Source organism: Eubalaena glacialis, chromosome 12 (assembly GCF_028564815.1).
Source record: "Eubalaena glacialis isolate mEubGla1 chromosome 12, mEubGla1.1.hap2.+ XY, whole genome shotgun sequence".
Lineage (NCBI taxonomy): Eukaryota > Metazoa > Chordata > Mammalia > Artiodactyla > Balaenidae > Eubalaena > Eubalaena glacialis.
The window spans coordinates 24,505-309,134 of record NC_083727.1 but is presented as its reverse complement, the minus strand read 5'-3'; the positions used below and the strand labels follow the sequence as shown (position 1 = coordinate 309,134).

Sequence of the window (284,630 nt, the reverse complement as noted above, 5' to 3'; positions counted from 1 at the left end):
TCTCAAAGGCTCCCACATTGCGCGGGTCCTCAGAGGAGCCCTGGGCGCAGGGATGATTGGGGATCCTGCTCCCAAATTTTCACTGAAGTTTTTTCATTGGCCAAGTGCAGCCCACCCCTGCCAGACTCCCAGCCGAGGTCCCTGGAGAGCCGGCGACCCCTCGCAGACCAGAGCTCACAGGGCACCACACTCCCAGGCCTCCAAGACGCGGGAGGGAGGTCCCCACCTGCGCCGACAGGACTGCGGGCCTTTCCGGGACGCTGCTCTGTTGCCGTCGCCGAGTCAGTGCTCCCGCGGTCCGATGGCGGCTTTCGGTCTGAGACTCTCAAACTCAGCCAGGCAGAGCCGCGTCTGGGCCCCTGCCTGTCCCCAAGGCCCTCAGGGGCTCCCAGCGGCCGCCCCCTCCCACCACCACAACCCCAGCTGCTCCAACCCTGCCCTACTCATCCCAGGCCCTCCTTTGGTCTGCTGGTGCCGCCAGGCACTCCGCTTCTTCCTGGGGATGGAGCCCCCCTGAGTGGGCTCGCGGCTGGCCACAGACCTCACCCGTCACCCTCACTGCGGCCCCGGGCCCGGACAACCTCACCACACCCGGGAACCCGTCTTTTTCTTTGGCGTGAGATGATGCTCAGAGAAGAGCCCTGTGCTTGGTCCCCACCGCTCGTGAGACCACAGCGTCCGACGCTAGAAAACGCTCGGCGTATGTTGGCCGTCAGGACTCCCGCTTCCTGCTGGGCCTGTTCTTCCTCATCACCACGCAGGCCTGGTTGATTATGAGGCGTCTGCACTGGAGCTGCTCTCCCCACATTAGAGGAAATCTGCTTAACTCAGTGCCGGACCAGAGCACCAAGGGGTACTCAGCACCCTGATTAGAGCACCAGGAGTAACTCAGCACCCTGATTAGAGCACCAGGGATACTCAGCGCCCTGATTAGAGCACCAGGGGTACTCAGCGCCCCGATTAGAGCACCAGAGGTAACTCAGCGCCCCGATTAGAGCACCAGGGGTACTCAGCGCCCCGATTAGAGCACCAGAGGTAACTCAGCGCCCTGATTAGAGCACCAGGAGTAACTCAGCACCCTGATTAGAGCACCAGGGGTACTCAGCGCCCTGATTAGAGCACCAGAGGTAACTCAGCGCCCTGATTAGAGCACCAGGGGTACACAGCACCCCGATTAGAGCACCAGGGGTACACAGCGCCCCGATTAGAGCACCAGAGGTAACTCAGCGCACTGATTAGAGCACCAGGGGTACTCAGCGCCCCGATTAGAGCACCAGAGGTAACTCAGCGCCCTGACTAGAGCACCAGGATAACTTACCACCCCAATTAGAACACCAAAGAGTTTATTCATCACAAAGGTGACCCATCACCTAATGATAGAATCACACGCATGTAGCACTAAAATAACCTGTGCTATTCATAGTTTTCTTGGCAAGGACCTACCTTTGTTTGAGGGAAGTTGTATTAACCTGGATCCCAGTACTTCAGACTCTGTCCTCACCTGAGAAGGATGTAGCAGAGAGACCAGCTCTGTGCCCGCCCCTGCCCCAAGTCAGCCATATTCGTTTCTCAGGGGAGATGTGGTGCTTTGATCTAGTCCTGTGACCTACCCGGGAAGATGGAATGTCTGACCCCAGGTTGCCCCTGGGGCAGTGGCTCATGAGTCAGGAGAAGAGTAGCCTCCAAACACACCAGTTACCTCTGCTTTCCTAAAGATAGGACTTCAGCTTATTTGGGGTAGAACTAAAAGACCCACAGTTTTCTTCCCGAGTCATTGAAGTGCGTGAGGAAAGGAATATAGACAGGATGAGGAGCAGGAATGAAAACCAAACTCTGAGAACAGAGTCCTGAGACTCGACAAGTGGGTCATGCCCATGAGGCCCAAAAGAGCAACGCTCTGGGTTGTCAGCCAGCTCTGTGCACGGGGGAGACACTGAGGCAGGTGGAGAAGGGGCCCCACTCAGGCCGCACAACAGGGCAAGGGGAAATGGGCTGAACCCACAGCAATCAAGTTTCCCCTTGACAAGGGTCAGACCCTGAGGCCCAGCTGCCCTGACTGGAGGAGCTTCACAAGAACTCTCGTCTCCTGATATCACAGAACTTGTCTCCCAGACCAGCTACAAGTCTCAGCTAAGTTGACAGTACTTATTGATAGAACTAGGGTGGCAGGTGCCCAGCAGCAGACATCCTGCAATTCAGGTGAGATGTTTGGAAGTCACATATCAGTTCCAGGCTGTAAGCACCAAGTTCCACAGATACCAGAAGCAGTGAGAATTGCCATGGAGACCTCCATCCACCCATCCCTCCACATGCACGGAGCTGACTTTGAGCCACTCTGAGACTTAAGACTGAGATCAGCAGAGGATAAAGAAGAACAAAACCCAGGACCTGCTCCTGAAGCCACCACATGGGGGAGGAGAGGCCAAGAGGACCCGTCGCATGTGGGAGGAGAGGCCAAGAGGACCCATCATCTGAGGGAGGAGAGGCCAAGAGGACCAATCACATGGGGGAGAGAGGCCAAGAGGACCCATCACATGGAGGAGAGAGGCCAAGAGGACCCATCACATGGGGGAGGAGAGGCCAAGAGGACCCATCACACTGGGGAGAGAAGCCAAGAGGACCCATCACATGGGGGAGAGAGGCCAAGAGGATGCATCACATGGGGGAGAGAGGTCAAGGGGACCCATCACATGGAGGAGAGAAGCCAAGAGGCCTCATCACATGGGGGAGAGAGGTCAAGAAGACCCATCACATGGGGGAGAGAGGCCAAGAGGACCCATCACATGGCGGAGAGAGGCCAAGAGGACCCATCACATGGGGGAGGAGAGGCCAAGAGGACCCATCACGTGGGAGGAGGAGAGGCCAAGAGGACCCATCACACTGGGGAGAGAAGCCAAGAGGACCCATCACATGGGGGAGAGAGGCCAAGAGGACCCATCACATGGAGGAGAGAAGCCAAGAGGCCCCATCACATGGGGGAGGAGAGGCCAAGAGGACCCATCACGTGGGAGGAGGAGAGGCCAAGAGGACCCATCACACTGGGGAGAGAAGCCAAGAGGACCCATCACATGGGGGAGAGAGGCCAAGAGGACCCATCACATGGGGGAGAGAAGCCAAGAGGCCTCATCACATGGGGGAGAGAGGTCAAGAAGACCCATCACATGGGGGAGAGAAGCCAAGAGGACCCATCACATGGGGGAGAGAGGCCAAGAGGACCCATCACATAGGGGAGAGAAGCCAAGAGGCTGCATCACATGGGGGAGGAGAGGCCAAGAGGACCCATCACGTGGGAGGAGGAGAGGCCAAGAGGACCCATCACACTGGGGAAAGAAGCCAAGAGGACCCATCACATGGGGGAGAGAGGTCAAGGGGACCCATCACATGGAGGAGAGAAGCCAAGAGGCCTCATCACATGGGGGAGAGAGGTCAAGAAGACCCATCACATGGGGGAGAGAGGCCAAGAGGATACATCACATGGGGGAGAGAGGTCAAGGGGACCCATCACATGGAGGAGAGAAGCCAAGAGGCCCCATCACATGGTGGGGAGGAGAGACCAAGAGGACCCATCACGTGGGGGAGGAGAGGCCAAGAGGTGTAGACGCTACAGTGTTGCGTGGACTCGAACCCTCAGGTGGGACGTGGAGGTGTAGACACCCCTGCTGTCATGTGGACTCGGCTCTCAGGTGAGCCCACTGTGGCTCTCAGTGGGGGTCTGGACCCACACCCGGGGCTCCAATGGCCTCTGCTGCCTTTGTTTAGATGGTAGAGTTTATGTTCTTTAGGAGCCATGATTTCCAACCCACATGCCTGGGTCTCTCGTCTGCTAAGGACCTGCATCAACAGATTTGGTCTCCATGGGATAACACCTGGGCCATCATAATGGGGAGCGAGACAGAGGCGCGGGAACCATGGCTTCAAACCTGTTGGTCCAGGCCCTGGGATAGGCCCTTCCCAGCCTCCTCCAGGGGAAAGGCGCTCCCGCCCCCTCCCCGTCTGTCTGCTGCTTTCCTTCCCCTCCTTTACAGAGACCTGGTAAACGTCGACTGAGGTGAATTTAGTGAGGAAGCAAGTAGGCGAGGTCTCGGAGTCCCCTCTGGATGGACCACGTTGCTTCAGCGGATAAAGGCCCAGCCGCATGCAGAGCCTATCCGGATGGATCAGTGGGTCTCTAGCCACCACCGGGCAAGGTCTTGGCGTTACAGCCACTTCCCCAGCAGGCACTGACTTAACTCTCTTCCTTACTGTTTTGCCCTAAGCGTTCACTGCCAGATTTCCCAATTTTTCTCTAAAAACTAACAAAGTACTTTATTATTTTCTGATATTTTCCCCAAGGGAAAAAAATTTGAAAGTAGCAAAATGATTGTAACTGAGCAATTATATTGTGCCAGAGACTGATGACTAATTGACAAGTACTTTCACATATTCAGTTTAACAAGACAGCAGGAAGATTGCTGAAATACTTCCCTTCTTCTTTCTTCTCTTTTTCAGCCGTATTTGTGGGGAGTCCTGGGAGCCAGGAGCTGCACAAGGGCCTGAAGGGAGGTCATGGCTTCCCCACGTCCCATGCCTTGGAAGTGCCGTCTTGCTTCCCGTTTCCCCTCCCAGGGACAGTCTCATTGCAGCATCACATCCCCCAAGACCAGTTTTCAATTCGCTAAATAATTTACCCCCAGCCTCCCCTGGCCTCCCTCCGTCGGAAACACACCAGCTGACTCGTGGAATCAAACAGTCCTTTCTTCTCTCTCTGAAGATGTGAAGCTCCGTAATCTTTCACTGACCAGCTCTGTCCCCTTATGAAATATTCACTGCCTGGAAGCATCCCCCCCCGGAGAGTAACCCGGCCTCCTTCACCCCAGAGATGAGAGAGCGGGCGGGGTGGTAGGGAGGCGGGAGGGCTGTGTTTGTTTGGGGTCTGGTGCCATGTTCAGCCAGTGGGGGCCGGGCTCTTCCGAGGCTGCCCCTCCCCCGATTCCTCAGCTGCCTCAGCGCACAGGCAGCCAGATGAGTCATGGTGACCATGAATATTTTAAGGAGGTCTTTTCGATGTTGCTGGATGGATTGCAGCTGTAATGCAATCCACACCATCACCACCATTGCTTCCTGGGAACCAGGGAGAGATGGCAGCTGGGGAGCCCGGGCCAGGGGAGAGGAGGACCGGGAGGGGGCCGGGCGGCTCGGGTGCGGGGCGGGCTGCAGGCCTGAGAGCTGCCCAGTGCTGGAGAGGTGGAAGCAGATGACCAGCCTCCCCGTGGTATCACGCTGGCCCCTCCCAGTGAGCCCAGGAGGTCCACTGTAAATGCTTCAGAAATGAATGTGTAAAAGAGAGAAAGAAAGAAGAACCAGCGTTAAAACTAGCTTCTTCTGAAGTTCAGAGACCTCAGTTCAAGGAATCTCCACCCACCCCGAGTTCCGCCTCCCTCTTCCTGGCACGTCTCAGTTTCTATTCCAACTGGAAGAGAAAACGCTGCCCCGTAACCACCACGGGAAGGTCTGGCTCCTCAGTTCCCACTTGATTCGCACCCAGATGGGATCCGACGCGGCAGAGGCCTGAGGCCCGCTAGCCCCGAGCTGTCGCGGGCGGGGGCCTCCACCCAGCGCGCCCACCTTCTCCCCAAGCTCAACCCAGAGCCCTGTGCGGGCGGAGCCCAGCCAGCGCTGCCCAGTCTCCTGCCATAGGGAACAGCACGCCTGGAACAGCACCTGGCAACGTCCACGAAGCCCCTCAAGCCTGAGGACTTGAGGAGCCTTTGAAACATGGCGACTAAATCGTGAAGAATCTTGTGAGCGTGAGGACCACCTTGTTGAACAAGGACCACCTTGTTCACGCAGCCGTTCGTCCATCCGGAAGCCAAGCGGAGCCAGTGCTGCCTGCGCATCTCTCTGGGCTGCAGCAGGACCACAGTCTGCGGCCGACACAGCGAAAGCGTGCCGCGCACACCTCTGAAGGCCTCAGACAGTGGTGTCCAGGGCCTGGCCCCTGAAGTCCCCCGGGGACCACCTCCCCGCCTGCAGAGAGCCCGCTTCTCCCTGGGGCCCTCCACGTCGCCTTCCTCTGTGTCCAAATTTCCCCTTCCGATAAGGACAACGGTCCCGGTGAGGGTCCACCCAGCTCCGGTGGGGACGCTGTTTCCACATAAGGTCCCATTCGGAAGGACTGGGGATCAAGACCTCAGCATACAAATTGAGGGGGACATAACTGAGCCCATAACAGACCCTGTGTTTGCTCACAGGCTGCTGGGTGATATGCTTTCTGCAGGCAGGGAATGGGGCTGGGGTCCCCTCACTGCACCCCAGGAACCCCGTGGCCCCTCAAACCTAGGCAGCACCCATGCCTTCTCAGCAGACAAATGCGCAAGCTGCCACCAGGTTTCTTACGGATAAGGAGTGGGGTCAGCTCCTGTCTGCCGCCAGCAGTCCCACCCCCCGAGGGGCTGGGCTCCATCAGCCCCAGCCTGGGCCGAGAGCAGCAGCTGGGAGGTGGTCCAGCGCATCTCCACGACTTCTCGGCTCCGCCCCCCGGGAGAGTGTGGACGGCGCCGGGTCGCTCGCGTGGGCCCCATGCCTGCCTGCGAGCGGCCCCAGCGCCGCCCAGCCCCACTGGAGGCAGCTCTCCTCCATCTGATGCCTGCGCTGTCTTCCGAGTTTGTCTCAGAACCACAGGGCAGCGACCAGGAGACACGGGGAAGGTGGCGAGGGCCCACTCTCAGGAGGCACAGCAGCCGGTCCCAGCAGAGGGCACCGCACCCGCTCTCTCAGGGAGTGATGACCACCGCCCCCGGTGCTGGGCACCCACCTGGGCTGCTTTCTTGTGTGGAGACACAGCCCATCAAGAAGCGCACTTCGGTCAGGCAACGATGCTCCTGACAGGAGACAAAGTGGGGAGAGAGGTGTGGCTAGGGTGTCAGGGGCCTCTCTGACTGGTGACGTGTGGGGGAGTGAATGACGTGAGAGGCCAGCCCAGGGTCCCGGGAAACAGCCCCTGCCAAGGCCCAGGGGTAAGAACAGGGAACCAGAGGAGGCTGGAGAGGCTGCGGGTTGGGTCTCGGGGGACCACGGAGTTTCCAGGTGACAGCCTGCGTTGGAGAAGGCCCTCCAGCTGCTCTGTGAAAGCTGGATGGAGCGGGTGGGGGGAGGAACACAGGAGCAGGGAGACAGCAGGAGACCTTTGCAGTAATCCAGGGCGCTCGCGGTTGGCCTGGTCCAGACGATCCTGGTCCAGACGACGATCCCGGTCGCGGGTGGAGGGGAAATTGCATTCCGGCTGTGCTCACGTGGCCAGTTTTTGCTGATGGGCTGGATGTCTATGCAGGAGACGAGAAGCACCAGGGGTCCCCCAAGCTCTCAGCTCGAGCAGCACCGGTTGAGGCTTGAGGAAGGTTGTAGGATGTAGGAGAAGCCGATTTGGGAACATGGGAGCCGGGACTCCTTTGACCTGGACCATCTTAGTGCGGGCAGCTCATCAGGCATCCCAGTGCAGATGCTGGGTGGGCTGAGGGTGGGCATCCTGGGCTGGGGAGGCAAATTTGGTGGTCATCAGACTGGACGGCTCTGAGGGCCGTGGGGCTGAACGAGACACCCCCGGAACGAGCCCCGACGAGGAAGAGAAGGCGGCTCGGACGGAAGCAGGGAGGCCGCCCTGGGGGAGAGGAGACCCGGGTGGGGGGCTCCAGGCCTGACCCAAGTGGTGTTCTGATGGGCCTGAGGAGGAGGGGTGCCGGCCGGCTGGGACCTGCGTCAGGAGTCTGCGCCAAGAAATGTTGGCCAAGATGCTTCTGTCTGGAGGAGCCTTGCTTTTTTCCTCTGCTTTATGTTTAAGTGTAAATGTCTACTGCTTTTGCACTTAGAAAACAGCAGTTGCTGAAAACAGGCCTGGCCCACCAGCCTTGCTAATTAATCCCACCCACTCTCCCCATCTTGGAGGCCTGGGCCTCGCCTCCCCGCAAACCCAGCCCACGCTGCTGGGCCGGCCCAGCTGTGAACACACACACCCCGGCTTAAAGGGGCTTTGCCACCAGGACCCCGCATGACAGTGACGGGTCTCTGCCGCCAGAGCCTGGGTCACAGGGGAGACAAGACAAACCTAAGCAAACCCAGAGAGGGAGCAACTCCTCACAGACCTGGCAAGTCCTGGGCGCCTTCGATTTGGGGTCGGATTCGCCTGTGAAACAGCAGATGCTCTGTGGGCATCATGCCAACCCCTGGCTGGTCCGGACGAGGCCGAGAGTGCAAACCTCAGGGTCCTCGGGGCCGGGGGCAGGGAAGCTACTGTCCACGGTCTCGGGAGCAGACAGGCCGCAGGAGCACGGGAGGCTGGCAGCTGCCCCCTTGGGCCAGACGCCACCCAAATTCTGTTTGAATCTCTGGGAGTCGTGGGACGCTACACGGCCGCTTGGCCTGGCAGGAGCTCCCACCGCCCCGCTCGGCACCCTGCCCATCGCTGAGCAGCTGTGGCCTCCGGGGACGGGACCGGCGCACTCAGCCCCCGTGTGAGTCGTTTTAACCTCCTGCTCCACACAACAAAATTACTCTCAGCAACAATCACGGGATAAAACAAACAATAACAGTGGCCAGCAAAGAAACAGCAAGACAGAAGTATTCTGTTATTTAACTTCGCATATAGAATCACACCAGTAAAGTTTAAAAAATTAAAATTAAAACCTGATAAAAAGTAAAACAGATATTACATTGCTAAGAAAGGAAGAGTCATAGATGAACACTTCTTGATTATGTGAATGTCTCTTTTCACCAAAGGGGAGCTGGCAGCACACCCTGGGTTCGCTGTTTTCACCCCCGGGGGCCACATTCCAGTGGTATTGGAGTGTCGGGCGCCCCTGCTCCGTGGTTTCTGTCACCGTTCATCCTGAATGTAGAATTTTGAATTTAGAACTACTGGCTCGCGGTGGTAATAAAAGCAAGCCAAGCTTTTGCTGGCTGAATTGTTTCTAAATTCTCTCAAGACAGGCCCCCGGCCCTTGCGCCGAGGCCCCAGAGCTTCGCCGCACAAGACAGCCAGCCCCGGGCAGACCTGCTGGATGCCAGCACCGCTGGTCAAGGATGAACACTTCTCACAAAAACCAGGGCTTTGGACAGGCTGCCAACTTACACTAAAGCACGTCTGTTCTCGAGGGTGACCCGGTCCTGTCGGGGCCAAGGCACTGCCCATACCACAGTCCATCCGGCCAAGTTCACATCGCCTCCAGGTGGGTCCTGTGCTCCACGACTGGTCAGTGCAGTGAGAGAGGCACCTTTAGGTGGCCACAGGCAGGGGACACCTGGGTCATAGGTGGCCATGGGCATGGGGAACCTGGCCTTGTTGTCCAGAGGTTGTGGGACTGACTGCAAAGGAACCTGCTTGCCAAGAATTCGGTTCTTCCTGGTCACAAAGGCTCTGGAGGGTGCTGAGGGCTCTCCTGGCTGTTGGCGTTGATGCCACCTGGAACGAACCTGCCCTACAGAAGCAACCTGGCCTGTGGACTCAGGAGGGATGAGAACCCAGGCCGATGGTTTCTAGTGGTGTTTCTGAGAGGGCTGAGGGTCCCCGCAGGGCCTCCCAAGGGGAACTGCCGTTGAAAACATGAAGGTTTAATGAAGTGGTTTTTCCTCTCCCCAGCCAGGCAGCGGGTGCAGCCTGGGGGCTCCTGGGAGGTGAGGGAGGGCTGGGCCTTGCCCCGGCTGTAAACAGCTATTACACTGATCAAAGGAGCTATGTGCACCTAATTACAGAGCTTAAAAATGAAGGAAGTGCAAGGCTTTTGCCCACGATGGGGATAAACCTGGAGTTAAGATAATCCATCGTGACAACGTGGGGGGCTCCCATGGTCATCTCCTCAGGCCTCCTGCTCCTCCCCAGCCGCACTTGTCAGCAGGGTAGGACCAGGCAGGGGACGCACCAGCCTTGGACGGCCGAGTGTTTGCTGCATGAACAGACGCGTCATGGGAGAGGAAGTGAGATTTTTCAAGATTCAAGTGAAAGGGACAAACCTTCACGCTTCATTGATGGAGATGCCGCCGTTTGGACCGAAGGCGAAAACAGCCGGATCCCACGTCCAGGTAATGAGGGGACAGCTGGGACGGACAGACTCCCTGCCGCCCGACGGCCCTGTCCAGGCAGGACCTCCCCCTGGGATGCCTTCCAAGCCCACCTCCTAAGGGGCACCGTGGGGCTGAGGGAGAGCAGAGCCTCACACTGGCCTCGGCGGGGCCAGGAGAGCGCCCCCAGACCCTCTGCTGCAAAGAGAGAGAGGACGGGGGCCCGGCGACACCCCCCGGGCCCACCAGCACGTTGACGACTTGTCCGCTCCCAAGAGTTGCCTCTGGTCAGGGGTTGTAGGCCCCTCCAGCCCCCATACATCACCTTGGCCCAAGGACTCTCGGTCAGCCTGGGGCCCGGTCCTTCCTGCTCCCTCCCAGGGGACAGACCTGTGTCCCAGGCCCAGGGCTCTCCCTGCTTCCTGATCCCTCCCCCGTGCTTCGCAGGCGTCGTCCCTGTGGTTCCCTGCCTGCCATCCTACCTGCCGTCCGCCTCCCGAAGGCCCTGCCCTGGCCATGCCGCATCTCTGCGCCCTGCGGACTGTGCGGGGGCATGTCGAAGGAGTTGGGAGCGGCCGTGCCTGTCTGCATGGAGGACCCGGCCCCAGGCGAGGACAGCGACAGCGGCCCCGGCACCGGGGTCCTGAGACCATTACAAGGTGGAGCTGTATCAGTGTATCAGCCAAGGTTCTCCGAAGAAACACACAGTGTGTGTGTGAGAGAGAGAGAGAGAGAGTTATTTTAAAGAATTGACTCACGTAGTCCTCGGGGCTGACAAGTGTGAAGGTTGCAGGGCAGCCCAGCAGCCTGGACCCTCAGGCAGGATTTCTATGTCGCAGTCTTGAGGTAGAATCACTTCTTTCCTGGAAAAACCCCATTCTTTTCTCTACTGTCTTCAACTGCGTGGGTGAGGCCCACCCCCACTATGGAGGGTCGTCTGCTTGACGCAAAGTCCACCAATTCTAATGTTGATCTCGCCTAAAAATACCTTCACAGCAATTAGAGTGGTGTTTGACCAAACACTGGGCACCATGGCCCAGCCAGATGGACTCGTAAACTCACCACCCCTGGGACCATAAGTCACTTACTCGGTGGCTGGCCTTGCCGGGAGCCCGTCTGGGAGCTGCACGAGCTGCCCCCGCTCCCCCCTGACTTTCCAGGGCTTGCTCCCCCTCAGGGGTCCCCGACCACTGCTGGCTTCGTTCCTTATCAGCACTTCATCGGTAGCATCGGGGTTTACTGTCCCCTCAGATCCGTGGCTCTCTGTGCCACCCCTTGCTGGACATGCCGCCCCTGGGCCCAGGCTGCTCTGCAGGGGCTCAGAGAGCAGTGAGGGTCCCGGGCCCCAGCCAAGCAACGCCCCCAGGCCACACCCTCAACTGGCTTCTCTCGGGCACTGTCTGGGGCTGACCCTGACCTGACTGAAGTCTCCTCACTCAGCAAGCACCCGCCCAGGAGCCGCGCCTTCGCAGGTTGCGGCGGAGAGAAGGACGGGGGCCCAGACCCAGGGTTGCAGTTGCTGTGTGGCCGCCAGCCGGTCCCCGGGCCTCTCTGGGCCTGTTGCTTCTTCTCTGCTGAGGGCAGCGAGATTGCGGGCAGAGCAGTGTCGCTAAGGTCCCTACAGCCCAGAATCGCGTGGTTCTCAGCCTTTGTTTTTGGAAGGAACCCTTTGGATGCGTGGGGACAGCTGCAGTCTGGACACAGGGGGACAGCACCTCCTTCTGTGCCCATTGGGCTCTCAGGCCAAAGGGCGCCTTCCAGGCAAAGGGCGCGTGTTCAGCGGTGACTGGCACGGTGGTGGCTGGCCGCTGAGCGCCCGGCATGTCACCTGCCGGCAGAGAGTCCTACCCGTGCAGAAACCCAGCCCACAGGGCCTCCCCAGCAGGAGCGGTGGGCATCAGGCCCGGAGGAGCTCGTGGGCTGTTCTCGTCATGCGCGCGAGGAGAGCGCTTCCGTCAGGAAGCAGCGCCTGCCTGCGGCCCCACGCCGGGCCAGGGCCTTGGCAGCTGCTGAGGCTCCGGCTGCCACTCGCCCACACGGTGAACGCCTGGAGCAGATACACAGTAAACACCGATTTAGTGATGGTGAACAAAGGCAAGTGACGGTCTCTTAAATACTGACTTCCCTCTGAGATTAAGAGCCAGGTGAAAGGTGCCTCCTGGGCTGGCGTCTTGCAGTGGAGCTGCGAGCCTCTCCCAGGCGGGCCTCGCTCATTCACTGAACAAAAATTCGTCCTTGGCACCAGCTAAAATGTTGGCATGGTGTTGCATTCAATCATGCATTCCTATTTTTTAACTATTTTTATTAAATCCATTAAGCCAACCAATTGCCAGAATTACTAGATTAAAATGTGTAATATACAATTAGAGCAAATGTCAAGAAATGCAAAACCTAGGCAGGATTCCTCACAAATATTCCACGATTGTGAGTCACTCTTTAGTAGATCTTTCTTTTCCTCCAAAGGAAGACCACACTTCAGAAGAAGAGAATTTTACAGTCAATTTATATAATATAAATATGTAAATTTGCCACCTTCTGAGGACATATATAAACACATAACTGGTCTCTTTATCAATGCCTCTAAGAAATAATTCCTCCAGAATAGGCAGAATTAGCCTTATAGCAAAGTCAGTTTTAAAAGAAGACATGCCACTATTTATGGATTATAACTTATTAATTATATTTTATATAAATAGAAATGCTTTCAATATCAAGATTACAAGTCAAGTATATGCTGAGTCTCTCCTCATCTGTATATCAAATCCTGAAAGGATAGGGGAAAAAAATAGCAAACGTGAGGAGAGAAACAAGGAGCAGGGATTCTCAGAGTTTGCCCACATGAGGAACCCCGAGAGACCAGAGGAAAGATGCAGGGCCGCTCCAACGCTGGTCCAGAGCGCTCGGGAGCAAGCAACCACAGGGGGACCTCCACGCCCAGAGGTGAGGACAGCAGGGCGGGCACCCGAGGGGACACCAACCAGGTGTGCGCTGGGGCCCCCAGCAGAAGCAGCTGGGCTGTCCACCTCCTCCTGGCCCGCCCACCTCCTCCTGGCCCTCATCCAGGCAGGCAGAGCAGGGACGAGGCAGAACTGGGGTTGGGGGCAGAAGTGGAGAAAGCAGATACAGAGGCCCCTCTCAGCAGCATGACCTGCCCACCACCTGCCCCCCGACCACTGAGGCTGACCTAGGAATCAAGCCCAGAAGAAAAGTCTTCGACATTTCCCTGAGCAGGCTGTACACGGGAAGGTGTCTGCACAGGAATGTCTACTGCAGACACGAGCAGAGCTGATGCCTGAGGAAGCAGAGCTGGTGGCGCTACCTGAGGAGAACATTAACACAGCAGGATACATGGCGTCCAAACCAAGAAGGCGGAGTGAGGAAAGAGAACCAAACAGGAGCACTGAAAATTGAGAGCATAACTGTTGAAATTTAAAAATTCAATCTATGTTTTGAATTTTAGAGTGGACACAACGACAGTGTGAATAATGAGCCATGAAAGGAGGCTGAGGGATTTTTCCAGAATGTCTGAAATCTAGATAGTATAAAAGTTAAAAGACATGAAAGGGAGATGAGACGCATGTTCACGCAGGCTCTCCAAGGAAACAATGGAGAAATTACAGAGAAAGCATTATATGAAGAAACAATTCTTGAGAATTTCCTGACAATAAGTTAGTTCTTAGTGCCTATCAAATGCTAAGCAGTATAAATAGGTTTCACTTACCCCTTGATGCTCTGGAGAGAAGTATCAGAACACGAAATATAAGAGAAATCCTCAAAGCTACAGAAAAAATCCTATTTTCCACAAGAAGCAAAAATCATCTACAATCAGATTACTATCATTCCTGGATACATGAAGGAAAATGGAGTAATGTTTTCAAAGCGCTGAAGGACGAGAATTTTGAACCTGGAATTGTGAATCTAGCCAACCTATCATCCAATGAAGGTTAAGAAAAAAAATCTTTCAGACTCACTAGGAATCAGAAGGCTACTCCCCACAGGCTCTTTTTCATGAACTGCTAGAGAATGCGCTCAAATAAGAAGAAAAATTAATCCAACAGAAGCAATGAGATATAAAGTTTTATTAATAAATAAATTAATAAAATGCATCAGTACCTAAATATGTTATCTTTAAAAACTTTAAAAAATACTTCTAGCACAAAATAAAATATTTACAAACTTTTAAAAACAATAATCTGAAACTAAAATCCCAGACGGTGAACAGGGCAGTAACAGATTGATGCATGTGGAGGGAATTATGATTATGCTAATTTTCTTATTTTCCCTCTGGGGAGAATTTAAATACTTATTACTTTAGAAATTTTTAGAAAAAAACTACGTATTTGTTTTAATAATATAAAGGTAAAAACTAAAAGAATAGAAGTACTCTATGACTTTAAAACCTACAGAAGAATAAAATTAAAAAGGAAACTAGATCAATATACAAAAAGGAGAGAAAAAACAAAGAAAAAAGTAAAGAAAAAACATAGTAGATAGAAGATATTATAAGATGGCTGAATTAAGCACAAATATTTCTGAAATCATAAAAACTGTAAACTGGATCAATCAGTCAGTTAAGGAACATGCCTCACTGTAAATAAGAAAAAAGCAAGCTAGATATATACATTTATTATAACAAGCTCAAACAAAAGCAAAAAAGAGAAAATAAAGGAATAGGAAATATTACCAAAATGGAATCCGGACAGCACTATTAATACCAGGCAAAATAGAATTTAAGATGAAAAGCATTAAAAAGTACAAAAAGGAGTATTTCTGAAAGATTGAAGGAAGATACACCCAGAAGATAGGATTGTGAGCATGTTGGCAGGTAGCGTTGAAATCCGCCCAGCAAGACCTGAACTAACGACCGGATTCCTGACGATCACGGTCGTGGGAGCGGGGTGGGGGTTGGGTGCGGTCCACAGACTTCTCGGGAGCCGAGAGATGAACCAGGGAAATACGGGAGGAGGTCAGCGGTTTGAACCACTTGACTGATCAGCTTGATGTACTAACTGACACCTACGCGGAGAGACACAGAGCACGACGCCCCAGAACACAGGCATAAGAATCCCTGTGGAGGGCGCTGCGCACGAGTGATCACAGAGGGCATCCGGGACGTACCCCACGCAGTCCACGTTATAAATACCACGTGCTCTGACCTCCACCGCTGACTTTGGGAATCAACAGCAAAAAGACATCTTCAAATGCTACTCATCTCGAAATGTGAGGCCACGGGTCGGAGTGGAAAGTTCACGCCCCTGGGTGGTTCCCGGTGCTGAGATGGGCGTGGAGTGCAGCGCGCCCACCTGGGTCAGTCCCGGTGGAGGAGGAGGGTAGGGGCAGTAGACCCTGCAGAGCTGGGCCGGCCACACACTCAGGAGTCCGCCCGCCCCCGTGTCCAAGGGAGGCTCGAGAGCTCCTGAAGTGCTGAGAGCACAGCCTGAGGGGAGGGTCTGGGCGGCGTCTCCCCAGGCCCACCAGAACCCACAGGCCCAGGAAAGCACGGGAGCAGGTGGCACTGGCCCCTCGCTCAGCCTGCGGCCCCTCGGGGATCCCTCTTCACCACGTGCCTGAGGCAGAGAGAGACGCAGCCTGGGGCGTGCAGACGGCTCTGGTGAGACGCCCCTCTGCGTGGGAGAGAAGACCCCTCTTGCCGGATGTAAGAAGAGCCTCCGGGTGGTGTCAGCTTCACCTGAGGCCATGCCCTTCTTGGGCAGCCCAAACCCAGTGACTGGGGGGGGACAACGGCTTGGCCATTTCAGCCCCCCAGAGAGCAGCTTTCCCATGGCGTAGACCCCGGTGGCCTTGGGTCCAGCCCTGCTTCTCTCCTTCTTCCTCAGGTGTTAACCCCTAATAAACAGCCTGCACCCCAAACATCATGGTATTTGTTTCTGGATGCCCTGCGACACCCCAGGGGGGACCACTGACCGTGCAGGTGCTGGCTGAGAGCCAGCGCGGAGGGCGTCCTGCCTGAGGGGAGCCAGACACCAGCTGTGACCCTGTGTCCAGCTGCAGAAGCAAGGACTGCGGTGAATATGGTTATTTCCTCCTCACTCTGATACAAATTTGTCTCCATACATATTTGCCATTTTCTCCTTTCTTTCCCCCATTTCTCACTATGCAGTGTAAGTGGCGTTAATAGTGATTAAGGAGACATCTCAATGCTCAAGTCGCAGGCTGTCAAAGGGGAGCATGGCCCTGAAGAGGAAGGAAGGTCACCCAGATCGACCTTCGGGTGCTGTGCCCTCCCTGGGGGAGAGGGTCGGCATGCTTATGGTCGAACCTTCCTGATTTGGAAGGTAAATATAGTCCAAGAGGTCTGTGTGGTTGCTGGGTCCACACTGAGTGGACTTTGGTGGTTTGCACTGGGTCGGCTGGGAGCTGGCAAAAAGGAACTTGCAGGAGCTGTGAAGGCAGAAGAGGAGCAGCCGCCGTGGCCCTGAGGGTCGTCGGGTCAGAGGCGGAGATGGACAGAGCAGGGGGGCCGGAGGCTCCAGCTGTCCTCACCCTTCCTCTCAGCGTCCAGCAACTCTTCCCAGCCGCTAACCCCAAGCCCAGCGCCGGATGTTTGGCTGCGCACCGCACGGAAGCACAGCCTCCTCGGGTCTCCCTGGGTGTCCCCTTGATCCACAGTGGCCGGACACGCTCAGCTTCTCAGACCAACAGGTTGTGGCATCCTCTGATCCCCTTTTCCCTTCTAGACTGGTTCCCTCAGCTCTGCCACAGTCCCCACAACACATGCCTCATCCAAGGACACTGATTAGCGACCTGCTCCTCTCACGGAACCCATACTGAGGCACCAACACATAATTATTGATTTTCGAGATTGGATGGCACTGTGCTAGGTGCTGGGTACTCACAGCCCAGCTAGATGATATATCTATCCTTATTACGTCATATAATAAATTGTCATTTATTATGTCCATGGTCCAAAGCATCTGCCGTTATTACTTCTACGAAGCACTCCTTTTGCTATTACTCGAATTGTCCACATATTACTGTTGCCATATCTTTAAAAAGTTACTCAAAGTGTTGGTGAGGAGGTAGAGAAGCTGAAACTCTCACTCACCACCGTGACAGTGTAAATTGGTACAACCCTGTGGAACCACTTGGTAGTATCCATGGAAACAAAGCCTTTAGTAGGTGCCTATCTGATGATCCAGCAATTCTGCCCTGAGGTATAGACCCATCAAACAGCATGTTCGCGGCAGTGCTATTTTAATAGCCCAAAGCTGGGAACCACACAAATGCTCATCGTTAGTAGAGGGATAATTTGTGGTTTATCTTCAGCAGTAAGAATCTACAACGGCAGGCACCAACAAGCATAAATCTCACATAGTGTGAGGGAAAGAAACCAGATACACAAAATACGTATTGTCTGATTCCAGTCATACAAAGTTCAAAATCAGGAAAAGCTAATCTAAAGGTTAGCAGTCAGGTTATTCAAGGTTGAGGGGGAAGGACATAGTGACAAAGTGGAGAAGGAACAGGCTCCTGGAAGCCGGCCGCTGATGATCATCCCACTGTGCTCATTGTAGAACTTCACTGGGTTTGCACCTAAGATGTGTGTATTTTTCACCTCAAAACAAGTGTTTTTCCCCTCAGAGTTACTCTGCTTTATCCTTATTTCATTTTATTTCTGTATTTCTCTTCATGTCCTAAAAATATATGAGCTACATGTGCCTTATCATCCTTCTAATAGTGTTTAGTCATAACGGGCAAGTACATCTGTGCGATTCTCTTTGTATCTTTCAGGCCAAAGGACATTGTGCTCTCAGGTTCTTGATAGAGGTCTTTCGATGATGGTGGTGATGATATGATGGTGATGATGGTAATGATGCTGATGGTGATGGTGGTGATGGTGGTGGTGGTAATGATGATATTTATCTCAGAACATGTGACAAAAACAAATGGATGATATTAATGCTTGAATTATTAGATAAAAGATATAATTAAAATCAAAATATTAGTATTTTATGCCATGTTCCCAGTCCCAGATGGATTTCTGGAGTACGATTCACAGAAGTGACCCACGGTGGACCGTGGCGCTCTCTTGGACACCGCAGCACGCCCCCTTCCTGCTCCCAGTGCCTGTTTGTCAGCGTCTTTCTGACTGAGGATCAGAAAGGGCTTTAGATCCCGCCACCCTCTTGTAAGTACATGAGACCTTGTCCCTGGGGGTGGCTCTGTCAGATACAAACATGCACCCACTTCAACAGCCAAGGAACGCCCCCCTCATTTCCATCTCCTACTTGGTCATCCAGAGGCCTGGGGAAGAAAGGAGAGGACAAGACCAGAGTGACAGCCCCGAAAGCCCCACTGCTGCCAGCACTTCCCAGCAAAGCAACAGGCCCCATTGTGCGACTGGGCTCATTTACATGAGGAAGTGCTGCAGGTTTGTCTGCAGTAAGCAGAGGGGCGTAATCAGGGCCAGACAGCAAGGCCGTGGCTGTGGTGACCGCCTGCTGGAGCCACGTGAGGGGCCGCTGGCCCCGGGACTGCAGATGGGGGTCTGCCGCCACCTTCCTGAGCCTGGGCGTTGTCATGGCTCTGGTGAACTTCTCCACCGGTGTTTTTTGTCTTTGTCTGTGGCAGAGATGCCACCAGTAGCTAGAGCGTGTGGCAAACAGGAGGGGACTTATTCTCACTTCCAGAACTTACTGTGGCCGGGACAGTGGGCAACTCACCCCTTCTCTCCAGGTCTTCGTCTTCCTCTCTCAACCAGAAAAGTTAAATAATTAATGACTTTTTCTCCAATAATCATGGAGTATCTCAGGGATGTCTATGGTGTATCTATGCTTTTCAGAAGTTCAGGAAAGGTAATTGCCATTACTCGCCTGCAGCAAATAAGGGGAAATAAGTGTATCACCCCCTTTAAAATAGACCCCAGTCAGTCGTCAGAGCACTTTCTCCAGGAAGCCTTTGCCGATGCCCATCCCCCCTCCCTGCAGGCTGAGCCCACGCCTCCCCCTCGCTCAGGGGGACGCAGCGCGGGAACCACGCTCGGCCCCACACACGCTCTGTCCACGTGCGCACGGCCCGCGGGCGCTGCTCTCGGGAGAACAATGCATTTGTGCAAAACAATGACTCGGGGAGTCTCAGGGCCCCAGGAACACCAACACGCCTGGGGAGCTCAGACCACACGACGGCTCCGTAGTCTCAGGCGTCTTATCATCTCGTTGTCACCAGCGGGCAGGCAGGGCTCGGCCCAAGGAGCAGCGGACCCGGTGGCTTCTCTCACCAGCCCGGTGCCCTCGTGGCCCCAGCTCAGCAGTGAGCCCGGGAGCCTGGGCCACCGACCGACCTCACCACCCAGAGCCTCCTGGGCCAGTCTTCTCTTTCTGGGAAAATGGCAGCAGCCACCTGAGGCTCTGGGGAGACGTGAAGAGCTCGGGGAAGCACCGATCCAGGAGCCTGAGGACCCGCCGCCAACTCACTGCCCAGCCAGAGCCCAGGACGCGGCGAGCAGCTGCGCGCGCCATGGACACGGGCCGCGCCAGGCGCCGAAGCCACTGTCACGGCCGTGTTAAGTCCTCGCAGGACAGCAGCGCGCCAGGCCCGCCTGAGAGCCGGGGGTCCTTCCCAAGCGCTCAGACCGTGAACTGACCTGAACTCCAAGGCTGGGCCCCAGGCGGACCCCCGGTCGGGCGCAGGAGCAGGGATGAGCACCCGTGGGAAGGGCCGAGACGTCGTCACCACAACAGAGGGCAGGTGACTGGCAGCCCTGCCCCCTGTGGGACGTGGTGGCCGCAGGCAGCCTCACGGGACACAGAGAGGGTGGCACCGGGGCCGCTCTCTTATTGCGGGAATGTCTGAGGACAGTCCCCCAGCGTTTCGTCTCTGCTGTCTGGGTCTGAACATCCCGAGAGAGAAGGGCCTCCCGTGACAAGCGTTTCCTGTCTGTTCTAGGCGCCTCCTGGGTCTTCACGGGCGGGAGACGCACTCCCGCCCCTCAGCTCTCCCGGGCCCGCTCCCCACGTGCCCCCCTTACCTGTGTTCTCGCCTCCGCAGCGCCCGAGCTTGAGGCCTGTGTGTGATTTATCTTTCACGCGGCCCTCAGCACATGGCAGGTGTTGGGTGAGTGAGGACAGAGCTGAGTGGCTGGAGGGGGACCCAGGATCTGACCTTTACATTAGAACCAACACGCACATGGCCCTAACTCCAAATCCTCTCTACCGCGAAGGTCTTGACCTTGTTCCCCGGAAGCCACAGTCTCCTCCTACTTCCTCAAGAGCCAGCACGGCGAGGAAGCTGCCCCGCGGCGACCTGGGACACCCGTTCTCAAAGCGGCCAGAGGAGGTTAGAGGGACGGAGGGACGCAGACCGTCACATGGGCAGCAGCCCATCCCCTTGGCCTTGCAGCCCCCATGGGGTGCCGCCCAGCTTCGCCCACCCGGTGCCTGCAGCTCCCGGCCCCGCAGGATCTTCACCGACCTCAGCCCCGTCAGTGTCCAAGGCCGCCCGCCCAGGAGCAGGTCCGCCGTCATCTCACCCGCCTCACTCCTCTTCCCCGCTCACTCTCACATTCCTGAGGGCCCCTCCCACCTCCTTTCTGAGGCCCTGAATCGTCCTTCCTTCAAAGCCCAGCACAGCCGGGCTTGGCTCTGGACTCAGCGTCAGGTGGAGACCTTCGGGGTTGGCGATGAGGCCGCCTGTCCAGCTGTGGTCCCGGGGCTACCGGAAGCCACTGTGCCATCAGCTGCCTCCTGGGTCATGCCTGGAAGGGCCTGAGCGCACTCTCTGGGGATCCGTCTCCCCTATCTTGCAGCGATGCAGAGGGGAAGCACCCCCTCCCGGGAATCCTCACTGGAGGCTTGGTTGTGGCCGTTCAGACGTGCCAACCCAGCTCCCATTAGGAGAGGCAGCACCGCTGCAGCTGGGACACCGAGCCCTGCCCTGTTGGTCCTGCCCGGCCACACCCTGGGGGCAGGTTGCTTCTGAGCTGCACCTGTGGCCACAGGCCCCACAGGTCAAGTGGAGCCCAGCAGGGCAGAGACCCCCCTCCTGCCCTCCGCACGAGCTGCCCGTCCTCCACGGCCGGGTGGGGGGTACGCCAGCCAGCTCAGGGTGCCCTCCTCCACCCCCTGGGGAGCTGGGAGCATCGAAGTCCCCAGGTGGGAAGTGCAGACACAGGGGACCGCGGAGCACCCAAGGGTCGCGAGGACCTTGTGGGGAGGAGGACTCGCGAGCCAGAGGGAGGCCCACCAAGGCTGCTGCCCAGACCGCAGCCCACAGCATAACTCACCGGGGACCTCGGGCTGAACCCAACCACGTGCCTGAGTGTGAAGGCCCAGCTTTATCATTAAGCCGCCCGGCCTACTGGAAAATCTCTCCTGTGTTAATGCTGAGGAAAACCAAAACCAGCTTGCCCCGGGAGCCAGGCCAGCACCCGAGCAGACCACCCGCCCCACACCGGGCAGGACAGCAGCCACTCCACCGACGGCAGTTCCGGGCAGGCAGCCTCGTTTACAAAGGATGCAGATGACCTGAGCTCCGCCCAGCCAGAGAACACACCCGGACGCACCTAGGTAACAGTGAGACCTGCACCCCAGGTGGGGTGAGCAGGAAACCTGACCCTCCAGCCCAGCCCTGAAAGTGAGTCAGGACCCCTGGCTGGTTTCCTGGCCTCTGTGAGCAAATGCTCGGGTCCACATTCCAGAAAATTCCCACGTGTTTGCACGTACGTCGTATGTAGACAGGTTCCAGAAGCAGTGGTGGGCCCGCTGACCTCCAGGACTTGGTCTGTCTGGAGAGGCAGGGAGCCCCCAGGTATGCAGGAAGCACACTGACTTCGGGGGGGGGGGCACACAGAATCAGGACACCGGCGGGGGGTTTCCAGGGAGACTGGAGACTGCTGGGCGGGGGCCGACCAGGGTGACCTGGGGGCAGAGAGATGCAAGTTGCGCCCGCCCGCCACCAGGCGCAGAGAGATGCGCGGATGCTGTTGAGTGAGCTCTGAAGAAGCAGACCGACCACAAAACGTGTTTGGCCCTGAAGGCAGAGTTCCAAAGTTGACTCAGGGCTGAGAATACAGATTAAAAAGAGACACCATACCTGGAACCTACTAAGATTTAAAAAGCAATAATTTTACTCTATCTTCTCCCATTTTAACTTGAGAACCATAGATTCAGCTCTGCAGATCTCAGCACCTCCGAACCGTGAGGACTAAGTCCTGACTCTCTGTCCTTGGTGCACCCCTTCTCAGTCTCCCACGTGTGCCCACAGCCTTGGGGTCCCTCCTGTTCCCGCAAACTGACCACGTTCTCTGAAGGTCCCCCTCCAGTACACAACCAGCCTGAGAAGACTGCGGCACAAGAGTAACTGCTCCGCATTTTCTTACTAAAAAACAGGAGAGAAAGATACATAAAACCAATCAACTGGAATGTTTCACAGGCCTTATGCAATTTCAGTGGCATCTCATGCAGAATGCTCCAATTTGGGGCCTTTTGCTAAATTCTGCTCAGCATGAAGGAAAATCATTTCTCACTTGTTAATTCTTTGTCATTTACATTCTAGTTCTTCGTACCCCTCCCCCACCCCCCCAAACATTACGAACTTGCCTTTTTCTTATAGGCAAAAGATTTAAAAAAATACTACTTTGTGACTTCTTTAAAAGTCCCTCTTGCCTGGAAAATATCTTCTCAACAATGTTGCAAACCTGCATGAGGCCGTCCTGCTTCAGCAGGACAAACTCCCCGACATATGCCTCACTGCGCCCACCCTACAGGGCCAGCTTCCACGCTGGTGTCACCACTTGTCCCAAACACACAAGCCCACTGCTCACAAAAGGGTCTGTAGGTCACACACAAGGCCATGAAGTAATTAAAGAGCAAGCCTCTGGGTGGCCTGACCCTGGGGGGACGGGGAGTCACCCACAAACCGTGAGTGTGAAGAAAGAGGAAGTCTTGTCCAATGACACTGACTTCAGACATTTTCTCACCAAAAGTCCCAGAGAGCTGTACCCCACCCCTCCTCCCAACCCTGGCACGGGGAGACCCAGCGCAGGTGTTCCGGGCAGCTGCTCCAGGTGCTGGCCCATGACGGGTTCACGCATTGGTTGTGGAGCAGGGCAGGGAGCTGCAGAGCCAGGCTGACAGGGCGTGTGTGCCTTTACCTGAACTCAGCAACTGTGGGGACTGCAGTCTCCGGGATTTTAATATCACTTATGATGTCAGTGGCCATTGTGGACCATGAACCGGCATATGGGGTGGGGGATCGACATCACAGAGCCAGCTGACCTGGGCAAGTCCTGGCCAGACATCTGCCACACCCGGGCCCTGGTGAAGAGAGATGGTGTTAACACAGAGCCACATGTGGACTCGTTCCTTGTAAGTGCTTGATGTGTGTATACCTGCGCTTCAGTTATTGAGTGATCTGTACACAACTTGTTAGTAGATGATTTGGTTGTTCTCAACTGCATTTACAGAACTCCTTCACAAGAGAAGCCTCTTCAAGTCCCTCTTTAGGGCCTCGGCCCCACTGTGGTCAGGAATCTCTCTAGGGTGTCCTCACAGACAACACAGAGCAGGAAGCGTCTCTCTGCCGGCCCATGTTCTGCAGAGAGAACAAACCAGGAATGAAGAGGAGGAGAAAGAGGAGGAAAAGAAACACTAATCAAAGAAATGAGAGTTGAAAACCTCTCAAATTTAGCAAGAGACATAAACCTACAGATTCTGAAGATGAGCAAACCCAAACAGGATAAATTTAAAATCCATATCAAAACACCTCATAATTAAACTTCTGAAAACTAAAGACACAGAAAAAAAAAAAAAAAAAGTCCTGATGTCTGCCAGAGAAAAACTGGCATCCTACCTTTAGGGGAAAAACAGTTGAAATAATAGCATATTTCTCATCTGAAATCATGGAGGCTGGAAGGAAGTGGCCTAATATTTTATGTGTTTTAAAAGAAAATAACTGTCAATTCAGAATCCTATATAATTCAGAAAATGTCCTTTAAGAATGAAGGGGAAATCAAGGCATTCTCAGAAGAAGAAAAACTAAGAGAAGTAGACCTATCCTAAAATAATGACTAAAGTAATTTCTCTAAACAGAATGGAAATGATGAAAGAAGGAATTTGAGAACATCAGCAAGAAAGGAAGAACACAGTAAGTAAAAATACAGTAAAGTTTATACAGTAGGCTCTTATTGAGTTTTCTAAATTATGTTGGACAATTACAGCAAAAGTATACCACTCTCTGATATTGATCTAAATGTACATAAAAAAGATATTTAAAACACTGTATTATAAATAGAACAGACTAAAGGGACATAATAGGAGGAAAGGTTTCTAATCTTCACTCAAACTGGTAAAAGGACAACATGTGACATGTTAGTTATATATACTGTAATATCAAGAACAACCACTTAAAAAGCTGTACAAAGAGATAGACTAATGAACACTAAAGATAAATCAGAATGGAATTCTAAAAATGTTCAAGTGAACCACAGGAAGGCAAGAGAAAGAAAACATACAAATGAAAAGCAGAGAGAATAAAGAGGAAATAAAAAATAAAATGTCAGACTTAAGTCCTAATATATCAATAATTACATTAAATGTAAATGGTTTAAACATACCAATTAAAAGACAGAGGTTGGCAGAGTGGACTAAAAACTATGACCCAACTCTTTGCTATTTAAAAGAAGCACTCTTGAAAAATAACAATACGGGAAGACCGAAAACAAAAAGATGGAAAAATATATATCATGCAAACATTAATCAAAGGAAAGCAGGAGTGGTTATATTAATATAAGGTAGATTTCAGAGAAAGAAAATTACCAGAGACAGAGAGGGACACTATATAATAATAAAAAGTCAGTCCACCATAGCAATCCTAAATATGCATGAACCAAACTACAGAACTACCAAAATACATGAAGCAAAAACTGATAACCAAAAGAAGAAATGAACAAATACATAATCATAGTTGGAGACTTTAAAATCAACAATAGGTAAAACAACTAGGCATATAATCAGCAAAATTAGAGAACTCTGTGATACAATCAACCAACAGGATTCAACAGATAATTATAGAGCACTCCACCCAACAATAGCAGAAGATACACACTTTTCATGTGCCTATGGAATATACACTAGGATTCGCCATATCCCGAGTCATAAAAAAATACCTCAACAAATTGGAAATAAATGAAGGTATAAAGAGTGTGTTTTCAAACATAGTGGAATCAAACTAGAAATCAATCATAGAAAGATAACAAGAAAATTGCCAAACACTAATTGGAAACTAAGCAACATACTACTAAATAATCCATGAGTTAAAGAGGAATTCATGTTAAAGTCAAAAATTACACTGAACTAAAATGAAAATGCAATATGTCGAAATCTGTGGGGCACAGCTAAGGCAACATTGAGAGGGAAATTTATATCACTAAATCCATACAGTTCATACATTAGAAAAGAGGAAATGTCTCAAATCAATAGTCTAAGCTCCCAGCTCAAGAACCTAGAAAAAGAAGAGCAAAATAAGCCCAAAGTAAGCAGAAGGAAGGAAATAAGCAGAAATTAATAAAATTGAAAACAGAAAAACAATAGAGAAAATCAACAAAATTAAAAGTTGCTTTTATAGAAAGATCAATAAAATTGGCAAACTGCTAGCAAGACTGAAAAAGAAAGAAAAGTAGAAGACACAAATTATCAATAGCTGTAATAAAATATCAGAGAGGATATCACTACAAACCCTGAAGACATCAAAAGAATAATAAGAGAATACTATGAACAACTCTACACACATAAATTTGCTAATTTAGACAAAATAGACTAGTTCCTCCAAAACCACAATCTACCAAAACTCACCCAAGATGAAATAGATGATTTGAGTAACCCTTTAATTCTTAAGGATATTGAGTTTGTAATTTTAAAAGTTCCAGAGGAAGATATTTCTAGGCCCAGATGCTTTCACTGGAAAATTCCACCAAATGTTTAAAGAAGAATTAACACTGATTCTATACAATCTCTTCCAGAAATTAAAAGAGGAAGGAACACTCTAATTGATTTAATGAAACCAGTGTTACCCTGATACCGAAACCAGTCAAAGACAGTGCCAAAAAGGAAACAAACCAATATCCCTCATGACTGTAAATGCAAAAATCCTTAACAAATATTAGCTAATAAAGTTAGCTCTATAATATATAAAAAGAATTGTATACCATAACCAAGTGCGGTTTATATACACTTGAAATGCAAGGCTGGTTCAATATTTAAAATCAATCATGTAATCCACCATATTAACTGACTAAAGAAGAAAAACTGCACGACCATAGAAGCCGATGCAGAAAATTCATTTGACAAAATTCAACACCCACTTAAAATTTTTTTTATATCTCATAAAAATAGGAATAGAGTGGAACTTCCTGAACTAGATAAAGAGTGTCTATGAACTCCTACAGCAAACATCATATTTAATGGTGAGAAACTGATACTTTCCACTAAGATTGGTGACAAGGCAAAGATGTCTGTTCTTACCACTCTTATTCAACATAGTGCTGGATGTCCAACCAGTGCAATAAGGTAAGAAAAGGAGATAAAAGGCATACAGTTAGGAAAAGAGAAAATGAAATTGCAGATGACATGATTGTCTATGTAGAAAATTCCAAGGACTCTACAAAAAAAAAAAAAGTTCAACAAAGGATTTCAACAAAGTTGCAGGATATAAGACGAACATATGGAAATCAATTGTATTTCTTCTTGCTACTTATGAACACATGGACACAAATGTCAAATACAACAACATTTACTATTGTTCAAAAAACATGAAATTCTTAGGTATAAATCTAATAAAACAGAGGATTTGTATGTAGAACCCTACAAAACACTAATGAAAGAAATCAGAGAATATCTAAAGATGCAAACATCCAGTCCATGGCACTCTCGCACATGTGTTCCAGAAGGCCTGCAGGAAATGTTTAGAACAGCATCGATGGAACAGCAAAAGTACCAAAACAGCCAATGTCTGTAACCAGTAGAATGGGTTCATGAACTGTGGTATATGCAGAGCTGGTAAGTAAACTACAGTGATATGCGTCATGGCTGTGCATCTCAGAAACTTCATGTTAAGTAAAAGAAACAAGTCCCATAAGGACACTCAGAGTGAGAGTCCACTTGTATAAAGCCCAGACCCTGGCAGTACTAAACAACGTGTTGTGTGGAGATGCATAGATACATACACATGTTGTAAAACTATAAAGAAAATCAAGGCAACCTTTATAAAAATTCAGGATCATGATTGCCTCTAGCAGAAAGGAAGTGTGATGCGATTGGTTAGGGGCACACAGAGGTTTCAAACAGATTAATGAGGTTCTCGTTCTAAACTTAGGTGGAGGATACCCAGGTGTTCATTTTACTAATATTCTTTAAAATACACTTATATATTGCAAAGACTTTTGTATACTTTTTCGGTTTTCTATCACTCTTAGAAACATCTTTTATGCATGTGACTTTACACAGTGTATTTCATGCAACAGAGTATATCAAAAACATTCTTTTTCTTCTTGGTAAGTGTTTTTGTGTGTACACATAGCATAATGTGTACCATCTTAACCATTTTTAAATGTACATTTCAGTGGTATTAAATATATTCACATTTTTGTTCAACCATCACCACCATATATCCCCATAACTCTGAAAAAGAGTTTTCACTCTGAACAAAACTTTTTCATCTTGTAAAATTGTAAGTCTATACTCATTAAACAGTAACTCCCCATTCTCCCCTCCTCTGGCCCCTGGCAACCACCATTCTACTTTCTGTCTCTATGATTTTGACTACTCTAAGTATCTCATAGGAGTGGAGTCATATAGCATCTGTCCTCCTGTGAATGGCTTATTTCATTTCGAATAGTGTCCTCAAGCTTCACTCATGTTGTAGCATATTGCAAAATTTCCTTCTTTTTAAGGCTGAATAATCTTCCATTGTATGTATAGAACACATTTTGCTTACTCATTCATCCACTGATGGACACTTGATTGTTTCTATGCTGTTTTAAATAACGCTGCTATGAATATGGATGTGCAAATATCTCTTCAAGACCCTGTTCCAATTCTTTTGAGTATATACCCAAAAGTGGAATTGCTGGATCATATAATAATTCTACTTTTAATTTTTTGAGAAACCACGATACTGTTCTCCACAGTGACTGTTCCATTTTATATTCCCACCAGCCATGTACCAGTGTTCCAATTTCTCCACATCCTTGCCAACACTTGTATTTCCTTTTGTGTTTATGCTAGAGTTATTTTCTTTGTGGTTACCACAGGGATTTCATTTAACAACCTAAAGTTATATACATTGTGTGCCCCAAAACATAATCATTCTTTTAAATGCATTAGGCTCTTAAATTATGTAAAAAATAAGATTTGGAGTTACAAACAAAAGTTATAGTAATATTAGCTTTTACACTAATAATTGGTTTTCTTTAAATGTATTAGTCTCTTACATCACTGTAGAAAACAAAAAGTGCAATTACAAGCCATTGTTTCAATAATATTAGCTTTTATAATTGCCCATATATTTACCTTTATTAAGACCTTTATTTCTCCATAGAGCTTTGAGGTCTGGTCTAGCATCCTTTTGTATCACCCTGCAGGATTCCCTTGAGCATTTCTTGCACAGCATGTGTAGTGGTAACAAGCTCCCTCAGCTTTTGTTTACCTGAGAATGTCTTAATTTCTCCTCACTTTTGAAGGACAGTTTTGCCAGATACAGGATTCTTGGCTGACAGGTTTTTTTTTCTTTCAGCACTTTGAATATACCTGCCCATCATCTCTGGTCTCCAAAGTTTTGGTGAAAAATATGATGATTATCTTACTGAGGATCCCTTGTGTGTGATGATTCACTTCTCTCTTGCTGTTTCCTAGATTCTGGCTTTGTCTTTGTCTTTTGAAAGTTTCATTATAAGATGTCTCAGTGTGGGTCTCTTTGAGTTCATCTTACTTGAAATTCATTGACCTTCTTGGATGCTTATATTCATGTCTTCCATCAAATTTGGGAAGTTAGCCGTTATTTCTCTTTGCCCCTTTCTCTCTCCCACAAGTCCCTTAGGCCTGTTAGCCTTTCTTCAATCTTTTTTCTTTCTGTTCCTCTCTTTATTGATATTTCCATTTTGTTAACACATTGTTTTCTTGACTTTATCCACATCTTTTTTTAGTTCTTTGAGCATATTTAACAGTTGTTTTAAAGTCTTTGTCTAATATATCTGCTATTAGGTCTTTTTCAGGGACACTTTCTGCTGAATTTTTTTTCTTTGAATGGGCCATACTTTTCTTTTTCTTTGTATGTCTTTTGTTTTTTAATTGAACACTGGACATTTCAATTTAACCATGTGGTAACTCTGGGGCTTCCCTGGTGGCACAGTGGTTAAGAATCCACCTGCCAATGCAGGGGACACGGGTTCGAGCCCTGGTCCAGGAAGATCCCACATGCCACAGAGCAACTAAGCCCATGCACCACAACTACTGAGCCTGCGCTCTAGAGCCCGTGAACCACAACTACGGAAGTCCACACGCCTAGAGCCTGTGCTCTGCAACAAGAGAAGCCGCCGCAATGAGAAGCCTGCACACAGCAAGGAAGAGTAGCCCCCGCTCACTGCAACTGGAGAAAGCCCACGCGCAGCAACGAAGACCCACCACAGCCAAAAATAATAATAATAATAATGTGGTAACTCTGGAAATCAGGCTTTCCCCTTTCCCCAAAGTTTGCTGGATTTTGTTACTGTTTTTGTTTATTGTTTTTGCTTCTCCTATTGTTGTATGCTGTCTCTGTGCTAAGGACCAGCCTAAGGCATAAACTTAATGCCTTCTTATGTTTCTTCTGAACCTTTCCCCAGGCATTTATGGGCACTTTCTATTTTTCCCTGTATATGCAGTCATTTTTTAATGTCCTGGTCTTCTAATGTCAGGCTCCCAAAAGAGGGAAAAGCAAAAAATAAAGGGGGAAAACAGGAGTGGGCCTTTTAAATCCCCTGGCAGTCACTTCAGCCTGAGGGGGAGGGGTTGCAATAATGGGGGAGGTGCTACGACCATAGCTGTGCTCCTCCTTGTCTGCACCTCTGTAACCAGAAGCAGTAATCAGTGATCAGAGCACAAATCCCAGTATTTGTAGGACAGGATCCTTTTTGCCCACCCCGGCTCCCACAGTCTATGCGCACAGCTGTCTGCCAGGGGCTGGGGGTGGCTGGTAGGTGTCTGCTCCTGTGGTAAGAGCTGACATTGACCAAAATGGACCACAATTTATGATCCAAGCTTTCAACAGACCCCAGAGTTCCAAGACGGTTACATCAGACAGACTCTGCCAGTGCCACTGTTATCCGGGTGGGAAGACAGAAGATTTCTGCTGTGTCCTACTCTGCCATCTTCCCAGAATCCTCTGAAAACACAGTCTTTTAGTGAAATAACACTGTATTCACTCATATGTACAACTAGTATTCTTAGAAACATCTTTTGCACCTGTTCTTTTACAGAGAACATTAAATACAGCACATGAAGTGAACACATTCTTTCACTGAAATAACACCATCCAGGTGCAATAAAATCCTTCCACCCTTAGAAAAATATTTTTCTTGCTGTTGCTCAATGGGTATAACATCTCTGTCATGCAAGATGAATACGTTCTATGGATCTGCTCTAAACATAGTACCTAAGTTAATAATGTAGTCTGTGCACTTTCAAATATGTTAAGAGGATAGATCTCATGTTAAGTGTTCTTACCACACACACAGAAAAAACCCACAAGGAAAGTTTTAGTAAAAGAAATAGTGCAGCACACGGTGGAGCAACGCCTCAAAATTCTGAGGGAAATAAAGTGTGAAGTTTAATGCCATAGGCTTAGCCCCAGCAAGGTCATACATTCTCAAGTCTGTATGAATTCAGGGGATTCAGTAGATTTTCAGTAGACTGAAAAATCTACTTAATGGTGAAATTTAGTCAAACAAGAAAAAAAAAAAATTAATAACTCAAAAATGCAATCTTTGAAAAAGTCACTAGACGAAATAAAACTCTAATTTGAATGCAGTCAAAGAGAATATTTGATATTTGGATGATATCATTGAAGCATTCACCCAAAACTCAACATTGAGTGACAGTCTTTTATATAAAAGAACAATTCAAAAATAAGGACAAATTTTAATGTCTCATAGACATTCTAAAAGGAAAAAAGGAATAAGAGTAACAGAGAGACAGCATTTGAAAAGAATCTTCTAGAACAGAAGAAAGATATTTGTCCTCGGAACAAATGTGCACTTCATACACTGAACAGGGTAATTAGTGATAATCCACACCGAAACACAATATAAGGTCACTATAACATCAAAGGCAAAAAGAACATCTTAAAATCTTCCAAAGAGAAAGGCATATTACCACAGAGGAACTACTTATACCAGACTTCTCATCAGCCAGAATAAATGAGAAATGGTAATGGAATAACATCTAAAACATGCTTAGAGAAAATATCTGTCAGCTGGAAGATTTATACCTATCGCTTAAGAATCAGGGCAAAATAAAGACATTTTAGACCTTCAAAGACAAGGAACTGAGCAACCACAGATCCTCACTAAAAAGAAGTTAAAGGAGTTCTTCAGCCAAATGATAACTAAACTTAGAGGGAACACACAGGATATAAGAAACAACTAAACGCAGGAGATTGATTTTTAAATCATTTATTTATGTTTTTAAAAAATATTTTATAAAATAGCTTTTTTGTTTCAAAAAAATAAATACCCAAATAATAACAATTTGGAAGGAGGGATCAGTGATAATTACAACTTGTTATTTGGGAGAAAAGGAGAGACATACTGAATAAATTTCTATAAATAAATTCATCAGAAAGACAAAGGCTAAAAGGAACTAGTTACGTTTTTGATTTAAGAAGATAGAAAGAGAATAGAGTGAACCTAAGGAAAGTAGAAGGAAGGAAACATTAAAGAACATAAAGTAACAAAATTGAAAATAAGTGATCTGTAAGACAAGAATGACATTAAGTTGTTCTTCGCAGAACTACAGATAAGAGCCTAGCAAGACTAGGCCAAGAAAAAAAAGACACAGATTTACATACTTGGAATGAAAAGGGGAGGATAATTACAATATAGAAGACACTTTTCAAATTACAAGAGAATCCTATGAACAACTGTGTATTGATAAATTTTAGACCTCTATAAAATTAATAGTAATTTTAGCAATATAGATTGTCAAAAATTAAACCAAGATGAAATCAAAAGCTAAATGAACCTATAATCATTAAACAAAATAAAAATTCATTCAAAAGTCTACCTTTGCCAGAAGTTTCCAAGACACTTATCATTCCCTTGTTTTCGACTGGAAAATGTACTACATGAATGGAAGCTGAGGAAGGGGCCATCACTTCCTGTAGATGTGCCCGACCCATAACGCACGTGCAAAGCCCCTCAGCGGCCCCGTCTGGCCTGTCAGCACTGATCCCGAATGCACTGTCTGATGCAGGCTGATCTGAACACAAGACGGGAGTGTGGGAATCTTTTTGTTCACAACCTTCACCCTCTCCTGGGGCCATGTCACACAGGCTGGTCACGGTGCGGATTACCTAACTGTATTTCTGCAAACTTGGAGAAAGCCTCAGTCAGGTTTTGCTGCCATGGTGGTAACTGCTGTTTTCCTGGCATCCGTGCCCCAGAAGGCAAAGCACAGAGCAGATGCCAGCTCCCGGGGGAAAGGTTTGGGCTGCCGATGTGGACTCGTGCTAGGGTAGAGCCTGATGACCAGCCACCACCTCAGAGAAAGTCCCAGCAGCAGCGGGTTAGAACCCGCAAGCTCGCTCAGTCTGCTGTGGAGCCGCAGGCACGCGGACGGCTAGCGGGACCAACACACTGCTGAACACACATCTGGCGGATGGGAATGTCCTTTACGGACTTTTAAACTTTCTCCCTGGTGCACTAGAGTCTAATATCACACTCACCCAATGTGACCTCCGAGACAGATGACAATGGTACCAACGAAAAGATGGAACAACCCAAGACCCAGTTCACGAGGAGCCGCACAGACCCCAAGGGTGGGCTGGTCAAGCCAAGCTGCTCGGCAGGGGTTACGAGCATGGCCGTCGCCTTCCTGAAGCCCCTGGGGGAGCGGCTGGGGGCCTGGGGTGTGTGCTGAGCACGCCCGCGAGGCCCAGGGCAGTGACCTCTTCCACCTCCTTTCCTGGTTTCAGCCCAGGCCGCTCTGCGACCCCGTCTTCAGCCACCCCTGCCCGCTCGCCTCAACCTGCCCTCTCCCGAGCTACGGACAAGGAAGACGCCTGGTCCTGGAGGCATCCTTTACCTCATCTCACCCTGGGCTCTGCAGCTTCTTGTCCCACACCTTCAAAGCCCTCTTTGACCCACGCGTGGTCTCCTTCGCCAGCATCTCTCTAAAATACGCTACAGTGTTGCCAAATCTCCTCCTGCAGCGCCGGGAAGTGCGGCCTCCGCCTGAGCCTCCCGAAGCCAGGAGGCCCCCAATTCAGAAGAGCCCTGTCCTACCTGTGAAGACGGATGAAGCACCTGCAGGCAGGCATCCTCAAACAGAACAAGGGCAAAACCGTCTCTTAGACCAAAAAAAGAGATTGGGGAGATGGTTTAAACTATGGCTCTTTCCACCAGCTTAGGGCAAGACAAAATCAACTTTAAATTCCACTTGGCTCGGCTGTGCAGACTTGCGTCAGCCCAGATGGTAGCCACTAGCCATATATGCGTTCACATTTGAATTCATTAAAATTAAATAAGATTTAAAAAATCAGTTCCTCATCCTCACCAGCCACAGTTCAAATGCCCAGTGTCACATGTGACCAGTGGCTACTGCGTTGGACTGTCTAGAAATTTCTACTGGACAAAGCCAGCCTCAGGCATGAGCAGGGGAAGAACACGACGTTGGGAGCCCAGTGCCTCCTTCGCCCTTACAGGCACACGCACGGGAGGCAGTTGAAGGGCTGCAGCGATGCCGTTCGCATGGCCTCTGCACGAGTGGCTAATGGCACTTGCTGTGGGTTTTATGATTTTGGAGATAAGCTGATGGGACGGCAGGGCTCCCCATCCTGCCTTCCTGCTCCCAGGTCAAGAGGAAAACCCCGTCGCCTGTCCTGGGGCTGCCTGGGGAGCCCTGAGCTGAGTGGCCTCACGGGGCACAGTGCAAGGAGCAGAGGGCAGGCTGCCTGCGGGGCGCTGAGGCCCGGGCTGGGCTCACGGGGGGTTGGGGGCACTCACAGACTGGGGAGGCGGCAGGAACCCAGCGGGAGCGCATCCTGCGAGCACGCACTCTGTGGCGGAGGCCACGTGTCACGCAGCACAGCCCTGTGAGCTGGCTCTGGGACCGCTGCTGGCAGCAGCCTGATTCTACAACAAGGAAAGTGAATCGTGATGTTGAGAAGATCCTCATCTCAGGCTGTAAACATCCGGCAGTGGAGTCAGAATTGGTGACCCGGCAGCTCTGAGACACAAACTCATCTGGGATTTTAAAAATTTCAACCAAAGAAAGTCACTGCCTATTTATTTGGCTTTTTTGTGTGGCCGAGCTCTCAGCTAATGAGACAGGTTGGCAAGTCCCCCTTCTTGGGAGCAGCGGCTCTCCTGGGAGAGCTTGGAATTGGGAGATGGACTCAGATAACCCCTAATGCATCCCGCTCCCTAAGTCTCCCCTTGATTCCCTCCGGGGCCAGGAAACTAGCGTTCCTGACCTACATATTTTCAGGTAGACTCTATAGAGGTAGCTCCCGGTCTCCTTCCCAGACCCCGTTCTCCAGTTTCATCTGCCGGCCTCCCTCTCTTGTGTCCGAACAGGGGAGGGTTCAGCTTTCCCCGTGTGCGCCCTTCCCCCGGGGATGTCTGGTCCACACGCCGGTCCCTGGTGGCAGCTCTGGTCCTCGCTTCTGTAACAGGAGCTCAGTTGTTACCGACATCGGAATCAGACAGATCACTTTTTCCAGAGAATCTTGGGCCACAATGAAAACAAAGCAAAATAAACCCACATCATCGTCCATCTGGGTTTCCTTTGGCTTTTGTTCATGGTAGGAATGTGGAAACACTGAAATTCAGTCTCTCCCCTGGAGATGCGGGATTTCATTAACGTTTGGGGAAAATTGAGAGAGGGGCCAGTGCTAGCGACCTGACCACTCCAGGCATCGGGTCCCCAGAGGGCAGGCGAGGGCTGGTCCCTGTGATGCAGGGAAGGGGCTGTGCTCCTGCACACACCTCACGGGGTCATGGGTGTGAAGAGCCTGGACCCTGGGGAGAGTCCTGACCTTGTGCCCCCCAGAGACTCCATGGATCGGATGGCCCTTCGAATCCTGTGTGAGAGCCTCTCCTCACGACAGGGCCTGCAGTGTCCTGGCCTCAGGGTTCGGTCGCTGCGCAGGTCTGTGTTAGCGCCTAAGGGTAGATTTCCGCCTGAGCGGGAAAGTGCCAAGTGTGTGACCCACTCGCCAAGGACACCAAGGTGTCCTGGGTGCCCGGTGTGGGCGGGGGAACAGGGACAATTCTGCCCAGGGATGCAGGACACGGAGCAGAGCTGTGTCCTCCTAGCCGCTGGCTCAGTTACCTGCCCTGCCATTACTTTGTTTCAGGCTTGTAGTCATCTTCATTCCACCAGGAGGCTCAGTGCCAAAGAAAGGGCTTTGAACTGAAATGTTCTTGCCCTCACGAAATCTTGAAGCCTGTAATCTTAGGGAAAGAGCTCGGGGCTGATGTTTAGAACGGACTCTGGGTCCACGAGGACCATGGAGGGCTCAGTGCTCGGGTTCTAGAGCCAGACCATGTGGGTGTGAATCCCAGGTCTGCTGCACACAAGCTGGGTGACTGCGAGGATTTATTTAGCCTCTTCGAGCCTTGGTTACTCCTCTGCAGATGGATGTACTGGTCCCTCCTTCGTGGAGTTGCCGTGCAGACTGAACGAGCGCTGTCTGCAAGGGGTCTGGAGTGGCATGTGGCCCCTAAGGACGAGCGGGTGCCGGTGAAGCTCCCTTAGAACTTCCGGCCTTTGAAGCAAGACGCTGCTAGGCCCTTCCTCTTAGGGAACTAGCTGTGGGCGGCGTGTGGGCAGGGAAGGGGGGCCGTGTGGAAACCCCTCTGGCTGGGGAGGCTCAGGGCAGGTGGCGTTCCTGCAGGCTGACGGGGACACCTTATCACGGCTCCCTCGGGCTCCCGGAGCAGGGTCCTGGGGGGCGTGAGGGCGAACCTCCCGAGGCCCACAGTTTTCCACAGGCTCCAGCAGCGATCTGGAGGGCTGCTTGGGGAGAGGTGGAAAGCTGTGATGCCAGCTGTGTTGTTTCAGCTCGAGGGCTTTTTGCTGGGACAGCCAGGGCCCCGGCACTCCTGAACAGGGCACACAGGACCCCTGAGCCCGGGGCGAGCGTCAGACGCCTGTTACCACGCCCGCCTCCTCGCAGGCCTGGGCAGCGGGCGGCTGGCAGCACGGGTTGTCCGCTTGCCTTTCTGAAGACGCCAGCTCGCCGACACCACAGTTTGCAGTCGCACAACCAGCGGTTCCTGGAAGCAGAGCGACAGCGGCCCCGGGGCTGCTGTGACGGACAGGTCCTGGCACTCGCTGGACACTGGACGGGCCTGTGCTGAGGGCGTGCACGCTGGAAGCAGGCAGCCCAGCCTGGGCAGGAGGGCCCTCGGGGAGGTGCTGGGGATAGAACTCACAGGCTCTCGGGGGCGTCTCCTCCCCTGTGGCCCTCCGGCCCTCCCACGACTGTGTCCTCTGTCCCCCACCTCAGGGGCTTCTGACTGTGCTAACCTTTTAAAATCAATGTGAAATTTACTTTGCAAAGCTAAGACAAGACACAAACCCAATCTCTCTTTGTACGAGCCACCACCGTCCCTCAGACACTGAGCCTCCATCACCGCCCCGAGCTCATGTGAGCTGTGACCTTCGACCTCACAACAAGTCAACAATATTGCCTCTACTGCTGTTGAGGCCTGCAGCTTGGCGCCTGTGTGCCCAAAGTCTCCAGGCCAATAAACAGAACAGGTGAGCTGGTCCTGCAGCATGGCTCTGCCCACACGGCTGACCACACGGCTCCACGTTGGGAAAGGGCCCGACCAAGAGCATCTCGACTGAAGGAAGGATGAACTTAATGAGTCAGTGCACACACCGGAGGTGGATGTAAGCAGCCTGGCACCACGGCAGAGCCTGGCGCCTCGGCAGAGCCTGGACCATGGCAGAGCCTGGCACCTCGGCAGAGCCTGGCGCCTCGGCAGAGCCTGGACCACGGCAGAGCCTGGCACCACGGCAGAGCCTGGCGCCTCGGCAGAGCCTGGACCATGGCAGAGCCTGGCACCACGGCAGGGCCTGGCGCCTCGGCAGAGCCTGGCACCACGGCAGAGCCTGGCGCCTCGGCAGAGCCTGGACCATGGCAGAGCCTGGCACCACGGCAGGGCCTGGCGCCTCGGCAGAGCCTGGCACCAGGCTGCACCTAGCACGCCACAAACGGGGCCCTCTCTGCAGCCAGACTGTTGAGTGTCAGTGTGGTCCCAGCTCCTACCTCTCCCCCCGACCTTCGTTCACACGCCCCCTCCAGAATCCTCTGCCCTACCTTCCTCTGCTGGGCGTGCACCGCCGCCGGGATGCTCTCAGCTCCTGCTGCCTGGTCAGGCCTCACCCTTCACTCAGCTCCAGCCTCACTTCCATGGGGAAGGCTTCACTGGCCTCCTAGCAGGGTCATAGCAGGGTCATCGCAGGGTCACGAGCCTCTCTTTTGGAACATTTCCCACAGTTTACTTTGCATATTGTTAAGTAATTATTTGACGAGTGTCTGCCTCTCCCAGTAGAGTATAACCGCCATTCGGCGGAGGCTGTGTCTGGGTTTGCTGCCCGCTGCACAGCAGCGGCTTGCAGGGTTAAGTACTGAATAAACACTTGTAGATAAAGGCCTTGTGGCCCAGGGGATGGAGGCCATGGTGGCTCCATTGGTTGGAAACTCACTGCTTGGGAGGGAAGGAGGCTGATCTTGGCTTCAGACCAGTTGGGTCTGGGGCGACACAGGTGAAAATGCCCTCCGAGCGGCACACGCTCAAGAAAGAGGTGAAGGTGAGACATCCCTGGGGACGTCACCATGGAGGTTGTACGTGGTCTCCCAAAGGGAGGGAAGACTGGAGACACAGCCACGTAAGGGAGGGGCAGGTGGGAAGAGGCCAGGCTGGGGGCCGCCGGTGGGGAGGACACAGCAATCCAGTCCGGCAGAGGGTCGAATGGCTGGACCCTGGGAGACAGAAGGGATGTCATGGAGGCAGGAGACAGCGGGATATTCAGCGTCAAGAAATCCAAGGACACTGGATGGGGAGGAGCCCACTCCTGAGCTCACATTCGGGATTTGTTATTTTGTTTCAAAAATAGATTCCTCACGTATAATAATCTGTATCATAATCTCCTCACTTGTAAGCGTTCTCTGTAGGTTTTCAGAAAAACACAACTTTGAGAATCGTAGCATTTGGACTTGCAGGTCAGGAACGGAAAGGGGTCCGGTGGGTGGGTGGCGCTCCTGAGGAGGATGCAGCCCAGGACCGCCGGGCAGGGTCTACACCTGAAACTCGCCAGTCACACCCTGCAGAGCAGCGCGTGACGGGTTTGTTGGACCGTCCAGCCCAGGGCTCTGTGAGCAGAGGCCCCAACCGGCAGCCTGAACACTTGTTAGAAGAGCAGGGATGGTGGGGACGTGAGAAACAGTGCCTGGGCTGCCTCTGAAACGTGATCTCCAAACCCTCTGTGCCCCTCTGGCTCTGAGCTCGGCGGGCAGGGGCCCCCGAGGGCACAAGAGAGAGGCTGAGGCCCTCCTGACCCACCCTCATCTCTGTATCAACACAGACTCACAAGTGAGGGGCCGCAGTGGGCTGGGCTCGCTGCAAACCCAGCTCTGAGCCCCGGGGGCCGGGACACCCCAGCTGCCGGCGCCACCGCGGATGCACGAGGACAGGAACCTGAGGGGCTCCTGGCACCATGGCTGCCCCTCCCCTCCTCCTGCCACCCCTCCCACTGCCCAGCCCAGCCACCTGCCTGTGCCCCACCTGCCCGGACCTCCCTGTGGAATCTCTTCGGACTGTGGGCCCCTAATTAAAACGGATTAATGTTCTGGAGCAGAAACTGTACCTAATGGAGCCGTGCTGGGGTCCTTCGAGGCGCTTTGCCTGCGTCCTTACCAGCCCTTCAGAGACGGCTGCCACCCGGCCCCAGCCTCTGCCACCAGCAGGTAACGCCAGGCGACGTTCCTCACACCTTCACCACCTCGAACCGTGTCTGTGCCCACGGCGGACAGGCCCACCTGACCTCTCACGCCGTCCCCGGGAGAGGGATGCCCCCATCTGGATAAAGTGGGCAAAGGGGGGGCATTGCAGACCCTCCCTCCCAGTTGGGGTCTCGTGGTCCCAGTCTTGGGTCGGCACTTGCACACCTGCTCGAGCCTTTGCTGCTACCACCATTTCTGGGAGGGGCCCCAGGAGGAAGGCTGTGAGGACTCCGAGTGGTCCGTCTAGAGACGGGGCGGGGCGTGGCACAGAGGGGGAGGTGCCCCAGGACGAGGGACCTGCCACTGCTGACCCGCCCACGCCCTCCCTGAGGCCAGGGCAGAACCTGGAGTCCACGGTACTTTTAGGGACCCAGGTAAGAGGGGAAGGCGGGCTTCAGGTGGAGTGATGTTGACCTACTTGTCTTTCCAATGCAGCCAGTGTCCTGTGTCCTCTTTGAGGTTTCTGATGGGGGAGGGCCCAGCATCTGCAGCCTGTGCAAGGGGTCGGGTCAGCAGTGGGCCACTCGTCCTCCCAGGGCCTCTCTCAGGCTGCCCTGCGTGGCGTGGGGCATGGGAGCAGCAGAGCTTCCCTGCCCCCAGCTCTGGGCCTCCCGCCAGCTGCCCCCGCTCAGAAAAGGCCTCCAAGTAGAGGGACCCTGGGCAGCTCTGCCCCGGACTGTCGCCCAGCACAAGGACTGGCAGGCCAACGCTTGTCTCTCGGGTCACTGCGCTGACCGCCCCACCCTCCGGTGCCAGCGCGAGGCTGACACAAGCCCGCGCCTGCTTCTGGGTAGGCGTCCAGCCCGCCTCAGATCCTGCCTGCTGCCCTCTGCCCTGCATTCCTGGCCCTCGCCCGCAGCCCCAAATTCCTGCCGTGCTGAAGGCGGGGTGTTCTTCGCGAAGGTACTAGCTTAGGAATTCACCCTCTCACCTGGCCTGTCACGGCCTGAGCCCACGGCCCCGCGGGCTCACACAAGTCCCGTCTGCTCCCCGGTGGAGGCTTGGAGGTGGTGACTCAGGGCAGGGGAGGTCCTGGACCACACGCCCCACACCCAGGAGGCCGGTGGCAGCCCTCTCTGGACGTCAGACAAGGGGTAATGAGTTTCCTGCACACCAGGCTTCTGAAGAGAGATGGTCCACAGGTGCTGGGGGGGGCGCGGACACTGATTTGTGGTGCGGGGGAGTCTCCACCGTCTGGAGCTCTTCTCCTCCAGGTGTTTGGGCCTAGAGGCCGAGGAATGCCGGTGGCCTCAGGAATGTTATCTGCTGGGAGGGGCTCAAGATTACATGAAGCAACCTAGCCATGCAAAAGAACAACCTCCCAAATCAACTCGTTCAGAAGGAACCGGCAGCTAAAAAAAGAGACGTTACCCTGAGCAGGTCCTTAGCGCGCAAGCCGCACCCTCCCTTCAGGCTCACAGACGGCGCTCACCTGGCTCGCAGGAGGCCCGGTGCGCTCTGCACTCGGCTCCTGGTGAGAAGCCAGCCCAGCCGAGCCTTCCTGCCGAGCTGTCCCGAGCCAGGCTGCTCCCCCCGGCACCCTGGGCTCACCCCACGGAGAACATCGCTGAGGTTAAATGGATCTTGTACACAGATTTTTGTCTCCTTAAGTGAATGGACTTTATAAACAGTTTTATTTTAGTCTCATCATTTTTTTACAAATAGGGGGTGGGTCTCCTAGAACTGTCCTAGATCAGATTTCTCCCAACCAGTGCCATTTACCAGAAAGTCAGGCCCAGGATCGGCACATGATAAATATCTATGGGTGGCTCTTGTCAAACCCCCATTAGAAATGCAGGATTTTTCGGACCACTGGGGCCAGCATCCTCTTTTTGCGCGTGAGGAAACGAGAAGTGTTCCTGGCCTGCCCAGGTCGCAGGCCGGCCACCTGGAGTCCTGCCCATCCGGTACTCTTTGCTCCCCTCCCGGCGCTGAGCCCCTGGGGTGTTGTCAAAGGAGCAGCCAGCGCCCATCGGCAGTAACACCGCGGGATGAGTCACGATCGTCTCATACGCCTTGCTTCTAAGCCCTAAACCAGCTTGGACCTGCCCTGCTCCTGGCGTCCACAGCACCCCCGCGAGCCCCAGCCCCGCTCTCCATGGGGCTCGAGCAAAGGGCTTGGAGGGGCAGCTCTTCCAAGAGACTCCTGCACGACACTAAACACGTTTGCAGTCTTTAATCGCTACAGGTAAAAATACAAGTAAGTCTAAGACGTGCTTGGTAAATCCATGAAAGATGGAGTTGCCGCGTTCAACACCTGGGCCCTGGGATCGCTTGGGCACAGTTCCTTTCTCTGACCGCATGCCCACTGGTGCCGGGTACTGGGTTCCACTGCTTTCATCGTTCAGCACGCAGTCTGTTTTTCAAGAACATCCCAAAAGGGGGCTTCATTTTTTTTCAACTTGTAAGGGGCACCTTCTCTAAAGGTGCTCGGTACAGGCCTAACATCGCTGCCCCAGAGTGTGCAGTGCGTCCTGTCTTGTTGTTTCCCACCCAACTCTCAGGTAGAATAGAACTACGTCCGCATCTGTGGTCACCAACCGTCCTGATTTGCCCAGGACTGTCCTGCTTTTAGCACTGAAAGTCCCATGTCCTGGGAAAAGCCTCAGCCCCCGAAACCCAGGATGCTGGTCTCCCTCTGACTGCCTAAAATCAAGGCTGCTTTGTCTTACGTCAAGCAGATTTTTACACCAAAAACTTTTTTAAAAAGTTCAAGTGGAATTTTTATTTTATTTTATTTTATTATTTTTTTGGCTGCGCAGCATGTGGGATCTTAGTTCCCTGACCAGGGATCAAACCTGCGCCCCCTGCGTTGGAAGCACGGAGTCCTAATCACTGCACCGCCAGGGAGGCCCCTCAGTTGGAGTTTGTAGTGATGGGGGAAATGGTGGGAAGAACGGGGGAAATGGTGGGAAGAACGGGGGAATGTGCTCGCGAGCTCTGATGACAAGGTGGCGAGAGGCTTGGAATCGAGGGTCTTTTTCTGCAAAAGCTCTGAAGCTCCTCCTTCCTCTGCAAGAACTGCTGTTGTTTTTATTTACATTCAGTGTGGCTCCACATTCATCAGGGAGAGAAAGTCCGGGATCCAACAGGTTTCTGCTTCTCAGATTCCTATGATGTCACCAGCAGGGGAATCATCTGGGCTTTCTCAGAGAAATGGCAGCAGGTCACGGGGCCCGGCCGCCTGTTCATGCATAAACATCACCACTAATTGTCTCTTTGTTACCCTATAGCTCTCCTCCCGGGGCTGCAGTGCACTTGGTTTTGGCCCACTCCCCAGTGCGGGAGAGCCATGCGAGGCCCTTCCTGGGGCTGGATTACACCCCCAATCCACTGGCAGGGCCGGTGGTCCAGCGGCAGCACAGAGGGCAGGGGGACACCGAGGGTGCCGTGTCGCTTCCACTCCCGCTTCGTCCCCGGAGGATGCTGGGCCAGTTTCCTGGCCGCTGGGCGAGCTGCTGCCCATGTGGCTGCTGCCCTCTCTTGTCAGGAGCCAGGGCCTGGGGCAGGGCCCCAGGGAGGGTCTGGCACAAATTCACTCCCACGTCCGCCCTGGCCTTGGACAGAGAGGGGACAGAAAGGACCATGGCAAAGTGTCCTCACGCGCATCTGTGTGCACACATGTGCCACTCTCACACACGGCACCGACCGTCTGGGGAGGCGTGCAGACGGGCACATGAATTCGGCGCCACCCGAAGAGCATGGCCCAGAGAAGTTGGAAGACGAGGTCTCCGAGGGCGAGAGCCAAGAAAACCTGTGCAAAAAGGAGGGAAAAACAAGGGCGGACGGGGCGAGGAGGCGGTCAGACAAATGAGGACGAGAGACGGGCAGGAAGGATGGGGCAGCCCTGCGCCGGACCCGCATCTGCACTGCCCCGCACGCCAGGCGGGACCACCGCGAGGCTCCCCCTGTGCTGCGCCCCCTCCTCCTAGTGCGTTCTCTTGTTTGTTTGCAACATGTTGATGTCATGCACTCGCCAAGAGCTCAGGGGCCAAAGTCGCCTCACCCTCAAGAGTGGGAAGAACAAAACTGTTGAGGGAAAGTTTGCTTTTTCTGAAATGGGTGCAGCACAAGGGCTCGAGCCGGCCGGCATTCTGCAGGAACACGCCCTGCCGTTATCTGACCCTCGCCCTCGCCTCTGCCCAGGGAGACCTCTGACTTGGAGCCATCCTGCCCCTCTGTCCCCCAGGGGCCCGCACCTGGAGCACATCAGCCTTGGCCACTGCCTATGTGGGCCTGTCTGATCCACCACCTCGCAGAGGGGTTTGCACAGCGTGCCGGCCACGCTGTACAGAGAGAAATGTCATGAGGCCACCCTCTCCATGTGGGGAAAATGCACCCCTCCCAAGAGGCGGAGACAGAGTTCATAGCAAACACTCACTGCCATGCTTCTTCAGGAAAAAAATAAAAGCAAATAAAAGTGTCTGGTCACGGAGCCTTGACAGTTGAAGTAGGGAAGGAAATGGCAGCAACCCCCCTCCTCCTGGTCCTTGCATTTCTCATCTGGTGCCCACGCCACAGCTGTGACATCACAACACAAAGTGCCAGATGCTGGTAATGAGCTCCTCTAAGAAGGCCTTTTAGCATCCACCCTCGCGCCTGTGTTGTGAGGAGGCCACGTGCATCCCTGGGTGTCTGATGACTCACCCGGAAGAAAGACTGGTCAGGGGCAATGAGCTTTGCTGGGTAAATTCTTTGGAAATTGTTTATTTATATACTTGTGTGTATGTGTGTGTGTATGTCTATGTATGTGTATGTGTATGTATGTATCTCTGTGTTTGTGTGTGTTGTATGTCTGCATGTATGGGCATACATGTATCTGTGTGTGTTGTATGGCTGTGTGTATGTGCATGCATGTGTGTTGTGTGCATGCATGTATCTGTGTGTTGTGTGTACGTGCATACATGTGTGTTGTGTGTCTGTGTGTGTGTGTAACGTTTACATAGTTCTCTTGGGCTGTTTGCTCACTCAGATCCCTCACCTCCTGGCTGAGGACAGAGAAGTCACAGGAGCCACAGGAACCAGACTCAGCCAGAACGGCCCTGACACGGCCTCAAATTCTCACAAACAGGCTCAAATCTGAAGCGTTTATCCCAGTCAGGGAGAAGTGGAAATCCTGCAGGAAGAGGACCGTTTGCTTTTCAAGACTCCCAGTCCAGAGGAGCTGAAAAAGAGAAAAGCAGGAAAATCTCCTTTTAGTGGCGTCTTGAGTTGCTGGGTCTGCGCCGCAGACACGCGGGAACTAGGGCCGCCGCGTTCTCACAGTCGCCACACCGCTCACTCGCGGGAATAGTTTTCTGCACTTTCACATCGCGCCACGTCAGCGCTCTCACAGCGGGGAAGAGTTTGAAACTAGACACAGAAGAAGTTCCAGCTGACCTTGCTCATTTTCCAGCGAGTTCTGGTTAGGAGCTAAATGCCTGGCTGCGGCTCCTTAGAAACGTGGGCCCTGCTGCGCTTCTGCCCAGTCTGTTCTGGAAGCTCCCGGAGGCCGAGGGCAGCGGCGGCAAAGCCGTGCAGGGCTGCTCGTTGCCGTGACGAGAGGTGAGATGTGCCGGCACCTGCCCCCTTCTGCGGGCAGCGGAGGGACAGAGAGGGAGGCCCCTCACCGGGCTCCGGTGGCTAAAGCACCCAGGGCACAGGATCCAGCAGGGAGGCACGTGATCTTGGGGGTGAGTGGCATCTGATGCGAAGTCACCCCACACGAGGACGTAACTTGAGCCCTGTAGCCGGTGGTCCCTGGCGGCGGCAGGAACAATGGCTGGGGGTGTGCGGAGTCCCCCGGCGTCGTGCTGGGCACCGTGCGAGCGTGTGCACGGGTGTGCCTCTACGGATCCTGGAAAGCAAGGCGCTCCCGGTGCCAAGATCCTATCTCAGCTCCAGACGGGACCCTGCACCTGCTGCGTGGGCTTCGGGGCCGCCAGGGGTGGACGGGAGGCTTTGCGCACAGATGAAGCACTTCTGAAAAGCCAACTCACTAAATCGGCTTCTGCGGGGCTAATTGATGTCCTGCACAGGCTTCCGCAGACTGGCCTCAGGCAAGTCCTCCTCAAAATTGAAATCCTAGTGCAGGGCCGAGGCAGGCCTGCCCGGGGACCCCACTGTTGATCGGCCTGCACATCAGCCGAGGAGTCAAAACTCTTTTATCAGCAGTAAGATGGTGCGTGTACACGCAGTTCGCAGACACGTTTTCCCAGCGGAGCCTTGAGTTCTGAGTGACATCGTGAGTGTTTCTGAGGAGCAGAGACGCGAACGCCCGGCCGGCCATCACACAGCTGAGCTGGGGGAGTGGGGATGTTTGCAAACCCCCGGGGCAATGCGAGCGTGGCATCTGGACGTGCGGGACGAAGTGTGTGGACAGCCTCTTTACGGAAGCCGCGGCTCCTCCCCAGCCTGAGGCTGGCAGCGCCCTGACCTCACAGGAGAGCAGAGGGGGAGGGCACGCGTGTCCGAGTCCTGGGATCCCAGGACCCATCCACGCTGCTGGCCGCCAAGACCACAGAGCCTTCCCCGAGGCAAGTCCAGCCCTGCGTGTCTGGCAGCAGAAACCGCCACCAAGAGCACAGTTTTCAAGGGAAAATACGACTGTTGGTGTAAATCCTTTTCATTTTTTCCTGCAGCTACGAGACTCCCTGAGTAATTCTGACGCCGGTCTCTTCCCTCCGGGAGGACGTGGAGCCAGCCTGTGGAGCTCGGCCCGGGTCTCTCCTGACCTCGGCCTGCCACCGCATCTGGGGAGCCATCTAACCACAGAGCGGCTGTTCGCTGTTGGCTCCAGTGGGGTTCAGACCTGGCCCTACAACCCTACAGACGCCCATCCCCCAGCGAGTCGCCCCAGTTCGCACGCCCACTCTCACCGCTGAAGTGTTGCGTCAATTGGGTGGGTTCAAGAAAGCCCTGCAGGAGAGATGGAGACAGGCCCCACCCTGAGGACAGGGCCGAGGGGCCATGAGAGCTGAGATGGGTGGTGAATCAGCACAAGGGCACAGAGTTCACTGGCGATGGTCTTTAAATCAAAGTCCTAATATTCAAGGAGTTAACGTGAGATGAGGGAGGTCAAAGCGACAGATGGATGGCGCGTCAGGTCCACGTCACACGCCGCTTCATTGTGGGTCAGAAACCCACGTTTATTTGTGATTAGGTCTAGAGGCCTGTGAGTGCTTCACAGCTCCACGCCTTTGCTGCCTGGCTGAGCTTTCCCACAGCCAGAGCCTGAGATTAATCAGGAAGAAAGAATATTCCCGTACCTGGCCAGGGGCTTTGCAGTCCCACACACATCAGGGGTCAGAAACCGGATGCTGTGGGAAGACACAGACCTGCTGCACCAACTACCTGATTCTGACGTGCTGAGCAAACCACGGGTCCCAGGATCTGGTGGACCCAGGGCTGCCCGGTCGTCTGAACCCAGGACACCAGCCGTGGGCCCTCGTCCCCGCTCACCCAGAGATGCGACGGTCAGGAGTGGGCCAGCGGGGCCTCCTGGCTCAGCCCATCCACCAGAGGCTCTCGGGCTCCACTCTGAGGTGCCCGGGTTCCAAGGCAGAGCTCCCTCCTGGAGGAGAGGTTTGATGTGAAGCAGCGAACGCTGCAACTCAGGCCAAGCTCATCCGCGCCGGCCCTTCTGCCTGCCTCTCTCCCCTGCTTACCTTTGCTCGTCTGTTTTCTCTCCATGTCGACCGAGGCCAAACGTCTGGCCACGAACCCTCCATCCAGCATGTCCCCAGGCACTCGGACCCCCCTGGCCAGCGCACCTGGTGAGTGGACGCCCCACCTCTCCTCCACAGCTGCTTCCCGCTGGGCTGCTCCCTCACAGGGACCCCGCGGCACCGGCCCCAGAGCCAGCGCCCTGCTCTCAGCCGGAGGAGTGGGGTCTGGCTGGGGCTCTTCCTGAGCCGATGGCCACCCACATGGCCTCCCGGCCCCTGTGGTGAAGGCTGGTCCTGAGGACTCTGAGGATAGCGCAAGTGACTCTGTCTGCTTGGAATCACTTTCCTCTGGAGGCCTCTTAATTTCTAGACGCTGAAACACCCAGATGTGCGTGTAGGGTTTGGAAAGTGAGCGTGCAGACCGAGGAAATGCTGAGGCCAGATGAGCTCAGCAGTTTTGCTTGACACCGTGGATGGCGGCGTCCTTGCCTCTGGAGGAGGAGGCTGGCTGAACTTGTGAGGATGCTCAGATGCTGAGATCGCCCTGGGACCGAAGTCCGGCCGCGGGGGCCCCACCTCAGCAGAAAGGCAGGTGGAGCCAGGGGCACACCCTGCCCAGCAAGGCTGTGTCAAGGCCGGAGTCCGCGCTGGAGCCATCTGGTCAACCCCTGGTTGCCTCTACTGGCCAAGAGTAAGCCCAGGCGTGACGGACTGTTTAGCTCACGGGAGAGGCTTTCTTTAGATCCTCACATGAAGGAAGCACCGAAAGGTGTTATTAAGCCACGGTCTGAGAAGAAAAACGCCAGGTCAGCTGCTGGCCCTTCAGCCCAAGGAGTTGCACCACACCGAGGACTGGTCCCGGCTTCCGAGATGTCGCCGGCGGCTGGAGGCCCCCGTGGTCTGTGCTGCTGTCCCTAATATATAGGCGTAGTCTCCGTCCTACACAGTAATTGTGTCATCTAACCAGCCGATTTACGACTTCTTTAGGGTTCTGACCCAAATGTACATATCTGACTCCCTAATGTACGAGTCAGCTCTTGTGTTCAGCCACCTTTTGGAGTCTCTTCAACCCAAATGTCCTGACTGTCTTCCCACCCAGGACTGTCGGCACCTTCGAGGGGCCTCCTTTGCGGGACCCTCTGGGCACCGTGGGGGGCAGCCACACAGGAGATGCAGGTTTTAGGTGAACACGAAAACCCCTGGTTTCGTTCAAAACACCATCTATGGGTTTAGTGTTAGATCCCAGCCCCCAGATAACGGTATTTTGTGCAAGGGAGGCACCACGTTCAACAGTCAGACATCTGGAGAGCGACAGGCCGGCTGGGGCCCTCGCTACTGCTTCCTCTCTGAGCCTCAGTTTCCCGACAGGCAAGGGACCCATCTTCCGGGGCCGCACCGAGATGAACTTGGGGCCGTTCGCAGTGCAGTGCAGGAAGGTTCCCCAGGGGTCGTGTCAGGCTCCAGAAGCACTGCCAAGTTTATGAATTAAAGTCCTTTATTTCATCAGCCACTTTGGGTTTTCTGTGCATTTTCTTTTGTCACAAGGAGCATCGTTTTCCCTCATTTTTACTGTGTCCTGCTGAAATAGCAGCTTTACAAAAACACTTGTGTCACAGCAACATGCACCGTAGAAACAGAACGAGAAAGACAGACGGCTCCTTGCAGAGTAGTTTTCCCTTCACAGTAAGTGGACTCCAAGGTGACTTAAAAAATAGGCCCCTTCCAACTAACAGCAAACGTATCATGTATTTACTTCAAACACAGGAGGTAATCTTATACACAAGAGCCACTAGAATTGATCAAGTTTCCGAGTGCAGGAAGCTTATTGTTCATTAGATTATTCATAAATAAAGTTGGCTTTTTTGGTTTAAAAAAAAAAAAAAAAGACCAAGTCATGAATGCAAAAAAATACCTGCATTTTAACCCCAGACTCGCTTTCCCCGAGCTCGGGAGGCTCAGCTCCCGCACCTCGCCCCCCAAGTCCACGCCGTCGTCTGCTGTGACGGTCACAGCCCCTTTCTCGGCTTCCACCTCTGTCGGCCGGATCCTTTTTCTCCGTGTTGTGTTTTCCCTTCATTGTTCTGCTACTCCCAACTGGGGTTTTAAAGATGACATGACTGGCTGCAAAGATCCTTAGCACCAAACATAAAAATTTCAGTGAAATTAGTTGAATTCTCCACTAAATTTTGTTCATCCAGACTAGATATTATTGTTATTAAACCTTTGCTTTCAATGTACTCTGATAGAAAATTTTAAACTCTGTAAAAGATGTCAGATGATGGTTTATTTGAAGAGATGGCGACTCCATTAAAATATTTAATCATCAGTTAATAAAACATTCAAGAAAAAATTGTGGCCAAAGAAAAAGTATATTTTGAAGAAAACGTAAGATTCCACCAAAAGTAAAAGAAGCTTCAGAACCCACTAGATTTTTGTTGTTGTCTTTTCCTTATATATTTTCTTTCCTTTTCTTTTTAAACACTGCCAATTAGATGGATTTAAAATTCAACCAAGGTATTTTTTTATTCAAAAGAGACCATTTTAGTTTGAAGAGGAGCGGATTTAAAGCAGAAATTCCTCCCTGCTGTGCCTGATCAGCTATTGATTAGGGGAGGGTTGCTGACCTAAACCATCAATGCCAGATAACAGGCCTGCAGCCCGACGGACTGAACGGAGCACATTTGTTGTAGGAAAAGTAAAGCCGACCTTTTGTGGAGAACCAAAGGCTCTGGTCTCTCTCAAGGAAAAGAAATGTTAATTGAAAAATTCCTTAAATAGGTGAAGGCTCTGAAGCTGCTTTACAGAAAGGTGTGAAATCACAATCAGAGGTCAGGAAAGAAAGGACCCAGCCGTTCAAGTGGGAGTCTGCTCTCTGATGCTGCTGATTAATTTCCCATTCACGGCGGGCTGGGCGGGTGGAAAGGACTTCTTTCAGCAATGGGGCCGATGACAGCTGGATCTGCGTGCTCGGGGGGTCTGGATTAATTGGCCCCTTGATGGGGAAAGTAAAACAAAGAAACTTCCTATTGGATGCTGAGAACTAAACCTGACGATTTACATAAATAATTAATGCATGGCCGTCTTCTCTTCTGTCAGTTAAGGACTTTAGACAAACAATCACGTTGCCACCGTTAAAGGTTCTCAGGGATCCTTATGCTGGAAAGCGACTCTGAGCCCATCAGGGCATCTACACATAACCCACTGTATCCTACAAGAGGAGTATCGAGTGTAGACAGGAAGCCAAGAGCGACTGACAAGCCAGGAGACCTGGGGGCACAGGAGTGACCAGCGGACAGAGGCTCTTCCCCAGAGCCCGGATCCTCCGCTCCTGCCGTCCACGCAGGCCGGGGCTCGGTGCCCCTCCTGCCCTTCCTGCCCTTCCTCTGACCCTCACACTGTCCACACCACGAGTCAGACTTGATGGGAAGAAAACACATCCATTCCTTCTGCCTCAGCCACAAAGCCACCCAACAAAGTGGCCAACGCGGCCCCAAGCTGGGCCTTGGCACTGGCGGTTGGGACCGTCCCAGCTCCCACGTTCACGGGGAGACACGGGCAGGCTCGGCAGGGCATCAGGAAGCAGGAGCAGGTCGGGTTCCCTGAAGATGACAGGGCTCCAGGCGGGCAACGCGGGACCCGGGGCAGCAGGAGAAGCTGGGCAGCTCCCATCTGCCGTCGAGAGCTGTGAACCCCCCCAAAGTGTGCCCACAACCACTTCCCATTACTCGGCACCCTGCACGGAAACCAGCCTGACAGACCGAAGACGGAGCAAAGATTCAGGTTCTGGCTGTCAAATCCCAACGGCCAAAATGCGCCTACTGAGCATCACCAGCTTTGCAGGTGCATCCAGAGCCTCGCTGCGGGGCCCGGACATCTACCCGCCCCCCCCATCAAGTAGAGACGTCCCCTTAACACGGAGCGTCTGTTCTGCTAAAATTAGATGAAGAGTTCATTTGGGAGTTTAAATAATTCAACTAATTGATTAATTTAATTAAATAATTTAAATCTTTCACTTCTCGCTAACTAGGAAAGATGGCTGAAACCAGTGTGTGTTCTGCCCCCTCCCCCAACCTCCAGACTTCAGTCAGTGACATGCAGGTGACATGCAGGTGCCTGAACCTAGTTCGGCCCAGTGAGACGCAGCGGTGAGAAGGAAACAATACCTGGTCTCGATCAGGTGTGGGAAAGGTGGCTGACAGCAGAGCCCTTCTAAGGCGGAAAGGGCCACGGTGACCCCGTGGTCCTTGCTGGAGAGCGGGATCTGCAGCCCCGTGCGCAGGTCCTCGGGAGCCGGGTGCTGGAGGACAGACAAGCCTGCCTCGTCTCTGAAAGAACCGCGGGAGAGGTCTCGTCCGCTTCAAAGGGGCGGGAGAACACACAGGGGAGCCTCCGTGGGTCCCGTCGCGTTCTCAGGCACAGGATGGCGCCCAGCGCAGCGGCGCAGCCTTGGGGCCTGGCCCGGGCGAGTTCATGCCACACCGTGTTCGCTGGGTCTTAGGTTCCGTCCATCCGGGGAACGCGATCGTCTTACCCACGGGACTGCTCAGACCCACCCCCAGGGACAGGCAGCCCCAGGCCTCCCTCCTAAGGGGCAGGCACTGCCAGGAATCGGCCTCCTGTCCTGCGAGAAACAGCTGAGGGGCGGGTGTGGCCTCCGGGTGAAGACGGGAATTCAGAGCTGCTCAAACAGCACACCTGGCCCTGGAGGGGAAATTGCCGGGAAGGCTGCTCTGGACTCTTGGTTGGTCGGCTCCACCCCCTCAGGCCTTAGCCCAAACATCAAACTCTCAGGGCCGTGCCCATGACCACCCCCATCCTCAGACTAGGCTCATGGCCACTGCCTGGCCTGGCCTGCTCTGGGAGGGAGGGCTGCAGCCCCAGGACCAGCTCCGCGCTTGCCTCTTGACTAGTAACAGTGAAAGCGCCAAGCCCCAGGTCGCAAGGGACTCAAAGCAGAGTTCCCATTGCCCAGGCATTCTCACAGAAGCAGGGCCCATCGAGGGGACAGCACCGGGCAGGTCTGGGGGTCCTTCTGCTTTAACGTGTCTGCACTTCAATGGGATTTTTTAAACAATCAAACCAGAGGACAGAGAAGAAAATTCTGCATAGACTCTACGGTGACGCACATCCCTCTGAAGAAGCCCCGGGACAGGGTCCTCCAGAAAGGAAATAGGGCAGCAGATGCTAAAGATGGGAGAGTCAGAACTGACTGAACTGGCCAGTTTTCTTCTAAGCTGAATGTGTTTCTAGGGAGCCCTGTACCGGCCCATGGGGTTTCGCCAGCCCCAATGCCTACAGCAGCCTTGGCCGCCGCAGTGGCAGGAGTATGGGGGTGGGGGTGGGGGTGGGGCGGGAGGCGTCCGTGGGCCTCTGGGGGTAAAGACTGGTGTGCGACAGGTGTGCGACAGCAGAAGGAGCTCCCTAACGAGAAAAGCTACAAAATTACAGGTATTAGAAAGAGAACTCAGTCATAACAAATGTACTTACAACACCAAAATAGACCTAGAACAGAAATGTCCAGCAAAAGTGGATTGGATAAATAAATGCAGAACCTCCGAGTGACAGAAGACTCTGTTCAAAGGAGATTCCAAACCAGCGTAAGCAGCCATCCAGCCTGTGCTTGGCCCAGCCGAGGGCCTGGACCACTTCTAAACTCTCGGACTAGTCTCCCTTTTAGGCCAAAGAGCTTAATTTTTTGGGAGACATGATTGCTTTGACAAGCTGAGGAAAGAAACCGACTGTCTCCCTAGAAAAGCTCGCAAGCACCTGCTATTTTGCCCACAGTTTGAAGAGTTCCACGGCAGCAAGGAGGCCCGAGCCCAGGGTCCCCACAGCCTCTGTTTCCGCGGGGACACGCAGGTGTCAGCCAGGGGCGTCCAGTCCGTTCAGACCCACGTGCTTCCCCATCCCCTCGTCTGCTAATGTCAACACAAGAGGAGCCCCCAAACCCAGAACTCAGATCCCACCAGACCCTTAGGCTCAGGAGGAAGAATTGTCCGTCCCATTGATTCTCTGGCCCCAGAACTAGGAAAGTCTTCCCTCCACAAGCATTTTCCACTGGACTCTCAAGTTCTTCCAATAAGTGAAGAGAAGGGGAACAGCCACTCCAGCCACGGGGGAGGGAGTGGTGTCACGGGGAGTCCAGGCCCGTGTCCGCGGGACGAAGCCCCAGACGCAGTTAGAAGAAGACAGTCCTACCTGAGACACACGCAAGCAGGGCCTGCTCCCCAGACCTGCACACCCATGTCGGAACGTGACAGGCCACGCTCCGGAGAAGCCATGGCATCACTAGGGATTAAGAGTCTTAAGTGAGTTCTAGAGCAGCCAGTTCACAAGTAGGAAATGTAAGTGAACAACAAACATATATTTTCCTAGTCCAACTTCATAAGTAATAAAAATCTAAATTAATATGTATCAAATTTGCAAAAAATTTAAAGTATCTATATTTATTGTTAGCAAGGATATAGAACATACACATTGTCAAACGCTGCTGGGACACCTGAGTTCAAATTTTTGGAGGACAATGAAGCAATGTAATCAAGAACCTTGAAAAGGTTTATGCTATTTTAACCACTAATTCTGCTTCCTGAAATTTATCTTAAAGAAATAATAAGTTTACACAACAATTTTTATACCAGGACATTCTTTACAGTTTTATTTAGCAATAATAATAAATAGACATGACATTAATAACCAACAAAAGGGGATTAGTTAAATAAATTTTAGAACATCTATATAAAGAATACTCAATAGACATTATAAAATCCTATTTTCAGAAAGAGTTAATGACATAGGAAGTGCCTACAGTAACTTAAAAGGCTCATTGCATTGCAGTGTGTATGGTGACAATATTGTACCATAACTTGGAAATTATTGGGAGGGTGAATTTTATGTTATGTGGGGGTTTTTTTGGCCACAATTTTTTAAAAAGCTGGCCACAAAGGTGGACAACCCCAATTGTGATGAAAGCTTACGTAACATGAATGGGCCCCGCTTGCTTCTCACTTTCCTTTTTCCTTTGATCTAAAGCCTCTCTTCTTTCCCATGAACATGTGTTGCCTTTATGAACAGGAATAAAGGGAAACTAGTTTTTTCATGTTTCTACCTCTACCCCCGTTTTTCTACTCCTGGAAAATTAGCCTAAGGAAATAAATTGAGCTCTAGAAAAGATTATTTTTAAAACAAGTTCATGCCAGCATTATCTATAAGCATAAAGAATTTTACTACTTCAAATATTCAAATCAATATTTTTTAAAAGAAAATGTTTAAAAATCTATCAAGTCAATGGAATATTATATAGACAAGATAATGCTTGAAGGGCAGAGAAGTGCTTACATTGTAATATAAAGCAAAACATCAAGATATAAAATCATAATCCTATAAATATCTAAAAGTGATGCATAATCTATAAGCAATAAATGTGCATGGAAAAAAGGAGGGAAGAACATACACCAAGATGTGACTAGTACTGCCTGTGGATGGTGAAACACAACGATTTTATTTTCTACTTGTCTCTGTTTCTAAGTGAGCAGCTATTACTTTTGAATTGGAACAAACGATACATTTTATTTTTAAGTGTAAAAAGCATATCTAGATTTCCTTCCTCAAGGAGAGAAACGTTTTCTTTATGAGCCAAGACGTCAGCCTCTGCCGACTCTCTCCACCATTGAGGACGAAGGCCCAAGGACCGGCCTCCACCAGGGTCCCCCGTGGTGAGAAAACACTAGAACAAACCTTGTGAGAGAACCGCCGGCTGTGTGGACCTTGGATATGAGGTCAACCTCAAAGGGTCTTTCGACACACCTCTGAAAGCTTTTCAAACTTGGGTTTCACGCGGCGCGTCGTGACGTGTCCACGTGTCCTCACGCAAGGCAGGCCCCCGCACACGCAAGCAGCTCAGGCCGGCCCAGCCCCACGCACACGCGGCCGGCACGCCAGCCCGGTCCCTCTGGGGTGGCTGCGGTGCCCCTGCCGAGCCACATCCTCACGGGGTGAGAGCAGCCCCCCCGAGGAAGCCACTAAGGTGGGCGCCCACCCCGAGGGTCCTGAGAGCCACACCTTCCCTCTGCCTAGACCTTCTGCGAGGGGTCCAGGACTCACAAGACCCTCCTCCGGATGCTCGAGAGAAGGCAGGTGTGGGGATGCAGAGCTTCAGGCCCTTCACAGTGGCCAGAGGACAAAGGGGCAAACATTTGTCTTATAATGAAAACAACCGACTTCACACAATAGGGCGGTAGATAATGTATCAAACCAAACACATGCATGCGGCTTTTAAATTTCCACGTTTGGAATTGGCTGACATCAATTATTTAAACACAAATTGAATTAACAAAATATTCAACATATGTTCTCTTTAAACTCTGCTAAATCTGATGGGACATCCAGAGCCGATCCGGGGTCAGCCTGCGGAAAGGGGGGAGGCAGGGGGAGGGGCCGAGTGAGTAAACGCAGCCCAAGGTGGCTTCACGCGGTGCTGGAGGCCTGAACTTCCCGCTGCCCAGAGGGGCGGGTGATTAATGCTGCCACCAAATGTATGCCCGTACCTGACCCCGATCTCATCAAATCCTGCTGCCACCATCTGCTGTTTTTAATTCCTCTGCAATATTTGTATTTGCTGCCTCTTCCGACAAAGGCGGGGGCGGGAGCGCGCGTCCCGCTCGGGGCGGTGTGGGCTGGTTGGCCGGCGGAGCCCCGGCCGGAAGGCATCTGTTGCTCGTAGCCCTGCAGCATCTGCTACTACTTCTCACTTTCCCCGATCGCTGTGGGATACGGTTTCTCCCAAAGGTGGCCTTTCCACGCTCACTGTCAATCCCGGCATTGTGCGCCTCGCGTTCCCACGGTGCCGGCCTCGTTACCATGCTGCCGGCCTTTGCTCGCTGGCTGTCTGTAATCCAAGATATTGTGTGATTGGGTTATGCCATTAACCCTTTTCGTACGCATCAGGACATTCAATTAAGCCCGGCAGGAGGAGCAGATTGAGGGGGAGGGCCGTCTGGTGGGAGGGACAGCCCATTTCTGGTGGGAGGGAAGCTAGAGAGTTTACAAGGATAATGATGACAGCGACCAGCGAGCACTGTCAAAATAGCACTTCCTTCCAGAGAACCAGAGACGCTTTTTGACAGGTAGCTTTCTCCTCTCTCACTTTTTTAATTTAAAGTGCTGTGAAAGGATGCCCCCTTTTTCTCCTGATTCCTGGTGCAGCTATTAAGCCCTGTAATAATGTGTGTGCGGTGCTATTATTGAGGTGTCTGCTCTTTAAACACCTCCTGTTAATGGGGTGCAGCCTGATCTTGCAGCGTCCCAAGCTGTCATCCCTCGTGTCCTTCTGTCAAACCCGAGCACGTCAAGGGCTTCTATGGGGAACCGTCCTTCCTCCGGAAGCTATTTCTCCCTGGGGGACCAGGCAGAGGGGAAAGACAGAAGGAGAGCAGGGCAGCCACGGCGGTGGCTTCAGGGGGCCTCCACTCTGCGGCTCTCTGCTCTGTCCCTCATCCCCGGGATGGCGTGAGCTGGTCAAGCTGTGCGCTCCGTCCAGCGTGCGAGGCCGCGGCCACCCCACAGGCCCTCTCGCTCCCGTCCGTGTGGGGCTTCGTTTCAGGCTGCAGGGCCCCATAAGAGGTCAGAGTACAGCCAGATTTGGAAAATAAGTACTGAGCCGGAAAAGATTTTCTTAAATTGAGGCATTTTTAATGTTCCTAAGTATTAACAGCACCACACTGAGTGTCAGCTCAGTGATTCTGGATATTCTAAATTTGTGAATGACTGGCAGTTTGTAAAGAGAGGGGCACGTCTGTAGGGTGCCTACCGTGTATCTGCAGTATAGGGTTTCCGCTGGTGCCGAGCCCTAGGAGGGACCATGGTGTCCCCCTCCGCGGGTGAGAGACGTCTCCGGAGGAGCCGCGGGCATGCCCGGTGTGGGCACCTACAGGCGGGGTGTGGTCCAGACCCACGGCCGGCCCAAGCACACCCCTCAGTCTTTGTTATTGCAAACACGGATGGAAAGAATAAACCCGCGAAATGCAGGGAAGTTGCACTAGGTTAGGCCGCACTCAGAGAGCACTAAGAATGTAACTCTCCTCTGACAAAGCAACTGGGATGCCCTCGTGCGCTCGCGCTCTTAGAGACAGGCTAGACTGAAGAGGTGCCGTTCGAGGGTCTGGGAACCACAGCTTGGAACACAGCCCAGCCCTTCGCACGGCCTTTGCTGTGTCGCCCCGCGTGGCTCCATTTCCAGGAGCGGCTGCTGTCTGTGGGCCCGGCCCAGGCTCCACGGGAGCCCCCAGCCTGGCCCTGGGGTGCACAGAAGGCTGAAAGGAAGCTGTTTGCGTGACGGGTGTGCCCTCCCCACATGAGAGCCTGGGAAGCCACCTTTCACAAGTTGGTCGCTTACCTCACAAACCCACTCTGTGATCCTGCGTTCTCGTTATTAATTACGAAGTATCCAGTCCCAGTCAGCATTTCATCACCATGTAGAAGGCAGAGGAGCGCCCAGGATCTCTGCCCACGATGCGGATGATGGCTCCTCTCGCCCGGAGCATCTCGTCTCTGGGAAGGAAGCTCCCCGCGGCCCGCGGGCACTCAGACCCTATGCTCCCTGTCAACCTCTTTCCAGTCTGGGATGACACCGTGTGTCTGCTGGACAGAAAAGAACAGGAAAGGCGTGGCCTTCCCGGCAGATCTGAGCCGGCAGAAGAGGCAGTGCTTGGGGCCACGCGGCCCGTCTCTCGTTGGCAGTGCGTGCGCCTGAGTCCTCGTCTCCTCGCCGCCCAGAAGCAACAGGACACCCCCGGCCGTGGACGGGAAGCTCGGGGCAGAAACGACGGCTCAGTCGCTCTCAGCGGCACTGGGAGAGCTGTCGGCAAGCCTCCAGCTGCCCTGGGCACACAGCAGGCATTGGGGGGCCAGGCCGGCAGAATGTGGGAGCAGATGCCAGGGTGTGGCTCGCGGGCTTTGTCTGGGTGACCGACCAGGAGACGGTGCTGCGGCTGTCATGGCTCTGCAGGGCAGCGCACAGCTGCTGGTCTGTCTGTAAGGCCACGCTGCCTTAACCCCGACTGAAGGGGCCAAAAGTCGTCTCTCTGTGAATACGGGCTGCACACGCAGGTGCACAGCAGCCCTGGAGAACAGGGAGCACAAGTTTCACCCCAAGTCAAGTCAAGGTCCCCATGGCCAACAGCAAACGAGACAACCAAGGGGATGGGGAGCTGGGAGGGGAGGGCTGGCTCCCTCCCATCAGGGGTCAGACCCTACCCTGCCAGGCCCTGAGGCCCTGCCTGCCGGGGGGTCTCGCCTGGAGCCCAGGGGTCCTAACCGTCTGAACACTCCAGTATCTGCCAGATTTCTCAGCTCCTGACGCCCCCAGCGCCCCGCCCCACGCACACGCAGGCACACTCGCACGCACCTGTCCTCTAGTGTCGGTGCTGGGCTGCAGCCCACCCGCCTCATTCCTGCTCACATCTAGTTGCACAGGTATCTCCCCCTTCTGCCCCCGGAGGGAAAGGCTCGGGGCGGGGGATGAGACAGAGAGGGCGGGAGGTCCTACTCCACCGCCTGCCCACTCTGGCCACCAGCATCCCCAAAGCCAGGCCGGCGCAGGTGACCCTGGCGCAGAGAGGGGCTCAGCTGCACAGCCCCTCAGGTGTCCCCACTTCCCTGCTGTCCATCCTAGCGGTGGGCACGTTGGCTGGGGTCACAGGCTGGGGACCTGGGCCGTCAGCCTCTAAGCCGGGAGCGGAGGAGATGCTCAGAGCTGACACGGTAAAATAGCCTCTTGGCACACTAATGGGGGACCAGATGGACCCCTCCGCCCACCCAGAGGCCCTGGGTGCCTCTGCTTGTCTCCCACCTTCCACTGGTCATTAAACACCATCGGCTGGACCCAGGGTGGGAGGCCGCCTGCCCCGACCCAGGATCCGGATGCCCTTTCACACTCGGGCCTAGGGAGGTACAGACCAAACCCAGAACCCGGACCAAAATCTGGCCTCTGAGTCAAGTGTTGTTTCTCACCTGAAAGACAGAACCCTCCCTTAGAGTTGGGAGTGATTTAGTCATGGGCGTCGCCAGGTGGCTCTTGAAGAGGCTACCAGGTGGGGAAACTGAGGCAGGGGCCACTCTTTACGGCCCCCAATGGAGAACGCCGCTCGCAGATGTCCACGCTCACGGGGGCAGCCTGATGTGGGCGCCCTGCAATGGCCCTGAGGGGCCCGTTTGTGGGGAGGACGTGGCAGGCGCCCTGCTGCTCTCTGCTTCGGAATTGGTGCCTTTCTCTCTGCATCACTTTTCTACTTTGAGAGCTGCCCATCCTGGGTTTTGTTAAGGCAGATTCTGCTCATCTTTGCTTTTCCAAGACTCCGTCTCATGATAGAGAAGCAGCTTTGCCACAGTCATTCCCGAGCCACACAGAACCCACAGCCCGTGTAACACCCTCCCCTGGGCAGGAGCACGCCTGCCCACCCCAGGCAGAAAGGCCTGGACACGGCTCCACAGAGGACCCTGAAAAACCATTCACCCCAAGACCTGGTCTGTGAACCACGGAGCTTTCCCACTTTCCTTAAGGGTTCTTAGAATTTATCTAAAGAAAAATAATTCTTGTTTACTTAACTTTTTAAATGTTCCTGCTGGGCACACTTTACTTTTAAGAAAAGAGTTCAGAGTCTTAACTCCAAAGGCTCAGAGACTAGTCCTAGGAACGCAGGGGCCCATCAGGCGGTGGGCAGAAGGGGCAGGCCCACTGCATGCCCTGAACTGCGGAAGGTCCAGGACGCTGGGCAGGGCCAGGTGACCTCCCATGAAGGGTGTACAAATCAGCCTCCGACTCTTGGCTAGACTTTGTACTGGGTGTAGAAATGACTTCATCCATCCCAGGGCCTTCCAAGGTGTGAAGGGGAATTATTTCATAAGACCAATGTTGAGTGGGAGAAACTGAGGCACAGAGAATGGGTAAATCTTCCAAGACTGTGTTCAGAGCCACTTAACTGAGTCTGGAAGAAAACCTTTGGTTTCCATGAGACCCTGGGGCTTTCCTTTCTATGTCCGATTTCTTTTTTTTTTTTTATTTTATTTATTTATTTATATATTTATTTTTTTGGCTGTGTTGGGTCCTCGTTTCTGTGCGAGGGCTTTCTCTAGTTGTGGCAAGCGGGAACAACTCTTCATCGCGGTGCGCGGGCCTCTGACTGTCGCGGCCTCTCTTGTTGCGGAGCACAGGCTCCAGATGCGCAGGCTCAGTAGTTGTGGCTCACGGGCTCAGTTGCTCCGCGGCATGTGGGATCCTCCCAGACCAGGGCTCGAACCCGTGTCCCCTGCATTGGCAGGCAGATTCTCAACCACTGCGCCATCAGGGAAGCCCTGTCCGATTTTTTTAATTAAAAGCCTCAGAGCTTCTCCCATGACAATGAAGCCTGTGCTCTGACACTCTTTCTAAGAGCTGTGCAGATGTTCAGGTTCAGACGTCCAAGGTAAAAGGGGAAAGAAAGGAAGGGGGTGGGTACTGGTGCAGGCGCGGCCCTGTAGTAGCTCGGCCTGGGGAAGGGACTCCGAGGGAGGTTCTCAGACCGACAGTCATCAACGATTGCTCTTTGTTTAGAATAAAATTAAGATGAAGCTGAAGCCAGCAAACCCTACCTGGATCGGGACCAGATAACAGCTTGTTCCTACAGTGGAGCCGGGGTCTGCAGGTCCAGACGCTGTTTCTGTACCTTTCCCTGGCTTCCTGCACCCGGGGCTGTGTCGCTCCTGCCTTACCGTGGACGCCTCTCATCTGGAAAACAACATGATGGAACTAAGATACACAACTATTTGTCTGGGGTGGAGCCCGAGGAACATCACCTGTCTGATCCACAGCCCCCCGCAGGTCGGTGTAGCCGTGGCCCTTGTGAGCAAGATGAGTGTCCAGCAGGAGAGCATCGCTTCACGCGAGCCCAGGGCCCCACTGCCATCCACGCAGGAGGGGACATGCTCCCCACGCCCTCCACAGGACCCACAGGCCCTCCGTTTAGGCTGCATCCGAGAGAGCCCAAGAGCTCCCGCGGCCCTGGCTCTGGTCCCCGCCAGGTGACCCTCCAGGCAAAGGGCGAGTGTGTGAGCAGCAGGGAACTCGCGCATCGGAAGCTGGGTCAGCGGCGGGGCGGCTGCAGCCCGAAGAACCAGGAGACGCCAGACTCCCTGCCACTCCCTTCCCCGGAGAGGCGCCCAGTGTCCTGGCTGTGCTACTTGGAATTCGTGCCCAGTCGCCCATCGGGCGCGTGTGTCAGGGCGTCCGTATGGGGAAGCCCTCGGCAAGCACACAGCGCTACTTGCCGCGCTTGAAGCCGCCTGGTGCTGTGGCGTGTCGGCCCCAAGCTCAGTGGCCTTGACAGCCCCGAGGAATGACATGCATGTCTCCAGGGACAGGCTGCCCTACCATGTGAGAAAGGACCCAACCCAGGGCTGGATGCTCAGGAGACCTCGGGGAGGCTGGAGGCCAGCCCACAGCAGGCCGGGCCGTCCCCTCACCGTGAGGCACCCCCCGGGCAGCCTCTGCACGTCGGGAGTCTGTGTCGCAGCCAACAGGCTTTCAGATCTGACCCTGGGGCCCCGGAGAGCAAAAGTCACCCCGAAGCTGGATCCCACTGGCGGGGCAGATGTTCGTTGTGGGGAAAGCCAGGAGCACCTACTGCCGCCCTCACGAGCACCCATCCTGTCCTTTTATCCAAGGAGCCTCTCCATCCCCGTTCAGACCAGGAAAGTGGACACACTGGCAGAGGCAGAGCCACGCTGGGGTCCGCTCTGTGCCGAGCCGCAGCCCAGCCCCCAGGCGATAACAGCAGTTGAACAAACACATTTTTAAGATGGCCTTTCTCCAGCCTTTGTCCACTAGGGCAACGTTGGCATCTTAATCATTAATCGGCTGCATTGATCAGTTTAGTGTGTGTATCAGAGTCTCTGTTAAAATGACCACTTGACCCTAAACCAACTTCCTGGAAACCTGGATCTGCAGCCCCAGGCCCACCTGCTCGTCGAGGGGCAAGTTCAAGCTTCAACAGAAGAAGATTCGGGTAAAGGAAAGAAGGGAGGTCGAGTGGATTCACACCCAGCCTTGGATCAGACCCCAGATGCTGAAACTCACATGCACCCCTCCCCCAGGTTTAAGTGCTGAGTGAGACCTCACCTTGCACAGAGCACCCTCGGCCTGGCTCCCTGGAAATCAGATCCACAGGCCCCGACACAGGGACAGAAACAAATCAGCCCAATCCTAAGATCCATCAGGATATAAATCTCTCTCAACACCGACAGGACAATCCACAGAGATGGCATGATACCTTCTGACCTCCTGTTCTCACGGAGGGGACGAAGGCACTGAGGAAATGCAGAGGTCAAACCTACGTGGCTAGTGGCCTTTGGATACAATAGGCACCAGGAATTCAGGTTCTCTGTGTGACCGTAAGAAGTGTCACTCTGTCCTCTGTTATCTAAACAAGAAGTGTCACTCTGTCCTCTGTTATCTAAACCCAAAGTGAAGATTTAAATTCTCTGCCCAGTATGCTCTTGTAAGACACTGCCAGATTCTTAGTTGAAATTTCCAAGAGAACCAAAGTGTAATCTCACCTGTTTGCTGCACCCAAATCCTTATGCAAGGAAGCCACATAACTGTGCCAGCTTCCAACCTCCCCTACCCTGGGTCTCAGCCTGAGCTCCAGGACACAGAGCTGTGACCGTGGTGGGGACAGCCTGGGACAGCCATCATCTGTAGCAGAGGACAGATGCCCTGCCAGCCAGGTGCAGCAGAGAAGCCAGGATAATGCTTCTGGGAAAGAAGCACGGGTGGAAACAGCATGACCACACGGCCCCTCGCAGACCACAAGTTGAGCAAACCTGGGGCATGTCTTACAAAGCCAGTTATTTTTTTTGCTGTGCATGGCCGAGGTCGTGAATTATAAATCTGATACAGAGAAAACCTGATACAAATACAACTTCAGTACTTTTCACCTTCTAAACTTATTGATCACAAACAAATTCAATAAGTGCCTAATATGTGCCAGGAATGTGCTAGAAGCAGAGGAAAGAGACGAAAGACACGTCAATCCCAGAGAAGTTTGCAGACTGGAGAGGAGACCGACACCAGAGGAAGGAGTAACATCTTCCAGGAGGATGTGCTGTGAGCCGGGCCTTGAAGGATGAATAGGAGTTTTCCATGAGGAGCGAGCTGCATTCAGTATCACTGCAGGTAGAGTGAGAGGAGGGGACAGACCAGGTGAACGTGATTTTATCCTGCAATGAATGAGATCACCGAAGCACCTGATGGGAGATGACCCACCCAGAGTGGCAGGTTGACCTTTACTTGGATTTCCCCGAGGAAAAGCACAGCAGTAGTGTAACCGTTCCGGGCAAATCAGCTGTGGAAGTACCAATGTGCCTCTAAGAGATACTCTAATTATCACCTACTGTTTCTTTTGAAACCACATTAATTTTCTTAAAATTTTCTCTTACTTCTACTATACCTAAAATAATAAACTGCATTTTTAAAAAAAATGTATTTTATGTCAAAAGCTTTTTAGCTTTTTACTACTTTCCACAGCCTCCCTCCAACTGAACAGAAACACTGAGATTTGGCTAAATTCGCCCTGCGAAATGGACCCTTCGTGCCCGCGTGGTGGATGTAGACCTGCAGGACCACCCCCCAGCCAGGGACCCAGACACCGGATGGGAGGGGAGCATGTGTGGCAGAGAAGTGGAGGTCCCCCGGCTGCTCACAAGAGGCCCAGGGACCACCTCCTTCCCAGAGCTGCTCTGGAAAAGCTGGGGAAGTCACTCCAGCCCTCTCGCTTCCTAAGGCTGCTGTCGGCTCAGAGGCTGGCTTCCGTCTGAGACCTGCCCATCCCTGGGCACTGGGAGGCACCTCTGGGAGGCTGGCCTCTTCCCGCAGAGGCGAGAACACCCTTGCAATTCCATCAGGAGAAATGATGTCTAGATATGCCGTCATAGAGACAGCAGTTACACGTTTGCTCTCTGTGTCTGTGTCCAGGAGGGGAAAGGGGGGAGGGATGAATTGGGAGATTGGGACTGACATATACACGCCACTATGTATAAAATAGATAACGAATGAGAACCCGCTGTACAGCACAGGGAACTCTACTCAGTGCTCTGTGGTGACCTAAATGGGAAGGAAATCCAAAAAGAAGGGATGTGTGTATATGTGTGGCTGATTCACTGTGCTGTACAGCAGAAACTAACACAACATTGTAAAACAACTGTATTCCAATAATAAAAAAAAATAAATAAACAGCAGTTACATTTTTAAATTACGCATTTACGCAGCCTAGCAGGAGGGTGCCACCACTATGCTTTTCTCCGTGGAGGGCAATCAGTCCATCAGCATTTATTAAGCACCTACTATATGCCAGCACTGCAGTGAACACTAGAGATTAAACGTAAGACATAAAATAAGCCCCCCACCAAGGAATCATCATCTCACAGGGCAGCAACTCCAGGGCCGGGAGAACCTCGTCCTTCAGGATGAGGTGGGTGGACCACAGGGTGCCTAAGCGACTGCGGACCAGCCAGTCACTCAGGACAGACGGACCAAGAGTTCGTGGTGGTCTGAACCGGGCGGCTTCCTGGGGATTGAGCCTCAGAGCCCCCGGGGAGTGGGCTGTAAAGACAAGGCCGGGAAGGTCTGCGCCTGGGAAGCTTTGGGAAGCGAGCCCAGTGGCTCCAAGCTGAGGGCGACTGGAAGGGCCCCCAGACAGGGGCTCGAGGAGCCTGTGCGGGGAAGCAGCACAGAGGTGGGGGCTGCCCGGCCTGCGGGCAGCTCTCCACGGGCTCAGAGACTGGCCGGCAGCGCTCTCTGCAAGATGGTCCCTGCAGCTGACTGGGGGCGGCTGGCGGGCTGACCTGAGGCCCAGGATGTCTGAGGAGTGAAGGCTGGGAGCCCCCGGTGTTCTGGGTGTGCTCGGGCCCCAGTTCTTCAGTCTCTCTGTCTCTATCACCTCTCTGTCTCTGTGTCTCTGTCTCTGTCTCTCCTCGTGTTCCAGGACAGGAGAGACATCGCTAGACCCCAGACTGCAGGGCTGTTGTCATGGCTCAGCCATGCGTCCTGGGCAGTCCTTGACCTGTTTTTTCTTACCTGTGAAATCCTACCTTCCTTGTAAGTTTGCTTTGAGGATGAATACATCGGCATATTTAAATGCTTTGCTCAATAAATGTAGCGTTTATGATCATCATTATTGTTCAGCATCTCTCTTCTGAAGCTGCTCTTTATAGGATAGGGTCAGAATGGAAGTTTCCCAAAACTCAGCAGGGCTCTCCATCACCTCGAGAAGTGACAGTGCTCGGCCTTCTAATCCTGGAAGACTAATAAAAGGTGCTCTTCAGGTTAATAAAGCCGCGCCCTGGAGAGGCCGACCTTAAGCACGAATGTGATCAGGGCTGCCCAGCACAGCTGACGCCTCTCTTTCAATTATTTGCCAGAAATGAGTTCTGACCACCACTGGCCCTTGTGTCTGCCAAATGCCCCTTAAAAGCAACAGGCAGACTCACGGTGCAGGAAAGTCGCTCCCTAGAAATAGACCAGCTGCTTCAGAGAGGAACTTCTGAAGGCCAAGTTAAGCCCAGCCAGTAGCAGACGCCTAAAATATCTCACCTTGTGTTACTATAAATCAGTGCCTCAGCCCTGCTGGAGCTGCACCCGCCACTTCTGTCACCTGTCACCCCTCCCGGCAGCCCCGGGGGTCAGCTTTGTGCTCTGGGCCATTTTCTCCCGAAATGAAGCTTCAGAGAAGGTCCTCGGGATCATGGCCAGATTTAGCAAATAAAAATGCAGGACATACAATTAAATTTCGAGTTTAAGGTAAACAATTTTTTTTTAGCTTAACTTTGTCCCATGCAATATTTGGGTCACACTTTATAGTAAAAAATTTCTAGTTCATCTGAAATTCAAATTTAACTGAGCCTCCTATTTTTATCCGGCAGCCCTGCCCTGTGAGGCCTTTACAAACAGATTCTCATCGGTCTGGTGGGGTCCCACCTCCAGGTGGAGGTGAACATAATGATCTCACGAGGCCCCCGGATCCCTAAGGCATTGCAGTTCCTTTTCCTTTAGCAAACATTAAACGGCACAGCTTGTAGAGAACAGCACAGCTCAGGCCAGGAAGATCTGTTGTCTAAATTGGCATGACACAGGCCAGGAAGTGAGGTCCCAGTGTGGGGTGGCCCATTGAACAAGTGACATCTTACTGAGCAAAGGCCACACACCCTGCACTTTGTTTCCGGACTGGAGGAGGCCAGTTCCAGGAGTGGAACCGAGACCACAGAGCACTGAGGGCCCTGCCACCGAGACCCTTGGGGCTGGAGAGGGGCTCCCCACCTGGAGCCCTGTCCTCTGTGGGCCCAGCCGGCTGCCTGTCGGCTTCCCTCCCAACACAGCGGAATGCCGTGGGTTTGCAGGCTGAATCGTCCTGGGTCCCCAGGCCAGTGTGTGTGCCGCCCCATCCAGCGTCTGCCTGGGTCCCACTGTGTCGTGACGCGTGGACCCCATTGCTGCCTGATAACACACTTGACTTGTTTACCAGACCCTGTTGGGCAGGTGGTGACTCGGCGTCCCTGGGAGGGGGGGCTTCCCTGGAGTGACTATGAACCAGACACGGGCTGGGCCTTCGTCCCCAGGGTCCACAAGGACTGTCTGCTGGGCAGTGTCACCTCAGGAAGCCCCTCTGAGTGACCGTCCATCCTTTTCACTTTCACTATTCTATTCTAGGATGCCTGCTCTGGAATAATTAGAGGAAGAAGGTAATTTAAACAGAAAGAACATCGTTTCCTGAATCTTGCACTGATCAGCTGTGAACCCTCCCCCCGCCGCTTCCACACGGAGGACACGCCAAGCGTGGCAGGTTCTGGGGGCTTCCTCTCCTGCCTGCCCTGCGGTGGAGACGGCATTTCTGTCCCCATCAAGACAAGGTTTGCTCGTCTACGTCAGACACTCTCACTGGCAACATGTCTGGTGCCAACGTGGGGCGAGGGGCAGGTGGCCAAGGTTGTGAAGATCTGCTGCCCCAGGAGCTGCTAAGCTAAGCCACCAGAGTGGACAACACGACCTCAGATAAGATCCCTGCTCTGGCCCTGAATTTAATCCACCCACAGTCTACAAGCTGACAAGGTTCCCAGGCCTCCCGAGAGACAGGAAGCCCCGCTTCTAGCTTGTCAGGTAAGGACAGCTGCCCTGGCACCTGCCCTAACTCGGCAGGAAGAGTAGAGGGGGCTCCCGCCGACAGGATGGTGCCAGAGCCTTGGGAGCTGCTGAGACACAGATCCAGACTCCGTGGGAAGACCGGTCCCTGCAGAGTGTTCCCCCCTCTGGCTCACACTCACCCCTCGCAAAGACGCTGAGAAGAATAGCACCTATTTCCTGACTGTATCTCCTGAACAGTATGAAGGTTGATGGGATATAATCTTTTGCAGACTTTAGACGTGTTGGAAGAAAGACAGAGGTAGTTTATGATTGTGAAATCTATTATATTCTAGAACTGCAAGTCCCACTCACTAAAATTCTGGCCCCCGAGGAGCCCGCAGCCCCAGGAACACTGGTTTTGAAGAAGAGAAAATTAGAAGCAGGAGTCACCACTCCTTTCTTAATCCCTGATCCCTCTTCCTCCTCCTTTTATTTCTTCCTTCTCCTCCGTTCTTCTTCATGTAAAGATGTGCGCAAGGTGTCGACACAGCCTGCCAGGCCCTCACTGCTGCCTCTATCCTTTCCTTGTTGCCACTCTAAGGTCAAGTGGTGCTCGCTGCAAACAGTGGACGATGGTGTGCTTGTTTGTGGTGACTTCATCCAACTGGAAACCAGGTCCGGGCTCCACGCGGTCAGCTGCTACCGTCTGTCCCGGATCCTGGGCATGGTGGGGCTTCAGTGCCCCTGGCGAGCACAAAGCAGTGGTCTGGTTCACCACAACGTGGCAAAAATAAAACCCCATGACAATAAGTGACCAAATCAAAATAGAATTTCTTTTTTTGGTTCATTGCTGCCACACCAAGACCTATCTTCAGAATCAGCTGACACAAGTGCTCAAACACCTGGTCCTGCCCTGTTCCCACCCCCGAGAATTTAGGTGGGACGAGGGACAGCATATGTGTCGGTCCACCTCCTGAAGCACCGGCACAGAGGGCCAGCTCCTGTGCCAAATGCCATGAATCTCCCGGGACGGCTGACACTCAGGCGCTGCCCTGGAATTGCTCGTCAGGCGCAGACGCAGACCTGCACATGGCAGCACGAGGCCGGATGTAATTGCTAAAGGATTTTAGTCAGAGAGGGTTTCTACCTGGGATGTCAGCAAGCTTTCCTGTAAGCTTTTTACCACTTGGCATTTGGCCTGAGCCTTGAGAAATATATAAAATTGGACTCAGTAGAGAGCTCTTCTTTCTGGATGGCAGAAATGAAAGTGATGAGAATTAATACTAAGCACGCTTCTAGTGAGCATTTGATACGTGTTTATTCATTTAACCTCACAGCAACTCTAAAGAGAGAACTATCACCCCCTCCCGCAGATGGGGAAACCGCGGTTAAATACCCTGGCCGAGGTGAGGCCACGCCCAGAGCAGGTCTGCCTGGTCCAGGGCCCCTGCTGCGGGCAGGCCGTCGGCACACGTGCCAGTCGGGCCTACCTGCTACCACTGTCATTAAATGCTGGTTCTTGTGGGTCTAGGCCCAAGACCTAAGGGAAATAAAACACTTCAGCTGCCAAGAGCCGGGCCTCAGTGAATATCACAAACCAAAGAGCTTTCTTGCTCCCAGGCACCTCACGCCACGTGGAGAACTGGCCGCCACCCACGGGAAACCGTCCGTGATCCCACCCGTCTCGTCATATGTTGGGGCAGAAGCATTATTTGGGGAATTTCCGTGAGTTTCCCAAAGCTCTGAGTCCTAATGTGACTTTGCAAAAGTGGGTGAAATCTGGGCGCCTGAGGCTCCAGGGGGCAGGATGGACAGACACCTCCTTTCCACGCCCCCCAACCCCCAGTAAGCTGGCGCACCAGCAGGAACTGAGCCCCCAGTGAATCCAAGAAGAGGATGGCACAGGTTCCACCCACCCGAGTTGACCATCCGAGAGGTGGGAGTTGTCACGGGGACCCCAACCTACCACCCAAACTGCACAGATATGCTAAAACAGCGTCTTTACTTTTGGTGGAACTGTATCAAATCGGGTTGGTAGACAGGTCATCCAACACTCACCAGCTGCTCTCTTTGGCAATTAAATGTGCCTTTGATCAACAAAATGGTAAAACACACAAACATAAAAATAAACATAGGATCTACGGGGAAAACAATAAAAAGGGTGTTTGATGATGAAAAGATTGAGAATATCACCATCTTTGATAAGTTCTGATAACACGAGAGAGGCTGAGGAGTTAGAGCCACATTGAAAAAGGGATCACTCATCACGTAACGAGGTCAACCAAACTGATAGGAAAACCATTACTATTCTACTAGATGAAGGTGACAGAAAATTATAACTCAATGAGAGAACAGCCCAACTCGCTCATGATCAAATAGTGTAATTAAAATGATAGCTTACCCATTATGGTATAAAATTTCCTTGATAAGTATATTGTGGTAAAACAGGCATCCCGTACATCAGGGGCACAGAAATTGGTTCCGTCTGTGGGGGGAAGAGATTTGACATTTGGTGATGAGTGCCGAGAACAGAATCAGCTCAGGTCCTTTGACTCAGTAATCAGTGTGGCAGGTGGCAGGAGCTGTTGGCCAGTGTCATTACAGTAGCGAGAATTTTCTAAATAAACCCTTTATGGAGTATTAAGTAGCCTTTTAAAATGATGGTTTTGAAGACCATGTCGTAACACAGAAATTGCTGATAATATAATGCTGCTTAAAAATAGCAGAATATAAAATTGTTCACAGAGTATGATTACAACTTAACATAAAGTACACTAGGAAAGAGATGCAAGAAAACATAGCAAATGACATGAATGCCAGGGTAAGAAAGCTAGGATTCAGTTTTGTTTTTCCAAACTTTCTGTAACACGGCTTAATCAATTTAGAATTGCAAACGAAAATTACTTTTTCCAACAAAAGAGAGTTTGGGTTTTTCCCTCTTGGTAGCGTTAAGAGATGGCTCCAAGCCAAAACCGCACGCAGGCTCATAGGGGAGCCACACCAGCACCTGGTGAGAACTCCAGGTGGCTCCCAGTTGAGCGCTACGGCAGGTGTGCTGGGCAGCCCATCCAGACACAGCTTCGGAGACACCGGGAACCCCCCGCAGGGGACACCTCCTCTGCTTGAGGACCAGAAATAAGCAAGACTTCTTTTTTTCATTTTTTTTATTTTGGCTGCATTGGGTCTTTGTTGCTGCGCACGGACTTTCTCTAGTTGCGGCGAGCGGGGGCTACTCTTTGTTGCGGTGTGCGGGCTTCTCATTGCAGTGGCCTCTCTTGTTGCGGAGCACGGGCTCTAGGTGCGCAGGCTTCAGTAGATGTGGAACATGGGCTCAGTAGTTGTGGTGCACGGGCTTTGTTGCTCCGCGGCATGTGGGATCTTCCCGGACCAGGGCTCGAACCCCTGTCCCCTGTATTGGCAGGTGGATTCTTAACCACTGCACCACCAGGGAAGCCCAAGCAAGACTTTCAAAAACAACATAACAGAAAATAAACATTGCATAATACAAATACAGCACCTAGCAAAAAGCCATTATAAAATTGATTCATTTGACCTACAACTTAAAGGTTGAAATTACCTTGTTGGAAAACTGCCCACACGGTCCACCAGGTTGAATAACATTTGATGTGTAATTCGGACCTGTGTTTATCTTCTTAAACATAACCATTTTTTCACATTTATTTCACTCCATAAAACATTTCTTTTCACAGTGACAGTTACGAGCATAAAATAAGGCAAAAACGTTTTCTGTACCTTCTTTCAAAAATTCACTAACTCAAATGTCCTTAAAAATATTTTTTCCATGCTTATATATCCCTCTACCTCCCCTACGTGGCTCTTTCCGAACTCGAAGGCCCTGGTTTTCCTGAGATTAATGAGATAAAATATGCATAAGTGATTCATAAGAGGTAAAACAAGGCGAAACTATGACTCTGGCCATCACAATGCGTACCACTGTCACTACTGTTGGACAGTCAAGTCTCAGAGATACCGGACCATCCTGAATCCCACAGACAGACCCCACGTGGAATCCACAGGTGCTCAGCCCAGCTGCCTGTGTCCTGGAGGCTCTGGGGCTAGGACGAATGAGACTCTACAAGCAGGAATAAGTCACTTGTCTCAGCTAAAGACTGGGCAAGGCCTGGAGAAAAGCCAATTAAAGGACGACCAGAGATCAGTGTGGAAACACGCCATTCCTTGTTCCTTGGAAAACATCAGAAACCTGCCCCCAGGGGAAGGGAGGCGTGGCCGGCTCTCAGCTGGGAAGGGGCCTCACCCGTCTCTCCGATCCTCGAGATCTGGGCGAGGAAGGAAGAGGGGCTGGTCGTGAGGATTCCCACCCAGGCCCAGGCGTGGCCAGGAAGGCAGGTGAGGATTCCAAACGTGCAGTTTCCTTGCTAGCGTGTGAGCGGCCACAGCCTCTCTCGTGCGCAAGAGGTTTCGTGGCCTTGAGGTGCCCAGTCGCTGGTCCGGGTCTTGGCGTCCAGGTGTGCAGCACGTGCAGTGCGGGTTGTGGGTTAGAAACTCCAGACCGAGCGTCACTCCCTGTGAACCCTCAGAACGACACTTGAAGACTACGACTCACGTTGTCACACAAAGCTTCTCAGGGACGAGGCCGTGGGCTGAGTCCAGAACCTTCCGTGTGCCAGGGTGGAGTCCTACCTGAGCATCTTCCTGAAAGGAAGAAAGTTCTCGGTCTACCGCGGAGGCCTGCACCCTCTCCCTCATGTCCATCTGCCACACTGCAGCGCCAGCAACGCGAAGTCACATCTTCAGAGAAGCTTTAAGTCAATGGCACATCACAGCTGCGAGAGCTGCAGCAGTGGCAGCAGCAAACCTTCCCGACGCGCTGCAAACGAGGGCCCTCCTGGCACACACGGTCCCAACGTCCCTGCGGTGGAATCGCATCAACCCAGACTGGCGCTCTGGTCCCCCCGTGCTCGATGGAGTGGGAGCTCTTATTCCAACTTGTTTATCATCTGTATCATCCGTTCAAAACAAGGCGGACTCTTACTGGGCGGACAGTTACAAACCCGAGTCTGAGCCACCACGGCGCCCGCTGCCTCGCGCCCGGAGCGGTCACCTCCCGCCGGGCCCCTGCTCCTCACGGGCGCCGAGGCCCCTCCGTCGACTCCATTCTCTGGAGTCAATCCTGAGGAAGAGTTGGGCCTTTTTCAGTAACCTGAGCCTCATCGTGCAACATCCGTTCTCAGGGTCTCCCACACGGAACAAGCCTCACTTCTCTAGCTCAGTCGGGGCACCTTGGGCGTCTGTGCAATTTCAAAAGGAGAGGACGATGCGCTCTCACCGAGGACAGAGCTGGCGGCCAGGTGACGGAGGAGGGGGCGCGTCACCTGCAGCAGAACTGGCGAGACCACAGGGCCGTTGCCGCTTTCCAAGCGACCTCATGTTAGCAGCCGCTCGGCAGCCCGGCCGCCCCCAGGTGACAAAGGTAGGAGGTGTTGGGGGGTTTATTAACTGTTCCCTGGCCCCCGAAACCAGGACTCGGAAACTTGCTCTGTACAGAGATTTGTGTTTCTCTGAACTCTGTTACTGAAGTAATTGCCAAGTCTTTTCCTGTCCTGTGCTGACCCCAGGAAAGAGCTTTTTCCCCACACGTTGCCATTCCGAGGCTTCTATCATCTACCAAACCGGCCGTGTGCACTTCCGTGGAAAGACCCAGCTGGGAGGGGGCAGGAGCAGCCCTGACGCTGTGCCCCGGGGCTCACCCCGCGGGGGCTCTGGGGCTGCAGGGCTGACAGGGGATCTCGGAGCGGCAGGAGTTGGCCTCGGTCCCCCCGTCTGTGAAATGAGAGGCTTGGGTGTGTGCAGTCCTCGTGCATGGGGGCGGTTCTCTGAACACACGGGGAGTGGGCCCAGCCCCTGCCCAGAGCTGCCCTCAGGCAGATCACCAAGCTCACGCCCCGTACCCCCAGGGGCCCCTCGGAGGGACATCCCAGCAGCCCCAGCTCCTGGGGGAGGGGGCTCACCAGTCTGGAAACAGCGCATTCTCCTCAACTTCCCTTTCAAAACTGGCCTGTTTCCTTGGCACTCTTGGGAAGATCAGGCAAAGAAGGCTTGATGATTCCACAGAAAAAAAATCAGTGTTCATTAGTGCATTTACTGGACATTATTTACTTAAAAAATTTACAGTCTAAACCCCCCAGAACACAAGTGGTTAGGAGGGCAGAGGAGGAGGAGTGGCGTCTGGAGTTGGGGGAAATGCCAGCCCAGCAGGCGGGACACGGGGGCTTTGCATGCCCCTCCCACCCCCACCCCCCCGCGCCTCCCGCGGGGCAGGGCTGCGGCAGGACCTGGAAGCAAGTGCTGGGCCCGCTCCCGGCTGACCCGGTGTCGCCAGCTACGTGCCCAGGTTGGGCCCAGGGGCTTCCGTCAACATGATCACTTTCTTCTTTGTTTTTCAAAGAGGTCAAAGGTCAGGGGCTGAGGGCTGGAGAGACTGGGGATTCTGAGATGTGGTTTCTTAGAAAACACCCCCCAGGAAAAAATACTTCTGTCACAAAATATCAATGCTGACCAGATGTCACTGGCTTTTTTTTTTTTTTTTTTGCATGTGTCCCTTAACAGCTGGCAAGAATATCAGCTCAAATTATTCGCCACAAGCACACACTTTCTGTCTCCAGATAAAGGGATTTAAAATCCTATTTGTCAGTAAGGGATGGTGAAAACTGTGGAATGGATTTTTCTAGACCAAGAGAAAGGTGACTTTCTTCCCTGCTGCCTGGACGTGGTCCCGAGAGACCAGAGGGCTGCTCCAGCCTCCTGCCTGCTCCCAGGAGCATCCCCTGGATGAATCCCACATCCACCGGCTGGTCCTTCAGCAGAACCAGAAATGAGGGCCATGGTTACCGCCTGTTCTGTCTCGGGATTTTGTAGGCATGAGACCAATCTCCTTACAGCTTAGACGCTCCCGGTCATTCCTGCGGTGTCTGTTGGTGTCCAGTCTAGAACATTCTATCATGCGTCTACTCACATAGACTGTCTTGGGGTGTTTTCCTAGTTTCATGTACAGCTTCCACGTCTTGTCTTTTCTTGTGTTTTCTATTTCATTTCTACTCCCTGGGTGCTTTGAACAAGTAGGTCCTCAGAAAATACTCGCTGAGGAAAATTTAAAGCAGATAACGCCTTTTTAAAAGCCATTTCACCTATTATAATGACTGTTCTATAGTAGGTTAAATGATATCCCTCCAAACCCAGCACCTCAGAGCGTGACCTTGTTTGCAAATGGGGTCTTGGCAGATAATTCAGGATGGAGGTGAGCTCATACCGGAGTGGGGTGGCCCTAGATCCAGTGACTAGTGTCCTTATAATAAGAGGCAGAGAGACACACAGGGAAGGGCCCTGAGAAGGTGGAGACTGCAGTGACGCCGCCCAAGCCAAGAACACCAAGGTGGTCACCCCCCGGAAGCCGGCAGGGAGGGCCTCCCGGAGCCTCCAGAAGGGACCTGCCCCACCGACATCGGATTCTGGCCTCAGAACTGTGGGAGTCCACATTGCTGTCGTTTAAACCCACCAGGCTTGAGGTACCGTGTTATGGCAGCCCCAGGAACTAACCCAGTACCCAGGAAGCATAGCAAGTTACAGCTGGTTCTAAGGGAAGCCGCTTCCCCCGAGGGAAGAGCCTGCAAACCCACCAGTGATTCAGAGTCGCGTCCAGAACGGCCCTCGGGTCACCCCCCGCCCCTCGGGACCCGCTGCAGCCACAAGGACCCCCAGGACGGTGCACCCCTGGGGGGCTGCCCTGTGGGGTGAACTCGGGCACCGCACCCAGCAGACTCAGTGAGGGAGGAGGCCACGGGACTGCCCAGGACCCCAAAGGGACATGTCCTCAGTAGAAGCCTCAGGGTTTGTGGCTTGAACTGATTGGCGAGTTTCCCATCTCATTTTGAGTTGATAAACATCAGAAAAAGGCAAAAGACTAGACTCTCACTCTCCCACCGCAAAGAAGCCCAGAGATTTTAACTCAAAGTCAAGGATGTGGCTGCTGGGTATTATCCACACAACACAGCTCGGAGCCCAAGTCCTGCCCTGAATGTGATGCCCGGGGCTGCCTGGCACTTGAACTCTGACGGGGTGAGCACGCTCCTGGCTCTTGATCTCAAACATTCAACCCCATGGCACTGAACAGGTTAGAACCCGTGGTAAACAGGCAGCCCTGTTATTGCAAACACTGGCGAGCAGCCCTAGAACTCAGCAGGAAGAGTGTTTGCGGCCCTCACCCTGAACGCAGCCGGAGTCGGGGCCGAGGCGTCAGGAGGGGAGTTCTCAGTCATCAAACCAAAGACATAGCTCAAGTGACTTAATCGCGTTTTCAGGAGGCACACAAAAAGCGAGTGAGAAAATCACGCAGAAATTCTTGGCATCTGGTATCTCAGAGTCTAAGAGCACAGAACCCAGCCAATAACAGAGACCCAGCTCAGCAAACACTGTGACCTGTTTTGTCTTTTGTGCAGGGAACGCAGGACACTTTACAGCTGTCTCATGGCCATAAGCGCTCTGCCAGGAGCACCAGAGTCTCGTTTGCTCTGCTCATCCGGGCCCAGCACCAAGTGATGCCGCTGGTGGTGAGGGAGAGGGTGCTGTCTGCGACCCACCCACCCTCAGGACAGACCCCACCAGAAATGTGGGAGCTGGAGGGGGCAGCCCAGGGAGCAGACACACCACCCACGAGCCTCACCCAGCACGCCTGTGCGTGATGCCCGTACCGTCTACACAGCTCTGGGGGGCAGTTCCAGCCTAGGCGACAACAATCATCTCAGAAAGATGCCATGAAGAACCAAATGCCTTTCAAAGCAACTGCAGGGGGCTGCAGTTTAGACTCTCCCCAACCTGTCACTTCTCCAGCTCTGCTGCAGGTCTCAGGAATCAGCTTATAAATACTAAAGCTGTTGCTGTAATAAGAAAAAGCAAGAAGCATTCCTTGAATATTTCCGAGCAAAATGCTTCTGCAAGCCCTTGGGTCCCCCACAGAAAACAGATTTAAAGAAGAAGCGCCGGGAACCAGTAGCAGCTGCCCCAGCACCTGTTATTTATTCCCATCATTACAGTTCTCATGGCATTTTGGAAAGAACTGAGCATTTTCCCTGAAGAAACACTCTGGGTTCTGGAGCACACAGTTGACTGCACCCAACCGCTGCGGGGACAGAGGGCCTGTGAGGTTCACCGCGGGCAGAAGCAGCCCCCGCCAGGCCGCAGCAGAGGGGAGGCCGCGAGCCGTCCCACCCCTCCGGGCCCCGCCCCTGCTTCCCTGCCCCGCCCGGGGCCCGTTTCTGCAAGGACTAAGGTGTCACCTATGTGCAGTTTTCACTCGCATAGAATGAATATCTGGAGCGAGGGTCTTCAGGGCCCGGGAGACGCTCTAAGGATCCACCCTCAGACACTGGCCGCTGCTGGAGCCGGGTTCACTTCTCCCTGCATCAGTCCGCAGTCCCCCTGCGGAGCTAAACGCATACTCGCTTCCTCTTGCTGCGGTAACAAACTTGGTGGCTCAAAACAATACAAGTGTATCCTCTTACAGTTTTGAAGGGCAGAAGTCTGAGACAGGTCCCACTGGGCTAAGTACAAGTGTCAGCAGGGCTGCTCCTTCTGGGGGCTCCAGGTGGAATTGGTTCCCTGCCTCGTCCAGCTCCTCGGGGACACCACATTGCTTGGCCCCTGACCCCTTCCTCCATCTTCCCATCTCTCTTGTCCTAACCTCTGCTTCCACCATCACCTCTCCTTCCTGCCTGACCCTCCTGCCGCCCTCTTCCCTGTACGAGGACCCTTTGATTACGTCGGGCCACCCAGTAACCCAGCATAACCTCCCATCCCCACGTCCTTAACTGATCACAAAGGCAGGTCCTGTTGCCACATGAAGCAACATATTCACTGGTTTGGGGGCCCAGGAGGTGGACAACTCTGGGCCTTCTTCTGTCCACCACATCCTTGATCCATGTAATTTTTGAATGACCTCTTTGAATTGGATCAGTTTCTGTCATCCACGCCACTGACGCCCTTCACCCAACCATTCACTGGGTTCTGTCTCTAGGACGCTGGGATGTAGAAAGGACAGCTGAGAAGGGGTTCTTCCACCTACATCTTTCTGCCAATAATTTGTTCAACAAGTGTTGATGAGCACCTGCCATGGAAGACGCCGGGCTCAGGGTGACCAGGGCCATGAGGAGGCCACAGGTGGGCAGGACACAGTCCTGGGTGGCCGTCAGGAGACCCACGTGCTGTGTATAGCCCAGCTGCAGGGACAGAGCTTCCCAGTGGGCATGTCCTTCCTCCAGAAGCAAGCCTGGATCAACAGAGCCTCCCTCGGGTTGTGCTGTCTTGCCAGTTTTGTGGGAAAATGCACCAACAACACAAATCCCATTGATCTGAATGAGTGTCACATGCTAATTTGGAATTTTCACTTCCTCAGTAGACCAAAGCAAGAAAGTGAAAGTGTAGCAAGAGGTCAAGACCTACTTGCTAGGACTTCCCAAATTTCTAGAGGTCGTTAGATTTCCTGCGGAGACGGCAGGCTGTCAGCACTGAGTAGAGCCGGCGACCCAGGAAAACTGGGATCATCACAGTGTCTCAGCATCCACGTCTGTTGTTCTGAGTCAAGCTTGGACGGCCTGGGTCTCACGGCCACCTGACCCCTTGCGAGCTGTGCGACCTAGTGATTGAACATCTATTTGCCTCAATTTTTCCATCTCTAAAGTCCTTAACCCAGGGCCGAGTGTCAGCGAGCTCTGGGTGAGGGCTATTAATATCCCAGGTAAATTCTGGTCATTTCCAGGAGGCTAATCCCAGGACCTGAGGGGCTTTGATGCTGGAAGGAAGACCTTGCTGAGAAGATTAGCCTGTAACTGTTTGGAGCTGGTGGCACTGAGCTCAGCACACCTAACGGGGGCAGAGGACCAGCAGTGACTCCTCACTACTGATAAAGCCACACAGAGGCCAGGTGTCGCAAAGAGAGAAAAGAAGTTCCCCATCAGCCCCGTATGTTGGCTGTATTCCCAGGCTTCTCCTTCCTCTCTTCCATGATTACTGGGACCTCAGAGATGATGGGCACCAGAGATACAAAAGCAACCAGAGAGCGCTTATCCACAGAGAGGCCAGGCATAGGGAGGGGATGCCAGCTTTATGAGACATAAAGGAACAGGCCTCCTGGGCCATGGTGCAGAGCGCGGCACCTCCCCCCAGAAGGGGTGGGTCTGCAGATAAGTGGGGACATACGGGGACCCAGGGAGAGGCCCTGTGGACCGGAGACAGGCAGCCCCAGCCTCCGTTTCCCTGCTGATAGGATAGAAATTGTGTCTCCCACTTAGAATCCGAGAACTATGGCAGCACGTTAAAAATCCTTTTCAAAAGATGTTTAAATGTTGCCACTGGCCACCAGGAAGCCGTGCGGTGGGGGAAGCTCAGAAACCTCTGGGATTTGGTCTCTCTGTTGGTGCTGTGACCTTGGGCTTCGACCTCTACCTCTGAAAATAAGGACTAAATGAAATGCACTTGGTGCAGAGCAGGGACCCCGGTTCTGGGTGGACGTTTGGGGAGCGGATTGGAGGCTTGACCCTAAAGGGCAGGAGGGAGGCCCTGGCCTCTGGCCGGCATCTAGGCCCAGGCAGGGCCCCTCTGGTATCACCCTCTGCGCGGCCATCCAAGCGGCTGGCACGGCGGGCACGGAAGCCGCCTCTGCAGCACTGACGCCTGCCGTTTTCACTTCCGGTCCTGGCGGGACCACACGCCGGCAGTCACTGTCATTCTGAAACAGTTTCCCTCTGGCCACGGACACCCGTCAACTCACAATTAGAGTACCATGCAATTTTCAGTGTCTTGCTCCTGAATCTTCTATTTTTGCAGAGTAACGCTTTACTGACGCCAGACTCCACAGCACAGCGTCAAAAGGTGGTTTGTGATGACAGCCTAATTTAATCAGTGTGATCAGATCATTTGAACCCTAATGTTGAGTGGAGAATTGCTCCAACGCCATCTCGCTGTGTCAGATGTCAAGAGCCTGGGGGCAGGTGTTCAGCATACAGGAACTCCAGCCGGCCTCCTGTGACAGTGACCTGTGTCCCCGCCTGCAGAGTGGCGACACAGAGATCCCACCTCGCAAGTAGCTGATGCCGTGGCCGACGTGGGCCCAAGGTCCCACCCGACCACTCCCCTGGGCCCCTCGGACTGTGGGCTCGGTGCCCGGCCCGTGCCCTGGCTGCAGGGACAGTGCCTCCCTTCCCCCTCGTGCACGAGGGCTGCAGAAAGAGTAACCGGGTGGCCGGCACCGCAGGGGCAGGACTTCTGGCCTCCAGCTTGTCTCCAGCTGCGACCAGAAGACAAAACTACCATCTGACTCTGCCGTCTGGGCTCAGGCAGGACGACAGGCCAGCAAACCCCACTTGTTTCTCTGTCCGGCGAGTGTTCCCAAGCTCTCCTGCGGCTGACCCTCCAGCAAAGAAGACCCAGCGCTGTGTCCCCGATGTCAGCTGACGAAGCCGCAGGCTGGGAGCTTTCACAAACACTGCCACGGTGTCATGGGGCTTGTCCTGTGGGAGTTTCCACGGTGTCATGGGGCGTGTCCTCTGGGATTCCCACGACGTCAGCAAACCCCAGAGGCAGCCCCCTGGCCGACCCACGACGCTCACGGTGAAGTGTCTGGAGCTTCAGTCCCCAGCGGGAGAAGCAGTGGAGCCCAAGTGCTCCGATGTAAACTGAACTCGGGTGAAATGAACCAAGGCAGAACTCCTTGCTTTCACCAGATGGTCTGTCTAAAAAGGTGTCTTTAGGTCTCAAAAACTTTTTAAGTTACGGAGGGTATGAGGGGCATGGAGCAAGGCCTGGAGGGGTGAGGCAGCATTGTCAGGAGAAACACGATAGACGTGCCACCCAGAACTCCTGCTGGTTTGTGCTGCAGCGGGTGGCTTTATATTTTCTCTGCCAACAGCCAGGAGGGGGGTGGGTGGAAGCAGGTAAGGAGGAACACGGTCCTTTGTATCCCTGCTGGCTGATTTGTAGAGTTTCATTTATTCCACTCAAGCAAAGCTGCCCTCTGGGCCTCTCGCTGCCCCTGACCCCTCAGCCTGAGCCCCCATCCTGCCTCCCCACCTGGTCTCAACCAATCGCCCCGTGACCCTGGTCTTGGTGGCGACTGATGAAAGTTTACGCAGACACCACAAGGAACAGCACGAGGATGAGCAGGGGCACCTTGGCTGCTTCCTAATCCCTCTGTGAAGCCGCTTGGGAGAGGCCACCTCCTCAGCCACTCCCATCCTGTTCTCCCAACTGCACCAGAAACCCCACGTCCACCAGAGGCCTGGCCCTCAACAGAGAGAGGGAGCAGTCTCCAGAAGCAGAAGGGGCGCAGTAGGCAAGGCACTGACGGCAGCCCCAGGGAGTCTCAGCTTCCAATTCCGTCTCCAAAGATGCGAGCTCACAAGCCACGAAGGTTCTGGTCAAGTGCCCAGGACTGACACTCTCCCTTCTGGTCCAGTCTTTTTAAAGTTCAAGTTAACTTAAAGATTTATTAACTTTTTGTTAATATTGATTTGAGCACACGAGAGGTAGAAGCCAGTGCGTGTGTAGCACAGACGTAGCCAGCAGAAATTGGTGGTGGAGAATTTGAACCTGAGCAGGCCCGCAGCTTTCTAGGTCTTCATGCTTGTTTCCACTGTACGTTTACGTGGTTTTCAGAGGTCACATCACAAGGACATTCAGTCGCCACAACAACCCACCACCAGCCCAGCCAGTCTTCCGAGGCTGCGGGCGATGCCTTGGTCCCACGTGGATCCTCTCCCTACTGGTTTGGCCTCTCTCCTCTTACCCTGAACCCGGTTCCCTTTTTAGGAGTGCTGCCCATGACGTCATCGCTGTTCATTCGTGTGCTTCAGAAAAGAAAGAGATCCTGATTCTTGTGTCGCAGTACCTCTTAAAATGCTGGCACCTTCAGGGACACCACCACCGTTTCTTTTAAGGTTATCATCTCCATAATGCGGAATCAGCAAATGCCAGATGTGGAGCAGTGGATGTTTTCTTAAGAAACAAGAAAGATGAGAAAGAGAGTGTGGTTGTTTTTCCAGTCTTGCTAGCAAGAATTGGCAAGGACGCCGCCGCCCTGCCTCCCAGGGTGATGCAGGTCAGTTAGGGTTCTCCAAAATGGAAATATTGGTTTATTTGAACAAATGGATGTAATTCAAGGTTGCTCTGGGGGGAAATGTTGATATTCTGCATGGACATGGATCATCTTTATAAAGTTTGTCTCCGAATTACTTCCAGATGACAACTGCCTGACACGGTCGAGTGTACCGTGGTGCGCACACCTGTCGCGTGCGGCTTGACGTCCCACAGACGCACACCCACACGTTCGGGGCCCAGCTCAGCCCGAGTTCCAAGTCCCGCTCTTCTTTTCAGTGTTTCTACAGACATCCAGCAGCTGCCCTTTAGGAAAATCGTTTAACTTCCGTACAGTTTTTCTACAAAATTCACAGCCTAAGAAATTACTAACTGCATATGGCTTCGTTGGCTGGATACCAAGCAAACATCCTCACAGCACACTCTGTGTCTAGGTGACCTTTTACTTGTTAGAATAAAAACAAAGTAATATGGTCTCCCACTCAGTTCATATCTATGTTTGGCTTCATGCTATGGTCCCAAAGTACCAGTCACATTGGGAGGAATAAAACTTCTGTCATGACCAAATCCTCACACACTTGTGCGCATTTCCCTCCTGTGCGGTAAGCGTGCACAGACGACAGCTCTCGCTCAAGCTCCAAGCTGGGCCTGGAGGTGGTGGGAGCCCTGCCCGCCCCCCGGGATGCACAGGCCTTCCACAAGTCGCCGCACATACTCAGCCACAGGCCGGCCAGAGGACAGTGCTAGGACAGGCCAGGTACCCCAGCCGGAGGCCCAGAGGGGTCTTCCCTGTCGGCAGCACGGCCCAGCAGGTGGGAGGTGACAGCCAAGTCTCGGAGCCTGGGAGGGGTACAGAGCCGCATGCCGACGGCCAGGGTGGCTGGAGCTGAGCGCTGAAGGGACAGGGGAGAGAATGACACAAACCGAGGCAGAAAGACATCCAGGAGCCAGATTATACCAAGGCCTGAAAGACCAAGGTGAGGATTTTGAACTCTATGCTAAAAGCAGATGTTAGCTGGTTTTAGCAGGAACGACACTCTCGGGTTTGTGCTCTGGGAGCCTCTGGAGCCACGTGGAGAGCGGGGTCCTTGCAAAGCTGCTCAGGAAAGACCATCATTTTTCAGCAGAGTTGACAGTCACTGAGCCCGGCCAGCGGGGGCAGGGCCTGGATCTGGCACCAAAGCCCTGAGCAAACCCCGCTGCGTCTCGAGCCGTCGGATTGGCTTGGTTCGGTCTCACAAGATTTGTCATCTGAACGTGCAAAGACCGGAAACCTCCCTAAAACCCACTGTGCTCGCACATCTACGAGACACAGAGTTACACGTGCACCTGTGACTGTGTCACCTGGGTGCGTGCACTCACTGTGTAAGTCATCTTAATGCTTTTAGTTATGGAAAGTTTCCAACACACACACAAAGGTCGAGAAGGGTGCAGCCAGCTCCATCGTGCACCCACAGCCAGCCCCGCGACTGTCCGCTAGCAGCCCTCGTGTTTCACCTGCACCCCGCCCGCTGCCAGCACCCCGTCTCGTTATCTTTAAGCAAATCCCAGACATAATACTGTTTCATCCATAATATTTCAGAATTTTTCTCTAAAAGTTAAGTACTCTTTTTTGTTCAACTTAACAGTAATAACCTCTCACATCTAAAACATTTACAAGTACCGCTTAACATCATTAAACATCCAGTCGGGCTTTACATCGCTCCAGTCGGCTCATGAATTTTTAAACTGTTTTCTAACTAAGTCGCTTCTAATCTGTGGGTCCCCTCATCCCTCTCCTTCTGCCCTGGACTCGGCCAAGCAGATCCTACTGGTGTCCGGACTGTGTCCTCAGCCCCGTGGACTGCTGTCAACGGGTAACTCGATCAAGGCGTCTGACCAGATTCAAGTTCAATTTTCTTGGCAAAAATACTTCCTCCACTGTGTCGCTGGCCGTCTACTCAACGACGCAGAGCACGCACCTGAGCCACACTCGCTCAAGGGCCTGTTTGGGACTTGTACACGGGTCACACCCTTTACGTCTCAGTAAGTGCCGGCTGCTGTCAGGCTCACAAGGGCACAAAATGAGAAACACGGTTGTCTCCCTCCTCCACTAATGGAACCAGGGTTACTGAGGGGGGCCAGCTCCAGAGCTGGGCCAGGAGGGCTTGTGAGCCTGAAGGTAAGACACAGCCGGGAGGGTGGGAACCACCCCACTCTGGGGCAGCAGCAGACGGTGAGCCACTGAGTAACGCCGGCACCCACGCTGCTGTGGACGGGAAGGGACCGCTCGTCCTGACTGCAGAGGGCCAGCCGGTCAGGATGGAAGGAGGATGGACGTGGCAGCCATCGTCACCCACGCTGCTGTGGACGGGAAGGGACCGCTCATCCTGACTGCAGAGGGCCAGCCGGTCAGGATGGAAGGAGGATGGACGTGACAGCCATCGTCATAACGAGAATTCTTTGCAGAATTTCTGGAAGTCCAAAATTACGTCCCCATGGAAAGTTAAAGGAAAAAGGCCTAAGGAAAAGTATGTGCGCCCCGCCTTCCTTACGGTCTCACCAAAGTCCCGGAAGGCGGTGCCTGGAGCGTGGGGCTGAGGCCTGCAGGCCGGGCCCCTGGGCAGGTGTCACCCCCGCTCGGGTGCTCCTCAGAACTTGGGAGCACAGGCCCAGCACCAGCTTTGCCCCTGCTGAAGGGATCTGCCTTTTCACCTCCTTGCGCTTGTCACTGATGCTGCTTCCTGCCTGGTCCCTAGCGAGGCTAATCGTGCTGGGCGGTGAATGGTGCATATTTCTGTAAATACCCATGTGTTTATGTGGATGTCTTTGGTCAGTGTACCTGAATTTCCCCCTGCAAATGACATAAACCCTGAAAGCTGAGGGACCATCTGGTTAAACGTCCAATTAAAACGTAAGTCTCAGGAGGGACCCAGGGAACCACGTGCACCCATTGCCAATTGGCTGGCAATTCCAAAGCTGCACCTTTAAGTCTCAGTTTGCCGTGTTACTTGCTTACCTAGATGAAAGATGAATTTATTCCCTGATTTTACTAGAAGGCTGGGAAAGATGAAAGTGAGATTATCTTTAAGTGCATTGAGGTTCTTTCATGGAATGGGCTTCGCAAGAATCCCAGAATATTCCATATTCTTGAAAATAGATAAGCCATTTAATTTATTATCCAAGTCAGGTCACTGCTGAAGGTGAGAGGGACGAGCTATGAATGACTCCAGGTTAACAAGCGTGAACTGGATCGAGTTCACCCCACTCTGTCACCAGATCCTATAGACTCTTGAAAGAAACCTTGGTGACGCCCTCAGTTATTCTAGAATATGCTGCTAACCCTTAAAGTCAGCAGGGGACAGTTTGAGTGTGGAGGAGGGTTAGAAGCCTAAATCTCCCTCAGCCGCACTTGGCCCTGACACTGACTTCTTTCCGCGGATGCAATCTCTCCGCTGGAGTTTCTGCCCATGAGCAGTTATTCCAAAATAACAAGCCAGAGGGGTGGGGAATGGATGGGGTTGTGTTTCAGATGCAGGAGCCCCAGCCGGGTGGCTCCTGGGGGCTGTCTGGCCCCTGATGTTGTTTTCTCGGTCTCCAGTCCACTGCACATGCATCTCCATCCTTTACACACACGAGGATGGGCATGAGGACTGGTTAACACACAACTTGCTTTGTGTTTCCTCCACAGGAAGAGTCCAGAATTTCTGACTGTACAATAACGACCAATGGAATAAATTCATCACAGTCACTGGGACAAAGGCAACCTCTTCCCTCTAATTAGTTAAGCCCTCTGCCTGTTCCCCTCTGACCCCAGGAATAAACCACTTTTCCCCAACAGTAACTTGTCTTCGAGAGCTGACCATCTGCACGGATCCTTTGGAACCACTGAATGGCACCAGTGATGGGGTCTGTTAAATCCCTGTCTTGTTCTCAATAAGAAGCTGAGTTTCTGACAGATAATGATCAAACCAGGGTCTGGAGCCAGACTGCCCAGATTTGAATGCTGACTTCGCCACTTACCAACCCCAAGCAAGTACCTTCACCTCCCCAAGCCTCAGTCTCCTCAGCTATGAAATGGGAGTAACGAAGCTACCATCTCGGAGGATTAATGAGATAACTCACGTGGAGGAGCGCCCTGGCCGGTACCAACCACTCAAGAAGAGTGTTTTTATCATTGCTGTTGTCTGTCCCATGGCACCTGTGGTTGAATTAGGAGGCAACTAACTCTTTTGAATTAGCTAGAAATAAACCCACAAACCAATGAATGAGTAAGTATTATTCTAGGACCGAAAGCTTTTGTCATGGCAACATTAAAGTGCTTCGTGGGTATTTAATCCAAAATGAGGCTTTGTTCCAGTCCTGATAAAAGTAAGGCTCAGATGGAAGGTGACCAGCTCCGAGGCTTCTCAGCACTGACCAGACGTGAGGTGCGGGTGTCTGTGCCCTCAGGTTTCCCTGGAGTTCAGGGGATGCTCAGGGAACCAAGCAACCAGCAACACTGCGCCTGCCCCTTTCTTGTCCTGATGGCGACCCTTGGAGGGTTCTTTGAGGTGGGTAGAGGAGTGAGGAAAGTTGCTTTTCATCAATCCAATGAAACTATGCAAAGACCTGAGAACCAGAAAAGCAGAGGCCGTTTCTGTCCTCACGGCCTCGGACGAGTGTGAGTGAAAGTCTGCTCTGACGAGGGGTGAGTAAGTACACCTCTGGATGTCGTTCATAATATTTATTTTGGAAAAATATTTTAAAAAGGAATTTCTTCATTAACAAAACAGTAAAAAAAAAAACTCAAATAACATTTGCACAATATTCCATAAATACATTTATATACAAAAAAATATAGTCACATAGACCCGAAGTGCCTTTGTACATATTTACCAAAAATTTAAATTATAAAAATGAACATCACAAAATACTCAAGCTTTACAGATATCATGAAAAATATTTTTACAAATCCAAAAAATAACGCACATTTTTTTCCACCTAGAAAAAACACATTTTAGTATCAAAAAGGACAATAAAGGCAGTGTTTGTGATTCTAATTCAAGAAAAGACTGGCTCATAAGAATCCAAAATATACACTTCAAGCAGTGCGTGCTTCTTACGTAGTGATCAAGTCCATTCATTTAAATATATATCTTTTAAAAGCAACTGTCCATAGTGCAATGGAAACGTCCTAAAAGGCAGTGCGACAGGCGCCTGGAACGCCTGCCGGCCGCCCCTCGGCAGGAAGAGGGCCTGGCTTCCCAGCAGCAGTCACGAGCAGCTCCGCTCCTCTCAGCAGCATCGTCGGGGCAGATATCCTTGGAAGTTCACGTATTCTAAGAGAAACGGGAATTCGCCACATCACCTCCGCTTTACACCTAGAGGGGCCACGAGGCAGCGGGGAGGTTAGCGCCAGTCAGAGGCCCAGGCCCGACCCAGCCAGGCCGGGGTGGGTCGGGCAGCCGCGCACTGACCTCAGTTGCGATGACACACTCGTCCTTCTCCTCGGATATGACGTACACCGACTGGTACTTTGTGTCTTTCGAAGTGGAGTACACAGAGTCCGGCCTTTTTCTTTCAGCTGCTTCTCCACTAGAAGGGAGATGAAAGAGAACCACAGTCAACACGAGGAAACATTTCTGAACAGGACAACGGCCAGAGCCTGGAGGAACACAGCCAGCTGGTCCCCCTGCCCAGCCTGGCCCGAGGCACCCCCCGAGGGTCGGGCCCCCTCCCCAGCTGGCCTCCCCGCCCGTCCCCTCTGGCCCACAGCACGCACCCCCGGAGGGTCGGGGCACTCTTCTCCTCCCCCGCAGAGCCCTGGGGCTGGCACTTGGCATCGCGCTGGCTGGGGGGCTCCCCAGGGGCAGCGGCACCCTTGCGGCCCTGCAGCAGCTTACAGCCCACGGCGGGGCCGCAAGCCTTGAGGCTGTTCTTCTCGGCGCCGGGCTCCGTGTGCAGGTCCGCCTTCTCGTTGGTGTTCTTGATCTGTGTGGCCCCGATGACGCTGACAGAGACGTCCTTCTCCCGCTGGCGGTTGGCCAGGTTATTCATGGTCTCCGCCTCCGCCGGGCAGGGGTCGGCGGGCGGCCGGCGCTTCTGCAGCCTCAGCCGCACGCAGACCACGGCGGCGGCGCAGCCCAGGAGCAGCGTGAGGACGAGGACCACGCCCGCGCCGACGGCCACCCAGGGGAACGGGCCGGCTTGGCCCTCCACGTACTGCTCGGTGAGGTCCACCACCACGGGGCCCGGGGGCAGCTCGGGAAGCAGGAACTGGCAGTTGGGGCCCCCGTAGCCTCGGGCGCACTCGCACAGGTAGCGGAGGGCCCGCTCGTGGCAGGTGGCCCCGTTGTGGCAGGGTGCGTGCTCACACCTGCTGATGGGGGCGCTGCAGTTCCTGCCCGTGTACCCGGGGGGGCAGGTGCAGGAATACTCATTCACGCCGTCCCGGCAGGTGCCGCCGTTGGCACACGGGGAAGAGGCACAGTCGTCCACGTTGTCATCACAATGCCTCCCAGAGAAGCCGGCCTGGCAGCGGCAGACGTAAGCATCGCCAAGGTCTACGCACTGTGCACCTGGGACACGGACAAGGGCAGTGGCTTGTCACCCAGAAAATGCCCTGAAGCACGTGCTGCCCCGGCCGCTGCGTCACACACCAGAGCAGAGACACAGGGGCAGACCGGACAGAGGCCACCGCTTAAGACAACATACATCAAACACGAGCCCACGGCGAGGGCCGGGGTGGGGTTTCTGGTCGAGCTCCATAAATTACATAAAAAAATACAGGCTAATACCTCCTGACATGCACCGTGCAAAACGCTTTGCCTGCAGTGCTGCATTCACCTTCACAGCAAGCCAACAAAGGACCCAGTTTACAGATGAGGAAACCACGGCTTAAAGAGGATGACGTGCTTGCCCACAGTTACACAGTTAGTGACAAGTAAGGCTTGAAACAGAAAGAAAGAGAAAAGAAGAAAAGAAGGGAGGGAGGAGGCTGGGGTTTGGTCTTTGTCCTTCCAGAGCCAAGCCTGCTAAACCTCCCTATTCTTCCTCTCTAAACATGAAGCATCCACTGCTCTATTGGTTCAGTGGCTGGAAACAAACAGGAGAAAGAGCTTGACCCCAGGACTGCCACACCTTCTGTACAGAATATGGAGAGCAAAGCAAGCTGATTCCTCTCCATCGATTATCACACCCAACGCAGAAGCTCCAGAAGCTTCCAGAATGGTCCAGCCTGTCTGGGGCCCAGCTTCCCCTCTCTGTGAGTTTGCTTAGGGCATCCCACCCACTCGTGGAGACCATACATCCTCGCAGCAGACGGCTCTGCTTGGTGACAGAGCAGAGCTGGGCTTCCCTCCAAAAGCGCAGTGGCTGGGCTGGCGCTGGGGCTGACCCACTGACGTTCGGAGTCTCGGGCACCTGAGGTGCCACAGGACCGTGAGCAAGTCATTGCACCGCCACCAGAGCCGGGCCCTGCGGAGAAGGAACGCTCCTGCCTGCCTGCCTCGCTCCCTGGGTGCTTCCAGACTCGAGGATAAGATTGCTATGAACAGTTTCTCACTGTTCAGACAAAAGGGCTTCTGAAACTCAAGGCAACTCACAAAGCGATGAACTCAGCCTGAAACTAAACTCATGCGCTTCTGACGCGTTCTCACCAGTGTGGACCGCTGGACAAAGTCTCGGATGGGTCAGGCAGCCCCCTTACCATTGGAACAGGGTGAGGAACTGCAGGAATCCATTTTCTTCTCACAGTTAAAGCCAGAGAAGCCCCCAGGGCAGCGGCAGGTGTACCCTCCCTTGGGGTTGTCCGAGCACCGTCCCCCGTTGAAGCAGGGGCCGTCGGCACACACCATGGCACTCAGCTCGCAGATCCTGCCGTAGAAGCCAGGCGGGCAGGTGCAGGAGTAGCTGTTCTCGAGGTCCTGAGTAATGGAGAAGATGAAGAAAGCTTTCCTACGTCGTTCCGAGGGACCCACACAGTCTGTCTCAAACCAGGGTTCCCGGTTCGGCAGGAGAGCCCACGGTGGCCAGACTCACCGTGCAGCTCCCTCCATTCCTGCAGGGGCTGGCACTGCACTCGTCCACCTCCGTCTCACAGTTGGCCCCCGTGTACCCAGGCCTGCAAGAGCAAGTGTAGCTTCCCTGGCCCGTGTTGGTGCAGGTGGCCCCATTCTTGCAGGGCTTATGGTGTGTGCAGTAGTTCAGGTCTGTGAGGGTGGAGACAGGAAGAGAAGGAGAAGGGAGGCCCAGGGTTAAATCTGGGAGACTGTACTTCCCCGTGACAGAGCCAGGGAAGACAGGCTGCCTGGCGGGGGACGGGAGGCTTACCCTGGTTGCAGAAAAGACCCCCCCAGCCTTCCTGGCAGTTGCATTGCCAGGGCTGCTGGCAGGTGCCGTGGAGACAGCCGGGGTACCGAATGCACTGGTCACAGTACCGGCCCTGCCAGCCCACTCTGCACCTTAGAGGAGAGGACAGAGTCAGTGGACGCTGACGCTACCGGGTTCCTAGCAACACCTTTCCCACTCACGAGAGACTGTCTTCCAACAGCATCAACACCACTGGTTCTCAAACGAGGCAGGACACTGGACCGTCCTCAGGAGCTTTAAACCACATGGATGCCTTCGTCCCACGTCAGAGCGTCTGACTGGGTACAAGGGCCAACCAGGGCAGCATCTCTAGGTAATTCTAACGTGTTGCGAAGTTTGAGAACCAACTAAACTCTCTCCTCTTCTGTGCCAATTCTTTTTAAATCTCCATCTGTAAGTTCCACAACCATTGAGGAGCTTAGATGGATGACAACCCTTGACCCTATGCCCGTCCATGTATTTATTTAGTAGAAACATAGAAAAACAGCCCCCTCCAACCAGCTCATCTTACCTGAGGTTTTCAAAAGAGCATCTAGAGATGCTTTACTAATACACTAGGTGTAAAAGGACAGCAAGAAAAAGAAAAGAGCAACTTTTGCAAACTTACTTGCATTCCCCGGGCTTGTCACAAAACCCATGCTGCTCATCGCACCCCGGCAAGCAGATGGCTGCAAGAAGAAAAGGCACAGGGTCAAGCCCACCAGAGTGGCCCCCAGCACAACAGGGCTACAGACCGTGCCCAGCTCCGCCACAGAGCCTCGCCGAGCCCCGGGCATCGACCGTCCCGCCCGGTAACCACCGCGGACTTCACTCAGCGCGGGAGGAGCATTCTTCTTAACACAGCGGCTCCGGGACAAAAGAGCGCGGAAGCCCACCCCCACCCGGCCCCTTTTCTTCTAAGAGAGGGTCAGAAGTCCTTCCCCCTCCTCCTCCCCCACTTCCCAATTCTATGCACAAAGCTCCACCTCTTAATACCCAGAAAGTGTGTGTGTAGATAAGGGTGGACAGCTGGTATGCAGAGTACCAGGGCAAGACAGCTGCTCTATTGTCTGTTCTCTCCCAGCAGCTGCCCCAGTGCAACAATACCGGCCTCCCCCTCGCCCCCCATGCCCCCACCCCTCACACACACCCCAGCGTGTACACCACACACACACACACACACACACACACACACACACACACACACACACGTGCACCCTTTCCACCAATGGGAACAGGCGTGCGTCCCAGCCGCCTATCCCCGGAGAGATCTAATCGATGGCACGCGCGAGCTGGGGGCGGGGAGAGACTCCAGTGTTTGAATAAGAAGAAAAAAAGTTTAAGTTTATGGCAACCCCACGGTGAAGGAGAGGGAGGGTAGCCAGGAGGGAGGCGGCAGGCCGGCCAGAGGTCCCGGAGGGGGTGGGGAGGCTGGAGGCTGAGGTTTCGAGCTGGCTTCCTTCTCCTGGTTATGAAACTCATTAACAAGCCGCCCCACAAGTTTTAAAGACAACAGAGCCAGCTCAGGCCAAGACGAGCTCAAAGGAGCTGTGGAAAGCTGAGCGGGCTGAGCGACCATGACGCTGCAGGTACGCGCAAATCAAAACTGAGAAACTGCACCTCCCAGCGAGAGGTTCTGTCCTGCCAGAGAAGGTTCCCAGGCTCAGCGGCAGAAGGAAAGTTCCCTGGGGTTTCTGGGGAGCTCTAGGACCCACCCCACCTGACACCTAGAGTGCAAGGTGGCAGTGAGGCGACTGGGGTCCAGCTGAACCAGGCCCAGGAGCCAGCCGGTCCGCACAACCCTCCTACCCCCCCTGCACCTGTGCAGCTGCCCTGCCTGCCTGCAGAATACAGAACTACGGGCAGGCAGGGCCTAAGTCACTCTTGTAAAGGTATGTCCCTCCTCCCAGGCAGGGTGCTATGTGAGCATCCCGCAAGCAGGACAAGCAGACCCCTCCCCAAGCAGGGCTGGCAGGCCCAGGCCTCAAAACACACCCACCCACGTCCATAGACCCTGCGAGTGAAAATGTCATAAACAGTGGAATGTTTTTAAACAGGCCAAGCACACCAACTCCGGAGAGAAAATGAAGCACTTTTCAATGAGAAGCTGTCTGGGCGAAGAGAACTCCTTTGGTAAAAGCAGGCCCTGCACACAGCCTCCTCTCTGTTCCTCCCTTCCTTCCTCCCTCCCTTCCCTCAGGCTTACTTCCTGACCCCTGGCCCTGTGTCCAAAATCCTCCCTGATTAAGAAAGGCAGCTTCCCATAGCGGAAGTTAAAACGTCTAAGTTGACCCCCACCTGCCACTGGCTAACTGTGAGGTGTCAGCAAATCTCTCTGGCTCCCCGGCCCCGGTTTCCCCACCAGAACATCTCTCCGGGGCTAAAATCCCAAGATGCCAGCAGCTCAGAGACTATGTCCCCACCGCCGGGGAGCGCAGGCCCGGGGAGGGGCAGACAGAGGGAGCAGCGGCCTCGCGGAGGGACTCACGCTCAGTGCAGTACTGGCCTTTCCAGCCAGGGTTGCAGACTTTCTCCCCTCTCTCCCCGCAGGTGAAGTGGCCGAAGGCGTCGTCGCGGGGGCGGCAGAAGACGGAGCAGCCCTCCCCAAAGTAGTGTTCGTCACACACAAACCGGTAGGAATACTTGAGGTCTGTGCGGCCGCTGCTGTGCAGGTCCTGGGACCACTCCTCGCCCACCGTCAGGTGCCTCTGCGTGGCCAGGCGGCTGATGAGTCTTTCCGGGTTCTCTGCAGGAAGAGGATGCTCTGTTGGCTCTGACTGGGAACCCAGAGGCTTGGGGAGTGAGGGAGGTGGAAAGGATGCTGGGCAAGGAGGCTGAAGACCCTTCTCCTCAACCTTCCAGAGCAACTTGCAGAATGAAAGACGCAGACGTTTGTTTCTGGGGAGATTTGAACTCAAATACATAGTAACTGGAGACGCAGTTTGGGAGTTTTTTGGTTTGTTTTTACCTGTTGCGAGGTCATCAGGAGAATCAGTGTGGAGAGCTTCAATGATCAGAGAGAAGGTTCCCTGGAGGAAGGGGGAAGAGACAGAAGATAAACCAGAAATGTTTAAAAAAGAATCAAAGCTTTCGGGACAACCAAGTCGTCGCAGATCTGTGTGCAGTGTGTCGTGGGGAGGGTCTCTGTACATCTCTTGTCTGATTTCACTTTCCTTAAGGAAATAGAAGAACTTTTTAAAGAGTGGTTTCCTGACGTGTTTTTTCATCCTGTTAATACAGGATATCGCGGTAAAAAAAAAAAAAAAAAAGAAAAGAAAAGAAAAAAGGAAAAACGATTGCGCGGAGCAGGCGGGGCTGGAGGGGCTTGTCTGCAGTCTTCTGGGGAAGGAGCCAAGCAGAGGGGGCTGGGGGCTGTCAGGCTGCGAGGGCGACTGAACAACTAGCCGGTCCACGAGCTGGGGAACTAGAACTTTCCCAAGTGAAGGGGCCCGTTCAACTTGGGGGCTAGGCGCAGAGACCGGATACGGAAATGTCCCGGGTCCTCAGCCTCTCTGCCTCACTCTACCCCGGCTGTCACCTCCCACACTACCCACCCCCCCCGCCGCCGCCGCCGCCGCCGCCGCCTGCAGATCACCCGGGCGTGGAGTCAATGCCCCAGGCCCCCGCGGACCGCGGCGCCCACCTGCCCAGGCCCAGCCGCGCGCCCCCGCCGCGCCCCGGAGCAGGGCTGGCGGCCGCCTCCCTGCCCACCTGCCGCCCGCCCCGCCCGCCCCGCGCCCGCAGGTGCGGCGCTCACCGGCCAGGTGAAGCCAAAGGGGAAGCGGATGGGGTTGCTGAAGGCGGGGTCCGCGCCCGTGCCGTCCGGGAGGCTGAAGGAGTCGACGCCCAGCACCGGCGTGACGGCGCTGCCGTAGGTGCAGGGAGGCTCGGGGGACACGCTGGCCTGGTAGTGCTTGAGGCACACGCGGAAGAAAGTCCTGCAGGCGCACGGCGGCGGCCCCGCGCCCCCGCGGCAGCAGTTGCGGTTCCCCAGCAGCCCCTTCTTGTTGACGAACTCCTGCAGCTTCAGCTCGAACACCCCGGAGCTCCAGACCTGCGGGCGAGGCTAGGGCGTGGGGCTCCGGGCGCGGGGAGCCCGCCCGGCCGCGTCCTGCCCCGGGCCCTGCCCCCCGCGCGGCCCGCGCCCCGGGTCCCCCCACCTGGCGCCACAGGGAGCCGGAGAGCCCCGCTGACAGCCTACCTGACGGCGCGGCCCTTAGGACCCCGCCTGGCAACTTACCTGGCACAGCAGGGCCGAGAGCACGGCGAGAGCCAGGGCGCACCGCCGGCCCATGGTGCACCGCCGGCCGCGCTCGCTCTCCTCGCGTCCCCCTTCTCTTCTGAAATCGCCAGGGAGTGCTCGGGGAGGAAGGTGTCTCCAGGAGCGCGGGCAGGAAAGCGCCGCCGCTTTGCCTCGGGCTGGGATTATCCGGACTTCTTTCCTCAAGGGTCGGTCTCCGGCTCTTTCGGAGGCCGAGGTTCCTTAGATCCTCCCTGCGGAGGCGACTGCGGCTCCGGGGATGCGCGAGGAAAAAAAAAAAAAGGGCTCCCCGGAGAGATTGCTTCTGGCGCGGCAACTTTCGGTTTTCCCCTCTTTCTTCCAATCCACGAGTAGGTAGGGGTCGTCTGCTTCCTGGTTTTGTCTCAAGATTCTTCGCAGGAAAAAAAAAAAAAAAAAAAGGAAGAAAGAAAGAAAGAAAAAAAGGAGAGAAAGCGTCCAGCTATTCAGCCCAATTCCCAACGAGCTGCAGGGCTCCCCGCGAGTCCGATTAGCGAGCCGGGGTCTGGAAATCCCACGCGCGAGGCGGTAATCCGGCGCCGGCGGAGCGCCCGCGGGTGCGGCCCGGCCGGCTCACTCGGCGGCCGCGGTCCGGGGAGCGCCCTGGACCCGAGTTTTTCCCAGGGACCCAGCCAGTGCCATCCAGGTCAACACCCGGGGTCCCGGACCGGGTCCCGGCGGAGGCTTCGCGCCAGGCTGTGCGTCCGGTGCGGCGCCGGCCGGGGCTCCGCGGGCGCGCAGGGGCTCGGGCTCGCCCCGCGCCGCCGCCTTATATCCCGCCGGCCGCCCGCATGGCTAATGAGATGCAAATGAGCAGCCCCCCAATCTGGCGAGAGCTGTCACAAAGGAGCCACTTTTCCAAACCCTCCTCTCAATGGATCGCCAAATGGTCAGTGAGCTGTAAAATGTGCAACCCTCCTCCCCGCCCCCACCCTCCCCGCCCCCGGCCCTCCCCTGCCCCCGCCCCCAGCCCCCCACCGCACGAAACGCACTCATTTACATTCCTGCAAAACGTTCACCGCAAGAATCCCCTCTGCGCCCGAGGCTGGTGCCGCCGCCCGGGCTCCCCGGCGCTGCCCTCCCGGCCACAAGCTCGCAGAGGCCCCGGGACCCGCGGGGGTGGCGCTGCGCCCCTGTCCTGCCGAGAGCCACCCGGCGGGTGAGGCCGCGTCCGGCCTCGGGAACTCTCCGGTCGCCGCGGCGCCCGCCTTCGTCCCTGTTGCGCGCCGCAGCCGGGGCCTGGCGGCGGGGGCGAAGTCGGAGGCCCAGTTCCCGGTGGGCCGCCCCTTCTCCCGGGCAGCCTCTTCCTAAGGAGGAGTCTCCGGGGCGGGGGACCGGGCACGAGAGGGAGGGGGCAGGCTCGAGCGGCGGGCAGAGAGTGGCGAGAGGGCAGCGGCAGTTTCGGGAAGTTCGGGAAGGTCTGACACCCAGACGTCTCCGGGCAAGGACGGCGACTCTGCGTCTGGGAACACAGGGGCGAGCGCGGCGCCCCCGGGGACCCTGTTGCCGCGAGCTCGGGGTGTCCCCGCGCTGGTCGGCGGCCGCTGGGGGGCGGGGTCCGGCTAGCGCCCGGGATCCTGACGCCTTAAACCACCGCCCCCCCCCCCGCGCCAAAAACACACACACGCACCCTTCCGGGCGCTATTCTCGGCCTCCGACACCTTTCCTGGGTCTCCGGCCCCTTTCTCCTGTGTCTTCCCCCCTCGGCCTCCCTCTGCTTGGTAAAAAGTGAGTTTGGTGTGTGTCGTTCGCGTGGCTGTCATTAAGGCAGTCTGTTATTGTGCGAGGCTGAATCAGTGGCTCTTTGTGCGCTCAGCTGTATGGTAATGCAGACCGCACCTGCTCCCCGCACAATGCGGAGAGAAAGAGCTCCCCTCCGCGCGCGCCGCGGCCTCTGCAACAATGTCCGGCACATGTTCTAAAGACCCTCTAGCCTGGCCGCCTCAACCCGCAACCTTCGCACAACCATCACCTTATTAGGGTTTACACGTCCATCAGACACTAGAACTTTTGTTTTCTTTTTTTTTTTAAGGGAAATGAGTTTATTGGGAGGGCCGAGAACACACGTTATCACACAATGAGCTATCTAAATTGCTCTTATGCTTGCGGGCGCAATGCAGAGTTAAGGTGGGGCATGGACTCCTACTCCGGCATCCAGCTTCGTGCTGGGCACACTTCGAGGTCTCTCTCTCCCACCCCTATCTGCTCCTCCTTCATTCCCCCCTTCCCCCAACACCTAGGGCAGCTTCATCCAGGACGAGCGGTGTCAGCATTGGAGTACATGTCACTTTGATGGCGGCACAGCCCCAGGGCGCCTGGCCACAAGGGCCTTGCTCTAGGTGTGCTACAGCTGCCTTGTTGGTGGGAACGTGCACTGTCCTGGCAAAGTGTGACTTTCATTGAGGCAGATGTTGAGATCACAGTGTACCATATAATGCACGGGAAGAGGGAAAATTCTCAAATACCAAGTAATCGGTTGAAGTCATTCATGGCCATCCCTCCAGCTGTTAGGCAACAGGCTCCCAAATACCTTCAGGACAGATTTTGGGTTTTCCACTGATGCCAGAGAAGCAAAGAATTAATCGAAAGTAATGTGCATGTAATGTTTAAGGCTGAGGTGAGAAAGGCAGGCTTGGACCCCACCAGAACCCCCTACGGTTTGGTTCAGAACAAATGGAGACTTCAAAACCTCCTGTGCCCCCATGACGGTGGCAGTCCCAGCGTGGCCGCCCTCTGGGGACTTTTCGAGGACTCGCTGCATCACCACAGGGCTGGGCCAGTGCGAATCCTAATTTAATCTTGCCACCTAGTGTCAGCATCCTTTTTTCACTACATCCATGTTTCCTCTGAAAGCTAATTTCTGAGAACTCTGCTCCCTACTGCATGGAAGCTGGTGTGTGTGTGTGTGTGTGTGTGTGTGTGTGTGTGTGTGTGTGTGTGTGAGAGAGAGAGAGAGAGAGACAGTGGTGGGGAGAGAGGTAAGAGGGTTCCAGGAGCAGGAGAGGGCAAAAGAAGAAAGGAATGTGAACTCTAAATCCTCTGTGCTTCCAGACTGAGAGTAGATTTCAGTAAGAAATGAAATATCGGGAACCTTTTAATTAGAAAATGGAAGTGGGAAAGAGACTCATCTGAATGCCTGTTTAGAAAACTGGAAATAAAAAGTTCCACGCCCAAGGGCCTAAACCTTGTGGGGGGGGGGACGACTTGCCCCAAATCTTTAACAAACCCGCCTCAGTATCAAGTATTTGTTAAATTGACATGGCACAGATTTCTCGATTACAGCGGCAAAGCGGAACTGAAAGGCGTCGTAAAATCCATCAGAATCCTGCCCAAAGCGTTCATTCTTTTCCAACTTAATTTATGCCACGCAATTCTGTATTGGGGAAATCAAGCAGAAAGCCCTTTTCTTGCCCTTCCTCCTCCTCCGGCTCTTCTTTCCTCTACTTTCTTCCTCCTCTTCTCTCTCCATCTTCTTCTCCTTCTCTCTCTCTCTCTTTCCCCCCACCCCACGTTGGGCCCTCTCCCCCTCTCCCTTTCAAAGCTGAGCTAACGGGAGACTGTTTAACTTCAGTGTTTCTATAGGAGTCTGTTGTAGTTTAACTCCTGCACACCAGTAGCTGAGATGAACAAAGGAGAGACTCGAGGTCCAACTATTCATCCTTTCTTTGCACTTTAATTTTCATTGATTGGGAAGACAAGGGGAGCCCTTAGGGATTCAGGCTGAAGGGGGATGACACGCCTTTAGACGCCATCAGCCCCCTAGCCAGCCATCTGCTCCAAACCAAATGGCGTTTTTTCACTCCCTAACTGCATGTCTGTATACTCCTGCAACTAATCGCTCTGAACCCCCTAAATGCAGGAGGGAGCTTAAGCTCGACTATGTTAAATAGACTTGCCCCCGTGTTGGCTTTAGCAGCGATTCCCTCCTCCCACACACACCGTAAATCCTCACCTTGCTCATTAGGAAAAAGCAGGAAACTTTCTTTTAAATACTTTTTGATGTCTCAGCAAATTTACTGTACAAAGTGAGGCTCATTAGGGCTTCGAAGGCACCCAATATATCAGACACAGGAGTGGAGAGAGGGATTTACCGCCTGGTGTTGGTGTTTTATTTTTGCCAGGCATTCAGAGCTTATAGCCTGAATGACCCCAACAACCAGGGTAGGCCTAGCTGTATAATCAGAACCACAGCCACATCAACTACAGCTGAGTTCTCTGTTTGTTGGCGACCCTGATCATTTTACCCATCATTTTATTAGGCCACTTGGGAATAAAAGCTCATGACCATCATTTTATCAGATTAAATATGCCCATCCTCAGCAGTGAGTGTGACTCATACTGTGGTCAGCCCAATCCTGTTTCCATCCCCCTTTGCCCAAAGAAAGGTTCTATCCCTGAGGTATGTGTGTGGCGGAGGTTGTGGCCGGGGGAGGAGGGCCTGGGCAGATTGCAATAAACAATGCCCAGAATAGGCTCCAGACTCCAAGCCAGCCCCAGGTTCAGTTTTCTGTGTAAACAAGTCTGGAGACTTGAGTGGGGTTTGTGTTTTCTTAGACCAACTGAATACTGTATACCCAACAGAGAGGTTCTCTTATTCCTAAGAAGAATTAGGGTCCTTGTTCAGAACAAGAAAATGAAAAACTTCCAGGCAGCAAATCTGGTGTTGATCAAACATGCCAGCTTACTTGAAAAAGAAGATGATGAAGGGAACCTAAAGCAAGTTTATTAATTAGTATTAGTATCACATCTCCCACCAGCACACCCTTCTGCCCATTCTCCATCAGTCACAGGTCTGGAATCCTTCAGTGGGTAAAAGAGCAGAGGGGCCGGCCTGCTTGCTTTGCACATAGGAAGCGCCTACAGGTATCTGTGGGTAAAACCTCACCCGTGCCGGGTAGCTATGATGGATAGTTCCTTACTTCTTCTTAAGGACCGGAACCCCAGAGACACGTGGACATTTACAAGACGCACTGGCCCGAATGTATACACGGTGTGTTTGCACCTGATCAAGTTCCTTCCGGATCACTCTATTGAAGATACATCCTAACCCAAGCCATCCGTTTGTCCACGGCGGGAAAGAGGGGGCAGATCTAGCTTTTATATTCAGGCTCCGAGGCTTCCCTCTCGCTAAGGGTAAACGCTACGCGGCACACCAAGGAAGGCCCCACAGCTCAGCCTCCCCTGCCCTCCCTGGGACATTTCCCTCGGAGGAGGGGCGGCCCGCAGACACCTAGGACCACTCCTGGTGGTCGGCAGGTTGGCGCGGGGCGGAGGGCGCCGGGACCGGAGGACAGAGCCCAGGGAAGACCCAGTGGGCCTGACGCCTCCCCTCCGCCCTCCCTTCCACCCGCCAAGTGCAGACACCCGCGGCTAGGGAGGAAGGACGGCCCGGCCACGTGGTCCGGAGCAGGGACCCCGCGCCCTGGGGCGCAGCGCGGGCCGGGGTTGCGGAGGCATGCGCTGGTTTGCATGAGAAAGGCGGTCGCGTGGCTCAGCTGGCGGCGCGGAGTCCGCTCCTCCGACCCCGGGATCATCTGCCCGGCGGTCCGCGCTCATCTCCATGACAAAGCGCTGTTTACCTGGCGCGGCTGCGGGCGCCTTTGTCCCGATCGGATGACCGCGCAGCTGCTCCGCTCGCCCGCCCGAGCGGCCCCCGACTGAACGCGCCGGGCCGGGCGCTCTGGAGGGCTGCCTGGAGGGGGTGCGGCGCCAGTGGGCGCTCCGGAGGGCTGCCTGGAGTGGGTGGCGGCGGCGGGCCGGGCACTCTCCGTAGGCGCATGAGCGCCGGGTTGGGAGGGCCAGGTCAGCGGGTCACCCCCGGCCGCCGGGCGTGCGGCGGTGGGGGGGGGGGCCCACCCGGTCACCTGCACCGAGGCGCGGCCCCACCTGGGAGTCGCCCGCCCGTGACCGTGTCAGACAATGAGGATGGGAAAGAAAGGGCGGCGAGAGCGACCCGGGCCCTCCCGAGGCCTCGTTCCGGGACGCGCCCCATCCGGAGGTCGCGGGCACCTGTCGCCGGTCCCGGCGCCCGTCAATCACCCGGCCCGCGGGGCGGGGCGCGGGCCGGGCCGGAACCGCGAGGAGGCCGCCCCGCCCGCTCGTCCCAGCCGGACCCGAGCTGCCCTGCGCGACTGCGCCGTCCTTCCCCGCCTCCCACCTCCTTTCTGCGAGCATCTGCCCGCAGAGGAACAGATGTGGGCACCTGCGGTGACAGGCCGCATATGTTCCATCCTATTCACAGGCATTCAGACGGGGCTACAATGAGCGGCCTTTGTGCGCACAGTCACTAAATATATTAATCTGCACTCCCCAGAGCACCGGGCTGTTTAATTTTTCACTAGCAATAACATCTGATCTAATCCTTAAATCGGCTCCCAAAAGCCTGCCCTCCCGCCCTCCTTTTTTTCCTCTTTCTCCCCACCCCCTCCCGAAAAACGTGTGAAGCTATTCAACCTTCCACCTGTTGCCTGCTGAACTGGGCGTGGGTTCCTGCAGCATCTGATGTCGGTCGGGGCGGGGGCGACTGTGCGGGGGATGCTGCCTGGCCACATGGGCACCGCCAGGGCCTGTGTACCAGAAGGAAAGTAAGCGCAACGTGCGAGGGTGGCTCCCGAATGTTGGGCAAACAAAGAACGATGATTATTAAACAGCTTCCAAAGCAGCCCAGCATTCCCATCCTCTCCGTGGAAGCGCCTTGAAAATGTACAAGTTCCCATTTATCTTTTTGTTTATTAAACTCTGATGGTCATTATAAACACTGGTCAATAGGCCACACAGCCAAAAGGTAACATAAATTTCAGAGGTACGACTTAGATTTTTTTTTAGCGATTTTGTTGCATGACTCTTTTATCTTAGCATCCCGTATTCTGTTTTGGTTTGTTTTCGGTCACAATGAGTCCCTTAGTGCCATTGTGGGTGTCACAATGCAGACGGACATCGGGCTGTGAATGAAGACAGAGGCAGTTTAAACAAACCAAGCTCTTTCTTTCCTTTCCGTCCATTGTACTATGAATGGGCCTTCTGCATTCGGCTGCTAGGAGACGGCTTTGCAAAGCCCTACTCCAGTAAATGGGCTGGAGAGAAAGGGACCCCAATAAACAGCCTAAGTATTGGAGAAAAAAGGGGGACAAGTTTAGGCAAATGTTTTTCCACCTTCGCATCAACACCTTTCCTAATCTCAAACCGTAAGACATACTTTCCAGCAGTTTCCCTCCTTCTTGTCACTGAAATTCTTACTCCCCCCCGACCCCCCACACCTCCTAGGAGACGCAGAGTGGGGACAGCACTGGCTCACCATTGAGATCTGTTTCCAAATGCTGCTTTGTCTCAGGAAAGTAGAATGGGGCATGGGGCTGTTTATCAGTCATCATCGCTAATAACTAAGGATTGCAAACTGCTCTCAAAATGAATGCCTGGATGTGTTGCTAGGTAAGTAGGGGCAGGGTTGGTGAGTCTGTATATTTAAGGAATAATCATGAACTATGAATTGTTTTCGTGGTAGTTGGAACTGTTCTTATTAACATAGGTAGGTTAACTGAAGCAAGAAACATAGCTGTTTTCAGGTCAAGGGCCCAGCTTGAGTACATTAGGGAATGACCCACCACCACCACCTGCGTTTCTCAGGGGCTAGAACGAAGTCATAGGCCACCACCGACCCAAACGCAGTCAAGGGAAATGGGAGAACCACGACTGGCTTATCTGAATCACAGTTCACAGCTGGGGTGACTGTCAGACCCAAAGCACGTGGCAATAAGAAGGCCAGTTCATTTAGTCATTTATTCATTCATCCACTCACTGCTCAAGGGGCTGGAGGTCCAGAGTGAAATCAGACCTGCTTCCTGCCACTAGATGAGTGGTACAAGTAGAGAAGTGTCGCTTGGTCTTTTATTTTCGGAAAGAGTTTTTGTAGGATTAATATGTCTTCCTTCAATGTTTGAATAGAACTCACCAGTGAGACCACCTGGGTCTGGAATTTTCTTTTTTGGAAGATTTTTACTTACAAATTCAACTTAATATAGGGTTTAAGAAATATAGGGTTACTCAGATTTCCTATTTTTTCTTTGGTCAGGTTTGGTAATTCATATGGTTCAAGGAATTTCTTCATCTCATCTAAAGATGCTCAAATAGTCTCCTTTTTACCCTTTGGTGTTAGTAAAATCTGTGATACCATCCTCCATCCTTATTACGGGTAATCCGTGTCGCCTATCCTTCTATCATGATCAGTACAGCTATGGGTTTATCAGCTTAATTGATCTTATCAAAGAACAGTCTTCTTTCAGAATCTCCATCCTTCACTTCCTGTTGCCTAATGTCTAAAAATAGTAATTTCATATATTTTATCTAGTTTTCTAGTTGTTTACAGTGGAAGGACAAGTTCTGTAGGAATTATTCCTTCATGCGCAGAAGCTGAAAGTTACGATACTTTTGGCTGCAAATAGCAGAAAACCCTAATTTAATATTCTTAACTGTAAGGAAAAGACATCATCTCATAGAATGAGGAGGTAGAGTGGTTTTAGTTAACTTCTGGCTCAACCATGTCGTCAAGGCACAATGTGCCCTCCATCTTTCTGCCCCACCTTTCCTGTCTTGCTGGCTTCCAACATGGGTTAGCTCTCTCTTGTGACTGCATGAAGCCTACAGGGATCCAAGAAGTCACAAACAGACACAAGGATGGCCAGTAGAGGAAGAGGACAATTTCTTTCTATATGATGCTCTTTTTTCAGTGATAAAACAATTCTGTAATATTTAATGTGGATCAGCCATGTAGAAGTCAGTATGTTTTAATGGTTGTAGCTTTTTTTCTTTCCCAGTTTTTGGGAAACATTTTACTCTCCCTTAATTCCCAACTTCTCCCTACTTTCAACCTACAGTTTTCTATTTTTCTTCCTTTCTTTTTGTCCCTGTTTTTCTCTCTTATGTAAATCCTTCATCCCCTGTTTTTAGATTCTCCCACGAACTGATAAATCTGATGTGTACAGTAGGGCACAGGAAAGTGTCTATAGGTGGTATGAAGCAGAAGGTGGGGAAAAGGATGTGAAGAGTCTCGTGTAAATCTTTGTGCTCCTTTTACACTGATTTCTATGTACAACTTTTCCTTTAGTATCCTAGGAAAGAGACCTGGAAGTAATCTTTGGCTCTTCCTTTCCTTCACTGTAGTGTATGGTAGTCATAAAAAATTTTAAGAAGCCATTAGAATTTAGACAGATTCGAGTTTGAGTAATAATTGTGCCACTTACTACCATTGTACTAGTTACTTAATCACTTTTTAAAACTTATAATATTTTCCTTTTATCAAAGTAATATACTTACAGATTTTAAAATTCAAATAGTACTTCTAGATTTACAAAAAACAGCAATTTCCTACATCACGCATTCCCACTCCCAATTCTTTCCTTTCTAACTCGTAGCTACTTCTTTTGAAATTTACTCATATTTTTAAAAAACTTTCTAATGCTATGTCTTTTTCAGTTGTGTACATTGTCTATGGACTTCCTAACTCTAGAAGATGAAGGTTTAACACTTCCACCTGATTTCCTAGACACACGCATGTTTATGAACACATAGAAGATCACCTCCCATTTTTTCAAAAATAATTATAGTACCCTTTTGATTAAATTACCATTCAGCATTTACCTCATTAAAATTATGGAATCATTATTCACAGCTGAGGCATATGCTACGATTATGTTTTCTTTTTTGTACAATTTTGTCTTTACTGGATTCAACAATTGCCGAATTTATTTGCTTATTGACTTTTCTATGTACCTATTACATATTGTCACCAAACCCTGAAGATCTCCTTTTAAAACACTCAAACAGGGCTTCCCTGGTGGCGCAGTGGTTAAGAATCCACCTGCCAATGCAGGGGACATGGGTTCGAGCCTTGGTCCGGGAAGATCCCACATGCCGCGGAGCAACTAAACCCGTGTGCCATAACTACTGAGCCTGTGCTCTAGAGCCCACGAGCCACAACTACTGAAGCCCGTGTGCCACAACTACTAGAGCCCACGCGCCTAGAGCCCATGCTCCGCAACAAGAGAAGCCACCGCAATGAGAAGCCTGCGCACCGCAACAAAGAGTAGCCCCCGCTCACCGCAACTAGAGAAAGCCCGTGCGCAGCAACGAAGATCCAACGCAGCCAAAAATAAATAAATAAATAAAATAAAACAAACAAACAAACAAAAAACCACTCAAACACCTCAGGCATTCCATGGACTGGCTTTTTCCTGGAGATGTGTCTCTAGCTTTCTCCTGGGATTTCCCACCTCTCTCTTCACTTGGATTCCCTACTGTCTGGGTCCTAAATATTCCTTTTTCTTGGCCTCTTAGTTTTGGAGAATATCCTCCAGCAGGTATCTGAGATAAAGTATTTGGTAGAAAATATTTTTGAGCTGCATATCTGAAAATATTGTACCCTCACAATTATAACTAATATTTTGATTTTGAGTAGAATTCCACGTTAGAATTATTTTCTTCAGAATTTTGAAATTTAGTGCTCCACTGAATTTCAGTTTCCTGTAATTCTATTGAGACTTTCCATGCCATCCTGGTTTCCAATCCCTAAATGTGACATTTCTGTTTTTCCTTATGGAAAATCTTTAAGGTCCTTTCTCTGCCCCTGGTGTCCTGACATTTTGTGATGATGTGCCTTCATGTGGATCTTCATAAGTTTGTTGTGCTGGGCGTTTGGTGGGTCCTTTCCATATGAGAACATGTCTTTTAGATCTGGGAACTGTTCTTGAATTATTGCTTGAATAATGTCCTCGACTTCATTTTTCTGTCCTCTTTCCTGTAACTCCTATTTTTCAGATGTCAAACTTCTTAATCTTCTAATTTTCTTATGTCTTTCTCTTTCTCCATCTTTTTCTCTTTGTTCTGTTATGAGAGATATCAAATTTATCTTCTCTTTTATCAGTTTTTAAGTTTAAACTACTGCTTTTTTAATTTTCAAGAGCACATTTTCTGAATGTTCTTTTATATACTTTTTTTCCTTTCCCTGGTATATGATCTTCAGAGACTGCAGATCATGAAGTTTTTCATAATATTTTTCCTCTTCCTAGTTTCTGTTTGTTCCCTTTTTTGCTGTCTTCCTCCAACGTCTGTTGGCCTTGGTCATCTGTGCATATTTAGGAGGGGCAGAGCCAAGTGCCGCCGAGTGGCAGGGCTCACACAGGGCGGTGAGTGGGGCTGTGGTCGGCCTGCCTCCTCTGCCTCCACGGTCTGGCTCTGGGGGTCTGCGCTGTCTGTCTGTGTGAGGCTCCTGCTCCTACAGTCCAGGATGCCTGGCTTCTCCCTCACACCACCTGAATCCCTACTTCCATCGCTTTCCTCCGTTTGCCCCTTTGCCTACAAGTCCTCCTTCTTCTAATCCTGCCTCAGGCCCCACCCGCCCTTCCAGGCTCAGCTCTCACATTGTCTCCTTGCTGCCTTCTTCATCCACATGTTCTAAGACTTTATGTTTCACTTGTTCCCTGATACCTGAAGTGTGTGTTTGTCTCCCCAACCACCCGTGCACTCAAGGCTCAAGACCATTTCACATACTGTTGGTGTGACCCTATGGCACCCAACAAGTATTAAGTGCTGAGCGCTCTTTATTGATTTTAGAAAAAAATATCAACAGGAAATGAAAGCCTTGTATGCCGAATGAAGAGATGGCTTCCCAAATTATTTAATACATACATATGGTGTCACTTCAATTTGGTAATGCTTTTTTTTTTTTTTTTTTTTTTTTGGTGGGAGGGCAGGTAGATCTTAGTTCCCTGACCAGGGATTGAACCCAGGCCCCCTGCAGTGGAAGCTGAGTCCTAACCACTGGACCACCAGGGAATTCCCATCAATTTGGTAATACTTTTTGAGTGCTTGATCTGCAAGAGACTCTGCAGGAACAATATTTGACCATCTTATTTCCCTGATGGAAGCCTCCAGCTCCCTGGGGCTTGCAGCAGCCCTCCTGAAATATGTCATGTGTAAAGATAGCTTTTGAGATGCATCTTAAATAACTTGATATCATTCATTGAAGTTTGTCAAGTATTTACTTAAAAATTAAGTTAGATTGGTTTCAAAGTTATTCTTCTGTCATAACACTTGGCTACCCAAATGTTCTCTTGGTTGTAGAGAAAAGGGTGGCGTTGTGACTAGAGGAATGGGAATTGTGTATAATCTGAAGCCTGCCTATCTCCCAGCCCAGGGGAGCACGTCCTTAATGGGAACCTTACTGGCCTTAAAGCAGATGCAGAAACAAAGTCGAGGCGGTGGCTTCCAGAGTCCAAACTCCTTAACGTGAGACGCAGACACCGCACGACCAGGCAAGCGCGTCCTCGCTTCCTCCCCTCCTCCACTGCCGTGGCTGCCCGCCCCGGAGCTCTCATGCCCCGTTCCAGACCGCAAGCCTGCCCACTAAAACTGTGGGCTCCAGAATAGTTCGGGTGGCCGCCGCCGTCACAGCAATGCTAGCAAGGCTCCTCTCTACCTAGCGCTTGCTGTGCTCTGCTGTGTCGTTGGTCAGCCCGCGCTGGGAAGCGCCGCCCTCCTCCAGACAGTACAGACACCGAGGCCCAGGGTCGAGGTGGACAGCGCGCCAAGTTCCCTTGGCTGGAAAATCCACCCGTTCTGGACCCCCGGCCGCCTGCCTCCTGCGGGGCCCGGGCTCAGGGCCAGCCTGCCGTCTCCTAGCAGCCCGCACCGCCCTCCCGGCGCTCTTCCGCCAAACTGCGGCGTCAGGGCCCAGGCTCTCGTGTCCGCACCACCAGTGGCCCAAAGCGCCAGCGGGTGAGCCAGCGGGAGCCGAGCAAGGCGTGACCCCGACCTCCACGCACCGCGCGGTTTCCGAGGCAACAGGCGCTGCGCCTGCGCATCTCGCTCCCCGGAGCCTGTGGGGCCCGGCCGCGGAGGCCCCGCCCACCGAGCGGGCGGGGCGGTCTCTCGGGCGGAAACGCCCGAGCGGAAGCGGAAGTGCGCGGCGGCTGCGACGGGCCGAGGGTTGTGCGGGCGCGTCTCCGGCTGTGCTGGCGCATCTCTAGGTAGGGCCGGGCCTGCGGGGCTAGCGCGTCTGGGCCGCTCTCGGCCGTCGCCTCGGCGCGGCGGCTGCGCTCGTGGTTCTGCGCCGTCGCGGTCCCTGGGCCGCGTCTCCCTCACCGCATGTCCCCACAGCCGTGCGCCCTGCCTGCTTCTCCCGGTGCCGCTTTGGCCCGACCCCTCCCCGGAAAGAGGTGTGCAGTTCCGGGTCGCCGTGTGGTCCCTGTCGGCCGTAGGGAGGTGTCCTCTGACCTTTGCACTTGGCGTCTCCGAACTTGGGCGCCTTCCCCAGTGACCCGGCTGTTCTGAGCCGGGACCGTAGCACCCAGCAAGCACCATGCCCTCCGGGGAATAAAGGCCGGCGGGATGACGCCTAGGTGGCTGAGAGGATGATTTGTCCATGTCGGCCAAGGAGGGGCCAGAAGTTTCTATACGGGGGGGGGGGGAATTCCAGCTGAGTTTCGAATAAGTGGGAGTTGGGAGGTGCTGAGGGGCAAGAGGCCATTCATTCCTTCAGAGGGAACAGAATGCTCAAGACCTGCAGGTTTGAGACTGCCTGACATATTCTGGGAGAGACAGGGTGCTAGAGCTGGGGATGGCAGGAAACTCAGGGGAATTGGGAATAAGGAAGTGATGTGATCAGATCGTAGTGTTAAAAGAGTCATCTGGCAGGCGTAGGGATGGTGGTGCTGGGTGACTGCATGTGATAAGAGGGCTTTTGCAGCCATTTAAGGAAGAAGTTTTAGGACTGAAAACCTGGAGATGGTAGTGGGGAGAACTTGGAGGTGAGTTTGATGGGGAAAAAGTGAGGCCGTGGTATTTCCAGTGACTTTCACATTTTTGGCTTGAGCGCTTGAGTAGGTGATGCAGAGAATGAGAACCACAGAATGGGGACAGGTCTGCAGCATCAGGTTCCTCACCTGTCGCCTCCCAAATGTATTACGCTCTGGTTCCTCCGTGTCTGGTGTCCTCCTCCTGTTTTGTCCTCCATCTCTGTCATTTCTGAATCGTGGCCTCCCATCCTCATGTGCTCTTTGGCCTGCCCACGTTTGGGCCTTTCTGTTAGGCGCTACCACTCCTGCACCACCACAGCCTTCACACATTCTCTATGTGTCGATTTCCCCATCACCCCATCTCTGCCATCTCTAAGCTCTGCCGTAGGGGTTTTCCCCCAACCTGGCCATTTCTCCCTCCCAGGACTGCAGTGGTGCATTCCTTATAGGTTGTGTTCAAGGAAAGCAGTGAGAACACTTTGGCTGTGTCAGGTCGCACACTACTCATCTCCACACATACCGTTTCCTGACCACCTTACCTCCCAGTTTCTTTGTGTAATTTCGAACAGGCATGTGTATCTTCCAGACATGGAAATCTCTAATCACTTCTGGCCCTCGGTTTTCTCGTCTGTGAACTGAGAAGACCGCAGTAGGTGTTGGTGGAGGTCACTTACAGTTTTTACTATTCTGAGGTTCTCCCTACTCCCTGAGCCTGAGTCAGTGTCATTTATGGGGCAGGTTTACTGTAAAGCTAATGAAGTTCAGGCTTCAGGGTCTTCGCTTTCACAGGCCCCTTCCAAGGCACTGGGAAGGACCTCAGTGGTCTTGTGTTTATAATTTTGTATTTTGTATTTTTATTTATTTTTAAAAATTTATTTAATTTTGGCTGCGTTGGGTCTTCGTTGCTGCGCGCGGGCTTTCTCTAGTTGCGGCGAGCGGGGGCTACTCTTTGTTGCGGTGCGCGGGCTTCTCACTGCAGTGGCTTCTCTTGTTGCGGAGCACGGGCTCTAGGCGTGCGGGCTTCAGTAGTTGCGGCTCGCGGGCTCTAGAGCACAGGCTCAATAGTTGTGGCTCATGGGCTTTGTTTCTCTGCAGCATGTGGGATCTTCCCGGACCAGGGATCAAACCCGTGTCCCCTACATTGGCAGGCGAATTCTTAACCACTGCGCCACCAGGGAAGTCCCATAATAGTGTATTCTTTTTTAGAAGAGGGACCTCAAATTATATGTTTCAGGCCCTACAGTACTTGGATCCCTACGAAACTGGCCATTAGTCATATCCTGCTGTCTTGGTTTTTGTGTTCTTGTCCTTCAGACTTTCCCCTCCCCACCTCCTACTCCTCCTTGTGTGTGCCTTTTATTGAGGCTTAGAGAGAAAATATGAATGAATGGAGCTGGTCAAACTCCTGCTGTAACCTGGCTTTGGTTTGCTCTTGGGTCAGGAAGAGAGGTGTCAGATTGGCAACTTAGCACAGTGGGCAGAATCTTTACAGCAGTGCATGTATTTGATTTGCTTGTCTGCTGGGTTGCCATCTCCTTCAAGAAAAGGTTGAAAGTAAGAAGGGAAGTCCACTTAATTGAGATCATAAGAGCAACTCTTATCTCTATGGAAACTAGAGTCATACACTGGAACTTCATTCAGAGGAATTAATTGCATCCTTATTTTATTAGTTTGAAAGTGAGGCAACCCTTATGCTATCAGTTACTTTTATAGAGCTTTATAATAAGTGTGAATAACTTTTACATTTTCATTTGCTTTTAGAAGCAAATTTCTGTTTCTTTACAAGGTGTTCTGTTGGAAAAGTCTTCAGAGTTAAAACATGTTATTTACGGTTTAAATTATTTATATAAATATAATAAGATACTTCTAAAGGATTTTATAGTAGTAGTTTAAAATCTGGTAAATTGAGAGGTAAATCATTATCTTATTTTTACAAATAAGGAAATCAGTGATGTACAAAGAGAGTCAGTGATTTGTCTTCAGTCAGCCAGTAAATCAGGGCCATTGCTAGCTAAAAAAGCCAGGTCCTAAGCACCCTTTTCCTCATAAAAAAGTATGGTCCAGAGAAGGAGGAGTCCATTTAAGTCAGCTCTTATTGTCGAATGCTTACTATAGCATGGACCGAGTTTATACTTCCCCATACCTGTCCAGCTGCACGCCCGTGTGCATGCTAGGCTGTAGAAGGTACACAGCAGAGAGGGATGCTTTCCCCATCAGTTCTTGAGCCCGAAGAATTAACTCAGTACAGATTCGTGTAAGTTACTGTAAGTCATTTATAATAAAACGGTCGGCAACCAGGACAAGGGGACAGTAGGTCTTTGAACAGCAGAGTTTGCTGGATAGTTCAGTTTTGGATTTTTGCCCATTAAGCACCAAAATTTCACATTCAGGATGGAAATCTTTCTAATCTTTCCTTAGATGAAATCTAAGGTTAGAGTGTTTCCCTGCTTTTTAAATTTTTTTTTTAATTTTTAAAAACATTTTTTAAATTAAAAATATTTTTTTATTTTTAAATTAAAAAAAAAAAATTTTTTTTTTTTTTTGGCCACACCACAATAGCTTGCGGGATCTTACCCCAGGCCCCCTGCAGTGGAAGCACAGAGTCCTAACCACTGGAGCCATTCCCTACTTTCTTAATAGAGTGTGCTGAATGTGATATGAACTTTCCCTAATCCCTGTGATATGATCTCAAGTAAACATTTTAAACATAAAATTTGTGAGGCAAACAGTGTTAGGGCTCGTTGAGGCACATACAACTGTTTTCCCTGTTATTTGTTTGGAGTTTTTATGTCTTTCGGCCTCTTTCAGTTTTTCTGTCCCTTTGCTTTCCCCAGGTCAGCTGTTAGAGGTTCTGACCCTTGGCACTATGTGCATGCCTGCAAATGCCCTTTCCATACTTTTCTTTACTGTGGACTTAGGAGCTAATTGTTAGAACTATGGAGAAGAAGAATTTATAGATGATAAATCAGACCCTGAGAAGTCGTTTATGAATAAATTATTTCAGTTTTACTTGTGAATTTTAAAATTTATATTGGAGTCTTATCCTAAATTCTGGATACATGAGGCGTAAGTTTTTGTAGGTGGCAGACATTTTCCTTTTCTATGTTCATTGACTTGAAGGGGTTTTGTAGCGCTGCAGTCGGGTGGGGAAAGGCCCAGGGTCCAGCCTTCTGGGTTGCTCCTTCAGTCCAGATGTTCTGTTGGGCCCCTGGGACTGGGAGGACCTTCAGAAAGGAGCGCTCTGGGCTAAGCACGTGCCCCGCAGGCTGACTCTGCCATGCGAGTTGGTGTTCCGCGCGTGCCGGCAGCCAGATCGCTCTGAAGTGCAGTGTTGGGGTGGGGGCTCCCCTAGTGAGAGGAACCGGCTTCGGAGGCAGGTGGATTCAAATCCCGGCTTTGCCGTTGCTGTTTGTGACCTCAGGCAGGTGACTGATCAGCACACACTGCTGGCTGCCGCCCCGCAGCCAGCCATTCCGGCCTTCGTCGCTGGCAGGCGTGCCTCACAGTGACGTCTGAGCAAAACTTGATAGTGTGCCAGTGGGACGAGAGGGGTGTCTGCCGTGGGGCTTGTAGAATAAGCTGCACGTATTTAAAGTGTACGGCTTGGTGCGTTTTGACATGTGTTTGCGCACCCCCAGGCTTGCTTCTTTCCTGACGGACCCCGAGCCTTTGCTCCCTCTTTCAAGGTGCATGTCTTAGGGACTTTCTCTTGCTCGTTGCTGTGCCCACAGCTGCTAGATCTTTGGTGTATGGGGGGGGGGGGAGCAGAAGAGCCTCTCTGTACCCTCCTTTGTATTTTGCAGCAGGAAACAGGGCTCTGCCTCCCTGCAGTGTTGGGGTTCTTCCACATCCACGTGAGGGAGGGTGCTGGGCGGTGCCCGGGGTAGCTGGTTTTCTCCAGTCCGGCCTGCCTCTCTCCCTCCTCCGAAGCACAGGCAGGGCGGTGCTTCTAAAATGCGCTTGCTTTAGAGCCCTGAGCAGCATCTGCTTTCCCTCAGGATGAAGTGTACACGTGTGTGCGGCTGTGGAAACTCTGGTCGCTGCGCCTCTTATCTCTCCAGACTCTTCTTCCCTTACTGCAGAGGTTCTGGCCAGACTGAGGGGTTTTGTTTTTGTTTTTTTCCCCCCATTTTCCATGTTGAAGAACACATTTATGATACAGTAAATAAAGCTGCAGGTTAAACTACCTAATAGAAGAGATATTTTAAGCACCTTAGAAACACTGATTTAATAATAAAAAAGACACCGTATGGACTTAAAAAAGATTCATCCCTTCTTCCTCTTGCTCACGGCCCCCCATCCGCCTGCTCTCCCCCTCCCTCTGGCTGTGCCTGCCGGCTCTTGCCTCATGTCAGGGCCGCTTGGAATGCCCTTCCTCAGGACGGCCGTCGCGGATCCCGTCGCGGATCCCGTCGCGGATCCCAGGTCTGGGTTGGGTCTTCCTGCTGAATATGCTGCGCGCTCTCTGCTTTTCTCTGCCCTGTAGTAATGCCCAAGTGATCATTGCTTGTTGGAGGTTTTCCTGCTGGAGCATAAGCTGCCAGAAGGCAGGGACCCTAATCTGTCTTAGTCATAGCTCCACGTCTGCTGTAGCGATGACAAAGGTAGTTGCTGAATGAATAAACCCGATTTATGTCTAAATAAAGTTACCTGGTGTCACTGAGGAGAAGTAAGTGTGAATGAGTTACAACTACAGTTGGGGAAAAATGACCAATATGTGCTTTTGTGTTGACTCAGCAGTTTCACATGTAAGATTAATCCCAAGGAAATGATCAGAGATAGTGTGTTCAGAGATGTGTATTCACTGATGTGATTGACATTCTTATTTATGGCATGCAGCATTGGAAATGAATGTTCAGCAGTAGGGTTAAATAACTCCTATTATGTCTACATGGTGCATCCATTAAAAGTGACACTGCAGGAGAAGGTTAACGTTATGCCTTGGCAATATATTCATAATAAACTAAGACACAGAAGTAGATTATAGAAAAGCATGATCCCAATTTTTAGTAACAATGAATAATTAAAAAAATTAGAAATACGTACTCAAATGTTTGTTGTAGTCATCCTTGGAAGATGAGATTATGAGTAGTTTTTTTTCTTTTTGTGCTGTCCTTAATTTCTGCAAAGAACATGGCTACTTTTTTTTTCATGGCTACTTTTTTAATCAGAAAAAAATTTATAAATAAGTACGTTCCTGATATTAAAAAGTAATATAGGTAGTAAAAATCATAAATACAGTAAAGCCTGACTAAAATTTATATGGCTTTGTTTTAAATTTTGAGATAATTTAATAATTTTGACTTGTGCTGGGCTTATTTCACTAAACTTTAGCAACTAATGAAAAATGTTTGATGACCAAATTTATAATATAAATAAAATTGCATCACAACAATTGAGTCTTATAAACCTCATTTTGCATATAAGAAGAATGAAGTAACTTGCTCCAAGATTCACTGCTAGTACCTGGAGGTTAGAATTTCAACTCAGCTCAGTTTTGTTGTAGAGCCTTCCCTTCTGTCAGCAGTGCTGTGCTGCCCAGTGTTCTGTCTTTTCCCCTAGGATGCAGCCAGGAGGGGTTGAGCTCCCAACTCCATCTGCCACGCACGGTTTTCTGAATGTTGGCGTCAGTGGTCATGGCCAGACTGTGGTCCGGAGGGTCCTCCAGGGAGGGCACCCTGAGTCTGGAGTCGTGATGGCTGTAGGCTTTCCATTTCTACTTTGAATAAACTTTATTGAGGTTGAAGTTAGCGTTAAAATATCCCTCTGACACTTGTTAAGACAGTGAGAAGGACTCTCTTCAAGACTTGAGTGGGGAGAGAGGCGGGCTCAAGTTCGAACACAGCACAGACACCGGGGGATTGAGAGCCTGCAGCCGAGGGAGGGCCAGTGGGACCGGAGGGCGGGGGAGCAGCTAGACCCGATCTTGGGGAGGGTCACGTGTCAAAGGGGGGGTTGCTCAAGCTGACGCAGTGGGAATCTGGCTGAAATTGGTAAGGATGACCTTGCAGCTCAAGGTGGAGGCCTGTCGAGAAGAGGGCCCAGGAGCCTAAGTTTGGTCAAGGAGAGCGTGTTGGCCAGTAGTTCCGCGAGTCCCGTGTGGAGGCCTCTGACGCAGGGAGACCAGCCTGGGTGCAGCCCCCCCCGGGACCACCCTCGGTGAACCGCTGCCCTGGCTGTGCATTCGTGAATTCCAGCAAACACTGGGCAGTTGCTGTGTCTCGTGTGCTGGCCTGGGACACGTTTTCATCTCTGAATTTTCAGTCCCTGTTCTTACCCTGCTGTGTTGAAAGGGTCCCTGTAAGTTCCTCTTTTTAGCTGGGGCTAAGGGGGAGGAGAGGAGAGAGCAGACTTCAGACCCTCCACTTCAAGGTGTGAGGGGCCTCACGAGAGGGCCCAGGCCCAGGCAGCAGGTTACCACTGAGAGAACAGTTGTCCAAGACTCAGACACGAAGCAACGGAAAAAGAGGCCTGTATGTTCTTCACTGAATCCTGGGACATTGTCCAAGAGATCCTTCCAAGATTATTCAGTTTTCTAACAGAAGGTCCCTCTCTGTTTTACTTTGCTGTTTATTCTTCATGAGAGCTCAAACACTGTGATGTTACATGTTAACTTGTAGATTTTTGTCTTGTAGAGACATTATTTCTGTCTGATAAAGATCTATCGAAAGGTTATGGTTCTATTTCTGTAGGACATTAACCCAATTCGTCTCCAACTTTAAAAAGCTCACTTTGGTCGGCCAGCTCTTCAGATGCGCTCGGAACTGGCTTCCTGTCTTACAGTCTCTTTCATTAATTTATATTTGCATGGGTTATGTCTTATCACCTTTGAACATTATGCCTTGACACCTTTGGGATGCTGGAGGTGGCTCAAGGTGGCCGCAACTGCTGGTACTGGTTGCCTACAAACACTGCTCCATGGGGGTGTGTGCCCTGGGCTGTCCATGGGTCCACTGTCCCTGTGTCCAGAGTGACTCTCCATGTGTAGCTTTTGACCCCGTTCTCTCAGTGGCAGAGAGGGTGCGTATGTGTTTTGCTGAGCCCTGCCTCTTCATTTCTCTAAGTGTGTGTCCGATGAAAGACTGTGAATAAAGGAGCTTCTGGGCTTCTCTTTCCTTTTCTCTCCAGGCCTCATTTACTGGTAACCCAGTACGTTGGGATGGGTGTGGATGTAAGGAGAACAGAGCCGTTGCTAGGAGCGAGGCCTCCTCCCGTGTCACACGCTCTAGCTGGACTTGTGCGCCTGCTGCTGCTTCCTAAAACCTCCTGCACTGATGCTTTGTTTCCCAAACCAGTCTGTCAGCTACTCAAGGGCAGACTCTACTCTGTACTCTTTCTTTGCCCACAGTTGGAGTCTATAAACGTGTTGATTCCTGATTTCTCTTTATACACTTGCCCTTTGATGCCTTTATCTATTTATTCGTTCACAAGTGCTTGCCAGGCCCTCATGTGCCTGATACTGTGCTGGGTGTTAGGGATCTGACAGGGTGACATCTTCTGCCCTGAGGCCCACATTAATGCATGTGACTCCCAGACTGTACTTTGGGCAGTGGGGCTCCTACCTAGTGAGACGTAACTTTGTTTTCTTTCCAGACAACAGTCATCTAGATAATGACAATTTCCTGTATAATTTGCAGGTAGAATAAATGAAATTTTATATATGTGTGTGTATATATATATGTATAATTTTACAATATATATTATATGATCATATGTGTTTGCAATCATCTTAAAAACTACCTTTAGAGTATATGCTGTTAGCAGTAAAAGGCTTAAAAAAACAGAAGAAAGTTATTTAAAAAGGTGATATCCACAGACTTCTCTTTTTAAGCATCTCCTTTCACACCACACTGACTGCATTGATGGCGGGCTAACACTGCATTAACGCTTTGAAGAGCCGAAGTGCCGGAAGGCATCCTCTAATGCCCAAGTCCCCAAACCTTTGCCTATCCAAAATTGTCTTTGTGAGTGCCATAGAAGAGCACATTGTAACATGACATTCCTGAGGTAATTTGTGATTCAAACTGTGAGAAATTGGCAGTGTGAAAGACAGGAAAAACCAGTACATGTTTAAAAAATAGTGAGCTTTTCACTACTGGGGTAAGCAAGGAGGAAAAACATTTGAATAAAATCAAAGCAGAGGCTGAGCCCGACCTCTTGCAGAATAAAGAGAGGAGTGTTTCAAGAAACCCAGTGTTGTCACTTGCAGTTTTAGTAGAAAAATGCTTGGAACAAAAATGTCTTCTTATCGGTGCGGGAAGGCAGCCAACGCAAATGTGGCAGAGCTGCTGCGCAAACGGACCCACGTCTGTGTGGGGTGGGAGTGAAGGCGGTGCCGGGGCTTGCCCTCCTGACTCCATCTCCACGTGGGTTTGGTGGGAGGGTCCTCAGCACCCCGCACGGAGCCCGGGGAAAGAAGCAGGCCTCCTCTCACAGTATAGAAGAGGCAGCCTCCCGCTGGGTAAGACCTACCTCGGATCCAGGATCCACTCGTCGTCGTCCACAGACCTTGCCTTTTTTTTTTTTTTTGAAATCCATTTTGGTATTTTGTACAGTCTGACATTGTGTTCTGAAACATATCTCCTTTCCACACCAGGCCCAGAGGGCCCGACTGGAGAACTACCTTATGGCTGAGATAATCATGTTATGAAGTCTATCGTCTGCTTCAGAAACACACATCTTCCCAAGATGAACCCAATGCTAGTAATAGGTCTACAGTGGTTTGGGGTATATGGATCCATTATGTGTAACAACTTATGAGCAAGGCCTCACTCAATTTCAACTTAAATGTGTGCTATTTGTGTCCACTCAGTTTTTAGATATTCTTTATTATTAATGGCTATTAAACAGATAACTTCAAATTCTCTTAGGGGCAAGCGTCCATTAACAGGCAGCACGTTCTTAAAAGATAATCCACGAGGGGGCCTTTTCCCAGCCTAGTAATTTATTTACTGAAATAGGGCTAATAGTTTTTTACCCGCCAGGGTTGTTGTGAAGAGTGGAGACATGTGCCTTGAGTGCGCAGCGCTGTCTGGCAGGCAGTGGGCACAGGCAGGACCTGTTACTGCTGTGCGTGGGCAGCCTGGGGCTCCGGCCCTCAGTCCCCAGCCTGGGAGAGGCACCATTCGCTCTTGTGCTGCTGTTTGCATAATAAGGGTTTTTTTGTTTTGTTTTATCGGAGGATGGGAAGCCCTGATGAAAAGAATAGGCCGTTAAGATAAAAGATGTCTGACTACTGATGGATGTTACTGGCTATATTACACCTTTTATTATGCGTAAGGACATCATACTTATTACATAAAGGACTCTGCTTAGATTTTTTTCCAGAGTGTGAATTCTGACCCTTTGAACTATTTTGTGTGTTTTTACATTTTAGAATGGGCAGTTTTCCATCCAAAGTCAGTCAGTCACTACCTCAAATGTTGCTGCATTTGGCCTAGTGAATTTTCACGTAGTTTTCTTTTTAACACCTTTATTGAGATGCACTTGACGCACAGGAAACCGCATGTATGTACAGTGTATGATTCGAGAGGTTGAGCATGCGTTCACCCGTGACACCATCCCCACAGCCAAGGTGGTGAATGTGTCCCATCACCCTGTCTCCGCTCTGTCAGTCCCTGTCTCCTCCTGCCCCACTGCGGGCGACCACAGGGCTCTCGCCACTGCGGGCAGCTCAGCTCCCAGTGGGCTAGGCTTTTACGTAAGTGGGATCATGCAGTGTGCACTCCTTGGTCCAGCTTTCACTCAGCACAATTATTTTGAGAAACATCAGTGCTGCACGTACCAATTTTACATTTTAGGTTTTCAAAATTAACTTCTGTTTGAGCTCCTAGATGGGCAGTATTACTTCTTTGAAATCGTTAACCTGTTTTCGAACTTTGTTGAGAAATCTCTTGAATAATAGTCTTAGTGACAATCTTAAAAGAGTGCTGCCCTGTGCTGTCCTGGTGGAAGTCCGACTCAGCACCTCACTCACAGGTGCAGCCCCACGGGTGTGTCCGGGGAAGCCTCTTCAGGCTCCTGACCAGCGTGACGTGCTCTGTGTCATGCTGGAGACAGGGAGTGAATGTTAAATATTGTCTGTGTTTGCTCTGAAAGGCGCCATATGTCTGGAGATAACGCCATAAGTACTCATTTCTTTTCCTTTCCAGATCCTTTCCAGGAGGTCAGTTATGGGTGTGAGAGGCTTACATGGATTTGTGGGAAGTAGCTGCCCACATATATGTATGGCAGTAAATTTCAGAGAGCTGGCAGAGCACCACCGAAGCAGGCACCCTGGAGGGACTCCTACCATTGTGGTCGACGCCATGTGTTGCCTCAGATACTGGTACACGCCGGAATCTTGGATCTGTGGTGGCCAGTGGCGGGAATACTTTTCTTCTTTGCGAGAATTTGTGAACACCTTTACAGCTGTTGGCATCAAGTTGGTATTCTTCTTTGATGGCATGGTGGAGCAGTCCAAGAGAGACGAGTGGGTGAAACGAAGACTCAAGAACAACAGGGAGATAGCCAAGATCTTCCATTACATCAAGTCCCACAGGGAGCAGCCTGGCAGAAACATGTTCTTCATTCCCTCAGGGCTGGCCATATTCACTCAGTTTGCTTTGAAGGCCCTGGGTCAGGAAACTCTGTGTTCGTTACAGGAGGCCGACTATGAGGTGGCTTCCTACGGCCTCCGGAACCACTGTCTTGGGATTCTTGGAGAAGACACTGACTATTTAGTTTATGACACCTGTCCCTACTTTTCCATCAGTGAGCTCTCCCTGGACAGTCTGGACACCGTCATGCTCTGCCGAGAGAAGCTCTGTCAGAGCCTGGGTCTCAGCCTGTCCGACCTTCCTCTCCTGGCCTGCCTGCTTGGCAACGACATCATCCCAGAAGGCATGTTCGAAAGCTTTCGTTACAAGTGCTTGTCTTCTTATACCTCTGTGAAAGAGAACTTTGACAAAAAAGGTAACATTATCTTAGCTGTAGCAGACCACATATGTAAAGTTCTTCGGTTGCATCAAGGTGAGAAGAAGCTGGAAGAGATGTTACCTTTGGGGCCAAACAAAGCTCTTTTTTATAAAGGAATGGCATCATATCTTTTGCCAGGACAGAAATCTCCATGGTTTTTCCAAAAACCTAAAGGTGTAGTAACTTTGGACACGCAGGTACTATCCATGAGTTCAGATCCTAAATCCAAGCAAGAAGTTCCCGTGTGTACACACCCTGAATCCAAGCAAGAAGTTCCCATGTGTACAGACCCTGAATCCAAGCAAGAAGTTCCTTTGTGTACACACCCTGAATCCAAACAAGAGGTTCCCATGTACACAGACCCTGAATCCAAGCAAGAAGTTCCTTTGTGTACACACCCTGAATCCAAACAAGAGGTTCCCATGTACACAGATCCTGAATCCAAACAAGAAGTTCCCATGGGTACACACCCTGAATCCAAGGAAGAAGTTCCCATGTACACCAGCCCTGAACCCAAGCAAGGAGTTCCCTTATGTACACACCCTGAATCCAGGCAGGAAGTTCTCTTATGCACACACCCTGAATCCAAGCAGAAATTACCTGTAGGTATGGACCCTGAATTTAACCTAGAAGCACCGCTGTGTACAAACCCTGAAATTAAACAAGAAGATCCTGTAAATATGGGGCCTGAAGTCAAGCAACAAGTAACTATGGTTTCGGATCCTGAAATCTTAAAGGTATGTAGATGTGCCCACCCAAATCTAATATGTCATGATTGAAAGTGTACCCACTGATAGATTTGCCAGTGAATATTTATTGACTGCCTGCAGTGGTTAAGACACTGCGGTGGGGGCGGGGGGGGGGGGCGGACACAGAACAGAACCCTTGGAATTTAGCTAGGAAGTAAGATACAATACATGTGAAAACCCACATTATAAACTCTGTCTCACGTTGTTACATCACTGTTGCCGAGAGAGTGCTCGAAATTTGAAAGAGAGTAATCATTGTGGGTTAAGTACAGAGAGAAGCTCCCAGAGGAGGGATAACGGAAGCCAGGCCTTCATGGGGCCTGAGATTCGCTGTGAACAGGTGAAGATGGGGTCTGTGGGAGCGCTGGAGGGCTGGCGTGTAGAATCTGTCCCCTCGGGCACAGTTCTGGGGCAGGTAGCTGAGGCATGGGGTTTGAAGGGCTAAGTAAGGAGAAAACAGTTGGAAAAGATAGACTGCAGCCAGATGGTGGATTTTAGTACATGCCATGCTAGGAATTTGGACATAGTCCTGAAGGTAATATAGAGCCTTGATCGTTTTTGAAGGAGAGCCACTGTTTATTAACTGCTTGCTGCGTGTAGGTTCTGTCTACGTGCAGTGCGTGTATTTTATCTCATTGAATCCTCTCGTTCTCCTTGGGTTACAGAGAAGGTGCATGTCCACATGAATGCCCCGAGGCATCTCAGCAAGTGTAGAACCAAACATGACCACAATCTTTCATTGTTTCTGGCCTTGACTGTCACCATCTTGCACAAGTTAAAAACCTGGGAACCATCTCTCCCATTTTTCATAACCAGTCTCTCCCAAGTCTTGTTACTTTGATCTATTCAGTGGCTCTTACCACCCTAGGCCAAAATACCGCTGGTGTGAGTGACTGCAGTCATCTCTGAGCGCTCTTCCTAAACAGACTTCTGCCCCTTCCCGTCCATTTGTCATGCTGCACACACAAATAAAGCCCTTACTTGCATTCCATAGCTCTTAGGAGGGACACAGTCACCGGAGCAAGGCTGGCAGCCATCACCCAGCCGCCACCTGCGGCTCCACCTTTGTCTGCCCCTCGGCTGCTTGCAGCCTTGCATGCGCTCTTTGCCCTCCTGGACGGCTCTCCTGCCCCCTTCCGCCAGTCGACGCCTGCTCGGCTTTTCCACCACACACGCCAAGAAGCCCCCTGACTGCCCACCCTGTGTGTGTGTGCCTGACATTTGCAGCACGTGCCCCTGGAATGTCGAGTTTGGTTCCTGTCTTTCCTGCTAGATGGGGCGGTTCTGTGAGGGCAGGACCTTGTTTGTCCTTGTCACTGCCAAGCCCCTTGTCCTGTCCTGCTGTCTGTCTGGTAGGGGCTGCTAGTTCAGTCTCAGAGGGGATGTTCTCTGTCTCTTGCATCTTTAGGTTTTCTCTAGTGACTTCTTCCCTCCCTCCTGTACAACTGCAAGGGTTCTCCTGTCTGCAAAGTCTTTCCCCTCTTTCTCTGTTACATATATTGTAGCAGAGGAGCTAAGAGGTAGAATGTGATACATGTTTTACGGGAGTTGTAGGTGAAAAAGTGTTAAGAAGTTAAGAAATTTATTCTACCGGGAAGCATTCCTAACTGCTTTTTAGAGGAAAAAGAATGTGGGTGGACATTGGAGGAAGGTTAGAAGTGGACCTCCACATGGAGGTGCTGCCAGGCAGTGGGACACGGGTAGAACATGACAGCACGGGGACGGGTGGGCCTCAGCAGAGAATGAGGAGTCATCTGATGAGGAAGAAGGAGAAGAGCATAGAGGAAGGACAGAACTAAACCTGGGCTCGACTTGCACGTGTTCAGTTTGGTTACTCAGGTGGTTCTCCAATGACACATCTCTATGTAGTTGCTCATGGTTCCCAGAAGGCGTTCCTCACTGTGTCTCCTTTAATCATTGCACAGCTCTGTTGCTAGACGCGCGGGTGAGGACACAGGTGTGAAAGGTTAAGTGACATGGCCTGCAGTAGTCACACGGCTAGTGCTTGGCAGACCCCGGGGTTGAACCCAAGCCTTTGACGTTTTACAAGATCACAGCCGCCTTCCCTGCTGGTCTAGAAGTTCATTGGCGCTTAGAGAGGTGACACAGTCATGGTCAGTAGTCTAGAAGCAGGAAAGTGGAAGAGTTTGTAAGGGAACCCCCCTGCTCTGAGTCCCATTCGAGAGGCGGTGGTGTCTGCTTCTCAGCCAGCCCAGGACTCTGACGGAGCGATCACCTGCCACATCCACAGCGCCATCCAGGCCCTCTCTGCTCATTCTCTTCTGCCCTGGCCCCTGCCAGTCCCCGACTCCCGCCCCGGTCTCCCGTCTGTGTACGCCTTGCACCTGTCCCGTCTGGGCTCCTCGTCACGCACCCTGGCTCGTTCGCCACACCCACCCCATACCCACCTGGGCTTCCGCTGTGCTCATGGGCGTCCTGGTCATCTCACCCAGTCTCCTGCAAGGGGAGTGCGGACAGGTTGGGTCTGACTGCCAAGGGTAGCACGTGTGCGCTGAAAGAGTTCAGGACTTAGTTCTTACACTCTTTAAGGAGGCATTGGCTATCAAGCAGAGGTGTGGTGAGATCAGGTCTTTGTTTTTTGAAACATTGGGTACACAGCAGAGAATGGCTATTGGCACATAGGAGGGTTGGGTGGCCTCAGAGAGCTGTGGTCACCCAGGGGCCTGGGGGAGTTCAGATTACAGGGATTTGGGGAGCAATTTGGAGGCAAAAAAGGCAGGAGCTGGGGATGGGGTTGCTCTTTCAGGAGGTTTGGCAGAAAGAGCCTGGGATGGGAAGAGGCCGGAGAATCTGGTAGGCCTGTCTGCCGGTGCGGGAGTGGGGGGAGGGTAAGGGCAGATAGTGTGCTGTTCCAGTGACACTCGCATTTATTGAGCTTAGTGATACCTTTGAAAACAATTTTGAAGTTTCTTAAGTTTCCCTTAATTTTTCCTTAAAAATTTTTTTGCAATGGAGTCTTCCAGCCCTGTCAGTAGGTAACCAAAATTCAGATGTGTGCATTTTGACCACACATAGTCACCCTAGAAATCCTTAGGTGCAAAGTTGCTGAATGCAGCAATTACCTGAGTACACCCCCACAACCATTGCTCTTTCCTCCAGAGTTACACACTGTTGGATAAACTGAATTCTTGCTTTAGAATTTTCAGATTAGGTGCATATGGTAAAGGTTTTCCAAGTGTGGAATGCTATATAATATCTGCAGTTAAGGGCAGAGATAAAAAGATGCTGAGGTGATGAGCTAATTAATGAATTAATATTATGCTTGTAGAGAACTTCTCTGAAAACCCTGTGTATACCCAGAAAAGAACGTTACATCTCAATTTCTATAGAGTTGCCGAAATTGAAGATTTCTTGGTAGGATGAATATAACTTATTATAGCTATATACATAAATTTGTCAAAATACTAACTCTTTTGAAATAAAAAAAGAGTAAGAAATGGAAGAGGGAATAGGAGAATAAATTAGAAGGTATTCTGCCATAAAAGGATCATGAAATATCTAGCCATATTGTTTCTGATAGATTCTGTATCAAAAGGGGCATTATAGAGAAATAGGTTACTTCTAATGATCTTTGATTGGTTAGAGCATCAAGTAATAACTCTTTTGGAATCCTTGCTGACCTTAAAGTTGCTAGCTTGTCTGCCATCCTGATTGAAAGAAATTTTAGCCATGAGATAGACACTCGAGTATGTCCAGCCTGAGAGCAGAAGTTATCACCTATTGGCCATGCACTATGTGCCAGCCTCGTATATTAACACATTTAATCCTCACAATAGTTCCGTGAGGTCAGCACCTTTGTTAAACCTATTTTACATATGAAGGAAGTGAGGAGTTAAAGGGATTAGGACTCAAGTCTACAATAACGAATGGGCGTGACTGAGCTGCTTCATGCGTATGAATAACGGGGACACTGACACACAGAGGTTTTGATGTTCCAGGTTATTGTCAGCACATTTTTAGGGCCATTAGTGGTAGGCTGGATTTAAATTCTGAAGAGTAATCTAGATGAATTTATTCCTACAGTAATAAGAATGCTTTTGCAGGAACATGAAACCTGTATGGAGGATATTATAGGCCATCTGATCTTAACTACTCATTGAATGAGAAAGTGGTATCCATTTAAATCATCCATCTCATCACCTACCATGTGCTGCCACTGTGCTGCATTCGAAGTAGAAAGAAATGAGTGCCCAGTGCATAGTTTCTGCTCAGTAAAAAATTCCTGAACAGTTGAATGAACGTGATGCAGTTTCTAATCCCAAGGAGTTTATGGTTTCATAGGAGAAGTAAGGCCAGGTAACCAGTGTAGGGTAAATGTGAGTTGAGCCCATCAGGCCAGGGGTAGGTGAGTTGCTGCTCAAAGAGGATGACAGGGTTATGGAGAGATGACGCTTCAGGGGAACCTCAAAGGGGCAGAGACTGGGAAGTGGCTGGTTGGGAAGGGCTGAAAGAGGTCAGTTTCCCGGAGCACAGGGAGGGTTCTTGCAGAACCGTGGAGGTTGGGCCCCAGAGAGTCCACGAGGGGCAATGGTGTACGCGGGAAAGGAGATGGCGGCCTCCGCGGGGCCTCCCTTGACTCTCAGGCTGAAGAATCTGTGGTAGCCGGCCAGATGCTTTGAGGAGGTATTGATTGGGCCTCTGTTTCCAGGAAGGCAGAGTATCGCTGGGATGAAGGGTGGGTTGGAGAGAGGAGAGACTGGCGGGGGCGGCTGGAGCCCTGGGTAGCATCTCTCCCTGTCAGGTGGACAGGATGATGAATGACGGCAGAAGGAAGTATGACAAGTCTGGTGGGTGGTTGGAAATTGGAGGAGGAGGAAGAGGGGTAATAGAAGGTTTTGAGCTGGAAACCCAAAGGAAAGGAAGCACAGAGGCCAGCTTGACGTCATGAGTCCAAGTGACAGTTACTCTATTTCTGAGCCCTTAGAGGCGTTGGATTTCCTATTAAAGGTCACTGTTTTGTTTTCAACGAGAAACCAGTTGCATTTAAATTTCCGGCAGGTCGCCAGGGCACATCACGTCCAGGCAGAGAGCTACCTGGTGTACAACGTCATGAGCAGCGGGGAGGTCGAATGCAGCAACAGCCTGGAGGACGCGATGGACCAAGCTCTGCCCAGCCAGGCCTTTGTCTACCGCCCAGTGCGGCAGCGGGTGTACTCCCTCTTGCTGGGGGATGGCAGAGGTGAGTCATGGTCTCGCAGTGACTGTGTTCATGGAGCTGAATTCTGAGAACTGGCCAGACAAAGTAGAGTGCATTCTTTCAGGACTTGGGGTTTGTTTCTCTGTGAAATCTGTAATGGAGAATGCCACTCACATCTGTGCAGAATAAAGGGTAAATGCCTTGGGACGTCTATATCTAATTAGCAAGCAGTTGACCAGTATTCATTAAAAGAGAAGTGCATTGTTTCTGTAAAATGTCGAGGTTTTTTTTTTTTTTTGGCCGCACAGCGTATGGGATCTTATTTCCCCAACCAGCGATTGAACCCACGCCCCCTGCATTGGAAGTACAGAGTCTTAGCCACTGGACCACCAGGGAAGTCCCTAAAATGTTGTATTTTTATGCCTTAAAAGAATTCGTGCTTTTTAAAAAATGTGAAAACCCTTTCGTCCCGTAGGAGTATAAGGTGTGTTTATTATTAGAAGACAGCGTCTAGTTACTCTCCCTCAAAATGTGAGTTTCGTAAAATGATTGTATATAATCTAGTACATCATATTTTAAAATATAAACAAAATTTTCCTTTGGAGTTTTTGTGATTAAATTTATGTTTTTCAATCTGTATTTCAATTGCACAGTAGGAACAAAGAATATAAGGAGAGGACTGTCCATGGCTAAGCCAGTAAAATTGGGAGGACCTTTAACACCAGGAATAAAATTAATCAGACCCTGTAACCCTCTGTTAGGAACAGTCTGGGGGCATTGGGAGTGTCGGAGAGCACTGTAGCACAGACTAGTGATGCTTAATGCATGCAGTTACCTCTGTGCAAGGCTTTGCTGACCTGAGGCAGGCTGCTGGAACATCATGGTCTGATCGGATGGTGCTGGGATGAAAAACAGAGTCTAGCACACTACTATCAGGGCAAGGATTGAAGCAGAAAAGTCCTGGTGAAAGGATGTCTGTGGCCCATTTGCCTAAACTCCATTATCTCCAAACCTACCAACATGACTATTAATATTATTCCAGAAAGGAAACATTTACATAATCTAAAGGTGGTGATAGAATCATCAGATTGAAGTGTTGTGATTATTCTTTTTTTGGGCGGAGGGAGTGGCAGGTTCTTTGCACCCAGATTTTATTAGATTCCCAGCACCACCCAGCATGTGCTGCCTTCTCCCATAGGTGCTGTGAGAGTTCAAACACTGATGTGGCCTAAGGAGGACATGAGAAAGATGTTTAAGCTGATTTGAAGACAGAAACAGAAGAACCTATGTGAACTTTGAAACCAAATATTATTGAAATAATTTTTCTATTTTTCTTATGGTTCTCTGCCCATACTCTTTCTTAGCATGAATGATGGCACATTGACTCCGATGATTAAAGAAAAGATATCTTCATCATGAAAAAATTTTATGTTATAGAATAATATTGGCCTAGAATTATTTTTAGAGTATTTTGTTAAATGAGGATAAAATGTATAAACTTCATAACTTAAATTTCATACTTTCTTAATGCAATTTATTGACAGCCATAGAGATAACTTTATTAGACAACCACAATAACAGGAAAATTACTCAGATTGAACTTATCTTCACAACTGATCCTCACTTTTCTTTCTCAACTTTTTGGCTTTCTACATGAAGTCTACTTTATTAGGATGTAAACATAAAAAGCTGCTGTTGCAGGTTTATTTATGATGAATATAATAAAGCGTATTCTGTGCTGTTTGCTTGGCTTGGCTTACTATTGCACATGCACCTAAAAGAGATGTCTTTTCTACAGTTGAGCGCGGTGTTCTATAAATGCCAGTATTGTGAAGAGGGCTATGAGAGTCTTCCACCGACTTTCTGTCAGCTTGTTAGTAGTTTTTAAGAAAAGAGTGTTGAAATCTCCAGATACTGTTGTGGATGTTTTTATTTATTCCCTTCAGTTCTGTTAGTTTTTACTTCAGATGTTTTTGAGGTTCTGTTGTTAGTGAATGTACATAGAGGAGTGTATGTTTCTTAATGAATTGGCTCCTTTAACATTATGAGATTTCCCTTTTTTAGAAAATCTGATCATATTCCCTATGTTGAAGCTGGCTTTGTCTGATACTAGTATACACACCCCAGTTTTCTTATGACTATGGTGTATCTTCTATCCTTTTACTTTTAAACTATTTCTTTATATTTAAAGTATGTCTCTTTTAAGCAGTATATACAGTCTTTCAATCTCTGTCTTTTAATTGGACTGTTTAGGCCATTTACACTTATTGTACTTATTGACAGTACATGTAATGTCTTCATGGGTTTAAGTCTTCATTTTGCTCTTTGCTCTGTTCTTTTTTCCCTTATAGTCTCCTTTTCTGACTTCTTTTGGATTAATTGAATAATTTTTAGTATTTTGTTTTATATTGGCTTATTATTGGACTTGGATTATTAGATTTACCTGTTTTTGTTTGCTTTTTTTTTTTAGCAGTTTTTCTAAGGTTTATAATATATGTCTTTAACATGTCACAATTTGACTTCAGTATCATACCACGTAATGTGTATTGTAAAAACCTTACAACAGTGTACTTGCATTCTCCCTGCTATTCTGTATATTTTAAAAACTCTTTAAATGATTACATACTCAAGGGAGTTGCAAAAAATAGCTCATAGGGTTTCATGTACCCTTCACCCAACTTCTCCAAAGATGACATCTTATATAATAAAGTACAATATCAAAGCCAGGAATTTGACATTGGTACAGTACTGTTAACTAGATTATAGACATTATTCACTTTTCAGCATTTTGTCCACCCATTCATTTGGTATGTGTATAGTTTTTTGCAGTTTTATCCCATGTCAAGGTACAGGAATGGTCCATCACCACAGGGGAACTCTCTCATGCTGCCCCTTTGTACCCTGCCCTCTGTCCCTGTCCCCTGGTGACCACTAGTCTGTCCTCCAACTCAACATTTTGGTCATTTTGAGAATGTCACATAAGTGGAAAGATAGTAGGTAACCTTTTGAGATTATGCATATGTTTTGAACCCCATAACACACGATTCTTATTTTTACTTTAAACCATGGGTTGGCAAACTTTTTTGTGAAGGACCAGATGATAATAAATATTTTAGGCTTTGAGGGCCCCACAGTCTGTAACAAGTGCTGAGCCCTGCTGAGTCAAGTGCCATGGACCTACGTCCAGAAGGGCGTGGCTGTGCCAGTGATGCTTTATCTAGTTTTCCCGTGTCACAAAATTTGAATTTTATGTCATTGGTCTGTGTCACAGAAAATTCTTCTTTTGATAATTTTCCAATCATTTAAAACAATATGAAAAGCATTATTAGCTTTCAGACTGTATAAAAGCAAGCAAGCCAGATTTGGCCTATGTGCCAAGTTTTCCAACCCTTCCTTTGAACAGTCAGTTGTCTTTTTTTTTTTTTTTTTTTAAGAATTATTTATTTTTTTGGCTGCGTTGGGTCTTTGTTGCTGCGTGCAGGACTTCTGTAGTTGTGGCCAGCTGGGGCTACTCTTCATTGCAGTGTGCGGGCTTCTTATTGCATCGCGGTGGCTTCTTTTGTTGCGGAGCACGGGCTCTAGGCCGTGCGGGCTTCAGTAGTTGTGGCATGTGGGCTCAGTAGTTGTGGCGCGCAGGCTCTAGAGGGCAGGCTCGGTAGTCGTGGCGCACGGGCTTAGTTGCTCCTCGGCATGTGGGATCTTCCCAGACCAGGGATTGAACCTGTGTCCCCTGCATTGGCAGGCAGATTCTTATCCACTGTGCCACCAGGGAAGTCCCAGTCAGTTGTCTTTTAAAGGAGTTAATAGGTGAGATGAGATCTTCTGTGTGCACCATTTCTGCTCCTCTTTATTTCAGAAATATAATTCTGCTGGATGTAGAATTTTAGGTATTTTTGTTGGGCACTTTCAGGGTGTCATTCTGTTGTCTCTGGCTTGTGTTTCTCATGAGTTGACGATGGTCCTTCTGACTGTTGTGTCCACAGGTTGCAAGTGTGTTATTCTCTGGCTGTCCTTAGGGTTTCTTCTTGATTTCTGGTTTTCAGCCACTGTTTAAGCTGAGCTTTGGAGTCGTTTCCTCTCTGTTTATTCTGCTTGCAACTCTTGAGCTCTTTGGGTCCATTTCTATTCCCTATTGACTTAGAAAACAACGTTCCATGAAACGGTGCTCAACTTTTTCAATCTCTCTCTCACCTATCACTCTGGGCCTTCAGTTACGTGCCTGGTTCACACCTCACAGCGTCCCTCAGGCACCAAGGCTCATTTTTATGCCTCTTCTCTCTGTGCTTCAATTTGGGTCACTCTTGTTGTTGTTTTCGCATTTACAGCGTCTTTCCTCTGCAGTGTCTAATCTGCTGGTAACCCATCCGGTGAAATTGTCATTTCAGATATTGTGTTTTTCAGCTTTTTAAAACAATCTTCCATTTCTTTCTTCCCTGTCTTCATGTTTTCCTTTAAATACTTAAACTTGTTCACGATAGCTGTTTTCAAGTCCTTGTCTACTAATTCCATCATCCCTGTCATTGCTGGGCCTGTGTCTGTTTATTGACTTTTCCTCCTTATAATGGGTCCACATATTTCTGCTTATTCTGATGTCCAGTAATTTTTATTGTATTCTAGAAGATTTTGGATCTGTGAAGGGTCTTGATTTCTGTCCTGTCAGGCAGTTCATTTACCTAATCCTTTCAGGGCTTGCCTTATAGGGAATTTCAGGAGGTAGAGTGGCCCTGCTCCTGAGGCTGGGCCTTCCTGGGCTGTCACCCTAGTGCCGGTGTTTGACAGCGTCTCTGCACGCTGGCCTCAGGGGGCCCCGTGTCGCGGAGCCCTGTGCAGCTCGCGGGTCGGTCAGCAGGGCTCCCCATGGTTGTCTCATCTGGCCTCACTGAGCTTTGCCCTGGACCCGCCAGGACCTCGAGCGTGCCCCTCAGCAGACTTCTGGAGCCCTCTCTGCACGGCACCGGCTCCTGGCTCTGCCTGCAGCCCCTACTGTCACGGCAGCCTCGTCCTCTCAGAGTGGCTTGTTCTGCCGGGCTGTCCCGCCCTAGGCTGCTGTCTGCACGGTGCCTCAAGATAAAAAGTGTCCACTCGAGAATGTGGTGGCTCCTAGAGTTGTTGGAGAGGGAAGAGTCGTCAGCACGACTGCCCTGTCTCAGCCAACCCCACCCTCTTCTAGTGTTCTGGGTGCTGACGGAGTTGAGTGCGAGTGTGGTTCTTGTTCCTTTTTTGTGACTGTTTTCCCCTTGGAGAGTTCTATCCTGCATGTTTATACATTTTTATCCCATCCATATGTCCGTTTTCCTTTATTGGAACTGCTAAGAGATGTTGCACTTTCTGGTCTGATGTTCTGTTTCTTCATCTTCTACTTCCTGGTTTGTTTTTCCTGCATTTGGGGAACATTTCACCACTTCATCCTCAGCTTTTTTGAGGAAGTGTCCCTCTCTCCTTCCTCTCTCCATCAGGGCCTTTCTCTTCTCCCTCCTGAAGCTCCTCCTGGACCGTTGAATTCCTGCTGGAAGCCTCAGGTTGCTGGCCTGGCTCCTGTTCTCTGTGGCTCTGTTGGTGGGAGGCCATCAAAGCTGGGTTTGTCCCCTTTATCCACAGGTGATTTCATTCCCTTGCATTGCTTTAAAAACCAAATCCATGTTGAAAAATACAAAATTTATTTTTCTGGCTCAGACCATCCTTTTTTTTTTTTTTTTTTTATTGGAGTGTAATTGCTTTACAATGTTGTGTTGGTTTCTGCTGTATAACGAAGTGAATCAGCTATATGTATACCTATATCCCTTCCCTCTTGGACCTCCCTCCCACCCCACCCCCCATCCTACCCATCTAGGTCATCACAGAGCACTGAGCTGAGCTCCCTGTGCTATACAGCAGGTTCCCACTAGCTATCTCTTTTTTTTTTTTTTTTAATTTATTTTATTTTATTTATTTATTTTTGGCTGTGTTGGGTCTTCATTGCTGTGCGAGGGCTTTCTCTAGTTGCGGCGAGTGGGGGCCACTCTTCATCGCGGTGCGCGGGCCTCTCTCCGTCGCGGCCTGTCTTGTTGTGGAGCACAGGCTCCAGACACGTAGGCTCAGCAGTTGTGGCTCACGGGCCCAGTTGCCACGCGGCATGTGGGATCTTCCCAGACCAGGGCTCGAACCCGTGTCCCCTGCATTGGCAGGCAGATTCTCAACCACTGCGCCACCAGGGAAGCCCTAGCCATCTCTTTTACACATGGTAGTGTATATATGTCAATCGTAATCTCCCAATTCGTCCCACCCTCCCCTTCCACCCCTGTGTCCACATGTCCATTCTCTACGTCTCCGTCTCTGTTCCTGCCCTGGAAATAGGTTCATCTGTGCCATTTTTCTAGATTCCACATATATGCGTTAATCTACGATATTTTTCTCTTTCTGACTTACCTCACTCTGTATGACAGACTCCAGGTCCCTCCACATGTTTACAAATGACCCATCCTTCCGATCAGTTCTCTTTATCCCTCATGCCCTTGAAAACTAACTCCCCCAGATTCCTCCCTTACGCCATCATCAAAATTGATTTCCTCTCTGAAGATGCTTTGTGCTTTTCATTCTTAAGCTTATTACAGTTTGTACTTGCACCCTGTTCACGTGGGTGTTGTCCAGTGGCCCTCGTCCCCACTAGGCTGAGAGAGCAGGGACTGTTCAGGGGGCATTTTGCCGCACTTGGCGGATTTCTCAGGTGAATTAGGTGACCGATATATGTGTGTTGAGTGTGTGTTTAAAATGTTACCTTTTCAGGAGTACTTGCGTTTAGCAAGGCATTCCTTAGAAAAGGATTACCCTAATGGTTGAATTTCAGACACGGGAGGGGAGGGAGAGCGATGGTCTCTCAAATCCCACTAGGTAAGCAGCTGTCTCTAAGCCCCGTCTGACTGGCAGGCAGGAGCCCACTCATTTGGAGTGAGGTTTAGAATCAAAGGTGCCTTTAACTCCACGGTCATCGACTCTCAGCACCAGGGCTCCTGCAGGTGTACAGCTGTGGACCCTGGAGGTCTGAACCAAAGCACAGCACCGAATTGATGGCTTCATACTTCAGAGTTCCTAATTATGGGCAAGATTTGGATAATGGATCTGTTGGATACTCCAGTTCATCTGGAATGTTGGAGGGTGCCTCTTTAGGGAGTGGTTGGTCGCTGTCACTCCTACATGTATTTTATATAGTTGAATATATGGTATTTAGACAGCTCAATGGCATCATGGCCAAAAGTAGGGAGAAACCCTGAAATCAACTCTGACCTCAGCCCATCCTTGGCTTCATACCCATTCTTACCACGGATTTTAACTCTGTCTCCGTTTTGCAGTCTCCCTAATGATAAAATTAGGTTAAATCACCGTAAAACTTGATATATTTTAGGAAATAGAAGGAACTCAGAAAGATGCAAGAAGGCAGATTCTGTTCTGCTCTCCTCCTCTTGTCTCACTGGTTTGCAGCTCTGGAGAAGAGCCCACACCTATGGCAGTCTTTAACAATTGAGGTTAACTGTCCTTTTTCCTTGTCATTCTCTCCTCGTTTTCACTTAGCAGACATTCTAGGAATCCATGGGAGTTGCAGGAGGATGATGGTCTTGTGATGGGCGGTTAGGGAGTCATGTCATCCGTGTGGCACCTTTACAAAGCGCCTGTAGGCCATCAGCTCATCCAAGTCCTAGAGGTTGACCTAAAAGGTGACTTTTTTTTTCAAATGTATACAAAAAAGAATGGAGAGTTTTTCTATTTTTTTAAGGACTAAAGCCACACATAATTATAGATTAAACCAGCAATATAAAACATATTACAGGATCATAAGGACACGTATATACTTTCTAAAGCCTGGAGGATTGTTACCAAACGTGGAAACCCCAGCATCTGAGTGGTGAGAGTTGACATTGCTTCTGCTCATTGTCTTTCCCCTCCCAGTGCTCCCAGACCCTCCAGGTTGTGTGGGAGGAGTGGGCACTGTTGAGAGTCTGTGTGTTGGCATAATCAAGAGTTTTTATGGGAGAGCGGTTGGACGTGTAGACAGTTCCACAGTTTTGCTCGCAGGGGAAAATGTCTTAGTTATACTAGAAGCTTTTATAAAGCAGTATAATGTGTCTGTCCTTTGGGAATAGCAGAAGAACAAGTTTGATTATGCTATTTTTCTGTTTTCCATATAAAATGTTATAGCGTGAATAGAGAGTAAAACTAGTAAAGAAATTTTACTTGAGTTTTTACTTTGCTCTTTTGAACTCAGAGCCTAGCAAATTGGAAGTTCAAGTGAGAAAATCAACCTTTTCTTTTAGGAATTACCAAAACCAATTTCCTCTTCTCTTTTTCTTGATGTGTAGGCATTTAAGAAGGTTATTTTAATTCAGACAAACCAAATTATTGCAAACATTCCTGCTGTTGTTTCAAAGTGCATACCAGATTAAAACCTCTGAAATTATGTGGTACCCCAGAGAATGTGCTGAACTATAGGATTTTCAAGCAAAATGCATTTATTTTTATTTTAAGAAGATTTCAGGTAACACTTTGCATCCGGCTGTGGCTTTTAGAAGGAGTGGGCTGTAACTGTGTCTGTGGTAGGCATAGTCTGAACTAACAGTGAAAATGCTTCCAAATGAATGTTTAGGTCTGGACAGAGACCTTATCCAGACTACAGACTTACTCTGCCATGTTGATAGCATTTTCTAGCTGCTCTGCACTGCCTTTTTACCCTCTTCTGGCAGAAGGAGGAAACGAAGGCGTATTGAGGGTTCTCTGTCACCGGGCAGCTCACCAGGTGAGGGCAGGACGCAGAAGAACCTGCAGACACCTGCCCTCCACTTCAGAGAAGATGCTTGTTTTTATCCCTCTTTTCCTGTGTCCTTCCCCACAATTTATAAAATGTTGTTTAGGGAATGAGAATTCAGATCAGCAGTTCTGATTGAACTTTTATGCTCTGGCTAGTTAACTTTATTTGAAAATTAAGAGTTTCCTATTCAAGGCTCTGTAAGTAGATAGCTGTAAGTACTGCATTTTAAGCAACATAGTTTGTTGTTCTGAGACCTAGTCAGTTAAACTCATCAGATGTCAGTTAATCATTTTATTGTAAAAGCAAAAGCTTCCCTTCTTTTGTTAATTAAGAAATACTTTGTAAATATTCACTTAACCCTCAATGGTCTAAATTATGGAGAAAAGACGGAATTTGGTGTCAGTGCTGGTCAAAATAATGAGGAAAGAGGGGATTGGGCGTCAGTGGTGGTCTAAATTTTGAGGGAAGAGAGATCTTGGTGTTGGTGCTGGCCTTGGGCCTGTTTTCTCTGCCGGGCCTGATGCAGAGGTGGGTTCACGGCTCCTACTGGACTCGTCTCGATGGGCAGCTGTTTGCTCCTGGATTGCAGCTGAACGACTGATACTGTGTGGCATTTCTCTTGGAATATTTGTCCAAAAGATGACTTCCCTGGGTCTTAACAAGAAAGGAAATAACAGAAGGTCTATCAGGTGTTTTTATTTTATTTTATTTCTTTAATTTTTATTCATTTATTTCTTTATTTTTGGCTGCATTGGGTCTTTGTTGCTGCGCGTGGGCTTTCTCTAGTTGTGGCCAGCGGGGGGCTGCTCTTCATTACGGTGCGCGGGCTTCTCATTGTGGTGGCTTCTCTTGTTGCGGAGCACGGGCTCTAGGCGCGCGGGTTTCAGTAGTTGTGGCTCGTGGGCTCCAGAGCGCAGGCTCAGTAGTTGTGGTGCACGGGCTTAGTTGCTCTGCCGCATGTGGGATCTTCCTGGGCCAGGGCTCGAACCCGTGTCCCCTGCATTGGCAGGCGGATTCTTAACCACTGCGCCACCAGGGAAGCCCCTATCAGGTGTTTTTAAATAAAGGATACCAGTGCCCATCGTGAAACCAATCTTTACTTTCTTTGTGTGTTATTTAGAATTAAAACTTTGAGATGTCAACTCTGAACCTCTGTGCTGTGAACAGTTTTAGATGAAAGATGGTCATTTCCACGCAGTGTGAAGTGTGGCTTTGTGAATGTTTTAGTGATTCCCAGGGAGTCAGTTGGCAGGCTAGGTTCATTAATGGCAGCGGTTGAGTGTGAGTTACTAAACCTACTAAGGTTTGTCTCTTGGCATGAGTAGAACAGTATTCACTCAGTTGGCTGTTTTTTAATGTAGTGAAAACCTAGGCCAAGAGGGTTATATAGAAAGTGGATTGTTTTGTTTTTAACAACATTAAGAATACTTCTCAAATTTTCTTTCTTTTTAAAAATTTTTTGGTATGTGTGAAATTTAGACTAAGATGAATTTGCTCATTAAACTTAACAGTTAATGAATATTTGCTCTGGGCCTTGTTTTATATGAAGAAGACACAGTTCTTGCTCTGGGGAGCTCACAGTTAGGGTGGGCAGCGCGGGAAATATGCAGGCACATGCGGGACTCTGGCCAGAGAACTGGGGGAGGGAGGCATGGGGTGCTGGGGGGTGCAGGGGGTGGCGCCGGCCCGCAGTAGAGGGACTGACGCCTAAGCTGAGAGTGAGGGAAAGGGGGAGTTCACCACGTGCCTGTCAAGGGAAGTGGGCCTCTGGGGGGTGGGGGGCAGAGAAGAGAGTGCGGACCAAATGCAGAGGTAAGAAAAGACAAGGTGAGTGTGGGGACCTGGGGGGCTGCAGCTGAGTGGAGCACGGCACATGAGCCGGAGCCATGGTTCTCCGGGGTCCAGACCAGCAGCGTCAGCCGCCCAGGAACCGGTCACCAACCCCCGAGCAACTCAGGGGCCCTGGGCGATTGCTGGGCTCCGGGGTCCACACTTTCTTCTGGTCCCTGGGCAGCTATTGGGGGATCTTAATTAGAAAGAGCGATCAACCTGGTCAGATTTTCATTTTTAAAAAAGCAAAACCCCCAAAGCCCCCATTGACATGAAGAATGGCTTGAAAGGGGGTGAGGCTGAAGAGGTGCCTGCTCTCACCGGGGCGGTGCTGGCGTTGGGGGGGGCCAGGAGTTCCCCTTGTGGCCCAGGCCGGGGCTGCTGTGGTGAGGGCCCTGGGGGCGGACGGGGTCTGGAGGCCGCAGGGGAGCCAGGCTCTGATGGCTTCGAGAGGCTGAGAGGGAACGCTGAGTAGGACAGGCTTCCGCCACCTCCGCTCTGCTGAGGACGGTAGAAGAATGGAAGCCAGCTGAACTTCTGTAGCAATTAATAATCCAGCAACAGACAGAAAGGCCTTTAATTCTAGATTATTTCTATCAGCTTTCTGAATTGTCTGACATAACAATAGTCTTGATAGTTGCGTAAAGTAGTGAACTTAAGAACAGAAAGGACTGTCCTGTTCCTCCAGTTCTCTGTAAATGTCTTCTGGAATGGTGGGAGGGTGGGAAGGAAGGAAGGCAGAATGCTGCAGGAGTCGTCTCCGTGGCTACCTCTCTGCCCCCGATAATCACTTACCCAGGTGATCCTGCCATCCCCCCTCCCAAGGTTATCGTTCTTGTCGGAATGAACGGACGGCCGTCAGATCAGAGGGGAGGGGACCCACTGCTGGAAGCCCAAGGCCTCTCAGTGACCTTGGATGTGAGAACTCACTGTGCTCAGCAGCGTGGAGTTGGTCCTGGCCGACGTGGGTCTGGTGCAGTGTTAGCCTGGTGATGAATTGGCACTCACGCATGTCCACTGATGCAGCTGTCTTTACTCAGGTGGTGCCGGCACCTGCCCCACTGTCAAGGAGTGGTTTGTGTACTCTGGGAACCCGCTGAGGCAGCCGGACCTCGTCAGGCCTCTGCAGATGAACATTCCAGGTATAGACAGCCCTGATTGAAATAAATCACTGATTTGTTCACCATGTGATGCAAGTCCAATACTGATCTCTGTGGAAACATACTTTTCCAGAACTGTACACGTACTAATTTTCATTTCTACCATGGGTTCCAGAGCAGTGTATCTAATAAAGTTCTAAAACAACTGAGGAAAGGGCATTATACCGGTTTCCCCGGGGCCCGTCTGCCAAATCGTCCTGTCTCGCTCCCCTCCGCTGCTCAGGGTCCGTGCCAGGGGGAGAAAGAAAGGTCGTCGTGGGCCGGGCCCCAGGGCCTGACGCCTGGCCACCACTCAGTGAAACCCACCCAACTAACAAGGCTGGGCTCTTGCTACTCTGCTTGAGTCAGTTCTCGTCTTGTTCCCACCACTGAAGGTGGGCTTGAGGAACTGGGGAGGGGAGGCGAAGAAAAGGTATTTTAACTGGAAAAAAAGTTTTTTCAAGGGAGGTGTCTTAAAACACGTAATGGGAGGGGAGGAAAAAACAAAGTTCTCCTAAAAATTAGTTGAAGTAGATCCTTCCTTCCTGTGAGTTCTTAATATCTGAAAAAGGTGAAGCATGTTTGTAGGAGATAGTGTTTTACATACAGACAGCTGAAGAAAAGGGGGTTTAGGGTTTATTTTAGTGGCCCTTGTTATTGTTTCAGAGAACAAATACTTTTCTAAAACTTTTATATTCCGTTTTTGTATGTATTAAATTCTCTCAAGTCACTATTGTTTTCCATCACTCAAGCCTATAATTTACCAAATAAGGATCTGAGCACTGCAAAACATTTTTCTTATAGGTGGAATTGTGTAGGGAGAGAAGTTGAAGGAATATTTCCTTACTCTCTCAGTTGGTGAGTGATATACTCAAACCTAAATAGGTGCTGATCACAAAAACAAATTAAGATGAATTGACATTTGGTTTTACAGCAAGAAGTATTTTGAAAGGAGAGCCAAAATCGTTTCCCAGAAGTGTTCTGTTATATGTGTAATTTTCATTTTATAGGATCTTTCCAAAAATAATGTGGAAAGTGATTACGATAGTTCTTTTCCTCGTTTGAATTATGGAGAATATTTGGTTATTCATGATTATGAGTTAATTTTAGAGACCACTCCATATAAGGTTTTAGTAAGCTCTAGAAGTCATTCATTTATCAGAGAGGCTGCTTCTGGGTCTTGTAAACCACAGGTTTGTGCGTGTGGCACACCCAGACTGCAGTTGGGACTCTGCTTCCAGGAGGAGCCGGGGACGGCACGTCTGCCATCACTAGGAAACTGGAAATGGGATCTTGAACTTTTGTTGCAGGTGGTTTAGATGAATGGCTCTGTTCATGCTTATGTTAACAATGATACAAGATGACAAGATTTTTATATATAAATAACTTTCTATATATGCATGAGGAAAAATGGCAAGTGGTTTTAGACTAAATTGGAAAATGGACTATCCAATTCCTGTCTCAGGTATTTTCCACCACCCTGACAATGTGGGATTAAAAACAGTGGACTCCTGCTGCTTGAGCCTCACCTTGGCAGGCCCCTTGTGCACAGGTGCAAGGTGTCCTTGCTGCCTGATTAAAGCCGTCCTTTCCAGCAAGGCCAGCGGCACTGCTAGAGCTGTTGCTTTGGGAGACCATGTCTGATCCTTCTTGTCCTCCTGAGATGGTTCAGTTAGGCTGATGTCATGAATGTTAGCATTTTCAGTGAGTCTCCCAATGTCGTGGCCAATGTAGAAAAAAAGACTTTTTCCTCTAACAGCACACATGATTTAACACTTGCTTTCTTAAATGGTGGAAATAAAAAATAAATCAGATGTTTTTTAACAAAGTGGAAAGGAGACAGAAGGGGAGCAGAAAAATTATAAAGATTACCTAAAAATTAGGTAAGAATTAAAAAGGGAAAGAATTATAAATGATCAGCCAGGGAGCAGAAAAATAAATTTCATTACTGGTATATTTTATTCAGGGAGCTCATTTACATGCATATATTCCATCCGCATCCCCATCTTTATGTGTGTGTACATATACACACATCCAGATGTACTAGCTATATTATGTTTATAATTGTATAGATATTACATTCCACTTACCTTACAATATGTCATGAAAGATGGTGTTCCTGGTAACACAAGAAGGGTGTACCTTGAAATTTAGCTTCCTTTCCCCAGACGACCCTTACAGGATCCTTGCGTCCATGTGTGTTTGTTCATTCTGAACACACCTCACTTACGGATGTTCTGCATTTTGTGGTGTGAGTCTTGGACCGCATAACAGGCAAGCGTTTGAAATAGCTTTCTATCTCTAGAACTGGAGATTCGTCTTTAGACAAAGTGTAGATGATTTTTTTTTTCTTCACAGAGCCATTTTTTAGTCATAATAAGCATATCCTTATTTTACAAACCTAGGAAAGCTGATGGCACATATCTAATTGGTAATTTGTCTGTCTGTTGGGGTGGCCAAAAGTTCGTTCTTTTTTTCCATAAGGTGGCTCTAGTAGCACTTAGTTGTCTTTAACTTCATTCAAAACAATTTTGTTAGATTGTATGTGACAGCTGTCATTACAACGCGCACTTAATAAAAGACTTAACCAAAATTGGTGAATTTTTGTGTAGCCATTTTAACACTGAAGATGGAAGAAAAAAAGCAACATTTTTGGCATATTTTGCTTTATTATTTCAAGAAAGGTAAAAATGTAACCAAAATGCAAAAAAAGATTTGTGTAGTGTATGGAAAAGGTGCTGTGACTGATCGAATGTGTCAAAAGTGGTCTGCGAAGTTTCATGCTGGAGATTTCTCACTGGATGATGCTCCACGGTCGGGTAAACCAGTTGAAGTTGGTAGCGATAAAATCAAGACATTAATTGAGAACAATCAACGTTATTCCATGCAGGAGATAGCTGACATACTCAAAATATCCAACTCAAGAGCTGAAAATCATTTGCACCAGCTTGGTTATGCAGATGTTTGGGTTCCGCATAAGTTAAGCGAAAAAGACCTTCTTGACTGTATTTCCGCATGTAATTCTCTACTGAAATGTAATGAAACCAAAAAACAAATTGTGACAGGTGATGAAAAGTGGTTACTGTACAATGTGGAACGGAAGAGATCGTGGGGCAAGCGAAATGAACCACCACCAACCACACCAAAGGCCGGTCTTCATCCAAATAAGGTGATGTTGTGTATATGGTGGGACTGGAAGGGAGTCCTCTATTATGAGCTTCTTCCGGAAAACCAAACGATTAATTCCAACAAGTGCTGCTCCCAATTAAACCAACTGAAAGCAGCACTCGATGAAAAGCATCCAGAATTAGTCAACAGAAAACGCATAATCTTTCATCAGGATGATGCAAGACCACATGTTTCTTTGATGACCAGGCAAAAACTGTTACAGCTTGGCTGGGAAGTTCTGATTCATCCGCTGTATTCACCAGACATTGCACCTTTGGATTTCCATTTATTTTGGTCTTTACAAAATTCTCTTAATGGAAAAAATTTCCGTTCCCTGGAAGACTGTAAAAGGCACCTGGAACAGTTCTTTGCTCAAAAAGATAAAAAGTTTTGGGAAGATGGAATTATGAAGTTGCCTGAAAGATGGCAGAAGGTAGTGGGAAAAAAGGGTGAATACATTGTTCAATAAAGTTCTTGGTGAAAATGAACAATGTGTCTTTTATTTTTACTTAAAAACTGAGGGCACTTTTTGGCCAACCCAATAGAATGATTTTTTGAAGTGTTGTTCAAGAATCAGTGAGTAAACTTAGTATTTCTTGGCTATATAAAGATGTTTGACTCACTAGAATCTTGCAGATCATCTTAGAAGACTATTTTATAAAATGAAATGAGGTGGAGTGGTATATTTTATGACAAGAAGGGGCTATATTTGACTCCTTCCAGCATTTGCTGAACAACTGTAGTGAAGTTTTCTTGTTTCAGCTCCTCTTACATGTACTGTTGAAGGTTTCCATCTTGACACTTGTTAATACAGGTGAAAAAAGTGTTGTCAAATCTTGGCGGTTTCTGTGGGTGGTAACTGGAGGTCACCAACCTGCTCTATGGGTGAGAGAATGTGTTCCTCGTGAGGAGATGCTGTCAGGGCCCCAGCCTCTGAAGCCACCTCCCTGATGTTGTGGATGAGAATAAATGGATTTAAAACCTCGGTCGTGTGTTTCTTCCATTTGTAAAGATAATTGGAAGCTTTGTCAACTAAATGTTACAAATACACGTATGAGTCACAAGCCAGTGGTTGAATTTTGCACTGACTGCTTTTTTATACCTAATTCACTATATTTTGAATGTATTAGGTAGAAGCAGTATAACACTGTTATTTTGCAAGCATGAAATTAGCTCATCCATGGAAGTTTAGGGTTTAATATATTGAGATGTCAACTCATTCTAGACCATTTATATCTGAATGAATTTTTTTGCTTATTGTAAATAGGCTACTGAAGTTTATCCAACCAGAGTAAAGATTCAGTTTGCTTGTGAGTAGTCAGTGCTTTTTATTTTGTCTTTTTTTGGCCAGGGGTGCTCTTTCAAACAGAATGCTAAATAAATATTCATTTAAATCAGACTTATGAATTAAAACCATCACAAGTAAATTTGAGACACGCAGTGTATGCAGGTTAATTTCTGGAAGTGTCACCTCTCTTGTTCTCAGAGTGCACACAAACCAGACAGTTTTATGGTTTCTTACCCTAGGAATATGCAAGGAAAATAATCATAGGATAACTCTAAAACCCAACGATTATATTATTTCCATATAGAAAGCACACAGAAATGCCACGGCTTAGAGTGTAGGAGTGTATTCATTCACTCGTGCATTTATAGGTGTAAAAGCACACACGGGACCATTGCTATGTTACTAGTGAGGCATCCAGCAGCCTCCACCCTGGGGTGGGTCCTCCCAGGCATCTCAGACAGTCTTCCAAGTTGTCGTTCACAGAAATGACCACTTTCCTTGTCCCTCTGCGCGGCCCTTCAGGGCTCGGTTGCTCCGAAAAGCCTTGAGACTTTCTTGTCTGTCCACGGATTCACGCAAAAACCTTTGCCAAGTGACATAATTTGGTTTTTGAAGCTGATGTGTTTCAGAGGCAGTGTATTGTAGTTGGTGACCTACAGACCAGATCACCTGCTTAGATCTCTGGATTGTTCTTTGGAACATCTCAGCTGCCCATGGAGCTCTGGGTAAAGTGTAAGGGCTACCCTTGATCTTTTCTGGCAGAGTTATGTAATTTTCTCATATTGTGAAATATTTTTACTTTGCTATTTTCAACTATTTAAAAATGTGAAAGTCATTAATAGTTTATGGGTTGTACAAAAACAGACAATGAGCTGGATTTTGCCCACAGGCTACTATTTGCAGACCCCTGCAAGATGATTGTTTTCCAGAAAAGCGTGTTTCTAAGAAGTAATAGCTGACCCTGTGATTCTCTTGGAATAATATATCTTAAAAACGAGTGCTGGTTTTTTTTTTTTTTTTGCCAATTTACCTTCATTTTCTTTCTTCCAAGGGAAAAGATGATTTAATAAATAATGAAAAAGTATTTTGGGGAGGAGGGAACACTTCAGCCATATCGGAAATGCAAGTGACTTTTGCTGGGCTGTTTCACTTCTGATGGTGGGAAATACACACCTGAGAATATTGAATGACATTGTGAGAAGCATAAACAGAAAAGGGGAAGAACTTCCTTTTTTGAGTCACTTAATTCTGATACCATTTGGTTAGTGAGTTTTGTTTTCTTAGTGAAGCTGTGGGATGGTTAGGTCCAGCCGTCCTTGCACTTGAGGATGCCTTACAGCCACGGGACCTACAGGAAGTCACAGCTGCTGCTCTTGGCAGGACCTGGCCCAGCCCAGGCCTGGCCCCTCGGGGCAGAAGGAGCGGGGCTGCTGTGTCTTCCTCCAGACTCGTGCTGCCATGGATGGTGACTTGGGTAAATGAGTGAGAAGTTTTTCTTTTCTTTGATTTTAATAATTGAAACATATATATGAAATGTAGGAATAAAACACAAATTTAGTAGAATTTTAATATGTTAGGAATTTCTGTTTCGTAGTTCTAGGGATGTGCTTTCCGAAGCATGGGGCTCACAGATGCCCTGCTTATCCCAGTCTCTAGTTTGTTCAGTGCAGACTCCCAGGTACCTTACCTAGCAAAGCAGAATTTCTGCATACAGACCCCAGGAAATGTATTTTTTACAATTTTGGCAGCTGGTTCTTTTGCACACTGAAGTTTGAAAACCACTAGTCTGGGGAAATAACAGCAAACTAACAGCAGATCGGTGGTGTTTCCGCCAAGCACCCCATCGCAGCTGTGCTGCGTCTCACGCCCTAAGGCAGCACAGCGAGCGCGCAGGTAGGAGGAAGCCCGCTTCCCCCACAACGTAGCCATTTGAAACAAGAAGACTGGTTTCAATGAAATACGTATATGCTGACCTTTTAGGGTTTCCGCTATTTAAAACCAGGAAGTTCTGTTCACGTTTATTTCCAGTTGCTTTACACTTTAAAGCCCACGGATACCGGGAAGGGAAGAGGTTAGTGCCCTTTATTCCTTTATTGTATTTCTGTAGACGCGTGTTATAACCTGCTAGTGCAAAGAATAACGGTAAATGGACTTTCCTCTAACTAGGGGGAACGCCTAGTTTGAAGCTCCTGTGGCTGAGCCAAGAGGCAGGACTACAGGCCCAGCGCCTGGACACACTCCTGGCCTGTTTTGACCTTTCCTTCTCGCGAGAAGAGCTGCAGGTGGTTGAGAGCCCCTTTCAAGCGTTGTGCTGCCTCCTGATCTACCTCTTTGTGCAGGTAACCTCCTTTCCTGTCGAAGCCGCTGCTGTCACCCCTCGCCTTTCGTGGGGTGTGGTGCTCTGGGATGTAGCCGTGGGCTGGTCCCCTGCACCATCTCCGCCCAGTGTCTGTGCCATAAACTCCAGTCCTTCGAAATGCTCGGACTCCAGTGAGGGTTCTGTGCGGGCGTGCATTTGCGAAGCCCTGTCTGCTGCCGGACTTAGAGGTGGGCCCTGCACCTAAGTGTGATAGAGGCTTGAGGCGTCTGACCCGTGCAGGAACCCTGTTGCACTTTGCTCACGCTTGCCGAGCTTTTTGGGCTCTGGACTGTTCCCGTGTCCCTATGTGGGTGGTGGTTCCTGTTGGTGGGGTTTCATGTAATGGTGAGAAGGTCCAGCACTGCAGTCCGGCTGACCTGGCTAGAGTCACAGCTCTTCCTTGGTAGCTCTGTGCTTCTGGGGAGACTACTTCAACTTTCCTAAGTCATCTAACAAATGTTCGCTTTTCAACCTGCGAACGGGGTCACACCTTCTTCCTGAGGCTGCTGGCCAGGCATGCTGTAGAAGGTGAGAAGTGTCCTGCACAGGTGCCCAGAGAAAAGCCCCCCAGGGTGGTTGTCGCTGTCAGCCACCCCCACCCGCGGAGCTGAGCCACGCACGGGGTGGAGAAGGCCACAGCCACGCGCGGGGAGGTGCCGCCAGGTCCTCGTTCGTGCGGTTCGTTAGTTTATGCAGGGAGCTTACAAGGGCCACTGAAAACATTCGCCTTTTATTAGTTTCCACGTGCATGATACGTTGGGACACCTCAACAAAAGAAGGGCTTAAATACCTTCCATCTCCCCTTCCCTTCCCCAGCTGAACTGTTTGTAAAAGTCCTTTGCCATCAAGTGTCTGTTTCTTTAGCCATTTAGACCTTCTCACCAGCTTTCCTGATCCCCAGCAGCTGTCCCCTCCTCTGGTCTCCATAGGTGATAGGTCTGCGTCTGCTTTGCCATAACCATCAAGTTTTCATTTGTCTGGAATAGAAAATTATGTTTCTGTTTTTCAAACCTGAATGCACTTTAGGAATCATTGATTGTCTTTAAGAAACTTATGGTAGAATTACATTTCAGGGGAATCATATACTGATTTTTCCTTTCTAAAAGTCCTCTGCCATTTTATAGCTAGTCTTGTATTTTGCGTTTTGTACAAACGTGGTATATATAGTTAAATCACCCTTAGAGATTTTATTCCTTCTTTATTGGTTTCACATGCACCAGTATCAACTTTAGTTTTGAGTAGAACTTTCCTTTATTTGCACCAGACTCAGCAAAGTGTAAATCAATAAATGATGGCAGGATTATTTAGTATTTAAATGTAAAAATATATTTCTTTTTGTATTTTTACTAAATGTACATGCATGTATTATCAGTTAATATTTTCTGTCCATTGTTTATGAATCTACAGGTGGCTGAGGTGGACCCATAGAGGGAATTGGGAAGTGGTAGATGACCAATAGCTGAGTTTTCTCCTCCAGAAAGATCAGTGGTTTTCTTCTCAATACTCCATGTGAACATACGGATAGTGATGCCATGTGTTAGCACTCCTAGGACTACGTTTTGCATTATTTTTTCCAGCAGTAGAGATAGGTCCTTGAACCCATTCACAGTCACCCGACACCGCTCTGCTTTCTTGGCAGCTGTGCAAGTGATCGTTAGTTATGAAAATCCCCTTCCAGCAGGAAAAAAATCCCAAATCACGGAACAGTCACTTTACATCTCACATATTTATATAAACCTGAAGCAAGACAAGCATCAGGAGGAAAACTTCTATTTTTACCTTCTTTCTACCAGTAACTACCTTTTCAGTGAAAATCTCTTTAGTGTAAGTCAGCATGAGATAGACTCAGTGTTGGTTTGACTTGCAAGGACACATTCAAATTGGAACTTTTTAAAACTAGAAAACAAATCGACACATCAGCGTTGTCCCTCAGATCAAAAGGTACTGTACCGTGTTATTATTCACGGGGATAACTGTTCTGTCAGGATTAATAAGACTAAAAAGGTAATTTTAAAAAAATACTGTACTTTTATATAGTTAAGCTTAAATTAGATGTTTTGATGTGCCATATGGGATAACTACATACTGTTCAGTGTACAGAACATGTAGAGAAACGAAACCCTCTCTTTTGTTCACTTGGAGTCGTACCTCCAAGTGAGCAGCATTTTTTATCAGAGGCTTATCTGAGAAGCTTTTCTGGAAGTGTAAGTTTGCATCATAGAAAGTTTACATATTTTTTATAATCTATACTGGAGCAAATACTTTATAATAATAATATCCATTATGCGAAATTCTAAAAAATTGGTATTACTAAGACTCTTGCCTCCTCTGATATGTTATAGATTTGTTAATTACAAAGGTGGTGGCAGAGTATGAAATAGGTTAACTGAAAAAAATATGACATGAAAGAGTTATTCCTTTCTCATAGGTTGTGTCTTTTAAAATCAGCCTTCTGCAAAAGTTGCTAATGGCAAGAAGTAGAACTAACTGTATGCCAACAAACCTGTCTAAGCAGAGAGAGGTGAGGGTTTATGGGTTTAAAAAGAAATACTTTCTGCTTGGTCTTGCTTCTGTGGATTGGGATCTTTTTTCTTGGTCACGAGTACGGCACATTTGTAGATTTCTTGGTTTTTCCCTGAAATAATTACAGCTGTCATTTATACAAAGGCAACAACTATTTTGGAGTAAACATGGAAATGGATAGTGACGGGACCAGTGTGGCATTTGGTGGCTGAGCCTCGTGACCCTGTGAGGAGGGTGCAGAGGTGTTGCCGATGGCCGGGCCTGGCACCGTCTTTGATCTCCATCCCCTCCTCCTTTCCAGGGTCCGTCGCTTTCTCCATGTCTCTGTCTCTCCTTGCTTCTCACTCACACTTTGGATAGACTCTTTGATTCCACAAAGGATGGGAGGGGACTCACATCTGGGGAACCCTGGTTTCCTTTAAACTGGGATCTGAGGACACAGTTGACGTCTGGGACTGGCAAGGGTGGGTGTGTATCCCAGCTCTGATCACTCTGGCTCAGGCCAGCTGTGGGTGCTCTCTGTCTGCAAACCCCTGAATTGTCAGTTCTGGAAATTTGTGTCAAAACTTGATGACCTGTGTTGCTCCAAGACTTAGACTTGGTCATAGCTCAGGCTTTCCCTAGGCGTTCTGGAGCGTTCTGCCTTGCTAGTGAGTAACAGGCTCCCCTGTCCAGCTTGGCCCTGGGTGTCGTGGAGATTTTCACGTCAGGGACTGTGGGTGGTGGGAGAAAAGACCCTGCTCACCTCCACTGACGTCTCTTCTGCTGCTAGTTTGTGTGTGTGTGTGTGTGTGTACGTGTGTATGTGCGCATGCATGTGTCCCATGCCTGTATTTGGTCAGAGCTGGTTTTCCTGGGGCTGACGCTGGCTCTCTCTCCCACGCAGGTGGACACCCTCTGTCTGGAGGATCTGCACGCCTTCATTGCGCAGGCCCTGTGCCTCGAAGGAAAGACCACCATGGAGCTTGCAGACTTGCAGGTACTGACTGTCACACCTCTGAGGATGGCCCATATGACCAAAGGGGTGGCACACTTGCCAGCCTTCTTTACATTTGGTTGGTGTTTTACAGGAACGTTCCCCATGACTTATTTATTTTGTAACTGGAAATTTTTACCTTCTGAACCCCTTGACCCATTTGGCCCACCTCCTACCCCACCTCTGGCAACCACCAATCTGTTCTCTGTGTCTGTCAGTTTGTTTTTGTTTTTGTTTTGTTTTGTTTTAAGATTCCACATAGAAGTGAAATCATATGTCATTTGTCTTCCTCTGATTTATTTCACTTAGTGTCATACCCTCAATCTACGTTGTCACAAATGACGAGATTTCATTCTTTTTTACGGCTGAATAATATTCCATTGTGTGTGTGTATGTATGTGTGTGTGTATAACAGTTTCTTTATCCATTGCACTCATCGGTGGACACTTAGGTTGTTTGCTTGTCTTGGCTGTTGTAAATAGTGCTGCAGTGAACATAGGGGTGCAAATCTCCTCGAGATAGTATTTTTATTTTTTTCTGATAAATACCCAGAAGTGGAATTGCTGGATCATATAGTAGTTCTGTTTTTAATTTTTAAGAGCCTCCATGCTGTTTTTCAGAGTGGCTGCACCAATTTACGTTCCCACCAACGGTGCATAAAGGTTCCCTTTTCTCCACACCCTCTCCAACATTTGTTATTTCTTGTCTTTTTGATGATGACCATTCTAACAGTGATGAGGTGATACCTCATTGTGGTTTTGATTTGCATTTCCCTGACGATTAGTGATGTTGAGCACCTTTTCATATCCCTGTTGGCCATCTGTATGTGTTCTTTGGAAAAATGTCTATTCAGATCTTCTGCCCATTTTTTAATCAGATTGTTTTGTTTTTTTGCTATTGAGTTGTATGAGTTATTTATATATTTTGAATATTAACCCCTTGTCAGATATATGATTTGCAAATAATTTCTCCCATTCAGTAGGTTACCTTTTCATTTTGTTGATGGTTTCCTTTGCGGTGCAGAAGCTTTTTTTCCTTTTTTTTCCCTTCTTTTCTTTTCTTTTTATTTTTTTTAATTGAGGTATAGTTGATGTACAATAGTATATGTTACAGATATACAACACAATCATTCACAATTTTAAAGGTTATACTCCATTTATAGTTTTTATAGTTATTATAAAATATTGGCTTTATTCCCTGTGTTGTACAATATATCTGTGTAGCTTATTTTATACATAGTAGTTTATATCTTTTAATCTGCAGAAGCATTTTAGTTTGCTGTATTCTCACTTGTTTATTTTTGCCTTTGCTGCCTGTGCTTTGGGTGTCAAATCCAAAAAAGTCATTGCCAAGACTGATGTCAAGGAGCTTACTGCCTATGTTTTTTTCTAGGAGTTTTATTGTTTCTGCTCTTATGTTCAAGTCTTTAATCCATTTTGAGTTGATCTTTGTGTATGGTGTAGATACAGTTTCATTGTTTTTGTATGTTACTGTCCAGTTTTCCCAATATCACTTGTAGAGACTGTCCTTTCCCCATGGTATATCCTTGGCTCCTTTGTTGACCACTTATGTATGGATTTTTTTCTGGGCTCTCTATTCCGTTCTGTTGATCTTTGTGTCTGTTTTTGTGCCAGTACTAACTGTTTTGTTTACTGTAGCTTTGAGATACAGTCTGAAGTCAGGGAGTGTTATGCCTCCAGCTTTGTTCTTCTTTCTCAAGATGGCTTTGGCTATTTGGGGTCTTTTGTTCCATACAAATTTTAGGATTGTCCTATTTCTGTGAAAAATGCCATTGGTATTTTGATTGGATTGCATGGAATCTAGATTGCCTTGGGTAGTGTGGTCATTTTAACAGTATTCATTCTTCCAATCCATGAGCATGGTATATCTTTCCATTTGTGTTATCTTTAATTTCTTTCGTTAGTGTGTTATAGTTTTTATTGTACAGGCCTTTCACGTCCTTGGTTAAATTTATTCCTAGGTATTTTATTCTTTTTGATGCAATTGTAAATGGGATTGTTTTCTTAATTTCTCTTTCTGATAGTTTGCTATTACTGTATAGAAATGCAACAGATTTCTATGTGTTGATTTTGTATCCTGCAACCTCACTGAATTCAATTAGTTGTAACGGTTTTTTGGTGGGGTCTTTAGCGTTTTCTACATATAATATCATATGGTATTATATCACAAATGGTGACAGCTTGACTTCTTCCTTTCTGGTCTGGATGCCTTGTATTTCTTTTTCTGCCTAATTGCTCTAAGACTTCCAGGACTGTGTTGAATAAAAGCAGCCTTGTTCCTGACCTTAGAGGAAATGCTTTCAACCTTTTACTCTTGAGTATGAATAGCTGTTAGCTGTTCCTCTGTTTGCAAAATAAAATTTTAAAGAGCTAATGTTGAGGTATTAGTACTAATTCTTAATACAAGGCTGTAGCCGCAGCCACATGGCCTTCCTTCTGGTCTCCTCTCTTGCTGCCATCAGCCTGCCCGTCCCCTCAGCAGCTGCTTGGCCACTCGCACCAGAGCTGGGCCCTCACCTGCTATCCTCTTCCCTCCTAAGAAAACCAAACAGCCAGGCAGGGGGAGAAAGGAAGCTGGAGGTCATGCTGGCTCCTGTTTTGTTGTTCAGGTGGGGAAACTTGAGGCCCTGTGGGCAGCAGAGTGATCTGGGGCCATGTCCCTGGTGAGCTCTGTGACCTGGAACACGTTCTCATGAATGTACAGCAGAACCTAACTTGCCTCTTTTGTAAAACAAAGGGGACTCCACACTGCTTGCTGCCAGGTCAGGGCGCAGGGCTGTGGGGTCTTTGTCAACGCGGATGTGTGGTCCCACCCATCTGTTACTGGTAGAGCCAAGGTAGAATCAGGGCTCCTGACACCCAGCCTCTGTTCTTGCCTCTGCCCTCTTTTGTGAGAAATGCCCGTTCCTAGGAGGAGGGAGGCCTTCGGGAAGGGGCCCTGCAGGAGCACCGCACTCGGACTGCTGCGTCCAGACGCACCAGGCACCGCCCCGTCCCGGCTGTTTCCAGCACAGAGGGCCTGCGCGGCCATCATTCCCCACCAGTTCCTCTGAGTCCCGTGACCGGGTTGTATGTGCTCTCCACACGTGACGCCAGAGCCACCGTGGGAAGTGTTTCCAGGGGGCAGGGGCTTTTAACCCGCCGAGAGGTTCCGACTCGGCTCTGACTCTGAGGAGCCCCTGGTCCAGACCCCGGTCTCTACAGGAGCAAAGGGGCCACATGGCCGCTGGGCCTGGCCTTCCTGCTCACCGTTGCTCATGGGGAATTTTTAAAATACTCTCTTAGTTTTTTACCCAGCATTATTTTTCTTGCCCCAGCGGCCCAAGTATAGCTTTTAAATGATATGCGTATTTACATGTTTATTAAAAATCCAGGTGATTAGACTATATTTGTAAAGATTATACCACATTTTTTATATATATACTGTACACACATTCATTTACAGACATAGAAGTCTGCTGTATATGAAATCAAAGCATGCAGGAACCCTTAATCTGCAGTAATATAAAAAAAGAAAGAAGAAAAACAGTATTACTTGGCATTAAAAAAAAAAAAAAAGACAGGCTTTGTAAAAAGCAGGGAAGGCAGTGACCAAGGACACTGGTCTCCTGGGTGCTGAGAGCGCGGTGGGGCCAGGCCGTCCGTCTGTCAGTCCGTCTCCAGTCGCTGCTCTGTCCTCTCTGAATACGGAGTATGTACTTGCTAGTTTTCCTGTCAGTGTCATAACTGTCCACGTGTGCGTTCAGCCTACAGCTCTAGAGGACGGGGTCTGCTCACATGGTCCTTTCATACTTGGTTTGTACAGCCCATGTGAACACAGGTGCGTGCGTATAGATAGAGATGCAGGTGCATGGCTAGCAGGGAGAGTCAGTTAAGTAATATTCTGAATTGTATAGCGAATAAGTAACTCGTGAAGTCCCCCGCCTTAAGCGACTTGAAAGGGGGAGGATGGATTCTTAGATTCTTCTGTCTCTATCGTTTAAGACAGGGATGCCTCAGCCAGAGAGTACTCACAGGTAAGGTATCACATGTCATGGTGTGTGTGTTCCTGTGGTCACTTGCCCCCGTCCTTTCCTGGCTGCTGCCCATCGGGCGGTGGTGGGAGGAGCCCTGGGCCTCAGCAACCCTGGCTCCTGCTGTGTCCTGTGAGCAGTACCTCTAACTTGGGCGCCCTGGGTGCCTGTCCAGGAATGTAAAAGGGGTGCACGTAGCTGCCTTGCTCACCCCCAGGGTTTTGTCAGACTTGGGCACGTGCCCAGAGTGTTGTGTAAAGTCCTCTATGAAGCTTACTGTCACTGAGCCAAGCGGAGCCCAGGCCTGGCGTCCCAGCCAGACTGCGTGCTCTCAGAGCCTCTTTGCTCCGCCCCAGGGTGCTCCGTGGTTTAAATTTGCTTTCACTCTCTTGTTTTGGAATGAGCCAAAGAGACACTGGGGCTTTCTTTGCCTGTCAGTTCCTCTCCGCTGCATTGGGTCCCTGAAACCAACAAAACCATAAACCATGTCCTTCCAGGGGGAGGTCCCCAACTGCTGCAACATTCCAGGCTCACCTCTCCCACCCCCGGCACTCGGGGAGACCTATCTGAGCCACCCCGAAGCCTAGCTTACAGGCTGGCACCTTTCCTGGCACTACCAGGGCTCCTTGGAAAGTTCTTGGTCATTTTTGATTGGGGAATTAAAAGGAAAAGAACTAAGAGTTAGTGGAAAGGAAAATTCTGTTCTGAAATTCGAGCTGTACCACATTAGCAAGGGGTCTGCTGTGAGCATAGCATCTCATCGCCCCAGTGAGGGTGTTTCAAGATTTACTGGACACATGACGATTGGGGCTGGTCCACGGCTGGACCCTCTCTGCCTCCTGTTGGGTGCTGGTCGAAGGTCCAGTGCTCAGCAAATTTCATATTGAAGGCAGTGCTGTGCCTTGGCGCTGAGTGCACGGGACCACAGGCAGTTCAGTCAGAGCCCTGCGTCTTGGGCTTAGACCCAAGAGTGTGTTGGAGCCACACTAAGAGGCCACAGCTCCTTTTCCACATGGGTTCCCCAGCGTCGCGTCATCCCCCCAGCAGCCGTGCACTTCTCAAGTGGGGAGCAAACGCAGCGTGTGTGAAAAGCAGGTGTAGACGTCTTCATCGAGAGATCTCTACGTAATATTGCCCTGGCTGATAAATCCTCACTTTCTAAATCACTTTAAATCCCATAGGCAAAAATCAAAGTGCTTTGAGGACGTATTGAGATCACATTCTTACAGCACATCAAAATAGTATGCTTTGCTGATTAAATCACTGAAACAGCCACAGAAACACAGGAGGGTGTAAAAGTACATTCAGAGATTTAGAAAAATGCTTTCATTATTAGGCAGCTCGAAATTGGATGAATGAGTGAATAGTAGAAATAGAATCTATTGAAAGTTTTAGTAGACTTTTTAAAGTTGATATGTAAACATAGGAGATGAGTGCTCCAGACAGATTAAATTAGATAAACAAGATGGCAAAGAAATGGGTGGGAAACCTGGTTTCCATGTTTTCCTCATTTCCATTCTCTCTGGCAAGCTTATGACTTTCACATGCTGTTCCCAGGCAGGATATTGTCGAGTGACTTCGGGAGGAAGAGAGGTCAGTGAGGGGCTCAGGGTGCCTGGAACCCAGAGGCCAGAAGGCCCGGTGCCCAGCGGTGGCAGCAGCCCCAGTCTCACGTGTTTTGTATCACAGAACAGGTCCTGGTACTTGGTCCAGAAGATGCGGTCTCTCCGGGTGAGCACGAGCGTTGTGAAGAGACCATAAGGTGGGCAGTGGGGAACACGGCTGACGAGCCCTTGAGGGAACTGGCCGTGAGGGCTGGTCCCGGCTCCTCCCCGAGTCCGTCTGCAGTGCTCAGACAGGTTCTCCGGGCGAGAGGAGCCCGGGGAGAATGGCTGCGCCCCTGGGAGGGGGCTGGGGGCCCTTGTTAAGTGAAGACGTGTGGGTGTGAGGGCAGCGACGGAGCAGGTGGGACGCCTCCTTGAGAGTCGGGAGAGATCTCGGCCCGCCCTCTGGGCCCGTAACGGTTCACAAGGGTCGATCTCTCCCCCACCAGACACCCAGGGTGTGCGCTCGGGCAGGAGAGAGCGAGGGAGTGCCAAACCCAGCCCGCCGCCCCCCCCCCCCCCCCGCCCCACGCCCGCCCCCGACACAGCCACGCTCAGTCGCTCACACGTTGTCTGTGGACGCGTTCACATCACAGCCGCAAAACCGGGTGGTTGCGATAGATGCTCTCTGCCCTTCCCAGACAGCTGGCCAGCAGCCCTCGGCGTGAACCTGAGAGCTGGTTGGTGGGCACGGACGCTCAGGGTCAGAGGAGGGGTCCATGTGTGCATGCCTGGCAGCGTTCACAGCTGCCCAACTTTAGAATCTGAGCTATTCACATTTGGGTTTTCGTCCCTCTCCTGTTTTTGTCTTGAATCATAAGCAGATGTTACAACTTCTTACTGCTTCTTACTACATTCAGGTATTAAGACTTCACCACTCTGGCTTTGAAACTGTCTCTAGCCTCTGTTCTCCCCTTTCCAGGCCACTCATACCCCAGGGTAGATTAAAGATTTCGACGCTCAGAATCTGTACTTTTCCAAGTAGGCTGGCCTTCCGGGCCCTCTGATTCTGTCTGCCCTGGTGCCTGTCTTGCAGTCCAGCCCCCGTGAAGCAGGCCCTCCACAGACCCCAGCTTTCCATGCCCACCAAGACCCAGCGCTCACCACCAAGGTGACTTCTTTCCTTCTGCAAATACCTGTAGTTACTCCTGGTTACCTGTACTTGCTAATAACACATAAATACCTGTAGTTACTCCTGGTTACCTGTTTTTGGCAATTACACAGGTGCTGTGTGATCCCTTTTCCAGTGTTGCAGGATCTGCTTCAGAACCATGTTCTTCCTTTTCTCAGCGAGGGTCTCTTACTGTAACGCTGCTCTTGGATACGTGTCCCCTTTCTCATGTCGTTCAGACTGTTCTTAAACTCCTTGACTTGTGGCTTCTTCAAGAGTGGGGACTCCTCTTTATTCATCTTTGTGTATTCTCTGGTACCTATGCTTCTGAGTAACTTAGCAGGTACTCAGCTAGTATTTGTTCAAATGAATTGAAATACATCCTTCCTGGGGCAGAGTAGGGGGCAGGCTGAGTGTTTATAACTTCCATGGAGCCCCCTTGTGTGTCGTATGTACTCAAATAATTGTCAGTTTGCTTAATGTTTGTATAAACCGCTGTGGTGTTGGTAGATGTCCTTTTTATCTTCACGAATCAGAGCCTTTCACATAAAATGTGTTTTTCTACAGCAGAAACGGACCTCAGATGTAATTTCAGTTTCACCTTTCTTTTCTACAGCAATGTGATTTCTTTTACAAACCCCATCCTGTTGGTTGCGGTATGTATCCCGGGGTTGAGCGGGTGGGCACCCCCGAGACACTGTGCCCACTTGCTCTACCAGTGGGGGCCGGGCTCCCCCGCCCCGCTGCCCCCGTGCCTGCTCACCTCCCACATCAGCTGGGCAGCAAAGCTCAGACACCTTGCACAGAATTTCTTCCCCGGACCCCACCTGCCAGAGGCGGAGCGTGCTGGCTGCCTGGCGGTCCCCCTGCGGGCTCTGAGCTCCACGCACCCAGGCCCCTTCCCCTTCCTGCCCAGCGCCTGCCCCTTCCTCTTGCCCAGACTCTTCACACCTGGGGCACCTCGGAGGTCTTTCATGTTCTCCGGGGGTGAGGCTTTTGAAAGTCAGAGGTCGGAACTTGGCAGTTTTACCCTTTCCTGTCCCCATGTATTGATGGCACAAAGTCTTAGGTGACTGAAGGCCTTAAGGAAGAATGGGAAGAAGGGTGGAATTGTGGTTAGAATTACCTTACTACATTTTTTGTAAAGATTAGCCTTTTACCATTCTTTCAGTCCTGGGCCCTGTCTGCGATTTTGTACTTGTAAACATAATGGCAGACCTCATGGTGGTCGTGGACCCTGGAGCACCTTCCTTCTGACTGGATCGCTTGAGGCTGCAAGAGCTGCCTGAGATGAGGTGACGGGGCGGGGGAGATGAGTCCAGCTTTGAAGCCATAGGACGTCTGCGTGTGTTCAGGTGGCTCTGAGTCTGGAGAGGGGTCAGGACCAAGGAGACGGTCTGGAGTGGACAGTGCGGGTGGTAACACTGTGGGACTAGCAGGCTTCACCCTGCCAGCCGTAAGTGGGCTGTGCTGCTCCCATAGGTATTTCCTCTGTCACATAGTTTTTCGTGAAGGAAAACTTGACTTCAGACCAAGCTGCATGTTCTCTTCTTTCCTCTTCTGTTCTTGGGTCTTTCTGTGAGCCAGAAAGCACTCTAGTAGAAATTGTTTTTCCTGTTTTTTATCTGTGGTCATCCATTCTGGACCTTAGGTGTAGGTCAGGATGAAGTTGGAAGTTACATGTGTGTTCAGAGGCTGTCTCCTCCTGCCCTGCACCTTCGGGGGCTGCAGATCAGAAAGTTATGGTTGGCAGGTCTATCAGTCCTGCCGGACCCAGCACGCCTGAGAAAGCCACTGACTTTGGCCGGGTGGAGATTTTGTTTCTATGTGTGGTGAGTTCAGAAAACCTGCAGTTGTTCCACTGGGTATTGTGGGTATTTTAGTGATGTTACAGGGTGCTGCAGCTAGCCCAATCCTATGACAGGCAGCCCTTGCCAGTTTCTCACTTATTTCATTTTACTCTCTTCCCCTTTTGTTCCTTGCAAGTGTCCATTTAAATTCTAGGAGTGCATCTCAACACAGTTTACTTTTGCCTAGATTAAAGACGTGGTGTAAAAATGACATTGGATAAGAAAGCGTACAGGAGAAATGGAATTTTTATCTCACTTGCTGAGGGCAGGAGCCGTGTAACGACTGCCCACGCAGGCCTCGATGTTACCTTCGGGGCAGCACCTGTTGTCTCTCATGGTGACCCTGTGTTCGCCAGAACCCAGCCCTGCCCCTGTGCGTCGTGAGAAAGAAGAGGTTTCTGGATGCACTACTGCTGGGTGCCTTGTTAAACGGTACGCTGCCTCTGATTTCTTTTTCCCTCTAAGGTAGGATCAGAAGATGGTAGGTTTCCCCACGCAGCCTTCACGTGTCACTTATTTACATCCAGCAGCTATTTTTAAAGTACCCACTGTGGAGAGCCCTCCTGCAGTGACCCGCCTGACACGCTTGCCCCTGCTGTGTTCTCACAGGCTTATCTGTGTGTCAGACAGGTGCGGTCGTGTTAGCCTCCGCTTAAAGGTGAGTGGCTCTCCAGGGCCTCCCAGGTAGTGTCCGCGCCCTCCGTACAGACGCAGAGCCCTGCTCCTCTGGTTCCCGTCTTCTCCCCCCACACACTCATCACGAGTCACGTGCTTGGCTCCCTGTCTCCTGCGTGTTCACACACCTGCCTGTTGGCTTGCGTCTCTCCCCGTCCTGGGGCTTTGAGCTGACTCTGGTACCTGGCCCGTGGTTGTGCGGTTGATGTGTAGGTGCCAGCCACCGGCCCCGCGGCCTCAGGCGGCCTCCTGCCCCTGAGCAGCATCACGTCTTGTTTCGTGGCAGGAGGGAGCACTGGACAGAGATGGGAGGTTTGGAAGGTAAAGTTGGGGAAGCTGCTAGGCTACGGGGGAGTGTCAGTATCGGATTCGAGCCCTGTGCCACCCCTGTTGGAGACGGAGAGTCTGGGGGTCGCAGTATGACTCGCTTAGGTGGGTGTCCCTGACAGCGTCCTTCAGCAAATAAAAGGTTTCTTTTGAGAATGAAAAGTATTAAGAGAAGGGACAGGTAAGTTACCCAGTGCAACATGAGAAGCCTCCAGGGGAGGATCTCAGCAGATGGTTGGCCCCATTTTGGGTGGTCTCTGCCTTCAGAAACCATCTTTAACGAGCTCTCACAGAAGCCGCGGGACCCCTGTCTGACTCAGGAGGGCTGAGCGGCAGCCGGATGTTAGGAAGAGCCGGACCAGCCCCTCTGTTCCTCATGCGCCTGCCGGGCAAGGTTCAGGCGGCCTCCTTGGGCTTGTGTTGTACAGTTGTGCCTGACTGTAGCCACAGAGAGCTTAGGGGCAGAACCTCCTGAGTCCAACCGGCCTTTCAGACCAGAGAAACTCCAAGTTTGCTTTTGTTTTGTTTTCTGGCGAGTGGTAACGAGTCTGCAGTGCTCTCCTCGCCGTGTCTGGATTTCCACCTAGTTTTAGGACAGTCGCTCTGGTGAAGCAATGCCTGAAACGGGGCATCGGCTGACTTGGGGGTTTTGGCCTCCATGTATACATAACTGCTAATACCGTAGCATATAAACACCACACAGTTGAGCTGTTTACTGTTAAATATTTACTGTGAGGCTTTGCAGCGTTAGAGCTGGTTTTTCTGGTTTCTGTGTCCCCATTAGATGCTCCATCACCTCAGCAGGAAGCGCCCAGGGCTCAGCTCCTCCTTGTCTTCATTCCAAAGCGCCTTAAATCCTATTTCCAAAATACGGGCCACTTTTATGTATGACTCTTATTGGTAAGGCCATACCTTAGCCACGTGGAATTAGTGCATACTCACCAGCGACTCTGAGTCCGGATTCAGGGTCAGCCTTCTGCCACACTGACTTGTTCCCTAAATTCCAGTTCTTTGAGGAAGAAGAAGAGTTGCTGTGTGACTTTCTCTGTTGCTGGAAGATAACCTCAGAGCCTCAGATTTTGATTCTGCAGCCTGTGAAAATCTTCTGCTCTTTCAACACAACCAACTGTTTATTTTTGGAATACAGACTTGGTTTAACATTTGAAAACCGGTGTGATTCCCTTCGTTAGTACCACGCATGATGCAGAGAAAGTATTCGGTGGAATTCAGTACTTGTTTGTTTGTCGTAAAAAGTCTCAGCAGACCAGGACTGGAAGGGAACTTCCTTAATCCAATAAAGAGTATCTACAACAGAAGTCAGACCTGATGGTAAAACAGTGGAAGTTTTTCCACTCTGGTGGGAGTGAGTCAGGGGTGCCTTCTTTCACCACTTCCCTTACACTGGAAGAAAAGAATAAAACTATCATTATCGACAGGTGGCGTGATTGTGTATATGGAAAATCCAGATCTACAGGGCAGCCATTAGAATTACTAAGCAAATTTAACAGGGGCTGGTGCAGAGTCAACATACACTATCCAGGTATATTCTACAGAAACAATAACAAGTAAAAATAACCCCCACGTTTTTTGTGTTTACACTAACATCAAAGAAGAAATATGAAATACTTAGGAAAAATCAACAGTTGGGCAAAGTCTCCACACTGGCAACCATAAAGCATTGCTGACAGGATGCGCTCCTGGGCTGGAAAAAGGCTCACTGTTTAAAGATGCCCGTCGTCCACAGAGTGGTTTGTAGGCTCAGAGCATCCCCAGTCAGCCCCGCATACAGTGGTGTGTGACAGCAGGGAGGGGCAAACAGCCTGGGGAAACCCCAGCAGCGTCAGCCCGGGGAAGCCGGAGACCGTGTGTGCACTTCACTGCCGGAGCCGGCTCCGTCAGCTCACTGGCGAGCAGGCCCGTTCCTGCTTTGAGGAGTCGGTTAGCGCTACCTCTGGGGACAGTGGGTGTGACAGGCAGGGGCAGGGGGGCTTCTGTGGCCCTGGTGACATTTGCTTCGTGGCCCAGGTGTTGCCTGGTTTGTTTGAAAATTCAAGTGGCGCACATAGGATCTGTGCTTTGCGGAGTGGTGTACTTCATTTAAAATTTACTTTAAAACACACAGACAGGTGTCGAAGAGATGAACAGAAACTGACTCCATTAGGGGAAAATGTGCTTCATTCGAGAACTGCCCCCAATACTCAGAAAATACGCAGCCTCTGCGTCAGTTCACCTGACCTTGAGCAGCCATGGTGGGTGCACTGACCTGGGGTTGAGACCTGCCCCGACCCGTGCGGCCTGCAGTGCAGCCTCGGGGCTGGGCGCTTTGCAAGGAGGGGAATGCGGGAGGTGGAGAGGGTCCAGCGGTGGGCAGGCGGGAAGGTGCCGACTGACACTGCCACTCGGGCCCCCGAGCACTTGAAGTAGGGTGGCGCCTCTGAGAAATGGAGCATTTGATCTTACCGCACTTGAATTCGAACCTCACCCGGGGCCCCAGCTGCCGGTGTGGACAGTGCGGCTCTAGACAGACAGGACCCCGTGTGTGTGGGTGCACAGGGCAAGGGCTCGGCGATGGAGAGCAGGGAGACGGTGGCAGGGGCTGACGACGGCGAGGGGCGGATGGCCTGGTGAGGGCGCGGGCAGGGAGACCTGAGGGTCACGGCCACGCTTCTCTCAATAAGGGAGGTGAGACCTGACTTAGAAAGGGCATGAACATCTGTCCCTTTTCCTGGTTTACTTCAATTTTATAAACTATGTGAGATTCATAATGACATTTAAAATCGCTGCTGTTTACTTTGAGCAACACAGATCCACCCGATGCTGACAGACTGAGTTGAACTTCGCTTTTTAACAAAACCCCATGGACAGTTGCTGGCTGTCGGTTCACTGTGTGTGGTCAGCACAGGCCACAAATTCCAGAAACACGAGTGATTGAAGGTGAAGGGTGTCTCTGCAGGTTCTCACCAAACGGAGCCCCTGCTGTGTCCAAGAACAGGAAGGAGGTTTGACAACAGAATAAATATTTTGTGTGGGTGTGACCTTAATTTGTAAGAAGTAACAGACCATCAACCCTATGCAGTAATAAGCCATTTTATTCTTAAATGATAGACATTCATGTAAAACATATCTAATAATGTTCACAGAACTCAGTGTGATTTTTAAAAATGCAGTGACTCATCAGTGTCTAAAATGACCCTGTCTTGGCTTCTCTTCCTTTGCCTTTGCTTTTGAAGAAAGTTTCCCAGTAGGCCCGAGGCTGCGATCCTGTCACCTTCCTGGCAGGTCAGAGCTTTGGCCTTTGCAGCTCCAAGGGTGTCTGTGTGCAGAGCAGGCCGCACCCCGAGGGCGCAGCGGCTCTGGTTCTCTGCACGAGTGGCGCCTCCTCACCTTCTCTGTGCGTCGTGTCTCCACAGCTCGACCACGTCGACCCCAGGGCCGTGCAGCTGGGTACCCTCCTGGTCCGCGGCCTCACCACCCTGGTGCTGGTCAACAGTGCCTGCGGCTTCCCCTGGAAGACGTCGGACTTCATGCCCTGGAACTTGTTCGACGGGAAGCTGTTTCATCAGAAGTACCTGCAGTCTGAGAAAGGGTACACGGCAGAGGCGCTTGTGGAGCAAAACGTGCGCTCACAGCTTTCTTTACGTGTAGAAAAAGTAGGTTTGGAATCAGTTGCTCAAATGCATCATGAAAGCTCAGAGTCCTTGGCTGGTGGTCAGAAGGGTCAGCGGCACTGTCTGTCCTCACGGTCACTTTACTTCAGGATCAGACCCCAGAAATCCACTCTGAGGAGCCGCAGATCCCAGGCCTTGAAACTGACCCAGAAAACAGTGCGGCTGCTGGTGCCGGTGGCCTCCTCCGTTGTGGCTGTGCCTCAGGCCTCAGGGTCAGCGTTGCTGAAGCTTCTGCCAGAACCTGTGAGGAGGCGGGCGAGCAGCGTCCCACCCAGTCTTGCACGTTTTAAATTTTCGAGTGCTTTCACTCCTTTTCCCCTTTTTGAATTAAGAATGCACATTCCCTGCAGAGCTGCCTCCGCAGACATCAGACTAATTCGATAGGAGCGGTGATGATTTGTTACTTGAAAATATTCCCTGAAGGCTGACAGTTTAGTTGGGGTCATTGGCTGCTGTTCTGGCTTTGTAAGTACAACTGCTACACGGGTCCTGGAAGATTTCCAAGTCGGGCCTCGGCCAAGCTCATTTGGAACGTGTGTTAATACCCACGGGACCCTGTGATCAGCGAGAGCTGACTGGTCTGTGACAGGGCAGCGCTCCACGCCTTCACATCAGATGGAAAACATTATTGATGTGTCGGCAGAGCTGCTTCACACACAGACACAATCCAGGGTGTCATAGGAATGTAAGTGTTCAGAATTTAGAAGCAGCCAAAATTATGTACAGTCAACGAAAGCAGAGTACTGACAAAAATGTCCTGTAAGTGTGGCTTTAGTGCCGAATCAGTGAGAGGTGACAGGCCAGGCTCACGGCCTGCACATCACCCATCGCGGACCCCTCCCTCCTTTCCTTCCTAATGTCTTGACCAAGTACGAAACGATTACAGGTTCACACTCACTGCTTTAAAACAAGTTAGGGCAGATAGGATCGAATATGCAATAGTACAGATGAGGCTGGAAGGGAAGGTCACATGTCGATTCGTTGTCTGTGGCCTTGCTCTTTCCACTTACTGTCTTACAACCAGGAGGAGCTGAGGTGATAACACATTACCGGCATGGATGTTTTAGGTATGATGGTGTGTTAGGGCCATAGATGTCACAGTGGAACTTGAGGGCCCTTTTGGAAATGCCTGTATAACCTACAGAGGACAGAGAAGGTGTAGCTGCCACTGTCGCCTTTCCAGGGCACACAGGAGAAGATCAGTTTCTAAGAACGTCTTGCTGAGTTGCAGTGTGGAAGGGAAACTGCAGCCATGCTCGCCCACGCTGCTGCAGCGTCCTTGGGCGCAGTATACTGTGTAGTTTCACTCACGTGGTCGCGTCTCCCGAGTGCCTGCCTGTGTCTGACGCTGCTCCGCCCCATCTGGTCTGTTTGCAGAGGTCTCGACTCACCAGACTCCATGCCCTGAAGTCAGTCGTGTGCAAGGCCTGCATGAAGGAGAACAGACCCATCGTCAGCCGGCGGCACTGGCGTTCACACCACTCAGGTGGGCCCCAGCCTCTCGGTCCTGGGAGGGGCCCCACTGCCACGTGCAGCTGCAAGGAGAGGCTGCTAAAATTGGAAGAAGAAACAAAATTAAGATGATAGCGTGCTGCTGCGCGGTTTAAGTTCTGGTTCCCTTAGGAGGGAGTTTTCAAAGGGTTCATGTGCTGAGAGTTAAGGACCCTCCTCTGGGGCTCAGCCTCCTTTCCAGGAGGCCCTGAAGTACGCACGCCACTGGGCTGGTGGGCCTTTATTTGACAGAGGTTTGGACTTACTTTTTCTCATGATAAAAGTACATGAGAAACACTTAGAATATAAAGAAAATAATGAAAACTGAAACCCAAATAACCTTTAGTTCTGTCTCCTGAAGGTAGCAGATGTTGACAGATGTTTTCCTGTGTTTTTGTCTCATTATGATTATACGCTGCATGCTCGTGTGCCCTGTTGTCTCGGCACTTGACTTCCAGCACGATCGTGGTCACGGTGGTCAGGCTCCCCTTAAACAGAATCCCCACCGCCTCACGCACTGCCTTCGCGTCGTAGCCCCCCTCCTCGAGCCTCCGTTTTTTCTCGTTATACTTGATGCTTTTCTGTGTGTTGTTTCCTTAGGATAGAGTTCCGTTGTTCACAGAATTATAGATCCAAACGTAATTGGATTTTAGATAAATGCTGCCAACTTGTTTTCTAAAAACACATGGTCACTTCACACCTTCACCAGTAGGAGTAAGAGTTTCTGTTTCATGCATTCTTGACACCACTTAAAAGTTTGTTTTTCTGACTAATTTGATAGATGAAAAAGCCTGTCTCCTTGATTGGGTGCCTCTTTGTTTATCAGTGAAGTCGGACATCTTGTTCAGTAGCTTATTGTGCTGAGTTCATTTTAGTCATGTTCTCATGTCCTCGTTCGGGAAGGATCTATACCTGTAACTGTAGCAGCCCCAGTTTTTCTCGATGGAATGGAGAATTACCCCAAATTCCTACCCCCCCAGACTGTCTTGGGTTCTCATACCAGCCCTGCACGTTTCACTCCGAGAGACTTTGTGCCATGAGGTCAGTGAGGCCTCAGGTCGCGTCCAGCTCCCGCCGGTCGGGGCTGTGCAAAGGGGCTTCTGGCCCCTCCCTACTCCTAATAGTGACAGAGTCCCTCCTGGCCTCGCCCCCTCTCCGTCCTTTACCTTTCTCCAGCTGCCTGGAGATCGGCAGCATTTGAGACCCCAAAGCAAGAGTTTATTCCTTGCAGAAGAAAGAGGCAACCTTCTCTCTGTGTCCCCTGTTCCCCACATCTGTTGGCAGCACGTCACTCAGGCCATCTGCCCTGTGAGCACCGTACCAGGATTCCCGTCACTAGTGAGACTGTTAGCAGAGCAGTGACAGGCTGGCTGCAGACATGCAGATGGCAGGATGCAGGCTTTGTCAGCTACAGTAGTCACTGGGATTTGGATACCTGAACCTCTTTCTGCATTTCAGAGTCCGACACTCGGGCTTAAGAGGACTGTACATGTGACAAGTTTTCTTGAAAGCCCTAAGACAGCCTGTGGTTTCACAGAGTTTAATGCTGCAGTACAGTCGCTCCTAATACAGACAGGAAACTCTGTGATCTCTTTCTGGTGAAGTGTCCGTAAGATGGCAGACCTGGGTGATCCTGTCGAGTTACTCCAGATTATGGAAGAAACGGTTTCAGCAGATATCATGAGTCAATTTACGTGATTTGGAAACTGCTCCTTTTTTCTGTCCTCAATGTCGTCATTTTCTTCACAATACAGCCTGATATTCTGTGGTTTACTCCCCTGGGCCCCGGTGGCTCGCCAGCACCGCGCAGTCTCTCAGTGGCAGAGCCCAGCCCCTTGGCCCCAGCCCAGCGTCCTTCGGTCACCTGCACCCAGCCGCTGTCCCCTCCTCCTGGGACGAGCTGGTGCGTTGACACTTGCCCGGGTGCCTTTCAGGCCGCTCCCTGTCCTCGGCTGGCAAGAGTGTGCATGGAGGGCGGGGGTCGCGGGGCTGAACCAGCACGCAGCCTCCTGCCGGTGTCCTCAGAGCGCTGGTTCGCCCCTGTGGCATGTGCCGGGCAGGCTTGGCCTCCTTTCTCTGTGGAATAGCGTGAGGTACCAAGGTAGTGTTTAGAATCACATTTAAATATGTACTTAGACTTGATAGTACTGAATTCTAGTAGAGACAAACAGAAGGCGTCAGGGTTTAGGAATTTAGGAGAAGAATTTAGAGTGAGCCCACTGCATGCCGATGAAGTTTGCAGGGGATTGGGAGGAGAGGGCGGCCTGGTCAGGCCCACCGTGTCCCAGAGCCCCACGTGCTGGTGGCCAGCAGTGCGGGCCTGGGCCTGTGGCCACTGCCCAGGGCAGCTGCCCGGGGAGGCAGAAAGGAGAACTTACTGCCCTGCTTTGAGGGACCTGACAAGATGGCCTGCTCGTCCCCCACACAGACTCTCCTGGGAACAGGTTTAAGTGCAGCCCTGACCCAACCCGGCCGTGGTGCCGTGGCCCTAGCATCTGCATTTTTCAGGGGCTTTCCCTGTGATGGTAAGGACGTCAGAAGTTTGGCAGCTGCCAGCCCAGGGTCACCTTGCTCTACTCTTAAACACGACTGCCATTTGGAGTTCAGCGTCTGGTAGCTGCTGACGTGCTGATCACATGTCCCCACAGGGCGGAGGGGCCGACAGGGACCCAGCACCCACAGGACGAGCTCTGGGTACAGCCGGTCTGGCCAAGGACAGCACTGGAGGGACCAGGGGCCAGGTAAGAGGCCAGCGGGGTGGCGGCAGTGTCCCAGCCGGAGACTGCCTTGCAGCTGTTTTGGAAATAGGTTGTATGTTTACAAGTAAATAAACAGATAAATGTACTGATAGATCTAATTGCTTTGCCTAGTGAAGTAGAGACGTAATTGCCATGCTCGGAGCTAGCCTGCCTCTGCTCACCGCTTTATTCATTTTCTATCAATTTATTCATCTGTTCAAGACCCGGTTTTTGGTAATTTACTCAAAGGAAGGCTCTTGTAAAGGCTACATATACATACATCCTTCTAATAAAGTGAGAACACAAACAGTAGCATTCTACCAGTAGAAGCATTTTCTTATGTTCTATGACTTGGTTTTTATACATAAGAGCCTTAACGGTGTGATCTGGGAAGTAAGATGAATCCTTTGCTTCTTATGTGTGTAATACAGATACCTGGTTTGAACGCATAAAGATGAATTTAGTACGTTGTAATGTACATTTTAAATACACAGAAAACCTCACATCAGTATTGAAATTCAAATCCCTTACAGTTTTGAGAGCCACGCTGTATAGACTTTTGAATTACCTAAGATTTATAATTTTATCCTTCCAAATACAAACACGCCTTTATTTTTTCTGTCACTGCTGCAACCTCTGAAATGTGTGGAGATTTTACAGGTTGCCCCACACAGAGGTCGTTGTCTTTAACCAGACATCGTTTCTGTGAGCGGCCATTGCCGGTCGTCGTGGAGATGTGGCCACGTGGACTCCGCGTCAGGCTGTGTGTGGACCGCTCGTCCCACGGTGGCCTGTGGGGGGCTGAGCTCTTCCCGCTGGTTCTTGGTAGAATCTGCGCTTACCTAATGTTAGGAGTCGGTTGTACGGTTCCGTGAGGCCAAAGTTTATGATGACTGTTCCTGAAATGCCCATCCCTGAGGGGAGAGGAAAGCTTCCCAGAGTTAGACTCACAGTTGCTGCAGCTGTTCCTTTGAGCTCACTTCACCTGCAGTCTCTGCCCTCACAAGTGATGCCACCCACTGTCACCTGAAGCTTCCAGGTGGGCTGGTTGAACAAAGTGAGTAACGGTCCATCTTCTTAGAATCCCTGGTCCATTGTTGGGACGGGGTTACTTCCACCCCAGTGCCAGCTAAGTCATCTGAGCGATCACGTAGCGCCGTGTCACCGAGCAGGGAAAATACCTCCTTTCCACGACCTCACAGTGAGAAGGTGCTGAGGTTGACTAAATCGCAGACAGGGCACCCAGAAAACCATAGGCAGGTCTGTGTACACCCTGGAATCAGAAGGCGATAGCAGTGCTGTGGACTCAGGGCCGAGGGCGCAGCCCCTCAGACACCGGGCTGGGGCCTGTGGGGGGCTGTCCATCCGTCACACCTGCGTAGTGCACAGGGACACGCTGCCGGTGGCACTCATCCGTCAGCCCCATCCCCCTCTAGCTGGGCGGTGGGACTGCTTGGAAACAGGCAGAATTTCAGCTTCTGACTCTTGAGAATGATGGGCCTTCCTCAGGGGAACCAGGGGGAAGGTGTTTCTGAGAGAAGGAGGAACCTGGACAGATACGCGGAGGCCTGGAAGGAACAAGGCAGGGCTCACCGCCCCCCACCTGCTGGGTTACACGAGGGGTCTGAGGAGGAGGGGTCCGAGGAGAGGGGCAAGGACGTGCGCAGGAGGCCACAGCAGGGCCCGCAGCCGTGGAGGGGCAGGAGCAGCCTTCCCCGGCCGCGCTCTCCCCTCGTGAGGGCCGGACAAGACGCCCTTGGTGTCCTGAGCAGGGTGATGCCAGGAGGGGCGGCAGGCAGTCAGCAGACTGTCATCCTCGTGCCCAGAGCCCGCGGCCTTCAGTGCGGAGCAAGGAGGAAACGTCGTGTGGTTCTCACTGGGTTTGGATCTCGGTGCTGGCCCTGGGGCCTCGAGGTGTGTGGTGGGCTTGGAGCCGGGTGGGGGCCCGGATCCCCCGTTCCAGATACGAGTGCAATGCTGGTCCCCCTGGAGTCAGGCCCCCAGGAGAGCGCGGAGGGCGGGGGAGCTGGGGGCCATCTTTAGCTGCCTGGCCCGGCGTGGCCAGGGTCAGCCCTCCCTCCAGAGTCCGCTCCCAAAGCCAGGAGACAGGCCCCTGCCAGCGCCTCTCCAGCCGTCTCCCTTCCCCCCACCACCCTGCGCGCCCCGTCGGGGCCTGGTGTTCTGTGAACGGCCACCTTCTCTCGCCCCTTTGGCTCGGGCCTGTGCCCTCGCCCTCCTGCTGGGCCTCATGGGTCAGGAGAGCAAGGGTGGGAGGCTGCAGGTTGAGACGGGCACTGGGCAGAAGAGGCCGTGACCTCGGGCGCCTGCGGGGGAGCACTTGGCTGACACCAGGCCGTCCTCTAGAGGGCGTGCCATCTCGAACGGCTCCTCCACCACCCCCGGGCCTCATCATTGGGTGTCCGGCCCAGGTACCCCTAGTGTTTCCAGCTCTGAGCCCCGAGGTCCTTTGCTGCTGCGTTTTCACGCTGGGACAGTGGCCCTGCAGAGTGCGTAAGAGGCAGACCTGTGTCCTTGGGACGCACCATCAGGTGCAGGCCTCGTGTTGCCCCACGCCGGGTGGCGTTGGGCCTGGTGCGTCCTTGAGTTTGAAGCCTGTAGAATAGTACACGCTACAGACTTTCTTTTCTTACTTCACTTGGGTCCAGACAGGCAGAAGCTATCTCGAAACCTGGGTCCACCACCTGCCAGAGGCCTAGCCTGAGCAAATCACAGATCCCCTGGGGCTGTTCCCTGACCTCTGACCAGGGGCCGGGCTCTTCCTGCAGGCTGTGGTGAGGGCTGGAGAGAAAGTATCGATGGACTCAGCCTCTGGTGGCCCTTACCATTGTCCTTTCTTAGATCTTGTTCCTCTCCTGGTGTTAACCCTAGTGTTTCTCTTAATATTTTTACGTTGATCGGTTTTATTAGAGTTGTTTTTCTATTAAAAAGCAAACAAAGTCAATTATACCTCAGTTAAAGCTGTTTTTTAAAAATAAAATAAGGAAACAAAGCAAAGCTTGACTGTGCAGGCTTGGCCTGTGTGAGTTCAGCCATCACTTGACCACAAGACCAGAAGCCGTTGCTTAAACACCAAGTCCTATCCAGGGCGTTGCCCTCAACCTGGTCAGAGTTTCCTCTGGTTGCCGGCCAAGGGCCCAGGAGAAAAGGTCGTGAATGCTGGCTTCGTCCTTACTTCCTTGTGATGGCAGAAATTTCAGGAGCATGTTCACATTGAAGAAGGAGAAACAGTTTTCCTTTGGATCTACTGTAAACAAAGAAGTTTCTTCAAATTCTGTTGGCAGACAGGAGTAGTGTCCGGCAATTTCTCCTTGTGCAAATTAGAAAAACAGAGTGACTTTCCTTAGGGCGGAAGCGTAGGTACTCACCATCAGCCCTGGTTCCCTGCTGGGGAGGAATCTTCCTCTTGAGACCCCACGTAACTTGACAGCTGGCCCCCTGGGGAGCGGCCGGAGCCCTGCTGGTCGTGCGGAGGCCCAGGTGCTGCCCGTGTTCACGTATCCTACGTGTGTGGACGGGCCCTGTGGAGGTTGAGGTCAGGCTGAGTGGTGTCGGTGAAGAGAGCAGTGGACGGACGCAAGCCTGAGAGCGAGCAGGTCAGTGCAGAAGGACGGGGACACCCGGACGCTGAGGGCCTTTGGGAGGCTGGGGGCGGCAGTGTCCCAGTGGGACTGGGCCAGAGGGCTGGCAGGCAGCTGGTGACTGGAGAACGAGGGGCTCCTCGTTGGTCTGGCGGGGTTTAAGGTGCTGGGAGGAATGATTCAAGGAAGTGGTTGGGTCTGGGGGAAGGAGGGTGGAAGGTTGTCACCTGCAGGAGCGCAAGGCCAGGTGTTGCCACCACCTTGGGCTGATGAGAGGGGTCGAGGACGCGTGCCAGCAAGGCCTGTGCGTGTCTGCTGTGTCTTCCCGCCTGGTCTCGGGCTTCAGGCACGTTGGCAGAGCAGAGGCCCCCGGGGAAACGTGCTGTCTCTCCCCTTCTTCCCCCCTCTGCCAGTGACCTGAGCTCTGGGCCCCACAAGTCTCACTACCAAACTTCAAGTGCAGGTCACAGGACCCAGGTCGATACGTGGACTTAAGGAACCATTGACTCAGGGAATGAGGCCAGAGGTGCAGCTGCGACTCATCTTTCAGGTGTCAGTGGTTCCCGAGCTGGTGCCGGTGCCTTGTGGGTGTTTTCCCTGTAGACCCAGTGCATACGTTTGATAAGGGGTCTTTGAAGGAAACCCCTGCTCTGTCGGGGCCACAGTAGCCACACCAAAGTCAAGGGGTGCTAGTGCCGGAGGGCTGGGGCTGAAAAACTTCCTCTGAGAGGCCTCAGGTCAGAGGCAAATTGAGGTGGTAAGCGCTGAGTTGGTATCAGACTTCGGAATTTAGGAGTGGGATGGTGGAAGTTCCGACAGGACACATATAAACAGCCGAGTGTGTACGGTTGCATGTTGCCTGACATGGAGAGTGCTCAAAAAATGTTACTGCAGTGCACGTATGTTTCCTAATTGCAGATGTTTCCATATAGAATATGTTTCGTACACACACACACATACACACATATGTATACATAAAGTCTTTCATTGGGACAGGAATATGTTTTTTCAGGTTAGGTAATCCACTTTTTCAGTTTTATGCTATGATTGAATTATGTCATCTTCACTTGGCCAGCACATTTTTTGCTGGGTTTTGTCTACTTTTGAACTCCTGTTTTAGTATTTTTTGGAGATACTAAGGTAGTCCAAGCAGAAAGTTGTCACTATTTCCAGGACAGAGTTAACAGGCAAAATTCTTCCTATTGGTGAAGAACTAAGAATGCCTCAAAATGAGAGTATTCAGTTACTGCCCAGAAGTTGGGAGGTTTCCCACGGCCGCCCCCTGGCCTGATGAGAGGCAAGCCGTTCCATTTGGGCCCGGGCGGCCGAGAGAGGTGAGAATCACAAGCCTGTGAGACCTTTCTGGGCTGAGATCCAGTGAGCTAGGGGTGGGACCCTGGACCAGCAGAGGTGTGAACCTCCACTCACTAAGGGGGTGACCATCAAAGCTTTCGGAACTTTTAAAATGCTAGCCGGCAGCTAAAGTGAGAACGGTTTAACCTCTTCCATGCTGTTGGTGAGAAATGATGTGTTAAATTCCACAGTCAGTAGCCACAAATTTGCCTGTGATTTCTTCAGATTTTCACTTCTCTGTGGTAATTCTGTAGGAGGCCTGGGCTGTTGTAAAGCTGCCACCGATCATCTGTGATAACAAGGGTGGGGCCTGGAAACCTCATTCTGGCCACTGCTGTGACCTCCTGCTACCCTCCTGGGGGTGTGGGTGACAAGACTGCCCATCATCCGTGAGCACGGCGGAAAGTGGGCAGCAGCCCCATGGGCAGGGGCAAGGAAGCCCTGGGCTCTGCTGCGGAGGGAACCACACTCGCGCTTTTCTGTACTCAGCAGAATGTCCCATGAGCCGTCTCCACGTGAAAGGCCATTTCCAGACTTCACTGACAGCAGCGACTGTGCAGGCACAGTGCAGACGGTTGGAACTGGAGTTGAGGGGAGCAGGTTTGACACTGCTTCCTTCCACTCACAGGGCTGCCTCTTAATTAATTGCTTCCTACTTTAATGGAATAATTATGGTGGCCAAAACTGAAAAGAGAATAAAGTTCTGGCCCCAAATACAGCTCAGGTGTTGCTTTTATACATACTTAGAAATGTGCCATTTTTTCTGTTTGAATTTTAGAGAAATTTGATTCTTATTTTTTGTTTTCATATTTATTTGGTGCAGGAAGTAGACAGTATGACCCTGACCAATGGAGAAGATATTAATCATCTTCTGGGTAAGTCCACCACTTATATCTTCAGAACAAATCAGCTTTATCAAAGATTGAAGTAAAACATCTGTCTTTGTAACATACATCTTTCATATCAAGTGCCAAACTTTAAAAGAATTCAGATGTTAAAACCTCCCAACAAGGAGCTAAGTTAACTTGGTTTCAAGATGAGTTTGCTTCCCTTAGAAAAAGTGTGCACAGAAAAAGATGCAGAGTCCGGCCATAAAACCCAGCACCCTCCTTCAGAGTGAAGTAATCAGACAGTGCCTGTCTTCTCTGAGGAGAGGCTGACCTGTGGCTTCTAGACCCAGCATCACATAAAGAGGAAAACCATCCTTGTCAGTCTTCTCCCTCGTATCATACAAAGAAAGCCTTTGTTGGCTTATTTTTAGACATCGTGCCTGATTCCATGGCCCCAAACAGATTGCATGGCCCCAAACGGTCATTGTTAACATCTTCATTCCAGTGTCTTCATCTGTGATGTGGGTATGGTTAGTTTCTTTTAATGAGTGGGAATCTCATTATATCCCACTTTTTCTAACTTTAACATTAGATAGTGAGGATGTTTCCCAGATGATCTTGTCTTTGAAGACATGATGTCTACCAGCTATGTCATTTTCCAGGAATTGTTTTCTAATTATAAATTCTAACCAAAAGTAAAGTTTCCAACCATACCTTCTGTTGGTCCTCAGAAGTGTTTGTATAGCGAAAGAGGTACCAGCTTCCTGCTCAGCTTCCTGGTGGGAGAGGTGACTGCGTAGTCTTGACACAGCATGAGGCTCATGGGTCTGCTTCCGTTGTGTCATCCTTTTCACTTTGCGTTGGTTAGGCTCAAGCCCAGAACCTGGGCACGTGAAGACACACCTGGGTTCTCAGCAGACATCAGGCACCAGGCAGGAAGCCTAATTTATGATGCCGCTAATGAGTGGTACATTTGTTGCCCTTTATCTGTGAGCCCTGCAGGGCTCTTGTTGTTAAAAAACATCTTAAATGAATCCAGGTTCAGAGAAATTCTTTTCATGGAGGAATTTTCAGATAATCCAAAAATTGAACTATTAAGCCCCAGATTGTTCTGAACTCAACCCCTGAGATTTTGATAATAGAACAAAATCTAGATTAGGGGTTAGAAGACAGGCCCTTCATTAGCAGCTGTCTCCCTTTGGCCTGGAGCTGCTGTGACTACCAAGTCCCCTTCTGGGCCACAGCCACGACTCGGGAGAGCCCCAGCACTCTCAGACACGCTCACCCGCGCTCGTCGGACGTGCCCTTCAGCTGGCGGCGTCACGAACAGAAGGAGCCCTGACGAACCACCGTCCCGCTTGCGTCCTGCACTTGACCCTCCCCCTGACTGGCGGCGCCGTGTGCACAGCCCCGGACGCTGTCTTGTTTTAGGGTCCCGTCTGGTATTGACCAGACAGGGATATAGTCTCCCGCCATTTTAGTACATTTATATCTCTTACGTTTGAAATATCCTCACCACTTCCTGCTGGTCCTTCTTAAGGACATCTGCATGTCTAGTCTCTTTTCATTCAGTCTTGTAGGACCTACAACCTTATTTCCCAGCTTTGGAAATAGATCTTTTTTTTCATGTGAATGTTTCCTATCTAAATTTTAACATTCTATTCCTTTCATTTTTGCTAATTTGAGACCACTGCTGCTTCTAGAAGTTTTGTTTCTTTGCTGCTTATTTGCGTAACTTTGTAATAAATTTCTCATTCCTTAGACTAAAATAGTAGACTTCCATGAATGTCATTTTCCCCCTTCATAATAAGTAAATTGTAACTTGTCAGTAAAATATTGGTGTTCCTTTAGCAAGCTTAAGTAAGCCATTGAGCTGGTATAATTTGAAAAAACAGTGCAGTGATTTTTTTGTAATCTTGATGTTGTTATATAAATTATCTCTGCAGTTAAGTCTTCTGATGAAAGTTCCATATATCAGTTTAAAAATGAAAATAAAACAATGTATTTATTACTCATAATGAAATGTAATTTCACATTTCTTTCATAATTTGGAAGACATTTTACTATCCAACATATTGGGATCTTTGTGAAGAAAAAGGATGTTGAATTTTGTCAGTTGCTTCTTCTGCATCTATTGAGATAATCATATGATTTTTAGTCTTCATTTTGTTAATGTGGTATATCACATTGATTTGGGAATGTTGAACCATCCTTGTTGCATCCCTGGAATAAATCCCAGTTGATCAAGGTATACGACCTTTTTAATGTATTGTTGAATTCAGTTTGCTAATACTTTATGAAGATTTTTGCATCAGTATTCATCAGGGATATTGGCCTGTGATTTTCTTTTCTTATGGTGTCCTTGTCTGGTTTCAGTATTAGGGTGATGCTGTCCTTGTAAAATGAGTTTGGAAGTGTTCCTTTCCCTTCCGTTTTTTGGAAGAGTTTGAGAAGGGTTGGCATTAATTCTTTTTTAAATGTTTAGTAGAATTCACCAGTGAAGCCATCTGGTCCCAAGCTTTTGTTGGGATGTTTTTGATTACTGACTCACAGTCTCGTCTCACTGATTTGTCTGTTTGGATTTTCTATTTCATCGTGATACAGTCTTGGTAAGTTGTAGGTTTCTAAGAATGTATCCATTTTTTTCCAGGTTATCTAATCGTATAATTGTTCCTAGTAGTCACTTACAATTCTTTGTATATCTGTAGTATCAGTTATATCTCATCTCTTGTTTGTAATTTTTTTTGAGTCATCTCTCTTTTTCTCTTGGTTAGTCTACCTAAAGGTCTGTCCATTTTGTTTATCTTTTCAAAAAACCAATGTAGTTTCGTAGATCTTTTTTATTGAATTTCTCATCTCTATTTCGTTTATTTCTGCTCCAATCTTTTATTATTTCTTTCCTTTTCCTATCTTTGGGCTTAGTGTGTTCTTTTCCTGGTTCCTTGAAGTGTAAAGTTATGTTGTTTATTTGAGATTTTTCTTTTTTTTAATGTAAGGGTTTATTGCTATAAACTTCACTCTTAGAACAGCTTTTATTGCATCCCGTAAGTTTTTGTATGTTGTATTTTCATTTTTGTTTGCCTGAAGATACCTTTTGATTTTCTTTTTGATTTCTTCCTTGACCTACTGGTTGTTCAAGAATGTGTTGATTTCCACAGATCTGTGAATTTTCCAATTTTCCTCCTCTTATTGATTTCTAGTTTCATACCATTGTTATCAGAAAATATACTTGATGTAATATCAGTCTTCTTAAATTTTTAAGACTTGTTTTGTGGACTAACATATGATCTGTCCTGGAGAATGTTCTGTTTATACCTGAGAATACTGTGTATTCTGCTGTTGGATGGAATGTTCTGTATATGTCTGTTAGGTCCATCTGATCTAAAGTGTAGTTCAAGTTCAGTGTTACTGATTTTCTTTCTGGATGATCTACCCATTGTTGAAAGCAGGGCATTGAAGTCCTATGCTATTATTATATTGCTGTCTGTTTTTCCCTTTAGTTTTGTTAATATTTTCTTTATATATTTACATTTATACATTTATATTTATTTACATATGTATATTTTAACATCCTTTCATGATAAAAACATTCAGTAAATTAAGTATAGAAGGAATGTACCTCAACATAATAAAGGCCACATATGACAGACCCACAGCTAACGTCATACATAATGAATGGTGAAAGGTTGAAAGCTTTTCCTCTAAGACCGGGAACAAGACGAGGGTGCCCACTCACTACTTCTGTTCAACGTAGTGCTGGAAATTCTAGCCAGAGCAATTAGGCAAGAAAAAGAAATAAAAGACATCTACATCGGAAAGGAAGAGGTAAAATCTGTTTGCAGATGTCATGATCTCTTATATAGAAGATCTTAAAGACTCTGCCAAAAAACTGTTATAACTAATAAATGAATTTAGTAAAGTTGTAGGATATAAAATCAAGATACAAAAATCAGTTGCATTTCTGTACACTAACAACAGAGTATCCAAAAAAGAAGTTAAGAAAACAATCCTATTTATAATAGCATCAAAAAGAATAAAGTACTTAGAGATAAATTTAACCAGGAGGTGGAAGAGCTGTATACTGAAAACTATAAAACAATGATGAAAGAAATTGAAGAGGACACAAATAAATGGAAAGATATCCCATGTTCATGGACTAGAAGAATTAATATTGTTAAAATGTCCATTCTACCCAAAGTGATTTACAGATTCAGTTCAGTCCCTACCAAAATTCCAATGGCATTTTTACAAAAATAGAACAAACAATCCTAAAATTTGCATGGAACCACAAGATACCCCAAATTGCCAAAGCAGTATTGAGAAAGAAGAATAAAGCTTGGAGAATCACAGTTCCTGATTTCAAACTATGTTACAAAGCTAAAGTAGCCAAAACTACAGTTTCAGTGTAAAAGCAGACATATAGGTCAGTAGAACAGAATAGAGAAGCCCAGAAATAAACCCTCGTACATGATCAACTAATATTTGACAAGGGCTCCAAGAATACACAAGGGGAAAAAATAGTCTCTTTAATAAATGATGTTGGGAAAACTGGATATCCATGTGCAAAATAATGAAATTGGACCCTTATCTTACACCATACACAAAAATCAACTCAAAATGGATTAAGGACTTAAATATAAGACCTAAAATTTTAAAACTGTTAGAAGAAAATATAGGGAATAATCTTGACATTCATCTTGGCAGTGATTGTTTTTGGATATGACACCAAAAGCACAGGCAACAAAAGTGAGAATAAACAAGTGGGAGTACCTCAAACAAAAGCTTCTGCACAGCAGAGGAAATAATGGAAAAAATGAAAAGGCAACAGAATAAGAGAAACTATTTGCAAACCATGTATGATAAGGGGTTAATATGCAAAATATATAAGGAACCCTTATAACTCAATAGCAAAAAAGCAGATAACGCAACTGAAAAATGAGCAAAAAAACTGAATAGACATTTCTTCAAAGAAGACATACAAATGGGCAACAGGTACATGAAAAGATGCTCAATATCACTAATCACCAGGAAAATGCAGATCAAAACCACAATGAGATTATCACCTTACAACTGTCAGAATGGCTGTCATCAAAAAGACAAGAGACAACACGTGTCGGTGAAGATGTGGAGAAAAGGGAATCCTTGTGCACTGTTAGTGGGAATGTAAAATGGTGCAGCCACTGTGGAAAACAGTGTAGAGGTTTCTCAAAAAATTAAAAGTAGAACTACCATATGATCCAGCAGTCCCAGTTCTAGGTATCTATATCCAAAGGAAACTAAATGAATATCTCAAAGAGACATCTACACTCCAGTGTTCGTTTCAGCATTATTCACAAGAGCCAAGCTATGGAAACAACGTAAGTGTCCATTGACGAATGAATGGATAAAGAAATTATGGTATATATACAAAAGGAATACTATTCAGCCATAAAAAAGAAGGAAATTCTGTCATTTGTGGCAGTGTGAATGAACTTGTAGGCCATTATGCTAAGTGAAATAAGCCAGACACAAAAAGACAAATGTTGATGATATCACTTATATGTGAAATCTAAAAAAGTTGAACTTAAGAGAGTAGAATGGTGGTTGCCAGGGGCTGGAGAGTTGGGGAAATGGGGAGATGTACATCAAAATGTACAAACTTTCAGTTATAAGATGAATAAGTTCTAGAGATCTAATGTATAGCATGGTAACCATGTTAATAATAACATAATATATACTTGAAATTTGCTAATAGGTCCTAAGAGTTCTCACACACCCCACCACACACATACAAATGATAACTATGTGAAATGATGGTAATGTTAATTGGATTGACTGTGGTAATCATTACACAAGGTATATACTTTATCAAATTATATATATATATGGCTTACAATGCAGATGTATGTAAAACAGTCATGTATAAGCATCAGACTGCTTAACAGTGGTTATCTTTGAGGTGGGGATGAAGTTACAAGAGACTTTTCATTTCTTGTATTTCTCTGTTGTTTGAAAAAATGTTTTTATAATCAGGGAAAATATTAATTTGAAAGGGACCCAAAGATACAGAAATTTTTTCTTTATTTATTGTTCTATTGGCTAGAACTCCTCATTGGATACATATATGGTATATAGGATTTGAACCACCAACTAGCACAAACTGGTAGAAATAGAATTGCTGGATATTGTCAAATTGCCTTCTGAAACCGTGGCACCACTTCCACCCACCTCTCATGGATCCGTTCCCGCTGGTATATGAGTATGTTGACAGCCACACCTCTCATTGATCTTCAGTCTTTTTAATTTTTACACATGGTCAAAAAGGGTATTTCATTGATTTAGTTTGCATTTCTCTGAATATTAGTATTTTTACAACACTAATTATTTTCATACACTTATTGGCCCTTAGTATTTATTTTTGTGAACAACTTATTCACAGAATAAATAGGATCCTTGGCCAGATTTTTCTTGGCTGGATTTTTAATATTGAATTGTTGGACCTGTTTATATATTATGGGTATTAAACCTTTGTTGAAGAATATGTGGCAAATATTTTTTCCCTGTCCTTATTCCTGGCTTCCTTATGTTGGAAATCCTCGGTCACCTGCATACCTAGGAGTCATCCTTGATTTCTCCATTTCCCTGCGTCCTCACAACCAATCCGTCAGGAAGAGAGATGTCCTGAATTTACACTCTTCTACATGGTGCCCACTGCTGCCACTGTAGTCCAAGCCTCCATCCCCTCTCCATGCTTTACCTTTCACCATGGCTTCTGAAACTCCACATAAATAAACAGCAAAATCCCTTGACCTGCAACAGCCTCTTCTCTGGCTGTCCCTTCACCTCCTGCTCTAACAGAAAACCTGGCATTCCCTTAAGGTAGCTGTTTCCCCTGTACCTTTGTGGTCCTCATGCCTGCTTCCAGACTGCTCTGGTAGTGACTAGAACTATTGTTTTGGCCAAAAAATTCCTTCGGTTTTTTCCATAAGATGGCTCTAGTAGCGCTTAGTTGTCTTTAACTTCATTCAAAACAACTTTGTTAGATTGTATTATGACAGCTGTCATATCAGCATGCATTCTTTAAAAAACTTATCCAAATTGGTGAATTTTTATGTAGCCCTTTTAATATTGAAGATGGGAGGAAAAAAACAACATTTTCAGCATATTATGCTTTATTATTTCAAGAAAGGTAAAAACGCAACTAAAACGCAACAAAAGATGTGTGCAGTGTATGGAGAAGGTGCTGGGACTGATTGATAGAACGCGCCAAAAGTGGTTTGTGAAGTTCCGTGCTGGAGATTTCTCACTGGACGATGCTCCACAGTCATGTAGACCCGTTGAAGTTGATAGCAATCAATCGAGACATTCATTGAAAACAATCAACGTTACTGCATGCCGGAGATAGCCGACATACTCAAAATACCCAACTCAAGCGCTGAAAATCATTTGCACCACCTTGGTTATGTGAATCGCTTTGATGTTTGGGTCCCACATAAGATAAGCGAAAAAAAACCTTCTTGACCGTATTTCCACGTGTGATTCTCTACTGAAATGTAACGAAAACGTTCTGTTTTTAAAACAAATTTTGACAGGCAATGGAAAGTGGATACTGTACAATAATGTGGAACAGCAGAGATCGTGGGGCAAGCGAAATCAACCACCACCAACCACACCAAAGGCCGGTCTTCATCCAAAGAAGGTGATGTTGTGTATATGGTGGGACTGGAAGGGAGTCCTCTGTAATGAGCTCCTTCTGGAAAACCAAACAATTAATTCCAACAAGTACTGCTCCCAATTAGACCAACTGAAAGCAGCACTCAATGAAAATCATCCAGAATTAGTCAACAGAAAATGCATAATCTTCCATCAGGATGATGCAAGACCGCATGTTTCTTTGATGACCAGGCAAAAACTGTTACAGCTTGGCTGGTAAGTTCTGATTATCCGCTGTATTCACCAGATATTGCACTTCCAGATTTCCATTTATTTTGGTCTTTACAAAGTTCTCTTAATGGAAAAAATTCCCATTCCCTGGAAGACTGTAAGAGACACCTGGAACAGTTCTTTGCTCAAAAAGATAAGTTTTGGGAAGATGGAATTATGAAGTTGCCTGAAAAATGGCAGAAGGTAGTGGAACTAAAGGGTGAATATGTTGTTCAATAAAGTTCTTGGTGAAAATGAAAAATGTGTCTTTTATTTTTATACATAACAAATTATCCCAGCACTTAGTGGTATGGAACGTCCATGTCAAATGCTCACAGGCTCCGAGTCAGGAATTCAGGCAGCTTGTCTCAGCTCCACCGTGTCTTTGACCTCAGCTGAAGACATGACGTTATACAGAAGCTCATTCACTCACATGTCCTGCTGGTGCTGGCTCTTGACTGGGGGCCTCAGTTTCTCTCCACATGAGCCTCTCCACTGGTCCGTGGGGGCTGGTTTGGGCTTCTTCCCAGCATGGCAATTGCCTACCAAAGACAAGTACCCCAAGAGCTAGAGAACAAGGCAGAAGCCATGTCGACTTTTATAACCTAACCTCAGAAGTCATGCATCAGCTCTTCTGCCATATTCTGTCCAAAAAGGTAACCAGAAAGGCCTGTACAAATTCAGGTGGAGATGAAGTAGACTTTCCTCTTGATGGGAAAGGAGTAGAGTTCTGGAAGAGCATAGGAAACCAGAAGTAGTGCTGTGGCCATTTTTGGAAAATAGAATCTCCCACACAGACTATTTCCCTTCTCCATAAAAACAATGAACTTTAAATCTCATGTCATCCACCCCACCACCACGCTTCCTGTTGTACTTCACATTCTTCAAGATTTGGGCTCCCAGCTCACTCTTTCCAGCATGACTCTTGGAATAATTTGAACAGCCTTGGACTTGATAGTCCTTCCAATAGCGTAATGTTAGTCCCTTGACGTCCCTTTCAGTGGTCTTGTCTTCCACCATGGCCTTCTCATTACCAACAGCTCAACCCCATCATAACTTCAGTTTTATCTTATTTTTATTTATTTATTTTTTATACAGCAGGTTCTCATTAGTTATCCATTTTATACATACTGCTGTATACATGTCAATCCCAATCTCCCAATTCATCCCACCGCCACCACCCCCCCACCACTTTCCCCCCTTGGTGTCCATACGTTTGTTCTCTACATCTGTGTCTCTGTTTCTGCCTTGCAAACCGGTTCATCTGTACCATTTTTCTAGATTCCACATATATGTGTTAATATACGATATTTGTTTATCTCTTTCTGACTTACTTCACTCTGTATGACAGTCTCTAGATCCATCCACATCTCTACAAATGACCCAATTTTGTTCCTTTTTATGGCTGAGTAATATTCCATTGTGTATATGTACCACATCTTCTTTATCCATTCGTCTGTCGATGGGCATTTAGGTTGCTTCCATGTGCTGGCTATTGTAAATAGTGCTGCAATGAACATTGGGGTGCATGTGTCTTTTTGAAGTATGGTTTCCTCTGGGTATATGCCCAGTAGTGGGATTGCTGGATCATATGGTGATTCTATTTTTAGTTTTATGAGGAACCTCCATACTGTTCTCCATAGTGGCTGTATCAATTTACATTCCCACCAACAGTGCAAGAGGGTTCCCTTTTCTCCACACCCTCTCCAGCATTTGTTGTTTGTAGATTTTCTGATGATGCCCATTCTAACTGGTGTGAGGTGATACCTCATTGTAGTTTTGATTTGCATTTCTCTAATAATTAGTGATGTTGAGCAGCTTTTCATGTGCTTCTTGACCATCTGTATGTCTTCTTTAGAGAGGAGTCTATTTAGGTCTTCTGCCCATTTTTTGATTGGGTTGTGTTTTTTTAATATAGAGCTGCATGAGCTCTTTATATATTTTGGAGATTAATCCTTTGTCCGTTGATTTATTTGCAAATATTTTCTCCCATTCTGAGGGTTGTCTTTTCATCTTGTTTATAGTTTCCTTTGCTGTGCAAAAGCTTTTAAGTTTCATTAGGTCCCATTTGTTTATTTTTGTTTCTATTTCCATTACTCTAGGAGGTGGGTCAAAAAAGATCTTGCTATGATTTATGTCGAAGAGTGTTCTTCCTATGTTTTCCTCTAAGAGTTTTATAGTGTCCGGTCTTACATTTAGGTCTTTAATCCATTTTGAGTTTATTTTTGTGTATGGTGTTAGGGAGGGTTCTAATTTCATTCTTTTACATGTAGCTGTCCAGTTTTCCCAGCACCACTTATTGAAGAGACTGTCTTTTCTCCATTGTATATCCCTGCTTCCTTTGTCATAGACTAGTTGACCATAGGTGCATGGGTTTATCTCTGGGCTTTCTCTCCTGTTCCATTGATCTATATTTCTGTTTTTGTGCCAGTACCATATTGTCTTGATTACTGTATCTTTGTAGTGTGAAGTCAGGGAGTCTGATTCCTCCAGCTCCATTTCTTTCCCTCAAGATTGCTTTGGCTATTCGGGGTCTTTTGTGTCTGCATATAAATTTTAAGACTTTTTTCTTCTAGTTCTGTAAAAAATGCCATTGGTAATTTGACCAGGATTGCATTGAATCTGTAGATTGCTTTGGGTAGTATAGTCATTTTCACAATATTGATTCTTCCAATTGAAGAACATGGTATATATATCTCCAACTGTTTGTGTCATCTTTGATTTCTTTCATCAGTGTCTTATAGTTTTCTGAGTACAAGTCTTTTACCTCCTTAGGTAGGTTTATTGCTAGGTATTTTATTCTTTTTGTTGCCATGGTGAATGGGATTGTTTCCGTAATTTCTCTTTCTGATCTTTCATTGTTAGTGTATAGGAATTCAAGAGATTTCTGTGCATTAATTTTGTATCCTGCAACTTTACCAAATTCATTGATTAGCTCTAGTAGTTTTCTGGTAGCATCTTTAGGGTTCTCTATGTGTAGTATCATGTCATCTGCAAACAGTGACAGTTTTACTTCCAATTTGGATTCCTTTTATTTCTTTTTCTTCTCTGATTGCCATGGCTAGGACTTCCAAAACTATGTTAAATAGTGGCGAGAGTGGACATCCTTGTCTTGTTCCTGATCTTAGAGGAAATGCTTTCAGTTTTTCACCGTTGAGAGTGATGTTTGCTGTGGGTTTGTCATATATGGCCTTTATTATGTTGAGGTAGATTCCCTCTATGCCCACTTTCTGGAGAGTTTTTTTCATAAATGTTGTTGAATTTTGTCAAAAGCCTTTTCTGCATCTATTGAGATGATCGTATGGTTTTTATTCTTCAATTTGTTAATGTGGTGAATCACATTGATTGATTTGCTTATATTGAAGAGTCCTTGCATCCCTAGTATAAATCCCACTTGATCATGGTGTATGATCCTTTTAATGTGTTGTTGGATTCTGTTTGCTAGTATTTTGTTGAGGATTTTTGCATCTACATTCATCAGTGATATTGGTCTGTAATTTTCTTTTTTTGTAGTATCTCTGTCTGGTTCTGGTATCAAGGTGATGGTGGCCTTGTAGAATGAGTTTGGGAGTGTCCCTTCCTCTGCAGTGTTTTGGAAGAGTTTGAGAAGGATGGGTGTTAGCTCTTCTCTGAATGTTTGATGGAATTCACCTGTGAAGCCATCTGGTCCTGGACTTTTGTTTGTTGGAAGATTTTTAATCACAGTTTCAATTTCATTACTTGTGATTGGTCTGTTCATATTTTCTGTTTCTTCCTGGTTCAGTCTTGGAAGGTTATACCTTTCTAAGAATTTGTCCATTTCTTCCAGGTTGTCCATTTTATTGGCATAGAGTTGCTTGTAGTAGTCTCTTATGATGCTTTGTATTTCTGCAGTGCCCGTTGTAACTTCTCCTTTTTCATTTCTAATTTTATTGATTTGAGTCTTCTGCCTCTTTTTCTTGATGAGTCTGGCTAAAGGTTTATCAATTTTGTTTATCTTCTCAAAGAACCAGATTTTAGTTTTATTGATCTTTGCTGTTGTTTTCTTTGTTTCTATATCATTTATTTCTGCTCTGATCTTTATGATTTCTTTCCTTCTGCTAACTTTGCAGGAGTTTTTTTGTTGTTCTTCTTCTTTCTCTAATTGCCTTAGGTGTAAGGTTACATTGTCTATTTGAGATTTTTCTTGTTTTTTGAGGTAGGATTGTATTGCTATAAACTTCCCTCTTAGAACTGCTTTTGCTGCATCCCATAGGTTTTGGAGTGTCGTGTTTTCATTGTCATTTGTCTCTAGATATTTTTTGATTTCTTCAGTGATCTCTTGGTTATTTAGTAAAGTATTGTTTAGCCTCCGTGTGTTTGTGTTTTTTACGTATTTTTCCCTGTAATTGATTTCTAATCTCACAGCATTGTTGGTCAGAAAAGATGCTTGGTATGATTTCAGTTTTCTTAAATTTACCAAGGCTTGATTTGTGACCCAAGGTGTGATCTATCCTGGAGAATGTTCCGTGTGCACTTGAGAAGAAAGTGTAATCTGCTGTTTTCGGATGGAATGTCCTATAAATATCAATTAAATCTATCTGGTCTGTTGTGTCATTTAAAGCTTGTGTTTCCTTATTAATTTTCTGTCTGGATGATCTGTCCATTGATATAAGTGAGGTGCTAAAGTCCCCCACTATTACTGTGTTACTGTCGATTTTCTCTTTTATAACTGTTAGCATTTGCCTTATGTATTGAGGTGCTCTTATGTTGGGTGCATATATATTTATAATTGTTATATCTTCTTCTTGGATTGATCCCTTGATCATTATGTAGTGTCCTTCCTTGTCTCTTGTAACATTCTTTATTTTAAAGTCTATGTTATCTGATATGAGTATTGCCACTCCAGCTTTCTTTTCATTTCCATTTGCATGGAATATCTATTTCCATCCCCTCACTTTCAGTTTGTATGTGTCCCTAGGTCTGAAGTGGGTCTCTTGTAGACAGCATATATATGGGTCTTGTTTTTATACACATTCAGCAAGCCTGTGTCTTTTGGTTGGAGCATTTAATCCATTCACATTTAAGGTAATTATCAATATGTAGGTTCCTATTTCCATTTTCTAAATTGTTTTGGGTTTGTTTTTGTAGGTCCTTTTCTTCTCTTGTGTTTCCCACTTAGAGAAGTTCCTTCAGCATTTGTTGTAGAGCTGGTTTGGTGGTGCTGAATTCTCTTAGCTTTTGCTTGTCTGTAAAGCTTTTGATTTCTCCGTCGAATCTGAATGAGATCCTTGCCAGGTAGAGTAATCTTGGTTGTATGTTCTTCCTTTCATCATTTAAATATATTGTGTCACTGCCTTCCAGCTTGTAGAGTTTCTGCTGAGGAATCAGCTGTTAACCTTATGGGAGTTCCCTTGTATGTTATTTGTCGTTTATCCCTTGTTGCTTTTAATAGTTTTTCTTTGTCTTTAATTTTTGTCAATTTGATTACTATGTGTCTTGGTGTGTTTCTCCTTGGGTTTATCCTGCCTGCGACTCTCTGTGCTTCCTGGACTTGGGTGGCTATTTCCTTTCCCATGTTAGGGAAGTTTTTGACTATCACCTCTTCGAATATTTTCTCGGGTCCTTTCTCTCTCTCTTCTCCTTCTGGGACCCCTGTAATGCGACTGTTGCTGCGTTTAATGTTGTCCCAGAAGTCTCTTAAGCTGTCTTCATTTCTTTTCATTCTTTTTTCTTTAATCTGTCCTACGGTAGTTAATTCCACCATTCTGTCTTCCAGGTCTCTTATCCGTTCTTCTGCCTCAGTTATTCTGCTGTTGATTCCTTCTAGTGTATTTTTCATTTCAGTTGTTGTATTGTTCATCTCTGTTTGTTTGTTCTTTAATTCTTCTAGGTGTTTGTTCTTTCATTCTTCTAGGTCTTTGTTGAACATTTCTTGCATCTTCTCAATCTTTGCCTCCATTCTTTTTCCGAGGTCCTGGATCATCTTCACTATCATTATTCTGAATTCTTTTTCTGGAAGGTTGCCTATCTCCACTTCATTTAGTTGTTTTTCTGGGGTTTTATCTTGTTCCTTCATCTGGTACATAGTCCTCTGCCTTTTCATTTTGTCTGTCTTTCTGTGAATGTGGTTTTCATTCCACAGGCTGCAGAATTGTAGTTCTTCTTGCTTCTGCTGTCTGCCCTCTGGTAGATGAGGCTATCTAAGAGGCTTGTGCAAGTTTCCTGATGGGAGGGACTGGTCGTGGGTAGAGCTGGGTGTTGCTCTGGTGGGCAGAGCTCAGTAAAACTTTAATCCGCTTGTCTGCTGATGGGTGGGGCTGGGTTCCCTCCCTGTTGGTTGTTTGGCCTGAGGCGACCCAACACTGGAGCCTTCCAGGCTCTTTGGTGGGGCTAATGGCGACTCTGGGAGGGCTCACGCCAAGGAGTACTTCCCAGAGCTTCTGCTGCCAGTGTCCTTGTCCCCGTGGTGAGCCACAGCCACCCCCCTCCTCTGCAGGAGACCCTCCAACACTAGCAGGTAGGTCTGGTTCAGTCTCCTATGGGGTCACTGCTCCTTCCCCTGGGTCCCGATGCACACACTACTTTGTGTGTGCCCTCCAAGAGTGGAGTCTCTGTTTCCCCCAGTCCTGTCGAAGTCCTGCAATCAAATCCCACTAGCCTTCAGTGTCTGATTCTCTAGGAATTTCTTCTCCCGTTGCCGGACCCCTAGGTTGGGAAGCCCGACTTGGGGCTCAGAACCTTCACTCCAGCGGGTGGAATTCTGTGGTATAATTGTTCTCCAGTTTGTGAGTCACCCACCCAGCAGTTATGGGATTTGATTTTATTGTGATTGCGCCCCTCCTACCGTCTCATTGCGGCTTCTCCTTTGTCTTTGGATGTGGGGTGTCTTTTTTGGTGAGTTCCAGTGTCTTCCTATCGATGGTTGTTCAGCAGTTAGTTGTGATTCCGGTGCTCTCTCAAGAGGGAGTAAGTGCACCTCCTTGTATTCCACCATCTTGAACCAATGTCCCCAATTTATCTGGACTCTCTGAGGAGGCAGACAGGCACAAGAGGCCTCTGGTGGTACAAAGTTCCAGTGCCTCATAGAGTTCAGGGGAAGGAGAGAAGTCCGCTCTGGGTCCCTTCTGTGGTCACTAAAAAAATAACTTCAGTTTTAAACACCTACTGTCCAGCCACACAGCTTCCTGCCTCTAGATCTGGGTGGTCCTTTGGTCAGATCAGGACCCCAGTCCACTGGTCCAGCCCCCTTCACTGGTCCTCACGTTCCTTCTCTGCTGTGTCCCCTCCCTGTTTACCTTCCATGGTCAGTAATCAGAGTGACTTTCTTGTATCTATTCTTGACTGCTTTGCCTCTCTCATTTTACTATGTTTATGTGGTAAAACTGCAAACTTCGGTTAAATCCAATCCTTTGCATTTGTATTGTGGCTAGAGAAAAACCCACAGTCAACCTTACCAGCCCCACCTTACACTCACGCTCGCCGACCTCAGGAAAGTCAGCCTCCACTCTGTCCCACCGTCCACACGTTTCACCCCTCCTCCCTGCTTAGTTTTCCAGCACTCTCCCCGACCTCAGTCACAGCCGACAGCTCTGCTTTCTGTACATGCCAACAGCCACATTTGCCCTCTTTCAAGCATCAACGCATTATCAAATCTAAATTGTATAAGCAAATGCTAGGAGAAATAGACAAATCCAGAATAACAGAGGGAATATCTACTTTTTCGTCTCCTCCTGTGGATGAACTGCCCATGATTCTCTTCAGCTGTGCTCTCAAGTCCCCATCACCTGGTCAGTGGCATTGCTCCACCACAGCCTCTCCCCACCGCCCAGCTCCCGAAGCATCCGCTACATCCCCTGGTTATTCCTCCCATTTTGCAGAAACCCTTTGTAATCTACTTTCTCTCCAGCAGTCACGTCATTTCTTTGCTTTCCTTTGGAGAAAAATAATTTTTGAGCCCAGACTCCTATAGTCAGCCAAATTAGCATTGTAGCATCAGAGCAAAAAATACACTTTCAGGAATTGTAAAATTTTGACCAACAGATCTTTTCCAAAAGAAAGTGGATATGCTCTAGCAAAATGAGCACTTCAGCTAACAGGAATGCATGGGATATAAGAAAGTGTTGAACAAAGAAACCAGTAAAATGTATAGTTATTGCTATATAATTATTAACTGTAAAAAATGAATAAGCAAAAACAATTGGAGACTAAAATCTCAGGGTATTATAAGGAAAGTTATGAGTGTTTCTGGGGCATAAGATGAAAAATAGGGGCTTCCCTGGTGGCGCAGTGGTTAAGAATCAGCCTGCCAATGCAGGGGACACGGGTTTGAGCCCTGGTCTGGGAAGATTCCCACATGCCGCAGAGCAGCTGAGCCCGTGCGCCACAACTACTGAGCCCACATCCCACAACTACTGAAGCCCATGCACCTAGAGCCCGTGCTCCGCAACAAGAGAAGCCACCACAATGAGAAGCCCACGCATCGCAATGAAGAGCAGCCCCTGCTCCGCAATGAAGAGTAGCCCCCGCTCGCCACAGCTAGAGAAAGCCCACGCCCAGCAACGAAGACCCAACACAGCCAAAAATAAATAAACAAATAAATTTATTTTTTTAAAAAAAAGGTGAAAAGTAAAGGCAGATTAAATTTTTTATCTTGCTTAGAGAGAGAATAGGTTTTGAATAAATCTAGCTGTTTTTAGAAAAATGTAAGTTTACGTATGTTTGTAAAATGTAGGGGTACACTCTAGAGGAAAGAAAGAAAGGGCGGAAGAAAGAAAATGATAGAGGGAAATCTGTCATACCCTTTATGCACCTGATATAAATCAAAATTATAAGCAACATACAAGGAGAAATAGACCCAATAAGAGTATATTTAATACATCTCTCAGAGATAAACAGATCAGGTAGACAAAAGTATGATATACATTTGAATAACTTCATTAACAAGTTTACTGTAATAGAAATATACAGAACAATATATGCCCTCTTTATTTATATTATTTTCAAAAATAAATGGACAGGCTTCCCTGGTGGCGCAGTGGTTAAGAATCTGCCTGCCAATGCAGGGGACACGGGTTCGAGCCCTGGTCTGGGAAGATCCCACATGCTGCGGAGCAACTAAGCCCGTGAGCCACAACTACTGAGCCTGCGTGTCTGGAGCCTGTGCTCCGCAAGAGGAGAGGCCACGACAGTGAGAGGCCCGCGCACCGCGATGAAGAGTGGCCCCCGCTTGCCGCAATTGGAGAAAGCCCTCGCAAAGAAACGAAGACCCAACACAGCCTAAATAAATAAATAAATTTAAAAATAAAATAAAATAAAATAAATGGACAGTTAAAAAATCTAACTGGGTATTACAGGTTCCAAAGTAAATCTCAACCAATTTAGTGAAAAGCAGAAATCACATAAGACATATTTTCTGTCCATAAGAAAATAACTTAAGAAATCAACAACAGAAGGAAAAAAGCAGAAATCTTCCCACTTGGAAATTAATCCACCATTCTAAATTTTTACTGAGGAAATCAAAATCAAAATTACTTTTAGAAATAGTAATAAAAGTACTACATTCAAAAATTCATGGGAAGAGAGTGATGTCAGGGAAGATGGTGGAGTAGGAGGCTCCAGGGTCCATCTACCTAGACAGCAGTTGTGCTGGCAGAACCTGTCGGAAGGAGCTGTTTTGGAACTCTGGAGTCTGAAGGCTTGCAGCTTCCAGGGGGAGGCTTGGCTGGTTACTTGTGATTAATTTCCATCCATCCCTTCTGGCGGCCCATCCTCCAGGCCCTCGGCAGACTGCCGTGCCCACGTTCCTCGTGCAGCTTGCTGGAGCCAGGATGGGCAGTGCGGTCCTGGGCCACACATCAGGCCTCTTGATTGCTGAGGGACAGGCGCTGGCCGCCACTGTCTCAGCCCCACAGTATTTAAAGGAGCAACCCCTGTGGAGCTTTTGTTTCCTCTTTTTTCCCTTTGTGCTCTTTTGGAAGCCAGACATTTAAGGGTTAGGACATTCAAAAGCAAGCATATATACAGGGGAATTTAGAAAGCCGCCACACATGGCCAGGGAAGGGTGCAGGCTCAGAAAAGATGTGAGCAGGCCTTACGTGTCCCCCTCAGGCTGGTCCCCAGCACAGAGACGGCAGCAACAAACAGCAAACACCAGGAGATGAGGAGGATCTGATTTCCAGAATTACCACAGTATAAGGTTTAAATGTCCAGTTTTCAACGGAAAATCACAAGGCATACAAAGAAATAGGAAGACGTGTCTGGCAGCTAAAACTGGCCTCAACAGACAGCAGTGTGATGGCATCAGTTCACCTCTGACCTTCAGCTTTATTGTGGAGGCTGCTCTCAAGCTTCTAAAGTGCCACTCACGCGTTGCTGAGGTTTTGTTTCTGTCTCCGAGGTTTTCAGAGGAAGGAAGCTGGGTCTGAAGGCGTCTGCCTCCTTCGTGAGTGACTCGGTTACGTCCTCCTCCGTTCCCTCCATGGCCCGCAGCCTGTCCTCAGCTCTTCACCTCCCTCTTTTCATCCACCTTTATGCCCTGATTAGCAGGTGCCATTCTTTCCATTGTTTTGCAGTAATGGAAGCTTCAGCTTCAGAATGGATGTTCCAGATTCTTCATTATCAAGATTTTGCCGCATTTGCTTCAACTTTCCATGTCTTTTCTTTGCTAACTTAACTCTCTTTCACTTTGTTAAAAGACAAACTAAAGCATATTAAATTTTTAAGAGTTTATTTGAGGAAAAAAATCAATTCAAATTGGGCTGCACCAAAGCAGAATCTGTTTGGAGGCGTCACCAATAAGAGCTGAGGGGAACCTTGTTCAGAGAGAGGCGAAGCAAGGCCAGGAGGTTTCTGACTGGCTGAAGCTCACATCCTCTCTGGCTGAAGCTCACATCCTCTCTGGCTGCTTGTGGTGGGTTGTCCTTAGGTTTTGATTCCTTAATTTCAAGGCATTTCAGGGTTACAGTTTTGGTTTGCTTACTTAGGCTGCTAAGGCCTTGGAGCCCAGTCAGTCTGACGACCTCTTTGTTTAATTAATTTAACAACCTCTACACACTGGGTCTGTCTCTGGCCTGTGGTGAGGAAGGTGTGTCCTTCACTCTCTAAGGAGGTTGGTGTGGGTGAGCTTCTAAGGAAAGGCCTTAGGCCTGGCCATCCTGATGGGCCCCAAGTCGGGGAGGTCCAGCACCCAAGCCCAGCTTCTTGGCACACACCTGACCACCAGCAAGAGCTTCCAAGGAACCCCTGCTCAGAGTGGTGGGGGAAGCCAGCCCATCTCCAGCGCGCCCCACCTGCCGAGTGGACGGTGACATGAAGCTAATTCACGTCTTTCAGATCCGGAAAACTTTTCTCAAATGATTCTGTGATGATTTCTTCCTTTCATTTCTTCTGCTCTCAACTATTTGCCTCAGAGGTTAGACACTGTATTCTGAGTCCTATAATTATCTTATATTTTCCTCCTAATATCTTTTTGTCTTTTTACTCTACTTTGTGGGAAATTTCCTAAACTTTATTTTCCATCCTTTCTATTAATTTTTTAATTTTGCTGTTTTTAAATTCTGAGAGCTCAACATACTTAATTTTTATCACATTTTCTTCTTTGTGTCAAAACTGCACGTTTTCTCTCACATCTGAGTTTAATTACACCTGTAGGTTTGTTTTATTTTGTTTCTCTTCCTTCATAGACTGTCCTTCCAAGTTTCTTTTTCTGTATGTTTGTTTTGGTCTCTGTTTTTACTTTAGTTTTTTTTTCTCAGATGCCAGGTGATTCTTGAGTGTCCACTCTTGTTGAAGAGTCAGGCATTAAAAAGGGAATTGGAAGTCTGTGCCTGGCGGGGCTTCCACCCGCCACCTCCTCAGTCATGGGACCCTTGTGGAAGCCCTGACACTGGAATCCTTCGCTCTCTTACCTCGGGTTGGTCACTTTCCTTAGAGCAGAGACCTCTAGTTTTCTTCTGGAGGCACAGAAGGGATGATGTAGTTGAGAAAATCTGAAGCTCTGCGTGACCTTTGGAAACAGGGTGAGGGGCCTTGGAATAACCCCCAGGTTTCTGACTTGTGTTGGGTTAAGATTTCAGTACCGTTGACTTGGAAGCATGGGGAGAACAGCAGTAACCTGTGGGTGTGTTGCCCTTGAGACGCCGATGCCGCACACGCACACAGATGCAGGCACACACGGTGAGCACATTTGTAGAGAACTAGGAATAGCACCTGGGGCACCAGCACCCACAGACCATGGAGAAAGGGGAGGTTGAGGGAGAGCTGCCTGAGGGGGCAGGAGGAGTTGGGTGCAAGTGCCCTGGGTCGCGGGGAGGAGCGTTTCAGAGGAGAGGGGCTGGCACCTTCCAGCATCACCGAGGCAGGAGTGACCCACAAAATAAGGATGATGTTGAGCCCTGAGGACAGCAGGGGTCACACGGAAGAAGCACATGGTTGGTGGCGTCAGATCAGGAGAACCATCGTGGGCCTCCAGGGCCACACTCAGCAAGGGGGCACCCCAGGGGCAGGGGGTCCTTCAGCTTCTCCTAGACCCTCCTCCACGTCCAGGCAGCACAGCACCCATGCCGACACACACGGCCTCAGGTGTGATGCTCCCTGTGGAGGGAACTGCAGCTGACACACCCCTCCTTTCCCGCTCACCCCCCGCCCACCCAGGCCCTCCAGCTTAGGAAGCTGTCCTGTCCTGGCAGGAAGAGCGGGCTGGCTCAGAAGATGCGGTTGCCACGGAGACTCACGCAGCCACGTGTGTTCCAGGCAGTCCAGCCAATGCCTGCTTGCTGGGTGGGACAGAAGCCTGTCACCGTTGGAGAGAGAATTGTTTTAAAACTTGGACATTGAACATAGTGCCTCTGGCTTATCTACAGTCAAGACACATCATAAAATACACTGTGTTTCACACGTTACTGGCACCCAGTCCAAGACGTACATGGGACGTGGTGTGTGTTTTAAACTCCGTTCCCCTTGTGCATTTCACAGGCAGCGGGTAGAGAAGGGAGCCAGGAAGACAAGGCAGAGCTGAAGACACTCACGGAAAACCACCTGTGACACGTCGCCCAGAAGCATCACTGCAGCTTCACCCCGAATACAAGTATCGTCCTAACAGTGAATGTAAATGCAGAGACCCTCGTGGGAGAGAACAGGGAGTGGAGAACTCGGCCACACTGCAGGAGTCCTCTGGTCGGCCGCACAGCAGAGGCCTCGATGTCTGTCCAGAGCACGTGGTTACAGCTCCTGCTTCATTTCCACACAGCCCAGTGGTGGGCCCAGGCCTCTGACATACAAGGATCCTTGTAAAATGCATTGATGTGTCCATGGTACAGCTTTTAGGTTTTGATTCCTTGTTTAAATTTGTCAGAAAGGCCATTTTGTCAGGAGTTAGAGTTTTCCACTGGTGAGTGGAAATGACTGGTTTGTGGTGACCATTTTGCTCCTAGGAATTAGCCAGACCTCATCATTAAAGGAGACACATGCAAGAACCAGGGAAAAGCCGTGACCCATCCAGGAGGGGGGCACCAGGGCCGCATTCCATGTGCTCTGTTCCTCAGCACTAGCCGCAAGGTCCACAGGGAAACCTGCAGCTGTACAGATGGTCTGCTTGGGTTTGCCATCTCTCTTCATGTCATAACGGTGATCTGTGATACAAGTTTGTGGTTTATGCCAAATATAAATGATTAGTCTGTTACTAATGAGAAAACATGACTGACTTCTTTGCTTCTGTTTTTCATTTGGACCTGTAGTTAAAGTTCTAGAGCTGGAACGGCCTTGGGGCTCTAACCCAGGCCTCTTAGGTAGCAGACGACGCCCACGAGGTTACCGTGGCGACCGCACGGTCTGGTCCTGGCTCTGCCTGGCCTCCTCCTACTTTGTGGCCCTGGTGTCCTCGTCTTCAAGTGTAAGTCACACGTACTCCCTAAGAGGAAAGAAGTGATTTCTGTGCTGATTTGTTGCTCTTCTCATGTTACTTAAATTCGTGCCGACTCGCATTAGATTCCTTACGCTCACAGCTCTTCCTTAACACAGCTTTCAGTCTAAGACATTACGTAGATGAAAGGAAGCTAAATTATGAAGCAGATAGTGTCAGCATCACAACCCCAGTAGCTCTCCGTGGGCTGCCGTAGCCTGTGCTGGAGGAGGGCTTTGCCGGGACAGTGGCGGCTGAGCCTCTTGCAGGGCCTGCAGTGGCGGCGCAAGGGGGAGCAGAGCCTTGAGGGGAGCGGGGCTTGGGGGACCCTGCCCCGGGCGCCCACCCACCCCTGCAGCTGTGGTGCGGTGGGTCCTTCCTGTGCCTCGCGCCCCTTGGTACCAGGCTGGGAGTCCCCCCTTCGCTGCTCCCTCGAAGTGGTAGAGCTTCTGCGGGACCGGGTTTCAGGAGGGCTCCCGCCGGAACTGTGCTGTGGGAACTTCTGCAGCAGCAGCGTGTGTGGGGTCCCGTGGGGTCCCACGGAGGAACACAGCACGGCAGGGACGCTGTTTTCGTCTGAGATAAAGTGTACTTTTCTAAAGTACTAATTAGTTGGATTTTATAAATCTGATTTTTGTTTCAGGTTTCAACACCCAGAATTTGGTTATGTTCATTTTTTTCCATCCTTTGAACTTCTTGTTTAAAATTTCAAGCTCTTTCAGGCACCTGCCACAACTTAGGAAGAAAAAGAAATAAGCAGGCACCACTATTTCCTGACTCACAAAAAAGAAAAAAAAATTTTGCAAAAGGGAAACGAAGCACATGTGTGAGGCGGGTCTGTGTTTTGTACGTGGTGTTGAAGCTTCGGCTGGCGACACACAGGTGACTGGACATCCTCACCGGTCTTCAGTGTCGGCCTGGCTTAGTGCCCAGTGAATTCCTCACCCCACTGTCCTGCCGGCTTGGGGAAGAGCAGGCTTGCAGACCATGATGTTGTCAGACCACGAACTGCGTTCCTTGGGGACCCTGAATGCCGTGCTCTGGGGAAGCTGCAATTCCGTGCGGGGAGAGGGGACCCGGCCTGCGCGCAGGTGCTGCGTTCGGGGGGCCCCGCAGGGCCTGATGCTCATAACTTCCTCCTGTTTGATGCCAACGTAACCCATGGCCGAGCCGGCTGCCTCCCTGTTAGTGTAGCAGAAGCTGACTCGTGGCTTCTTCCGTGGCTCCCGTCTCCCAGATGTTCTGGGAGCTCCTTGTGAAGCGTTAAGAAGGGCTGGAGCCGGCTCTGCAGACTGACCGTGAGACCCCATCCACGGAGGTGAACCAGCCAACAGTTGGCAAACGTTCCCTCGCGTCGAGGTCCTGTGTGGTTAGAAAAGCTACTCGTTCACGGTCTCCGGTGGCACCCAAGGCCACGGCTCGTGCCTCCCCTCACTGCCCCCGGCCCAACCGAGCCCGCCTTGTGCGGAAGCAGCGCGGGTCTGCAGGCTGGTTACCGTTCTGAATGAGAAGGTGGATGGCGGAAGCCGGCTTTATTAGGGGTTGGGTAAAAACTGAAGTAGACTTCAGCCTTCTCTTTTCGGCAAGTTGTCTGAACTGAAAAGAAGGAGAAGCAGCAGCCTCTCCAAACCAGACTGGTCTTCGCGTCTCTGTGGTTTTCCCGGAAAGCCTCTCTCCTGGGGCGCCAGGTCAGCGCCCACAGGACACGCAGGGAGTTGCGGGGGAAACGTGTGCTGGTGCCGACGACCAGGCCCCCGCGGGCACCCAGGTCAGCGCCCACCTCTGCCCGGAGGTCAGAGCTGGAGGGCAAGGGGGTCCGGCAGGCAGTGACTTGAGGGCAGGAGGGAGCGAGGCCCACTGGTCACGGCTTCACACCTGGACACTTGTCTCCGCTGAGCATCCGGGGGAAACCTCTTCCGGGAAGGTTCGATGGGCTGTAGGTTTTCTCGCTGGCTGTTTTACAGTTTCGTCGTCTCCTAAACCCATTTTCTTTGAGGCAAATCTGTCACCAAGAGTAAAACACTGTCCAAGATCTGTTTTGTGGTTTGATTCAGCCTCTCCAGCCTGTCAGTCCTTTGCGTTAGCAGCTAACTCATAAGTTTGTGTAAAATGGCGTGAGATATACTCTCCCTTTTCTTGATCCATGTAGCTGTTAAAATTCAGGAAAAGCAGAGAATTCGATTAAATTAAGCCACCAGCCTGTCTGTTGAATCGAATGTTCAAGCCACAGCCCTTAACTTCGGATCCAGACCAAGATAAAAGCCTGTCACGTGTGAAGAGATATTGAAATAGTCTGAGCCACTGATACACATCTGGTGTCACCCCAGCCTTCCTGTCCCAGGCAGCAGGGCAGTGACAGGTCACCGTGTGCCCGGGCGAGGGGGATGCAGTCAACTCGAAAGGAGGAAATTGTCTCATACCTTTGGCGTTGGTCTCAGAGCAATCCACTTCTGAGAAGACAGCATTGCAGTGGCTGAAGGAATCATGACTCAGCATGAGTCACCAATTTAAGGTTACAGAATTTTATTTCTTTCTGAAAAGGTTTTCCCAAAGAGTCATGCTCTTCCCCCCCCCCCGCCCCTTAGAAATCCTCCTCTTCCTTTGCTCTTTTCTGATATTCTGGGTTTCAGCATATTTCCTTCTAACAGTTGGACCTTTCCAAGTCTTAAAGCTGGATTAAAATCGTTTTAATCCCAGATGGTATGTAGCGAGGTTCAGTCCCTGGCCCTCATAAAAACATTCACAGCACATTATAATGAGCTGATTGTCAAACTGAATATTTCTGAGCTTGTGTGGACAGATGTCAGGAAAATCACCTTGTTATGTTGGATACTGAAGGGTTTCTCTTTCATAGAGGAGCAGCAGGTCATCACAGTAGACTCCCAGGCTTTGGTGGGCCCTAGCAAGTACACAGAGGCCGTAGAAAATGTGCTTTTCATCCTCTTAGGAACAGTTCTCGTTTTTACTGGTCTTAGACCCCTTTTATACCTAGAAACTATTGAGGACTTTAGGTTACTGCATTGAAAATAATGATAAAAAACCTTAAATGTGTATTTATTAATTCATTTAAAAATAACATTTCCCCCAAATTAGTGAGAAGAGCAACATTCTTTTGCACTTTTGCAAATCCATTTCGTGTCCAGTTTTAGGAAAGACAGCGGACCGTCTGCAGCAGTGCGCCATTTGTCTGAGGGAAAAGGAGGACCAGCCCCAGGCCTGTGGCTCGAGAGCAGGAGGCCTTTGGTGGCCTTTCAGAGACGTGTGGACAGGCTTCCTGGAAACCCTCCCAAACGCCACAGGCAGGAGTTCTCTGAAGGCAACTGCCGTGGAATCTGAAACCGCTTCAGTAACTCCGGCCCAGCGTGTGTGACAGGCCTTGGTCTGCCCTGCACTCTGGGCGCACAGTTGTGTACCCTGCTTGGTCATGTGGAAAATACTGGCTCTCTGAGTTCTGCAGCCTTCCAAACGCTGGCATGTTTCCTTGTACGAGAGTCACACTTGCTGCTGTCGCCCGCAGCCCCGTCTGAGAGCTCTTCCGTGTGGACACCCTCCAGCGGCTGTGGCTCACACAAGGGCTCCCAACTCTAATTTTTGCTTGAAATTTCAGATTGCATCATTGGCAACAAAACTGTTTTTGTGTTGTTTTCCCTGAAATGACAACTTCAGCACCTCTGGAAAGGGAAAGTGGGAAGAGATACGGGTTAGAATTTAATGCATTAAAAAAAGCATCAGAAACAAGATGGCCAAAAGCTAATGCAGGACAGCCTGGAGGAGGCGTGGGTGGAGGTGTGGGAGCCGGGGGACAGCGGGGAAGCCACGTAGGTTGGCGCAGCTGCTCTGTGGGCAGACGTACTGACGTGACATTGGTGTGGGAGACTCTGTCCCCAGGGTCCAGATAGGAGTTTACTCTCGTCCTGTCCATACAAAGCCCATTCTGAGTCGGGCAGCCCGAGGAAAAGGGAGTGTCCGACTCACAGGGGCCACAGGACGCGTTCAGATGCAACTGGAACAGAGGAAAGTGTGGCGTGTGCAGGGGTCTTCTCCCGTCGGCCGGGCTGGAGGCTGATACTTAAACCTCCCACAAAGGGGGTCAAACCAAATGCGGTGAATATTTACAAACAGCACAAGATGCAGAATCGCAGGGTCACACGCTGGCCGGTGGCCAGGCAGCGCGACCACATGCTTCCGCCCTTGAGTCCCAAAAGTCCCCACGAGGACCTGTCTCTGCCCCACCCCGTCCCTGAAGACGCTGAAGGAGACGTTTAATTCTCCTTCATCCCACAGGGAAGTGTGCTGCTCCTGTAAAAGCCACAGGCACAGCCCAGGGCTGGCAGGGCTGCTCACTCGGCTCTGGGCCCCTGGTCGTCAGCGTCCCACTCCCACTCGGCTGACTGAAGCCCAGCTGCACACACGGGCGCTAATCTCCGTGACGCAGCGCCAAGGGGGAGGGCAGGGAAGGAAATGTCGGTACCGGGGCGAGCGCCCTGCCCACCCTCCATCTGTGCCCACGGCAGGGCTCGCGGGAGCCTGTGCTGCCTGTTGCTCACTGACCATCTCCGCGTTACTGACGTGTCCCCGTTACCGTGGCAACACAAACACTCCCCGGTCAGATTTCACTTTTATCTGTGCTCTGGAATGGGGCTGGGGAGGGGTCGGGTCTTCCTTCCTCCCGGCCCTCCAGCCCCTCCCTCAGCGCTCCCTCCACCTCTGGCCTGGCCCTCTCCCCCCAGTTCGGAGCACATACGGTTGGAAGTAGAGCTGGCCAGTCGGAGAGCTGGGTGGCCGTGTATTTCTGTTCGCCTGGCGCCTGACTCCGGAATGGACCCTTCCCCAAATTTCAGGCTGGTGTCTGAGGGCTGAGTCTCTGCCCGCACGGGAGAGCTCCAGCTGGCTGGGACACTGTCCCTCGGCCAGGGAACATCTGTCCACCCACGCAGTTTGGGGAGCTGGTTTAATGGGACAAATGGGTGGGCTTTCGTCAGCTGTTAGCAGGACCGTTTCGTGGGCCCTGTTGTGGGATCCACGTCCCTCCCGGCAGCACCAGGGGGCTCCTTGCAGGGGACGCAGCTGCGGAGCCTCCTAGAGAGTCCGTGTATTCAACTGGGGTTGAGAGCTGCTGAAGGGAGCGGGCCGGTCGCAGCCTCCTCTCCACCGAGGTGTCAGGTGGTGAGACTGGAGCCCCCCAGCGGGAGGCCAGGAGGGGTCTAGGGCAAAGCCAGACCTTTGCTATGTTACCCCAAAACTGGGTTCCCCTCTTGGTGAGCGTCAAGCCAGAAGACACAACCAAGCCCAGCACGGGAGAAGGAAGGATTTATTACTTGTAGCAAGTAAGGAGAGCGCCAGGGATATTTCCCAAAGCAGCAAAATTGGGGATGTTTTAAGCTAAGGGTACCTGCATCTTCATGAGGGGGCTTGAGCAGAAGAGAATTCAACATAGAATTGGGCAAAGGTGGACACAGCCCGAGCTTTAGTTGATTGAAGTTGGGAGGGCCAGCAGCATCACTCTTCGTCCTCCTGGGTGGGGGACTTAGTTCCTGCAGAATAACTCAGACTGCGGTGTACGTCCCTTGGGGAGGAGCTGGGACTCTGTCTTATCGCTGATCTATTGCTTCTTGACTGCTTTTCCTTTGTTCCTGCGTTCCTCACCTCCATTAAGGTCATTGACTGCTGAGACCTGTTCAAAGGCAAGCACTGTGTCCAGGTTCAGATCACGCCAAAAATGGCTTCTTAACGTCAAGAAAGCCGTGCCTGGTTCTTCCTCCAGGGACCCCCTGCCCTGTCTGCTTACAGTTACTTGCTTTTTTGAGAACTGAGGGATACAAAGTAGATCCTGTTTCTCCCGCTGGTTCTTGTCGGGGAGACCAGCTCCCAGGTCTGGCTGTGACCTTGGGCTGCTTCTCTCGGTCAGGACGGGCGTGTGTGTCCGAGGCGCTTCCACCGGGCACCACGCAGACCTGCACGAGGAGGCCTCACAGGCCGGTGAGCTGCACGTGCAGGGCCCACCCCCAGGTTTATCAGGAGAGGGCAGAGCATGGCAGTTCCTCCCAGAAACAAGGGTGCCAGGCCGCCCTCCGTATTCTCCAAGTTGGTGGAACCACCCAGAGCTGGGACCAGGCAGGAGGGCAGCACGGGACCTACTCCAGGGTTTCTGGGGCCCCCTCAGTGCTTTGTCAGCCAGACCCTGGGCTTGGGCAGGAGTGGATGCCCAGGCAAGACCTGAGGCATCTCATGGTCTCCAGGGAGTCACTGGGAAGCCAGGGACCCGAGCGATTCCATGCGGTATAGGAAGCCACCTCTGGGGCGGAGTCAGCCCCTCGTGGCCAGACTCACCCACCCAAGCCTCCCCTGAGATGCCCGCCCGCACAGAGCCCCCGGCTGCCATGGCGGCAGCACCCCCAGAATTTCACAAAATCTGTGAAGGTTCATTTGTGGCTCTAGGACGTGACTTCCCTCAGACCCAGGGGCTGGGTGTCACCAGGAGGGTCTTGGTCCCCGCGGTCACTTCATCAGCACGGCCCCCCAAGCTCGGCAGTGGCCCTCAGCCTTCCGCATCGCACTGCCCACTGGAGTTAACCGTCTGCACCCTAGCCGGGCCCCCCAGCCACCTCCTGCCAGGCTCCCTTCAATCTCCAGTCACCCGCCCAGTGCTCGACGGCAGGCAGGTCCTCCTCGCTTCCTGGAAACAAGAAAGCAGGTGCTTGGCTGCTTATTAAGTTACATTTTCCTGGCCGTTCACCATCGCACTTCTGAGCATAAAGTAGTGTTATTTAAATAAAATTAAAATCTGGCCTTCAGCTTCCAAATTAACCAGCAAACGTTGCTGGGCACCAAATGGCCTCTTAAGAGCAAGTCAAACTTGGAATTTTACCGAAAGCAAAACTCCTATTAGACTTTATTATCTCAACGGCTTTTTAAAATAGGAATTTCTTCATAATATCTCAAGTATCTTTTAATTTCCAACAGATGCACATAAAAGACCCATTTCCAGGTTACTTGGGTAAAGGGTGGAAAATGCTGATTTCCCTCTGTGCCATTTACCCTGTCTGTTCCAACATTAAGCCATCGCAAATGTAGAAAGAAAGCAAACATAACATTGACACCAAAGAGATCAGCAAAAACTATCAACTAATGTATAAGCAAGTGTAAAAATCCTAAGGAAGTAATTAGCGAACAGAATCCAGCAGTGTGTTAAAAAGATTATATACTAATAAGGGACTAAGGTTTTTTTCCAGTGCAGTAAGAATGGGTCAATACTAGGTCTTTTGATATAAACCACCATCTAGTAGAGCAAAAGATTAAAATGTCTCTATAGATGCTGACAAACATTGGATGAAATTCAACATCCACTCTCAGCTTTTAAAATGCTCCTAATAAAACAAAAATTGATGAATATGTCTTTAATATTATCAGTGCTGTCTCAGCCTGAAAGCTCACATCCTGGGGAACCCTGGAAACACTGGGAAGAAGACAAACCCTCACGATCCCACAGCCCCTTCACACAGTTTTGGTGGTTCTGGCCCATGCAGTTTAGTCAAGAGAAAGAAAGTACAAAAATGGGAAAGGATGAGATAAAGTGATGATTACTTACAGGTTATTTCATTGTATATCTGGAAAACCCTAGAGAAGCAGCTGAAAAATATGTACAAAAATATAAGAGAATTTGGCAAAGTAATCAGCAGGCTTCCTGTCTGGAAACAAGAACCACTAGGAGATATGATAGAAGAAAAGGCTTCGTTTATCACAGCATCAAAAAAAAGATAAACTATATAACAATGTGGTTAGGAAGAAATATCGAAGTTCTACAGCAAGCAAACCGTACAGCACCTCTGAGGAACGCACACGCTGGGACAGGGGCCAGCACGCGTGCACTTGGGTTAGAGGACGTATCTTAAAGATGCCAGTTTCTGCAAAGTTAATCTGTACACATAGTGTGACCCCAACTAAAATGTTAGCTCTTTTTAACTAGACAGGTTAAATCTAAATTTGTGTGAAAAAATAAAAATAGGACAAATCTAAGAGAAAAAACAAATAATAGAGGAATTAGTTCTATCAGATATTAAAGCACATTTTGAAGTTATATTTTAAACTCTATGTTACTGGCAAATGGATAATTAGGAAGTCCAGAAACAGACCCAAAATACATGTAATTTATGATAAAAGTGTTTAAATCGTTGGGGGAACATGATTTTCCTGTAGTGATGTTATGTAGACAAACATCTTGGAAAAGTATAAAGCTGGCCCTATACTTCATCAGAGTTAATTCCAGACAGATCAATGATCTAAATGCTAAAGAAGAGAAACAGACGTGTACTGAAAGAAACCACAGGAGGGTTTTTTATGTTGTATGGAAGGCCTAAATATAGCACAAAACCCAGAAGCCATAATGATATGAACAAAAAGATGACATAAGAATAAAAATGCATGGAACTAAACCATCACCATAAGCCAGTCAGAAGATAAAGATAAGCTGTAAAAAATATTTGTAACTCATATCAGAAACAGGAGTTTCTTTGTTATTTAAGTCAATAATAAAGAGACCAATAGGTCAATGAGGAAAAGGAGGCAAAGGACGTGACAGACAGCTCACGAGAAGGAAGTAGAAGTCGCCCTTAAATGAAAAGATGCCCAGCTTTTCTCATAAAACTCCCCGAGCGACCATGTTCCACCTGGGTCAGGCTGAGCAGGCAATACGAAATCCCTCCCTTCTCAAGGGACGAAGGTTTGGCATGTCCATCAGAACTCTATTTCCGTGAATGTGTTCCACAGGTACAGGCACACGTGTGTGCAGTGACACGTGTGGTTATTCGTGGCCATGTTTCCCGGGGATCCACCCTCATCCACAGATGCTGTTGCACATCACCTGCCTGCTGAGCGCTGGCCCTGCAGAGCAGAGCTCGGAGCCCAGCGTTGTGGCCACCAAAATCCTCACCTGAGACTCGGACCCGTGGACACCGTCGTTTCCCGTTAGGACCCCGATGTGAAGGGCTGGCTTGGGACAGGTGTGACCCCCAGAACCCTCGGTGGCTTTGTGAGCCCCGAGTCATGGGGCCCAAGTCCCTGAAGGTCACAGGCCATCCTGAGGGCCCTTGTCCCTCCAGAGACCCTGCCCCTCACGCCCGTACCCGCACTGTCGTGGGAGACCTCACCAGGGCCCGGAGCAGCCTGGGCTTGGGGGGGGGCCCATCCACAGGGGCCGAGGAGCCACCAGCTGGGTGTTCATTGAAACCACGAGGTGCGTTCAAGTCTCCTCCTTATTTACATCTCAGCGTGTGTCTGGGCGAGGCTTTTCTCCCTGTGGGTTAATTTGGAGAGAAAACACTGCAATTCAGAAACATTTACAAATTGAAAAGGCACAGAAACGTTGGAACTGCCTTTTCTGATCACTTATTCAAACTCATAGGGCTGTCTGAGCAGGACCCTTGCTCCTGGAGGTCAGTGGAGCCGAGGGACTTTGACCCCACGGAGAGCTGGAGCCCTGCCTTTCCGCCCTGAGAACGGACCCCTTCTCCCCACACAACCCATGTCACACGAACAAAGCAGGGTTCGCGTGGGATGAAGTCACCGGGAAAAGACGAGGAAGCTGGACGTATGTATGTTGTGGAATAAACTCAAGGTGAACATAATTGAAAAGCCTTGGAACTAGGGACCCGGGTTTAAGGTTGAGGTCTCCAAGTCTGTGAACCTGCCCCTCTCCTGGGGACGCGAGTCCCATGCCAGATACAGGCTGGCACCAGGTGGGCCCAGCTCGGGAGCTCGACCAGGCTGGCAGGAGGCTGTCCCCTTGTCCGGGGTCTGTAGCTCTTCGGCACCTGCCCACTGTCCAGACGCTGTCCTCCCCGAGCTGACCACCTTCCCCCCGGAGCCCGGCTCCAGTTTCCAGCTGTTCCCACGGATCTGAGAAGAAACTAGGGTTTGCACAGCAGCCGAAGAGCCTTTTTCATTCTGGAGTGTCTGTAACAGGTGGGAAACCAATCTCCCAAAGGAGCCTCGTTGACTTCTTCCCTCTGTGCCTGTTTCTTGTGGGGAGAACAGCGTCTGGTTTATAGAAGCTATAGCCGCGGCCTCTACATGTAGTTGGGCCGCAAAGCCAGGTCTGATTGCCCAGCTCAGTTTTAGTTTTGCCCACAGAGGTAGCTGTTCTGTTTTGGCTGTGTGATTGTGATGACGGGTACTTTAAATTTCTGGGGTAAATGAGACAGCTGCTTCTCTGTAAGTGTCTTTGCTGAGCACACAGAGACCCTGCACTGACTGTAAGTGGCCTCAGCCACTCGCCCAGCGGTCCTGTCGGCTGCTCTTTGTGCCGGGGGCCAGGAGCCCCCCTCAGCCCCACGTCGGGTGGACTGCAGAGGAGGCGGAGAAGATGGGAGGGGCTGGGGTTCCCATCACAAACACTCCCTGCAGCACGTCCTGCTCACGGGGGCTGGACCCCACTCCCCAGCCCCACACATGGTTCTCTGAGCCAGTCCTGTTTTCTCCCAGGGCCCCAGCAAGGCACAAGCCGACCCTGATTTCCATAAGAAACTGTGGCCGGCATGAGGGGCCGGGGCCATGTGGCCAAGGTGGTTGGGAGACTGGCTGTGTGACTTTCAGAGAGGGTAGAGGAGACTACCCTCTCTGAGCCTCAGTTCCCTCAGCTCGGAAAGCAGGACAACACTGGGTATCACCTAAGGACTGGCATGCAGTGCCCGGCACACGGGAGGTCTGAACAGTTGCCACTTCCCTCCCTTCCCCCTACCCCGGTGGGACCCCCGAGGGGTGGGCCCAAAGCTCGATGTCACTGGGAGTCACCCTTGAGCCGTGGTTCTTGCTTCTCAGCGGATGTGCCGCGCCCGCCCCGTGGGTTCCTCAGCAGTGGGGATGGGGGCAGGGCAGGAGGAGGTGGGGCCTGAGGGCCACAGACGTGCAGCCCCATCTGCCTGGGACCCAGGCGGCAGTGCCGTTGCTGTGTTTGTGTCCAAAGCCCATGTTTCACCGCAGAACCTGACAGTATGTGGATGGGATACTCGGGTGATCGCTTTGACAGCAGGCACCTCTAAATCCTCTGTCCCGGCAGATCCGCAGTGGCCTCGCCCTCCTGGCGAGAACGGTGCGGTGTTGCCTCATCTGGGTCTACAGTGTGTGTGTGTGTGTGTGTGTGTGTGTGTGTGAATTAAATCTCTCAGCAGCTGCTGCCCATGCAAGACCAGCCAGCTCTTCTTTCTCCTCTTCCCGCCAGGAGAAGTGGCCTTACCTGACTCAGCAGGGGTTTGTGGAGTGTCCGCTTGCAGTTTCCCAGGCAGGGGTGGGGTCACTGCTCAGCCGGCCACCACCTTGCCTCTCCCCCGCTCAACTCAGGCAGAGCTGGAGCTCTCTGGGCCGCCGCGACCCCCCCGCCGAAGGAGTCCCAGTGACTTTGGGGGAGGCAGCGTCCCTGCCCTCTTCTGAGAGGGAGCCATGCGGCCCTGGGTTGGGGAGCAGGCAGAGAGGGCGGTGGGGCTGGCTCGTCACCACCCAGCTCTGCTCGTGCGAGAGAGGACAGAGGAGGGCACGGCCAGGCACACCTTCCTCACCTCCGACCGGGGGTGCCGTCCCACCAGCCCTGGTGTCCCTCTGGGGCAGTGTCAGCACTGCCATCGGTGGGTCCTCCACTTTTCTTGTAAATGAGGAACGGAACAGAGATTTGCCTCAGCCCCGAGGGGGCGGGGCTCTGGCTCTGGCCCGCAGACACAGGAATCTGCTTTCTTTAAACGAGACCGGATATGCACCTGCACTTGGAGTGGCTGTTACGTGAGACCCAGACGTTGGGTCAGGTGCTCGCTGACCGCTGAACCAGCCCCTTCGGCCACATTTCCTCAGGCCCCTGTAGCGGACTGAGTGGATCTCAGACTTTGTGTCCAGAAGCACCCAGAGTTCAGGACCGGGCGGGCACAGGAACCTGCATTTCTAACATTTCTGAGGAGCTGCACGTGCCCCCGGCCCGGGAACCAGACTTGGGGAACCAGGCTCACTGCTGACATTCAGCTTCAACTCCAGGGCTCGCTGAAGGCGCACGGGCCCCTAGGAGGCAGGAAGGCCCCGGTTAAGAGGTACATCATGCTGCTCAAACCTGAATTTGTGTGTAAGTTTCCTGGGGATCCAGGTTCAGGAGGCCTGGTCCCCCTTGTGAGCAGAGTGGTGACAGCACAGAACATCCCGGGGGCCACCTTCCTTCTCGGAGCTGGGGACCAGGCCCCGACATCCGCGGCTGCTCTGTGGTCCATATGCCCCCTTCTCGACCGGAAGCCTCTGCCTGACCCATGGGAGCCTGCTCCGGGGGACTCAGAGCTCCTGCCCGACCCGGCGGCCGGAACCCCAAACGGCTGAAAAGCTCTGTCCTGCCGGCTCTCACCTGCTGACGAGGACCTGGTTAGAGGGCCGGCGGGTCGTGCCCCACCCAGGCTCCAGGCTTACCCACCCGGGTGCCGGCACCCAACACCCGGCCGGGGCCAGCCGCTGAATCGCCCGAGGGCGACGCCCCTCACCCCCCAGGGCCTCACGCTCCGCCCTCGGTGCAGGGCCTTGGGCAGAAGGGTTCCCTCTGCTGCCCCCGCGCTGCTCTCCCGGCCCAGGCTTCCTCCTCTGAAGTTTCCCCCCAACCCCCCATGCAGACGTGACACGTGATAAAGAAAAGTGAGCCCACCTCTGGCCCTTATCTGGCGACATGGGACAGGCAACCCTTCCACCGACCGGCCCGCCACGGACACGCCAGGCCCCTCTCTCCGGCGGACGGTGTCCCCCTGCCCTTGTGCTGGCACCACACCAGTGTCACAAGTCACAGTGTTTCTGAGCTGAGGAGACTCCAGGACGAGCTGGACGACCACGTCCACCCCTCCAGCCGACGGCATGGGCTGGGGGGAGCGTGCCTGGGCCTCCCTCTGGGTGAAGCGATTGGAAGGCGGGGCTGCAAGCTGCGACGCCCCCGACCGCCGCCTTGGCCGCGGAGGGATGTGCCGCCGTGAACCGCTTCACACTGGGACTTCCCACCTGCGAGGGGCCGGCAGGAGGCGCTCGGGACGCTGCCCTCCCTGGGCTTCGAAGTGGCCCCGCCTGCACCTCGGCCAGCAGAGGGTGGGAGCCTGGCGGGCATCACACCTTCCTGCCGGTTCCAGGGTTGCCCGGGGCCTCCTCCGAGGGAGTCACAGATCTGCATAACCCGGAGGAGGGGCGGGGTGGCAGCGCAGGGCAGCTGGCAGATGAGAAAGGTCAGCTGTGGGCCCCCCCAGGCCGCAGACCTAACCCCAGCAGTAGCTTGGGGTTCCAGGTGCCACCTGGGCGGGCTTGGGCTGTTCCCTGTGGGAATCGCTGCAAAGACACTTCCGCTGCTGGGAAGCTGGTGGGGAGCAAGTTCCGGGGTCTCCAACCCCACAGAGGGGTCTGAACCCCCAAAGCCGGGATTACGTCGGCCTTTGCCCTTGGATCACAAGCCAGACCCGCAGGGCTGTCCCTCAGAACACGGGCTTACTGAGCCAGTTAAGGCAATGGAGCCGTGTGGCCCCCGAGGACTTGATGGGGTTAAGGCTGAGGCAGGGGTGCAGCCTGAACCTGCTGGCGGGCGGGCCGACGTCCCCCAGCCTTCCCGCTCCCCGGCATGGCCCCGGGCCCCGGGCAGCCCTCCAGGGTCCTGGCTGCAGGGTGAGGCTGGGTGTGGAAGCAAAGTCACTTTGGGAAGCTTTCCACTCAGGCCTGCCTCGCCCCCAGGGGTGCTCAGAATATTGCTTTTGAGAAGATTCTGAGGCGGGGCCCCAAACGCTCCGTTCCTGCAGCGGAGGGCCCAGGACCAGGAACCCGCGGCCTGGAGGCCAGAGGCAGCGGCACGGGGCCCAGGAGGGAGGGCAGTGGGCCCCGGCGCTGGCCGGAGAGCCGCGTGCCTCTAACCCACTTGACAGATCAGGGAATCGAGGCTCTGGGAGACAAGCCACCCACCCAGGTCACCGCGACCCGGTTCTGCTGGCTTCCAGGGGGCCCAGCACTCTGCTCCTGTCCCACGGCGCCACAGCCCTTCCCTGTCAGGGGCGACGGAGGCCACATCCGAGCCAGGAAAGCCCTCTGCCAGCATCTAGCCACAGGCCCCCAGGGCTCCGACTCCTCAGGAGACAGGAGGGGCTACAGCCCCTGGATGCCTGCGCACCCCGTGACGTACTGAGAACAGCAGACGTGGGTGTCGAAGGAAGCGGAAGTGAGGACGCAGGGGGGCCCGAGGGGCCAGGGGCAGCCAGCCCTGCAGGGGGCGGGATGCGGGCCACGCTCAGGCCTGCGCCGAGGTTTCGGTCAGACTTCTGGGAAACGGGGTTGCCCAGTCAGGGCAGCAAACCTTGCCTCGGTGAGGGTGGGGAGAGCCGGTGGGACAGGCGTGGAGCAGACACACAGTAAACCTGGGGAAAGCGGCAGGGGCGCAAGAGGGAGGGAGGTGGCTTCAGCTGGACAGGCAAACGGGGCCGCATGTTTGAGCCTCCATCCAGCCTGGGGTAAAGCCGCAGGGAGCAGGCGTTGGGGCAGGCTCAGGCCAGGCCACACCATCAGAAAGGCTGGGCTGAGATGTCTGGGCCGACCCCTCTGGGACACACTCGTGGCGCCTCTGATGGGCCCGGCCACGCTAGCCGTGAGTGCCAGGGCTCCCGGCCTCACGTCCACGCCCGCTGCCCTGATGCTGCCTGGTGACTCTGGCCCTGCGAGGGCTGGCTGAGCAGTGTTCTAGAAAAGCCCACCCTCTGTGTCATCAGAAGCAGGCCAGCAACTGGCCGACCCCCCAGCACATCCCTGGAGCCCCCTTTCTACTCAGTGGTCTGTCCAAATCCTCCCCGCGTCAAAAGGAATGCTTTCAGCTACAAGTAGCAGACTCCTGGAATAACAGTGGCTTCAGCAAACAGGATATTTTTCTCACAGAACAAGGAGTCTTGAGGTGGGGAGCTCAGGGCTATTTCAGTGCTCACTGATACCAGGGCACTGGGTGAGCATCTCCTCATGGTCACAACATGGCTGCATAGCCCTAAGTGTAATATGCTTACACAAAGCCAAAAGGAAAGGAATGGGTAAGAAAACGTCCACCTAATTAATAAATAAATAACATAATGTGTGCAAGGTGTCCCATAACAGGGACAGCAAAATGGTAGTTATCGCTTTTATAAAAAAAATTTTAAAAAGAAAAAGAAAGAAAGAAAAAGAAAACGTCCAGCTAGTGGGAGTTAGCATAAAAGAATCTTGGCAGGAAAGTGACAGCTTTTCCCAGCCACTGAGAACCCAGAGTCTCTCTGTATGACCAACAGGGCTGCAGGAGCATGTGGGCCCATCCAAGGAGACGGGAACAATGGGACGCACCAGACCAGTTTCATGGGCAGCAAAGCGGAGCCTGAAAGAGGTGAACTTCTGAACTATTTGCCTGAAGTAAGGAAAGTGAAACATGGCCCTTGAACCGTCACGTGAGTAGCTGAACTCTTCAGAACCGGACGGGGAGCGGTGGGGTCACTCCACGAGGCCGGTCCAACCGGCCGCTCCCTGTTCCTGGCCAATCTGAAGACCACCTAAGTGACAGTCCGGCCACGACGTCTGCTGTCTCAGAGCCCAGCCCGTCCCGTCCCGTCTCCTCTGTAGAGTATCACCAGCCCAGCCAAGATCAGCGAGGCCAGAATGGCTCCCAGAAACACATCCAGTGCCAGGAACACGCCCTGGTCCTCTGAATGAGGGGGATTTCGGCTGTGCCCTCGGGACAGTGCCCCGCCCACGGCACTCCCTCTGTGGAGCTGCCGGTGCGTTGGTGACGCCCATGCACTGGGCAGCGCTGCGAGACACAGGCAGCGTCCCTCCGCGGGTGTCGCTAGCGCCTGGGCCTCACGCTTTCTCAGACAGACCCTGCAGGACAGAGCAGCCGCTGTGAGCAGTGGTCCAAAGAGAAGGGAGACAGTGCCACAGACGCCTGGGAAACCCAGGTGAGACACGATGGTCCTGTGTAGGCTGCTCAGGACGCCGCTCGGTGCCAGGGCCGCGGGAGCACCGCACGGACGCGGACCGCCGCCGGGCCGCCTTCCTGGAGGCTCGGGGATTGGTGACGGTGCCACATTTCCAGTGTGCTGAGGAGGGCCGTCCGTCAGTGGGGGAGTCCTGCGCCTTCCCTCCTCCTCTGGGCCTCCCTCTCATTACTGCCGTGTGCTGGGAGCCATGGGGTCACCAGAGCTGAGCCTCTGCTGCACTCAGGGCCACGGTGGGCAAGGGGGCCTCAGCACTGTCAGCACTGTCTCCACGTCAGCGGTGGGCTTTCCAGGCTGCTGGCCCACGGCAGGACGGGGGAAGACAGGGAGAGCAGCCCTGCGTGGTGAGGTTCTCTGGAGGCTGAAACAGACAGACAGAGAAGCTCTCTGACAGCCCCCTCCTGTTTGCTGAGCTGAGTGGCAAGGACTTGGCATGCCCGGAACCTGGGAAAGTCACATTTTAAAGTCCCTACTGTGTATGGGATTTAGGGCCCCAGAGAAGCGTTCACTTTGCCCTGATCCAAATTGGTGCTGTCTACTGCTGAGACTAGTTTCCTTTCTTTTTTTTCCTGCTTTCGCAAAAACGAGCAAGTTAGCATAGAAGCACTGAGGAATCCCAGCTGCTCCTGACCCAGGCTGCTGACCCCTTCCTGAGGGTACCCGCAGGCCAGAGGATTATGATCACGGGTGGTGCCTGGACTTGCAAATCCAAGGGGAACGGAAGCCTCTGCTCACTCCAAGCACGCGGGGCCCACGTGGCTGGCAGTGTGTATTGTGTTAAGCTTCTTAGACAAATAGCTATTAAATATATAAAACTATTAAATACTACAAATCCCTCCCATCAAATGGCAATGATGAGAAGCGGGCAGTGTTGCCGCACAATTTAATCCGTGAGGTTTGCATGACTTCATCAGACAGAGGGGCTGCCACCAGCTGCTTCAACCACACAATGGGAGGAGGCTGCACATCAGAGGCCCCTGCGATGAGGGTCTCTGGGGATCTGGCCACATGACCTAAAGCAAACATCCGGGCCTGCCTGCGAGTTCAACAGCCAGGTCCAGGGGTGGCCTAAGAAATGCTAAATTATTTTCCAAGAAAAACAATGCATAATATAACATACAAAATGCCTAGCACACAGTAGGGACGCAATAAATATTTGTGGAAGGATTTGAAGAGCGATGGAGCATTTGCATTTTGGTGTAACTTTTATCATTGCGTAATCAAAGAAATCCAAAATTCACAGCAATGCCGCCAAGCCACAGAGCCTGTGACCTTCCCCATCCCGTGTTCAGCCTGGGTTTCACGTCTGTCCAGCGCCTGCCCCGTGTCGGTCCCAAAGTGACCAATTGTTCCCTATTGTTACCGTACGTCTCAGCACCCCAGAAGGCTAACCACACTTCTCACTGAAATAGAGACATAGGAAAATATAAATGAGCAAAGAAACTACCTCCCCCAAACATAAGGAACTTTAAATGACCTGTGTGCCAGTGTCACTAGCAAATCTGCGAGAAGCCACAAACGGTGCCACCATGGGTGGGGAGGTGGGAAGACACTAACCACCCCTACGCTGGTCACGGCCCTGCAGAACCCCTGCACCCGGGCCCAAGGCACGCGCTCGTGCATGCCCACGCACAGACCATCTCCTGGGGGGCAGAGTCGGGGCCCCCCATCCTCGTGTCAGAGGGTGGGCAGCGTGGCGTCTCCAGGCAGTGTTTTCTTTCCAGTGAAGTAGGAATGGGTCAATACTAGGTCTTTTGATATGAACCACCATTTAGTAGAGCAAAAGATAAAAATATTGTCTTTATAGATGCTGACAAACATTGGATGAAACTCAACATCCACTCTCTGCTTGTGAAATGCTCCTAATAAAATAGAAATCCAAATAAAATAGAGATCCAACGCCGTGGAGCCCTCTTCAGACCCTCAGCTGCTTTTTTCCACAAGCTCCACGTCTGGTCCCTGTCAGGCGTCCCCAAGCTTTCACCACCACACAGCTTGTGTAATGCAGACAAGTACTGATATTCCTGACCTGTGTTTTATGTGCCAAATAAGTAACATAAACAGAAAATACTCACAGGCTTAGCAATACTAACAGACTTTTTTTTTAAATTGAAGTGTAGCTGATGTACAATATTATATGTTTCAGGTATACAATATAGTGATTCACAATTTTTAAAGGTTATACTCCAATTATAGTTATTATAAGATATTGGCTATATTCCCTGTGCTGTACAATGAACCCTGTAGCTTATTTTATATATAACAGTTTCTCTTAACCTCCTGCCCCTAGATTGCCCCTCCCCCCTTCCCTTTCCCCACTGGTAACCACTAGTTTGTTCTCTATATCTGTGAGTCTGTTTCTTTCATGTTTTATTCACTAGTTTGCTGTATTTTTTAGATTCCACGTATAAGTAATATCATACCGTCTTTGTCTTTCTCTGTCTGACTTATTTCACTTAGCATAATACTCTCTAAGAAGTCCATCCATGTTGCTGCAAATGGCAAAATTTCATTCCTTTTTAGTGGCCTAGTAGTATTCCATTGTATATATATGTACCACATCTTTACCCATTCATCTGTCGGACATTTAGGTTGCTTCCATACCTTTGCTATTGTAAATAGTGCTGCACTGAACACTGGGGTGCATGTATCTTTTTGAATTAGTGTTGAGCACCTACTAAGCATCAAGCTGTGGTGTTGTGCACAGAGTTGGGGCAGGTGGGGAGGGGAGGTGAAGAGACAGGTGCCCTCAAAGGGCCAGCAATGGATGAAGCTCAGGACCCACACCACCACCGCAGGCAGCGCCGAGCGCAAGGGTCACCACCACTGGTAGCGGAACCTTCTCTCTGTGTACCGCTAACCCAAGGTCCCCACTGCCTGGACCAGCGGCAGTGTTGGGGTTGATCACGTGAGGGCCTGGCGAAGGAAACGGGGCATCTGGCCCGTAGGCAGAGGTGGCCCCCAACACTGTCAGCCAGGGCATCATAAGAGGAGGGCTGAAAAGGAATGGCCTGGGAGGAGGAGACCAGCTTCGCAAAATGTTACTTAGGCTCATAGCGGCTTTCCTTGGCTCCTGGTGGGGATGGCACCTCAGCACTTGTGCATACGGGTCCTCTCTGGTTGGAGGAGAAACTCGGCTCCCAGTGACAGACAGCCTTGGTGGATCAGCGTGGCCTGGAGGGGGGCAGACAATGGCATCCCCCCACCTGCCAGCCGACCTGGGAGAAGGGCTCAGGGAAAAGGGGGCTGGGACAGGTGTCAGTCAAACAATACTTCCCCTGCACCCCATGTTGTTACAGAAGTGGAATCAAGCTAAGAATCAGCCTGGTAGCTACCATCAAGAAGGCAAGAAATAACAGATGTTGGAGGAAGAGGAATCCTCGTGTGTTGCTGGCAGGGATGTACAATAAATCGGTGCAGCCACTGTGGACAACAGTATGAAAGTTCCTCAAAAAACTAAGAGTAGAGCTACCATACGATCTAGCAATTCTGGTTCTGGGCATTTATCTGAAGAAAACAAAAAGAGTAATTCAAAAATTTATATGCACCCCAATGTTCATTGCAGCACTATTTATAAGTGTCTTTACAGCCAAGACGTGGAAGCAACCCAAGTGTCCATCGACAGACGAATGGATAAAGAAGATGTGGTACGTATATACAATGGAATACTACTCAGCCATAAAAAAGAATGAAATCCTGCCATTTGCAACATGGATGGACCTTGAAAGTATTATGCTAAGTGAAATAAGTCAGATGGAGAAAGACGGATTGTGCAGTTTTACTCATCTGTGGAATCTGAGAAACAAACAAAACAAAAACAAGCTCATAGATACTCAGCTGTATTGTGTCAGATGGAAACTACACTTGTGGTGGTGATCATGCTGTAGTGTGTACAGATGTCAAATTATATTGTTCTACAGCTAAAACTTCTATTGTAAAAAAAGAAAGAATCAGCCGGGCCTTTGTGGGAAACGTGGTCACAGAGGGGCGATGAGGGCAGGCAGTGGTATCAGAGGGCGCTCGGCACGGCCTCTGGGGACAAGGGTGCAGGGTAGGAGGGAAAGGGGACCTTTTCCACAGTGCATAATTTATTTTTAAACCTGTGAGAGGCAAGCAGATGTTCTCTGATGGTTTTGCTTACAGGCCCAAAGTTGTCACCAGGGCCCAGCTAGTCTGGGCTTGTTTGTCACCAGCACAGGTCTGCACACAGAGGGGCCAGCAGGAGCCTGGAGCCCCCGCCCAGCACACCCCCTCCAGCAGGGGCTGCCCCTCCAGCGGGTGGGCGGCCGCCATCTGTCCCCCCCGTGGGGCTTCCGGGTGTGGTCCCACCTGAGGCAGAGGGCTGGATCTAATGAGCTTTTGAGGTTCCTTCCCTCACAAGCCCCTAAAGTCTGTTCACTGGAGCCCGTGAAAGGTTAAAAACATAAAGCAACCATGAATATAAAAGAGTCAAATGGAAGCTTTGGCTTTCGCCCTCCTCTCCCTGTGAGAGCCGACACCAGGGCCTGCCCTCTCAGCTTCTAGGGCTGCTGCCTGCCCGCACGCCTCTGGGAACTAAGCCATCAACACTAGGCTGAGAAGTGAGGCCGCTCCATCTCGGCGCACAAATGACCCTGAAGAGTGTCTGAGATCAAAGGAGCCAGGCCTGTCTCCGGCTCCGTCCCACAACGGCCCCCAGACGGGAATTCACACCTGCCTGGGGCTGGCCCCGGGTGAGGAGGCAAAGGTGCATGGGTTTGAACTTTCAAAAGGTGCCCTCCGGCAGCCCCTCCAGGGACAACAAGATGAAAGGGTGACCTTGCTACACCACAGAAGATGCTTTTGTGGGGTCTGCATTGCAGCGGACCCTCTTCACAGGTCCTTGGCTTGAGGCCTCTAATCCTGCTTTCCACAAACTGTGCCCCTCGCCAGCCAGGCACAGAGCTGCAAGCTGTGTTGGAGTCCAGAGGGCTGCCCGATGTGACTTTGCCAGAAGGAGCCAGAACTCGAAGGATAAAGAGCGAGGGCAGGACACATTGGGAGGGACAGCGGTGGACACCTCGGCCAAATGGACGCATAAAAACTTAATCTAGTAGCTGGAGTGGATACACCTGAACTTGTTAACAAGACCCATTTCCCTGAACTTCTCCCATTCAGCTGGGAAACCAAGGGCTGGCCACTTGAGTGTGTCACTGTAGCCCTGGTGACGTGAGCACATTCACTCAAAAACGTCTCTAAAATGGTGCCCAGAGCATGGGGCTGGGGGTGCGTGCCCCTGCAGGGGGACTGCTCTCTTAGGATAGCTTGCACACCCTCGGTGCTCAATGAATGTTTGTTGGATACACGATTTGATGCTTGATATAACCTTCCTGAGGGTTAGCCTCTGTCACGGAACAATCATTTACCCGAAACTCTTCAAATGATGTATGTTAGTTGTTTCTGCTCATTTCAGGTACTGTTTAGCAGTGTTGTCTGAGCATCTGGGTTTTGCCCCCGTGGCTCGGACGTGCATGGAGACTTCAGCTGTCCAAGAAGTTTTCCCAGACAAGCAAACTGCAGGTAACTGTAGTTCACCTGAGCCCTGTGGCCCAAATCCGACGAAAACACTATTTCGGGAAGAACTTAATTTTTGTCTACAAGAAGTGTCATTGGCTGCTATACACCATAAACTAGTGAGATAGTTGTCAACAGAAATCCTTCCTAGAATAGACAATTTTCTACTTAAAATTTGCCAACCTAAAAAATACCTACACAAGATTGTTTCTGCCAGTTTTTCTAAAGCCTGACTCATGGCTACACAATTTACCCTTGATCTCGGCTCACCAAAGATGGTCTTAGTGGTTTGAAAGTCAAGTCGACAGAGTTCTAACTAAGGCCCCCTTTAGCAGTGGATGGAGCAGCCATCCACTAAACACACACCAGACTCGGGGCACCCCTGCCTGCACCCCCGGGGACGGGACGCCCTCTGGACAGGCCCCAGGTGAGCCCCAAGCCCAGGCCGTACCCTCTCACATCTGCCCCCTGGGGAAGCGGAGCTTTGCTCGCCTAGGTGCTCACTCACTGTTCCTGTGACAAAGGAACAGAATTAATGAGCGTAAGGGTGGCCGCCCTGGACCCCGGCCCTCGACTGCTTCTGTCAGCAGAGGTACTGGCTAAGGGTGGGTGGCGACCGGGCACAGCTGCCCCTCCACCCCAAATGAGACCACCCCTCACCAAGCCGCTGTCAGGCCGGCCAGCCAGATTCCAACAGGTGGTACACACGCACAGGTTAAAAACTCCCTATCCTGTTACTGGTTCCCAGAGCTATCCAATTCCCCCTTCCTTCTTCTGGGGAGAACTTTGTTATGAATAGAAACTTTGAATCTCAAGGTGCGTCCTCTGTCCTTCCCTCCCAGGCAGGAGAACCTCAGACCAGACGCAGAGGAGCAGAGCCCGTGGTGCTGAGTCCCCTCCTGCCAGTGGAGGGCTGCCCTGAGCCGCCCGACCGGACACCAGTGCTCGTTGGCAGTTCAGGCCAAGATGTGGACAGGGGTTCAGGGATCCGCTTCCCAACCCACCAGCCAGGAGAAAAGGACTAAGGTGAGGGGCTAAATGATCCCTAGGGCCCTTGGCCCCAAAGTTCTACCACCTTATTGGGCTCACGACCCCAGTCACACTCTGGCCCTTCCCGGTGCAGGGTTGGCAGGGGCAGGGGGGTGGGGAGGCCGGAGGAAAGCACAGGGGCTTGGCATGAGCAGGCACTAGCTGTGTGACCTTGGACAAGCTCCTTAGCCTCTCTGATCCTCCGAGTCCTCTTCCAACGCGGGAATGTGGTGCCTCCCTCTCAGGGTGATGAGCAGGGGCGGAGACCTGGCAAACGCAGCGGCTGCCACCTGGCTCTCGCCCTGGAGTTCACCTCCCACCCACTCCTCACAGCCTTCCTCTCCCCACAACCACATCCCCATCACTAAGAATTCGTGGTCTCCCCAGATGTGTTGATGTTCCTTAAAGAGGCCTTGACAAATCATGAGTCCTCTCAGTTTCCTCATTTTAAAAAGCTGAATGATGCTTTCAACAACTTGTACTGCAAACGTTACTATGGAATCCAATGGAAAGTTACGTAAAAGTCCTTGAACAGTCTAAACACGACACGAATGTTAGTTATTGTAACGGCACACTCACCATGGCGACTGATTCACTGTGGCACTTCATATGGTAAAAAATGTGGATTTTGCCACAAGTGCTCATAATTCAGGGAAGTCTTTTTCATGGTTTTTTATGGTAGGGATATGAGCTTTATTTGACAACCTAAGAGAAAGAAAAGTAGATAATTAACTTTGGTGTTTTTCCTTTTACCTTTTAATTGTTTTAGCTCATTGGTTTTGTCTTGTTTTGTTTTTCTTTTCTCTTCTCAAGTGACCGTGCCTGAATACATGCTGAGATCCGCAGTAAGAGAATGATCCGGGCAGTTCCGAGGCGTGTCAGTCCCTCTCATGCCTCCCCAGCCAGCCAGACCCCGCCCAGCTTGCAGCCGTCGTGCTGATCGGTCACCAGTTGCCTGGGACAGCAAAAAGGGAAGGGGACTGTTTCCCCTGGTCCCTCGTCCCACTGAGAAAGGTTCAGGGGAGGCTGGTGTGGTGACCAGACAAGGCGGGGCTTCCGGGAGACTCCAGACAGCGAGAAAGGAAAGTCAGGAATCGCAGACTCCCCCACTACCACCCTTCTGTCAGGCAGGGTCTCACTGGTCAGCCCCAAACTTCAGCTGAGATCCGAAGCACAGTCAGTGGTGCGTCCGAAGAAAGGATGAGCGAGAGCCCTGCCGGGGGCCACCTGGCGGGGTTTGTCCCCAGGGCTGCGGTTGGAAAAGGTGGCCCTGGCACACGGTGAGCCGTGGGGTGTGGAGGAGGGAGGTGGTCTTGATGGCCGTCTGCCCTCCTGCTTCGCGTGGCGCCGTGGTCAGTTCTTTTCCCATGAAAGATCCTCCCAAGTCCCGCTAGGGAAACCAGTGAGTCCTAAACAAGCCACGTTCATTTGGCGTTTGACTTTATGATGTCCTTCGCTGTCCGCAGTAACTCTGGGCAGTGAACGTTTATCAGTGAGGCCCCGAGCGCCACTGCCTGCGACCGGAAAGCACAGTCGCGGTGTCTTGACCAGTCGCGGTTTGTCTTCTCGACGAAGGGAGTCGCCGGTCCGGCTGGGGCTGCACGATGACCCAGGACCGGGGGGTCTCATTTTGCTTGAGACCCAGATGCGGAGGAGGGCGCCTTGTCAGGGCCCTTTCGGAGACCCCAGCAGCACCCTCCGGCTCCCGGGGAAATTCCCAGGCTCCCGGGCAGTCAGCCTGGTGCTGGCAGCCCTCTTCCCGGGTGAGTAACCGAGGCCTGAGAAGCTGTGCCTTTGCCCCAAATTATACAGCTAACAAGTGGTGGGTCCAGGGTTCCAAACCAGAATCCAAGCCCAGGTCTGTACTCAAGTAGGCAGGCACACACAGGCACACGTGTGCACACACCTGCACACGTTGGTGAGGGCAGCTCAGAAGGCTGCCCAGGCCCAAGGACCTTCACGTAGGGACAACGGCCACAGAGCATCCAGGGTCAGGCTTGGGGCTGGGAAGAGCAGCTCTGTTTCTAGTCCCATCGTGAGGACTCTGCTGGTGTCGTTTAGCAGAGAAGCCCTAAGTCCCCACAGATCGCTCCTTATTGCTTAAAGAACAAGGCAGGTGGGGCCTGGCAGCCCAGAGAGCTACCAGCACCCTCTCCTGAGGTCTGCGTGCCTGCAGGGCATCTGACCGTCCTGAATTCTAATCCTGGAAGCAGGAGCACCAACCCTCTCACCGGGCTAGTCCTGAGAGGGTGGGGCAGGGGTTGTTTCTGGAAGTCCAACCTAGAGCCCGCCCCTCGGCTTCAGATTCCAGAAGTGCCTGTCCCCTGTGTTATGTCCTCCTCTGCTTGAACCGGCTCAAATAGATGCGGGTATCTGCAGCTATACTCTGACCCCCAGATCCTGTATTTGCCCCCAGTTGGGCTTACGCTTGCCCTCCTTCTGGAGGTGAAGAATGCCACTGATGAACAAGTCACCCCTTGGGCCTTGTTCTTTCTTAGCTATAAAACAAGCCGGTCGACTGAGTTATTGCTCAGTGAGTCCTCACCTCCAGCCCTCCCCTTCGTGGGACGATAGTGAGGACTTGCCACCGCTGAGCCAGGCCCGGAGAGCTCCCCCCTCGTCCCAGGAGGGAAGCTGCCAGGCCTTCTGCCCACAGCCCAGCGGCCCACAGACTCTGAGTGAGAAAGGGAGCTTATTGTCCAATGCCACTGAGCACTGGGGTGATGACTTGGGGCACAGTGTTGTCATAGCGACAGCTGGTTACTGCATCCAAGCATGGTTTTGAGAATAAAAGGAGAGATTAGACAGTTTCGTGTGTCACACACACACGAGCACTATCGTTGAGACACCGTCGCCTGACAGTCTCTGCCGGTGTCTGAGATCCAGCTGTTTGCTGGGAACTCCTTTCTCCCCGGTTCTTCTCTCCCCTCCACCCATCTCAGGACCGTGCAAGGGTCTGATCACAGACGCTGTGCTCTGTAGGCAACTCCCTAGCGTCTCCCTACCCTCCGGGTGCTGTTCTACTACCTCAGGTGGGGCGGGGCACCACCAGGACAGTGGCCCCAGACGGAGGGGGATCCGGAAGCCCCTCGAAGCCTTCCTGGGCCGCCATCTCCACCCTCCTCCCCAGCCGCCCCACAGCTAGTCCTGTGTGTCTGTTCCCTCGCTCAGCTCCGCCGGCTGCGTTCCCAGCCAGGCCCCCGTGAGATGCACTCAGGGAACCTCTTCCACCCTAGCGAGTCCCGCGGCACCCCTCCCCCTCCAGACCCCGCCGTGTGATTTAATAAACACAGACGCCTCCCTCTTCCCCCCGCCAAGCTGCCTTCCCTCCTCCCCAAGGGGAGCTGTCGTGCTTGCATCGTGGCCCTTTCCGTCAACTTCTAGCTGACCTGGGGACACACAGCCTCTCCGGTCTGCACAGGTGGGGCGTCCCTCCACCTTTGGCAAACTGCCCTCAGGCCCAATGCAAACATAGTAATTTTGCTCTCTCCATCTCTTCCTTTTAAATTTCCTCCACAGCTTCCCCGGGAGTAAGGAGACTCAGAGGGTTGGGGTCAGACAAGCTGAGCAAAACCCAGGTGCCCCTGAATCTCCCTGAGCCTCAATTTCCTCGTCCATAAAATGGAGGGCATCCTTTCCAGGAGGTGTGGCTGAGTCAGAGGAGGCTGTGCTCGCCTCCAGCAGGTGCCGGTCGCCTCTCCTTCCTCTCTGCGTGCTTCTCTGCCCCTGTCTCTCTGTCTCTCTCTGTCTGTGTCTTTCTCTGTCTCTGTCTCTGCTTCCACCCCTAACAGTCATGCCCTGGCTACCTGGCCTCAACGTTAAGCCCTGGACGTCCAGAAGACGCACACAGGAGCCCCTGCAGTGCTCACTGCCCTTCTTAAGTCACTCCTAGTTCAAGGGTAGCGTTTGAATCTGCCCTTGGCCCGAGAGGCAGAAGGCCCAGGGGGCTGATGGGAAACTGAGGGGACGGCCAGCTTCTCTGCAGGAGTTGGAACTTGAGACAGACAGGCAGCAGGAACTGAGCAGCTGGCAGCTGAAGCCTAAGCCAGAAGACACACAGAGAACAGGTAACGAGAAGCGGAGTCGGTGCAGGGACCAGGCGGGAAGGGGCCATCTAAGAGGGGCTGCGTGTCCTGGGCCGACCATCTTCCTTCCCTCTCCTGACCCCTCCTGATCCGAAGGCTGCATCCCCCCATTGCATCCACATGAGCCCCTGCAGCCCAGGTGGGAGGGTCAGCCTGAGCCGCGGCCACAACGGCCCTTGCGTGTCTGGGGGTTTGTCTTCTCTTCAGCCAGGCCTTCGAGGGGCCCGGCCACACACTGACCCGCTGAGCCTCCACCGTCCTTGTCATCCCCAGTCCTTGGCTCTCCCAGGATCGCATCTCCTTCAAAGTGACCACACAAACTAGCTTGATGAGCTAATCCCAAAACCTGAAAGAAATGAGGCACCATTGAAAGCAGTCAGGCAGATGTCACCTAGATGATGGCTCTCCCTTTCCTCTGCCCAGAAGGCTGGTAAGTGGGGACCTCAGACAGGTCTGGGCCACCAGCATTGACTGTCTGAGTACTTTCTCCTCACAGATTTCTCATGTAGAACAGAGTCGGAGGGGATTCAAAAGCAACAGGAGATAAACCTGGAAAAGCAGGTTTTCTCCTCATTGTAGTAATTCTTTAAGTATAATAACCATAGTAATAACTAATGCTTATTGGTCATGTATTACTTGTCAGGTGTGTTTTCAGTTTAAGTCACTTAACCCTGTGGCACAGCCACTACCATCATCCCCATTATTTTACAGATGTGGAAACTGAGGCACAGGCAGGGCAGCACCAGGAGTCTCGCCCTGCGTTCCCACTTCAGAGCCTGAACTCCTAACAACCGCTGTCCTTTGCAGTTTTCAGGGAAGTGTCAGAAGCTAAGAGATCTGTAACATTTTAGGCTTTGGGGTCAGATGCAATCTCTTTGCCTCTCCAGCTACGGTGACTGTGGGGAAGGATTTACCCTCTCTGAGTCCCAGGCTCCTCATCTGTGTGACAAAGTAGGGCTACTGTCAGGATTAAATGGCATGAATTCTGTTACAGAAGACGCGGCCCTCCTGGTCAGAGCCGAGCCTCCAGGCTGAGGGGGGCTGGTGAGGGGGGTGTCTGAGGACTGTTCCTTGGGCAGGAGTTTTCCTTTGTCCCCTCGGTTGCCGCCCTCCTACCTCTACCCCACGGAGTGCTTTCTGATGATTCTGGAAGCCTTCCTGCCTACCCATTTCTGTCCAGGGCGACTCCCCAGCTTGTGTCTGCTGGTTCCCAGTGTGGCTTCACGTTCATGACATAGAATCACAAAGTCCCCTCAAAACCCGTGTTCTCGAAGGAGCGGAGGGTCAGAGGCCTGAAGTGGTCTGTCCCGTGTCACAGGCTGTGCGGTACAGACGGTCACCGGTCAAGCAGGGGCTGGATCCACTCGTTCACCGAAACCACTTGCTGTGCACCCTGAGTGCCAGGCACCCATCCAAGCGAGCAAGACGTGTGAAGCTTTGCCCTCCTGGCTGCAGTCGATAGGAGACAAGATTATAACCAGCAGACACTGCGCAAGGGGCCACAGCAGGAAACAATGGCGGAGGTGGGGAGGGCGTGGTGCTCCAGAAAGAGACGAGGGAGCCCCATCTTCTGAGCAAGCCACCCACGCAGGGCGTCCCGCAGGCTGGGCGGGCGGTGCCAGCTTCCAGCCCGCTCTCAGGAGCCCTGCTCCCCCGCCAGCTTACACGTGGCCTCCAGCCCTGCCTTTCGGGCCCAGGCTCTCTGAGCACCTACTGTTTACAACAGAGCAGGGAAAGAATGAGGCTCCTCCCAGAATGGGCACAGGGGCTGGGAAACCAGCAGGTGCTCTGGACAGAAAGCTCAGCAGAAAAGAGAATATCTGGAAACAGCCCTCTGACCTACATACCACAGAGCGGGAATGTGTCGGCTTCCAGAAGTGTCTGGCGACAGAACTTCCCAGGTTTCAGCACCACTCTCCACGGCCCCTGGGGAGGCACCGGGACTCCCAGAAGGGGAGAGAGCAGTAACCCCTCTTATCCTCGAGCCTTTCTGTGCCTTTCCTCACTGTCATTACCACATCTGTGAACATCTAGATTCCAGAGAAACAGGGCACTGGATTAGATCTCTAGTAGCCAGGTCCTTAGGCAAATTTTTCCCCTTTAAATGAAGTAAGTCTATTAAAGAATATGAAAGACAACAAACAGCTCTGGACACATGGCCTGTTGAGGCTAAAAGAGATGACGGTTTCTTCATTTGGGAAAGGCTTTGGGGAGATATCTCGACTCTGGGAAATAGAGCACAGCTAATATCTGGGAGGAAGGCTCTCGTGCTCCGACGTTTCGAATGTCGATGACTGTTGTGTGTTGTGTGTTGTGCTGTGTTGCGTTGTGTTGCTCACTTGCCTTTCTTTCTGGGAGGTTGTGCATCTCTGATCTTCTCCTTCCTTGGAAATTTTTAGCAAGTAGGCAAATTCACAAGTGTGAAATCCATGGGTAATGAGGGTTGACTGTATACATATATACACATACACGTAGTCTCAGGGTATGTACATGTGAGGTGGGCACCAAACATAGGCGGCATTGAAGTTGCCAACCGTGTGCCGTGTACTGTGCTACTTTCGTGCCCTGCTTGCTCCAAGCACTGGGACTGAAACTCTGAGAGACACAGAGTTGCTGCTCCCAGAGGGTTTATTCTAACGGGAGGGACTGAGTGAACTCAAGACAAGTGAACAAATAGTTTCAGATTATGCTAATTACTGGGAACAAAATAATCAGTTTGCTCTTCCAAAGAATAAGTACTCAGACAGGGTAGATGAGAGAGATGACAGCTGGCACCTGAAGAGCCAAGGGAAGTCCTTCGTAACGGCGTGAAGACGTCTGGGGAGGGGAGAAGGCGAGGTGGCTGGTGGCCTGGAGACCCGAAGTGGCTGGTGAGGCTGGCAGAGCCCCAGGCCTGGGGTGTGGTTAGTTCTGTGGACGAGAATGGGGCTGGTGGGAGTGGTTAGTGGAATTTTGACTCTTTATGTAATTGTGGATTTTTAATGAAAAGATATAGTCATATAGCATAATATAAAAACAAAAATTTAACTAACAAAAGCCAAGTGTATCCAAGTTTCTTCAAGAGTGGCCTCCAGAGCCCTAAGAAACACCCACGACCAGAACTTGGATGAAGAAGGAGAAAGCATGCAGAAGTCCGAGGAGCAGCTAACGAAGCAGGAGAAGCTCCGGAGAGTGCGGCGTCACAGAGCCGAGGCAGAAGGGAGTCCAGGCCAGAGAATTCTTCTTTAGATGTGGCCTGAGTACATCCGTGGTGCCTTGACAAGAGCACTTTGATGTGTCAGAGTGCAGGAGGGCACGTGGAGGGAAGGATCGCGGGCAGTGTTTACAGAAGGTGTTTTGGGGAATTTGACTATGAAGAGAATCAGAGTCACGGAACAGCAGCTGGAGGGGGGCTAGGAGGCCAGAGAGGTTCTCTTGTTTCTTTATGTGGGAGACCCTAAAGCACATCAGTTTACCAGTGAGGATGACCAAGTCCTAAAGAAAGGTCAGTAATTCACAACGGAGGAGGGCGTTATAGGAGGAAAGAAGACCTAGACAATGAGAGGGAATGGGGTCAGAAATTCCTGTGAAATAACTGATCTTTGTTAGGAGGAAAGACCTTCTCCAGTTGTATCTGGATGGAATAAAGAGAGAAAGGTGCAGAGAGTATAGACTTGGGAGGAGAGTACAATGATAGTATAATACATCAGGGTGGCACAGTGGTTCCTGGTGGCACAGTGGTAGCACAATGGTTAGGAATCTGCCTGCCAATGCAGGGGACACGGGTTCGAGTCCTGGTCTGGGAAGATCCCACATGCCGCGGAGCAACTGAGCCCGTGCACCACAACTACTGAGCCTGTGCTCTAGAGCCTGCGAGCCACAACTACTGAGCCCGTGTGCCACAACTACTGAAGCCCGCGCGCCTAGAGCCCGTGCTCCGCAACGAGAGAAGCCACCGCAATGAGAAGCCCACGCACCACAACAAAGAGTAGCCCCTGCTCGCCACAACTAGAGAAAAGCCCGCGCGCAGCAACGAAGACTCAACGCAGCCAAAAATAAATAAATAAATAAATTTATTTAAAAAAAGAATACATCATAAAATATGATTTAATATTTGTAACTTTATAAGACTTCTCATATAAAAGAGTTCACAAGTCTGAAATCAATCTTTGGTTAACAAACTCAGTTTTGGGGTCTGAAAATATAGTCACCATATCATGCCGGGTCATTTACAAAATTTTGCATGCATAGAGTTTTAACTGCAAAATGGCAGGAGGTGAGAGGAGCTGGTCCCATCCAACTGTTTGCAACAAACTAACCCCAAGGGACCTTAGGGAGTGGCCAGGGACTGAAGGCCAGCCCACAGAAGGCCAACAGGGGTGCGTGCCAGGCAGAAGGGGGAAGTGACCCAGGAAAGACACTGGCCAGCTGCAAAGCACTGTATCCTACCTTCGGTGGCAGCTGCTGCCTCCTAAGCTCAGAAACAGATGCTTAATTTGGAGATCAAGCTCCCGCTGGGATGGGAGGAGAAGCTAGCGCAGCGGTTCCTCAAACTTCCTACCACCAAGAATTCTTTTTATCTTTTCCACCCCGCCTCCATTGACCCACCCTGTGTCGGGAAGGTTTTTCTTACAAAATTGCATTTAGTAACAATGAATTCTTCAAGAATCAAAGATATTTATAGCTTCCAGCCAAAGTTTTATTGAATAAAGCCCTGAGTTTGTTTAATTAATTATTTTAACAAATATTTATTCATCAGTAATGGTAGACATGGATGTCGAGCCCTCTAGGGTAACAGCCAGAAGTCACCACGCAGTGAGGAGTTACCCTCCTCAGGACGTCTGTGCAGGAGGAGAGGGGAGGGGGGACGAGGCAGGGAAGGAAGAGGAGGCAGAGGTGGGTCAGGGGCGGCTTCCCAGAGGCACCCCTGAGCTGGGACTTGAAGGAGAAGAAGGACAAATAAGAGTTTCCAAGCAGGGCTTCCCTGGTGGCGCAGTGGTTAAGAATCCGCCTGCCAGTGCAGGGGACACGGGTTCGAGCCCTGGTCTGGGAAGATCCCACATGCTGCAGAGAAACTAGGCCCGCGCGCCACGTCTACTGAGCCCACGAGCCACAACTACTGAGCCCGCATGCCACAACTACTGAGCCCATGCGCCACAGCTACTGAGCCTGTGCGCCGAGAGCCCGCGAGCCACAACTACTGAGCCCACGAGCCACAACTACTGAGCCCACACGCTTAGAGCCTGTGCTCCACAACAAGAGAAGCCACCGCAATGAGAAACCCGCACACCACAACGAAGAGTAGCCTCTGCTCGCCGCAACTAGAGAAAGCCCGTGCGCAGCAACGAAGACCCGACACAGCCAAAAAGAAAAAAAGAAAAAAAAATAGTTTCCAGGCAGATAGAAGGGGGTTCGGTTGTGGGCCCTCCAGAGAACGGGAACAGCCTGAGGCTTAAAGAAAATAACTACCATTCACTGAGGACTTGCTGCGCGTCGGGGTCCAGGCTGAGCACTCACACGCATCACTTCATCCGCGCCTCCTAACGTTGCACACATTTCACAGGTGAGGATGTCTGAGGCCGCATGGCTGGGAAGTGAGGGAATTGGGCCCCAGGGCCGACAGCCACCGACTCTGCAGGTGTCTTTGGCCCACAGCAAGCAGCTTGTCGTCACTGGAAAGGGGTGGTGGGAGGACAGGCCAGGACCTGAGGGCGCTGGTGCGGCTCGGCGGCACCACGCTGGTCTGCGGAGCCGCGCCGGTGCCGGTGGGGTGTGGGCAGAGCGCAGTGCGGACCCGAGCACAGAGCCATCCACTGCCCCGCTGCACAGTCACCCTGCAAACACAGAGAAAGCGGAGCCTCTTCTTGGGCCTTACTTCACATTAATGTCCAATTCATGTTAGATTTTCCAAAATATCGTCCTTGGACGCCCCCTCTCAGCTGGCATCTTGTAAACACCCCGGGGCTCATGGCACACCCTGGCTTCCTCTTGGCATCCAAGTCTGTCTCGGCTGCTGAATGAGCCCAGCTCCGACTCTTTCTGGGTGGAAATCCACATAAGTTTGCTTCCTGTCTGTAACTTTCCTTAATTCAACCTCCTGGCACATACATTTGTCACAGCTGTAAAGGAAGGAGAAGAGCTGTGATCTTGCCCTGACCATCTGCCACATTTGCAAGGAATACTGTCCCTATAGAAGCTGATTTTGGAACGGAGTCACGGAGGAAGCTGAGATAAATAAGTGTCTCCTTTTCTGGACAATTCCTTGAGATGGAATCTACTCCAAAAGGCAAGGCACTTAGTTTCCGCCCAGAAACTGATGTCACTTGGGCAACAGTATTCCATCTGAAGGTGACAGTGACAATGAATTGGTATCGTAGACGCAGCTGGACCTCCCCACGGCACATTCACAAGTGGATGTGACATGTCACATGCCACCCAATTCCAGGTCATAGAGGCAAGAGGACACCCTTGAAACTTAAAGATAGCTTTAGTTTAAGGAAAATAAGAGAGAATATGCTCAGGAATAATCGTTTGGATTCAATTCTTCTTCACAGTGGCACAGACGTAAAATATAAATAGGTTTACAAAGGCTTTACATAGATTGTGGATGATTGATTCATGGCCGGCTGTTAAGGGAAGCTCAAGCCGACCAGGCTATTTTGAGGCCAAGCTCTGGGAGGCACCCTCTCGCTCCCACAAACTGTTCCCTCGGCGCTTTCAGAGAGAAGCTGCGCCTGTGCAGCCCACCCTCTGACTCTCCTTTTAAGGCCGTCAGGGATCTGAGCCCGGCAGGCAGGGAGCGGGCAGGGCAGCTGGAGCACGAGGGGTCATCACTGCGAAAAGCTTGACTCTGAAGTTTCTAAAAGGGAACCTGACAACCTGGGCCCCCCAGAAGAGGCACCAGTCACGCAGACCCTCTGCCCCGGTGCCCAGAGGAGCCATCTGGAGCTGAGCTGAGCTGGAACAGACACTTGGCTGGTAGGTTCCCTGAGTCCCTCTCCCAAAAACAGTCCCAACAGGAACAATAAAGATAAAGGCAGAGGTGACAATGAAACTAATAGCAACGCATTCTTACTATTATCCCTAGAATAAAATATGAACAAAGGTGTTGACCACAAGCAGGCATAGGAGATAGAGTGTTGAATACAGGGGCTGAACTGTAAGAGGATTCACAAGAGCAAGCAAACCTCCCTCAGTTAGGGGGCCGGATAGCCTGGAAGGTGTGTTATTTCAGAAAGCAAGCGATATTTACATTATTAGCACAGAGCAGGGTAACATGATAGAAACCCCGATTAAAAACAAAAAACCAAAAACCTTGGAAGAAAACGCACTGCCCTGGAAGAGAAGCTGAGACGTTGTGAGGGAGCTTCCTACGTGGCCCCGGGGATGGGCTGGGTGGACGAGCCCCCATCCCTGGAGATGCTCATGCAGAGGCCAGGTGCCCCCACCCCAGGGCAGGGGGAAAGGACCATCTGACCTGCACAAGCGGGAAGTTTGAAGCCCTGCCCTGTCTGAGTTTGGAACCTATGATTGAAAGAACGTTGTGGCTTTTTTAGAAACTGAAGTTTATCTTATAGCGGCATAAACTAAAACAACCAATGGTACTTAGATATGTGTCACATCACAGTGGATTATTGTTTGACTAATAGAAACAGGTCAAATTTGCCGATCTAAGCAATGGTAAGACATAAACTTAGATTGCTCTGTTGATGAAAAATTGAACTGAATCTGATCAAGCTTCTAAATCTAACTACCAATTTATAGGAAAAGACAAGTACAGAAACTACAGGAATATAATCAGCAATATCCAGAAAGTGGGAAACTCTGCAGTACAAAGCACCTGGCTTCTTTGACCTTTGAGTTTCAAGAGATTGAAAGAGATTAATACAGAGAGAGAGAGATTGGCGAGGGAGAGGAAGATTGAAGAGAGAGATTGATTTATTTGGCTCCAGATTTGAATGAACTGTAAATACACATTTGTGAGACAATCGAGAAAATTTGAACATAGACTGGATATTTCGTTGAGAAATTAGAGTTAATCTTTTAAAGTATGATTATGAAATTGTGATTATATTTTAAAATATGATCATTATCTTTTAGAGGGTTGAAATATTTACAGATGAAGTTATAGGATTTCATCTGATTTCTTCACATCAAATAGATTCTTTAGAATCAAATAGAAGATTTCTTTCTTCTATTTAATAGAAGATACAGAACAGGAGGCACTGAAGTATCAGGAGGGCTCAAAACTGGCTGTAAATTTTGAGCAAATGAAGATCTCATATTAAAGTCTTCTCCAGTGTAAAATCACATACGTATTTTTCTCATAGAATTACGAGGGATACGGGACAATACAAATTTATCAAGGAGAGAAGAGAAGTTAAAATGCCCCCCAAAACTACACCAAACTTCCTGATAAGTTTTGACCAGTAATTGTTTCCCTCCAATTTGTGAAAACTGTAAGAAAGAATGTGTTTTTTTCTTGTTTTTGAAGTGTTGATATTTGACATTACTCCAAACTTCCAATGGAATAAAAAAAGCATTGGTGATTTTCCCTGGAGTTTTTCTTTAATTTTTTTGTGGGGGACATATTGCCTCTAAGCATTTATTAGCGTGTCTTTTTGAGGGAAACTCTACACCCTTCAATATCATTTTCTTTGTTAGAATTTTGTAATGTTTGCTAAAGGTTAAAACTCCTTTCACCTTCATGAAGCCTGAGGGAAGTAAGAATTCTCTGTGATTTTCTCCAGACAACCCAGAGACTTTGTACACCTCTTTCTAAAAAGGCTAGGGTTTCAGTTTCATAATTCGACAGATAAGCAAGACTAGTAGTCTGGCCATGCCATTGCCTAACTGCCCAACAGTCTTGAAATACAGCAGGCATGTGCTCTGCAGTTAGCCCCATCCTTGCCCCATCTACCCCCCCCCCAAATATTTGTGGCTTATGAAAATAGCACCATGAAAACAATAGTTTTTATTAGTTAATAATTAGGAAATGATCAGGTATATCTCTTGATGTCAACATGGCTGGTTAAAAGTGAGATACTCTGTCAAGCAACCTAATTTTTTACCAACTCAAACCAAATTACCAGTTAGATTTTTCTCATTAAGTTGATTACTAGATTGCATCCACACTCAAAATAAAATATTTTGAGGAGGTTGGCAAAAATGGAAGAGGAGTTATTAAATGTAGAATTCTGAATTTACAAAACTTTACCTAAAACTTTTTTTTAATGACAAAATATCATTATGGAGGTCTGTAAAATAAGGAAAACCACCCATCTTGGGCCACTCCACTGTATTAAATTGGATTTTTATTGCATTTTCTTGGGGGTGTAGTTACTACTTGAAGTAAGCAGCCCACTCGCTGGGATTTAGAACTTCATTAAACGGAGATTGTGCTCATGACTTTGTGGGTATTTTCTACCATGAGCGCCTACACAAAATCTTCACCCACGAATCTCAGTGGCATTTGTAGCCTTGGGTCCTTAGAGCATCATAACATCACAGTTCATTTGAAAGGAACATACTGAAGTACAAGAAGTAAAAGGATTTACTGGTAGCAGAAAACAAAGAAAACCCAGAGAGAGAGCCCAGTAGCATAAAACGAATACTGAGTCTTAATTTCAGTTCTACCACCAGTCAGCTACCTGAGCAAACCCCGTAAATTTCCCCATTTCCAAAGAAATTCTGTGTTCTGATGTTTTCTCCCCTCCTTTCTCTTTCTCCCTCTCTCCCCTCCCACCCATACACATACACAGGACCTCCAGTATAGATAACTACCTCCCAACTTTTCAGTTTATCTCTGCCAGTATCGATTACTACCAATTTTTCTGCATTCATCTCCTGTCCTTTCCACTTTGATATGAGGATGAGGGGGATTTAGCGCATAGCAAGGCAACCCTCCTTCCAGGTTACCAAACAGGATTTACCACCAGGCTCAGGGCTCTCACAGGAGCTCAGCAGTCTGTGCTGGGAGAACTTGGGCCAGCAACATGCTTCCTTACCGAACACCAGGTCCCCAGCTGCAGGATGGCCAGCCGGATGAGACAACACTGCCATCAAGTGGCCTCGGGGAGAGTGGCCCACAGATCTGACATCCGTTAAGAGTGAGGGTCCGATGGCCTCCATGGACCGCAGCCAACTCCTCCTCCAAACCCACAGCTTCTAGCAGGGCCCCTCCAGCAGCATCTCACTGCAGAAGAGGCACAGGTTGTGGGTCTGCTTGAGGACAGTGTGTGAGACCACACTCCAGGTCACCTATACTTTCTCAGTCAGCCCTGTGGATATCAATTCATACCCCATGTTGGTTTTTTGTTGCTTATTGTTTTCCCAGGCTGTTTTTTGAAAAGATTTTCCTATTACAGAAAAAACATTTTTCAAAGATGATTACACACTCCAAGGAGGCACTCAGACCAGGGAGAGCCACATGGGCAGCTAATCTCATGCTAGAGGAGAGAGGAGAGCAGATGCCTTCAGGACAGAGACGCTGGGCACCTGCTCAGAGAGGGTGATGGTGGCCGTGGTGGTCAGGGCCTCTTCCTTGGCTGGACGTGCCCAGAGTCACTACAGACACACCGTGAACCCCTCCTTGTCCAAGAGAGTAACCCAGCCCCGGATGTTAACAGACAACTCTCTCATACCCTCTGGCCCAACCGGCAGAACGGTAGCAGGAGGTTCTTGTACCCCAGCTCTCCAAGCCTTCGGGCTGCCCGTGGTCCAAATCGCCCATGGACGTAGTTGCCACCTCCTCTGTGGGGTGGGAACCTGAATGTCCTTCCCACGTTTAGGTGTGGCCTGCTGCTGCCGACTCAGGAGGAGGGCTGGACGGTGAGGTGAAGCAGCATCCGTCTTCCTTTTGTGCCCATCTGGTGGGCGTGGTGGTGCATTCAGCTCCTGCCGGCCTCCCTCTAGCTTCTCCCAACTGCTGTGCCGGATGAGTGTTTAGCTCAGCCCCTTGTAGCCATCTCTGGAGGTAGTGGGGCTGCTGAGAATGTCCTCATGCCCCAGTTCATAGTTTCCGGACTGGCCGTGTGTTCCCTTCACACCCACTGTCCCTTCCCACCAGCCTAGGCTGCACTGTGCACTGGGCCCCGGCACCAAGCACACGCACATCTAACCGGCCCCTCGTAATGGCATGAGGTCAAACCTGTAATCAGTCCTTCGTTGTATGTCTCCTAAGGGTTGTTCCTCCGATTGGGCCTGCCTGAAGAGTTACGGGAGTTTTCACATTGGGTATTTGTTTCCTAACGCAAGTTTTCATGGCCTAGTCCAGAAACCAGGACAATGTGTCTGGGGTGGGCCAGGAATTCTTTTTTTTTTTTTTTTTTTGAAAGACACCAATTGTACTTGAACATTTGTTATTTATTTTTAAAAATTTATTTATTCACTTTTGGCTGTGTTGGGTCTTCGTTTCTGTGCGAGGGCTTTCTCTAGTTGCGGCGAGTGGGGGCCACTCTTCATCGCGGTACGCGGGCCTCTCACTGTCGCGGCCTCTCTTGTTGCGGAGCACAGGCTCCAGACGCGCAGGCTCAGTAGTTGTGGCTCAAGGGCCTAGTTGCTCCGCGGCATGTGGGATCCTCCCAGACCAGGGCTCGAACCCGTGTCCCCTGCATTGGCAGGCAGATTCTCAACCACTGCGCCACCAGGGAAGCCCCAGGAATTCATTTTTAACAAGCACTCTACATAATTCTGATATAGGGGACCCACTAGTCACACCTTGAAAGTCACAAACAGAGGGAATGGTAGACCCTGGAGTCAGAAGACGTTACTGAAGGGCTCTCCTAGGTTAACAGGTACCGAAAAGCAGGGGGAAAACCCATCAGGGTAATCATTGAGACATTTTAGTAATAAAGACCATTTTCCTACTAAGTGGTTCATGTTCCTCTCAAGTAGGCTTGCAAAGTCACTGTCTCACAGCCTGATTTGTCTTTGCAATTAGAGCGGGCAATGTGGCTGCGTGTGAAACTCAGAGGCACAAGAGTAGCCCCTGCCTGTCACAGGCTCAGCTCTGAGCCGGCGCTACCCCATTGGGCAGCCCTGTCGAGCAGACTGCAAAAAAGCATTTCTTCTCTGATAATTAAAGAAAAAACAAACATCTACACAGCATTCCAATTCAGTGTGTGTAAACCAAAGCCATGGCTAATACCTCCAAAGAGTAAGTGCTCCTTTCCCCCAACAATTTCTAATATTATCAGATTCTTTCAATTCTGTGCTACAGGCAGGAATGTAGCTCATCTATAAAGCAAAGTCACAACATAATGGCAGCTTTCTAATCAGGACCTTAAAGGCTGGCACCTCCAATCTATCTAAGTGCTAAAAGGCTGCCTTTTTAAGGTGAGCACTTGTGATTGACTGACCTATAAAAGCCACTCAAACTGGAGTCAGAGGGAGCTCCAGAAGGGTCCATATCTAGCACATTCTGGACAAGACCTTCAAATGAGACCACGTTCACGGTCTAGAGGAATATTATGCTAAAATAATTTGTACCTGAGGGTGGGGGGGAAAATGGTCCTAGAAACCTTGGGAGGTGAGGACCTTATAGAAACATTTTAGGCACAATATATATAATTTTAAGCAGTGAAAAACTGAATCCCAAATCAACAGAAAATCCTTTGAAACAAAAAGTAAAATACACCTGTAGCTTATATAACGGTTAATTTAATGTCAACTTGACTGGATGACAGGGTACCGAGATATTTGGCTAAATATTATTTCTGGGTGTCTGTGAGGGTTTCTGGGTGAGATTAGCATTTGAACTGGACTGAGTAAGGAGGTTGTTGCCCTCCCCAGTTTGGGTGGGCATCATCCAATTGTTCTCCCTCCCTGTTGAGCTGGGACTGCCGTCTTCCCTCGTCCTTGGGGACAGGATCTCACCCCGTCGGCTCTCCTGGTCTCAGGCCTTCAGACTCTAACTGGAACCCATACCCCCACCTCTCCCGGGTCTCAAGGCTGCAGACCACAGGGAACAGGACTCCTCAGCCTCCATAACCACGTGAGCCAGTTACCAGTAATAAATCTCCATCTGTATCCTACTGATTCTGTGTCTGTCTCTGGATAACTGGTATAATAAAGACAAATGTGTACTTTGAGTGGGATAGTCTAGTTTCCAGTTGTGATGTTGTGAGAGAAACGAATGAGATGTCACCATTGCATCCCTGGTGCCTGTGACAGAGTATTCAACAAATACTCCTCGAGCAAATTTTAAAATATGTATCCTCTACGGGGTTTTGATCATTTAAATTCTTCATGGAAGGCCAACAGTAAAATTGGCGGCGAGGCAAGTCACACCCCTACGTAGCACAAAATTTGACTTGTTCGACATCAAGAAAATTACTCCAAAACATCCAATGTTGACTCCATCGCATTTTGATGGAGTCAAAATGCACTTAATAGCTCTAAAACAAAAACTCTATCGAAATTTAGGTATCAATTTTAACATTCCCAAAGTGTTTATAAAAATTATTCCAGATTTCTGGCTAAAGCCTGTTTACAGGGCTATTTGCTTTTACAATTTTCTTCTATTCTGGTTGATTTAAAGATTTTCCTCCAAAACAGCCGTTCCAGACTGTTTAACAATCCCAGGGATGATAAATTTTAACATATTGTATTTACATCCATTAATGTCTTAATAAAATTGAGATGGTTTAAAGGTAATCTGCCCTTCAAGGCAAGCTGGGTGGACTAAATAAATTCCAAACAAACACTCTCTTCATGAGATGGGCTGACTGCTGTAAGACGATAAGCTGATCAAAACAGTGAACTTTTCCAGATAGATGAAAGCTAAAAGATTTTGTATCCTTAAAATACAAAAACAGCTCTGGAGGACAGAAAAATACAGGAAGAATGAAGAAAATGAAAGGAAAAAGAAATTCTACTTCCTAGTTCTGTCCTGGAAGAAAACAAGTCGTAACAAAATAAGTGCTTGGGGTTTCATTCTTTAATAAAACAGATCGGTCCAACAGTCCCCAGGTACAAACTTAACCAGTGCTGAACTGATCAAGGACAAGCACAGAACTCAGTCCTTCCGCAGGGGCACGGTCTCCTCCTTGATGCCCTCCTTGGTCACGATGCAGATCCTGAGCGCGTCCCCAGTGTACACGTCCCTCTCGGCGGCAGAAACGAAGACGTCTCTCACGAGCCGCGTGGCTCTGTCCAGGGACAGTGGGACACGCTGCACGTTCTGCATGTTCTTAAAACCAACCTGGCGGGGCAGACAACTTGGGTGAGGCATCACGTGACCCCACAAAGGCAGTCCGGTCTCCCCCAGAGCTGTCACACGTCTCAGGGTTCAAAATGAATACATCACACAAACTTCCGATGTCCCTCAACTGAAATATTTCCAGACCTGGCTGAATTACACATACCTAATACCTGACAAATATCCACTGAGACAAAGCCACTGCTCTTGAGAAGCATACAGTAGAGGGGTGAACATATGGAAGCAAACTGTCGTTACAGAATGTGCTGAAACTAAGAAGAAAATAGAGCCAGGAGAGCCCCAGGCTGTCATAACTGAATCTCCCGGGAGAAGAAAAGAAAGCTTCAGCAGAAAATACATCTGAGTAGAGGAGTGCTAAAGGATAAACGAGTTAAAGGATGGAGTAACGTTCCAGACGGAGGCTGTGGTAGCTCCAAAGGGATGGAGATGGGAAGGCACATCATTTCAAGGATCTGAGTGGAATACGGAGTGACAGGAGATGAGGCAGATAAGCAATAAGCAGAAGTAACTACATATTACATAACACATTTTAGATAAGGCAAGGAGGATGAAATAGGGAAGTAAGCTTGGAGGCAAAAAGGATGTTAGGAAATAAACACAATGATCCAGGCAAGATGTCATGCAAGCCTGAATGTAGCCAGCACTAACAGAAAAGGGGGCAAATTAAAGATATACTTGGAAATTAGAATACAAAATGAGGTGACACAGAAATGGAGAGATTGGGGGAGAAATGCATTTTCATGATTTCAGGTAAAAATGGCAAGAGGAGAACCAAAAACATGGACCAACCATTGTAGACAGAAGCGCCTTCGAAGTCATGAAAACAGGGAAGAAGCTGGAGCCATGGAAGTGAGTGGCGGCAGGAGAACCAGTAGAACAGAGACAAGAAGGTTGGGTGGGGCAAATCAGCCAAGCAAGCTCGGCAGTGAATCACAAGAAAGCGTTGATTTCTGCGCTCCCCTAAGCTAATGAAGAGAATGCAGAGGAAGGCACTTCGTGTTAATGCCACCACCCCTGGACGCAGTCTTATTACCTGGTTGTCAAGCAGGGGCTGCAGCATGGCACTGGCTGAGCCTCCAGCCTTGAAGGAGTCTCTCTGGTAGGACCCCACCGGATCAAAGCTGTACACAGCTCCCTTCCCTTAAAGAAGAAAACAGTCTCCATAAGGATGCATCTTGACCACATTCCCAAATCGTGGTAAAAATAAATCTAATCAAAATGTGATACAAAATGGACTATCAACTTGGCTAAAATTTCAGAAGAAGTGCAGTCTGCTCCTCCCCTCCCCTCCCCTCCCCTCAGAACGCAATCGGAGGCCCACCTGCCCACTCCTGTCCGCTATGGCGTTTGCCACCAGGGGCTTCATGCTCTCTTCAAGCCACCATCACCGATTACCACGCCGTGGCTCCCACTATGTATGTGGTCTCACAGGTTCACTAGTTAACAATCACAGGTCCCGGTCTAAGTTCTGCACCAAACTCCTCACAACATTCCTAAAAAACTAACTGGTGTAGTTGCAGTATAGACACAAGTGTAAGATTGTCCTGGTGCTAAATGGGAGAAGCAGGAAAAACTTACTGTGTTTTGTAAACTAATAGTCAGCACACTCTTTAGCACCAGCACCATAAAAAAATCAATTTAATTAAGAAGAAATTTCAGGGGCTTCCCTGGACTTCCCTGGCTCAGTGCTTAAGAATCCGCCTGCCGATGCAGGGGACACGGGTTCAATCCCTGCTCCGGGAAGATCCCACATGCGGCAGAGCAACTAAGCCCGTGCGCCACAACTCCTGAGCCTGCGCTCTAGAGCCCGCGAGCCACAACTACCGAAGCCCGCGCACCTAGAGCCCGTGCTCCGCAACAAGAGACGCCACCGCAATGAGAAGCCCGCGCACCGCAATGAAGAGTAGAGAGAAAAAGTACGTACCCTATGACCCAGGAGTAATTTCACTTACAGAATTAAGATTTACCTACAAGTAATGCTTACATAAACACACAAAGCAATATGTACAAGATCATTTCTGTATCTCTTACAGAGCAAAAACTTACAAGCAACCAAACCCATTAGCGGAAAATGACATGTCAAGAGAGCAATGTGCAGACTACGAAGAGGAAGACAGGTCTGTGGGACACATCCATAGGACAATGTAAAAGAGCTCTGTGGTATGTAGAGTACAGTCCTATTTTTGTTTAAAGGCATGAAGTAAACTGTACACACATTTATATATACACACAAAAACGTACGGAAAGATTAATAAGTAAACTGTAGTTATCCATCTTTGTGGGATTACAGACAAGAAAAGAAGGGAATCACTTTATATGCTTTGGTATTGAGTTTATTACAAAGAATACATGTCACTAATTTTTAAAAAGGCCTTTTAAAAACAACTGTGTTCTGAGTGTGAGAAATCACGGATCATTTATAAGGTATGACTTAAAAGTGACACAACTGATTTTTAAAACACATTATGCCATAACTGAAACACTCCAGTAGTTACCCTGGGAGATGCGAGATAAGGACAATCTTCTTACTACCATGGACAACTGCCAACGTTAGCTGTGTGTATTTTTCCCACAGCAGAATTACGGAGATATAACCGTAACCCTAACCTGGCTGAGGAGGCAGCACCTGAAAGAACCTGGAGAAGTGCTCTGCTGGGAGCAAGCTTAGAACAAGAAACAAGGTCCCAGCGAGCAAGGCCACTAACTTCAACACATAAAGAAGCGCTATGAGGTGTAAAGCCAAAAGAACAACTGTATCGCTCATGAGGCCAATAGGCCACAAGTAAACTGAGGCTCAGAAGATTTACCCAAGGGTAAACCAGTCTCAGAAAACCACACACAACAGCTTTGAGGAAAACAACAGAGTGGAATATACCCAAGAGCACAGCTTCAAAGACTCCCTTAGAAAAAGCAAGAGACATCTGTAACATGAGTGCAGAAGGCTGTCTTGACTGTAGGTATAAAGTGATCTTCCTCATCAAAATAATGCTTAAAAAGTGCGATGATTTCAAAGTAAAAAATAAAATAAAACCAGACAAGTCCTAGACAAAAACACAGGTAAGCCTTTGGTGGGGAAGGCGTTTCTAACAAAGTTAAGACACTCAATACCATAAAGAAAAGATTGACAGATTTGTATGAAACTCAGGAACTTCTGTGCAGCTAAAGACACATGCCAAAAGGGCAGAGACCAAGAACACTCTTGCACGGTATCTACCACATACATTACAAAGGGTTAACACAGTTGTTCTTATAAATCAGTAAGAAAAAGACTAACCTGCGAATAAGGGAATGAGCAAAGATTAACACATGGGTCAGTCTCCAAAGAAGAAATGAAAAGGGCAATAAACACGAAGACACCCAACCTCTATAAACAAAAAATACATATAAATTAAAACAACAAAGTATTTACTAGGCAAAGACACAGAATGTGTTAAAATTCTGATACTGGTTAGGATGCAAAAACAGAACCAAAAAAAACCCAAAATAAAAGAAGGTACTCACACCGCTGCTGGTAGAGTACAGGAGGACTCTTTCTGAAGGGCAAGCCCATGGTGCCAGCAGAATGCAAAACATATAGATATTCTCTGACCCGGAAGCTCGACTTCTAGGAATTTTTTCCAGGGAGATAAGCAGGGTCGGAGAAGTACACAAAATTGTATGTACAGGAGTTGTCATATTGTTTGTATTAAGAAAACTGGAAACAACCTACATGACCCTCAGAGGACTGGTGGGGAAACTACGGTGCAGCTCCATCCCGTACGTCAGCCTTGAGATCATTACGCATGTCTTTATCCACCAGCATAAACTACCTCAGCGATAATACATCCACTGTATAGTCCCAGAAAAACGTATAAACTACATCCTACTTATGTAGTGTACACGTATGCATACCAAGATATCTAAAAGCACGTTCGCGAGAAGTTGAATAGTAATTATCTCTAGGGACAGGCTTTGGGGATTACTATTTTTATCTTTGTATCTCCCAGTACTATTTGACTTCTATAAGCATTATTGTTTTCATTACAGAAAAACTAAAGCCCTCATTAACTTGGGGAAAATTTTTTAAAAGAGGGCATGATTGCAACTGGAGAGATAAGGGCACAGAGGTCAAAGTAGATAGCTGTTGACTGTGTCCTGAAGTCAGCTGTTGACCCAGTGTCCTGAGGGTCTCCATAGGAACAGAGCCCCACTTCCACCAACACACAAGACAGGAAATAAAATCTCAAAACAGGGACTTCCCTGGTGGCTCAGTGGTTAAGAATCCGCCTGCCAATGCAGGGGACACGGGTTCAAGCCCTGGTCCGGGAAGATCCCACATGCCGTGGAGCAACTAAGCCCATGCGCCACAACTACTGAGCCTGCGCTCTAGAGCCCACGAGCCACAGCTACTGAAGCCTGCGCGCCTAGAGCCCATGCTCCGCCACAAGAGAAGACACCGCAATGAGAAGCCCGCACACCGCAACAAAGAGTAGCCCCCACTCGCCGCAACTAGAGAAAGCCTGCGCACAACAACGAAGACCCAACACAGCCAAAAAAAAAAAAAAATCTCAAAACTTCAGCTGAGGCTCTGGACTTGGAGGCACCAGGCTTAAGCACGGACAAGGTAAAAGGCAGGTACAAAAACAGAAGTGTTAAATGGAGAGCTGATGTGCTCCTTCAGTGCAGACCTTTATGACCAGATTTTGATTATCATTCTTCAGTACAAATGGACGGCCAAAATTCAAAAGAAATTTGAAGGAAGCCTCCAATGTAGAAGGCAGCAGCCAAAAATAAACAAGATGAAGAAAGCAATCTGAGGGATTCCCTGGTGGCGCAGTAGTTAAGAATCTGCCTGCTAATGAAGGGGACAGGGGTTCAATCCCTGGCCCGGGAAGATCTCTTCCCACATGCCACGGAGCAACTAAGCCCATGCGCCACAACTACTGAGCCTGCGCTCTAGAGCCCGCGAGCCACAACTACTGAGCCCGAGTGCTACAGCTACTGAAGCCTGTGCACCTAGAGCCCATGCTCCACAACAAGAGAAGCCACGACGATGAGAAGCCCGTGCACCGCAATGAAGAGTAGACCCCACTCGCCGCAACTAGAGAAAGCCTGCGCACAGCAACGAAGACCCAACACAGCCAAAAATAAAAACAAATAATTTTTTAAAAAAGGAATAAATTGTCTCAGTGGGTGTATACATATTCCAAACTTATCAAATTATGCATTAAAAAAAAGCAATTGGATAAAATGTAGAGAACACAGGAAAACTTCAAAGGAAGTATAAAAAAAAATCTAGAAGTAACAGGATACATAAAAATAAAGGAGCTAACAAATAAGAAAAAGCTCTTGGAAATTAATGATGGCAAAAATAGAAAGCTCAGTAAAGAATGAGGCACTGAAGTTGAGGAAATCTTCAGAGCAGAACAAAAAAATAAACAGGTGGACAACATGCAGGGGAAAAAATGAGGAACTATGGGATCATAGCCCAGGTGGCTGTGGAGAAGGCAGGGCTGGGAGAGGAGGAGGCGAGGCAAGAAGCAGGCAGAGGAGACAAAATAAATGAGAAAAGACTCTGGACGAGGAGCCTCGCTGTAACCTTTCACAACACTAGGATAAAGAAGAGACTCAAAAAACAAAGACTCAAAAAGGTCTCCTGATTCCTTTCTTCAGAAATTTCTCTAGAGATGCACACCACCAAACAAGGAAATAAACCAAGCAAGAGGAAAGCACGGGTGAAAGAGCTGAAGACTGTCCTGGGAAACAGAAAAAGGTGGCGAAGGATGGCTTTACTACACACATAAATTCCTCTAAAGAATAAAAATCAAATCAAACCAGACAAGATTAGAGGGGGGGGGGAAAAAAGGTTAGAAATGCCTGAGAATACCACCAAAACAAGCAAGAGTGTAATCACGTGGAAATCAAAGAATAGGGCTCTGAAGTCAAACAGATCCAAACCTTAGCTCTGCCATTCAGTACACATGAGGTTTCTCCAATCAGTCTGATGCTCAGAAAAACTCAAAGGACATTGTCTGGCTTGCTGAAATTCAATGGTAGCTATTATTAATATTGCTAAAATCTGGATTTATTAACCTGACATTCAAGTCAGACATAACTGAAGTCAAAAAAGGCACCAGAAGTGTCCAGCATGCTGGGTTAGGCAAGCTAACCTGTGGCTAGAATTTAATTACCCAGGTTAAGTGTAATTAATTTCTATGTACCATTTCTGTGCTTTATATTTTCTCTTAGTTTTCAAGCAAGTTTGAAAGCCTGAAAAAACTGTGTCAACCTAATTTGTCCTCATATAAAGCACGGCAGGTAAAATGATCACAATGCTCCCAGAGGTCACACACAGGGGCAGAGGTGAGAGCGAGAGGGAGAGGGAGAGGAGAACAAAGAAACAACCCGTGGAACAGAAACGGACAGGAGTAGAAACTAGAGAGGAGATGAGAAGAACCTGACTCCATCCTACCCAGAAACCTTCCCTCTCAGAAAGACAGACTTGTTTCAATGATACCCAAGACATTTCTATAACTTCTTTTTACAATGGACTACTCTAAAAGGCAGCACAGATCTGTCCTGGGAGACTGTATTTGATTTCTGGAAGCAACTAAAAGTCAATTCAAATCAGACCTGGTGAAAAACACTGCTGCCCTTTGATCCATGCTTTGGATCAAAAACAGCATGGAAATGTCAAGTAACAACGCTGATTTTCCCTGGCCCTCCTGGTACGACTCTGACAGAAAATCAAAGAGGGATTTTAAAAATGATCCAAAAACACTGGTGGAAATGCACTTCTTTAACACATTACTTTCAAAAAAACCTTTTGAAGTCAAGTATGTTTGTCTTACTTAGAATCATACTTAGGTCAAGCTTCTCCAAGTCAGGTTTCTTTCTGTAAGATTAAAATGCTAAATATACTATCAAATTCATGCAAGATCTTGAGAAAATAGTAAAACAACTGACTGCCCAACATTCACTTAATACACCACTTGCTGTGTGTCTCTGGATAATCATTTATTTCCCTTTTAGCTTCAGTTTCTTCACTGCTTTAATTATGAGAAAATGAAGTTGCTTGGGGAGAGGGTATCTGGTTCTTTTCAACTCTGGTTGGAAACACACACATCTAAGACATGCCACCCCATTCATCATCCAGAAAGAAAACATCCTACCTTCTTCATCGAGTCCCCCGATGATGTTGTACACATAGTAGGGAAAAAAGCGCCTAGAATACAGGATTGTAGACAGCATTGCAGCAATCGCCCCTGTCGTCATGGTCTTATTATTGGAATGTTTATACATCTGCAATTATTAACAAAAATAACAGGCATGTAGAGGCAGAATATATTAAAAACTAGAACAATGAACAGTAAATTGAAAAGAATGAAAGCCTATCTTGGTGAAGTGGGAAAGGATGCCTGTTTCTTTCATGATCAAACACCACAATACTACTAAAATAAAATAATACTTTATTATGTCCTATCATTTTGAGGGGCTACAAACACTTCTATGGGAAAGAATGCTAAGTTTGCCCTCAGCTCTTTGGTTTAAAGACTACTTTCCATGCCATCCTCATCCCAGGCACTGCTAACTCCAGAGCAAATATACACAAACAGAGCATATGAGGCGACCTGGAGAGGGTGTTCCAAATCCAGCTCTCCACTCTGCAAACAGACAGTGGTCAGGAAAGTCCATGGGCCAAATCCAGCCCACCACCTGTTTCTATAAAGTTTTATTGGAACACAGTCTCGTTCATTCATTACATATTGTCTGTCTGCTTTTGCACAAGGGCGGAGTTGAACAGTTGCCACAGAAACCAAATGGCTCATAAAGTTGAAGATATTTGCTATGCTAACTCCTGATCAGACTCAGATGTAAGTCCCTCTCTTTGCAGAGTATACCTGTGAGATACGAGGGCAGCACCCCTCCTGTGTGTGAATACAGTACAGTGGTCTTGATCCTTAGAGCATCTACCATGGAGAACAGAAGTATCCAAAATAGCATCTTATACAGTGATTTCCAATCTTAGATTTACTACATCCTTGGGAATCCCAAATTATCCAATAAAATACATTTAAGTTCAGCAATTTGTCAGCTACATAGCAAACATCTCTAAAGAGAAACCTAAGAAGTACTATAAAATCAAACAATGACAAATACTGAAGAAAGATGAGAAATGAGCTACTTGGATAAATTGGTGTATAGAAACATTTTTTCCACGGTTATAAAGAAAATTCTTGATTTCATTTCATTTCAAAACCAAGCACCAACATTTATTCACCTCACCATCTACACAATAATATATGAAAGAAAAACTTCAAGGACTGTACATTGAGTTGAACTCACTGTTGCTTGTTTTATTTTATTAACAAAACACTACTCTCCATGTCATGTTTATTTTTGTCCTCTAAATGCCATTTATAAAATATGCATTAGGAATCATACAAATACATCAATAAATATAAGTCACTAAAGCTTTCAATATAAATAGGTTTTAAATAAATGTTAACAATTGATAAATGCTGAATGAAATCATTTCTACACATTCAAAAAGCAAATATCAGTTAAACAAATTCATTACATACTCCAGTGATACCACTCATAATCTTAAGGGTTATTCACAAATAGGCAAAACAGAACGCGACCAACCCGACTAACTTTTTCATGTACCAGCTGGACTTACCAACTGCTAAATTAAAAATTACGACACATAGCCTACAAAATTAAATAAGAAAATTAACAGCATATAATATTGACACTGTAAATATCAGCAGTTTAAAAAATGTCAGCAGGCTATAACTGATTAAGAAACAGAGCTACATTTCTGAATATTGACACATGGTGATTGAGAATCCTACTCTAACCCTATACTGTTACCAACTAAGAAGAGAGTAGTTACTGGTTATTATTACAGATAAAATCCATTTTAGTACAGTCCAAATTACACCTATCCTATTCTCCCTGAAACTATTTGCAGCAAACACTGCTAATGCACACGGGCAAAAAAGAAAATCCAGACGGGCCTCTGCTTTCATCAAGTCAGCATTCCTTTGTTTTTTATGCCTCCCCAGCTCCCACGAAAGACAGGCAGGCAGTGTCAGCCCTTTAAAAACTGTAGAACAGGTTAGTCTGTCTCGTTCTCTTACTTCTTCCGAATACCACCCTTTTCGTCTCCTCCACCCACATCCACCTTGTGTCAAATCTCCTTCCTCAGCTAGCGACCAACGAAAGCCTGTTGAGGGGTAGGTGATAATGGCGTGGGTAGGTGATGACAATGGCGTGGGTCGTGCCTCCAGCGCAAACGGCTGGTTTGTTCCTTCTTCCCCTGCTCCTGCTATCAGTGCAGTGCTATGAAGAGAGCACGTCAGCTGACGGTACTCCAGACCAAGCTTCGGTCTAAAAGCTTGCCTCCTCTGCAGAAACGGATTTGTTTCGTTTCTGAGGGAAGAGTATCTTCAGAAGAAACCCCTCCCAGTCTGCCTCAAAAAAGGTAGGTAATCCTTTACTTTATACTGTACATATATTTTAACAAAAGCAACTTGCTGTAGTTTCACATTATGCTACTTTGATGCTGCATTAACAGTATCATTTCATTTCCAGGATAGGTTATAGTTTCACCTGCTAAACTAGTTCTTCTCCAGCTATTCTGAGCAAGTCATGATGTATGCTTAAAAGAATCTGAAGAACTGTTATTAGCTTTCAATAGTGTAGACATATACAAAAGCATCTACCTTTAGTCTTGCTTCAATAATCTTTGTCAGGGTAAGACAGTCTCCATGAAAACCGCTACATCCAATGACTGTTTTGTCTGTTCTGTAAAAAAAACCACATTTCAGAAAACTGAGTTGGTTTGACAGTAAAGGAAAACATGTCTTGGGTAATTTTAAATTGAAAACTCCCATTCCCATTATTCACCAAATGGTAATGGGACAACTATTTAGTTAGCTCTTTTTAGGGGGAGGCGGGGGGGAGGTCCTGTACCCCAACATCTCACTCAAAAGAATAAATGAAACTATGAATGGACTAAGGAAAATATGAATTTTTTTACAACCTTAGGTTGAGGGCAGCCAATTTACATATGATATAACCCAATGTCCACACAGAAAAGCTTTATAAATTTGATTACATAAAAAATTAAAACTTCTATAAAAATACAATGAACAAAGTTTAAAAAAAAAAAAAAAAAGAACTGAGAGCGCCATTGCCCAGGTTCAATCCCTGGTCGGGGAACTGAGATCCCATAAGCCACTCGGCATAGCCAAAACGAAAAAAAAAAGAACTAAGAAAATATATGTGTAGTACATACAACCAAAGTCTAATTTTAATTTCCTTATTCTACAAAGGGTTCCTAAAAATATGAAAAGCATTAACAGCACAATGGCTCATGGGGATGTAATACACAGCATGGTGACTACAGTTAATAAGCCTGTGCTGCATATTTAAAAGTTGCTGAGAGAGTAGATCTTAGAAGTTCTCATCACAAGGAAACAAATGTCATAACTATGTGTGGTAACAGATATTAACCAGACTAATTGTGATCATTTTGCAATATATACAAATACAGAATCATTATGTTGCATACCTGAAACTATTATATGTCAATTATATCTCAATTAAAAAAAAACACAATGGAAAGATGGGTAACATATGAAAGTCACATAAAAAGAGACACAAGTCACCATAAACATATAAAAGAACCTCCACGCCAATCAGAAATTCAAATCTAAATAAGAGATGATTTCAACCTATTAGACTAATAATGCCTAATGCTGGTGACGTTGTGGGAAATGTGTACTCTCAAGATACTGGCAAAGAGTATATACTGATGCAAGTTTTTAGAAGGCTCGTTTGACAGTATCTAGTAGAAATTTAAATGCACACCATTTTCACTCAATAATTCCACTGCTAGAAATTCATCCAGTCAATATACTTATGCAAGTTTGCAAAGATATACTCTAGGTTCACTTGTGTGTAAGTATACATATTATTTTAACGGCTCTCCAAAACAAAACAAACAAAAACAACCCAAATGCCCACCAGAGGGAAACTGATAAAATTTTGGTACATCTATGTCTCAAAAATTAGTTCCCAAGTCTTGACATGTATAAGGAAACACAAACCAATCTCATCAAGAAATAATCAGCAGAGGCCACATGATACCCTTCCTTTCAGAAATATAAGGATGACTCATACAAAACATAGTTGTCCAGCTAGGGAGACCACTGGCACCTCCAGGGGCATCACCCGCATTTCCTGCTCTACCCCTATAACCAACCTCACTGCACTGAGCCAAGGACCCCCAATATACCATAAGGCTGCACTGCCTATACTACTGAGAAGAGCTGACAGTGCCAAGAGGGTAGGACAAAATCTGAGCTTCAAAATGCTTTTGCCAAATATCCAGGTACATAAATGAAGAGGCGTTTTTATGCAAAGAATAAAGAGGAAATGTAAGTCTCAAACAGGAGAGGAAGAGGCAGACTTGGCTCTAGGTCAGCCCCAAAGGGCATGGGATCAGGGGCACGCAGGCAATTCAACTGCATGTATGGTCTAGTGCAAAAGATGCATGACAGGGCTTCCCTGGTGGCACAGTAGTTAAGAATCCGCCTGCCAATGCAAGGGACACGGGTTCAAGCCCTGGTCCGGGAAGACCCCACATGCCGAGGAGCAACTAAGCCCGTGCGCCACAACTACTGAGCCCGCGCGCCACAACTACTGAGCCTGCGCTCTAGAGCCCATGCTCCAGAACAAGAGAAGCCACTGCAATGAGAAGCCCGCGCACCACAATGAAGAGTAGCCCCCGCTCGCCGCAACTAGAGAGAGCCCACAGCAATGAAGACCCAACGTAGCCAAAAATAAATAAATAAAATAAATAAATTAAAAAAAAAAAAAAGATGCATGACAGAAACACAGGAAGTCATTAATATTCTGTCTCTATATACCTGAAGAATTTCATTAAAAAAAAAATGGGTATCCACTTAGGCAGCACACAAACTACAACAGAACACAAAGACGAGCAGAGTCTCGCCCAAGGTAATACATATAAAATTATGTATTTAAACTCTATTCGTGACGTTACTACTTTCAAATTACAAAAGTTACAACTTAGAAGAAAAACTTATAGCATGGGTGCACTACAAATCGGAGAAGAGAACGGGGTATCAGAAGACAGAAGTGGACAGAAAGGGAACTGGGAAGATGAAGACACGCTCACTGTTCTTTAGGTTAAGATGTGGGCCAGCTCATGCCCTGCAGCACCGCAAGGGCCACCCAGAGGACCCGAACCTCATCAGTCCACCCCTGCTACAATTCAAGGTTAAGACGATCTTGTGGACCAACGCAGGCATAACCACCACTTTTAACTGTGTCTAAAAACGTTAAATACAAACACAGCTAACACGCAAGATGCATTTAGGTAATTTATGCAGACTTTCTTCCCCCGTACACATGACTTTCTTATGTTTTAGAAAAAATATAAGCACCCCATTAAAACTGTGAACCATGGATATAACTGCTTACGATATGGTTAAATTGAATGTTTCAGGTTATTTTCTTTTTTAAGGTGCAGATTAAAAAAAAAAATTCAACATATTAATGGATGCATAGAAGGATGAAAATATGTATGATAAAGTAATAATAATAAAATACTGATAAGATCTAGGTGATAGTATATGAGTGTTCACTACAAAATTATGCTACCTTTGTCGTATATTTGAAATTTTCGTAAGACGTTGAGGTAAAAAATATTTAAGTTACCAAAAACACTGTTGGTACCTAGATATGGCAAATATCATGAAGACTACATACTGAATTATTAGAAAACAATTTCCTAACAAAAATGCAAGCTAAGCTCCAAACAGGCAATTTAAAAATTCATGAAACAAGTCATTTAGAAGTTAAATCTCCTGCAGTATTAAATCACAAGATGCTGAGAACATGTCCTTAGAAATATTTACTTACAATTTGTAACATTTGGGGCTGTCCCGTGTGTGAATTGAAAACCCCTCACTCAGTCGGGTGTCAGAAGCAACAATTGAAAAATCTTCTCCTGCAATTGCCAATATAGTACTGAGGGGAAAAGAAAGACAAAAAATTAATGAATTCTTCTGGATGGTAATAACACCTTTCCCAAAATGAGAATGCTCCACAGCATATATTGGGATAAAATATACTAGATGTAAGCAAGTGCAGGATTCAGATGGAAGAGGAAAGGTCAGGGGAAAGGATCCCTGGCTACAAGTCATCTGGGAAAAAAATATTAAGTACTCCGTAAAAAACACAAACCTAAATCAGAGCAGAGGTTCCTTAGCAGAAGAAAATCACTAACTTATCACCATCATCAGAAAATTAACATCTACCGATACTATAAAACAGCCAAAGGCCATGGCCCTGCCCCCCGGGGGGGTGGAAGGGCAGTTAGGTGTAGATAGCGGCGCTACAACACAAGCTATCTGAGCTCAGGGAAGAGAGGCTTAGTGTTTTTCTTTTCTTTTTTTAAATTTATTTTTTTTTCTGTTTTTTAAAAATTTATATTCTCTTGCACATAAAAGTCATAAGTACGTATGTATAAATATATACATATATTTTTTGCTCATTTTAAGAACCTATCCCACTTTTTATTTTTTTAATTTATTTTTTTATACAGCAGGTTTTTATTAGTCAATCATTTTATACACATCAGTGTATACATGTCAATCCCAATCTCCCAATTCATCACACCACCACCCCCGACCCCCGTAAAATTAATTTTGTATTTTTTATTTTTTGGCCACGCCAAGCGGCATGTGAGATCTTAGTTCCCTCACCAGGGATGGAACCCCTGCCCCCTGCATTGGAAGTGCACAGTCTTAACCACTGGACCTCCAGGGAAGTCCAAAGGCTTAATGTTTTTCATTTCTTTATATCCAAGTCTTTATATAATGTCTTGCACTCAGGAAGACACCCAAATATCTGTTGGAAAATGGACCAACAAAGAACAAACTTTTCCCTTAGTGGCTGTGTGGCTCATGATAGCAGTTTAGTGGAGGCCTAGAGCATGAATTCTAAAAGCAGACTGTCTGGGTTCTAAGTCTGGCTCTCCTGCTTAGCAGGTAATGAGACGGTGGGTAAGTTGCTTAACTTCTCAAGGCCTCAGTGTCCTCATATGTGTATCAGAGATCATAACAGTAGCTACCTTATTTGGGCGTTAGAGGATTAAATGAGTTAATAATTGTTAACCCCTCATACCAGTGCCTGACACATAACTGGTCCTCCAGTAAGTGTTAGCTATGATCCTTGTGGCATAAGCATGAGACAGCAGAGTCTGATCACTGAGAACCTGGGCTCTGGAGTTACCCGAAACCCGTCCCTGCCACTTAACAGCTCTGTGACCTTGGACAAATCATCCAAGTTCAAGTTGATGATAGCAGCAGCTGCTGTGTTAAAGGGTGGCTGTGAGAGTTAGACGGCATGACCCACATAAAGCACTTGCACTGTGCCTCACAGAACATAAATGCTCAGAAAACTTAGGCCATTATTCTTACCGAGGTGGGATGGCACTAAAAGTCCCAAGTAGAAAAGGATGGTATTGCACATAACATGAACAGTGAATAAAGGAAAACTGGTATAATTCAAACAGAACATTCAAACAACTTATTCAGGTGTCCCTTTTTGTGTATACAAGTGGAATGGCATAAGGCTTATGTCATGGACAGATCCAACAGCAGAAGATCTCACATGGAAAAGCACAGATCTCGGAATTTTTGTGAGGAACCAAAGGTTATACGAGCAGAATGAGAAAAGTTCCATTTGCAAAGTGGAGTTTTAAGAAGACTACTGTGACAATAACACTATATGTGAAATAGGATGCAAACTCTTTCAGTAAGACTAATGCAGTAGGAAGGTAGCAACGTAAACAGGAAGAAACAGGTAAATCCAAAAAACATTAACACACGAACTATACAGGTTTCTGTAACTACCAAAATGTGTTAGAAGCTGGAAGAGCCAATTTTGACATCCAAGATTTTAAACTCTGACAAGCAGCAGGATGGCCTAATTATAAGCAGTGTAAATAAGAAGTGATTGAGAGGAATAATTAGTTTGCTTTTTGTTTTAATATCTTAAGCTATGGTGGGGGCAGAAAATCCGGGTGGAAAGTTGTATTTAAGAAGCCAGAATCGAGGGGCTCACGAAAGGTACAACTGGAGAAACAGATTTGGGAATATCTTCCCATAAATGAAACACGTGAGAGCACTCAGTGACAAATGTGGAGGCTCATCAATTGGAGTTTAACCATATTTAGTCAGAATAGAAAAAGACATAAGACTAAGTCTTATTTTGCAGAAGCAAAGGCTGCCCAAGAGCCAGCAGGAGTAAATATTAAAGAAAAAGAACGAAGACTGAGAAAAGGTAATTCAATAATGAGAAAGCCATAGCAACTAACTTTAGGGCAGTAATTGGATTACAAAGGTTAAAAAGTGAATAATGAACACTGAATACCTTATAAGTCTTATATAGAATCTGCAACTGCCTCATGAAATGGGTCTATTAACGCATTTTGTGGTATAACTACTTCATTAGTTGTCATAGGAAATATTTAGAAGTGCAATAATAAAAGCATACATAAACTCCATGGCAACACAGCTATGGATTCAAATCCTGGGGCTCAACTTCACACCAGCTCTGTGACTAAAAAAATTTAACTTCTGAGGGCCTAGGCTCATTTGTAAAATTGAGGCATATACCATCTAACACTCAGTCATCATGAGGATTAAAAAAGATAACTGCTTTCAATTTACAAAATGCTTCTCTTTTGATTCTCCCCCCGCCCCCCCCCGCCAAAATATGAGTAGCTAAGAAAGACAAGGAAATCTGGGTTCAAGAAGTTGAGGGGTACCCAAAGACCACACTGCTCTTTAGTAGCAGAAACAAGGCTAAAATCATGGCCTTCCACCCTGTTTGCAACATACCGCAAAACTCTGCATTAAAATTTCAAATCCATAAGGACCTGATTAATTAACCTGGTTGCCTTAAAGGACCATCTGTTTGTTCCAATTGGGTGGGGATATTTTAAAGTACAAAGTTTGGTTGGTAAACTATAATCAGTGCTTAAATATACAGCTCTTCATTGTTAGGAGTCCTAAACAGAGTGTTTTTCCACAACCCTGATTCTTTTAGTGTACTATCAAGGAAAAGTATTATATAAGATAAAGACGGTAACTAAAAAAAAAGACAACTTGAATGCAACATGCAAGAATACAATATTCAAAGGTCCCCCTTCTGAGTATTTTTTTTCCTGAACTTACGCTAACCCTTAAAAATAAACACTTATCTATGAAACTAAGTCTGGCCGACTAATCCTACCCGCTATTTAACATAACAGAAAATGATGAAGTAGTTTGATTTAGCTACAGACACAACTACATCTAACGACACGGCCAATCAACCCTAACTCTTTCATCTCAGAAGCTCAACCTGCCCCTTGCCTGCTGGCGCGAGAAACCCATTCAGATAGTAAGGAAAGGTTCGGTCCATTTTTAAAGCTCTTCCAGAGCAGAGCCCAGATATCAATTTCTACCTCTTGTCCACGCAAACCTGCCCGTCCACATCGAGACCCAGTGACTGGCCTGTAAGGTGAAGACCTGAGGAACAAGATCGAACCGAGCAACCACGGAGAGGGAGGCCTGCGGCTGGCGGGGCAAAGCCGGGTAGCCATGCCGACAGCCTTAGGCAGGGACATGGGGGGAGAAAGAGGAAGCGGCGGCTCTCCGGGCTTTACCCTCCGTTGAAAGCGTAGGGCGAAAAGCGCAGCTGCAAAGGGCCCGCGGCGCTGTGAGGCTCCATGGCCAGGTCTCTGCCCGGGCCCGAGTACGCGGCTACCGAGGACAACATCCCGCGACTCCGCTCCTGCTGTCTCACGGCGAGATGGCGGCCCCTACCGGAAATGGCGCCACTTCCGGCTTCCGCGGCGCTGCCTCCGGCCGCTCGGTCTCACGCCGGTCATTGGTCCTAGAGGCAAGCGCCGTAGCCTTCCAGTGAGTAGGCGGCGCCCGCTCTTGCAAGAGAGCTGACAGCGAGGTAAAGGCTTTCTCTCCCAAGGAAACATTCGAAATCACTCCTGATGGATAAAAATTTTAAAGTCTGACCTTACAAAGAAATTGGCAAAACTATGGAGCAACGGAAGCTCGAAGACTCTATTGGAGCGTAAATTGGTACAGCCATATTTCGAACAGGGATTGGCATTACTCGGCATAGTTGAAAATACACACGCATCATGACCCAGCAGTTTCACGCCGAGGTATGTACCCTAGCCAGAAAGACGTGTAAGAATGTTCATAAAACATTGTTCTTAGTGGCCCCAAAGTGGAAATGAGCTAAATGGCCATAAACTGCAGAATGGATAAAGCAACTGAGGGATGTGTCACAGCAAAAAAATTAACCTACTTCAGCTAGAGCGAAGGCACATCAACATGGATGAGTCTGCTAACGTTGAGCAAAAGAATACATACTATATACCTTAGGGTACACAGCGAGTAGGAGGGGCCTGTGTGGCACATACTATATACCTTAGGGTACACAGCGAGTAGGAGGGGCCTGTGTGGCACATACTATATACCTTAGGGTACACAGCGAGTGGGAGGGGCCTGTGTGGCACATACTATATACCTTAGGCGTACACAGCGAGTAGGAGGGGCCTGTGTGGCACATACTATATACCTTAGGGTACACAGTGAGTAGGAGGGGCCTGTGTGGCTGGGGACGGGTGGGGGTCGTGGTGCTGGCAGTACTGGTTGTCTTTACTTGACTTAATACCGTCTGTTAATCTGTACATGGGTTTATGTACTTCTTTATATGAATATTATATTTTACAATTTAAAAATGTTATGTAAAAAAGCAAGCAAGCAGCTGGCTCATATAGAATGGACTGTCTGATATATACATGCAATTCTGGAAGCAGAAAAGATTTTTGAAAAGTACTTTTTTAAATTAAAACTTTCCCCATACTTTACTGTAAACAAAGGATTTTCTTTGATGGTTATGGACAGAGAAGTATTGTACTTATTCAGGTACTGTCCTGGACACAAAAATTCTGTAAAACATTTCCTATCCTTAAGGAGCTCACAACCTCATTGATTATATTAAGTACAAAGGAAGCAAATTAACAAGCATTACAACATGTAATTATGCCTAAATGAGCCATAGGAGAGGTACTCTGGGGTCCCACTACCTATAGTCTCTTTGTGACCAATGTGAAAATACTGCATAAGATGGTAGCAGCAGAATTAAAATATAATCGAATTTGTAAACCAGGTGTTTTTTTGTTTGTTTGTTTATCATTCTACATGTTTGAGAATAGCTAACATGCTTACCATGTGCCAGGCACTGTTCATGCATTTCCTTAATCCATCTCACAATCCTTAGAGGACACGTGCTATTATTACTCCATCCTACAGACGAAGAAACTGAGGCGGAGAGGTCTGGTAACTTGCTAAATGTCACACCGCTAGTGGGTTTAAACAGTCAACATTTAAAAATCAATGTCTTGCCTACTACATCCAGCAACAACCAATCGTGAAATACTCTGGCAGGGTGGCCTCGCCCGGAAGGCAAAAGAGCTCCGCCCCGCCCCTTGTTTCCCTTAAGCCGAATACCCAGCAAACCACAGGAAGTGACGCAGCGCCCACTCTTCCCATGGCCGGCGCTCCACGGTGGGCAGCCGGCCGAAGCCGAGGGCGGAACTGGCGGAAGTGACGTTAACAACGCGCGCCAGCAGTTCTGTAGGGTCGGAAAGGGTCGCTGTAGCGGGCGCCTCGGCCGTTTGCGGCTAAACTTCGTTTTCGCCGACCGGTAGTTGTCTCTGCAGTGACTCCAGGTAACAGCCCTTTTAGCTTTTCTCTGAGGTTTCGTGTAGAGGTGACCACTGCAGCGGGGCCCTGGGGTGATGGTGGGAGGAGGCGCGGAATGGACGGGGAGACCGCGCCGGGGCTGTTCCTCCCGCTCGTGCTGCCGCAGCTTCGGCCTGTACCGGCTGCCGACCCCGCCGGGTGCCTTCCTCTGCCGTGGTTCGAAAGCGGCTTCCCATTGTACGAGCGTGGGGTGCAGGGTGCTGGGAGGGGCCTGGGACAGGACAGTCCCGCTCTTCCAAGACGCGGAGTCTTTATGTCCTGCCATCAGTTAATTTTTCTCGATATTGAAAGGCAGATTCACCCTGGCCTGTGCCCACCTGTTTTGCTACCAGCAGTGGTGGTTTTATAATAAAGTTGCGCTTGAGACTTTTTAACGTTTTGTCAGAGGCCGGAGACTTCAGGCACGCTAGAGCGTAAGATACAAATACACACCACTTTCCTTACAAGGTCTCCCTCTCTAGGCCCTGGACTGTGTGGTTTTCTCATTTAAAACTCCAGGTAGGCGTCTCTGAAAAGATTATGCTTGATTGACATATGCAGTCACTAGAAGGCTATGCAGAATTAATTGAGTCTTTTCCCTTATCAGTGATTATCTCCAAAAAATATCGAATTTGACCAAAAAAATGAGGAGATTCTGCAAAGAACTCTCTTTTGTGAGGATAAAGTAGTGCGGTAGTAATTGTGCGGTTTTAATGACACAGGGGAGGAAAGATGGTCAGTTCCATCACTGGGAATGAGAGATGAGCTCTGAAAATGGTAACATGAGGCCTCAACCTAGTTCCTCAGATTTCTTCTCTAGACTTAGTTTGTAAACAGGGGTCTGGAGCCACCAGTTTCTGGATAATCTGTAGTCATATTAATGAGTGGTTTAAATCCTGCCCTCATTACCTCTTGCCTGGACCACAGCAGTGAGTCTTAAACCGAACTTCCAGCCTCCAGTTTTATCTCTTGGAATTCATCCACACTCTTGCCAGAGTAGATCTACTCATGGTGCACTTCAAAACCTTGTCACTGCTCGTATTGCTTATGTAATAATGACTTAAAATCCTGATAATGTGACCCCACTTACATTTGCTGTCTCATCCCCTGCAGGAACATTCCATGCAGTCATGCTAAATTTGTTGCTTGCATACTGCATGCTCTTTCAGTGTTTGGCTCTTTCTGCTTGATCTTTCTTCTGCCTGAAAGGCTGGATGTAAATTCCTTCTCTCCTTGCTAGACCCAAGCCGTATGGTCCCTGCTTTATGAACATACTCTTCAGAACACTCGGCAGTTATATTGTCTTGTGTGGCATGTATGCATTCTTTCATGATCACATACTATATGCCAGGCCCTGTACTAAGTACAGAGATTGCAAAGACATATATTGCTGATTTCTTCACTCAGGGGGCTTAGCATAGTGCATATCTGCTGTTATAGCACTTAAGTTTTGCAGTGATTATTTACAAACCCTTCAAATTGAACTCTTTGATGCCAGGGATCAAATCCCTCTTCATTTTTATATTTGCAGCAGTTCTGTTGTTGTAAGAGGATAACAATGTCCGAAAGAGCATAATTTTCTTATATGTCTGATGTTTTCTGAAGCAGAGTTTTCTCTTTTTTTTGGTCTGTTTTCCATTGATGAATATGTAGGATATATAGTCTTTGGAGTCCTTTATCCTTTCAAAGTCATTATCAGATTCTTTCTGAGTGCCTATTTTGTACCAGTACGTGCTTGAGTTACATGTGTGTCTTTGACGTATAACTTGTAACTTTAAGATCTGTAAGTTCTGTGTGAGAATATCTTATTAGATGGTAATGTTTAAACTGAAATCTAATAATAATAGCTAACATTTATCTTGTGCTTACTGTGTGATAATTAGATGCTGTTCTTGAGGTGTTAATCAGTCCTGTTTGAATCGGTCAGTTCCCACAGCAGCCCTGAGCACGGTAGGAGTCCATCTGAACTAAACAATAAAAGGTAGTTCATCAGTCACTCAGTTCTTTTGACTAAAAGAAATTTCAAACGTGTAGCCAGTAAAGAGATGATTTGAGGAAAGCCAGATACAGGCATAGTTTGTATTTATGTGTTCTGAAGAAGTAAAGTTATTACATATATAAATAATGATGCTTATTTTTATGTCTGTACGGCTTCTATCACAGTGTTTTATTTAAAGTAGTTGCTCAATAAATGAGCACACTAAAGTGTATTGGATCCAATTCAAAATTTATTAAACTTAATGCCCAAGACATTGTAGAGGATAGAATGCTGAATGGAATATTTTAAAACTTGAATTTAGCCTAATAGCGCTGTGTATACAGTGCATAATAAACATTTCTACTCAGATATGACAGGTTCCTTAGGAATTTGTTTTCCCTGGTTGTTTTTCCCCAAAAGTTTTTAATGTTGATTATGTACCTTAATTTTTAACATTATAAGACTATAAATTAAACACATAAAAAAACAATTTTTTGTCCTGTTGGTAATTTTGCATGCAGTCACAGGAAATGTGGAAGGAATAAGATTTCAGCTTTGTAAGGTAAAAAGAAATATATTCCAAAATAGTTTCGTTGGTTTTTTTCGTTCTTTGTTTGTTTGTTTTTTGTTTAACCATGAAACTGGTTTATAAGACTGTATAGCTTACCTGTATTCTTACATTAAACTTCAAATTTTTTTCAAAGCAGCGTCACTGTTTCTTGGCGTGCATGAAGATAACCCAGAGAGTTGCGGAAGTCGCCAAGAGTGTGCTGGGGATGCTCTAGGAGAAGACTGAATGCTGAGGTGATTCCCAGTCCAAAGGTTTTTGATTTGCCAAGAAGAAAGTGAACCTCATGGATCAGAACAACAGCCTCCCACCTTATGCCCAGGGCCTGGCCTCCCCTCAGGTAACACAGCTGGAGGGAGGGTACACGTAGGACAGAATCTACATTGTTAGAGACAGTGTAAAAGGGAAGCAAGGGAATTTAACCATCTGTTGTTGAAAATGGATTTATATTTTTTAAGCCTCCTTTATTTCATTGAGAAGTTCTATTAGGCTTTAAATAGGCATGATAGTGTTTGATTTGGGGAGTTTGTTTGGAAGCTAAAATGTGTATTTGTCTATAAAACTTAATCTTTTGATAAACACTTATGAAAGTGGTCCGAGTGATTATAGGGTGTTTGATTTTGGAGATAACTCTAGCCAAATTATTTTCTAGTTTTATCTTTTCATTTTTATGTTTAAGGTTCCAAATAATGTAGCTATTTTAAAATTTTTTAAGTAACTTCTGTTGAAATGTAGTTTACATACTTAAATAAAAATACTTTTTTTTTTAAGATTTACTTTTGGTTTTGGCTCCGTTGGGTCTTCGTTGCTGCGCGCGGGCTTTTCTCTAGTTGCGGCGAGTGGGGGCTACTCTTCGTTGCGGTGCGCGGGCTTCTTCTTGTGGTGGCTTCTCTTGTTGCAGAGCATGGGCTCTAGGTGTCTGGGCTTCAGTAGTTGTGGCACGTGGCCCCTAGAGCACAGGCTCAGTAGTTGTGGTGCACAGGCTTCGCTACTCCGTGGCGTGTAGGATCTTCCCAGACCAGGGATCGAACCCGTTTCCCCTGCATTGGCAGGTGGATTCTTATCCACTGTGCCAGCAGGGAAGTCCAAAAACACCCATTTTAAGTATGTGTTTTGATAAGTGTATGCACCTGTGAAAGTTATGGAACATCTCAATCACCCTAAAAATCCCTTCCTACCCCTTTGCAGTCACTCCCCTAGCTCCAGGCAACTACTGATCTGCTTTCCAGAGTTAGAGATCGTTTTGCCTACTCTAGAATATCATGCAAATGGCATCATACCAGTATATGCTTTTTTTGTGTCTGTCTTCTCTGTATATCAGCAAGTTCCTTTTTATCACCAAGTAGCACTCTGTTGTATGGGTGTACCACAGTTTGTCCATTTTCCAGTTGCTGACATTAGGGTTGTTTCCAGGTTGGGGCCATTATGAATAAAGGTGCTGTACGTTTGTGTACATTCTCCATGTCTGCTATGTTTTTGTTTCTCTTGGGTGAGTACTCAGGAGTGGGATTGCTGGGCCATTGTGTAAGTGCATGTTTAACTTTATAAGAAAGTGTGTTCTGAAGTTCTGCCAGCGACCTGTGAGAGTTCTAGTTGCTCCTCATCCTCACCAGGACTTGGGTTTTTACTTCAGCCATTCTAGAAGTAAAAGCATTTTCCTGTTGACTTATGATCTTGAACGTCTTGTCAAGTGCTTATTAGCTATTTACAGATCTTCATTTGTAAAATGTCCTTCACATCTTTTGCCCATTCTTTATTGGTCTATTTTTTCATCTTTTATTGACTTTTGATTGTTTTTTTTTGTAGTCTGGATACAAGTTCTTTTTCAGATATATGTATGGTAGATGTTTTCTCGTAGTCTGTGGCTTAATTTTTATTTCTTTTTTTTAAAAAATATTTATTTATTTTATTTTTTTGGCTGCTTAGGGTCTTAGTTGTGCCACATGGGATCTTTCGTTGCAGCACGTGGGCTTCTCTCTAGTTGTGGCGCACGGACTTCTCTCTAATTGTGGTGCACAGGATCCAGGGCGCACGGGCTCTGTAGTTGCGGCACTCGGGCTCTCTAGTTGTGGCGCATGGGCTTAGTTGCCCCGCAGCCTGTGGGATCTTAGTTCCCTGACCAGGGATCGAACCGGCGTCCCCTGTATTGCAAGACAGGTTCTTAACCACTGGACCACCAGGGAAGTCCCAAGTTTTAATTTTCTGAATGGTATCTTTCAAAGAGTAGAAGTTCTCGCTTTTTTCTAAGTCTTAGAGCATTGTTATCCTCTAGAGCCTGAAGGGTTAAGGAGCTTCCTTAAATTCTCACGTGTTGTAAGTAGCAGAGTTGGATTTCACACCCAGGTCTATGTCCACATCCTAAGCTCTTACCTACTGTGTTATGCTGACGAAGAAAGTGATGTGTGTAAGAATAGCAAGTTCCTCCCCATTACTGCTAAATAACCCCATGTGTACTCGGAAGGGGCCTGTCTTTGCAAATCTCACCTGCTGTTCTACCAGCCAAGTCCTGCAGACACGCACACCAGCCAGCCTAACCCATTGTTCTCCTAACTTCCCACAGGGTGCCATGACTCCTGGAATCCCTATCTTTAGTCCGATGATGCCGTATGGCACAGGACTGACTCCACAGCCTATTCAGAGCAGCAACAGTCTGTCTATGCTGGAAGAGCAGCAACGGCAGCAGCAGCAGCAGCAGCAGCAGCAGCAGGCGGCAGCGGCAGCCGTTCAGCAGTCGACGTCCCAGCAGGCAACCCAGGGGGCCTCCGGCCAGACACCACAGCTCTTCCACTCACAGACTCTTACGACCGCGCCCTTGCCGGGCACCACTCCCCTGTATCCCTCCCCCATGACGCCCATGACCCCCATCACCCCTGCCACGCCTGCCTCGGAGAGCTCTGGGATTGTGCCGCAGCTGCAGTGAGTACTTGTTGTACGTCCTTTCCCTGCCCTGGAGGGGTCCCCTGGAGCTGTGCTGCTGTTCCTTGTTCTCAGAGGGATTGATTTATTCGTGTGGCACTAATGGTGATCATGCATCCAAACGCGCTTTATCTCTCACTTGAGAAAGAAAAGGAAAGCTGTCTTAGTGAGTCAGTGCCCCCAGTAAAAGGCTGTCATAACATCTTCAGAAATTTAGTAGCTGTGCTTATATGCTTGGGCCAGTGAAGTCCAATTTGGATTGCATTATTGTTATTGTAGACATTGCGCTGTAGCTGATTTACCAAATGAAGCTTTATGTAGTCTCCTTCCCTTGTGATATTTTTAGTCTTTGGGAAGATTAATAACTTAGTCGCAGAATCATTATAGTTCATAGTGGTCCTTGTTTTCCTTCATTGGTTATTGTAAGGGCTGCATGTAAATTTTTGAAGAACTGTGCCCTTTCCACAAGCTGAGGATGGCTGTTCTTGTCCTAAATGTATTTTTCTATCTAATTGAATTAGGTCCTATATGTAACAGAACTGGGGGGTAGGGGACGGGTAGGGAAAATTTCTCCTTCCTGAAAAACAAACAAATATTCTTAAATATCTGTCACTGAGAAGTATATAGCTTTTGCCTTTAGGAAGTTTATGGCCACATCAGGGGTTATTTGTAACAACTGTGTTACCCAGTTTTCTTGGAAGTCATTCCTGATCATTTTTAGAACTAAGTAGTGTTTAGCCATGGATCCTGACTGTTATCCAGTGACCTAAATCTTGCCTTGGGTGTTTGTTTGATCTGAAACAATTTAAAAAACAAAATAATTTTAATCTTAATGATTTTAGAAAGATAAGCACTTGTTAGCTCACCTCTATAAACACCGTACCCTATTGTCTTGCACACTTACCTGGCTCCTATGTGCATTTAAGTTTGCACCTTTGGTTTAAATCGTAAATTCTACCCAGTTCAGATGGGGTGTTTGTTTCTTGCCAACACCGTAATATTTCTGGTATTCCACAAAGCGTCCCAGAAAATTCACAAGATTGTAGAAATTAAATAACATACTTTTATTTTTTTAATTTATTTTTGTTATAAACTTATTTATTTATTTTTATTTTTGGCTGTGTTGGGTTTTCGTTGCTGCGCGCGCGCGCTTTCTCTAGTTGCGGCGAGCAGGGGCTACTCTTCATTGCGGTGCGTGGGCTCAGTAGTTGTGGCTCGCGGGCTCTAGAGCACAGGCTCAGTAGTTGTGGTGCATGGGCTTAGTTGCTCCGCAGCATGTGGGATGTTCCCGGACGAGGGCTCAAACCCGTGTCCCCTGCATTGGCAGGCGGATTCTTAACCACTGCGCCACCAGGGAAGTCCAAATAACACACTTTTAAACAGCCAATGGATTGAAGATCACAGGGGCAGTTAGAAAATACTTAGAGACAAATGAAAACAACAATGCAACATACTAAAACATATGGGATGCAGCAAACGTGGTGCTATGGGTGAAATTTATACCTATAAATGATCACATTAAAAAACAAGAAATATTTCAAATCAGTAACTTAACATTACAACTAAAAAAAGAACAAACTAACCCCAAAGCTAGCAGAAGGAAGGAAATAGTAAAGATTAGGGCAGAGATAAATGAAATAGAGAAAAGAAAAACAATAGAGAAAATCAGTGAAACAAAAGGTTGGTTCTTTGAGAAAAATCAACAAACATTTAGTTAGACTAACAAAAAAAGGGAAGACTCAAATTACTAAAATCAGAAAAGGAAGTAGGGATGTTACTACCAATTCTACAGAAATAAAATAGATTATAAGAAAGTTCTGTGAACTTGTGTATGTAAAATTGATTGGAAGGAAATAGGTGATGTAGAAATGAGAACATTGAGTTGATCATCCTAACTGGCATTACAGTTGCGTATTAAAGAAGACACCTAACCTCTTTTCAACCTAATTATGAGCCATCAAGTTTTCAAAGGTATTGCATTTTGACAGTGCAAAAAAAAGACCCAGAAGCAGCCATGAGCTGGAACAGTTGGAGATGTATTTGCAATCTGGGATCAGTATTCACAAGAGAGTGATGTTACAACTAATTTATAAGTTATTTATAAAATTATATAAGAATATTAAAAAATGAAAAGTGTTCATTGGACCCAGATAATAAATGATGATGTTTGTCTTTCCTGACTTACTGAGGGTTAATCAGAGGAAAACACTAGTTTTCTTCCTTTGTCAAAGATAATTGAACTTTTGTTCTTCCAAAAGATACTTATTTTGAGAGAAGTGAGAAAGTCATACCTCACTTAGGAGCCATGTGTATACAGAGCAAGTTACCCCCATTTAAGCCTCAGCTTCTTCATCTGAAAATGGCAGTATTAATAGTTATTACTTCATAGTGCATTGTAAGTATTAAGTGAGATTATCTTTGTAAAATGTTGGCATGGTGTTTGGTACTTGTTTAAACACTTAATAAATGTCAGCAATTTTTTAAAATTTTAATTTAAAAAATTAAGGTAGTTTAAATTAAACTAATTTAATCTCATTAAATTTCATTAAATTAGTTCTAATGAAAGAATACGATTTCTAGGTAATCATCTAACACTAACAGTAAATAATCATGTTTTCTTTTCTAATTTCTTACAGAAATATTGTATCCACAGTGAATCTTGGTTGTAAACTTGACCTAAAGACCATTGCACTTCGTGCCCGGAATGCTGAATATAATCCCAAGGTCAGAACAATTTTAATGTATTTCAGACTATAATAATACAGAATTTTCTTCCAAAGGTCTCTAGATCAAAAAGAATATGTTGTGTTTAAGTTTGTTGACACCAGCAAAACAAGGATTTAAAGCAAAATATGCAGCATTTTTATTGAATAGCTGCCAAGTAAGAGACTCTAGGAATAAAGCAGTCCACAAGATCAAGTTTGACATATCCATTTTGAGGGGATCATGTGAAGTTACAGAACAAAATATATGGTATGATCCCATTTATGTTTTGAAAACTATATAGAATAGAATGCCATGCTACCTGGAATTTACTTCAGAATAGTCCAGTTGGGGAATTGGGAAAGGGGCATATGGATGAAACAAGATTAGCCAAAAGTTAATAATTGTTAAAGTTGGATAATAAGTACAAGAAGTTTATTATATTTTCTACCTTTGTATAACTGCCGATTTTGTTATAATAAAAAGATTAAGGGAAAAATACCTACAAGTTTTCTGATTTTAAGATAATAGCCTAGGGCTTCCCTGGTGGCGCAGTGGTTAAGAATCCCCCTGCCAGTACAGGGGACATGGGTTCGATCCCTGCTCTGGGAAGATCCCACATGCCGCGGAGCACCTAAGCCCGTGCACCACAGCTACTGAGCCTGCGCTCTAGAGCCCGTGAGCCACAACTACTGAGGCCCGCACGGCTAGAGCCCGTGCTCTGCAACATGAGAAGCCACCGCAATGAGAAGCCCGCGCACCGCAAGGAAGAGTAGCCCCCGCTGGCCACAACTAGAGAAAGCCCGTGCACAGCAATGAAGACCCAACGCAGCCAAAAATAAATAAATAAAATAAATAAATTTATTTAAAAAAAAAAAAACAGCCTAATGCATATGGCAAATCCATATGAGTGTAACATTATAAGAATCTTTTGTCAGAATTTTATTAAGTTGAATACATGATTTTACATAATTTTTTCTAATGAAATGATATTAGTTATCCAAGCAATAAAACCAGTAGAGGGAATTTAGGAAATGCAAAATAATTAGGCATTTCCTGGGACTTGTATAAACTAGAATATAATGCTAGCATTTTTACATGGTGGTAAAATCAGAGAAGACATATAGTAGTTTTTAAACTAAAATTGTGAAAGCAATCTAATTTGTCAAAGAGTGATCTTGATTAGAAATAATACGAATTTTTTCATGTGTAATTGGATAGCAGATATTAAAATTTCAGTTATTTTGAAACTAATTTTTTGCTTTATCTCATGTAACCTAGTCACTGAGGCCATTGCATTTATATAAATGCCAATCCACCAATTCAGTTTCTAAAAGTATTGGAAACAGGAGGTAACGTCACTATGCGTTGATGTGCTTGTAATCTGATTTATTAATTCCTTCTGGAGGTGGAAAAGTTTTATCAGTAGATTTGCCTTAAAAAAATTAATAAAACAAAATGTATAGTTAAAGAAAAATATTTTGCAAATATTCCTTGTCTTCAGTTGTTGGGATGTGTATGACAGAACACAGAGATCTCGGTCCAACCGTCTTAGCAGTCACAGCTTATGTGTTTGCTCCGTATGCAAAAGATGTGTGGCACACGGTGATGTAAGGGAGTCCTGTATGGAAACACATGACAGATATCTTGCTAACTGTCTAAGTACCAGGTCCTTCTTACTATTTGGGGTGTTCTTTCTCATTGTCTAGTTCTCCTGACAGAAGTCAGCAGTCTGGCATGACATCATTAACTATTGTCTCTGGCTGTTTTAGCGGTTTGCTGCTGTAATCATGAGAATAAGAGAGCCCCGGACCACTGCACTGATATTCAGTTCTGGGAAGATGGTGTGCACAGGAGCCAAGAGGTGGGTTTAAAGGAGTTCATTGTCCTGGTCTGTACGTTACGAAAGAAATGGCTGTGTCATGGTTTCTAGGTGTTAGGCTAATACTTTAATAAAATGTTATTGTTGCTTTCTCATTAAAATAGTTGATTCTCATCACTTTTAGACAACAGTAAGTTCATTTTCTTAAAATCAGGCATTAGTTTAGGGGGTATGCTATCACCTTATTTCCATACAATTCAGCATGTATGCATGCCTCATTTTTGTCATTCATGACCCTGCACTTGAGGGCCTTTTGTCGACGATGATACTGCTTTCATTCTGCTTTTGTTACATGAGCCCTGCCCTGCTAAGTCATAGTTTTGTCCAAGAGATGACTTCTAGGAATGGATAAAGAAAGACTTGACATAAAAGAGGAATTAGTGTATGCATTCTTTGAGTATAATCTCATCATTATTTTCCTGTCCAAATGAAGCTTGTTAGTTTTCATCTCAGTAGAAACTTGTGAGCTAAAATACAATAATATTAATGATAATGGTGATGATGATATTATGTTTCACATGTATAAAATCTAGGGCTGTCGGGACTTCTCTGGTAGTCCAGTGGCTTAAGACTCTGCGCTCCCAATGCAGGCGGCCCGGGTTCGATCCCTGGTCAGGGAATTAAATCCCACATGCGGCAACTAAGAGTTTGCATGCCACAACTAAAGATTCCACATGCCGCAACTAATGATCCCGCGTGCCACAATGAAGATCCCGTGTGCTGCAACTAAGACCCAGCACAGCCAAATAAATAAATAAATTTTTTTTTAAAAAAATCTAGGACTATCAGTAATTTGGTGAATTGAAAGGATTCATTTTGGTAGGCCTAAGTTTTCTGTCAAGGACACGGGAATACTTTGTACATAAAACTGTTAATGTCTGTTGAGCTTTTCTTTATTGGAAGGGGTGAGCAGTTTACACTTTATAAAATATCTTTCCTAATTTGGGCTTTTTATAAGTTTTTCATCTAAATAACTATTTTAGCTGTCTTTGAGTATGAATATTTCACTTTTTCTTTCCCTAGTGAAGAACAGTCCAGACTAGCAGCAAGAAAATATGCCAGGGTTGTACAGAAGTTGGGTTTTCCAGCTAAGTTCTTGGACTTCAAGATTCAGAACATGGTGGGGAGCTGCGACGTGAAGTTTCCTATAAGGTTAGAGGGCCTTGTGCTTACCCACCAACAGTTCAGTAGGTGAGTCTGAAATGGATTGTGATTGCTTTTGGCAACAATTAATTTATAATTTATTTAAACACTTCATGATAAAACATATGCAAACTAATTAATATGTAAGAACAAATGATATACTTATAGGTATATTTATTGTTGAAGTTTCTTCCTGATGTCTTTGGTAACACATATTATTCTCACCAGCCTCCTACTTCCCTGTCATTTCACTTAATGACACCCAAAACTCCCCTTTACTGGGATGAAATTGATTCCCCTTCTGTATGTTTTATCATTTTATTGCTCACTAAATACATTTTAAATGCATGAACAAAGTCCACAACCTCTTGTATCAGTTTTTTCCCCAGTTGTTTGAATCTTTTGTGCTAGGCAACATTTATTTTCCCTGCTACTTCCTGATGAAGACTTACAAGGCAGGTAGTCCCTGCCCACCTCTCCAGCCTCTCTGCTCGTAGCACCCCCAAGGCTTATCATGCCCTAATTGCACCAGGGCCCTTGCACATCCCACTTTTATACCTGGCACACTCTTATTTCACTTTTCACCTAGGAAAGTCCCACTGGCATTTCACATATCCACCCCAGCATCTCTTCCTCAGAGAAGCCTATCTTGAATTTTCCACTAGGTTAAACACAGTCACACATCCTAACTGTTTTCAATCTCTCTAACTAAGAAAATGAGATTACTAGGATTAGAATAAAACATACCAATAGTGCATTTAGTCAGACAGCATAGTCAGGGAAAGATTCAGTCTCCAACTAGTATCTTTTCTATCACTTTGGTTAAATTGCCTGAACAAAGTTAACAGCTAGAGATATTTCAGTTTAAGGAGATGAGATGTGAATGATTAGAAGGTAAACTGTGTGACTGTCAGATCTTATAAATAAATGATTATTGGGCTCTTGTAAGTCGGTGTAAACTTGTCCAGAATGAAACTTGATAAAGGTCAGAGGCTATAGAACATATTTATAAAGCTCTTGTTCTTATGTTAGGAAATCCAGATTCATTAGAAATAGAGTTAGTTGGTCTTCAAGTGCCAGTTACAAGTTGGCCTCACTGGCCTTGAGTACTCTCTCCTGTGATGCTACTTAAGAATTGGGCTTCACCTCCTCATTAGTTTGCTGCTTACCCAGTACTTTCCCTTGTTCAGGTCCCCATTTTTCCTAAAGGCATGAGGAGCTGTTAATTTCTAAACTGTTTCTGCCATTTTCCTTCTAGTTATGAACCAGAGTTATTTCCTGGTTTAATCTACAGAATGATCAAACCGAGAATTGTTCTCCTTATTTTTGTTTCTGGAAAAGTTGTATTAACAGGTAAGTTGCAACAGGAAGTAGTGTTCGAAGTTTTGAAAGTGTGAAGAATGGCATTTTCTCAGTGCTAAGAAGTAACATCACATTGTCGGGGCAGTTGACTAGTGACCTGTGAAGAAGCTTTGCCCCTTTTTTCTCTTCCCCTGACCCTAACACTCTGACGGGAAACATACCCACCAGAGGGAGTGAGCCGAGGGAAGTCAGAGCACAGCCCTGCTGGTTCTTCAGCTGAAGCATGACCTTGGTGGGGAAGGGGGAGGTGGGCATTACATTGCATAACAGATGGCGTTTTAAGTTGGGTACCATCGTCTAAAACTTCGGGGTTCATCACCATTATCATGTTGCGACAACAAAGGAAGATTCAAAAGAGCTTGTTTGAAGGCAGCGATTGGGAGAATAAGATTCAGCCACTCTCACTGCTGCCCTGCTGGGTTCTGACACAGTCCAGAGACCAACACCAGTCACATGGGCAGACTGTGGGGAAGGAAGCTGGAGTCACCTGGGGCGCTGCTTTTGTAATTTTTTTAAAAAGCCAACCTTAAAAACAAAAATAGGATTATGACAAGGGTCCATCGTTGATGTTTTAATGCATCTATCTTACTGGGTGTGGAGAGAATTGTGCTTGTGGTTTTATGTTAACAAATGCCATTTCAGACTCTTCTCTACTCCAACTTGTCTTCATAGGTGCTAAAGTCAGAGCAGAAATTTATGAAGCCTTTGAGAACATCTACCCTATTCTAAAGGGTTTCAGGAAGACAACGTAATGGCTGTCGTGTACTCCTGCCTCCCCCACCCACTTGTTTTTTTAAAACAAATCAGTTCTGGTACATTTAGTGGTGTTGTGGATGGCCCCATGTGATGAGAGGATGGATGTCCGGTTGTAGGTTGCAGCACGAGGTGAAGCTCTCCTGCATGTGTACCCCATAGGGATGCCAGGAAGGGGGTATTATTTCTACACAGAGAACACCGAAGTGTTACTGTAAGTTGCTCGAACTGTGCTGCTATTTGGGCAGCGCTGCCCGTTTATTTATATTTAGATTTTAAACACTTACTGCTGTTGACAAGTTGGTTTAAGGGACAAAACTTTAAGTGTTAAAGCCACCTCAACAATCGATTGGACTTTATTTTGTTTAATTTCTTCTTCCCCATAAACCACAGTTTTTATATTTCTACCAGAAAAGTAAAAATCTTTTTTAAAAGTGTTGTTTTCTAATTTGTAACTCCTATGGGTTATTTTTGTGCCACATTCCGCCTTTTCAGTATTGCAGGACAGAATAGAAATGTATTAATGAAAACAAATGGCTGTACATATTTTTCTTCCTTCAGAGTACTCTGTACAATAAATGCTGTTTATAAAAGTGTTAGATTGATGTTATAAATGAAACTTTGTAAGATTCATGTGCTCATACTGTTTAAAAAGTCGTATTTTAGATATAATGCCTGAAACCATTTCAGTGTGTTTGCTTGCTTGCTTGCTTGTTGTTTGTTTCAATCAACATTTCATTGTATGTTGCAGTGAAAATGGAAGAATTGTCTGAAAATTTTAAGTTGCTCACAAAACGTGTTTATTACGTCCCATACACAGAGCACCTCCCGTTTCCCAGATACGTTGCCTTCTCACAAAAGCTGCAGTTAGGTTTTGTTCCTCTTTCACAAGTAGGGCAAGGTAGGCCCCAGCTGAGGGTCTGCCCAAGGTTATAGAGCCCGTAAGTGGCAAACACGGGCTGTAAGCCAAAGGCCTTCAGTGTTAGAGCTGGGGTCGTCCACCGACTGGTGAGGTGTGTGTCTGTTTTTCTCATGAATATCAGGTGAGCATGTGTAAGTTCTTGGGGTTCATTGTTCGGGTGTGTGTTTTTCTTTTTAATTGTGAAAATATTTTTTCAGACGGCTCAGCGGTATATAACCAGATAGTTTCTTCCTTCCTCTCCCTTCTGTCTGTTTCCCCAGGTTAACTACCGGCTTGGTGGGTACCTCCCCAGCCCTCTTCTGTTCAGATTTTTTCCTTTGGGGGTGCTTTTGTTATCATATTGAAAAAATAGTAAAGCATATGTTTGATTTTATAGCTTCCTTTTTTTAGTCACTATATCATACACATTTTTCCATGACAAACATACTGCCATGAAATGGAATCTGATGGTGCCACATGATATAATCTGATGGTTACACAAGTTTATGTATTTAACCATTTCCGTAATTATGGTCATTTATGTTATCTGTAGTGTTTCACTATTATAAACAGGTGCTGCAGGGAACATCCTTTTATGTGTATTTGTGGATAAGTACAGGTATTTCTGTAGTAACATGCCTAGAAGAGGAGTCACTGCATTAAGAGCATTTATACATCCTAGGTTTTGATAGATCCATACCAGATTACACTCCAGAGAGAACATGGTGTATGAAGGGCCCTTTTCTTGCATTTTCCAATCATTAGTGATGTCAGTAATGTATGGATGAATTGGAAAGACATCAGTCCAATATGATCTCCTTCTATTCAAGAAAGAATTGTTTCCCCACGTGTGAGTCTTCTCTTAGGTTCTTCAGTAAAGTTTCGTAATTTTTTTCATATAGGGCTTTACATTACATAAAAGTTAATTCCTAAGTATTTTAGTTTGTTATTAATGGCATTTTTCATAAGACTTTAAAATTATTGTTGACAGATTTATTTCCAATCACTTTACTGAATTCTTCTTACTCCGTATGCTCCAGTCCAGGCACACCACCCACCCAAATAAGCATTATCCTTTTACAGTAATTACCTAAACACCAATATAGGTCAGTCTTCCATTTTAATAAATTGATGTTTTTATGTCTGTTTTATTCCTTAAGCTCCCCTGCCATCTCATTTAAGGAAAATTTATAGGCTGTTTGGCTAGTAGTTTCTTACATTCTGTCTTGCTATTTGCAAACTCAGGATGGTGCAGCTAGCGTATTCCTCTGTTCTCTGCATTTCCTGCTGGTGGCTGACTGCATCTAAAGGCTTGATCCCTTTGTAAAGACTGTAAGTAGTGTTTGTTAGGAATTTAATGTCTGATTGTCATCTTCTGATTGATCCACTAATTCATTAGTGGGTTGCAAAAGATACAATTCTAATTATTTTTTTCATGATTTGTTAGAACGCTTTTTTATATAGTGATATACTTCTTTCACATAGGATAAGTGCTTGCTTCTTTCCCTTTAAAAGTTTTCAAGATAAAATACCTCATGAGTTCATACTAATATATCCAATCCAGATTCGGACTACAGGGCTTTTATTTGGTCAGTTCTATATTTAGTATTTTATGCTGAGAACCCTTAATTTTTAAAGGCACGTGGGATGATGAGTTAGAATAACAGAACACTACCACTAATATGAATATCAAAAGCACTGAAACATTTTTTCTTTGCTATGATCTCTGAATTGTCAAAGGATGATGAGACCAGCATTCAATATATCAAATAAAAAAGGACAGGTGAATGCACTGCTCTCTACAGTAGGGTGAGCTGCCTGGTCAGGCAGTATCTGGGCCAAGCAGAGGTTTGGGGGGCAGCAATGCATGGGTCGGCAGTAGTGATTGATGTCCTCCGCAGGAGCAGTTGCTGGGTGAGATGTGTCCATCATTTCATGGTTGGCATGAAGGTTTTTAAATGTCTTGACATATCTAGAGGCAACTGAGTTGTTTTTTTATTTATCTAAATTTTCTTTCTTATTTTTGTTTTAGTTATTTTCAACTAGTTGCTTTTTTTGGACATGGTTGCCAAGTCAGTGCTGGAAGTCTGTCTCCAAATGGAAATGCCCTGTGAACTTGCTGTCATCTCCAGACCTTGGCAGGGATACACACCTAAAGGATAGCTTGGCAGGTTCCCAACATGCCTGCAAGAATGTCTACATAATCTGGGGATCTCTCCAAATAGACCCTAATCAATTTGCTTAAAAAATCCTTTGCAGTCAGAATGCTGTCCTACTTGGGCAAACTTCTGAATTATTTATAGTTTGGGCTATGAAGGCCCCACTAGTCCAGTAGTTTATGTATCTTTATATAAATTACATACATATTCACACACACGTGATATGGACTAAAAGGCCAGGATTTCCTGATAATAAAACTATAGTGAAATAGCCAAGTCAGTGATGTTAGCAAGTGATATTACCTCCAAAAATGTTTATGGTGGCAGTGCATTTCAGGGTTAGCAGGGATGTTACGAGAACTAGTTGCTGGTCTTCAAGCAGTGATCAACAGTAATGTCTCTTTAGGTTTGCCTTCGCAGCAGTGAAGCCTGCCCAGCACTAAGAGAATTGGGAATTATCACAAGGTAAGTATAAATCACTTGGGGCTGGAAGGAGCCTTAGCATGGTTGATGGCATTGATTTAGGAACCGCTTGTGTAAACAGAGGCATTGGAAACAATATCCCTCACTTGAAAGCTACCTCAGGGCCTTCCCTCAGGCTGACCCAGGGAAATTCCAGTGGCTGATTCCCTGTCCTTATTTGGGTTTACTTGCCATGTGGACAGTGCTATGAGATGGGGAGATGGAGAAAGACCTTTCAGTCTCTGGTCTATACGCAGTGCCACTGGCTGATCAAGGTGAGTTTTGAAGTAGAGCTTCTCTTTGAACTTAGGCAGTCTCTTGGGGTTTTACCCAAATATTTTTCTCCTTGTTTTAACTTTGCAAATTTTAGGGGCGAAATGCTCTGAGTGATGGTTTGTTTTTTTTTTTGGCTACTTTGGTTCTTTGTTGCTGTACACGGCTTTCTCTAGTTGCGGAGAGCGGGGGCTACTCTTTGTTGCGGTACGTGGGCTTCTCATTGCGGTGGCTTCTCTTGTTGTGGAGCACGGGCTCTAGGCGCGCGGGCTCAGTAGTTGTGGCTCGCGGGCTCTAGAGCACAGGCTCAGTAGTTGGGACACACAGGCTTAGTTGCCCTGTGGCATGTGGGATCTTCCCGGACCAGGGCTGGAACCCGTGTCCCCTGCACTGGCAGGCGGATTCTTAACCACTGCGCCACCAGGGAAGCCTGAGTGATGGTTTGACTTAATTAGGCACATAACCCATTTTTATTATAGAAAGAAATATACATATAAAAAGATCATGTCACTTAGTCCCACTGTTCAGTTAACCAGTTCACATCTAGTGCATATCATTCCAGATATTTTTGGTGTACATACACATGTATAAATATTTTTACAAAAATAGCATACTGTGAATACCATCTATAATGGTACCTTGGCATCTTTATCTTAGTTGATGTGCATATAAGTCTGTATCATTAAGACTGCGTAGCCTCCTGCTGGACATACACCAGAATTTACTTAATTCCCTGTCACTGGACATTTCTGTCTAATATTAGACAATGTAAACAACCCCTAAAACAAAATCTTTGTGTATCTCTGGTATAATTACTTCCTTAGGATAAAGTCCTAGAAATGGAAGGTCTAAGTGATGATGAATATTTTAAGGCTTTACACCATTGTCTTTAGGCGGCATCTGTTATATCTTGCTTCCAAACAAATTCCTCTGTGTAGCCAGTGCCCAGGCCACAGCTTTCAGCACAGGTGAAAATGGCCAGGACGCCCCAGTCGACACTCCTGCCCAGTCTGTCGGCCTTCAGGTAGTTGAGCAGATGAGGCATGACCTGGGAAAAGGATGGCACAGTCAGAGCACTCCTTGGCGGTGAGGAGCACAGTCTGCTTTCAACAGACCAGACCTTCCTGGGGATCCTGGTCTCTCCATCTCCACACTCCACAGCAAGATTACAGACATTACGGTGTTAACATATTTAACAATCTAAAAATACTCTGCAACTCTATGTTTCTTTAAAGTCCCTCTCTATTTGGTGTCTTTCTTTTTCATTTGAGGAAGAAGTTCCTAAGTATAATAAGATCAGCTGATCTATTTGACCTGGCTGTTAACCTAATTATTTATTAATAATATGCCACAAAATAGGGATGAGGCTTCTATTTGGGCAACTTTTATTTTGGGTTATTTACAACCCGAATAGCAGATGCTGTTACTATGACTCTGAAGAAACACTAACCTAGTAGAATACAAAAAGGAAATCTATTGATGTATTTGTATAGACTAGAAATGGGTCTTAGGAGTCAGTGGTCTCATGGGAAAGAGTAAGAGCCAGCACTGCCACTACTGTTATCAAACTGCCTTACACAACCACCGTCAGCTCATCCTGGGCGTCAGTCAGAGCTCTGGCAGTAAGAACCAATCAGTTTTGGATCAGTCCTCAAAAATCCTTTTATCATCCTAAGAAACAAATATCGCTTTATAAGGTTAGTGAATCCACAGTTCAAGAGCACTTCCGCACAACCCAAATGGATCTTGATGCTAACAATTTCTTTCGGGGCAAAAAATTTTTACCTTAATGATTACATTAATTTGTTCCCCTAACAAATCTACAAACCAAGACTAAACAGAGTAAGCGTTCTGAAACACTCTCACAAAGGACAGAGTCAAAGACTGTAAAAGAGGTATATTATTTTAAATTATAAAGGTAACAATAGAGGCACTAAAATAATATTGACCCTAACTCTAACCCTAACCACACTGGGAAGTGGGCAATGGTCTAGATGGTGTGCATGACTACATTTAAATCCTCACTACTGCAGAAGTCAGTCAACAGATAATGTCTAAAAAACTAGTAAACTGGTAAGTCTCAGAAAAAGCATGCTATTTAAAGATAGAAATAACTACCAAATAACCAGTAAAAGATAATTCCCTCCTTGCAACAAGCCCTAAGGTGGGGCAGGAAACTACTAATTTTCATTATAGGGAACCTTCCATAATACCATAGGGACCCATACACATACGTTGCTTTGGCAAAGTTTTTTAATGCTTAAAATTATAAATCAGGGTAATTATATACTAAAATAGTACTTATTTAAGGTCATACCTGGAATTCAAATATTCTCTTGGCACCACAAGGGCAATCTGGAATCTCCTTTTCTTGAGGGATATTTTCACCAGAGATCCAGATGGGGGCAATCCCTCTGCCATATCTGAGAATCTAAAAATCAGGATCAGTTTAAATCACTAACATCTCATGTGATCTGAGGATCATCTAGAGAAACTCTGTACATACTCTTACAATTGATGAAACGCTCATCTGAAAACCACTTTACTGTCTGTTCCCCTGTGCCCCTCCACTGGGCACCATTAATACCGTTCTCAGTGTCATCAAAGGCAGCGGTGCCCAACCTTTTTGGCACCAGGGACCGGTTTTGTTTTGTGGAAGACAATTTTTCCACGGACAGGGAGGGGGAAGGGGGGTGGTTCAGGCGTTAATGCGAGCGATGTGGAGTGGCAGATGAAGCTTCATGGTACCAGCCCTCGGCCCCGGGTTTGGGGACCCCTGATCAAAGGGACTGTTTCAGCTTATCTGATTCAGGATATCCAAATTATTTTTCTTAGATGTCATTATGGTTAGAATCTGAATCCTATGACTATTTTGTGAAGAGACTAACAATAATCCTATTTCCCCATTACCAGGTTGTGAATCTAAAATGCAGCCCAGGGTTTGTGCTTACCTTCACACAGATATAAGGAACCTTAGTTTACAATTTTTAAAGGAACAAATACCAAGTGAGCTACAGTGTTTAGATAAATAAAACAGAAGTAGATTTTGTTATAATAACATCTTATATAACAAATGAGTGACTTTCCTCAATATTTCTTGTTAAAAGCATATGCGTTGCTAAAAACTACGTTCTCAGTATTTAGGACCTAGACCTACTCTTCCTATAAGCCCCTGGATATTTATTTGCTCTAGCGACTGGCTTATGGGAATTTAGCTGTCTTCTTTAGTGATTTATGTTTATGGTGAGGGAAGTTAAGGGGAATAAAGTTAATAGAAAAAAAGTGGCAAAGGGAAACATTTGCTGAATACTTACTGTGAGTCTACAATCTACCTTAATCCTCAAAACCACTCTTTTTTTTTTTTTCCCCCACGCTGTAGATACAGTTACATCAGAAGGTCGATATGTAATTCAAGAAGCCAGAATTCTTCATAACAGCAAAACCCATTATTATTTTCACAAAACCACAGTGGTCTTCGTGCTAATGTGGCAGGTTGGTTTCTTAGTTCCCCAACCAGGGATCGAACCTGGGCCCCCAGCAATGGAAGTGCAGAGTCCTAACCACTGGACTGCCAGGGAATTCCCTACTCAGGGTTTATACCCCTAAAACACCACCTGAAAAGAACAGAAGGGGTTGTATATGAATTCTGTTTTACCTGTTCTGGTTCAAGGGATATTTTGGTTTTAAACTTCTGAAAAATTCTATCTTCCCTAGATTCATGTTTTGCCATGGAATCCAATTCTTCCTCAGGTGCTTCACCTAAAAAATTATCAACATAACTATTACGCAACAGGAATAATCTCCATGTCTTGACAATAAACACATGCTGAGGGAGGCCAGTTTTAAACAACCAACTTAGTGTTAAATCAGACAGTGAAGGCCAGATGTTTCCACAGGGTTTCCTATTTTAATTCATTAATGTTTGTGCTTTAAGACCATCTGACTTTGCAGGTACTCCATGAAGCATTATTACTATGCCGGCTCCTAGTAAGAGCTTCTCTTTAAAACTGCAAATTAAAAGAACAGACCCCAAGTCCCAGTCTGAGGACTGCTGTGCCCAGCACACGAAAGCGCACCCCAAAAACATGAGCCCTGCTTATCACTAGTGTCCTTCACCCATCTGGACTCTTATTTCCAATCTCTTCATGTTTCATCTGTCCTTTCCCTTACACTCATACAGTTATCACATGCCCTAACCCTACCAGCTCACTCCTTCACACTCACCTCTGGAATCTCAGCTACCTGAAACACCACCATCCCCAACAGGATCGAGTCTTTGTAACTCAGAAGATATTTCTGATACCCTGAATGGGAACTGTAAGCCAGTAAGCTGACATTCTAATCTAAAATTTAATTTAGATTCTGAAATCTACATTTTGTGGTGGTTAAGAGCTCAAGTTTCGGAGTCAATAAGATGTGAGCTCAAACTTCAGTTCTAGAACTTAACAACTTTAGTCAGTTATACAACCAAACAAGTTATACCCAGAACCTCAAATTCCTCACTGCAAAATGGGGCAGAGTTTCTAACATACTGTTCTGATGTCAAGATTTTAGTAAGATCATGCACAAAGGCCCGTGGTACAGAGTAAGTGTTGGGTAAATTTTGGCTACTGCTCAGCCTCAGCACAGGCACTGCTCCAGAGTATGATAACCTTGAGGTAACTGACAAAATCAAGTATCTGAAACTTGCCAGATAAAAGGGCCCCTGCTGCCCACCAAACACTGCGAGGCACTCTCATGTCCACCATCTCAATCAGAGAAACAAATCCTGGAGCCAGATAAACTTTCCAAGTTTCCAGCATCCTGTGCAGCCCCACCCAACTGACCACCTGGATACTTCCTCTGACATCTTTACAGGAACCAGAACGTACCTTACATATGCCAAGGAGGGAAGTACAGAAAGGATATCTTCAAATGAGGCAATATTTGAAAAGTACAGGTTGCAGCCTCCCAAGTGAGTTGCCTTTTCCTATCAGTGCTTCTCTTCTTGGCATATTGAGCCCTTCCTTTCAAGGATTATATTTAATCACTTAATGAAAGAGGTTTTTTTTTCTTTTTTTTACATTTCTATTGCTTATTACTTTATTGGCCCCATGTCTGAGGGAGTAGAGACAGCGTGGATCAATGGCATGCACTGTCCAGATTAGATACAGCGTGGTTTCATTTCACTGGACACTCAATACAGGGAGTTCTCTCTCACCTGTTATTGGAAATTTTCTATCAGACTCCTTCATCAGTGAATTCTTCCCCAAAGCACACTCTCTAACACTACTACCCACCAACAAACATAGCACCCCTCTTCCTAGGTGCTTTTAAACATCTGGCACTGCATCTTTTCATATGTTAGTTAAAAAGAAAAACGTTTTTTGTCTTAGCAATGATCTAAGACAGGTGTCTCCAAATTGGTTCTCTAATCCCTAGGTTTCCATGGCAGGTCCTCAGTGTCCCCTGAAATGGATGAGAACATGTCCCTTGAGGCTGGAATGTTGGGACACTGGACCCTCTACTTTCCCTCTGCTTCAACTAGATTCACTGTTCTTCCCCCCACCTTTTCCCTTTTTTTCTTATACATCTATTCCCTTTTTTAGATTTCCTTCCTATTTAGTTCACCACAGAGCACTGAGTTCCCTATGCTATACAGTAGGTTCTCATTAGTTATCTATTTTATACATAGTAGTGTATATTTAATGAATGAGTTTTGAAACTGATTCCTTACCCATGCTACCTATAATCTCTGATTCATCATCTTTTTCCACAACTTCAGGCATAATCTCATCTTCTGTTTCTATTACAATTTCAAATTCTGGAAAAAGGAAGCTGTGGTCTGGAACTGTACTGTCCAAATCACCTGAAACAAAGTAAGGTAACTAGCATCATTAGTAATCATTTAGTTCGGAAGGTCAAATAATTTCCTATATCTGAAGTGTATTCCATGTCATAACAGTTTCCCCTAGTAATTAACGTATGTAGCTCCAGCATTTTAGATTATGGGTCATAAATTAAATGACTACACTAAAGCTAGGCTGGGACGTGAGTGGACGAGACCTCACAGTTCCTTCTTCATAAAGGTGTTTATGTCAGTAGTTAACCAAAACTTTGAAAAGTATTACACCTTTTCTAATGTTAACGTTTATCCTCAAAATGAAAGATTTGGCCTGATAGACACTATGAAACTGAGCTGAGATTTAAAAATAAAAACAGAATTGACTGACCTGCTTGTGTACAAGCCTGCTTATGTCCCAATCTCCAGTCGAGAGTCTGATGCTCCTTACTGCAGTAATGTGCCTTGTGACATCTGGAGCAGGTTTTGGGGCCTAAACAGCCACAAACTCTGCAGAGATGAGCACCAGACTTGAGCTGGAGGCACACGGATTCTCCTGTCTCTGGCGGAGGATCCTCAGAAGGTGGCTCATAGGCGTAGAAGTCATTTCTCCTGGGCAACTGATTTCTAAAAACTAAGGAGACAGAAGGAGAAACGTTATACATGCTTTAAATAAAACAACACAGCAATTCAAATATTTGAGCCTTCACACAGGACTGAAAAGACAGTCATTTTTTAAAAAAAAAACAGAAGAAAGTTTTTGCTTTCAAAGAGCTTATTTTCTGGAAAGGAAAAAAAAATGAAAACGAGAAACTTTTTAGAGTCTATACAACTAAGTAGGCTCTTTGAGCTTGTTCAAATTAGTAACAAAAGTAACATTAACTCAGACTACATACATATGAGAAACGTGTTGGAAACCAGGTTTCCAAAAAATTACAGGTTCTATTATCTGAACGTATTGTACCACACCTACTACCGACTGATTAACAAAAAGCTGGGGGCGAAGAAGGCGCGAGCCCTTGGAACGCCCCCCACCCCCGGAAACGCTCGCGGGGTACAGGGGAGACGCCCGCGGCGGGGGCGCAGAGGAGGCTGCACGGTTTCTGGGCCCTGACCGCGAGCAAGGCCGCGCACGCGCGACCGGGGCCGCAGGCCGCTCACCGCGCACGCGCGACCGGGGCCCCGGGCCGGTCACCACGCACGCGCTAGCCGGGCCCCGGGCCGCTCACCGCGTAGGCCGGCGCAGCACGGTGGCGTTCGGCAACAGAAAAGGAAGAGACCGCGGTGGAAGGCGTCGGCGCGGCCCGGGAGCGGCGCGTACAGCTGCAGCAGGAAGGCCAGTGGGCGGCCGCACTGCGCGCAGGCCAGCCCCGCGGGCCCCGGCAGCCCGGCTGCGCCCAGCCACGCCGGCCGGCCGCCCACCTTGCTGGGGAACTGCTCGCTGCGCAGCCGCCACGCCGGCGCCGCCTCCACGAAACCCAGCTCAGTCAGCCCGCTGCTCGCGGCTGCCATGGGCACAGGCAGCAGGCCCCTCGGACTGCCGCCCCGCTGCCGAAAGCGGAAGTCGGCGCGGAAGCGCAGTGGACGGCGGGCCAGAAGGGATTGGACGGCAGTGGAGAGGGGGCGGGGCCACGGGGAGGCCCGGCGTGGGCCCGCGTCGTTGTCCCTGACTTCCGATTGGTTGCTGGGGCAGGGGCGCGAAGCCGCTTGAGTCCTCGGGGGTCTCGTGGAGGTCTAGGAGGGCGTTTAGGTGAGCTACGTGCAGCGGAGCACGGGCTCTCTGACTTCCTGACGGCCTGGGCACGTCCTGCGGACACTGTTGAGCGCTCTAGGTCTGGGGGCACATATCCGCTCACCTAGGGGCGGATGACCCCAGTCGCCTACTGAGCCCTGGAGGTGGGGCTGTAGGGTGCCGGGGAGAGGCAGGGTGGAGATGCTGAAGGATTCAGAAATGTCATTGGCCCAGTTGGTCCAGGAAAGGGATGGAGCGTGGCGTGAAGGGTGCAGTTAGGGAGAGGGTTTAGGATGGTGGGGAAGGGATAAGCTTAGGGGTTAGGGCCTAGAGTTAAGGGTTAGGAGTTAGGTTTGGGTTTAGGGATTGGGCCAAGGGCTAAGAATTAGGGGTTAGTGTTGTAAAAATTAATAAGCAGAGACCTCAGTTAAATAGGACTGGGAGACCAGAACGGAGAGCTCTCATGCGTTACCACAATTGCAGAGCCCCACAGTAAGAAGAAAGACTCTCATTTCCTGGCCTCAGGAAAGGACTGAGCCAGGACTGAAGGACTCAGCCAATAAAAAATTGTGTACTCTGTTTGCTGTAGCCTTCCCAGTGTCCTCTTCCTTTCTACAGAGGTGTTTTCCTTCCCTTGACTCATGGGGATGGTCATGTGCCTTGCTGTGGTTGCAGACCTCCAAGTTGTGATTTTCTCCCGATCCTGAGAATAAACCCATATTTGCTGGAGAAATATCTGGCTGTCTGTTTGTTTCAGGTCAACACCAGGAAAACTAACTCAGGAAATGACCTAATCCCCCTTATATACCATCTTCAGTTAAAAAAAGAAAGGTGTTGGGAGAGGGGGGAAGCCAGTTAAAAGAGATTATCAGGTAGTGCGTAGTAAACGAGGGTATGTTTGTTATGTAGATTTAAGTCCAGGCCTTCTCCATAGGTAAAAGTTTCTTGAGCTTCAGTCACCCTATTCCTGGTCAGGGAGGGAGACACCCTTTCAAATGGAGATTTACCTCATAAATTCCCGTCACAGAGGGAAACACTACTTGGTTTTCTGAGATCTTGTGTGCTTTTTTTAAACCCTAACCCTAACCCTAACCCTAACCCTACCCTAACCCTAACCCCATGGTGCTCAGGGTCTAGGACAGGTAGAGGGAGAATTTAAAAAGCAGAAGGCAGAGCGTTATGTTGGGGTGGGTTCAACATCCACCCCAGTAAATCAGAAGCAGGAGGTTAACATATCCTGGGGGGGGGGGGAGAGACCCTGTGGACAGAGGTCCTGGGGGGTGCACTGATCATAACCCCCTGAGGTCATATGTGCCTGTCTGACAGGAGGGCCTATATGTGGGCCACCTGTGCGTGAGGGGGTCGAAGTTGGGTTTGGACACAGGGTTGATGAAATGTGCTGGTACCTCCCTTTGTGGAAATGTTTTCGAATCACAGGGAAGCTGAGAGTCTTCTGGATGTTCTCTTTGTCAAGAAAAATAAATAAGATATAGGAACTTGATGGACAGATCCCTAGTGACTGATGATATCCCATCTGCAAATAGACAATGTAACTTCCTTGTTTGTTGGCTGCGCTGAGAATATGAGAATTCAGAGACAGAAAAAACATGAAATGTCCCTTGGGGCAGCTGAATGTTTTGGAGAGGTAATTCTTGATCCCAACCGAAAGCCCCTTCCCTGCCACCCTCTGCACCGGCTCCTGGGCCTAGTCTCTGAGCTCCCCCTGCAGCCCAGCCCCTCCTGTCTCCCTGCAGAGAGGTTTGTGTCTGGGCTCACACTGACTTCCTCTCACTGTCTCTTGCACAGTAATACACGGCTGTGTCCTCGGTGGTCACAGAACTCAGCTGCAGGGAGAACTGGTTCTTGGACGTGTCAGCAGTGATGGAGATTCGGCCTTGGAAAGCAGGGTTGTAGCTTGTACTACCTGTCCAGCACCCCAACCACTCCAACCCTTTCCCAGGGCACGGGCAGATCCAATTCCAGTAGTAACTGCTGGTTGCAGAGCCCCCGGAGACAGCACAGGTGAGGGACAGGGTCTGTGAGGGTTTCACCAGTCCTGGGCCAGACTCCTGCAGTGTCAGGTCAGACAGGACACCTGGGAACAAGGAGAATCAGTCCCCCTTAGTCACCTGCAGCCACAATCATCCCCATAGACCTGTGCCCTGAACCTGAGACACACAGCTTGGGGACCTGTCACCAGGCAGAGGAAAAGACCCCACAGCTGCATCTTCTTCTAGACCACAGCTCTGCCTTCCCCAGAGACCTCAGCCGTGCCTGAGGAGCGAGCTTTGAGCCCCCACTACCCAAGGGTGGATTTTACCCTAGAGCTTGCAGGAAAATTTGCATGTGGGGAAGCCCTGTTCTTATAAGTGGGGATGGAGTGAGGTTACACTCCCTGTGATCTTTCTGGGCCCCTGTGAGTTCTCTTCCCTTCAGACTCACTCGGCATTTGAATCTGGGTTAGGGGAGCAGCACTTGGTTTAAGAGATACATTGAAATCAGTTTAAAACAAGGCATCTCCTTCCTAAGCATAAGAATAAATGGTGGACTATTTCAAATCTCATGTGTTTTTCAAATAGATATTGAAGGGTTTAGCATTTGTTCAGATATTTTCTGAAACACAGCACATTTATATATCTACAACTGTCAAAATTTTATAATCATAATTTCATATGGAAATAATTATTTGATGTCTGTATTGGTTTAAAAATGCTCACAATGTAAAGAACAGATCTTTCCAGTATATATATTTTTAATTTAACCATTTACAATTTTACTGTAATTTGAGTAACTACATTCCAAACAGAGGCATGGTATAGGTTACTGATGCTGGAAGTTTTATTATTGTATTTATGGTACCCTGGGCAAAGTCCTCTCTTATGCCAGCTGATGTCATATTGCAGAGGATCCAATCTAATCACATCAGAAATAATCACACTCTTATACAAAGAAAACATTGAAAATAAAAAGAGTGACTGTGCATCTGTGTAATCCAGCCTCTTCCAGGGTTGAAATGATTATGGCAGAGGATTAAATAATCCACTGTCTTTGTCTACTATTATCTGTGAAGTTCGAGTTCAGGGTGGGAAATTGAAAAGGGTTCATAGCATACATTTGCTCATAGTAATGTAAACTTTAACCCTGACAGGAAACCCCTCACTCCCAGCCTCCCTCTCCCGTGTCCCTGGGGCTGGGCCCCGTGGTCAGAGGGTCCAGGGCTTCCCCACATAGTATATAAAGTTCTTAACACATTATGAACACCATCTTTTGTCATATATATGATTTTGAAATACATTTTCCCAATCTACATTTGTCTTTTCATTTCCTTAATGATATCTTTTGTGGGACAAATGTTTTTAATTTTTTAACAAAGTCAAATTTATCAATATCTTCTTGAATGGATCCTTTTTTTTGATGTTTTATCTAAAAACTCATCAGACAATGGTCATCCTCTATTGTCCACAGGATGGAAAAGCCTGATATGAACATAGAGGGCACTAAAACTGGTAGAGCTGTGTTAGAATCCTTAATGTCACTGAAATCTGATTTCTTTTGCCCTCTGACCAGGAGACCAACATTTCCAAGCATGAAGTACTGTTTCACCTCAAAGATTAATTCATTTGATTGGACTTTACAATGTGAATTGCTGTAGTGTATTTTAGCCTAGATAAGCAGACTTATCCCTGAGAAACTGTACATTTAATTGTCAGGCAGATGTGGAAGATACATCAAAGGACGTGCTAAGTAGAGAGGACAGGAGAAACCACCTGAGGGGTGATTTCAAGAAGATGGAAGTGACCAGCGAGGACTAAACCTACAGAGAGGTTGTGTAGAATGAGACGTAAAGAGGATTCACTGGAGCTAATGTCTGAGAACGTTCCTTATCCCAGTAAGAGCAACGTGCACAGTCATTTGTGCAGAACTAACATGAAAACAAGGGAAAGAGAGAATGGAACTTGCAAGACATGAAAGTGTGGAGGGTATTCACCCCTCTCAGCTTGACTTGCAGTGTGATAGATCCCTTGAACCTGGATGGGTGGTGGGAGTTTAAAGAATGTTCTCCAGTGAAGTTGGTAAGACAAGCACTCAGGAGATGCTGTTACTGGATTGTCGGGGTGACAGTGTTCCTTAGTGGTCACTCTGGGCCGTGCAGGCTGCGTGACCCTGGTGTCCCTTTTTAAAAAAATTTTTTATTGGAGTATATTTGCTTTACAATATTGTGTTAGTTTATACTGTTCAGCAAAGTGAATCAGCTATATGTATACATATATCCCCTCTTTTTTGGATTTGGTTTTTGTTTTTTTCTTGTCTGAGAAATTTTTTGTATCTTCTCCTATTCTAAATGATAACCTTTCTGTGTAGATTATTCTAGGTTGCAGATTTTTCTCTTTAAAGACTTTGAATATATTTTGCCATTCCCTTGTGTCCTGAAGAGTTTCTGTAGGAAATCAGCTGATAGCCTTATGGGGGTTCTCTTGTAATTAACTCTTTGTTTTTCTCTTGCTGCCTTTAGAATCTTCTCTTTAACTTTTGCCATTTTTTATTATATGTCTTGGTGTAGGTCCATTTGGGTTCATCTTGTTTGGGAACCTCTGTGCTTCCTGTATCTGGATATCTGTTTCCTTCTTTAGGTTTAGGAAATTTTCAGCCATAAATTCTTCAAATACATGTTCAACCCCTTTTTCTCTTTCTTCTCCTTCTAGAATCCCTATTATGTGTAGATTGACCCATCTTATATTATCCCATATTACTTTCATTTTGTTTTTTTCATTTGGCTTTTTGTCTGCTGATTTGATTGGGTAATTTCCATTATTCTATCTTCCAGGTCACTTATTCTTTCTTCTGCATTATTCATTCTGCTATTTATTGCTTTGAGCTCAGCTTTCATCTCGGCAAATGAAGTTTCTAATTTTTCTTGGCTTCCCCTTGTAGTTTCTAGTTCCTTTTTACAGTAATCTGCATTTCTGTCAATAGCCTTTCTTAATGCCTCCAGTATTTTCATTACTGACTTTTTGAACTTGATGTCTGTTAGACTGAAGAGGTCTGTTTCATTGTTTGTTCCTTCAGGGGAGTTTTCTTGGTCTTTTAACTGAGAGTGGTTCTTCTGCTTCTTCATTAGGCTCACGTTTCTCTTACTCTGTGAGTTCAGGAGAAACAAATATCTACTGTAGTCTTGGAGGGCTATGTATATGCTGAAGCGTCCCTGCGTAGCTTGTGTGGGTTTAATTGTTTTTGGCGTGAGGGCTGTTCTTGGTTTGGATGCTTATGGTCTCTTTCCTCAGCGTGTGCTGGCCTGTGTGCACTTTCCCAGGAAGGTGGGGGTAGCACTTGGCTCTCGGCTGAGGGCCCCTTGGCAGGGGTGGCAGATTGCACACAACGCTGGGGAGTGAGGGCAGCACTGGCAGCGGGTACCGTGCACACCCCTGGGGAGGTGGGACGGTGGCTGGTGCTGCGTTGCGGGATCCTCAGCAGTGGTGGGGCATTGAGCTCACCCCCAGGGTGTGGGGGGGTAATGGTGGCACTGGGTCACAGGAACCTTGGCAGTGGTGGTGGGTCACATGCACTCCCAGGGAGGCGGGGGCAGCAGTTGGCACCGGGCTGTGGGACCCTTGGTGTTGTTGGGCCGCGAATGCTCGCTGGAAGGTGGGAGCAGTGACCTGCTACAGGACACACGCCTGTAGCAGTGGTCTGCACTGCTTCTGTAGTCCGAGATGCCGGCGGCGGCTAGTGCCAGCTCCCATAGCTCATGTAGGCAGTGGCCTGATGGCTGAGAGGTCACAGAGAAAGATGTTACTTTGGTGGAACAGCCCCTCTCCTCCCACACCCCCCAGCAATGGCACCCTGCCTCTCTGGCGGGCCCAGGCTTTTTCCTGGACTCCCTCGGTTGTGGCGCACCACACCCTAGACCCTTCAAACTGTCTTCGCACAGCCACCCCCAGTCCTCTCCACAGGGTCTAACCTCCAAAGCCCAAGCCTCAGCAACCAGCCCCCACCCCAGCGGAAGAGTGTCTCAGGCTGGGGCATGCCAGTCAGCACCTATTGTCTGTGCACGTGTCTATCTGCTTTGCCCTCTGTACACCTCTTGCTGCACTCATCTCCAAGGCTCCAAAGCTCCCCCTCTGTCCCTGTCAATGGGAGGACTTCCCAGTGTGTGGAAACCTTTCCTCTTTCAGTGCTCCCTCCCAGCAGTGCAGAACCTGTCCTGATTAATTTCTCTCTCTCTGTTTTTCCTTTTGCCCTACCCAGTTACATGGAAATTTTCTTGCCCTTTTGGAGGTCTGAGGTCTTCTGCCAACGTTCAGTAGATGTTCTGTGAGATTTGATCCACATGTAGGTGTATCTTTGATGTATCTGTGGGGAGAAGGTGAGGGATCTTGATCCCTCCCCCATTTGTCTATTTTTTTTTTACTCATTTTCTAGTTTTGAAGTGAAATAGGTAGTCATACTCTATAGTTGATGTTTGATGGCTGAACCTTAAGGCTCATTTCTCACTCTACTGATTCCGCTCACACATGGGACATCTGGTAGGAAAGCATAGGTTCTGCCTCCTTTGATATTGGTGGAAGATTGGAACCACAGGAGCCCCTTCAGAGAGAGGGGCCCTTGCTTTTCCCCACCCCTGAACCACAGTAAAAACCCTGAACCAGCCCCCACTCCTCTCTATATAAGGCCATTTCTGACTTGCTGAAAGGCCGGACATTCTCTCAACAGACACCTTAATGATGGAGGTGATAACACTCATATTCTTTTGGGGTGTGCGTGTGTCCCATCATCAAAGGAGACATCCATACCTAGTTTCAGTTGGGATCCTTGTGTTCTTTCTTGGTGTCACCTACTATTAAAGCTGTGAGTGTGGTGTCAAGACAAATAGCATGGCCACCAGCAATGTTTCTTATATGGCTTCGGATTTATAACAGCTCTGTTGCCTGACCCCAGCCTGCACTTTATGCTGTTCCCTGCTGGCTAGCTGGGGTGATGGACTGGGGTTTGCTGATCTGCATTTTTGAGTTCCACAGAGACTCTTCTATAGATGCAGCTGACTCAACATAGATTTGATAATTGATTGACATTTAGGGACAGGAGTCAGCGACTGTAACTGACTCTGCCTTTTGTGCATGTGAGAGTAGTTTTCTCTTATTCCAACAAATCTTCTGTCAGATACTGAATATTTATGCAGAGAATTATGAGCCCAGAGAGGTTCCACAGGGAAAACTGCTACATGGATAAGAAGTTGCAGACCCTGACAGGAAACCAGCCCTTAACTTATATCTGCACATCTTCCTGGAGCTAAAACACACAATTGTGGTTCCTGAGCACTCCCTACATCCCCTCTCCTATCTCCCTGCAGGGAGATTTGTGTCTGGGCTCACACTGAGTTACCCTCACTGTGTATCTTTTGCACAGTTATACAGGGCTGTGTCCTCGGTGGTCACAGAGCTCAGCTGCAGGGAGAACTTGTTCCTGGATACGTCCCTGGAGATGGAGACGGTACTCATGAGTGATGGGTTATATGCTGTGCCACCAGCAAAATGTATGCATCCCATCCACTCTAGCTCCTTCCTTAGGAGCTGGCGTTTCCAGGTCCAATGATATGCATTGGTTGTGATGCAGAATCCAGAGACAGCACAAGTGAGGGAGAGGGTCTGGGAGGGCTTCACCAGTCTGGGTCCTAATTCCTGCAGCTGCACCTGGGACAGGACACCTGTGAACAAAGAGAATCAGTCACTGTCAGTCACCTGCAGTCACAACCAACACCATAGACCTGTGTCTGACACCTGAGACCCTCACCTTGGGGACCTGTCACCAGGTGGAGGAGAAGATCCCACAGCCTCATCTTCTTCTAGACCACAGCTCTGCCTTCCCCCCCGAGACCTCAGTCTTTCAGAGGATAGAGCTGTGAGCTCCCACAGACAAAGGGTGAATTTTATCCTCAAGCTTGAAGTAAATTTGAATGTGGGCAAGCCTGTTCTTTCAACTGGGGAGGGACTGAGTCAGGCTTCCCTCGTCCTTCCTTCTTTCTTTCCCTGTCATCTCTCTTGTGATGTGGTTCTCACCAACCCCAGGTGCTTATTATATTGTTTTGTTGTTTCCTAGCTTGAGTTTCAGACCACCCTTGTGCACCATTCATCCTGTGAATCTGTGATTTGAGAGGATGTCCTGTGGTGAAAGCATCAGGTGGGTCCACAGGAAGTTTCATTCCATTGCACACCTCAAAAACCACACTTTTCCTTGCATCAGTACAATATCTGGATCATCATTACTCCATTCTAATATTTATGGCTCCATTAACAGATATTGAGAAAAAATAGCATTTTCCAGGTCAATAGCCACAAACAAGATACCAGCGTTAGATTAATTTTCTCAGCAATAAAATCACAGCTGATAGAGTAGCTTCACTGGAGTCACCACCACACAGTGAAGCTCACAATAATCTACTGTGATTCGCCAAGATCCATGACTCATGCACAGACCAAAAGGTGAGTTGAGAGAAACAAGAAGAACTATGATTGTGCAGGCTGTGGAACAAGAACCACATTCACAGAAAGATAGACAAAATGAAAAGGCAGAGGACTATGTACCAGATGAAGGAACAAGATAAAACCCTAGATGAAGTGGAGAGAGGCAACCTTCAGAAAAAAAAATTCAGAAGAATGCTTGTGAAGATGATCCAGGACCTCGGAAAAAGAATGGAGGCAAAGATTGAGAAGATGCAAGAAATGTTTAACAAAGAGATAGAAAAATTAAAGAACAAACACCTAGAAGAATTAAAGAGCAAACAAAGAGAGATGAACAATACAATAACTGAA

General features: G+C 48.8%; 5 protein-coding genes across 17 annotated transcripts; 2 read left to right on the top strand and 3 right to left on the bottom strand.

Moving 5' to 3' along the window:
- Positions 1-86,145: 86,145 nt before the first annotated feature.
- DLL1 (delta like canonical Notch ligand 1) lies at positions 86,146-95,101 on the bottom strand. Of its 2 annotated transcripts, XM_061206805.1 has the most exons (12): positions 94,747-95,101; positions 93,716-94,127; positions 93,233-93,529; positions 92,444-92,504; positions 91,964-92,221; positions 90,104-90,164; positions 89,458-89,588; positions 89,167-89,336; positions 88,835-89,051; positions 86,909-87,704; positions 86,604-86,721; positions 86,146-86,507 (listed from the first exon to the last, which is right to left on the bottom strand). In XM_061206805.1, the coding sequence occupies exons 2-12, from the start codon at positions 93,767-93,769 to the stop codon at positions 86,502-86,504; spliced, it is 2,169 nt and encodes a 722-aa protein (XP_061062788.1). In that variant the 5' UTR covers positions 93,770-94,127; positions 94,747-95,101; the 3' UTR covers positions 86,146-86,501. The 2 variants fall into 2 exon arrangements, with proteins under 2 accessions (XP_061062788.1, XP_061062789.1); XM_061206806.1 differs by lacking the exon at positions 94,747-95,101 and having other exon boundaries at positions 89,458-89,582; positions 93,716-94,462.
- An 11,596-nt stretch (positions 95,102-106,697) lies between these two features.
- On the top strand, positions 106,698-191,616 carry FAM120B (family with sequence similarity 120 member B). 8 transcript variants are annotated; one of them, XM_061207311.1, is made up of 11 exons: positions 106,698-106,773; positions 117,693-119,234; positions 124,266-124,446; positions 136,051-136,152; positions 142,772-142,944; positions 146,374-146,466; positions 159,474-159,680; positions 161,109-161,217; positions 163,871-163,963; positions 169,736-169,787; positions 190,578-191,616. In XM_061207311.1, the coding sequence occupies exons 2-10, from the start codon at positions 117,714-117,716 to the stop codon at positions 169,774-169,776; spliced, it is 2,520 nt and encodes an 839-aa protein (XP_061063294.1). In that variant the 5' UTR covers positions 106,698-106,773; positions 117,693-117,713; the 3' UTR covers positions 169,777-169,787; positions 190,578-191,616. The 8 variants fall into 8 exon arrangements, 7 of the variants coding, with proteins under 7 accessions (XP_061063294.1, XP_061063289.1, XP_061063292.1 ...); XM_061207306.1 differs by having other exon boundaries at positions 159,474-159,713; positions 190,578-191,615; XM_061207309.1 differs by lacking the exon at positions 190,578-191,616 and adding an exon at positions 177,314-177,498 and having other exon boundaries at positions 159,474-159,713.
- Positions 191,617-232,028: 40,412 nt separating this feature from the next.
- PSMB1 (proteasome 20S subunit beta 1) lies at positions 232,029-249,237 on the bottom strand. The gene is made up of 6 exons (XM_061207122.1): positions 249,064-249,237; positions 245,268-245,375; positions 242,039-242,120; positions 239,480-239,609; positions 233,362-233,468; positions 232,029-232,310 (listed from the first exon to the last, which is right to left on the bottom strand). Exons 1-6 carry the CDS (start codon positions 249,174-249,176, stop codon positions 232,125-232,127), a joined length of 726 nt encoding a protein of 241 aa, XP_061063105.1. The 5' UTR covers positions 249,177-249,237; the 3' UTR covers positions 232,029-232,124.
- A 1,821-nt stretch (positions 249,238-251,058) lies between these two features.
- On the top strand, positions 251,059-265,065 carry TBP (TATA-box binding protein). 5 transcript variants are annotated; one of them, XM_061206916.1, is made up of 8 exons: positions 251,059-251,157; positions 253,856-254,056; positions 256,277-256,632; positions 259,269-259,356; positions 261,108-261,199; positions 262,241-262,408; positions 263,619-263,713; positions 264,395-265,065. In XM_061206916.1, the coding sequence occupies exons 2-8, from the start codon at positions 254,003-254,005 to the stop codon at positions 264,472-264,474; spliced, it is 933 nt and encodes a 310-aa protein (XP_061062899.1). In that variant the 5' UTR covers positions 251,059-251,157; positions 253,856-254,002; the 3' UTR covers positions 264,475-265,065. The 5 variants fall into 5 exon arrangements, with proteins under 5 accessions (XP_061062899.1, XP_061062902.1, XP_061062898.1 ...); XM_061206919.1 differs by having other exon boundaries at positions 253,853-254,056; positions 262,241-262,369; XM_061206915.1 differs by having other exon boundaries at positions 253,853-254,056.
- A 3,706-nt stretch (positions 265,066-268,771) lies between these two features.
- On the bottom strand, positions 268,772-275,655 carry PDCD2 (programmed cell death 2). Its single transcript, XM_061207361.1, has 6 exons — positions 275,321-275,655; positions 274,483-274,725; positions 273,987-274,118; positions 271,926-272,029; positions 270,588-270,701; positions 268,772-269,318 (listed from the first exon to the last, which is right to left on the bottom strand). The coding sequence occupies exons 1-6, from the start codon at positions 275,601-275,603 to the stop codon at positions 269,160-269,162; spliced, it is 1,035 nt and encodes a 344-aa protein (XP_061063344.1). The 5' UTR covers positions 275,604-275,655; the 3' UTR covers positions 268,772-269,159.
- Positions 275,656-284,630: the final 8,975 nt, after the last annotated feature.

What these genes read in the sequence shown, in the direction of transcription:
- TBP (XM_061206916.1), top strand. Translation starts at nt 254,003, where the DNA reads ATGGATCAGAACAACAGCCTCCCACCTTATGCCCAGGGCCTGGCCTCC. An exon ending in GTGTGCACAGGAGCCAAGAG is followed by an intron (nt 261,200 to 262,240) that starts GTGGGTTTAAAG and finishes TTCTTTCCCTAG; the next exon opens with TGAAGAACAGTCCAGACTAG. An exon ending in TGGAAAAGTTGTATTAACAG is followed by an intron (nt 263,714 to 264,394) that starts GTAAGTTGCAAC and finishes TTGTCTTCATAG; the next exon opens with GTGCTAAAGTCAGAGCAGAA.
- FAM120B (XM_061207306.1), top strand. Translation starts at nt 117,714, where the DNA reads ATGGGTGTGAGAGGCTTACATGGATTTGTGGGAAGTAGCTGCCCACAT. An exon ending in TGATCTACCTCTTTGTGCAG is followed by an intron (nt 142,945 to 146,373) that starts GTAACCTCCTTT and finishes TCTCCCACGCAG; the next exon opens with GTGGACACCCTCTGTCTGGA. An exon ending in TTTCTTTACGTGTAGAAAAA is followed by an intron (nt 159,714 to 161,108) that starts GTAGGTTTGGAA and finishes GTCTGTTTGCAG; the next exon opens with AGGTCTCGACTCACCAGACT.
- PDCD2 (XM_061207361.1), bottom strand. Translation starts at nt 275,603, where the DNA reads ATGGCAGCCGCGAGCAGCGGGCTGACTGAGCTGGGTTTCGTGGAGGCG. An exon ending in GTGCTGCGCCGGCCTACGCG is followed by an intron (nt 274,726 to 275,320) that starts GTGAGCGGCCCG and finishes CTGTCTCCTTAG; the next exon opens with TTTTTAGAAATCAGTTGCCC. An exon ending in GCAGGCTTGTACACAAGCAG is followed by an intron (nt 274,119 to 274,482) that starts GTCAGTCAATTC and finishes ACTTTGTTTCAG; the next exon opens with GTGATTTGGACAGTACAGTT.
- DLL1 (XM_061206805.1), bottom strand. Translation starts at nt 93,769, where the DNA reads ATGGGCCGGCGGTGCGCCCTGGCTCTCGCCGTGCTCTCGGCCCTGCTG. An exon ending in TCCTGATGACCTCGCAACAG is followed by an intron (nt 92,222 to 92,443) that starts GTAAAAACAAAC and finishes CTCTTCCTGCAG; the next exon opens with AGAACCCGGAAAGACTCATC. An exon ending in GGAATGGAGGGAGCTGCACG is followed by an intron (nt 89,052 to 89,166) that starts GTGAGTCTGGCC and finishes TCCATTACTCAG; the next exon opens with GACCTCGAGAACAGCTACTC.
- PSMB1 (XM_061207122.1), bottom strand. Translation starts at nt 249,176, where the DNA reads ATGTTGTCCTCGGTAGCCGCGTACTCGGGCCCGGGCAGAGACCTGGCC. An exon ending in TTATTGAAGCAAGACTAAAG is followed by an intron (nt 239,610 to 242,038) that starts GTAGATGCTTTT and finishes TAATAATTGCAG; the next exon opens with ATGTATAAACATTCCAATAA. An exon ending in CGGGGGACTCGATGAAGAAG is followed by an intron (nt 233,469 to 239,479) that starts GTAGGATGTTTT and finishes TTCTTCTTTAAG; the next exon opens with GGAAGGGAGCTGTGTACAGC.